The 243,067-nt window shown below is 25.8% G+C and overlaps 15 protein-coding genes, 2 long non-coding RNA genes and 2 other non-coding genes across 57 annotated transcripts; 13 read left to right on the top strand and 6 right to left on the bottom strand.

The window, feature by feature from the left end:
- Positions 1–31,633: 31,633 nt before the first annotated feature.
- On the bottom strand, positions 31,634–108,443 carry LOC122849899 (runt-related transcription factor 1-like). 6 transcript variants are annotated; one of them, XM_044148799.1, is made up of 12 exons: positions 108,297–108,443; positions 108,119–108,216; positions 107,477–107,679; positions 95,218–95,267; positions 73,101–73,190; positions 58,383–58,615; positions 41,327–41,856; positions 40,979–41,209; positions 37,778–37,903; positions 34,924–35,103; positions 32,836–33,126; positions 31,634–32,646 (listed from the first exon to the last, which is right to left on the bottom strand). In XM_044148799.1, exons 7-12 carry the CDS (start codon positions 41,625–41,627, stop codon positions 32,300–32,302), a joined length of 1,476 nt encoding a protein of 491 aa, XP_044004734.1. In that variant the 5' UTR covers positions 41,628–41,856; positions 58,383–58,615; positions 73,101–73,190; positions 95,218–95,267; positions 107,477–107,679; positions 108,119–108,216; positions 108,297–108,443; the 3' UTR covers positions 31,634–32,299. The 6 variants fall into 6 exon arrangements, with proteins under 6 accessions (XP_044004734.1, XP_044004736.1, XP_044004739.1 ...); XM_044148804.1 differs by having other exon boundaries at positions 31,951–32,646; positions 37,790–37,903; XM_044148802.1 differs by having other exon boundaries at positions 32,226–32,643.
- On the top strand, positions 40,752–40,824 carry Trnat-agu. The gene has a single exon. It is a non-coding gene; the product is annotated as a tRNA-Thr (tRNA).
- LOC122850668 (complement factor D-like) lies at positions 61,399–62,179 on the top strand. The gene is made up of 3 exons (XM_044149800.1): positions 61,399–61,615; positions 61,696–61,958; positions 62,036–62,179. Exons 1-3 carry the CDS (start codon positions 61,399–61,401, stop codon positions 62,177–62,179), a joined length of 624 nt encoding a protein of 207 aa, XP_044005735.1.
- On the top strand, positions 67,548–71,112 carry LOC122849900 (segmentation protein Runt-like). The gene is made up of 4 exons (XM_044148805.1): positions 67,548–68,358; positions 68,472–68,585; positions 69,487–69,594; positions 70,068–71,112. The coding sequence occupies exons 1-4, from the start codon at positions 68,037–68,039 to the stop codon at positions 70,517–70,519; spliced, it is 996 nt and encodes a 331-aa protein (XP_044004740.1). The 5' UTR covers positions 67,548–68,036; the 3' UTR covers positions 70,520–71,112.
- Positions 108,444–108,579: 136 nt separating the features above from the next.
- Positions 108,580–109,257, bottom strand: LOC122849898. The gene is made up of 2 exons (XR_006373604.1): positions 109,042–109,257; positions 108,580–108,677 (listed from the first exon to the last, which is right to left on the bottom strand). It is a non-coding gene; the product is annotated as an uncharacterized LOC122849898 (long non-coding RNA).
- A 1,222-nt stretch (positions 109,258–110,479) lies between these two features.
- On the top strand, positions 110,480–111,784 carry LOC122850667 (integrator complex subunit 9-like; the record flags this gene model as incomplete). The annotated part of the gene is made up of 5 exons (XM_044149799.1): positions 110,480–110,585; positions 110,651–110,725; positions 110,776–111,125; positions 111,211–111,600; positions 111,668–111,784. Coding segments are annotated over 5 exons (1,038 nt in total), but the record flags the coding sequence as incomplete, so codon positions are not given.
- Positions 111,785–111,840: 56 nt separating this feature from the next.
- Positions 111,841–122,022, bottom strand: LOC122849897. Its single transcript, XR_006373603.1, has 6 exons — positions 121,787–122,022; positions 113,840–114,073; positions 113,581–113,748; positions 113,327–113,435; positions 112,918–113,092; positions 111,841–112,791 (listed from the first exon to the last, which is right to left on the bottom strand). It is a non-coding gene; the product is annotated as an uncharacterized LOC122849897 (long non-coding RNA).
- A 4,587-nt stretch (positions 122,023–126,609) lies between these two features.
- Positions 126,610–148,523, top strand: LOC122849896 (protein lozenge-like). Its single transcript, XM_044148797.1, has 6 exons — positions 126,610–127,116; positions 127,282–127,512; positions 132,356–132,469; positions 134,854–135,231; positions 147,739–147,912; positions 148,003–148,523. Exons 1-6 carry the CDS (start codon positions 126,840–126,842, stop codon positions 148,521–148,523), a joined length of 1,695 nt encoding a protein of 564 aa, XP_044004732.1. The 5' UTR covers positions 126,610–126,839.
- On the bottom strand, positions 147,486–160,409 carry LOC122849895 (brefeldin A-inhibited guanine nucleotide-exchange protein 3). Of its 4 annotated transcripts, XM_044148794.1 has the most exons (14): positions 160,312–160,409; positions 160,148–160,244; positions 159,949–160,082; positions 159,631–159,765; positions 159,399–159,564; positions 159,183–159,312; positions 155,333–159,099; positions 155,137–155,269; positions 154,262–154,490; positions 152,241–152,467; positions 150,728–152,174; positions 149,420–150,643; positions 148,009–149,362; positions 147,486–147,939 (listed from the first exon to the last, which is right to left on the bottom strand). In XM_044148794.1, exons 2-12 carry the CDS (start codon positions 160,230–160,232, stop codon positions 150,500–150,502), a joined length of 6,597 nt encoding a protein of 2,198 aa, XP_044004729.1. In that variant the 5' UTR covers positions 160,233–160,244; positions 160,312–160,409; the 3' UTR covers positions 147,486–147,939; positions 148,009–149,362; positions 149,420–150,499. The 4 variants fall into 4 exon arrangements, with proteins under 4 accessions (XP_044004729.1, XP_044004728.1, XP_044004731.1 ...); XM_044148793.1 differs by lacking the exon at positions 160,312–160,409 and having other exon boundaries at positions 160,148–160,260; XM_044148796.1 differs by lacking the exons at positions 147,486–147,939; positions 160,312–160,409 and having other exon boundaries at positions 148,253–148,356; positions 149,087–149,785; positions 150,028–150,643; positions 160,148–160,260.
- Positions 160,410–161,048: 639 nt separating this feature from the next.
- Positions 161,049–162,978, top strand: LOC122849894. The gene is made up of 6 exons (XM_044148792.1): positions 161,049–161,248; positions 161,347–161,452; positions 161,526–161,773; positions 161,855–162,079; positions 162,472–162,682; positions 162,764–162,978. Exons 2-5 carry the CDS (start codon positions 161,355–161,357, stop codon positions 162,564–162,566), a joined length of 666 nt encoding a protein of 221 aa, XP_044004727.1. The 5' UTR covers positions 161,049–161,248; positions 161,347–161,354; the 3' UTR covers positions 162,567–162,682; positions 162,764–162,978.
- An 11,549-nt stretch (positions 162,979–174,527) lies between these two features.
- On the top strand, positions 174,528–175,880 carry LOC122849893. Its single transcript, XM_044148791.1, has 3 exons — positions 174,528–174,964; positions 175,062–175,195; positions 175,293–175,880. The coding sequence occupies exon 3, from the start codon at positions 175,307–175,309 to the stop codon at positions 175,739–175,741; it is 435 nt and encodes a 144-aa protein (XP_044004726.1). The 5' UTR covers positions 174,528–174,964; positions 175,062–175,195; positions 175,293–175,306; the 3' UTR covers positions 175,742–175,880.
- A 1,505-nt stretch (positions 175,881–177,385) lies between these two features.
- On the top strand, positions 177,386–180,355 carry LOC122849892 (probable C-mannosyltransferase DPY19L1). The gene is made up of 9 exons (XM_044148789.1): positions 177,386–177,604; positions 177,670–177,782; positions 177,860–177,997; positions 178,078–178,146; positions 178,212–178,574; positions 178,641–179,445; positions 179,514–179,676; positions 179,750–179,878; positions 179,960–180,355. The coding sequence occupies exons 1-9, from the start codon at positions 177,559–177,561 to the stop codon at positions 180,171–180,173; spliced, it is 2,040 nt and encodes a 679-aa protein (XP_044004724.1). The 5' UTR covers positions 177,386–177,558; the 3' UTR covers positions 180,174–180,355.
- Positions 180,356–181,283: 928 nt separating this feature from the next.
- LOC122849891 lies at positions 181,284–192,229 on the top strand. Its single transcript, XM_044148788.1, has 6 exons — positions 181,284–181,866; positions 186,959–187,183; positions 187,284–187,855; positions 190,384–190,564; positions 190,630–190,764; positions 190,848–192,229. Exons 2-6 carry the CDS (start codon positions 186,961–186,963, stop codon positions 191,969–191,971), a joined length of 2,235 nt encoding a protein of 744 aa, XP_044004723.1. The 5' UTR covers positions 181,284–181,866; positions 186,959–186,960; the 3' UTR covers positions 191,972–192,229.
- A 541-nt stretch (positions 192,230–192,770) lies between these two features.
- On the top strand, positions 192,771–195,245 carry LOC122849890 (ceramide-1-phosphate transfer protein). Its single transcript, XM_044148787.1, has 4 exons — positions 192,771–193,020; positions 193,270–193,475; positions 193,613–193,788; positions 193,858–195,245. Exons 1-4 carry the CDS (start codon positions 192,893–192,895, stop codon positions 193,978–193,980), a joined length of 633 nt encoding a protein of 210 aa, XP_044004722.1. The 5' UTR covers positions 192,771–192,892; the 3' UTR covers positions 193,981–195,245.
- Positions 195,246–195,813: 568 nt separating this feature from the next.
- Positions 195,814–199,949, bottom strand: LOC122849889 (solute carrier family 28 member 3). 8 transcript variants are annotated; one of them, XM_044148778.1, is made up of 14 exons: positions 199,644–199,948; positions 199,057–199,339; positions 198,924–198,977; positions 198,736–198,798; positions 198,446–198,617; positions 198,182–198,353; positions 197,959–198,124; positions 197,438–197,635; positions 197,219–197,380; positions 197,057–197,150; positions 196,789–196,948; positions 196,520–196,688; positions 196,100–196,439; positions 195,814–196,022 (listed from the first exon to the last, which is right to left on the bottom strand). In XM_044148778.1, exons 2-14 carry the CDS (start codon positions 199,087–199,089, stop codon positions 195,946–195,948), a joined length of 1,860 nt encoding a protein of 619 aa, XP_044004713.1. In that variant the 5' UTR covers positions 199,090–199,339; positions 199,644–199,948; the 3' UTR covers positions 195,814–195,945. The 8 variants fall into 8 exon arrangements, with proteins under 8 accessions (XP_044004713.1, XP_044004714.1, XP_044004716.1 ...); XM_044148779.1 differs by having other exon boundaries at positions 199,057–199,167; XM_044148781.1 differs by lacking the exon at positions 198,736–198,798.
- A 2,678-nt stretch (positions 199,950–202,627) lies between these two features.
- Positions 202,628–208,432, top strand: LOC122849888. Of its 3 annotated transcripts, none has more exons than XM_044148777.1 (7): positions 202,628–202,675; positions 202,803–204,459; positions 204,568–204,591; positions 206,538–206,662; positions 206,726–206,941; positions 207,021–207,259; positions 207,756–208,432. In XM_044148777.1, exons 2-7 carry the CDS (start codon positions 203,324–203,326, stop codon positions 207,813–207,815), a joined length of 1,800 nt encoding a protein of 599 aa, XP_044004712.1. In that variant the 5' UTR covers positions 202,628–202,675; positions 202,803–203,323; the 3' UTR covers positions 207,816–208,432. The 3 variants fall into 3 exon arrangements, with proteins under 3 accessions (XP_044004712.1, XP_044004710.1, XP_044004711.1); XM_044148775.1 differs by having other exon boundaries at positions 207,021–207,263; XM_044148776.1 differs by lacking the exon at positions 204,568–204,591 and having other exon boundaries at positions 207,021–207,263; positions 207,756–208,038.
- Positions 208,433–208,559: 127 nt separating this feature from the next.
- Positions 208,560–220,332, top strand: LOC122849887 (NAD kinase-like). 22 transcript variants are annotated; one of them, XM_044148757.1, is made up of 8 exons: positions 208,560–209,244; positions 209,908–209,946; positions 216,773–216,856; positions 218,159–218,288; positions 218,442–218,733; positions 218,981–219,333; positions 219,622–219,704; positions 220,079–220,332. In XM_044148757.1, the coding sequence occupies exons 1-8, from the start codon at positions 209,138–209,140 to the stop codon at positions 220,269–220,271; spliced, it is 1,281 nt and encodes a 426-aa protein (XP_044004692.1). In that variant the 5' UTR covers positions 208,560–209,137; the 3' UTR covers positions 220,272–220,332. The 22 variants fall into 22 exon arrangements, with proteins under 22 accessions (XP_044004692.1, XP_044004700.1, XP_044004691.1 ...); XM_044148756.1 differs by lacking the exon at positions 219,622–219,704 and adding an exon at positions 219,487–219,569 and having other exon boundaries at positions 208,561–209,244; XM_044148750.1 differs by having other exon boundaries at positions 208,563–209,244; positions 219,487–219,704.
- Trnag-ucc lies at positions 209,546–209,617 on the top strand. Its single transcript has one exon. It is a non-coding gene; the product is annotated as a tRNA-Gly (tRNA).
- Positions 220,333–222,564: 2,232 nt separating the features above from the next.
- Positions 222,565–237,085, bottom strand: LOC122849886 (uncharacterized protein DDB_G0288805-like). The gene is made up of 3 exons (XM_044148749.1): positions 236,121–237,085; positions 225,450–225,652; positions 222,565–224,123 (listed from the first exon to the last, which is right to left on the bottom strand). Exons 1-3 carry the CDS (start codon positions 236,245–236,247, stop codon positions 222,579–222,581), a joined length of 1,875 nt encoding a protein of 624 aa, XP_044004684.1. The 5' UTR covers positions 236,248–237,085; the 3' UTR covers positions 222,565–222,578.
- Between the last annotated feature and the right edge of the window lie 5,982 nt (positions 237,086–243,067).

Here is a 243,067-nt window from a genome sequence, read left to right as displayed (position 1 = left end):
ATTTGATAATTTGGTACAATTGAAATTGAAACGAGATTGAAGGTCAACGAGTAAAATGGAAATAAACAGTCATTGAATTTTCAAATACATTGTGGTAAAAATTTATGGATTTTAATATATATATTTTCTGATTTGTTTGAAAACAACCGATTGATATTTGATTGATGAAAAAAGACAAAGTGAACTTTGTCAAATTTATCCCAATACAAAAACTAAATAAAAAATTTATTATTATTTTAAAAATATATAAAGCAATTTTTAAAAAACAAAAATTATAACATTAAAACACCTGCAATCTTTTAAAGTCATAATTAAAGTGTCCTTCAATTAACCGAATAAAATTATGGTCATTGTAATTGATCATTCCGAGTGCAATATAATCCTCTCAAATAACTCTCATCCTTTTTTAACTATGAAATTGAAAAATAAATATTCTCTCAATCATTGGAGATATATATAAACCGACAAACGAATGTAACACATTTTTTTTTGTTTTTCATTCTATTTTTTGTTTATTTTTTTTTTTGCGTGGGAGCTTGGTCAGTTAGAGGTTTTTAACCATGTTTGGTATGAGGGATAAAGAGAAAACACGAAAAGTGAGGTGATGTCGTCAAATCGATCGAATATACGTATACACAAGTAGCGGTCATGGCTAGTCAATTTGTTTTTTTTTTTTTTTTTGTTTTTTGAATCCTTGTTTTTTGTTATTTATTTTTTTTATCCGCGGGTAAACGCTACTGGTTGGATTATCGCAACAAACTACCCCAATGACGATACGATTAAAATTTTACAGCAGGGATGAGAGTAGAGCAGGAGAATTGAGAGGAGTAAAGAGAGGGCGTTGGTTTGAGGTACACGATGACAAAGAGAAAGTTATAACGAAAAAATAAAACAAAAAACAAAGACAGATAGATTGTTAGAGTGAGATAAAACAATAAAATGAAATACTAGTTGACAGAGAAGAGTGTATAAAACAAACATCGAACAAAACTCTTGTGTCCTTGTATTTGCATGTTTTTGTAAATGTATATAGGTGTGTATGAAAACCTCATACTACAACGGGCATTTTGGTGATCCATATATCTCGTCCTTCTAAAATTTACCCTACGATGGGTGATTGGTACGCGACCACAACCACCCCACCAGTTTTTAATACACCCTCATCTACACACTAATTCAACTGCATATTATATGCACACACATGTATGAGATATATTTTGCACTGTTGTTGAATGAGACTGTAGCTTCAAAAAAATTCACATACACACTCACATATATACGCATACAATTATCAACAATTCACCCTCTTTTGCATCAACGTCACAACGAAAATGGATTGATTCATCGATCGTACATCCGTTTAAAGGCTCCACCAAAATATACTGATAAAGTCTCGCTTGTCTAGTTATTTTCTCTCTCATTGTTGTTTGTATATTTTCAGTTTAATGTAAACTGTTGTGGATTCGTTAAACCTCATCTCCAATGTGGTGTATTATTATTGTTATTATTATTCTATTTATTATTATGTAATTTTTTAAGAATGACACTGATCATTCGAGCGAAAAATTGTGACTTTTAAAAGCTTGAAATATTTTTAATTTTTATATTGAGTGTGATGATGATTAAATTAATTGTGGTAATAATTTTTAGTGCTGTAAGATTATCTTCCAAGGATTAAAAGAACCATAAAAAATATAATAAAGATGCAAATAACCTTAAGGACAATCAGGAAAAATTGGATTAGCAAGACTTGACTGTAAAAAAAAACAAGAGAGGTTTTTCTGGACAAGAAGAAAGAAAAGAAAAAGAAGCTGGGTTAAAATATCTGGTACGTAAATAAATTATAGTGGACGCGAGAAAAAAAGTAGAGGAAAAAAATTTAAAAAAAAATAAAATTGCAGCTCCAAAGCATCTCGACATCCTGGAACATAGTTCCGGCCAGTATACGATGTATTTTGAAAGAGAAAGAAGAGACAGCAGCGGGTTTAAAAAAGAAAAAAAAAAAAAAGGTTTAGAGACGGTAGGTATATATCTCACTATGTTTTTTTATTTTATATTTTTTTATTTTTTGCACTTTTTCAGTTGCTATATACTTTTTTCCATCTTTTATTTTTCTCACCTTTTTCCTTTCTTTCTCATTTTATTTATTTTTTTTTTGCGATAATTTTTTATTTTTCACAGCCAAGTATTCGTTGAAGCACTTTAGATAATAAGACAGGTTGCCTCGTACGAAAGGGTAAATTGGGTATTCGTACGTGGAATTATCAGACTAATTTTTTTTCATATACATTATGTCAACTCACAAATTGACTCGTACTACTTGAGTCATATTTTTTATTTTTTTCATATAACTTTACAGATATCATCCGCAAAAAAAGTATGTGATAAAATTTTATTTATTAAATTCATTTACATATTAAAAATACAAATAAAAATGAAAGAAAAAAAATTTGCGTATATCATAAGTTTGAGACAAGTTAAGGGGATGTGTCATTGTCTATTTGAAAATTAGATTAAAAGTCCCTCTGCAAGGTTAGTTAGATGAGAAAGGCGACACTTGGCTGGGACAACATAACAGTTGACCCCTTCTTTCCCCCAAAGACTGAGAAATTGACCCTTCTCAGACCAGTTGAGCATCCAATTTCTCAAACTTGGTGTGTCTGTGTGGTTCAAGCTGACCATTTTCTTCTGAAAAATGATCTTTCTATTTTTTTTTTTTCCTTCCATTTATTTATTTTTTTTTAAAAACCAATTCCATATTATAAAAATTCCTTGATCTTTCATTTTGTCAAATAGTATAACACACGTATTACAAAAGCATTAAAGAGAAAATCTTATCCCCCAACAACCAACTAATAATAACAAACGATCAGTTTGGTTATACCTTGAAGCAGCGTATGGACAATCTCGCTGGGATAAATTTCATTTTATGGAGGTGTTCGTGTTGTTGGCAGGAGGGTTTGTAATTCATATAAATGATAGCACGCATGCTGACTATATATATATTATCCACACTCATACACGAAGGGTGTACAAGTTGTAACACACACCAACACATATATCCCATCGAAATGGATCTGAAATTAGATATCCCACCCTTCGTAACTCGTCCGAATTCGACAAATTCAGTTAGCTGTATTCTCTCTATATATACAAAATGATGGTCGAATGGATAAAGAGTATTAGGGTACATATAAGAATGAGATTTTTGGGATGAGTGAAAAATGAAACTTGTAGATTTACTTGAAACTTTACTGACATTAACAAAAGACTTTGTGATTTTTAGATTTATGTAATTTATTTTTAATAACAAGCTACATGCAGTGATAAATACGAGGGATTTAATTTTTCTTTTTTTTTTTTTCAAATTAATGGCCACTCAAATAACCACTTGTATTGTATACGAATTAAATTTTTTATTATATTAAACAAGCCAATAATCAATGACGGATAAAATAAAAAAATTAATAGTCGATGCAAGTTTTAAGATATCAGAGATTGAAGAGTATATTATGAAAAGTAAAAAAGGGATATTTATGTGTACACATATATACGAGAAACTGGTTATGAATCTGGTGAGGGTTAAAATTGCCTGAGGACATCAGTCATATTATGTTTACTCTTGTTGTTTACAACTGCTTTCGAAAGCCTTGTACCGATGATAATCCTCTTGTTTAACGAAGCTCGTGTGTTGTAAGATATTTGATTGTGTCAAATTATGTTGCATATGTTCCATATTTGATACATGTTTTTGAATAAAATTTACTTGCTTAAAAAATAACAGAGTAAATATATTTTCATCAATTTTAAAAAATAGAATATTATATTTTTTTAAAATACAGCAGCAAGAATACTTGAAACAATAAGTAAATTTAAAAAAAAAAACTTTTTAAACTTTGAGTATTCTTTTATGATTTTGTCGCTTGAGTTGAATCTTAAGTCATAAATATCATCTGCTAAATAAAGCTCTGTCATTTGTGGGGTGTGAAAATGAAAAAAAAAAAGACGATAAAAATATAGAATATACTTGCATTCAACTAAAAATGAAAAATGAAATGATAAAATGAGAATATCAAGGACAATAGATGCGACGATTTAGAAATAAATTCTGGTGTTATTTACTAAATATTATTTTCACATGAAGAAAATATATATTTTTTATAGTAGAGCTGTCTGACATGGACCATATGAATTTTTAGAGATAAAAAAAAAATATAAAGCAAACATTATGCCAATATATCTTTTAGCAGCATTCAAATGTGGCTGCTCAAACCATATCTCCCGCATCTGTAGGATCTTTGAGTCTTACTCTCAATCTCATTCCCTTTTTTATTTTTTCTACATTCAATGTATACATATATATTTTACCCCCATGAAAAAAAAAAACCACCCTCTTCAAAAGACATCCACAGACTTGGCCAAACAAATGACGCTTGAAACAAACGAAAGACGCAAAACGTTCAAACATCCCGTTACTTTTTCATTCTTCTTCAATTTTTTTTTTTTTAAACTTTTTTTTTTTTGTTCTAGTTCAACTCTGTGAAGTGAAAGAAAACAGTGAGCGTGTAAGAACGCATGGAATTTCTGACGTCTCGATAGGAAAAATTTCAACGCCCTAGATTTTTGTTTATCTTTTTTTTTTTTTTTATTTTTATTTTGTCTTTGAGCTTTTCGTCTTGGTTAGCCAAAACGTTTCACTGCTTAATGGCACGAATGAAGAATGAAAAAAAAAAATATTTATTTTTTTCTTCATTTATTATATGAACCCCTTGAAGCCTGGGGGAACAATCGATGAAGTTGGCAAATTATTATATTTTATTTTTGTCGAAATGAAATATAAAATTTTCAGCAGATAAATATTTTGTTTTAATGGATGCATTTTAAATGTACAAATAAAATAGATAAAAATAAATGAAAAAAAAAAAAAATAATAATAGAAGAAATGAAAGAAATCAATTTCAGGACTTATTGATAGAACCGATGAGAAGATTTTTATATTACAATTCTTGACTTTTAAAAATAGTAGAATGAGTCAAGATTTCTTTCATCAGAAAATAATTAAGGTTTTCTATGGACGATGATGGATTTTGAAGTTGCCAAGTTCGTTCAGTCAACGTCAGAGGCCGACAATGGGCTCAATGGATAGAACGTTTCTTTATTTAAAATAGCATTGTGTTGACGTTGATTTCTTTCTTTTTTATATTTATCTACCCCTTCTCTCTTTAAGGGTAACACAAAAAAAAAGTAAATAATAATGAATATTTTGTCAATGACAAAAATAGTATTTAAAAAAAGAAAAAATAGTCTTGTCATTCTACAAGATTAAATTTTCAAATCACAATTGTGATATGATCAATCTGATTTTGTAGAATCTTCATTTTAAATAAAATTGATGATAGAAAAATTTACATTTCAATTGATCTAAACATGAGAATATTAAAAAAAAATTTATTTTTCTAATAAATTTTGTATATTTTCTCCAATCATTTTATTTATTTATTTTTTTTGTTTTAAATATTTACATTTATAAAATATCCAATTCGTTTGAATATTGTGACCCCAGTTTATAGATCTATAAAAGGGTAAAGACTGAAAAAAAAAAAAAAAGTTAGAAAGAACGGAAATCCTTGCACACCCTCTTAATCTGTCCTCGAGTCTGTTCTTTTTTTTATCTACAGACAATTTTCATGGTCGGGGTTTGAATTGTAAGCCCTCTTGTCGGCATATTGCGACGATTCGCGGCTATAAAAACCTTCCGCAATAGTACTGGAAGGACGATTGGAAAGAATAAGAGTTGGGTTAACCATCCTCCTTTTCTTTCTCCTCGTTTTTCCACCCTCTCACGTTTTTATCCTTTATTCTTTTACTGGTATGGTTCTAGTTGGTAAGCCAAGAAGTAAAAAGGGTTGCTGAGTTGAAATTTCTCTCACCCAAGAGTGACAAATGGCCTGAAAATAATACCACCCAAGTCAAACTCTCCCCATGTATAGGTATATACGTAAACTCAACACTATAACATTCTGACATCCGGAATTTTTTTTCCTATCTTTTTCTCCTTATCTTGAAAAAATACGTGATCAAAAATTAATATTTTTTTGTCATTTCATAATATTATCATGATTTTAATTTTAAATTAAAAAATTTATATTAAAAAACTTGTTACTTACAAATAATTTAATTCTATTTTTTAAATTTAATTTTGAAGCATTTAAATAATTTGAAAAAAAAAAAAATACAACTTGATTGATAATACGATGATAATAATAAATTTTTCATCCCTAGAAAACAATTTTATATTCTAAAAACTAAAGTATTCACAAAGTGCTGAAATCTAATCAGCTAAAAGACTGCTTAATTATGAAAGAATAAGAACAAATGTAGGGACAGTTCAACAATGAAAAAAATAAAAAAATAAAACGATAAATAAAGAAAGTTATATCGAAAAAAATAAAAAAGAAAAAAAAAAAAAAAAATGTGAGACAGAGTGATGGTGTATGCCTGTGTTTTCGGACTTTTCCATTAGCTGGATGAATCGTTAGTCTTTTGTTGACTTTTATTGGTGAGAGCATGGGTAGGAGTGAGATGGTACAGAGGTTACTCTAATCCTGGCACGTTCAACGCTATCGTATACAGCGAGAACGCAAAAAAAAATAAAAAGAAAATTTATATATATAATATAAAAAATAAAAAAATAACGAGAATGGGATCTGTGTCTACTGACTGATTAATAAAGTAATAGTTGTCTCGTTTACATTCCAAAGACGTACATCATCAAATTCAAAATAAATAAATTTCAAAATTAAATTATTTAATATTTTTAAATTAATAAAAATTATATAGAATAGATTTAAGTTAAATAATTAAATTGATAAATCAATCAGGACATCATTAATTAAAAATAAACTAGTAAATTAATTTTTTTTAAATATTTTAAATATAAATTTTATAATTCAGCTGACTAAAATTATTTCTTTCAATTAATTTTCTAATAAAACAAAATATAATAAATTTATTAATATTATTAATGTCATCTTTAAATTATCATTATTATTTCAAATAAATATAATCTCAATTTCTGATAAATAAAGGAATAAAATAATAAATTTTCTTTGAGGCAAAATAAATAGTCCAAAATAAAACAATATCGTAAATTACAATTACAATGTTAAGTCATTGATTCAGAAATAGTCCAAGGGTCCTAGAAACACATCAACATAAGTGAACTGAAGGCAGTTCAGTTGAATCCATTTGAAATGGTTTTCGAGGGTTAATTTTCTGGCCAGTTGGACGCTTCTGGTTGTCCAGGGTTATATAGCCTAACAATCTCGAGCTTCGTAACACACACTCTCCAATACAATTTACCTCTTTTACTTTTATCTTACCCTCAATATAATCCTTACTACCCCTTAGATACGTATAACCACCTCTTTCTCCTTCTTAACTTTTCTCTACATGTATACATGCGCCTATATCTTTTACTTTTACCCCAAACATAAATATCCGGAATTAGCCATTTGTCCTGTTTTCCCCCCATTCAGTATCAAAATGTCCTATATCCTTTTTACTATTGGCTTGACTTATTTGGTCAAGTTTTAGTTGGTTTTTTTGTGGTTATTTTATCTTCAACAGAAAAAGACAGTATATAACATCCAAGTGAGTTAGTGAGCGAGCGAGTGAGTCAGTCAGTCAGTCTGCATCAAGTATGTTTGGGAAAGCATACTCTATACTGATCACTTGACCGATCAAGGACTTCCCATTCTACTAATACAAGGGCTTCGATTTCCCAACTACTTGTAACTATGTATATATATATGCTCTATCTCAATATGGACTGTGTATACTTGATTGAGGCACACTGGGGTCAAAAGTGGATTGACGTAATTGAGGAGAAAACATTGAATATAAAGCATCATCATCATATGCCTAAGGTTATATTTATAACACAAATTACAATTTTAATCTAGCCATTATTTTTCAACAAGTCGTTAAATTATCTCAACAAGTTTTTCATTTAATCAATTTGTTATTTACATTTTAAATAATATATTCATTTATGTGATTAATAATTATAGGGGAATTAAATTGTAATGTTGACTACAGTTTTTTAAATATAATTTCAAGTATTCGGCAAATAATACTTGATCTTACAGCTGAATTTTTGATAAATAAAGAAAATGATATATATGTTTTGGTATATGAAATTGATGAAGCATAAAAATAGGTGGTTGGGCAGACTTGCTATGTGAAAAAGATCGATCGATTGAGGCAAAATAACGTAACGGGTATCTTAAGATAGTTTTTTTTTCTTTTCTTTTTTTAAAGCTCTAGAACCAGATGGATAAAACTTGATACTCTAGAATGATCAATAAAAGTATTATTTATTTTTTTAATTTAATACTTTTTTTTTTATAGTCTAGTTAACTTGCTGTCTTTGATGGTAAAATGGTCAGTTGAATAAATAGATTGGATTCTCTAGAGAGTACAAAAGATATATATTTTTGTTTTTTAATTTTTTGTCTCACTTGGTATATGGATCGTGTGGATCACAGTCGTTTTTACTCACCGGCAAAGGATTAAGAAAAGCCGAAAGCTCCTTAAACTGCGGTACTACTTAAGCTGGATACATGTCTAGCCATTTTCATTGTGAAATCTCACTTGTTTATACTGTATTGCTGCATTGTTTCAATTTTCAAACTAAAGGGTTTGTATCAACTTGACCCTTGGAAAGCTTTTTTGGATACATTTTCCTTCTGAGTGATAATTTTCTTTTTTTTTTATCAAACACAGTGTAATCTTGGCTGTTTATATTATAGAAAAAAATTTTATTGCTCATTTATTTTACTAATAATAATTATAATTTATTTTCTTTTTTTCAGCCAACAAGTATTTTCTTAAATTACATAAAAAAAAAAGGTTTGTTTATTAAAATTTTAGTAGAATGGTTAAGAATTATATGTATATATATTTTTATCTATTTATTTTTACTGCAGTAAAACAAAAAAATAAATAAAAACATTTTCTTGAAAGGCCAGTGAATTGAACTAAGACTAGAGTATATATAAAAAAAGCAAAACAAATATAAGAAAAAATAAAAAATAGTATGTACTAAAAGTCTATATGCCTGGGGATCTGTAGATCGTATTCAGGATGAGTATTAGAAGGTCGAAGAAGGACTGATCCTGTATTTGAATACGGGACTATACTTTTTCTTCAATTCTCAGGCTAAGGGATGAAGAGGACAAAGGGTGGACTACATGCATTTTAACTAACGTACAGATGCCACGAATCTCACGCTGTCCACGTTACTGGTATAACTCAAGTTTCTCAAACTATCTTTTATATATTTTTTTTTTTACTTGATTCAACCGTATAACAAGTTTTTCCATATATTTTACAGAATATTTTTTCAAACACATAGTATGTTAAAAAGCAAAGTTCAATGGAAATTCAGCAATAGAAAAAATAATAAAATAAACAAACATCCACAACTCATCAAATCAACATTAAAAAAAAAAAAAAAAAAAGTAAGTAATAGATAATTAATTAAAACAAATACTTCAAAATATCATATATGACATTAAAATATATTTTTACAATGTTGAGGTACTTATCTACTTTCAAATGTGAAAATGCAGAAAGAAGAACAAGTAGCTTATGGGGTCAAATGAGTAAAAGAAAGTTATAGGCAATGAGATACAAGTTAAAAAGAGATGAAATATAAAATGAGAAGGCGGGTACACACAACAAATAAAGGTATGTGAAGTATATACATGTATATCGTTAAGTTGTAGATAGGTAGGGTTTGCTCACACCCCCAATAGGTTTTCTCGGGTAGTGTTGTAGCCAAGTAGGTACCACGAGAAAGAGAGAGGTGAATCTGGTTGGCCACGGCGTTGGCGTTGGTGAGAGGAACGGCAACGGTGGCTGCTACAACTGCTGCTGTCTTGGACAAAATCAATACTGTGGCCACCCCTTCCATTCTTGTCATGTTCTCTTTATCTCACTTACTCGCTCACTGACTGACTCACTCCTTTACAAGCCCCTTTAAACACCCTCAGAAGCATTGCCTCCCCCCCCTAAGGTTGTGGGGGCAAGTTGGTTGAAATCCCGAGGTAGATGAAAAGGGGGGTTTTTGGCTGCAGATGCCGCGTAATTACCACCCTCAAGACACGTGTGGCACTCGCGCATCCGCTACATTCTCACTCTAACCATCCAAGATTCTGTTCAACATTTAACCCCTCATGCTTTTCATCTCTACAATTTCTTTCTCTTTCTCTTTCCTTTTTACTTGATTTTATATATAACGAGATATTTTCCTTGTTTCTATATGTGTTGCTTTGAATTGGAGAAGTCTACTTTGTACATGTAGATGTTTACTGGTGATGGTGGTGATGGTGGTGGTACCCACTAGATGGTAGTTAACGGAGGTATCTCTTTATTAAAAGTATAACTTGTGATAGTCGCACCAGCGGGTTCTTTCTGGTTATTTTCATGACGTTATTCACGCCTCAAAAATATATCAAAGTTAATTCACAGCCTTTTTTTTTTATTTCATTATTATTATTATTAATAATAATAATAAATAATAATTAAAATAATTTATAAAATAATATTGTTGATTAATAATTTGATTTATTAATGTAAATATTATATAATAAATCATTAGAGTTTTTTGAATGCCTATAAAGTTGGATAACAGATTTGAAGCTTACTTTGGAGAAATATAGAATGAGAGTAGAGAAAAGGGAGCGTTCTAATAAATTAGCATTCTCGTTCTAACAAGGTCCAGACTTCATCCCTCAGGGCCAACGTTGAGACCACCACCTACAACATACCACCCTTGCCGGACATTGCAAGCATAGCTCTTCCAGAAACCAACCAACTGCCCCAACCTTTTATCCTCATCTGACTCCTTTCATCCAGTTCTTTTCCTCTCTCTCTTTCTCTTTTCTCCTGGTAAATCTATCTCACAAAATTTTACCCCTATCCTGTTTCAACTTTCGAGCCTCAACAAAATCTCAATATTAACAACTGTTCAGCTGTGTGTTAAAGCAAAAAAATAACCTTGTTAATATTTCAAGAGAACATGAAATTGCCAAATTATTTATAAACTTTTAAGCAAATTCAATGATTTTAATTTTTTTTTATTTTCGCTCAAGATTTTATAAAGATCAATGAATTTATGCAGCTAATGAAATTGAGAAGAGTATAGTTTGAATAATATATGTATTGAAATTTGAGTGAATATTCTCTTCAAAACGTAATACCGGTCACGTACACGACTAATCATACCGCCATTTCCTTTAATATCCGTGAACAGTCAAGTCCATCGCGTCATACTAACAATATATATCAAGGTAAACTCATTCGAAGTCTTAGCGACATCCGGTGAGGTTATAACAGTCTACCTTCCCTGTGGCAACTAGGACCTCTGCATCCGGTATCTAAATGTTTCAGTGGCTTGAGTTCGAGAGGCCGGAAAACAACTCAATGAAAGATGCACGTTTAATCTTGTTAGTTTTATGTACATTATCATCAAATTTATATTCACTTTAAATTATAAATTAAAATAATAATAATTAAATACTTTTTTTCTTTACGGTAAAAAAGCTTGAGCTATGTATATATGTCTAGATAATGTATTTTGAATATTATTATTTGATAAACAATATATATGGGCTTTTCAAATAATTATCACGATCTGTTCAGTGAAGGTCCAGTTTGTATAAAAATATCGACAGTTTTTAGAGCGCCTAATGACGTGCGTGTGTTGCACTTGATTTTGCCAATGAGAGAACATATAATGAAAGGGTACAATGTGGAAAAAAAATATCAATTCTATGATCGTGACACCAGACTACATTGTCCAATATTTTTTTAAAAAGAATGTTCTTTTTTTTATCCATCTTTGACCATATAGAAATTTTTCTACTTGCTACCTGTTGTAAATACTTTTTTTTTATTTTTTTTTTTTTGATAAAACAAATGATTTAGTTTATTAAATTAATGATTTACGATAATTTTTACAATTTGGTATATTAAAAACAATGTAAATATTTTGTAATTTGTCTTTTATCTTGGGATTTACATGAAATAATTTAACCCAGTGGGAGGGAATGAGAGTGAATGGATAACAAATTCTCAGTGGCAATCACTAAGTTTGTATAGATGTATAAATAATAGTAGTGGTAGTAACACAACGGGTATCCAATCTAACGAGCAAATCTACACGCTTAAACGGCCCCATCAAACCGAAACAAATCTCTTTTGGAATTCTCACTGATCCTGTTGAAGCAAAGGGCGCTTTGGCATAGAAACCAAATAAAAAATATTTTAAAGTGTGAATGAGATGGAGGTATTACTTGTTGGGTATGAGTTTAAAAAAAAAATAAAAATAAATATAACAACAAATATAAAAACAAAAAAAGGATGAGACAATGCAGGATGAGTTGTAGAATTTTCAGTTGAATATAGAGAAAAGCCAGGAGCATTTGTTGAGAGTGAGAGAGTAAAATGGTCATACAAGTGAGGGAGACGACTTACTGCTTGTGGGTGAATATATATATAGTTACTTTACCCAAGGGAGTTGGAAAATGTGACGATGCTTCTGCTACCGAGATATTAAACTATAAATCCTTATTCTCGTACGCGTGGACCACCAGAGAAGCTATACGTACGTGGCTTGAAAATTTTTGTCTCACTGTCCTTTATATGTACATGCTTGCTAAAATGCTAACACTTGCTTTGTTCATCTTTTTATTGTTTTCTTTTCCCTTTCTGTTTTATATTTTTTTTATACTTTTTCACTATCTAGTTTATTTACGATTTTTCTCTGTTTTACTTAAGCCAGTCTCATTTTCTAACAAAAAAAAAAAAAAGAAACATTCATTTATTGTTTAATATTATGTTAAAGTTAAAAAAAAAATAATTTTAATTTAACTTTTAATTTAGTAATTTTAAGAATTTGATTTTTAAAAATTATCATGTCATTTTTTTTCTGGTCTAATATAAAATACAAGTACACTAATCTTAACTATAATTCTAATTTAATTTACTAAGCTCCACAATGAAGCCAATTAATTTTTTACTTCACTTTGAATTCATTATATAACCATAGTAATAAAAACTACAAATTTTAAATCCATAAAATAGTACTAATAATAATAAATAATAGTCAATTTTTTATGTCTGCTTTTACGTGTAATTTTCTTCTGTTTTGGCACATAAATAAAATCTCTGAGGCATAAACTAATATCTATACATACTGTCTGGGTTGAATCTTTTTCTTTTGTAAGTCAAGTTCGTCCGTTTTATTAAATGGAATGAGGAAAAGCTTCGACCAGCCATCTACATAATATACTACCGGGTGCGTCACGCCCCGGACCTTCCCAAGGTGTATCGTTACTCGGCTTGCTTTGAGCTTAAGCCAGGCCAAAAGGAACGACACAGAGTCTGAGGGTAGTTGAGAGCTCACAAAATGGAACGGGTTGGCTTGCTCTTAGCCGCGTTAATGCCTTAAGAGGGGAAGCGTTAATTAATAATTGCCGTAGGGTTCCAAGAGTCAGTCCCTACACAGAAGTTAACAAGAGGATGAGGATAAAAGACGAGGATCATATATGCATCTAACCTTACTTAGCACGAATACACTTTTTTTTTTTTCTCTATTTTTTTTTTTTACCTTACTTGTTTTTTTTTTTTTATTTCTAATTTAAATTTTTTTTTACTCTACATTATTTCTTTGTGTTCATTATTTCAATTTTTTTTATTTATTTATTTTATTTTTTTTTCTCATTATGGCCGAACCTATTCATCGGCATCAATGAACCTCCCTATTGCAATTTACTCGTATAATCGATGGCTTCCCGCCAAGAGAACAAAAAGTGACAAGGACCAAGTAAAAGGGTTAACAAAAATAAAATAAATAAAATACAGAAAAAGGGGAATTGTTAAAGCTAAAAAAAAAAAAAGAAAAAGGGTTTGTTAAAATTTTCTGAAACCCTCTTGGACCAGTGTCCTGGGGTCTCCAAGCACATGCTGGAGATTTCAATATATATATAAGTATATTTTTCTGAATTTTATCGTGAATACGTATATATATTATTATGCAAGGTTGAGTGTGGTCCAAGAGATGTAGGAAGGGAGTTAACCGGCCGGGAATATATGCCCACCAAGTTCTGGCTACGTTGAGCTGTCAGAGAGATAAATCGCCCCCAGCTTAATTAAATCTTCTTCCGTGCTAACCCGCCCGCACGCAAGCTTGACGATGAACCATTCTATCGTTGTGTTGCTACTGCTGTTGCTTTGCCTTTTCTTCTTTCAGTCTGCCTTTGCTTGGTTTCTGCTACAACACTACACTATAAAGCTTTGTTTTCTTTTTTTTTTTTTTTCTTTTTCCTCGATATTATTTATTTAGTTAATTATTGAAATACTATTATTTTAGATGGATAAATAATTTTTAAGCTGGACTGGAGATAAAAAATAATTTGTCTATTTTCAGTGCAATGATATATATTTTATGTATATTATTATATAGATATTAATATATATAGATGTATAAATATTTGAAGCGTGCTTGCAATTTCAATTGCAAGCTAGATATTTGATGCTTTATATATATATGAAAAGGGGATAGAGTAATTCACGTAACAGACATCTCAATAACGTTCTTGAAATACAAGTTGAAAGACATGTACCATGTTGGATACAATATTCAAACTTGTTATATATATTTCGGCAATTGTGAGTTACGATATTCGTAAATGCTGACAACACAACAATCGATATTGTATTGTTAAAGGTGGTATACAAGGCCTAGAATATTATCTATAGACTATCTACAAAATGTCAATGTGACATCTATAAATATATAGATTGACAAAGACAAGATATCTTTTTGCAATAATCCACTATCTCAGTTGGTGTAGAAGAGAGAGGAGCTTTAGTAACATAAAGAGAAAATTGAGGTACATACACTGAGAGATGGGTGTGCGGAGGAAGAAGATGATGATGAGAAAGAAGAAGACGAAGAAGAAGAGGAAGGATTGTGGGTGGGTGTACGTCGATAGAGCGGCGCGCCACGGAGGCCAAGATACGACACCACTACCACCGCTGGTAGAGCCATAAAGGGGTGGTCTAGAGGTTGCAGTCATTTTATCTCTCTTTTTCTTCTTCTTCTTTTTCTTTCGCACATCTATTGCTCTTCTATTTTACAGCTATCCTGTTGTAAGAGTATATAGAAGATCACACACTATTTCGCCAAAGTTGTATCCAACAAAGACAAGAATATATGCTGGATAAGCAGCAGCAATGGTTTCATAGTAAATGTATAGAAACTCGTCGTCGTCGTCGTCGTCTTCTATACTATTCACGTATAAAAGACACACACATATACAGTGACATGCTTTCAGCTTGATGCGATGTTAGCCTCACAGCTTTGTAGCTATATTCTCACACTCTTGTGTCTGACTATGTTTGCACTGTCTCTACTTTTTTATCTTTTAAATTTTTTTTTATTTTCTCTATTTTTTTTTTTCCTTGTAGAAATAGCAGATGTTACAGCCAGTCACGTACTATTTTTTTTCAACACATAGTTACACTTGAGAATCTATTTTTATTTTTTTTTTATATCACAAAATAATTCAACTTGTGTGTGAAAAAAAAATAATAATTATTTTAATATTCCAATTAACAATATAAAATTAAAAAATAAAAAATAATAATAATACAACAACCGTATTGTTATTATTTTAAAAAATAATTTTCAATTTGCAACAGGTAGAATTTTTTTTTATCACAAAACAAAAAAAAAAAAATGCCATTTAAATATTTTCAACTTGTGGAATGATGATTAAATTTTTTTATATACCATTGAATCAAGTGATAATGAATATTTATATTTTTTAAAGTGCATGTTATATATATATATATATTTATAAATTTGTGATGTGTACATATAGTGCGTATGTTTTTCTACATAATTCAACTCGACATGCCGATATACATAACCACTGGTTAAACGGGTTGGATGGTGGGTGTTTTAGCGGGTACACAATTACGTACGTATGCATTGCGCGTATATCGCACAATTCTCTACTGTCCTCAGTAGTTCCCCTCACTGTTGGTGTTATTCCCTCATTGACATCGCGTCACTCGTGGCCCGTATGAGTGAGACACTCAACTGTATATGATGGTGGTGGCGACGAGAGATGAGGGAGGAGGGAAACGATGGTTTGACTGAGCCATTGGGTGAGTATCGGTATTTGGTTAATTATGAAGCCTCTTCCTTTCCCCTTTCATCCCCTTATAGTATCCTCCTTCCTCATCTATAAACGTGCTTGTCGTCTCTTCATTCTATCCTCACCCCTTGTGTATCCACAGCCACCCCAACCCCACCCACCTTTCCATCGTTTCATGAATTCTTGACGCGGAGGGTGTCACACCATCTCCGTGCCATGCGAGCTTGTCATTTCACCAAGTGCAATCCTATATGTATTACCCTCATATTGATATACCACCTGAATCATACCCAATCATTCCCTTCGTCTCTCTCTCTCTCTCGAATACGCACCCACACATATTATCAATAACACTCAATAATTCATAACAATGATTAAATATTATTTTCAATTTTCATTATATTAATATTTCAGTTATTAAATTCTCTCCAATCATATTACAAGTCATTTTTATTTTTATTTTTTTAATTTTATTTTTACTATTATATTTTTAGGATATTTATCTTTTATTATTTTAGACTTTAATTATATTTTTTTTTTTTCATTTGGTTTTATTAAATTTTCTTGGAGTATATTAAATGATGGAAAAAAAAAATAATTTAGTATGGTTAAAGTAGCTATACATTCTTTCTAAAAGTTGTTTGAGAAAAATAAGGAAAAAAAAATTGATAAATGTGGATGAATAGAAGGAGATTGTATTTAATTAAACCCTCCGGGGATGCTTGATCGGGTATCAATATCTTGGGGTTCGTGAGTAAATGTTTCATGCTAAAAACAAATAAAAAAAAATAAAAATATGTCGGGCTATTTGAGTTGCTCATTTTTGTATAAATGTTTTGTTAAAATATATTTTATTTGTCTGACCAATGGGCTATAATGACTACTTGTTATGTCTTTTTATTTAATTTAATGAAAATTAATTATAATTTGAGACAAATTAAACTTTTGCAATTATTAAAAATTTATTATTACGAGTATTTTCAAGAATAAGGGAAAATTTTGTAAGTTTGTGTAGTTGGTAGGATTTCTTGGCTGCTATACACGATACTCTGTTTGCCATTATTAAGGGCACTTCGTGGGGATCTTTCGTTACCAAGTGGGCTGATGTGTAATTTCTAAACTTGAGTATGTAGAGGTTTAAAATATATGTATATACTTAACCAACAATTTCATATTAACACTTTAAATATATATAACATTGAAATGAGAAACTCTATTCTCTATTTTAACTCGTTCTCTCGTTTGTCCAATAATTGAAATTTAAGACAACATTTTCTGATTCACTTAAGCTCAACTAACAATTTATTATTTTCTTCACTTATTAATACACATATTTAAATAGTAAAATTAAATTAGAATACAAAAAAAAGCTTTATATTTATTGTAAAAAATTATTTTTGATTATTTATATAATTTTGAATCATCTTGAGGCTAGTGTCTAATATCTCACCAATGATTTAATGTAATAAAAAAAATACTAATTTATATAAGACTCAATTCAATACCCTGGGAAATATACAGAGCCTCATCAGCAGTCCCAATGACAACTCAACCAACATGGCACTATCAAGGGTGCCACAAATCTTAGACCCACAAACCTCAGACAGAATCTTGATATATATATTGAAAACATACCCTCACCAAAAGCATCGTTGATAATACCAGAAATTCAACATATATTTTCCCTTCAATTTTCTAACAACACTCACACACCTTCACATAAACAAGAACATTCATCAACAAAAAGATTCACAACATACACACATAGGGTTGAGTGAAAATTTAGTAAATTTGTGGATGTAGTTGGAGTACGTGCGTGCATAGTTACATTTGTTACACACTGAAGTAGATGAAGGTCCACATAATTCATTCTCTTGAATTTATATTTATATATATATATGACTAACCCACACATGAGAACGTAGGTGTTATACTCTTGGGTGATGTACGACAATTGTGGGGACATGCTGGAAAAGTCAGACAAAAGTACAAACCATACCAAAGTGACGTAAAATATATAACGAATTTTAGCTTTGTTATCTAGTTGAAATAAAAAAAAAAAAAATAGTTGGATCAGCTCTTAATAAGCCAAAGTGCGAAAATATATTTTTAAAGAATTTTTCGTATTTTGTTTCAATTCACCAATGGAATTGTATTTTGACAATGTGAATTATGGCTTTTTTTTTTTTACAGAGGTTCAAGAGTGACCGTCTCTCGCTCGCTTATACTTGTTATTGGAAAAAAAAAATAAAATATTTTTGCATTGTGAATCTCGTGAATCAATTCACTTCTTCTTTTTTTTTTTTATGGTATTTTTTTTTTTACAAATTTTCTTTCTCCTTTCAGTTTTGTAACTGACCCGTTATTTTATTTTTCATTTTACTCGATTTCAGTGCGAGATTTCTCGATTGTATTTAAAAAAGAAAATATATATGATAAATGCATTGTTAAAAAAAATATGACTGAGAAAAATGCCAAAGGGTTTGCTTGGTATTTGTATGAGAAAATCGAAAAACTAATATCCGTTCAAGCTACGGAAGGGACGTTTATTTTGTATTGTTTAAAATAGTCTTTTGGATTTACTGAAAGCACCGTTGTCTTGGTGTGATTGAGTGTTTCCATTATTCGTAAAATATATATACATTTAAAATTTTTTATTTCATTTTACCTTGATGACTTTTTAGTATTTTTTTATTTTTATTATTTCATTTGTTTTTCAAATAATAATAATAACGAAAGTGAAAAAGGATTTATCGTATATAAATCTACTTTTTGTCTTTAACCAATTTTTAAATAAAGTTGTTTGTTGAGGGTAAAATTCACTTATTAATGCGTACTCAGGCATCTGGATTATTTTACAGTAATATAGATGAGTTTAAATCCATCTTTAAAGAGGACTTAGCCACAGTTTGGTACTGTGTTAATACCATCAAGTTATATATAGCTTTGTTGAAAACTCGACAAGCATCACGTTCCCATAAACTTTTTTCTTCATCATATATTAATTATTATTTTATATATTTAATTATTTATCTCTTCTACTAAATATACAATTTCCATTTGAAATTAAACAGAAGATACTTTATACAATTGGAAAGATTTGAATCAAAAAATCATCATAATCAATTGATGAAATAAAAAAAAAAGAAAAGATCTGCATTTAAAGATGCAGTTAAAAAAAAAATTGTACAAGTCAAAAAGTTTGAATTGTAAGCTGAATAAAAATGAGGAGGAAAAAAAAAACAAGAATAAAATACTTGGATAGATTATACTTATAATCACCGATAACAACCCAATGGCTTATAAAAACTTTTTCTTCTCAACAAGCTGAAAAAACTCTTTCGCTTTTTAGCCATTTATATTTTCATCGTTTTCTTCATCACCATCTTGGCTCTGTGTTCATTTTTTTTTCTTACTTTTTTTATAGTGTTAAAAATAAAAAAAAAAAGGCCACTTTCCCCACAACCGAAGAGTTGGTTTACCACCCCCAAGGGTGGTTAGTGGGGTCTAGTTAAGGGGCGTCTTAATTACCCACGGTAATGAACACCTTGTCGTAAAAACTTGCGCCAGTTTAATTATTTCTACTCGCCCTCACTTCAACCTCATTCCACATTTTAACTTAAAGATCTTTCTGTCTTTATTTTCTTGCTTGGTTAAGCCTCTATTCACCCCTGGTTTTAAAGTGATTTAAGGATTGGCTGATTCCACTCGTCACCCTCTATATAATTTCTTTACAAAAAAACAATAATTTTGTTTGGTAGGTTTTTAATTTTTTTATTTTTTTTTCACGGATGTTTGTTTAATACAAAATTTTTTTATTTTTTTTTATTTTTCAACATAATTCTTGGTTATGTCTGACTATTTTTATATTTTTTCCCTTTTTAAATATCGAAACTTTTTATTTGACAAGGAAGAAAGAAAAAAAAAAATTAAAATACTTTACTTATTATTTTTTTTCCGATTTGTTTTTTATATAATTTTTATTTTTTTTTATTTTTCACTCAAGTCAATTGACGTACATCACTTTTGTTTTTTATGATTATTATTTTTGTTTATATATATTTTTTTTATCTACATCTTGACTGTATAACTTTTATTTCGAGGGTGCAAATGGTACAACACACGCCCTACAACGTTTTTTAATATTTAAACGCGCATCTGAAATATGCCGATTCTTACACATAAATATTGGGAAGAATAGAAAGAAAATAACAAGAGAGAGAAGCTTCAAGTGAACCAAATCAACCCTACCTATTCATGATTTTTCTTTTTCTTTTTTATTTAAAGATTTTTTTAGTACTCGTCGGCCCTATTCTTCGTGTCTGTACAAAGCGTCTCAATGATTTATTTGTCGCATTGCTATCAACTACTTTTCTACTCTCTCTCTTTGTCTACTCTTTATTTCAGTATTGTCTTTTCTATCTTAAAATAGTTAGGACAATTTTAAATGGTATACCATGTTGGAAAATTTGCATTTTTCAAGTATACTCTTAACCCAAAGTGAATACGAATAAGTGTACTTTGCTCTAAACACTAAAAGTGATTGCATCTCTTTAATGCATACATATTTAAATATATTTTTGAGATAAAAACACATTGTTTCCACAAGAACGTTAATAATCTTGGAGAAAATACTTAATTTAAATTGCGTAAACAGAATTAGATTTATTTTAATTTTTTTTAAGTTAAACTGGCATAAGAAACATGGTTGAGAAAACAAAATTCTGAGCTTTTTTTTCTATTAGAAAACTGTCTAATTTTTTTCTCACTCTGAGATGTAAAAAATATTGTTGAAATCTCTGTAAATTAAAAGAGGTATTTGATTTCATTAATGGTTCACCTTCAGTCCTTCTTGTTTTCCTGATATTTTAAAAATAAATTTATTTTCTTGAAAAAAAAATAGAAAAAATAAAAAATAAATATTTCTTTTCGAACTGCAGGATCATAGAACAAGCAAAGAGATATTTAAACTATCACAGTAACATTTTTAAATTCATTCATTTCTATTAGAAAACATTCGGAATAATTTCAAAATTCAATTGAAATTTAATTTGTAAATTCACAAGAAGCAAGTATATAGTAAATTGATAGACAAAATAAGTTTAAAGGTTTTCCGTAAAAGAAGTTAAAAAATATGCCACAAGCTGGCACAGAAAACGATGTGCTTGGAATTCTTTGCTGAAAGTCATTGCACCCTTAATTAAAAATCCAACAACCTTCTGGTCTATCTTTTTTATTCTCTTTTACATTCTTTTTTTTTTTTTAATTTTTTTTTTAACTGTAAAAGGCTCATACCCTCTAGACAAACATCAGTTTTCATAGTATAAGAGGAGGTGGAGACGATGTATATATTCTAAACCCATGGCTAAAAAAAATTTTAAGGGTGGCAGTTGTGCTGGTCGTACGTCGACACAAACCACATTCTTTCGTTTAATTCCCGCGAATTTATATGAGCACAGTGTGGCGGCTGTTCAGCCACATTTACCCTTCGTAAAATTTCGTACCCCCTCATACCCATTCCGCCTTTTGTCTTCTTGATGTCCTCTCATTCCTCGACAATCTTTTGCAAACGCGGAAAAAACAACTTTGAAAAAGTATTGCCTCGGATAATTGGATTCGACGAACGACAACTTTAACAATTTCCTGTAAACATGCACGCGTTTGAATTGTTTCTTTATTTTTTTATTTTTTTAACGATATATACAACATGGTTCTAATGTCATTCCTATGCTATAAAATGTCCTAATAAAAGCAATCTTGTCAAACACTAAATTTACGACAACACAAGAATTTACTTTTTACTCATTTTTTAATTTTCTTTATTTTTCTTTTTATATTTAATTTCATTGAATATATATTTCTAGGCTTTTGACGTAATAAAAAAAAAATCAAAAAATAATAAAAATAGAAAAGGCTTGAAAAGCAACATTTCTAAATATTCTCAGATGTTCACTTTCAATCTTTTTCTCTGGTTGAATATTTGAGGAAGCAAAAGAGATCAAAGTAGTCTTTTTCGTCTGGTCAATTTCATCAACATTTGAATACACGAGGCCAATTTCAAGCAGCAATTTTCTCTCTTTCTCTCAAGTCTGTTTTTATTATATACAGACGAATACAGCTATGTCTGTAAGCAAATATATATATATTAACATAAATTTTTCAGATTTTTTTTTATTCATTTGTATTTTCTCTTTTGGTTACTGTTGAAAACCATGGCTAGCAGAATGTTCACCCTTAATGCTTACTCTTTAGCCAAAAGCAAAACCAAATAAAAAATTTAAAAAATAAATATTTCAAATATATTTGATTATAGATTAATTAATAAAAATAAAAAAGTCTACTGAAACAATAAATTCAGAACACGAATTTCATTCAATAGAATTTTTTTCTCTGGAAAAAAAATATTACAAGATCAACGCAATTCATATTTAAGATAATAGATTTAAAAGGGGAGTGCATGACTTGAGAATTGGTTAGTGCGTGATCAAAGCATAATTTTAATTAGTCAGATTATACGAAAAGATAAAAATTATTAAAATTATTGCCTTAATGAAAGGGAGCCATAGTAGTATAGTAGGTTAGTCGAGGGGTTGAACGCGTAATTAAACGACCTCGGTATATAGTCTTTCTTCTCTCGTTTCTTTTTAGGGGAAGTATAAATAAGTAGACGTGAATTCAAATTTCTGGTATTACACATATATATCATGTTAAAAAATGAGAGCTCATCGATATTAATTACAGCAGCCATATAATTAATTTTAAATTAATCTTACTTCGAACAAGTAAATGAAAAAAAAAAATTAATAACATTTTCTTTATAAAAGTTTGCGTTTTTTACTTATAATAATCATATCTATTTGAAAGATGATTTATTAAATTTGAAATTTTAAAGACACAATAGCGACCCTGTACCTCCGGCGCGTGATTGTCTATATTCTTGTGTATCTTCATTGTAAGCATTTTGTTCATCATAATCGACATTTTTTATCAATCACTTTTTTTATTTTTCTGATACGAAGAGAATTTTTTTTTTTTTTAAAGTATCAGGTAAATATAAAATCGAGAAAATAAATTTTCAAAAAAATCGAATACTTCTTTACTTATTCTATGTTCCTGATACAAATCAAATTTTTTTTTTTTTAAAGTATTAGGGAATTATAAAATTCAAGAGGTAAATTTCAAAAACATCGAATACCTCTTTACTCATTCTATGTTCCTGATACAAATCGAATTTTTTTTTTAAAAAGTATTAGGGAATTATAAAATCCAAGATGTAAATTTCAAAAACATCGAATACCTCTTTACTCATTCTATGTTCCTGATACAAATCAAATTTTTTTTTTTTTTTCAAAGTATTAAGAAATTATAAAAACGAAGAGGTAAATTTCAAAAATACCGAATACCTCTTTAGTCATTTTATGTTCCTGATACAAATTTAATTTTTTTTTTCAAAGTATTAGGGAACTATAAAATCAAGGAGGTAATTTCAAAAACATCGAATACTTCTTTACTCATTCTATGCCTCTGATAGAAAACTTTTTTTTCTAAAAAAAATAATAGATGGCTCTTTGTAGTGTGACTTAATAAATAGCTCTTTTCCTGTTCTATACTCCTGATAAAAAAATATTTTTCTATCTATTAAATTTAAATGTTTTTACCCTATAGTTCTGAAAAAAAATAATAGATGGCGCTTCGTAGTATGTCTCAAAAAATACCTCTTTTCTTGTTCTACAACCCTGATAAAAAAGTATTTTTTTATCTGTTAATTTTCAATGTTTTTCTCCTATAGTTCTAAAAAAAAATAATAGATGGCGCTTTGTCGTGTGACTCAAAAAATACCTCTTTTCCTGTTCTATACTCCTGATAAAAAAGTATTTTTCTATCTATTAATTTCAAATGTTTTACTCCTATAGTTCAAAAAAAAATAATAGATGGCGCTTCGTAGTGTGACTCAAAAAACACCTCTTTTCCTGTTCTATACTCCTGATAAAAAAGTATTTTTCTATCTGTTAATTTTCAATGTTTTTCTCCTATAGTTCTAAAAAAAAATAATAGATGGCGCTTTGTCGTGTGACTCAAAAAATACCTCTTTTCCTGTTCTATACTCCTGATAAAAAAGTATTTTTCTATTTATTAAATTTAAATGTTTTTCCCCTATAATTCTAAAAAAAAATAATAGATGGCGCTTTGTCGTGTGACTCAAAAAATACCTCTTTTCCTGTTCTATACTCCTGATAAAAAAGTATTTTTCTATCTATTAAATTTAAATGTTTTTACCCTATAGTTCTAAAAAAAATAATAGATGGCGCTTCGTAGTGTGTCTCAAAAAACACCTCTTTTCCTGTTCTATACTCCTGATAAAAAAGTATTTTTCTATCTGTTAATTTTCAATGTTTTTCTCCTATAGTTCTAAAAATAAATAATAGATGGCGCTTCGTAGTATGTCTCAAAAAATACCTCTTTTCTTGTTCTACAACCCTGATAAAAAAGTATTTTTCTATCTATTAAATTTAAATGTTTTTACCCTATAGTTCTAAAAAAAAATAATAGATGGCGCTTCGTAGATTAATACAAAAAATACCTCTTTTCCTGTTCTATACTCCTGATACAAATCGAATTTTTTTTTTTTAAATTATTAGGAAATTATAAAATCGAGGAGGTAAATTTCAAAAAATATCGAATACCTCCTCCCTCATTCTATGTTCCTGATACAAATCAAATTTTTTTTTTCAAAGTATTAGGGAATTATAAAATCCAGGAGGTAAATTTCAAAAACATCGAATACCTCTTTACTCATTCTATGTTCCTGATACAAATCAAATTTTTTTTTTTCAAAGTATTAAGAAATTATAAAATCGAAGAGGTAAATTTCAAAAATACCTCTTTAGTCATTCTATGTTCCTGATACAAATTTAATTTTTTTTTTTTTCAAAGTATTAGGGAAATATAAAATCGAGGAGGTGAATTTCAAAAAATACCGAATACCTCTTTAGTCATTCTATGTTCCTGATACAAATCAATTTTTTTTTTTTCAAAGTATTAGGGAATTATAAAATCGAGGAGGTAAATTTAAAAAACACCGAATACCTCTTCAGTCATTCTATGTTCCTGATACAAATTGAATTTTTTTTTTTTTGAAGTATTAGGCAAATATAAAATCAAAGAGGTAAATTTTTAAAAATACCAAATACCTCTTTAGGCATTCTATGTTCCTGATAGGAATCGGTGAAATTTTTCTCTAAAAATATCAGGCTAACAGAATATCGAAGAAGTAATTTTTAAAGATTTTACTTTTTATTTATCAGGAATATAGAATGCTAAAGGAGGTATTATTGAATTTTTTAAATTCTAACTTATCATTAAAATAAGTTTACTATTTAAATAAAAGAGCGACTCTTAATTGTATATATTTTTATGTATCATTATTATAAACATTTTATACACATCATTACAGCTTTATTTAATAATTTTTTCTTTTTCTATTTTTATAACTAAAATAAATCAATTGTCAAAAATAAACAAATGTAGTAACCACACAACAAAATGTATACATATATGGCAACGTGTCAATGTGAGGCAGAAAACAATAAAAGGATAATTATAATGAAATGCTCGAAAATTTTGATAAATCAGATTATTAGTAAAACGCGGTTTTGTGTCCTTTTTATAATAGGATAATTTTTTTCATCTACACTAAGTGTAGTGTGTAAAGAAAATTAAAATTATCCATGTTAGCTTGAGTTGATCTTGGAAATCCTTGAAGGATGAATATTGAGAGTTTGAGACCAATTGGTTGCACGCACTTTGTGACCTACCAATTGTAATATAAAGCATGAGTTAGTATCAACAAACCACAAAGGTGTCTACTCCTACCACACCCCCAAAAACCAACCCTCTGTAACCCCTCATGGCCAATGATTGAGCCTAGCTTTAACTCTCCCCCAAAACCGCAAAACCAACCGCAAGACGATGCGCAGAATGATGCCTCGCCCATCACGCAACACGCAATACAGGACTACGGTTAACCGCAAAAACAAAATGGTGACGAAATATCATACATTTATTTTTATCTAATTCATTTTTAAAAAATTTTAAGATACATGGATATTTTTTTTTATGTTTTAATATGTCAAATCCTTACCCAAATCGATTTTATTAAAAAACTATATAATTAAAAAAAAAAAAATCATTTATTTTCAATCAACATTTATAAATAAGTTTCAAATTTATTTTTTTTCGTAATAAATATTTCTATTTCACCGAGAAATGAGAAAAAGATAAAAAATAATATTAAATATATTCGAAAAGACTTTGTGTGTGTTTCAAAGAATTCCTTGATGAGAAAAAGTCAAGACTAGTAGTGAGAGGAAAATATAAAAAAAAAATAAAATAAAAGCTGATGATGTCAATGAGATGAGAATTGTTGAAGAGAAAAAATAAAAAAAAGTCTTGGCGTAGAAAAAGAGTTTGTGAGAGACGAAAAGGTGAAAGAGCAGGTAAGACGAGAATGGTAGAAAGTGTCAGAAGTGATAAAGGTAAAGAGAGGAAAAAAAAAAATATATAGAGTAAAATAAATAAATAAAAATAAAAAAAGAATGAAAAAAAATGAGACGAGGTAACCTGGAGTCTGAGGTGGCCCAGCGTGGCCGTTGTGGCACGGCTTGGAACCCGCGCTCTATACATGTACGATGATAGTGTGTAGTAGGGATGGTTTTTGAAAGAGACCCAGTGGTTGTAGATGAGGATAGAGAATGAAATTACTACCACGCTGTACTGAGGTGTGTTGGTGGATAAGGTAAAGAGCATTCTAGGATATAGAATGAGGGAGTAAAAAGGATTGCATAGAACCAACGAGGGAAAATGTTACACTTCTCTATCCAATTTTCTTTCTTCCTTATATATTTTATGTATATATATATGCTTGTCTTTGTCTTACACTTTTGCTATGTATATTTCTGTTTTCTATACATGTACTGACTAGGCAAAGAGAGAAACTCTTGCAGTTGCCTAGCTACCGTTGAGAACCCGGCCAAGATACTTTGAGATCTCCTCACGGTCTCTTGCTTTTTAGGTTTGGTTCACCTAGTCCATACTCTCTGATCTCTGGTTTTTTATTTTTTTTTTAAATTTTATTTTTATCTATTTTTATCTGATTTAGAAGTCACTGATGAAACGAGCTGAAAAAATATAAAAATAAAACAACTTAACATTGGAATACGAGGTTAATGAGATTTCGGTAATTCTTTTTTTCTTCGTGAATTTACTTTTTTTATTTTTTTAAATTATTTTTGCTCATTTTTATTCTAATTTATTTATTTCTTTTTTTTTGTATTTATTTTAATGATTTTTTGTTGTTGTTTTATTGTATGCTTTTTTTTTTCGCTTCGGAGGTAGGTTTGTGGATTTTACAGAACCAGGGAGGACTTCTTATTTGCATGGGTAATGGACATCAAAAATTTAGGTCCACTTTCTTCACTAAGGTTTTATGATTTTTTTTTTTTTAATACTGTCTTTAGTCCCTTTGGAGATATTAATATTTAATGCAAAAGAAAAAAGCATTTTTAGATAATGGACCTTATAATTATTTTTGTGAAAACAGAAATAAATATATTATAAATAAAAAAATTTTTTTTTTTTTTTTCAATCAATCTTTCAAGCCAAGAAAAAAAAAAAATTTTTTTAAATAACGTGGTAGTATTGAATAAAGAAAATTAAATTGAGAAAAAAAAAATTCAGAGCTTTTTTTTAAATATTTTTTAGTTTTAGATAAACGTAATACTCGAGATTTTTTTTTTTTTTTCATAAGACAATTTTTTTCTTCACGAGATACTAGTGTCGCCCTCGGTTGGAAAATTCTGAAAAGTTCTTTAAGAAAATGCCCAACCCCTTAACTTTTCTCGATCTTCCTCAAGAACTCTTTAAGAATTTTCATCCCCCGAGGTAACATATCACAAGGGACATTTCCAACGTCGGTAAAAAGCTCACCTCGAAAAAAAAATATAAAAAATCAATACTATTTTTCTTTAAAAAAAAAAACTACAAATTCCATAATGATAAACAAATATAAAAAATTAATATAATATCAAATCCTCTATAAATAAATAATTTAAAAAAAAAAAATATATATTTTTTTTCTATAATAATCTCAAAAAAACTTCTGCCGGTAAGTGAGAAAGGAATTAAGAAAGAAATCTTAAAGAATCGTGGCGCTAGTGTAACATGAAAAAAGAAAATGAAAAAATAAAAATAAAAATAAGAAAACTCACGTCTTATAGAAATCTTTGATACCGTGGATCGTCATTTGAAATTTTTTAAATATTTCTCATGAACAAAAAAATATATCGACAATAATTAAAATGAATTTTTTTCATAAAAAATATTAACAAACACTGTATTACATGATGAATTTTAAATGATCCACAAATTAAACTATATCAATATGATAAACACTTGTATTATAAAACAAAACATATATATCATCTTTAATTTTTTTTCCACATAATGAGAAAATGGATAAGGGAATGACAGAACAAAGGAGTGACTCCCTTACGCTCGGTTAATTTAATCTAAGCAAACATCATACAGATGAAACAGTATACATTCGCGTGCAAGTACATATAGATGAGGATGAGTGAAAAGGAGGTCTATAGAAGGAGTTTAAATAGGGGTGGGTGATAGCTGTGATGAGGAATGGGGTTGTTGAGTAAAAGGGGGGAGAGGGTATGAAGTAAAGATGAAGCTAAGGAAGGAGTTTAAGAAGTGAATACTAGATATGCAACTGGGATAGAGTTAAACAGAGACAAGTGAGCTACACCTATCATTTTCATTTGAATATATATATACAAACCCCTTGAATTTTGCCAAACTATCCCTTCTCAAGATACTTGAAAAATACTGAAGAAGGCCATGGACGCTTGAGGGCATATGTATATATAGTAAACAACTCGTAACAGAAATTCAAGAAGGTCGTAGATCTAGATACATACATAAGTGTATACATGAAGTACATTCAAGCAAGTATACGATGAAAACGATGTTTAGCATGTAGATGAAGATCTTGGTAATCAAGGGCTGACTCATCCACCCAGTTATCCAACAACCCAAGGGACTCACTATGTTCAAGTTTCTCTTACTTATATTCAACACCATCCATACCAATTTCTTCACACGATTTCATCTGTCTGTGCCTTCTTGGAATTCCAAAATCTACAATTTCTTGCTTAATTAAAATTTGTATATATACAAGATTAATTTTTTTAGTCATAAATAATTCTTAGCCAGCAATGAAAATTTTTTTTTGACAATAGTTTGAGTCTGTTTCTAATTACTATGTAAATTTTAAAAATACTGTTGTATTTTCTTATGAGAATTTTTATAAAATCAAAATATTTATATTTTTTTAAATTTTGATTATATAATATATGTTAATGTATATATTTCACGAAAATATCCCTTCAACTTGATTTTATACTACCCTATAATCGTTTCTGGCAAAAAGTAATTTACCCCTTCTAAAATTCATCGGACAAAGGGTGATTTTGTATGGTAGCTTGACCGGTTTTCGATAGCATAAACGTATAGAAAAGTGGAATGAAGCTTGGTTTAGTTGGTTTAGTTGGTGTACAGACAGTGACCGGTGCTCGTTATGAGCTACTATACATTTACACAAACACACACACACACCTACACACTAATATTTTTTCTCTCTTTCATCCCTTTTCACTTTGTTCATGAGGCTTTTCTCATCTGTCTCTTGCATCCCTCATTTTATACTGCACATACATAGATGACAGTGTACATGTTGACTAGAATAAATGTACAGACATGTGCGAAACGAGTATATTGCGTTGGAAAACCACCTCGTGTGTTCACCATGATGTGAGTCTAAAAAATAAAAAATAAAAAATAAAAAAACCAAAGACAACATGTATGCATGTGTGTGGCTTAAAACAACTTTACTTTTTTTTTTTTTTTTGGCTTTTTTTATCTCGTATGTAGAGCTCTAGGACATTTTAACTTTTTATTTTTATTATTATGATTATTTTCCACCACGTCCGGTGGTGTTATCGCTTTCAGGTTTCACCTCATGTAGGTTTACCTCAAAAATTTTTATTTATTTTTTTTTTATTATCAATACAAAAGCATTAATCTATTCTGCTATTTTTAATAATATACTTTTTTTTCCAAATTATTATTTTTAGTTTTTTTAAAATGATAAAGATAATATTATAGAGTAACAAGAAATTGTTATGGCTAGCTGAGCAAGTAAATGAGCCGTGTTGATCATTTGGTTGAGTTCATGATACCTAAAAGCCATATATATTTGACATTTACTAGTCACTATTCGCCATTTACTCCAATGCAATTCTCCATACTCGATTATCTGAATTCTACTGCAATGTTCTCTTTAACAAAATTATACATATATGTTAATGTTCAAGTTATAACACACACATATATTTATATAAACTAACACACTCATGTGGTTCAACTAAATCCTCAACTTGTCTGACTATTCGTATACTAACATCACTTGTACTTTATATTCTCATAATATATTTATTATTAATTTTCTTCTTGATTCTCCTCTAATATACTATTTTATATTTCTTTTATTTTTGTTGAAATATTTCTTACTAACAAACCACTTTAATACGTTGCAATTTAATTAAAAAACTTTGAATAAGATAAAAATAATAATATACATATATATATTTTGATTTATTGCTGGTGCTTAAATTTAGAAATAAAATTGTACAGGGCACAATTGTTTAATTAAATCTTTCAACGAAATTTGCATATACCTCTGTTTGAATCCTTTCATGAACCCCTTTAACTCAGTGTGTTGTTATTTTGTCTTCTCACTTATATTGTTGTTGAAAAGCTTTGGGTTTTGAAAATCCTTTTGTCGTGATTTACACTGTTATTTTGTGTGTTATACTGGAAGAAGAAAATTGTTTAAACACGTCCACACAGTTTGAGGATTTAACAGAGTTAAGGAATATATATGGAATAATGGTAATGTTTTGGCAATCTAGAATGACACTGGCTAAACTTGATTAATACATGTTAATCTTTAAAACAGACAAAAAAAACATCAAGTTAATATTTTTTTATTTTTTTTATTTTTTTGTATTTTTTAAATACAATTTTTTTTTTTTTTCAGCTCGGTCAAAAACTACGACAACAAGTCAGTAGATATGTTAGATTAGAAATTATCATTGAAATTGGTAATATTTCCTGAAGATTTGTATTTTTTTTTAAATTTAATTTTTCGGTAATTTTGAAGCAGACTTAATTAAATTTAAATAAAAAAAATATATACCTCAATAAATAATAATAAAAATAAAAAAATTAAATAATATACTTAATTTTTTAAAATAAATATTGCACATTGTTGAAAATTTTTTATAACATAAATATACTATGAAACGTCAAAAAAATAAAAATGACATTTAAAAATAAAAAAAAAATTTTTTTTATGTTTGTTGTCCAGGGTTATGGACTCAGCAATTGCAATCTATATATACAATATTATTTACATACTTCAGTCTCACGTTGACATGCTTTCATTGTTTAATTTTTTTTCAATTTTTTTTTTAATTTTTTTTTTTGGCATATAATGACACAGCATGCAATACTCATTTCTATTATTATTTTTTTTTTTTTTAAATATATTTATTTTGTTTATTAATTTACCTTTTTTCTTTTAATGTTTTTTTTTTTTTTTTTGACACTTTAAAAAGAAAATAAAATGAATCCAATTTATAACAGTAAAATTGCATTTTGACTATTTATCAAATAGTCTCACATCATGTCTACAAAATCAATATATTTAAATCAATATATAATTCCCAAGATTATTTGACTTTTTTCATAATATTTGTTTTTTTTTTTTTTTTCTATTTTGAATTTCATTGTCATTAATATTTCATAAATTATTATTTATTCACCAAGCACCAATTTCACCTTATTTAAACAACAACAATCATTGTCCATTTAATTATTATTATTAATATCAATATTATTAATTTATTAAATTAATTAATTAGATTGTTTGTTTTTTAATAAGGTCGCCAAACATTATTATCAGGTCTTACCTCTTCTTGTCTCACATTTACATTGCAACTTTCAGTGACAGCTGTTTGTTCTGGACTCTCAGAATTTTGAAATTGATTACCATATATTTGTGAATATAATATACTCGGTAATACACCAGGTGTTGGAAAATAATTACCATAATTTTGTCCAAAGCCTTCTTCATGAACAGGACTATCTGTTGCATTTGAATCAGTTGATAATGATCGTGGTGATACATAATCCTGATACCTTTGACTTGTTGTACCGGACATAAGAGTACTAAGTGGATCAAGTGAATCTGATTGTCCAGGTGTTGTTGTATCTGGTACTACTGTAATTAAATTTCATTTTATAAAATTTAATTCTTATTTTTATTTATCTTAATTATCGTCATTTGATAATTAGACTGTAGTCGTCAAATGAATAATAGAAAAATTATTTTACGAATAATTTTTCAAGTCAAATTTTGAATAATTATTTTTTAAGAAAATAATAATTTACATGCTTTTAATGTACTTACATGATGAAACAGCTGCAAATGCATCTTGTTGATTGGTACGATTTGAATTACCAGTTGTTACTGTTGATCCAGCAGTTGAATCAGGTGCTGTTGGTGTATTCATTGTCGTTGTACCAGTAAAAGACGTCAATGATGAGGCAGGAGGTGGTGGTGGTGGTGGAGGTGGTGGAGGAGGTGGAAATGGTGATTGTGCTGCACATGATGATAATGGTCCTGGTAAATAACCAGCATAACCAGCTGTACTACCATAGCCCCAAGAATTACCAGCTGTCAATCCAAATTGAGACATATCTGATGTTCGAAAAAAAAAAAAAAAAAAAAAAAATCATAAACAAACATATGTCATACGCACATAAAATTGTACAAATAAATCAAAAAAATTTTATTTGACATCTCTTTGTCATTGTGATGATCAATCAGTCAAATTTTAAATCTTTTTTTGTCTTTCATATATTGACAGTATATTTTTTAGTGGATTTTCAATATTTTGAAATGGAATTTTTACAATGAAACATATATAAATTGATGGTATGAGGTTAACATTGACTGTGGACAGTCAAAAAATAAAAAATAAAAAAGCAGATAGATAGATATAGTTAAAAAAAAAAAAAGAGTGAAAAGGGTGATCATGATGGTTAGGATGTAGATGAGGGTGTACAACTACTACAACTATACCAGTTAGTACTGTATATGGTGTTCATGTGGAGTGAGGAGAGACTCTGGTAAAGTTACGAGATCAAAGGGTTGGTCATCTCTGTGTGTAGCATACTACGGCCAACTCAAATAACCGAGAGTCCACTGGCCCGTCGTGGCTGGACTAACCCTAAATACTAAAACCCAAGCTACTGCTGCAATGCTTTTATTTCTATCTCATTTTGGCATTTGAATTTTCATGTTAATCTCTTGTTTCTCTCTCTCTTGTCTCTCCCTAGTTACTACCCTCCTAACTTTCTCTTCCATGGTCCATCAAACGTTCTAGTTTCAGATACTAACGAATTCTTTGCAATCCCGGAGAAGCTTTTTTTTTTTTCATTTTCATTTTTTATATAATTTTTTTTTTTTTTTGCATTCATTTACCCTCGGCAAGTTTCTCAATATAGCTCAATGCTGTCAGTTTGTGGGACTTGCAAAATAAATTCAAATCGATTAGTGGATAATTTTTTTAACAATATGAACATTCAGACATAACTGAACGTCAATTTAATGAGCGAATAAAAAAAAAAACCATTATGTTATATCGCTTAAACAATATAAACGTTAACATCGATAAAACAAGAATATTTAAATAAAAAAAAAGAAAAAAAAATTAAAATAAGTAAAATATTCGTATATGGCTGAATTTTTTATTGTTAAATATACCTCTTTTCTATCGGAGAATTTTTCTGAACGTGCGTTTTATTAATTTGAAGCCATCTCAGAAAATTCATTAAATATTTTTAGGCAAACGAGCATATGTTTACACAAACTCGACAGTGGAATTTTTTTTCATTTTTTTTTATTTTTTTTGCCATTCCTTGTTTAAATTTTATCCTCAATTTTTTATTTAAACTTTTTTTATTTCTTATTTTTTTTATTATATATATATATATTTTATTTGAATTAATTAATTTATTATTATTTTGTTGGTTTTTTTTTTTTATTTTGATAGAAGCTAAAAGCCAAACTACAGTGGAAGCATATATTAACGTGAGAATTTAGTAGATGCGCGTGAGTTACACAGAGAGTGAGAGTCAGATATATGTACAGAAGGGTTGAAGAGATGCAAAACCCGCGGGGGCCGTCTGGCACAAGCCCTTTAATATAATATTTAATCTAGCTTTGAACAGGCTTGTGGTTACAAGCAGGGCGGAAAGCCTCTGGGCGAGAGTTGTGTGGCAAAATATATACGAATATTTAGATATTGTAAGTAGAAAAAAGAAATAGAAAAAACTAGAAAAAAAAAAAAATAATAAATATATAAATAAATATAAAAGGAAAAGATAAAGAGTATATAGATGAAAGAAGAGTTAAATAGAAAAATAAAAAAAAAATTCTAGGTCAATATATTGAAATTAATATTGTTAATAAATTAAATTAATTTTGACTTACTTTGACAATTTCCAGGCATTGCATGACGAAATGAAGATAATGGATCTCTTGGTTGAAGTGGATTTGGTAGTGGCTGAAGTGGATTTGGTAATGGTTGTAATGAATCAACGAGTGGTGATGCAAAAAATGGTGTCCCTCGTTGTGAGGCAAAGGCGAATGCATGAAATTGTTGTTGATGCCCTAAAAAAAAAACAAAAAACAATATACAAAATTATTTAATAAATTTGTTTGTAAAATTAATAATACACTGTTAATTAATTTTACTTATATTATAAATCATCTGAAAAATATTATTTTATAAATTTATCAAAAATCTACTAAGCAATTATTGAAAAGACAAAATTTTTTACGATAAAAAACAATTAAACTGGACAATCATTGACAGATAATTCCCAAAGGAGAGTATGGAAAGCCAACAAGTTGAGTTAAATATATATGTATTTTATTTTCTGTTTCGATTTTTTTATTTTTCTTTTTTATAATGTCGGCAACCCAATTAAAGATGTCCCAGCAGGCGACCAGTCAGACAAACGGTGAGTTGTATTTTATTTTTTTTATTTTTTATTCTCTGCACTTTATCGATATTTCAACTGACAATTCTCATCAAAACCGGTGCGAAAGACAAGGACAATATATAATATATACAAAGTCAAAATTCAGTGTGTCTCTGTATATATCTACTATACGCATTCAATATTATATATATCTATATACGTGATAGTATTGCCAATGATAAACTCTAAAGCGTATAGTTACAATGAAGGCACTGGAGACCATTTTAAACTAACCCATAGTCCATAAGGTGGTTTAACTGGTGTGAGTATCAGTATCCTGGCTTTCCAACATTCTCGATAATCCAATCGAAGCTCTCATTCTAACTTGACAAGCACAAAATACCTCTATATACATATATTTACTTTCCTCAGTATACATATATATTTTCCTCGATTGGTGAATGACAACGATGAAATACCTGCAGTACTCTGTTACTCATTGCCAAGCCACCAATAAACCAGGTAAATTATTTATCAAAATTACATTTTCATTGAAATGTTACGAGCAATTAATTTTACAATGTAACTATATTTTTTAATTGTAAAAAAGTAATAATAACTAGCAATAGATTGTTGACAAAAAATTATCTTGAAAGAAAGGATTTTCTAATTTCATATATTGATTTTATTGAAAGCTCTTAAGGAATCGTGTGAGATGCCAAGGGAATCCAGCCATCTGTTGTCAACGATATTTTTCTCATGTCTTGTCTTATTCCTATATATATTGAATTTAATACCACGAGATAAAAAACTTTTTATACTTCATTATGTTCAACATATAGAAAATTGTCAATTGTCTTCAATAGAGATTGACGACAATGGGATTGAAACACAAAAAATAAAAAATTATCCTGACGAATGTTTAGGATAATGAATTGCTTTCTAGAGATGTATTTTGAAAATAGCTCATTGTTTAGGTGAATTAGTTTGAGTATATAAAACCCTTTTCAATCAATTTTCCTGTGTTGGACAAGATTCATATATGGAATTGTTACCTACAGGGTGGTTACTTGAAGAAAACCAAAAGGATGCCAATGGCTAACACACCAAGAGAATGAGAGACGGGTATTTTCTATATATGTAGGGAGTTGAATGTGTAATGAATTGCTTGTTTAATTAATTACAACGGTTTTGCAGGAAAAGGGGCCAAAGTATCTAACAGTTCAAGCCAAGACTCATTTATTCTCTTGTCAAACTGCGTCCACATAAGCAACGACCAAGTCGTCCACAATGCTTTTACCAATAGGTTACTTTAATTTGAATATAACTCTTTGTTTTTTCAATAGATTGTTAAAATTTTAAATAGAAAAAACTTTTATTAATTAACGAAAAATATATTTTAAATATATTTAACAAATTACATTGAAAAAACAAAACGATATTAAAATTAAATCCTTTCATCTTAAAATTTAATGGTTCTTATCCAAATGTCTGAAATTCATCAAAGGATTTATTTTTGGTAATTTAAAGTTTTATCATGCACTTGAACTTATAAAATTTTCGTAAAATACCATAAAAAATAAACAGTAAAAAAATCAAAAGGAGATAAATTTAAATAGAAAAAAAAATAAATACTTATTCAATGATGAAAAATCAAAATCATGTAATAATATTGTAAAAAAAAAATGTGGGTGGTCGCCAGATGTGAGCGGCGGATGTTGTTTCGTTATAATTTAGAGTTCTGTTTTTACTATTTAATAGTGTTTTATTTTTAGAAAAATCATGCCTAGTGAAGTAACAAAAATAGCAAAAAGAAAAAACAATGAAAAACGATTGTAAAAATAAATTAAATTGAGTATGTTTTAAATAATGCGAAATTAATTTTACGTATTGAATTAATTAAACTGTTGGTTAATAAAAAATTCTATACTCACAATATTCTGTGAATATTTGTGTGTCTTTACTACAAAGTCAAAAATAAACACCAAGCTAATAACGAGCATTATATATGTACTTTGAAAGGGCTACATGTAAAGTATAATATTGAAGAAAAGGGTTTAGGTGAGAATGTTTGATACTATGCCAAGTTTGTTGTTGGTTGTTAACAATATGTGTTGGTAACTTATGCTTCAACATACAGCCCTTCATCAACAACTCTTAATTTTTATTCTCAATTAACTAAATTCTATATGATTTCAAATAAATAATTTTAATTTTCGTTGCTAAAACTTGAATGATTTTAAAACCACATTTGAAATATACTTGATTATTATCATAATCATTTAATAAAAATGTGATATTTAAATTGAATCAAGTATTTAATATTATTATTTTAATAAAATATGAATGATAATGCTTACAGTGATACTCACTGGTCTTGGATCTCGGTTCCCTTGGTCCATCAACAGTCACTTTTATTGCTTTTGTGTAAGTTGCAACTTGTGGTGGTGATGTTGATACTGTTATTGTCAGTGTAAAACTTTTGCCTGTTGAAAGAAAATAATTATTAGATTAATAATTTTTTAAATATGTTATTGTTGAAATATTTTTTAAAATTTTTATTTTGCATGTATATTGAAAATAAAAATTATCTATATATTTTATAACTAACAAAAAAAATTTTCAACTAAACCATTCTATCCATTAAGGTTTTTTTTAGTCAGTAAATATTCATTGTACAGGCGATTGTCGACAAAAGTTTACAAACCAGGTTATCTACTGGAACTCTGAGCTAACCAAATTAAGCTACAGTAATGTATCAGTGGATGGCTAACACACTCACATTTTACTATAACAAGTATATATACCGACACATTCAATTTATATATAGTCAATAAAATATATATTTTTCAAAATATACATTTTCATTGTTCAAAATAAATTAAATATATTTATTTAATTTAATTTCAATAAACAAAATTCAAAAAATAAATAAATATAAAATTTTAAAAAAGCCAGGGTTTTTGTAAGATCATTTTGATGATTTTGTATTATATTTTTAATACAAAATAATTGACTAAAATTTTTATTATAGAGTTGTATAGAAAAAAAAAGTAGTGTTACAAGAGAAAAAAAAAATAAAAACGCGGATATGAGAAAGTGAGAGTAAAATGAGGGTGAATAATAGTCGATCGTGTACGGGAAACGTTTAAAAAACATTGTGTTGGTTGTTGAGCATACATATTATGCTTAAAAAGACTAGACTTTAAATGGTTTTGGTGACTGGCACCGAGGGTGATACCTCCACCTTGGCTTTGCATTAATGTAAGCATCAATATAAGGTTAACATGTTATTTTTTTATTTTTATTCTTTTTACTTTTCAACATGAAATAGAAAAAAAAATTAACAAGTTAGATTTATTATTATTATATAGCGTGACTGGTCTCTTCTTGTAACCCCAGGGGATAGGTTATCACAGGAAAACGAGACGTTCGCGTGGTGAACCACTCTGTGGCCACGCTCGACACTCACTAAATTATATATATACATGTATATACTATAAATTTCATATCTATCTGTATTATCATAATGTCTGACTACTGATTACCTTACCTACTAAAACATATCACGATAATAGTAATCCAAAATTTTCATATAACGCAGAAACCAGAAGTGAGGTGTTTGAGGATAACTATATGAAGTTTGTTGAAGGGATTTAAAGGTTGAAAGGGAATTCATCTGCTGCTAGACTTTGTCATGATTCAACAGAAATTAAAGCCCTTCCATTTTGATCACAATGCATGGCTTATCGTCTATACTCCAAACTTACTCACTTTGTAAAATTAATACCTCTTTATTTATATATATAAAAAAAATTATATATAAATTTATTAACAGACGTTATTTAAAATTTAAATATTAATTAATATATTTTATTAGAATATTATTTAAAAGATTTGATAAATCACTAATTAAATCATGAATTTATTTATTTATTTTTGACAATAAGAATTGTCGTTTTATTTTTGTTATTTTGTGTTGAGATTATTTATTTTTTTTTTAAATCGAATTTCAAATTGCAAGAGGATCTAAAAAGGATCAAATTGTTAGTTAAATAGTTTTTTTTTTTTTTTTTTTTCAGAAAAAAGATACAAGAGAAATTTCAGTGGGTTTTGACAATGAAAGGTATATGAGAGTAAAATCCAGTTTCACGTCAGTCATTTGTCTGGGATTAGCTCTCAATTGTTTTTAGGAACGGGTCATAGAATTAACATAAGCTTGGATGAAGGATGTCGTTAGAAAAGACATCTTTCTAGACTTCAAGATACTTGAATATTCTTGGTGAATCCCTAAATCTTGCATCTCTTCATCATACTGATCACAAGCTATATATTTTCAACAATAAATATTTTCTATTCCCTCAAAAAAAAAAATATATAGGTATATTAAAGATATTTATATAAGAAAGAGAATGTTATTTTGATGTTGAATGCATAACTGTACTAATAACGTTAATTAAAATCCCGTTTTGAAACCCTCAATTAATATGGTCGGTATATAGTTTGGGTTGCTACTGTTAGCTGCTTTAGTACCATAGCAACCCTCTCTATATATATTGCTTGAAAAGCATCGAATGATAAATGGGGTTCAACAATATATACATATAAATAAAATAGAATAGGTTTGTGAGAAGTTGACAGTGGTAAAGAGGACAAATAAAAGCCATTACCCATTCCATTTTTAAATATGTATATACTTATACACTTTTATATATATAATAAAATACATTTTCATCAAGTATTTTGTTAAAAAAGCCACATAAAACATTTTGATTTTGTAATTTAAACCAATATTATATTCATTTTTATATGTTGGTTTCGATAATAAAATATTTAATGTAAATTTAAGGAAAAATAAGGGTCGAATTTTAAGACGTTCATGACCTACCCTTACTATATAAGAAATTCTTACTTTGAAAATGTTTTACACCCCATTTTATATAGTCTCTTATTTCCTTTTCATACTATAAACCCATGTATACTCTTTCTTGGTGAGTTTAAATGACTTTTGTCAACGAAGGGTTGTAGAAAACTTTCTTACTATATTTTGTGAATGAAAATATTTTTGTATAACATATTTTAAATTTAAATAAATTCATTCATAAAAAATTTTAAATATCATTCAAAATTTATAAATGAAATAATTTTTTATGATAAAATTTTTTGGTTAAAAAAAATTATAATAAAAATAAATATTATTATTGGAAAAAAAATTTAAAAGAAAAAATTATTTGTTTTTATTAAAAATAATTTAATTGTTAGATTAAAAAAAATTATCATTTAGTTGAGGAAAAATTTTGTTTATGAGTGTAATATTGTGGTCAATTCTCAACTGGCACCGTGGCTTAGTTGGCAAAGCGCCTGTCTAGTAAACAGGAGATCGGGAGTTCGATTCTCCCCGGGGCCTCATTCGGTGAATGGAGAATTTATTTTTTGTTTTTTTTTTTCGTTTTTTTTTTACCGACGGAATATGATAATTATTTTAAGCTTAAATCTTTGTTATTTATTTTAAATAAAACATTGGGGTATTTTTAAAAAATAAATACAAAAATAGAGCTTACCTCTACCACTTCTACCGACGAATCGTAAATCATTAAATTTAGCAACTTGATTTTTCATTAATGCTGTGGAATTTCTTAATTCAGCACAACAATTTTCATCATTACCAGCTCTGACAGTAACAAGTGTACCATCACCAACATCACCAAGTGCCACAACTTTGAATGCCGTTGGTAATGTTTTATTTGATCTCCAATGTGCTGGTAATATTGTGCAAACAAGATGAGGTGATCCTGAATTTTAAATCATTCACATTTTCATTTATAAATTAAAAAAAATATATATAAAAACAAAATTCGATAATGAAAGCTTGACAATAAATATCAAATTTTCTTCAAGCAATTATTTACCTGTTTTGACAAGTTCTCCAGGATGATGTTCACCATGAAAATCACCAAGTGTTCTTTCCGTAAGTATATCAGTTGTCATTTTAGTGTATGCATCAGTTAATGGTGATACCCCGGATTCTGGTGATGCCGCCGTTCCGGGTGCTGATGCTCCAGTTAATTGCATTCTGTTATTATTTGTACTAGTACTATCAATTGTTTCACTTGAGTCAGCATCAACAACAGATCTCACTGTATTATTATTTACTGTAACTGTGGCACCAGCACCAACACCAGGACCGTTACAACGGCCGAATATATCCATAGGCAATCAAGACATTTGTTATCATCACAACAGTGACTCAGACAGTCTACAATGTAACATCATTAAAACGTTGTTAATCACTTTGTCAATCCGACGGATATTTATATATCTTTCTATATTGTTGATTATATATTTAATAATTCAACTAATTTTTTTACTTTTTATTTTCATTTTTTAATGTCTCTATTGATAATTTATTTTATTTTCTCATTATCAATCACATCTCAAACTGAAATTAAAAATAAAAAATATATTTAATTATAATTTAATCGAGAAAATTAAAAATTTATTATTATTAAAATAGTAATCAAAATTTAAATTAGATATAATTTTTTTTCTTCAATTATTAAAAGCTCATTTTATGATATTATTATTTTATTTTTCATGTGTGACGTCACAGTTCATTCAGTATTTTTTTTCGAATGTCATTCGGCGTGACACGCGGTTCTACGGATGTTTAAAACGTAGGGGAAACACGAAAGAATGGACATAAAGAGAAAAAAATAAAATAAAAAAAAATGTGAGTGAGGGATGGAATCGAGGGGAAAAATACGTGGATCAACGAGAGATTGTTAATAGTGGGGATGGGATTGAAAAAAAATAGGGGCAAAAAAAAAAAGGCGCGATGGCACGATTCAAATTCCCCTACGTATATACACACAGTGACTGTATACGCACGAATACCGCGTGTCAATCTGACACGTGGTTATACTTTTGTATTTTTGTTTTCTTCTAAATAATTACTATTATATTTCTATTTTATGTTTGAAAAAAATTGCAAATACATAAAGTGATAAAAAATGATGAGAAATTTAATTTTAAAATTTAATTATTCGAGGGTAATAATAGTTAACTAAAAAATACTATTAATTATTGAGGTAATGAAATTTTTTTTTGAATTTAAAACAAATTCTATTGTATTATTTTTAAATAAATAATTTCTTGCGACGCGACGGCTAAGAATACACCGCTTCTCTTTGCATTAAAATCTCTTTTAAAATATATTTTTCTATACATGAAAAAAAACTTTTTTATTTTCCCATTGAAATTTAAATAAATATATATTTTTTTTTCTTTCAACTAACCAATTATTGGCTTCCATTGTTAATATAAATATTCCATTAAATTAAAAATCACAATTCACAAAATTATTATTTTAATACATTTCAATAAAACTCAGTATTAAAATTCATATCAAATTAATTCTTTATAACTTTAATCAATATCAGAAATTATTGATTAAACTTTCATTCACACTGCACTTCTATTATAATTTCATATAAAAAAACAAAAAAACTATATGAAACACAATGCACAATAATCACTTGTTTAATCACCGAAAAAAAAAACAAAAACAAAATCACTAAAAGCTCTATTTTAAAGCTCTCGACAACATTAATAACAAAAAATAAATAAACAATAAATTCACTAAAATTATTACTATAATTTTTACTTTTAAACAATCAAATTAAAATGATAATTAAATGCTTCGAAAAAAAAAAAAAACGAAATGATTAATGAACTTTCGATATTTTGTTGATTAAATAAATAAATAATTATTAAATATTTAAATACAAATATATATTCTAGAAACAGTTGTGTATCTGAGAATGTTCGATGGGCCACTAACTATAATTTTGGGGCGGTACGTATGAGGCAACAGCCGTTGACGCACTGGTCCATGCCAACACACGCAGCATCCCCCTCTTTTAACTCTCATCCTTCTGTCCTCTTTCACAACTATACCTCCATCTCCTCTCCACCTCTTTTTATTCTTCTTCTATATCCACCCTTTTTACCCCCTTTACTATTTTGACCCCCTTTTTCCCCCTTTTGCTCTATACCCCACCACAGAACCGCACACTGCTTCCACCACTATACCACCCTTTCGTATTACCCAATTCTATAATATTTCTATCTTTTACTATCCTCACTTGAACAACACTGTTATATCTTTCTCATTTTAATTGTACTACATACATATATGCATCACATTTTCATTTTATATCAAATGCTTGTATTTTATCCTTATTTAACACTCATCAACTTTGTCATTTTGTCTTTTTATTTAACTCGTTTAAAATATAGTATATAGTATATGTATACCTACTAGTTTGGTCAGTTTAATTTTAAAACTTAATTTTATTTATTCATCAATAATTAAAAATAATTTTATTACGCAATGATAATGTATATTATTATTTTGTTTTTTTTTTCGAATGAAAAATAAAAAAATGTAAAAACAATTTGTGTGTAATTTTGATAAAGATAGATATGGTAGTTTCAGTTGAGTAGTTTGGCAGGGAAATCCGGCGTGACAAACAACGAAATGTACGAAATCGTCCCGCTTGTGTGTTACTTCTATCGTTGTATTGACAAACGACCTAACGCGCCCTCATACCATGACCTCCTCCTCCTCCTCCTCCACCTACTCTCACTCATTCTCTCTACAATTTATCCACCAACTAACATACACATATTTAGTTATATATATAACTATATGTTTATATATGTGTTAACGTTGTTCTCACATTCGACGAGATTCCGAATTATCTCTGTTGGAAGCTTGTCAATGCAAATGCTGTACGTACATTCAATTACAGCTCGTCACGCTTCGATCAACGTATCCCTTCACGTTTCTCATCAAATCAAGACAACGATGATGATTTGATTTCAATTTTATATATACACAAATATTAAAAATTTTTAAAACAAAAAAAAAATACACTTGTTTATCAATTATCATATCAATATAGCCACTGACAAAAATCATAAATCACTTGTCAGACATTTTAATTATTTTCTTTTTTTTTTTAAATATATTTATAAATAATTTTTTAACAATTAATTAAAATTTACTAAATAATTTTTTGGATATATTTATAAAAGAAAAATAATAAAAATTAAATTGATAAAAAATATTCAGAGTAATTGGTAACGTTTAATTATGTTCCACGACAAACACTGGGTGGTTTTATAAAAATATATTTTAAAATAAAATTAAAAAAAAAAAGCAGTGAATATATAAATATACACATTGTAAGGTTAAAAGTATACTAACAACAACCAGTCAAACGTATTCATACAAGTGTATATACAAAAGTATATACACTTGCAAATAAAAAGAAAAAGCATTATTATTATTTTTTTTTCTTGCTTGAATATACTTTAACGTTTGATCATTACCACTATACAGTCATCTCATTTTATCAGTATAATATTTGATATATATTTTACCTTGTCTTTTTGCCTATAGATGTTCTTAGTTTAAACGAAGCATATTGCCACAACCCTTCCACGATTTCATTTACCCCTAACTTGCGGGTTAAGACCGCCCTTCTATCTACCTTTACTTTGGTTACGTACTAACTCACATTTTCCCCACTCTATATTATATTCTACCACCAATCCAAGGCATACCGTGATAACAGCAGTTGTTGGTGTAGTTGAAGAAACCCCGAGAGGAGTCAAAACATGTGTAACATGCAGCCTTGATTACATGCGGCCATGTAAAAATTATTATTATTATTATTAATACTGAAATATTATTTTTTTTATTTTATTTTTCATTTTTTTTTTCAAATTTTATTTATATAATTTTTCATTCTATTTAAAATCTACTTGCGAATAGCAGCGCCACATCGACGAGCTTGCAAACCATACGAGGCATATATGCGACCACTACTTTTATATCTTGTTTTTTCTATTTTATTTTTTCCCCCACAATTTCATCCCCTTTTAGGATATCAGCAAAAAACTTTTCTGTATTTTTCACATTTATATTTTTTATCGACAAAAACCAACTGTCGGTAAAACGGTGAATTTTTATATTTTTCAAATAATTTTTTTAAAAAATTCCCTAGATTGATTTTATCAATTGAGCTTTTTTTATCTGTATGTATACATTTTTATCTACATATATATTTACATATGCATGTGGTAAATTAAACAAAAATTTATATATATATCTATATATTTAGCGTTAAAAAAAAAAATATTTGAAATATATTTTTAATAAATTTTTATTACTGCGTATGAAATAATTTGTTATGTGGTTGAATGAGTAAAATTTAAATTACTAAATATATATGTTGTTATAATAGGTCACTCGAATAAACTGCGAGGCTGAGTGAAAATTAAATTTATTTCAATCAGTCATCAATATTGGAGTTTATTAATTAACAGTCAATATACAATTTGTATTTTACGTTATTGTTTTTTCATTTTTTTTCTTTTTTGATATATTATTTTTCAATAATTGAAAGAGTATTTTATTTGATAAAATATATATATTTGATTTGAGTATTTAGTGATGATGTTGATAATTAATTAATGAGATATTTTAATTGATTGAAAAACCTAGATATGATGATGTATGGAAAATAGTAATCGTGGCCGTTCTACAACTGGTTTTCTTGGTATTTGGTTGAAACGAGGCTAACCACAGAATCGGATGCAAGATGGCAAAAGTAATTTAAGGGTAAGAGTGAGATAGTTTTCTACAAGGGGCGGATCTTTGTGGCTTGGGACAGCCCACTTGCGCATCCTTGTATTTTCTCCTTCAATCTTTATCCCTACTACACTACTAATATTAAGATTCTTAACATTTCAATTTTATCAAAAATATATTATTACGAAGAAAAGAAATTTTTTTATATAATTTCTTTTATTATTTTAAAAAATTTCATTTTAATCAATCAAAGAGAAAAGTTGAAACTTTGAAAGAAAAAAAAACAAAATAGTAACAAGTATAGTGAATGAATATTTATATAGTATGATGAAAATAAAATTAGAATAATTAATTTAGAAGAAAGGTAAAATTAAATATGTTCAACTAATGAAGGGAAAGATTAGAATTAACATTTTGTAAATAGTTGGTATATTTTGAGTATGAGGGACAAGGAAACAGGAAAGCTTTTGCGGTTTTTAGAAATGGAAGAAGTAAATAGAAAATTCTAGACATCTAGACAATTCAAAGTAAGGGAGGATTTCGATTCTCGTTAAAATTTAACAATGATAAACAAAATCATAATTGAAGACTGCATTAGAAATGTAAAATATATTTTAATTAATGGTTTTTTTTTTTTTTCGAATACTTATTGAGTTATAAGTATACAAGAAACTATTTTAATAATCAAAAGTTCATTTTCGACTATAACTTTATATCCTTAATTGAATTTTAATGTATTATTTAAAAATTCATAAGAATCTTGTTCGATGAAATTTCAAGACTTCGTATAAGACACTTGGATGATTAGTTGTGACTTTTTTTAAGAGGTGGCAGCACCAGCTACATTCAAGGATTTTAATTTTTTGCTTTTTAAAAAAACCTGCGATTTTTTTCATCTAAAAATACAAAACTCAATTTTGATCGGAAAAAAAATAAATAAAATAATTACTAAAACTTGAAAATATAAATTTTTAAATGACGAGTCATTAATATTGATAAATTTAAAAAAAAAAAAATAAAAAAATAAAATGAATTTTTGAGAAAGAAAACTATAGACTGTTTTATATTTTGAAATTTAAAAATTGAAAATCCTTAATATAATAACTTGTGAAATATAAAAAAATAAATTTTAATTATTATTTATTTACATCATTTAATTATTAAATAAATAAATGAAAAAATAAAATATATAAATATCTATTTATATTTTATTTAAATTCAAAAATTCATATATCATTTATTAAAAATACCTTATTGACATGTGATTAAAAAACCAGGTGTTAAAGTATATTGGATTACTGAAAAAAGAAACTACCGATGTTCAATAAAACGATGAGGTAAAAATAGGGTGATATATTGTTGTGCACCATGGTATATATGTACATAAATGCGTCACACAGTATTTTGTTCGCAAACGATGGAAGCGTCGCTATAGCGACCAGTACTTGTTTATTATTGCGTCCAGTTAGAAAGAGATAGAAAAAAAGCAAGAGATAAAAAAATACAACAAATAGATTGGCAAAAAGGATCAAGAGAGACATGAGCTATAAAACAAGATAAAAATATAAAAATGAGTTGAGGTGCTATACATAGCTTCTCGATCGAGTTAGACATTGAGAAAATTTTTTTTGGTTACAGTCAAAGTATAGAGGGAAGTTTTAGTCAAAAAAAAAAATTAATTCACTTATTGTAAATACGTCATACGAATCACTCGTTAACTGGACTTTGATGTTAACAAATTTCCATTAAATTACAATTCGACAAAACAAAAAATGTATATAATTAAAGCACAAAAAAAAAAAAAATATATTCAACTGGAATTTTGGGTTTCGAAAAATTGCAATTAATTAGAAATAATTTGGACAGTGTTTCGATAAACATCTGGCAGATATATAACGTTGCTGTAAAGTCACAAGGCCATGAGTGCCAAAAGATAAATTTTTGCAATTAAAAGAACGTATCTCCCAGACAATATGCATACATACAAAACACATGTTGAAGTTTAAGCTTCAATAGTACTCAAAACTCATACAATGAACCCAAAACTTTAATAAATTACATTGAGATCCTTTGTCATATAAACTCAGTCATTTATAAATAACTTTGACAAAAAAAAAAAAATAAATAAAATAATATTGGCATTGTTATTATAATAATGCATGGCAAGATAATATATTTTTGGCATTAAAGTGGATTTTTTTTCTTGTATATTTGTTTGGTCTCCAAATAACACCGAGTAATACCATATAAAAAATTCTGATGATCGGAAATGATAAGGATCAGATAGATGACGAAATGAGGGGATAAGGGATTGAGTACTATCGTGTGCACTACTCGAGAATAAACCAGGGGGTTGTAGACGAGATGGGTCAGCACAGGAAGCTCCGGAAACTTCCTATCAGCGCCTCGGAATCTCTATAGTCAGCACAGATTTCGCGTTTCTCTCTCTATCTATTCCACCTTCTTCAGTGAACACACTAAAGTAAAATGTGTGGCTGAAACAATTTCTCTCAATTTTTTCGTTTTTTTTTCTTCTATTATATATAGATCCTATACTCTCAAAACTTTTCTTATTATTTTTTTTCTTTCTTTTATTAAACTACATCTTGAAAAAAAAAAAAAAAGAATGGGAAAAAAAATCCACAAGACCGCACATCGTCAATTGCAGAAATAAAAAAAAAAAGAAATACAGACAGATCAATTTCAATATTTCGATTATTTTTCTGTTGTCAAGATGAGCAATGTATATTATTTTTCTTTGAGGAAATAAATGTCCGGGTGTGGTGCAATGAACGTTGAAAATGAAAAAAAAAGTTTCCGTTTGTATTGTGTGTATAATATAATTACCAGGATTTTGTGACAAAGAGATTAAACCTCCAAGATATATACACAGAGAAATAAAATTCAATAAAAATTATTATGTTTTTTCAGTTATTGTATTGAAAAAAAAATTACTAAAAAAAAAAGTTCAATAATAATTAACGTAAAATTTCAATATAAAAATTATATTCAAAAAATAAAAATGCTATTAATAATTAAATTTCATATTGAAAATAGCTCAGTGATGCCATGAATATTTATATATATCCTCTAGAAATTCAGTTATATTATTTTTTTGAATAAAAATGATTAAAGATAATTTCATACAAAGACAAGCAATAAATCCCTTTTGTAAAACCAATAAAATTACAGCCCGCAACAATATATCGTTAGATCACTTTGGTAATTAAATATCTTTGGTAAAATGACCTAATTGGCACTTTAATTTTCATTTTATTTTTAAATTAAATTTACTCTCAATATAAAATGAAAAAAAAAAAAAAATAGTTATTGATTTTTTAAAAATTCATTAACTTTGTCAATCACTAAAATTATTAAAAATAAAATTAACACATTAAGCAATTCAATAAAATAAAATAAAACTTGTGTGTGTAATATCCGTTCACCTGGTGAACAGGTAAATTAAAATTCACACGTCTCTTTTTAAATGTATATCTATAATTTTTTTTTTTTAACCCCTCAAAATCACCATGCGCATCAAAAAATATAAAAATAAAAATTAAACATTTTCAAAAATGCCAGAGTTAATTTGTACTCACCGGTGTGCACGATCAGCTAATGACCGGTTAACCGGTTCGCCGCATTTTGAATCGTTAAAAAAGGCGTATTTAGTTTGTCTCATTCTCCCTCTACACATGTTTTTTTTTTTTATTTTTATTTTATTTTTTATATATGTTTCCCCAACCAGTTCTCTTATCCATGAAATAAAACACCACGTAATGTTTAGTCTGGTCAGGAAGCACATTTTTTTAAACGTCACTGCATTTCGATTCTCATTCCCCTCATGTATATATATACACACCATTTTATGCCACGTGATAGTCATTTTGGGGTAACAGCCTATCATTAGTAAATCAGACAATTAGTAAAACACAATATTTTTTTTTTTTCTTTTTAAATAAAACCTATGTCAAGTAATTTACATTTATCGATCAACTTACTATAATTATCTGTGTCAAAATAAAAATGATAAACTATAATTAATCATAAATTGCAATTAAAATTATTCTACACGGAGAGAAATCCGCAGCAAATAATGCTGTAGAGTATCAAACAAATTTTACTGTAGTCTACTGGAAATTGAGAAGTTGCGTGGGGAGGCCACCAGGATCGACTAGAATTTCCTACTACACTACAGTAATTTTAATCAAAACAAAACAAAAACGTCACAAAAATTAAATAAAACCTTATTATTTAAACATCAGAATAAAATGTAATGTGTTTATTAATTTTAAAAATAAACCATTTTATAATTTTCATGTGTTTCACCGTATTTTAATTTAAATTATGAATAAAATAAAAACAATAAACTTTTAGAAGAGGTTAGGACACACTTGATTTCAATAAATATTCGTGTCATCTGGCGGAAAACCTGCTGTACACTACAGTAATTTCTGGCATAAACTATACCATTAACTCAAGACTTCCAAAAATTCCGGTAGACTACAGTAAAAAATTTAGATGAAATATAATAATAATCATTATAAAAAGTGGGAATTAGTCGCTTTAATGACGTCAGCTATGATTTTTACGATACCACTACAGTAATATTTGGTGCGGATTTCTCTCCGTGTACTATAAATTTATATATAAATTCCTATTTACGATAATTAATGATAATTATTATAATTATTATTTTATGTTTACACATAATTTTTGATATATGAATAAAATCAAATTTATATTTAATGTTAACAAATTTTTGAAAGAGGATAGTCGCGGGTTTGTCGTGGTTGGATCAGAGGCTATATTCAATTCCCAACGGGTATTAACTAAAAACCGTATAGCCACCAAAGTTGGCCACTATGGCTTTTTGAGTCTGCACAGTATTTTCAAAATATATAGTTATAAATACAGGCCACACCAATACACAAACGAATATTCAATGTTGATTCGAGAGGCAAATGCAGCAAACTAGCTCGAAGAGTATATATATATACACTGCACAGAGTTATAAAGACACAAGTGCAATTTAAATATAGAAAAATAAAAATTCATTTTTTTTTTCAATTTATAAAGATACCCTCTTGACTTGACACTCTTGAATGATAAAATCAAAAAAAAAATAAATACCCAATTTTTTTAACGAGAAATAAAGAGAAATTTTTTGATATTGTTAATTTGATGTGTTGAAGAGAGTTACATACACAATGAGTGAGTATAGATGGAAAGAGGTATATATAAGCTAACATAGGCTGGAGAGTACACACATGAGTTTTGTATAAACGTCGTGCGTGACAGGTTCGCGTACAGAATTTCGTTTCAATGTATACATTAAATTGCAATGTAAGCGCACGAAAGCTTGCTTGCTGAGAGAAAGAACACTATATAGAAGCAAATGAGTGAGTGCGTAAAAGAGAGAGAGAAGTGAAAGGGTGTACAAGCTTTAACTGTGTACATATGAAAAGCTCCAGGGTTGCATGTGTACATATGTATATATATATATGTATTAGAATGAAAAGTTGGAAAATATCCTGGCTTGTCCATCATCCCCTTGGATTGACGTTACCTCGGTGGTAACCGAGCGTCCAAGCTCACTTCATTTTGTCAGACTATATATGTGGCATTGTGTATAGATATATATATATTTGACTTGATGATGCAACGATTGAGCCACTGGAAGGCTTGTTAAACACACAACACAATCTACTCAACATGCGAAAGCAATTTATATTTTCCTATATTTTTTTTTTTTTCTAAATAAAAATATAGTAATTTAAAAAATAATAATTTCTTTTTTAATTTAATAATTTTAGTATACAGTACAAAATATAACAGATGTAATTATAATAGAAAACTTTATATGGACTGACCAAAATCAGTCAACAAATAATTATAGTTTGTATAAAATAATTATAATACTGACGTTTGTGTAACGAGAATTTCAAAATACAATCAATAATAAATTATATAAAATGAAAAATTTGTAAATGAGTAATATGTAGTTACATTTGTAGATGAAATGTATATTGTGGAAGTAAAATTGTGAGTGAATGGCTGAATGCATGCATATATATATATAAAAAGAGAAATAATAATGCAAGAGAGCAAGTTATTTGGTGGTATAACGGGGTGTTGGGGGTTGGTTCACCATACAGTGTACCACTGGCGTGCAGTATGTGATGTAGAATAAAGTACAGAGAGATAAAAAGAGAGAGAGAAGGTCAGGTGGGTAGATGGGTGGTCAATGGTGAGGGTATTTGTTGGGCGCGAGTGGCTAGCCAGCCGGATTACCACCGAGCAGCAAAATGGAGTGAGTTTTGAAAAAAAAAAAAAACAAAAATATAAATAAATAAAAAAAAAAAAAGGAAATAAAAAAAGTGTATGTATATTTGTAAATGTGTATATAGAGGGAATGAGTTGGTGGGCAAGCCTGGATGTTCAGGGCATCAGGATGAAGTGAAGGGAAGAAAAAAGGAAAAAAGGTGGATTGTGGGTGGCACAGGTTCGTACAACAACGACACACATATACACTGGTTTTGTATATATATATATGCGTATACCAATAACACTTGGTTGGTAAAAATTTAATGTTGATATTGTTGTGAGTATGTGAAACAGTACAAACGAATTTGTTTGAATGTATAGAGAAGAAAGAGATGGAATATTATTCCCGGAGGTCTCTAACCACTGTTGGAAAATTTACACGCATCATTGAGGGGTTGAATGTATATATGCTGAGTGGGTAAGAGTTAAAACGGCATTGCTAATGGTCATGCATAGCTATTTTGTGGATTTTTCATAATAAAAAAAATTTTAAAATAATTATTTTTTAAAAAAACAAACAAAAATATATATGATATTTGTATATATCATCACACTGAAGCTAAAGAAGCGTTAGTTTCATTTTTAAAATTTATTTTTGCTCACAAACATGTGTTATTTTATTTTGTCGAATAATTAAAGATTAAAAAAAAAAAAAAATGTAAGTCTACAGAGAGATTGTTCTAGTTTACCTATTATTTATTAAATTTTTTTTGTAATTTTGTTTTTTTTTTTTTTATAAAATTCAAATGAATGCTATGAATTTTATTTGAAAATTAATTTCAATTAGTACCTATATATTAATAATAAAATATAAAAAAAATTAAAATAATTTACCATGAAAAAATCAAGTGATTGGCTTTTTAGATAAAATGTATATATACATAAAAATCAAGAATATATAAAACAATAGTATCAAGTAAAATATATATAGTTATTTGCATAAATATATGAGAGAATATTTTGTTGGATAACAAGGGTGTGGAATTCATCCATAGATCGTGAGGCCAACAAACCGACCGAATCTCAACAGGACGGATGGGCAGACCACGTTTTCACCATTTCCAACCTCTTTCCATCAGTCGACCAGTACATACATATATATATATATATATATATATTGCAATACAAGCTTGCTTTTTGATTGCATTTCTCTTTTGCACTTATTCAACATTGAACTGTGTATTTCGCACGCTGATCCAAACCAAAAACCCAGTACCAACCCCAGTCCTCAATTGCACAATACACACAATATCACCCTATCAGCCCATTGAACACCCACCAAAATTATCTGTCTCTTTCTATACGAGGGCTATTTTTCTTTTTTTTGTGCACAATGTGTTTTTATCTTTGTCATTTTGATTTTGTGTCTCACTCAATTGTCCAATGTATTTGTGTGCAGTACCTTTAACATTTGTTAGCATTGTGTGTATGGTTGGTGCATCAGCAAGTGCGCACATACGAAAGAACCAAAGAGGACCAACAGTATGTATATTGTGCCTCTGTAAAATTTCAACCCCCTATTTTCCCTTTTATACCCTTTTACATACATATATACATATATAGTGGGGTGATTCGAGGCTCGTTTTTGCCACGTCCACTGCCAGATCAATGGGTCTGCTAACACGAGTATATAAATATGCATATATATAGATATATGTGTGTTTGTTGTACTCACTAATACTGTCACTCATCTAGCCCTCTCTTTTTTTTCTCACTCTTTCTCTGCTGTGTATATGTATATCGTACTTGCACTCGTTTTCCCCAAACTCTTGTATACCCTTTTTTTTTATTTGCTGTTTTTCCTTCCTGCTTTTTTACCTCTCTTGTGCGCGCGATCGCAAAAGCTAACCACCTCATACCACCCCCATCCACCTACCATCATCATCCATATATTCACTCGGTTACACACAACACTCCATACTACTCTATGTGAGCAACTGGATTGTGTTAAGTTCCGTGCAATTTATCGGTTGCATTTTTATAACGACTTCTGTTCCTCTCATTTTTTATTATCCTTTTTTCTCACTTTTTATATTTTTTATCTCTGTTTCTTTTTTTTTTTTTTTTTAGTCCTCATTGGTTACTTTTGTCACACTTTTCGTGTATGTGTTTTGTTTTGTGGATAATACTTGTTTTTTGTTTTTTTATTTTCTCTATATAAATTGGATTATTGTTATTGTGAGCTTTTTTTTTTTTTGACACAATTTTTATATAAACGAGCACATTGGCGCGCTACGCGCGCCTGTATCTATACCTTCTATAAGGTTCATTGTTCATTGATTTTATAAACACAAGTATTATCATAAAAAAAAAAGAATGAATAAATTGACGAAAAATTTTTTTAATTTATTTATTTACACATAAATCACACATAATTCACACGTAATTTTTAGTCTAATAACATCAAGATTGAATGTTTACTGAAAAAGTTGTGCTACCTTAATATGTCAATTTTAAAAAAAAATATAAAAAATATTTAAAAAAATTTTGTTTTTGAATTATTTCTTCACACATAAAAAACACATAATTCGCAAAAAATTTTAAGCCCAATTGCATCGAGATCCGATGATTATTGAGAAAGTTGTGCTAGCTTAATATTTGAATTTTTTAAAAAAATGTAAAAAATAAAAAAAAAATTTTCTTTCAAATTTATTTCTTCACACATGAAAAACACATAATTCGCACAAAATTTTAAGCTCAATTGCATCAAGATCCGATGATTATTGAAAAAGTTGTGCTAGCTTAATATTTGAATTTTTTAAAAAAATGTAAAAAAAAAATAAAAAATATTAAAAAAAATTTTCTTTCAAATTTATTTCTTCACACATAAAAAACACATAATTCGCACAAAATTTTAAGCCCAATTGCATCGAGATCCGATGATTATTAAAAAAGTTGTGCTAGCTTAATATTTGAATTTTTTAAAAAAATGTAAAAAATAAAAAAAAAAATTTCTTTCAAATTTATTTCTTCACACATAAAAAACACATAATTCGCAAAAAATTTTAAGCCCAATTGCATCGAGATCCGATGATTATTAAAAAAGTTGTGCTAGCTTAATATGTCAATTTTTAAAAAAAATATAAAAAATATTTAAAAAAATTTTCTTTTAAATTTATTCCTTCGCACATAAAAAACACATAATTCGCACAAAATTTAAAGCCCAATTGCATTGAGATACGATGATTATTGAAAAAGTTGTGCTAGCTTAATATTTGAATTTTTTAAAAAAATGTAAAAAAAAAATAAAAAATATTAAAAAAAATTTTCTTTCAAATTTATTTCTTCACACATAAAAAACACATAATTCGCACAAAATTTCAAGCCCAATTGCATCGAGATCCGATGATTATTGAGAAAGTTGTGCTAGCTTAATATTTGAATTTTTTAAAAAAATGTAAAAAATAAAAAAAAAAATTTCTTTCAAATTTATTTCTTCACACATAAAAAACACATAATTCGCACAAAATTTTAAGCTTAATTGCATCAAGATCCGATGATTATTGAGAAAGTTGTGCTAGCTTAATATTTGAATTTTTTAAAAAAATGTAAAAAATAAAAAAAAAATTTTCTTTCAAATTTATTTCTTCACACATAAAAAACACATAATTCGCACAAAATTTTAAGCTCAATTGCATCGAGAATAATAGAAAAAGGCAAACAGAAAGAAATTTGTATGAGAGTAAGTGAGAAAAAAACAATGACCAATCAAATGTCCGGAAGACCGATGATGTTTGTCCTTTTTATATTAGGAAAATTACATATTTTTTATTTGTAAAAACTAGTATGATTTTACATTGTAATTATATATATTTGTTATTTTAATTAAATACCATAAGTCTTATATTATTAATATTCAAATATTGTATGAAGCATCAATGTGATAAAATTTAAAATTAAATTGTATTTTCAATTCAGCAACTCGTAAAACAATACATGGCTGATTACTCGATAATTTTCTGGTATAGAAAAGAGTAAATACACCATAAAACAAAAACGTAAATATAGAGAATTTTCAAATTGGAAAAAATGTTATTGAAAGTACTTCATATGGAAATATATAGCAAAAAAAAAATTGTAAAACAAATAATAATATCCGTAGTTTCAATACACATACGTGTGTATAGATATATTTGCAACAAAATTACTAATTTACGAGTCGATATATCACAATATTATTATTAGTGACCTCTTTAGTTGTATGCCCTATTGTTTGTCCCTCTCGAGAATATTGCTCAATTCACGCTAATCACAGTGAAACCAATATCCTTATCACTCTGCATCGAATCATATATCCCTTCATTCAAAACTAAGCTATTTATCGTCACTAACCATTCATTCAGTATTTATTTATGCCTCGGTTTTTCATTTTTAAATTATAATAATGTATATTTATATTTCTATATATATGCACGAGTGATTCTTTGTTAAATTGAAATACAATATATACATTGTAAAATCTTAGAAACCAATGAGGCAAGAATTTAAGAAAAAAAAAAATAAAATGATAAATGAGAAGATGATACTGAAGATGAAAATAATAAACAAAAAAAATTTGACAGTGGTTTAAAAATATCTTATGCAATGAAAGAATGAAAAAGAAAAATTATTGTGATTGTGTGGGAGAATTTCGAGGGGGTGAGATAGGTCACGTGTACAACACCATGTTAAAACTTCAAAGTCGGCTGGTCTTCTTTAACATTATTCTCGTTGTTCCCCTTCTCTAGCAATTTGTAGCTCAGTCTCGCGGAACCAAAAAAAAAAAAAAATAGGAAAAAAAACGCTCAAAATCCCCCAAAAACATCTGTCAGGTATATCACTCCCTCTGTTGTATTTGTGTTTATAAAAAACGACAAGGAGGCTTGTAGATATATGTATACATATGTACAAACACACCAGTGTCCGCGTTAAATCAGGTGAATGACACTCACAAAGAACCCGCCTCTAGTTATTTGTTCGTAGCTTTTTTCTGTCATGCAATATCAATCTTCTCATTCAACAATAAGAGTAAAAAAAAAACTATATATATTAACAAACAAAAAAGCAAAAAATAGAAAATAAAATCATAAAAAAAAATAAATAAATAAATATTATAATGAAAAATCGTGGAAAAGAAATTGAAATGCAAAGATTTGATTCTAGTAAAATAATTGTAGAAAAAAAAAAAATTATCAAATGTATTGTAATGAAAAAAAATATAAATAAAAATTGTACAAAAATTTTTTTCCACAAGCTAAAGTATCTTTTTTTTTCAAAGCTTAATGCAATACTAAAATAGAGCTTTTTATCTTTGAAATTTGATGTTCTAATACAAAAAAAACCCGAGTTAATAATCATTGATATTTATATAAAATAATTAATTTTAATTTATAAATTTCAATCAAATGTAGAAAATCTACATGTTGATTAAATTAATATGTCAAAGACCAATCACCCCCTGACAAAAGCTAAACTTGTATGTACATATAGTGTAAATCTTGTAATGTCAAATTGTACAGATATCTGTCTGTACTCATTCCCTATGTGCTAATTTCAAATCAAAGCTAACATGGATTCACTGGTTGTTCTATTTAACAACAGATGGCACAAGTAGTGTAGCTTCTAGGTCAAACATACAAATTAAAGTACCTGATGATTGTTTTGTATTAACACTAAGCATGTATATGTTACGCATTTTCATTCTTCAAGGTTAAACATTAGCTTCCAATCTCCATCTCATTCATTCATCCCAATCAAATATCAATCTCAATAAAATATTTTTTCAATATTAAAAAATCAAATAAAAACATGTAAACATTGACTCACTTGAATTTATACTCACATGTCTTTATATAACGAAAAAAAAAAAAAAAAAGGGGATAGGCGTAAAAAATTGGATAAAAGGGATAAACAAAAATTGAAAGTAAGATATTAAATGTTAGCTAACAGGTTTAACTGATGTTTCGAGGGTTAACCCCAAAGTGTCTAACTGAGCTTACCTTTTTTCGTTATAAATATGTCCTCAAACATTTGCCTTGAAAACCATTCACCAGCAATTTTACACTCGGCTTTGGGCTGTTTGACGATTGGATAAAAGAACCCTCTGATCTCCAAAGGACCACGTTGCACAGATTAGCTGACAGTACAAACACACACTCTCATAAAGTTATGAAAGACAACTCGATCTTTTATATAACTCGATAAATCCGATTTTGAGACACATTGGTTGATGCTGAAAAAAAAAAAAAAAATGGAAAAAAAAAATTAGTAAAAATATCTGACATAAACAAAATTTTTTTTTATTTTTTTTTTTCATCATGAATGTTTATTTATTTGTGTTATTTGAAACCATACTTGAATTGGGTATATTATTGGAATTTTGTTGATGAAACTCGCATCTGCCTGTCATTTTTATTTTCATTTCGTATTATATCAAATCAAATAGACAAAAAAAAAAGGGAACGTAAGAAAAAAAATCTTATGCGATTAACACGTCATGGGGACAAAGAAATTTGGCTCTTGACATATGTGTGTGTGTGTATATGCAGTGTTTGCAATAATAGAAATATTATTTTTTTTTATTTCGTCTCTAATACCTTTTGCCCCCAAGTGGATCAGATACATTGGCCTTATTTTTGGTCATGTTTGTATACACCCATTTGGATTCTCTGAAAGAAGATCTATATCCGATGGGTAATGTGTTTTGATATCATCGATACAGAGGTTTTAAATATACCAAATACCCGAGTAGAAACTTGTTCAGGATAGCCTGAACACTGATCCAGGCCTGATCAGGATATCGTAAGGCTATCCCTATTCAAGTAACTCTATCACATCCTGATCAAGCCTGGATCAGGCACCTACATCTTTTCCTTAATAGTAGCCTGATCAGTCGGATGACTTGATCAAAAGATAAAAGTATTAAATTTATTTAATTTTTAAATAATTTCTTCTTGATCAGTATAAAATAAATACTACAAATAAAGATAGAATGAAAATGATCAAGATAACATCATATTGTATTTTATCATAATTGTATCATTCTGATCAAATCTTGATCAAGAAAAATTATGATATTTTTTTTCAAATAATTTTCAATCATTGATGAACAATGAAGATAATGTAAACTAACTGGATCCAAATGGATAAAGAAAAAGTATCAAATTTGCTTCTTTGAATTTTACAAATTGCCTGATCAGATAGCATCAGGCTATCTGTATTTATCCTTAATAGAGTCCTGATCCATTCTGATCAAATCTTGATCAGAAAAAATTATTGCATTTATTTTTTCAAATAATTTTTCTTGATCAGTCAATCCAGAATGGATCAAACACTCTAATAGGGATAAGTAAACTAACTGATCCAAATGGATGAAGAACAGTATCAAATTTGCGTCTTTATTTTTTACATATGATCAGATAGCATCAGTATCTGTATTTTATCCTTAATAGTAATCCAATCCATTCTGGATCAATCTTGATCAAGAAAAATTATTGCATTTATTTTTCAAATAATTTTTCTTGATCCAGTCTTGTTCCAGAATGGATCAGGCTATCAATAAGGATAAAATACAGTGAAATAAGATATAAATGATAGAACTATGAGGACCAAAAGTCAGTACGGCTTATCGAATGCTCAATGGCCGAGTTCAAAGTACTTGCGTTTGTAATCCCGTGGCGAAGGGTTCGAACCCCGGTCGTAGCAATAATTAGTTAGGTAAATTATCAATTAGGTCAGTTTGTAATAATAAAGTTTATCTGTATTCTGTTAAGCGTTAGATTTCAAATTAAAAAAATAAATTTGAAATTACTAATTTTTTTTTTTTTTTTTTTAATAAATCATTTATTCTGATCCAGTTTTTATCCCGAACCTGGGTCCATTATGGATCCTGTATCTTTACCAAAGCCTGATCAGGTATCATGATTATTCTGGATCAAATTACGAAAAAGCGTTACATCTGATCAGGTTCGAATCCAGTATCTGGACCATTTGGATCATAATATCTTTACTACAGCTGATCAGGTATTATCCATTCTGATCAAACCTTACGAAAAAGCGTTACATCCTGATCAGGTTCGGATCCAGTATCTGGATCCAGATTGGATTTGAAATCAGGCAAGCCTGATCAGGGCTTGATCCGAACCTGACCTGAATTTCTACTCGGGTATTTGCCTTATGTAAGTTTATGATTATCCTCTTATAGAAAAATTTCATTTTTTTTTTTTTACCCTCAAGGCATCAGGTTGTATACACAGGATATTCTTTGTCGGAAGAAAAGTAATAAAATAAAAATAATACTAAATGCGTTGTAAAATAATAAATATTGATGTGTTTTAAATATTTTATAAATAAAAAAATAATTATACCAAGAGATACTGGTTAAATAAAATATTCAATTGATAACAATAATTTTTAAAAACATTTTTTTAAAATTAAATATTTATTGACGTTGATGTAAAAAATATTTTTTAATTTTTTATCATAGATATACGTTTTGATAGTCAAACAAAAAATAATAGATAACCACTAAATCAACGTAATTAAAAAAATTTTTAACGACTTTATAACGAGTGATTTCAAGTTGGATAATAAATTGTAAATTATGACACATGTCACAAGTATGATAAAACAAAAATTTACCTGACAAATATAGATAATTATTTCTATAAAATTTTATATAAAGCGTGAATAGATTTTGTCGAGTTCATTAACATCAACTCGACTGTCAGTAATTATTTTAAAAATATTAAATTAATATAATTATGAATTCATATAATCGATATTTAAAAAATTATATTTATTTAATTTTCATAATATATTCGAGTATTTTTATAATTGGTAAGTTTTAAAATTATATTTAGGTATATATTTTTTTATTATCAAAAAATAATATATTATTTTTATTTTTAAATTTAAGATGTTAATGGAAATACACCTAAAAAAATATTTCGAGGAAAAATAGTTGAAATTTTTAATTATCCATATATAGTATCAGTACAATATGCAGATTTTCATATGTGTGGTGGTACTATTATTTCTTCAACTCATATTTTAACTACAGCAAGTTGTTTATTAGCTGAAAAAAATGTTGTACATGCAAATTTAGAAATACTGACTGGAACAAATGATCTACAAAGACGCGATACAATTAGTACATGGAAAATTTATAAAGTAGCATTTGTTATAATTCATAATGAATATGATCCACGTAATTATTGGGTCAATGACATAGGTAAACTAAAAATAAATGAAGTTGATTAATAGTTAGTTAATTATCTATGATACATTTTGATTCTATTTTTTTTTTTAAAGCAATTCTTAAATTGGAATCACGATTGTTACTTGATCATGATCGTGTGGCAGCTACTGTATCACCAGAAAGTCGGTCATGTAAATTATTTATCGTAGGTTGGGGAATAAATCCAGTAACTGGTATAATGTCAAGACATCTTCAGCGACTTGATGTCGAATCTATACGCAATAATATGTGTCAATATAAATTTGATTCTCAACAAGTTCTTTACAGAAATCAATTTTGTTTTATACCAAAAAAAAAAGAAGCTCGCGTAACAAACGTAAGTAGACACAAAAATATATTATTATTATAAAATTAAAATATATATTTATATGATTTTTTAATAATTAAATATAGGGTGGTGCTGGTAGTCCTGTTATGTATTATCGACAAATTGTTGGAATTATTTCTTTAATTTCTGTAAACCCAAAACATCCTGTTATTTATACTCGTACTCGTCAGTATAATTATTGGATAGAAGAAATGATAAATAAAATGTAATGTCTTTATTATTATTAACTATAAATATACTTTTCAATTCCAAAAAATTATATTGTTTTTTAAAAATTAAAAAAAAAAAAATAATTTAGCTTTTTTTTTTTCTAATATTTTCAAAATGATTTATAATATAAAATTTATTGTAAAAAAAATGTTTGAAATTTTTAAATAATCTGTAATTATAATTATCTAAAAGTTGAAACTATTTTAAAATAAAAAAAAAAAATTTATTGAAATAATTGAAATGATATTTTTGAATTATTTTAGAATTTAATGCAAGAAAAATATCAGGTTAAAAATAATTGTAGAATTTTTGATTGTAAATTGAAGAGAATAATCGATCAGTCAGTGAAACAGAGAACTTTGAATTATTAATACTAAAGTCTTTGGTAGTTTGAAAGTACATGGTTTTTGAAGATGAGAAGAGAATACGAGAAATATCATTAAATATCCAGTAGTCTTTGAAGGGTAGTTTCAAAACCCAGAAGGTTAAAATGGAATTAACACCCCTGAATCTCAACCCTCCTTTTCTGTATATATATATTTGACCAAAAAAGGGGAAATAACATATACCATCTGAGATCTTTTGAAATATTTGATTATGACACTTCAAAATCAGTTTCATTTTAATTTATTTTATAATTCATTTAAAAATAATATTAATACAAAATAGAAATCAATATTTTTTAGAATAAAGTAAAATTTTCTATACTGGAAATCAGATGACCTTAGTTGCGTATGAAAGTAAAAATAAATATCTTAATTCATGATATAGAATGTTAGTTTGAAAAGGGATTTACACGATTTCATTAATATATATAGTATATGAAAGGGTCTTTGGGATAGCATTAATGAAGCAATACAATAGTAGAGTTCACAAAATTCAACACTATCCAATTTTAGTTTGATGAGCCGTGTTACCAATGACATTGTCTTATACTATTATTTCAAACTAAATTTTCATCAACTTGGACCATCGATGTGAATCGTAAAATCAAGATTATCATGATATTGAATTTATTTTAAATTGGAACTCTATCGAAGTTTAACTATATATATTAAATTCAACCCTTATATATATTTCAAGTATAATATTACTTTTTTTTCTATTTTCTTTTATAAAATATTAAGTAAATTATTTCAAAAATAAAACCAACTAAATTTATTATAATTTTTAATCAAATAAATTTAAGAAAAAATTCTTTGAATAGTTTTATTTGACTAAATTATGTTTTCTTTTTTAGAAAAATATTTTTCAAACTACATAATATAACGACAACAAAAAAAATAAAAGATACATGTGTTTATAATATTTTTAAGAAAAAAAAAAAAAAATGTGCTTTGTAAAATATATTATATACCAATATTATTGTATATATTATATATATTTTATATTGAACCCCTTCAACTCGACACATTGCCCCCTCTTCACCCCTTCTTAATTCAAGTCAAGATTACAAATTGATTTCGTAGCAGTCTGTATATGAATCAGGCGTCACGTGTTCAGGACACACCCCTTGGACACGTATATAACAAGAGGTGTATAAGAGGGTGAGGGTGAACACGATATTATTAGAGGGGGTGGGAAGAAAAATCTGTATATATACAAAATGTATCGTTTTCAACATTATACCCTTTGCTAGCTACTATTTTTTGAATTCACATTCTTTCATCTATATATATGGCTTATATTATCAAATACATTGCAAATGGCATTTTTGACAAAAAAAAAATATTTATAAATAACTTTTGAACAGCCTGTCAAAACTGAACGCTTCAACTTTTTATTTATTTTTTTTTTTCCTTCATCATTATTGAGTGATTTCTTTGTTCTTATTAATTTATTTTTGTGGTAAAAATTTGATTGACTAAAATAAACAAAAAATCTGTCATCGAAGATTAAATACTAATTTTTCTTTTTTTTTTTTTAATGAAAATTTGAATTTTTTAATTAAAAAAAAAAAAAATAAAGATTTGTATAGGCTCAAAATTTATCCTGGCTAGAAATGTGTATATTTTTTTTTTCTATCATGATCAATGCCGCGGGCGGTTATATATATACACAATGCGAGCAAAAGACCCTTTTTTTTTTTTTAAGAATAATACATGCGTACGTAAGTTACCACCAACATTTTCGTCATTACTTGATCATCATCAGCATGATGTCAAAACCCTGTGACCCCCCTATGTGCCAAATTTAATCCCCCTCACCCCTCCCACGCCCCCCTGTCTTATTTACAACTATCGTTGTTGCTGTCTGCACTACGTGACAAATCTTAATTGGACAATTTTCAACTGAGTGAAACAAATGATGTGACGTATATCCCCAAAAATTTTCTACGCTATACTATTATAATCACACTATATTTATTCTGATTATTTTATTTTTTTTTTTTTATATAAAAGCTTCAAAATTTACAATATATAATTTACACAAAATTTTAAATTAAATTTCAACAAATGTATGTTTTCTTTGTTTATATTTAAATGTTGAAAAATAAAAACAATAATATAAATTGAATAAACATTTATTAATACAAATAAATAAATAAAAAAAAAACGTTTTAAAAAATTCCTACACCTTTATATATGTCTTTCTCAATTTTTTTTTTTTTTTTTTTTTAATTTTGGCATATATGCCGGGCGCGTTTGTGAAGACCGAGACGTTAAAATAAAAAACAAAGTTGATGAAACAAAAAAAAAAAAAAAACAAAGAGAAGAAAATAAAAGAAAATGTACAGAGAAAAATAGAAAGAAAAAAAAAAAAAGAATGAATGTTGTATGAGTTGAGTGAGAGAAGAATAAAGTACAGAGAGAAAGTGATCGGTGCCAAACGAGAACGGAAACAAAAAGAAACGCGGGGTGATATTGCAGTATGGCGTCGCTTCCGGTTCACTCACCACACACAATGCTCAACTCTTGTGTTAACTCATCTCTGTATATATATTTTTACGTTATTCTTGATTCACATTTTTATATATATATATCAAACTATAACCCTCACGGCTATATATCCTCTTTTTTCCGCCACTCGACAAACGTGTCCGTTTCTGAACCAACCAACATGCTACGTGTATCCTGAGGGCTTTTATATGCCATTTTTCCTTTCCTCTTTTTTTAAAAAAAAAAAATATACTACTACTACCACCACCACCATCATTATCATTATTATATATATTTTTTTTCATCTATTTAATTCTTAGCTTCCCCTGTTGCATCCACATGTGTCGATTTTTTTTTTCTCGTTATTATTATTTTTTTTTTTTTTGTTAAAATCTTTGTTTCGGTATGTTTGTGTGTTATTTTTTTATTTTTATGAAGACATAGGGGCATGATATTATGATACCCTCTGTACTCTTAAAGACACCTTGTCACTGACAGTGTCTAACGTGGGTGACAGACTGTGAAGATGACACATTACCATTCGTGTTCAGCCACTCTAACATTGTCCAGAGGTTGTTTTTATTTTTTTTTTTTTTCATCTTTGTTTTCATGGGCACTACTCGAATATTAAAAAATATTTTACTGAATATATATATTCTCTTTTTTTTTCATAATTTTTATGAACATATATGCTTCTTTTAGCAATCAGTCATGTGGAATTTGAATTCAGTTTTTTTTTTTTTCATTTTTAATATACGCGTGATATATACACTTTTTTTAAAATTAGTAGTAGACATCCAACTGCGTCTGTATTTTCATTAACTTTTTTTTCATGTCGAAGTCTATTGTAAATATTTTTGCTTTTTGTTTATTAGAATATTTTTTTTTTAAATATATTGACAATATAGTCGAGAAAGTAATTAAAAATGTATTTTCGATAATTTAAATTATTGTCTGTTTACAAGTTTGTTTTGTAGATCAAATTTTTTGGGTTAAAATGGGTCAAGAATTTAGTCGCGTGCCTCGAAGACTCCCCAGTGTTTTTAAGGGAAAAAGATAAATGTATAGCTAAGAAAAAAAAGCAACGAAAAAAAATAAAAAAAGCACAGAGTTAATATTACGATAATCGTCGATATGGGGGAGCTCACAGTGGATAATAAAGCTCACAGTTAATAGATGTTATTCAAGGACACATTGAAACATTGACAATGCGTGAAAGTTAGAAAAAAAAAAAATAAATTCCAACGGTGTTTGAATTGCTACTTACACTGAGCTAAAATTTTTCGCTCCTCAAAATGCTTTGACTAAACAAGATGAACTACCTACCTGATAAATCCTATTAAATGAGTTTCTAAATTTTTTTTTTTTCTTTCTCTTTTATTTGTTGCACTGCGGGTTTTCCAATGGGTCAATGAGTCACATCTTGGAAAGTTTGCACAAGGGGATGTCTTGGTGACTGAGGGGGGGCCCACGTATGCGTTGGACAATTTTTTTTTTTTTTTTTTATTTATTTTTTAACAAGAATAAATATCCTTTGGAATATCTTATATATGACCTTCTTATTTGTGGGCGGGTGCAATTGCCAGTTCGAGAAAATGACAATAAAATATTTGGGTGGAGTTTTTTTTGCGTATAATAGAATTATATCAAATATATTTATAATAGGAGTATTTATTTTTCATCAATCTTTTATTCATATCAATTATTATAACTTCCGTTGTATTTAAACATTTTTTTTTTCCCACATATTAATGTACAATTTTCCTTCCGGAGAATTGGATAAAATTTATAATATATAAAAGCAATTTAAATTTCAATAGAATAAAAAAAATAATGTTAATATTTCAAATATTGAAAGAAAAAAATAATACAAATTATATTGAGAATAAATAAATTTTCTATGTAATCAAATTAACCTGCAGCAAATGACGTATATAATCAAGAAACACGTGGGCACATAAACATCTGTAAATAGATGTGTAACGAGGTGTCATCATCAACGACATAAACACGATCAAAATTAGCAAGCCTTTAGTGTATCTCTCTATGATGAAGGAAGGATAGAGTGAAAACGATAATACGAAATATCTAGAACGAGGAAAAGAGCAAGTCATGTATGTGTACATACATAGAAAGATGCAAGTCAGAGTGAGCTGAACCATTTAAAAAGTGAAACAGCAAGTTTTTTTTCTTTATATGTATATTGTATATGTGTATATAACGAACAAGGATCAGCAAGGTTAAGGGAGAATAAAAATAAAACGACAGTACGAAAAGTAGAGTGTATATCGTGTCGTAGGTTTAGACCCTAAGGGGGCTTTCGTAGCTTGCAACCCTTAAGCTTGGTTAAGGGGCGAAGGCGGCGAGCCACTGAGGCCACAAACACAACCACTATCCTCATTGGTCGACGTTGCCACTGGGTGGGGCTCTATAAAAAATTTGGTGGGGATAAAAATCCCCTCTAAATAGCTGTGGCAACATTCGTGAAAAACTAGAATCCGCTCAGCCGGCATCGTGTGCGCGTCAAGCTTTATTTTTCAAAAAATAAAAAAAAAAATAGAAAATATTTTTATTTTTTTAATTTTGTTCATTTATACTTTATTCTTTTGCTGAATTTCAACTCGACAGTACGTCAAGTATTAATAATTGAAATTTAAAAGTTTGAATTTAAAAAAAAAAAAAATACAAATAAAAAACAAGTGTTTAATTCTTTTTTTTTTTTTTGTTAATTATAAAAATTAAATTTGCGAAAAAAGAAAAATTAAAAAGGAATTTGTGAAGTGTTTACCTATCATTGTGAACTTTTTTTTTTTTTATTATTTTGATTATAATTTAATCGAAAAAATTGTTTGTTTATTTATCTTGTGATCAGAAGAAGATCCAAGGATTAAAAAAAAATATATATATATATTTAAAAGTGAAGTACGATATTGAGGATTTAATTTGAAGATTAATATTGATCATCTTCTGCGCAAATATGCATTTACCAGACGGACCAACCAGCATGGAGAATTTTAGCGCGATACATGAATTTCTTCGTGCTCATCATGGTGATCTTGTACAAACTGGTAGTCCAGCAATACTTTGTAGTCCATTACCAACTCATTGGAGATCAAATAAATCATTACCAGTTGCATTTAAAGTTGTTGCACTTGATGAAGTTAGTGATGGTACTATTGTAACAATACGCGCTGGTAATGATGAAAATTGTTGTGGTGAATTAAGAAATTGTACAGCAATTATGAAAAATCAAGTTGCTAAATTTAATGATCTTAGATTTGTTGGAAGAAGTGGAAGAGGTAATTATCATAATCATTTTTTCATTCCCATCTATCATCTATTATCCAATAAACAAAATCAAATTCAAAAAAAGCAAGTATTTTAATTTTTTTTCTCTTCTTTTTTCTTTTAGGTAAATCATTTTCCCTGACAATTCAAATAAGCTCAATGCCCTATCAAGTTGCAACATATACAAAAGCAATAAAAGTTACCGTCGATGGACCAAGAGAACCACGTTCAAAGTCAAGTAAGTATTTCAAAATAAACCTTATCAAATAAAAGCAAAAAAACACGCAAAAAATTCCATGATAAATTTTCAAGAAAAAAACATTTAAAGAAATAAAATAATAAAAAATGTTAAACTCGTGTCAAGTAGAGGTTTTTCCACAAATGTAGATGAGATGGTAGTGGTCTCGTGCCCTTCGTGTGGCATTTAATAATCCGGCGTATATCTGGTGGACCTCAAACCGCGAGTGGTCACACACAGGGTGTCCATCGTTGACTCCAACTCATATAAACTTCCCGGTGTTAAACCACCCACACACATACCACAAAATTTATATATACATATAACTATCACTGCATTCTACACATTCAAAACAATTTAATATCACATAAACACATGATTATAATTATTATATATCTTTGGCAATGTTTCAAGTCGGCATTTAATCTTTCGTATATTTCAATCGTATATCCAGATTTTATTTTTCATCACAAGATTATAAAAAAAAAAAAAAAATGAAAATAAATAAATGTATATATAAAAAAAAGAAAAAATTACCTTGCAAAGAGAGACCGAACAGTTTGTTTATTACGCGGCATATGGCGGTAGCATATGTGCGCCACAAAACACACATCTATATTATCCAAACCGAACATTATTGCGCGCCAGAACACATAAGTCGCCTTTTTAAGATCGTTAAAATCTCAATTTTTTAATGTTCCATTTTATAATATTTTTTTATTTTTTTATTTCTCAATGTACATCTACATTCAACAGTATAATGCAGCTGTGATCGTTAAAGATTTGCCCAAATTATCCGATTAATGCTCGATAAAACTAATTTTGTATTTTTATATTGTATAAATAAAAATATACTGTAAAAATTTTTTTAATTTATAAATTTATTATTATTTATTTTTAGATTATCAATATGGACCTGGTTTTTCTGGATTTGGTTTATTGAATCCATGGTTTGATGCAGCATACCTGAATCACGCATGGCACTTGCATCATCCAGCATTAATGAAAGGTAATCATCATTATAAATATTTTTTTCTTTTATATATTTTCTTTTTCAATTCATTGTGCTGCTGTTGCTGTTGGTTAGACTATTCATTGGTCCAGCCAGCAAATCACAAAATAAAAAGAAAAAAAAAAAAAAAAAAATTAGAGAAGGGGCAGGCAACTCAGTATCGATTCGTTAGGTTGCTAGTGATGATTCATACTGGACCGAAGGGTGAGCACATACAGCTCGCCTCTTCCTTCCTATTTTTTTTTTTTTTTATATATTTTTATTTCGTGTTGCCTGCTCCCTTTCCCATCAAACCCTCTTTTCCCCTTGAACAACAACAATACACATTACACACAAACGATCTGTATATAGATTTAAATAATGTTGCTGTATGAGTCTGTGTACACTTTGCAATGATATACATTCAAAATATATACGCTTACTTGTATATGAAATTTAATTTATATTTTTTTTTTTGTTTGTTAAAATAGGTGCTGTACCAATGCCACCAGCTGATTTGTTCACACAAAATTTTTCTCAAACAGTACTACCATCAACATATCCATTTCATGAACATGTAAAATATCCAAGTGAATATTCTGGTATGCCAACAAATAAAACACCAGCATTACCAAATAGTCCATCACGTACACCACCAAGAACACCAAGTGATAGTAGTAGTGAATCAGCTGCTGAAGAAATACGTAGTGCCTTTGTGCCAATTAAATTAAATACATTATCACAAACACCAATTTCAACACCATCATCATCATCACCACCAAGTAGACAACAATTAACAACACCAAAAAAACCAATTGAAGGTAATAAATGTGAATTAAAAGCACCAACAACATATATATCATCATCAAATAAAAGAAGTCCATCACCAACAAAACTATCAACAACATCTAATCACAAGCCACCTGTTTGGAGACCATATTGAAATATAATAATATATTATATGATAGATATATATTTGAGTGATCAAAAAGAGCTTTTTTTTGAAATTTAAAAAAAAAAAATATATTTAAACAACGTTCCGATTATATAATTATAATTATCTATGGAAGGCTAGTGATATCCCTAAGACGAGACGACGCGTTGACGTGAATTTTTTTTTCATTTTTCATGTTATCATTTTTATTTAAACAAAAAATAATTTGTTTCTTTCACTTTTTTAATTTGAAAAAAAAAAAAAAAAGATTGTGAATATGTTACAGTTAGAATCAGTCGATATAATAATATGCCTCGAGAAGAAAAAGATTGGTGGAGTGAATAAAAAGATAACGTGTTTAATGATTGGAGAAATACAGACTGTATGGCGATTTTTGTAAATATAAATATACATGTCATAACTGTGTATAATGTGCACAAGTTTATAGACGAAAAAAAAAAAAAAAAAAAAAGAAATTGTAAAAAAGAAAAACTATTTATAAATAATATTACAAGTCAGAGATTTAATTTAATGTAAAGAGAAATAAATATAAATGAAATTTAAGTAAATAAATATAAATTCTACTTGAAATTAAAAAAAAATTTTTTATCAAATTATTTAAATCCCTTAATTTTAAATAATAATAATAATATTAATAAAAAAAAAAAATAATAATTCATTTGATAGAAAAACGTGTGGATTTTAAATTCACAATCATTTGGTATACAGTTGCAACAACATGTACACACATACATTTACAAAAAGAAAAAAAAAAAAAATATAGAAGGGTGTTTTCAAATTGGTTGGAATAAATTTCCACTAAGTCGCTGGACCCCGCAATGGAGCTCGTGCCATACTGAATAAAAACGAAAAAACCATTTTTATTATTTCATTTCTTTCTCAACTAAAATAAGCTACATGTACCTATGCAAATCACAGATTGTGTATGTAGTAAAAAAAAAAAAAAGAAAGAAAATAATAATAACAGCCCCACATATATTCAGTATGTTTAATTTTTTTTTATATATATATTTATTTTATTATTTTATTCGCTTCTTTATTCACGGTGGCACGATTTAAATCTGAATGGCAGCATGCCACACAATCTCTCTTCGAGGCCCACCGACATCACTCTATGGGTTCCCATATTATTACTATATTTTTTTTTTTTTTTTTGCTGAGGGGAATATTGCAAAAGGGAATGCTTAATATCAAGGGGGGAAAAGTTCGTGAGATCTGTATTAGTACCTATAGATTGTGAATATCACAGGGATCCTCAAACTCTTCCATCATCATCACCATCATCATCCCCTAGAGCACTTGAAAATCAAAATACATCGATCTAAAATGCTTTTTTCTTTTCAATTTTCTTTTTAAAATTTCAGATGATTTTTAGCAATAAAAAATATTCGATTCATTTTTTTTTTTTCGTAATTTTTATTGATACTGTTGAATTTTTTTTTTTTTTACGGAGCTAAAGTATAAGGGACTGGTGAGAAATTAAATCAAAAAAATAAAAAAGAGAGATGAGAACCACATTGACACCCCGTATAACAGTCGTAGCGTTGACGAGTAGACAACAGAATCAAGTAACCGTGAAGGGTCGCCGCACAACGATGAACAAACCGATCTCTCTCCCTGATGTTTTGCTGCCACATTCGTACACTATTTTTTTTTCTCTCTCATTTTTCTTTTATTTATTTTTACTCTTTCCACCCTTTTTATAACCCTCCCCCCCTTTTGTTTTACTATCGTATCTATCCAAATAATATATATATATTCGCTTTGCTAGTCTTGGTTGGTTTGCTTGTTCGACCCAACAGGCGCTAACTAATGTTTGCCTAAAGAATTTCTACTATACGTATAATCAAGTTGAACCAGTGTTAAACAGCAAAATAAAAATAAAAATTTTCATGTTATATATCAAAAAAAAAAATTATAAAATTAGCTGAATACGTATATGCAACCAACGAACTGGTCATTGTGTCCAAATTAAAACTCGAGTTTTTTTTTTTTTATTCATTCTGCGATTCAATAAATATTTCTATAGATTTAAATAATTTTTTTTCCCTATACAATAATCAATTTTAAAATTATTTTCAGTGTAATAATAAAGACTATTTTATAATGAATTTGATGATATAAATTCAAGATTAATCATAGACTCGTTATATCGAGAAAAAAAAAATTAAATGCATTGATCAGACAATTGTTGGAGTATGTACATACAAACTGGTGTATTGGTAAGCCAACAAACTTGCATTTGCTTCATTGTACAATCTCACTCACTCTATAACAATAGTGTATATATTTATACAGATATATATATGTCCGAGGGATCAGAGAGAGGACACAAGCGTGCGCTCAACTCAATGCTTTCAACTCGTGAGTTTGAGGGTCCTAGAGTTAGGCAATCAGCGTTGATGAGGGGTCGCTTGGACGAAGGGAAGCCTCGGACAATTAGTAACCATCCTCTATTCTATATATACCTCATCTCTATATATCTACATTGTCTACTTTCTCTTTACTCTCTTTAATCTACATTGCTGCAGCTAAAATTTATATATATAAATTCAAAAATTCAACTCACCGAATATTCCACTGTCGCACCAAACAACACATACTCCTCACCGCATCACAGTTGTACAATGCATATACTGGACTCAGTACATATAAAAACCTGCAAAAATAAAAAACAAAAAACATTAGTATATATGTCTGTTGAAAAAATAAATAAAAAAAATAACTGCACATTCTGATTACGAGCTTCTATCGATAGATCGAAACAAACTGTGTTAACAAAAAGCTAAAAATAAAATAAAAAACATTTATATGTACTTGGTTTTACGTTTTTCATTTATTTATATATTTTTTTTTTATTTTATTTATAATCGAGTTTCTCTTTGTTCATTTGTTCTAGTGGAATTAATATAAATAAATGAATAAAAAGAAAAAAATTATTTATTAAAAAATAAAAATTACTTGAATGTATTATTTATAAAAAAAAAAAAATTATATATATCATAGTTAATTCAAAGTGATGTCAATATGAAAGATGAAAAACAAGTAGTAAATAAATTTGAATTACTTTGTAATGGTAAAAAAATATAATGGTAATATTATTGATGTGAATTAAATATTTGTGATAAATCTCTTGTTTTGAAATTGAAGATGGAAAAAAAAAAAAATGATATATAAATGCATGTATTCAAGGTCAAAGAGGCAGCTACTCAGGATGTACACAAAAGGGAACTCAAGTATAATAAGGAGAAAGAGAAAAACCCCTTAATTTTTTTTATTTTTAACGGGGGTTGAGATACAAAAAAAAAAAAAAAAAAAAAAATGATAATAATAAATAAAACCTCGGAAATAATAAGCTGTTTCCAGGGTCGATAAAATAAAAAAGTTGGAGCTTTTATCATCCTTGGCACACGACTTAAATTTCTATCTCGTCAGGGTAAACCACCATTTTTTTATTCACTTTTAATTTTTTTTTTTTTCTTTCTCATTCAAAAGACAATGTAAATAAATTTTTTTGTCTTTGCATCAAAAAGTTAAAAGCCTATATACAAAACTGAATATTTGAAAAAAAAAAAAAAAGATAATTTTCAAGAAAAAAAATTTAAAAATATAAATACACAGTGGTTTTTTTGAAAATTATATTGAGTATCGCTTTATTTATTTTTCAGCTTGAGAATATATATAATATACTGGAGGGTTTGAATATATTTTCAATTTATTTTATTTAAAACATAAAAAGAATGAAAAAAATATTTGTTGAATGATGATTTAACACGCGACTGTTTATTTTTTAAACTAAAAAAAAAAATTTATAACTGTTTTGCAATACTACTTATCAACTTAACATTTGGAATATTTGAAAAAATAAATTAAAATATGAAAAATGTTTTAAAACTTCAACCTCATTATTTGTTATATCGATCGAGTGGTTAATATAGATAAAAAAAAAAAGAAGAAAAAAACAGTAGCAAAATTCTGGTCATTTCAAAAATCAAATGATATTAATATTTAAAATAAATTTAAATAATTCTAGACAGCTGAAATGATCAATAAAATAACTGATAAAAATGATTATTTATAATGATTAAAAATATTCAAAAGTTCGACCTGATTATCTCTTATTGATCGGTTTGTTAAATTATATTGCAAACGATGTGGTCGCAACCCTTGTACACTCCGTCTCTTTTTCTCTCGTTCTCGTTGCAAAAAGTAGGTGCACATACACAGAATGTATGCACATTTAAAAATATATATGTATATTTGCATTGTTCATAGGCCGGATACGTGCGTGCGTTACGTTTTAAACAACAGACATCCCTATTGTAGAAAAAAAAAAAAAATAAACCGAGAGAATACGAGAAAAAAAATGAAATAGATAAAAGAGTTGAAAAACCGGTCGATAAGGCAACGTATATTTTATATGTATGGACACTGGTTAAAATAGTCATTTTTTTTTTTTAAATACAACTGATTATTTTATCTATTTATTTAGTTATTATATTACTTTTACTTTTTTGATTTTACGACCGATGGAAATTTTTTTAGGACGAGTGGAAATGTAAATGCCTGATGAATTTTAAAAAAATTGAAAATACAGTTTTTGGTATCTAGAAAAAAATAATGCTTGGCTTGTGATGGGAATTTTTTTGAGTATAGCTGGAGTCAGTTTCTATTGACTCTAAAAATTACTGATGCATTTTCTCAGGAAAATTTCTTTAAAATTCATTTATTTCATTGACAACAGAAAAAAAAATAATAACAAATTTTATGAGAGCGAGTGGGAAAGACGACAGCCAATTAAATTTCCAAAAGACCAATGACAGTTGTCGTTTTTATAATAAAGAAGAAAATAGAAAATAAAAATAATAATATTATTTTTTGTTACTCAATATTTTTTAATATTGGCATTTTTTTTTTTTTTTTTTATTCAATTTTATTTACTCATGTGCCTAAATACATTTTATTTAGTTTTATATACACCACCAAGGTAACGAGATTTTAACTTGAAAAAGCTTTTGTATAAAAAAAAACTAGTAACCCAGAGTTGCCGCACTTTTTAGTAAATATATTGCATTTAACATGTATACATGAAATATACGCGTGTGGTGGTTTGTATTTTGGATAGACTATAGGTTCAACGAAATATAAAAAAAAAAAAAGAACAAAACACAATTTGCAAAATGTACAACATGAAAACCATTTTTCTTCGGTCACTAAAGAATATTTTATCTTTTTTATTTATTTTACCGTTAGATTTTCCATTTATCATTTTCACTTTTCTTTTTTCTATTATTCTTTATTTTACTTTTTTTTTTTTTTTTTTTTTGTATTGAAAATTATTATTTAACTGAAGGTGACCCTTGGGAATTATGGTCATTTAGATATTTGTCTACAGAGGAGAGAGTTTTTTTTTTTTTTTTTGGTAAAACTTGTCCGCACAAATTCAAGGACAGTAAAAGCCAATAAACCACAAAATTTTACAAGGTGCATTTATGAAACCACATTGCTATGGTCATTGTTTGACTGGCTCTTGGGTATTTTTTTTTTTTTTTGAAGAATAGGTAAAATAAAAGGTGATAGACAGGAGAGAGAAGAAGAGGAGAAAAAAAATTGTAAAATGAAAGAAATAGATATAGAAAATTTCACTTGGGTTTTTGAAAAACACGATTTTGCCATTTTGTAACAATTTCGGCAGCTCTGAAGTCATTTATAAAAGGTCCCATCTTTTATGACAGCAATTTCATTTTTTTTTTTTTTTTTCTTTTTTTTTTTTATTTGTTTTGTCTGAAAGTATAGGTGTTTTACAAGGGTGGGTTTTAGAAAATTTTAACTAGTGGTCCATGACCATTGTACAACCGTGAAAGTTTTTTGGAAAAATAAGAAAGATTTTTTGGTTTTGAGGAGTGACAGACAGGTAATGAGACAAACAAAAAAAAAAAAAGAGAAAATCCTCTTGAGATAAAATGAAATTTGAAAAAAAAAAAAAAAGACATAAAAATTTTCTTTTGTTAATAAAGATTTCACTTTAGATATTCAAAATTCATTTTCATTTAAAAATTTTGATTACAAAGTATTGATTTAATAATAAAAAATAAATGACAAAAAGAAAGAAAATAAAACATAAAATAGCCATAAGCAATTTATCCAATTATAACAGTTGAAAAAAAAAAAACAAAAACGATGACTCTTTAGTGAGTCTCTTGGACTTGATGTTACCGATTGGTAAAACGGAACTTCATCAAGCCAGTCAGGAAGTGGACACGTTGGTACAATTTCCTTATACGAATAGTTAGTCGACACCCCAAAGAGGGTTCAATACAAGAATGTGTCCCTCTTTCAAATTCTACGATTGACCAATTTGTCCAATCGATTTTCGTTATATAACTAAATGAAACTACGTAATTTTCATCCTCTTCAATAAACCCTTCTATAAATTTCCATATTCTCTTGAATTGTAAATTGAGAAAAAAACATTGACTCTATCAACTGTACAAATTCCAACAGTCCACTACCAAACAACAAATTTCCCTTTTTTTTTTAACAAAAAAATATATTTTTTATTCAATTATATATTTAATATAAATATTTCAAATATTTATTTCTCATCAATTAGTCACAACTTGACTACAAAAAATATATATTTCATCAATTTATATTATCATTAATTTTAATTTTATTTTGATTTGACTGATATAAATTAATCAACATTGATAACTATATTTTATATATAAATTATTGAAAAGTAAAAAAAAAAAAATATTAATTTTCAGTTGGTTGATTATACTAATAATTAAATTTAAAATAATTAAACGTGAAAAAGCATAGGGACACCTGTTTCCAATTATCCACTGATACTTGGCTTTATTTTTTATTTTATTGTAAAAAAAATAAATAAATAAACAAGAATAAATAATTTTATATCTTTAAAAATTTTTTGCATTTAGTAGAATGATAGTTAAAAAAATTCTTGATTTTATTGATTAATAATATTTCTAAATTAGAGCTATCAGAAGGGTTGAGTGTACCTACTGATGTCACAATTTAAAAGTTCAATTATATATATTTATATATATTTTAATATTTTTTTCAACGAAGCACTTCAGTGTACTTAGTCTACTCAACATTGACAATGTCCCTTACACTCTTTGTGAAAAAACTTTCATCATCAACAACAGTATGTGTCTGACAATACATGTATATATAAATTTCAGATACATTTATGTGCGAATGGTGTATTGAAGAATATCAAGGGGGGTTAAAATAAGGGGGGTTGGGGGGCCCACTAGTTACGAGAACTATGCTCACTCCCTCTATTTTTTTTTTATTTTTTCCCTTTTAGATATTGCTCTTTGGAATAGCTGCAAAAATTATGGACAATCAATATATAGGCCTAGAAAATATATGTACATATAGTGAGTTAGTGAGATTCTCGTATGTAGCTCTTTTACTGGGGTGCGTCTCATCCATTTAGGTCCATCACACATGACTGGATGGGGTGAGACTCATCCTGCAGAGGTTCTCACGTAGATTGCGACACCCTCTGACTCCTCTAGTACTTTTTTTTTTTTTTTTTCTTTTTTCTTTTTATTAATAATTTTTTTATCTACATTTTCACTCATCTGGCAAATATATATATATATTTTTTTTTCATGAGAGTGCCTCTTCATATGGCAAAGTTAAATTCGAAGTTTTGTTTTTTTTTTTTTTTCTTTTGAATAATCAATTTAAGATTTTTTTTTTTTTAATTTTTAGATTTTTAAATGGACACTTGAAATCATGATCATTTTGGCGTAAAATAATCTAAATTTTAACTGCAAAATTTTTTGTAATATATTATAAAAATCTTTATATAAAAAAAAATTAAATAAAGTTGTTTTTAACTTTTGAAAAGCTCCAAAAAAAAAAAAAAAAAAAATACAAACATGTCAAAGTGGAATAAAAAAAATAAATAAAATAAAACGAAGAAGAATTTTTTTTTGATATTATATGCTGCTGTTATATATATATATATTTTTGTCTGTGTTAAATATGATACTATTTTCATACTGAAATCTTTTTATTTATTTCTATACTGATGTTATTATTATTATCATTATTATTTGTTTTCATTCGTGTGTAAAAGAAATGATATATGTGTGTATGTGTATGCGTATATATTCAACCCTCGTACTGCAGCCGTATTACAATTCGGGGTTTTATCGGGGGTAAACCACCCTGGTATTGAGTCTTGGCGAACCCCGCAAGAGCCAGAAGAGCGCGGAAGCCCGCAGGGGTACGCCACTACAACCCCCGTAGCAACCCCTCAAAATCAACCAAACTTTCCCTTCATTTTCTCTCTCTCTCAATTTTTCTATACCTCTCTTTCTCGCTCTGCTCAATTCACTATATCTATATATATTAAACTACCACACACTTTTCGTTTTGTCACCCTCAGTACACTGATGTGTTGCTTACCAATGCTAAAACTTTAACTCATATATATATATGTTGTACACGTCTTTCTTGATATTCAAACAAAACCACTCAACGTCGTTGACATTAATGCCACACTGACAACCGAAAAAAAAAAAAAATAGAATAAAATTCTTTATTCTAATTTTATTTGTTTTCTTTTTTGGGGATATATTAAATAAAAGAAAAAAAAAAAAAAAAATAGCCATTGGTTATTGGAAAAGATCTATATATTTTATTTTTTTTTAACATCATTCAGATCATTTTTTTTTTTTGATAGTAAAAATAAATCAATGATGTTGGAATTTTTTTATTTTTCCCCTTTTTTGTATCGTAAGTTTTTCTTTTCATCATCGTCATGGGGTTTTTTTTTTTTTAAATGAAAATTCGTTGAATCTCGTTCATTCATCGTCAGAAAATATTATCATGTTTTTTTTTTTTTATTGTTTATGAGAAAATAGAGTCAAGGGGTGAAACGACTGTGTATTTTACCGGATGAGAGACATTTCGGGGATCAAGAGATATACCTAAATATTTACCTGTATATAAATCGGATTATTTTTATCTTCAAGTGGCGCTTGTCATCGGTATAGAGTAAACGATCAAACAAAAAAAAAAAAAAAATTACAAAAATAAACACGTAAAATGCAGGTAGTGCAATGGTTCAACTAACATTCTATAAAGGTTATTAAAAAATAAATAAATGAATAAAACATTTATTGGAATAAAAAATAAAAATAAAAAAATAATGCAAAAATGTGATTTTGATATTTTCCAAGTAATTTAAAGTAAAGGACTCACTCTGGACAATATAATCGACTAGCCAAAAGGTAAAAAAAATATAAAATATCAATAAAAAAAAAAAAAAAGAATGAAAAAACACATGGTTTACTGACCATTCACAGTACAAACAAAAAAACCAAACTATTTTATTTAAAAAAAAAAAAAAATTCCACTAATAAAAATTTTTTTGTTAGCCAATACGCAAGAGTCTATAAAACTACTTTTCTATGAAATAGCATATATAATATCGGTCACTTACAAAGAGGGTTGTAAGTTTGAGAAACTGAAAAAAAAAAAAAAAAAAGTATTTACAGTGGTCACTTTTGTAATATATTTCTATTGTTAAAAAATAATAAAATTTGACCACTATATAAAACGATTTTTCGATTTCATTTGAAACAGTTTTTTTTTTTTGGTTTTTTAAAATTTGAATGATGAAAAAATTGAATGAAAAAATATAAACATCAAAGTGTGTCATTTAAAATGGAAAAAAAATGTTAAAAAAGTATTAAAGGGACAAGGGCAATTGCTGACAATAAGGATAATTTTAATTTTTTTGTTATTTTTAATAAAAAATTTTTTCTACATTTGAGGGCACCACATGGGCAAAAAAAAGTATTAGATATAATAGTGTTAGGCGTATACTACACCCCAAGTTTGGTGCACCCTTAAACCTTCAATACAAACCCTGGTGTATATTCCATTGGCAATCATATACCCTCTCTTTCATTACAATATTCACAACCCCAAAAATTTAACCCCCTTTTTATTTTTTTATTTTTTTTGATGCTTTTATATTTGGGAAACGCCCTCGAAACTATACATCAACAATAGCGAAAACTCGTGCCCTAATATATATCTGGATATATATTTGAAATTTGTATACACAGACATACCAACATGGCATGTATTTAAGTATTTTTATTAGGTTGATTTGGATTACAGCGTGTGCTCAAATATATATCCCCTTTTTTTTTATTCCTATATTTTCATACTTATGTTACTTATTTTTTCACCCTAAAATATTTCAAACTTTATAAATTTTTTTCTCGACAATTATTATGTTTATAAAATAATTATTTTGTTAATATAAAATTTGATTTTTTTTAAGCTGTCATTTTATATTGTTGATAGTCATTAAAATATAATTTTTTGTTGACAAATTAATTGAGATAATTTTAAGTAAAAAAGTCAATTCATCTTATTAAATTTAATAAATATATTTATAGACTTGTTGATTATTTTTGTGGTTTGTTTGTTTGTTTGTTATTTATTTTATTTTATTTGTTAGGTTCTTTGAATCAAGTACGCGTGCAGAGAGGATATAAAAAAAATAAAATAAAATCATCATGATGATCGTCGTCAAAGAGATTTGTATGTGATACAATAACATCACACGTAATATATTGTTTGTAAAAAAAAGGAAAAGAAATAAATTGAAATAGTCTTTGTCGGTATAAAAATGTCTTTCTTTACACTTGTATCTATTCTATTGTCAAAAAATCAGCATGTCTAAATGACTTCCGCACGAGAATACTGGAAGCCTGCCAAAATAAAAAAAATATAATCATTGGTCTCATTCGTATATTTAGTTTTACTAAGAATAATTAAATAGTCCCTGAAGTTTTTAGATTTTTAAATCTTGGAAAGTCCAATATATCTTTTTAACAATGTGAAATAAAATAGAATAAAAAAAAAAAAAAGGAATTGTATAAACTATCTCATCACGCTTGACCATGTCAGCAAACGTTTCAGCCACCTTGACCTCAAAAACTCGTCCATGTGAAGAAGAAAATAGGGGAAAAAAAAAAAAAAGGGAATATAGGTTCTTCTTCTGCTTAAGGTATATTGCATCGAAAAACTTTTCAACAATAAAAAAAAAGAGTCTTGGTTAGGGGTATAAGGAAGGGGGCGTTAGCGTGAAAAAATAATACCAAGGCTAGTAAAAATGGAACTAATACGAGGAGAGACATTGATGACCTCACAATCTTTATATCGAATGAAGCTACTTATATACGCACAAAACAACGCGTGTCTAACATTTTTGTATAAAAATTTTATACAAACCATTGGTGGCAAATATATATGAAAAGACAAAATGCCACCGATGGCGCTTCTGGGTTTGACGTTAAATTGGTGACAAAAAATCAAGGACACTATTTTTGTTTGTCCAATACGTAATCAGGTATTTTTCTTTTGTCCTTTTTATACTTTTTTGTCATGTATTGTTCATTTTATTTTCCCCGTTCGAACATCTTAACGATTTTTTCCTACTGTGGAAAAAAAAATAAGGGAAAAAAAAAAAAGCTCGAAGGTTGAGTCATGGTTGTGAGCTATGACAGTGTTTTTGTGTTTGCAATATGTGTCTTATGGTAGCTGACTGTTTTTGGGTCAGTAGGCTAAATAAGTTACTCATAGGAGGCATTAGAAAGTACAAATACATTATTTTTTCGAGGAAACCCTTAATTTTTTGAAGGATTGACAAGAAAATTTTTTTTTTTTGCTCCTGAGAATTTTATATACCTATATGCTTTTGAAATAATGTTGATGCAATTATATGTTTTCTTCGTGGAAGGATTTTGAGCTTTAAAAATAAGAAATTAAATCAATTAAATTTTACTGATATTAAGAAAGATTAAAAATCGAAAATCAAATCGTTTGACATTTTCGAAAAATGGTGAAAATGGTTTTTCCTTTATTAGCATGTAATTTACTCCTCAAAAGAATCTCATAAGCCAAAAAAAAAAAAACTTTCATTTCTTTGTTTGACGTGATATATTATTCTGTGTCACCTTGAGGTTTCAGATAGGCAAAAATCTTGGTTTTACAAAACCTATTATACACCCTTCATTTACCGTAACTTTTGTTTATTCATCACTTTAATTTTCACAACCAAAACCAATATTTTGGGAGGTCTTGATGTTTAGAAAGTACATAAAGAAGCAATTCTTTCAACCACGTCAAAAGAAAAAGAGAAAAAAGAAAATCATTTTTCATTTTCTATATCGCTTTTAAAATAATTGTCAAAGTGTCTCTAACATTCAATCAACATTTTTAAAATTTTAAAGAATAGATACTTTAAAAACGAAAGAAAAGAAAACAATTTTTATAAACTACCTGTGTCAAGTTAAAAAGTAAGCGTAATTTTTTTTGTCACATATAATTTTAACTCAACCATGGTTAAATTATTTCTATATACCTGAAAGATAATTTTTTTTTTTTTTTTTTTGCCATTAACTCTATGCACAACCCTCAATGTATGTTTTAATGGTCAAGAATTTTTTTCCTTAACCTTATCCATCAGTTGGGGATCCTACTACATTGCTATTATTCTTTTTTAGCTTCTCTTTTTTATTTTTCTTTTAAATTTTTTCTTATACTTTCTTGGCAATTATGTTGCCACTGAATATTGGCTACTCTCAATGTGAAACACAGCAAGCATACACTGCAACACACACAACGAAAGTGAAATTCTTTTTTTTCTCTTGTTTGGAAACAGTCGACTTTTATGACTGGGTCAGTTTAATTCTTTTTTTTTTTTTTTTTTTTCTCAACCCAACGTGATTTATTATACCCCAACAAATACTTTGACACTTTTCTTGTCTTTCACAATATTGACCTAATTTTTCGTACCAAGCAGAACAAAATAACAATAAAAATTAATGTGAAAAGAAGCAATAAAATAAAAAAAAAAAAAAACCTTTTCCTTAAACTTATTGTATTGTTATTTATTTTATTTTTTTTCAAGTGAGATAATTATTTTCCATGGAATTTATTTTTATCATTAAAAATAAAGTAGAAAAATAATTAATCTTTTTTGTTTTTTATATCATGTTAATATTTTGACTGGATAATTTAATAGATTATCGTGTGTGAGTTTTATTTATTTTTTTATTTTATTTTTTATATCTTATCACGATAATGTGTGAACAGGTTTTTCATTTCCAAAAAGTATAAAAAAACTAGACCCAGTTAAGATTTAACCTAGAGTTGACAAAATTCAACACAGTTTGATTTTTTTTTTTTCCTTTTTTTATCCAACCTTTTTAAGGATATTATAAACATGGCACGTGGACATTTTAAGAATGTGGTAGAAAAAACGACGAAACAGAACACAGGGGGTTGGATTTTTCTTTACAATTTGAAGGTCAATTTATTTTCTTCCCACACTGGGTGTATTGTTTGGTCAACATTTTTTTTTTTAACATTTGCTCTGAATTTTCTTTATTCAATTTCACTAGAAATTTTTGCTTGGCATCATACAATTTTGACATGTATAAAAAAAAAAAAAAAAGGTTGCTCGATATTTGAAAACAAAAATTTATAAAATGAAAGCGTTAAAATGTTCAAGTTCGTTGCACAAATTTTTGTAAGGTTAAATTTTGTGTTGAATCATTAGGTGAAAATGTTTATCAGCAGGAGATTTTGAAAAAAAAAAGATGAGTTGGAATTTTCGAAAATTAGACCAGTTTAGTTGTAAATCAAAGTCAAATAGGCAGTAAGTCTTTCTAAGGGAAAAAAAAATATCTATGTCTCTATATATTCTTTTTTTTTTTTTTTGCACAATGTTTTGTGGCATCGAAAATTTAGTAATCCACATGTTACAAGGTCTTACATAAAAATTTTCACTATTTGAAAAGAAAACATTGTTCATTTTTAAACTCCCCTTGCCCCTTGAAAAACCACTTTCACTTTAACTATTAACAGCACGCAATTTATTTTTTTTTTTTCTATTGCTTTTTCTTTTATTCTTAGCTCCTGGATTTGCTCCCTGTCTTGAAGATAATAAAAAAAAAAAAGAAAAAAAATGTCATATTCATTTGACCAAAAAATGTTTTCTATTCAAAAAAAATTTTACGTTCAATCTTAGTGTTAAATTATTTTTCACCAAAATGTAAAAGAGGAAAAAATAAAAAAATTAAATAAAAATATTCAAAAGAAAATTAGCTGTTTGAAGAAAATTTTTATAACATTTTTTATAAAGCAGTAATTGAGACATCTATATCTGTCGAGAATAAAAAAAAAAAAAAAGTTGAAGACATATTGAAGAAGTGGAAAATGGAAATGAAAAAAAATCTCAAATTCTTCAAGAGTCACAAGAGTCTAGAATATCTATTCTCAAATAGATATAATGCAATAATATCCACAGTCTTCTATTTTTTTTTTTTCTATTCTCAAAGGATATATGTATTCATTTCTAAACTGGACATTCATTTTAATATTTTTATGTTTTCCTTCATCGCCTTCTTCCGGGACATTCAACAGACAACATAAAAAAAAAAAGCGCAAAGTTTAAAAACCTAAAAGAATCCCACGAGGACACGTGTTTATTCTGTATCTTTTTTAGCTACTGTTTAAATCAATATAAATACTTTGAAACATTGTTGACAGATATTTGATATTTCTATACGATCAGTTACATAATTTTAAAGAAAAAAAAAAAAAAGAAAATGTTTAAAATTACGTTTTAAAATTGTCAGGAAAATTATAAACCTGGAAAATAAGAAAAAATTAAAACTAATTTTACTATTGTTGAAATACTAGAAAAATAATTTTTCTATTTATGTAAATATATAGAAAAAATTATTTCAAAATAAATAAATAAAAAATGAACAAGTAAAATTAAATGAATAATAAAAACTACTTGTTACATTGGGCATAGTTAGATTTAAAATAAAAATAAAAAAAAATTCCGCGGGTTCCCATAGCATGAATGAAAGCCATGATCACAGCCCCTCACTCATGAATGGTTTTCACAGATAAAGTCATTTCGGTTTTTTTATATATATTTTATTTCTTTTTCTATAATTTTCACGATATTTATTTTTTTCCTGTTCTTGAATGATATAGTCAAAGCAACACTGTTTCTTTCCACTGACTCGTGGACATAAATCAGAAAATAGTGTGAACGAGTCTTTGACATTTTGCTGTTATGTGAAAACAGTATCAAACAGTGGCTAAAAACGATTCAAGAGACGGAATAGGGAGGACCCCGCCTCCCCACATACGGCTTTCTGGACAATGTCACTACGGTTTTATTTTATTTTTATATATATTTGACTTTCTTTATTTACGTTTTTTTCCCATCATCGATGTTTATAGAATAAAAAATATATATAAAAAAAAATGAAAAATAAAAAAACCACCCCCTTGATTCGTGCCCTACACTATATCTATATAATGTATTATTATGCTATAATAGTATACCGTGAAATGTATAAAGAGGCGAAGAAAATGTAAGAGGCCCAACAGTGATGCTTCGAATAAGACGTTAAAAAAAAAAAGAATAGTGTTGAAGAATAAAATAGAATCAATGGAATTCATATATCTATATTTCTTTGAGCTTTTTTTTTTTTTCTTCATTGAGTCATTGGGTCAGTGCTCAGTCAAATAGAAGCCAATTGATATAAATATGAAGATGTAATTTTTTCCAAGTAAAAAAATAAGATTTTTCTTTGTTTCGTCGCGACTCAACAAAATATTTAAATGACGTTTCAATTTGACTGATTGGAGTAATTATTACCCAAAATGTTGGGAAAAAATAATTTTGTCTAAGGGTTGAAATTAAATTGCATAGTCACTGGTTTATTGTACAATTTTTTTTTTTGGTTGTGACTCAACAAAATCTAAACAAATAAAGCACGAGAAATATTATAATAAAATTTGTCAATGATTTGATGATAAAATAACCTCTTTTTCCGGAAGGATAAAAATATTAAATTTTGCGCATATTTAAGGATCAGCATTTACACCGACTGACTTCCTACTCTGAATGCATGTTTTTGTATTTGTACAATAAATGTTTACTCATCTGACAGGATATATATGAATACAATAAAAATTCTACGGGGATTCAAAATGAGACGAGTCTCTGTGTAACACCTCCATGATCTATCTAGGATTTTATGGTGATCGATTTATATATAAGAATAATATGTATATACAATAAAAGTATATAAAGAAGTGATACTATTTTTTTTTTTTTTATTATAAAATATTTCATATGAGGATGAATTTTTTTTTTTTTTTCAAAAAAAACTCAGCTTTTTTTGATTTACTAAAAATGTTATTTGATTTATTTCAATTTGTGATATATTGGATACTTTAACTCATCTATACATGATGAATTCTTTATGAAGTTATATAAGAATTAAAATAATTTATGAACTTTATTTTTATTAAATATGTATTATTCTTTTTTAAAATATTTTTTATATATTTTATTTTTAAATAATAATATATGTTAAAATTAAATTTAAAATTTATAAAAATTAACTCATTTCAAAGAAATTTATTTTTTTTTCGTATAATATCTTGAGATAAAAAAAAAAAAAAAAAAAACTCTAAATGCATGTATCAATTTTTATCAATAAAAAAGAAATTTGTATAAAAGAAAATAATACAGTTTAGCGTCAATCATTGAATAATATATTTTATGCAACCAAAAATCTCTGATAAATACCAGATTTTCATGACATCGATCCTTCTGTGAATTGAATTGAGACTTTTATATTTTTTGACACCTGTGGTTTGAAAGCATTGACCTTTTCGGAAAACCTGACAACTCAGTTAGCCTTCTTAAATTCATAGATATATATATATATTTTTCATTCTGTTATTGTCACATCTGGGAAAGGAAGCTCCATTTTATATAAAAATAGGGGATAAATATATGAAAGGGCGCGTTAATAAAAAAAAAAAAAAGTCAAGTTAAAAAAAGAAGAGAAAAATATAAGAAAATATTATATGATAGAAACATATCTACATATATATTTCATTCGCGCTTGTAAGTTGTTAAGATCTCCCGTGGTCAAAATCTATTTTCGTCACCTGACAACGCGTTCCAAAATACAAATAATACCATGGACCGCTTGTTGAGCGTACTTGTATCCAAAACATTCACCATCAAAGACATACACACAAGTCAATAGATTTATTTTATTAGTTACAGAGAAATTTAAGTTATTTCGCACGACAAAAAAATAATAAAATAAAAAAATTCATCATAAAGGAAAGAATGAAAAAAGAAAAAAAAAAAAAACCATATACAAATTATTTTGTGTTGTATTCATTCACAAACGATAAAAATAAAAATTTATAAAATTGATGTGTACATATTGAATGAATTGGTCAAAACCATGCCTTATTTTTTATAACAAAAAAATCAATAAACTTTAAGACGAGAAAAAAAAATTATTTTTCTTTTTTCATTGAATCTCTTGAAGTGTTAAATTTTATATACCCATCTGGTTAAAATATTTTCTTCATTATTGTCAAAAATAATATACTAAAATATTATTTTTAAGATTGAAAAGCAGAAAAAAAAAAAAATAAATAAACTTGTAGAAAAATAATTGTCTCTGAGTAAAGTATAATCTATTTTAGATTTTAGATATTTTTGGGAAGCATCCAGAATTTAGTTGATCTACTAACGACTCACTTGGGAATACTATTATTATTATCATCATCATCACCTACCTACTGCATTGGTTAAAAAAAAGTGTATATATATATATGTATCAGAAAATACCATAGAAAAAAAAAAAAAAAAAACATTTAGCTTAAATCTTTTTATAAATTTGTGAAAAAAAAATGAAAAAATCACAGTTGGTGCCGCATCACATATTATTATTCAACAAACTAAAGCAAATAACCTCCTGATGTTGCACTTTTCCGGCCACTAAAGACTTGAGAATAAAGCCGAATAGCAGCTGAATAAAAATAAAAAATAAAATAAAATATCTATATGTGTACCAAACGAATGGCTTTTTTGGTCCAGAAACCCTGGATTTGCACCGCAAAACCGTTCGTTTAGTCAACCCAAGGATAGCATCTCAATAGCTACAAATTCGACGAACAAAGGCAAGCACGTTATCTTCACCGCTGGTGATCCCCTTTTTTTTTTTTTTTTATTCTTTTTTTTTTATTTATTTTCTTTCTGATACACGCCGCATTTGTTAAAAACGTTAAAGGCAGATCAGAGCCTTGTCAAATTCAAACCAAAAAAAAAAAAGGAAAACGAATAAATAAAAAAAAACTAGAAGAGAATAAAAAAATAATCACTAAAGAAGAGCATAAGAGAGCCACATATGTCTGTGGCAATACAAAACAACAGACAAGACCGAATTTACAGATTCTATTATAATTTTTTTCCTTCCGTTCTTGGACCACTGAAGCATGTTAGCTAAAACTCAAGAAATAGATGAAGAAATAGAAAAAACTATATATATAAATTCGTATATACTTTATATACATATAAGGATCAAGAAGAATGTGAAGCATGACGTGAACGTGTTGGTCTATTACGGGTGCCAGACCCCCTGCAATCATGGCCTCGGACATCACAGAAAATCCGTATGTTATATCGTCTTTTTAAATAGCCGACCCCCGTCTATCTGGCGACACTTCTTCCTCTATTTTTTTTATTTTAAAGTTCTTTATTTTTTTTTTTTTTATCCATAGAAACACATTGACAAGAAAAAAAAAACCTCATCATTACTACAAATGATGCACAAAAGTGTAGCAGCATGAATAATTTGAAATTTGTAAAATATACTGCATGGAAAAAAAAATAAAAGGTAAAGGATTGCCTGTGACTCATGAGTCAGAGGTGATTTTTCTACGAAAAAATAACGAAAAAAAAAAAAAAAGTCACAATGACTATAGTTTGACATGATGTTTTAGTTTGAGGGAGGAAATTCTTTCAAAAAAAATTTGACTGCTTGATGAAAATAAAACGCCTATTTCTCTAGTATTATATATTCATTCAAATATAACTTGATGGATTTGATGAATTTTTGAAAAAAAAAAAATGACATGATTATTTGTATTCAATCATAATTTTATTTTTATTTTCATCAATCATTTATTTAATCTGTCTTTCTATCAATAATAGGCAATGACAGTAATTGTCAATCCAATAAAAATAATTTGTTAAATATAAAATAAAATTTAAAGAAATATAAAGCAAGAAAAAAGCTACTGATAAATCGTGAAATTTGCCATAAGTAAAAAATTCAACGCTCCTTGAGTATAAATCACTGGTCTAAAGAGTCATAATAAGGTACGTGATGGCACTTTGGACCCCCTGTTAATCAAGGTGCAATACAACACACATATATTCAATATAAAATAAAGCATTTTCACCCTACCCCCCGTTGTAACACTTCCCTTTTTTTTTATATATATGCTTTGCAATTTTGGGTATTTATCCACAGCGATAGCAACAATAAGGTGACCCATGAAACAGACATTCTAGATCAGCATGAGATGAAAACCAGGAATAGAAAAAAAAAAAAAATAGACAACTAAAAAAAACTCGAGTAAAAAAAAGAAAAAAATACAAGAAAAAACTCGTAATCTGTTCATTTTGCGCACACATAGGGAATTGATACATAAAAGATAAATTCGTTCCAGCATTAATGCATTGATAGTTTTTTAGAATTCTCTTCATGATATCATCCAAAATCTAAAAATATATTTTAAATTATTTTTAACACTTAAAAACTTCAAATATAATTTTAATAAAAAAGTTTAATTTATGTTTTATAATATTTAAAACAAAAAAAAAGGTTTATAAAAATTGAAAAGTTTTTCTTCATTTAATATATATACGATAGAAGAAATAAATATATAAAAAATCACATCACCCTAAAACTAGATGATGATCTAGAAGGATTCTAAAGGCAAATGTGCACGAAAAAAGTAAAAAAAAAAAAAAAGAGGTAGATGGGTATGTATAGAGAAAAATAAATAAAAAAAAAAATAAAAAAAGTAAATGATAATAATAATAAAATAAAAGACCAAAATGTGTATGTGATCGAAAAAATCCACCCTTGGGGATCGGTTAGAGGATTCTTTGGATGTTATCCGAAAGAACTTTAGGATGCCGCGTATAACCACGGATTGGACTGGTTCTTTATGGGCAATCTATGGTGATGGAGATGATAGGCAACGAGATATACGTAAACTTGATTTTGCCAAGATTCTCAATATACCCACGTGCGCGAGTGCGAGATATATACACTTTTTTTCCACCACCTATATATACAAAATAGCTTACTGCTCTATCGAACAGAAGAAAAAAAAAATGGATAATAGGTATACGTGAGGGTGTATGTATTAAGGGTGGTTTGAAGGTGGAATGTGATAGAAGACAAGAAAACGAGGGTTGTGAATATATATATATATATTGAAAAGTGCGGCAAGAGTTTGGTCGGAAAGGGTGCCTTTACCCAAAGTGAACTGTTTCGATTCCCCAATAGTTTAACTTACGACTGGATTTACTGGTATAGATAGGAAAGCAAAGAGGTTATACCCTTCTTCAACTATAACCCACATCTCACACAATCCTACCTCACGATCAACTCGCGTATTGGCTGATAGACTCGCGACACATCTTCGATCTTAAACTGATATATCCTTTAAGCCAATACGGATATCTTAAAGATTGTATTTTCTTTTTTTTTCTTTTTTTTGTTTATTATTTAAAATAAAGATATCATTGATTGATAAATATTCAATTATCATGTTAAAGAGAAAACGAAAAATTTTAATCAAAAATATAAATTTTTTGCTGTATGATTTTTCACCACCATCAAGGAGAGATGAAAAATTTCTAAAATATCAAAAATTTTATTCCGGGGAGCCAAAAATAATTTTCAAAAAGAGAAGATAAAAGAAAAAAAAACATTTCAGTAGATAATGTGTTATTTTAGTCAGACAAAATTTATTTTTCCAAATATTGAATGCTTGCGTATTTTTGAATTTTATTTTCATGTTTTCAAATATTAAAAGAAAAAAAAAAAAAAAAGAAAACATCAATGATTAATTATATAATGATAAATAACTGAAAATTTGTATATGTCAAAATTTTTTATGATCATTTTGGAGGAAAAAAAATATAAAAAAATCCCATTAACATGTTAACAACATCTACATCCTCAAAGACCTGTGTCTGGATATTGTTTCCTGTTTCAGATTATATCCTGAATGCATGTATAGATATTTTATTACTATATTTGTGTGTCTCCGGATAGACCTCTAGTAGGTAAAAGTAGTCTCATCTTGCAGCATAGCGGCGCCGCATCAGATAGCATTTGTTTTAAATATATATGGATCGAAGGGTATATGGATTAGGGTAGGGGGAGGAGTATGGTTAAACAGTATGTGTGTGGGTGTGTATGTGTGTGAGGGTAAATTTCATAGAGACACGAGGTAAAAATGAAAAAAAAAAAAAAAGAGAATGAGTAAAGTGTACAGAGTAAAGAGGATCCAGAAGGATACAATAGTCGCCCCCTCTTTTTTATATATATTCAATGTAAAATAAAAAAAAAAATATATATCCTCACACCTCGCTGCAACTTCTGCGACCCGTTATCCTACACAACTCGTTTCCTACATACATGCTTATAACCCCAGAAGCCAATATCCTTCAGTACCTCATAAACCATTCACACCATCACACCAACTTTTGATTTTTTTTTTTTTTTATTTAAACCTTTATTTTTTCCTGATCTAGACTGTACTTTTTTCGCTTAATAATATTCACCAGAAATGAATATAGATACAGCTATATATGCAAATCTTTATCGACATGGAAATACAAGTATTATATACCAGAGCTTTTTTTTTTTGCTGCGGCTAAATACTGGCTTGCCAATAATAATCTAACTGACTGCCTGTACGACACGTTTGTAAAATTTTTTTATTAAAAAAATTAATTGACAAAAATAAACAGAAAAAAATAATATATAAAATTTAAATTTTCAATATCAAAATAATACTGATAGATACACGGATATTATGAGTAATAAATAATTTAATTTTTTGAAAATTTTGCATTACCCTTTCCAGAAGAAAAAAAAAAAAAATAATGTAATTTTGTTTGTTTTACTTTTTTAATTCCAATAAATTATTGTGATGAATTTTTAGATCCTTGAGACAGTTTGAAAAGTCAAAAGTGGTTCTTGGGCTACTTATTGATGACAATAGAAAGGACAATGAAAACGATTTTCAAGGGAAGATCCGGGCCTCCTCCCGTGAATATCCCAGGGGGCTTCCGGCTATAAATGCATTATTGACAGCATGCTGGTTGGTGCTCTAGTACACTCTAGTATCTGAATAACACTATGGTTCGCTTGTTAGTTACTACCTGGTTTTAAAAATTTTATTTTTTTATATTTTTTTTTCACCATTTCTCTTCTTCGCACTGATAGAATGACAAGCTGCTCTCAAAGATTTTTAGAATACCTTCACTACATGCTACTCTTTGCTTTTGACACAGAAAAAATAAAAAAAAAACACTAAAAATTCTTGCATATCAAGGACACTACACTGCATGTGCAACACAGTCGGATTCAATTTATTGACACAATCATTTATCATTATTTAAAATATAATATATAATTCACGAGAAATAAAAATACATGAATCATTCTGATTAAAAATTAAAAAAAAAAAAACAATATTAAATAATCTTGTTAAATTTATATTGAACTCAAAAATGTCTATCAAAGTTTTAAAAAATTTTTATGAAAAAATAAATTAAAAAAAAGCAAACAGCAAAAGGTCAATGGGGCAAATTGGTTTGGTCGATGACACCGCAGAGCACGAGGAAAAATGCCCATCATCGGTTTTTCATTTTTTTTTTTTTTTTTTTAACCCTAGTATTTAATTTTTTTTATTTTTATCAATGTATTTATTATTCGGGGAGGATGTATAATAGTAGAGTGTATTTATGGACTTTATGATGGTGGATGGTTTTCACTGTAAAATTTCTGGGGCCAACAGCCGGCTGTAGTGGTTGCAAACGAACGAACCAACTCGCTACCAAACGTTTTTTTTTTATGTCTCTCTCACTCTTGCTCTCTCGGTATCGAAATAATACACATACATGCAAAAATTTAGCTGCATTCAACCTGATTCAACCCATCATACAACGAGTGCAATAACACGATAGACAAAATCAAAAATAAAATAAAAAAAAAGAAATCAAAGAGTACATGAGTACACGAGTATATGAACGCGACAGTATCCACAGAGTTATCGTATTAAATCTCAAACAACATATATATATCTATATTGAGTAACATATTTTCTATTGACTAAATCAGCTTTCATCACTTTTTATCATACACCTATCCATTCTATAAAGTTAATGGAACACATTTCCAAAAATTGAAAATAAAAAATTAAATAGAAAATTTATTGTATGAATTATTGAAAATGAAATATATATATATATAATATATAATCATTAACATTTAATTTTGTTTTTTCTATTTTTTTTTCTAGAAAAAAAATAGAAAATTTTTAGTTAATTTATAAAAAGTCTTTGATAATTTTTCTGTGAAAACCACTATAGAAAGCATCAGTTGTTTATTTTTCTTATAAAAATTTGTATAGATTTAATGATGGTTACACGACCTTGGTAAAGAATTATGTTAGATCTTCTAATTTGTAAATGAAAAAAAAAAAAAAAAAAAGGGTTCTAAGTAAAGTTTATAGTTACCGCGCACGGTAGTCTAGTTTTGGGTATTTTTCATGGTTGAAAAAAACATGTTTTAAGGTGAAAACATATATACATTAAAATAAAACAAATACATTTGTATTGTAAATGTATTTTTTTCTTAAAAATATGGGTTATGTTTAATAGTGTAAAAGGGTTAAATACTTGGAAGCATTGTATTACGAATGGAGCTATTGTTATTTGATTATATATTTTGTTTGTGTATAATGGCATGCAGAGAATTGCTTCTGACATGCTTGTAAAGCACAATGTAATAATGGTTAAATATTCAATAGATCTATATTGGTTAAGAAAAAAAATTTGTTTAGGGTTAATAGAAGCTGTTTTAGTATTTTCAATATATTGTCTCATATTGAGTATTGACAATGGGAGATTTCAAGGTTTAAATTTGGTCAAAAGCATAACCCTTTTGCCTTTTGTGAAAAAAAAAAAAAAAATCAAGAATTTGGCAAAAGAAAAAATAAAGAAAAGAAACAATTTACAAATGAACTGATTTTTTCCGGTTGCAAATAATCTTTGGATAATCTTTTGTAATAGTTATTATGGGGTTATGTTATATGGCTTTACCTGACTTACTGAAAATTATCTTTATTTTCTTTTATGTTTTTGGCGGAAGATACACGTAACAATAACGAGACTAGTTATGGTCTTGCTCCCTACTGACATTAAAAGAGAGCGAGTTTAAAATTTATAATACTCATGCAGAGTTTAAACCAATGGGTTATTAATCATTCATGTAAAGTCGTCAGGTTGTAACTTGTAAGTGCTAGAACGATTTGTTTTTTTTTTTTTTTCTTAATATCAACAGGGTGTGTGTGTCTTTAATATATAGTAACTTTTACAAGAAAAAAAAAAACTTTAAATAATACAAAAGAGTTTAGAAAAAATAATTTAAATGATAAAAAACAAATTCTAAACTCACCATTGCTGCAGTTGATGATTGTCAGCTTGTTCCATTGAACTCCATATCATCTGCAACAATAAATAAAAGCAAAAATTAATATAATTAAAATATAATAATATATATATGCTTTAAAAAAAGCCTCAAAGTTACAGTTAAAAATTTTATAAATAAATAAATATCTATATTGCTAAAATTATAATCTTTCTTCTCATCTTTTTTTTTTGTCGTTTTCAGCTGCTTTGTGTTATTTGATAGGATAGATCTCTTTTTTTTTAAAAAAAAAAAAACATGAAAATCTCTCTCATCTTATAAAACACAAAATTTTTTATGTTTACTTGTCAGAATTAAAAAAAAAATCAACATAATTTATTACAATTTCCTGCCTAATTTTTAGAAACTTTTTCTATTTTATTTTTGCAATGGTCAATGTCGTAACCCGTTTTTTATATTTCTTTTATTTATTTTTTTTTTCTATTATCTCATTGACTTGTAAAAAAAAAAAAAAAAAACAGGTAAAATTAATAAAAAAGAAAGAAAAAGTGTTGACACATTGCCCCTGAGGAGATTATACCCAGAAGAAAGAACGTGTTTAAAAAAAAAAAACGGCTTTTATATTCAACTAAGTCCGTTTTTTTAACCCTGAGTTTGTAGGTGATACTTTTTTTTACCTAGTTTTCTTGTGCCGTTTTTTTTTTTCGTCTTCTATTTATTTATTTTTTTTCTATATATTGTATTTAGTAACATTGTGTGAAAACCCTTTTTTGTTTAGCTCACAGAGAAAGTGGTCAAGGGTTAAGAGAAAAACCTTGAAATAATAAACCAAAAGATTTTTTTACTCGTGTATTTTTTAATATGATTGAATAGTTTTTTTTTTTTTTCTTTATCATCTTGTTTTAAAAGCATTACAAAAAAAAAAAAAAAAAAAAAAACCAATGGGTTAACTGTGTATATATCTTGCACTTTTCCATGTTTTCTAAACTACCTACCCCTCAACCCTATTCATTTTTCTTCACCTTTTACTTCAAAGCCTTTTATCTTTTTTTTTTTTTTATTTTATTTCTTATATTTTTATGACCCGCATATACCTTTTTTTTATTTTTTTTTATTTGCACCCACACCGTGGCCAGGAGAAATGAAAGGGCTTAACATTTTAACTTCGATTTTTAGTCATTTAAGGGTGAAGGTTTTTTATTTTTTATGTTCTTTCCAATATAGGGGAGAAGAAAAAAAAAAGAAAAAAAAAAGGTCCATCGGGGAATTAACTTTACTGTCCAGTAAAAGGCTTAGTGGTATATGAAGTCGAACTAACAACAAAAATTTTATTTTTTCTCACTCGCACTTATTCAACATTTAACCCTACTAGAAATTTTTTAAAATAGTCTTACATGGATAACACATCAGGGGCCTTTTCATCCTTTTTTAAGAAAATTTTTTTTTACCCTTTCTTTTTAAAATTTTTTACCTTGACTCATCTTTTTTTTAAAAGTTATGTCTAGTTTTATTGCTCAACTATTATCTATTATATTATTTTTTTTTTTTTCTTTATTACACTTTCACTTTAAATAAAGAAAAAAAAAAACATTAACATTTTTGTGCATAAAAAGAAAAAAAAAACCTTGACCTTTGTTGTGCTTTAACAATTTCAATGTAACTCTTTTGAAAATTCATTTTCCGTTAAGGACATTTTATAATTCATAATGCATTTGACCCTTTCTTTTTTTTAATTCTCTGAATTCATTTATCTATTTTGATTATTTTCACGTGTTTTTTTGACCACCATGCTTGGTGACTCAACTCTTTTCTAATTTTCGAGGTCAAAATATTTAGCTATTTGTATGCAAAATTAAAAAAGAAAAAAAAAAAAAAACAACGCATTATTTTTCATTCCATGGCGAAATTTTCTTTCTTTTTTTTTTTTTTATCTGTCTTTGGATGCAAAAAAAATAAACACATTTTGACAATTTATGAGGCGTTTACTTGTCACAAAATTTTCAACAAGAGAAAATAAAAAAATAAACCACCCTCATGACAGGAAAAAAAAAAAAGAAAAAATTTCACTGAAGACAATTTAAATTGTCATAGGTACTTGTTGGTCCCCAACAGTGTGACCTGAATTTTTATGATATTTTTTCATTTATGAGTTCTTTTTTTTAAAAAAAAAGTATCCTTGAAAAAAAATAGAACAATCTGATGGTCAAGGTATAACAAAACATGACAATTGGATGAGGGTGGAGGAATAGCTCTAAATTGTTTTCTTTTGGTAAAAAAGCGTAGAAACGGGATCCCAAAAGTGGGTTTCCTGTTGCGTGAAAATTTACAACAAATAATTGTCATTGTATGTATTACTTAACAGCGGTTAAAACATTTTAACTAACGGTTTTATGAATACATTTATTGAGATTTTTTTTTTGTCAATCTATTGTACTAAAAAAATAAAATGTTTTTTTATTATAACAATAGAAAAAAAAAATAAAAAAACGTCCCAAAGACATAAAAAAATTTCTCCAACTTGCCCTCCCACGTTTGACCTTTTTTTAAGTCGCACTAATTTCCAACCAAAACAGGTCGATTTTTTTACAACATTTTACTATCTAGTCTAGTTTTTTACTGACCATGCAAAATGGACAAATAAAAATTAAGAAACTTTCTTTTATGTGTAAAAAAAAAAAAAAAACCGAGAGACCTCGAACGTGATTTAAGATGGTTTTTTTTATTTTTTTGTCAAGCAACACACTAAGTGTAACATAGTTTTTTACACTTAAAAAAAAAAAAAATTCCAAAGTCAATAAAAGAAACAATAGGAACAAGACAATTTATTTTTTTTTTCCTAGCAAATTTTTAAGTAGACGTTACGCAAAATTGTGTAACGTAATTTTGGTTATTTGCTTTCTTTATACTCTGGTTTTTTTTTCTTCTTATTTTTTTTTTTTTTTGTCAAAGGTGAACTACATTGGCTAAAGAGCAGACTAGTTTTGGGTGCATGTGTGCGTGTGTGTATGCATCAAAGAATGAAGAATGGCTTTCTTCTGATTTTTTTTTTTTTTTCACAAATGAAAGATTAAAAAGTTTATATATAGTTGGGCACCATTGTGGCAGGATTGGGGCGACCCCCTGTTGATTTTTTTAACCATATAAAATAGGGATGAATAAACGTAACCTAGAAGTGACTAATAAGTCACCAAGATATATATAAATTATGACAATGTAAATATATTATTATCTGTCAACTAAATCATTCTTATAATTCAAGACTAAACATTCAGTAAAAATTCCAAAATAAAAAAAATTCATTTTCAATTATTAAAAAAAAAAAAAAAAGAAATATATATTTTCTTTTTATATATAAAAAATAATATATATAAAGTTAGTTTTATTATAGTGCTTGTCTCTGTAAATGATATGCTTGCACGATATTTATATATAATATATATCTAACATATTAAAAAATTCACCGATGGAAGACTACACCAAGCTTTTTAGTTATCATCAAGTTTCCGAGCCACATATTCCACATTGAATATACTCAAACACCGTCAAACACGCTGAGAATAATGAAAAAAAATATATTCATCTTTTTTTCTCTTTATTTTGAATAGAAAAAAAAAATAAATAAATAAAAAATCCAGACACACACACACACACGTACTTAAGTTGATTGTACACATATATATATATATAATATCAATGTAAAAAGGAAGTACAAAGTTTAAATATCTGCGCGTGAAAGGGCAAGCTGCTCACCTACAAAGAACATAGGTATATATATATATATGAAAAAAAATTTTATTTTATTTTTTTAACACACACACTGACCCATACAGCTGCATATATCGTGTGAGTGACTTAATTCGATGTGAATATATGCAAATCCCCACCTATCTCGTTGAATTTACCCTCACACCTATTTGATCTCTCACCTCCTTCTCCTCTTTGACCCTCACAGAGCTTTTCGAACTTGGTCGCGACCACCACGCGCCATCGCCACCGCCCAACTCTCTCCCTTTTTCCCTCCCCCAACTCTTTTGCATCATGTGTCTACTGCATTTTAGTCGCTTTACTAATTTCAATATCCTTTTTTCGTTTTTTTACTATTTATTTTTTTTACTTTGTCTTTGTATTTGATAAACTATTTTTTTTTTTTTTTTTCGCCTTAAATTTTTACGTTTTACTATCTAAATTTTTGTCATAAAATTTTTACTGTCATTGTTTAATGATATACGTATCATTATTTTTGACAAGTAAATAATAAATCATAAATTTTTTAATATTGAAAAAGCTACATATATAATTTTGTAATTTAACAGTTGAATAAAAAATTTAATGGAAAAACAAGGTCAAAGGGCTTCTATATATTTTTTGTTTAAATGAATACCAAAAGCATGCTAATTTAACCCTTCGTTCTATTCAGTGGAGCTTTGAAATATTTTCCAAAACCCCGGACATAACCCTGATGTGTGGCAGCAATGGGGAATGACGAAGTGGCGAGTTTTGAACAGTTCAACGCAGTAGTTGTACAAGAGAAGCTAATTTTGATTCACAGCCTGCCGGACGACCCCAGTTCTCATACTCTCATTTACTTTTGCTAGACTATAACCCATCCTCACAAGCTTTTGCCACACATATATATATGCCAAACCTCATAGTGGTGGTGCCGCGAATCCGCACCACTCGCCACTAACGCACCCGAGCTAACGCCCCACATACATTTAAAACCAAAAATACATATACACGCACCGAAAAATACATTGTGATTAATATTTTAAAAATAAATTTAAATATTTCCTCACATTCAAATTAATAAAAAATATAAATCTTTGAGCAACTGCGTCAACGAAAAGAAAAAAAAATAAATATTTCAAATTTTTTTTCAACTCTTCTACATGTATATTATTAATATTTAATATATAGAATTGAAAAATTTGATCAAAGTGAGTCGAGAGAGTTTTGGGTTTATATTTGAGGATTTGAGTGTGTGAAATTGAGTGGTTTGAGAACCACATTGAGGGTTGAAGGGGTGCGGTACCTTGGTGGCCACGAGTGTGGTACTGGCGCGTTTCATAATGAGGACTGGCCTTTATGGCCCGTAAAGATACGTGCCGTCCAGTTTATATCCTCGTTTATAAATATATATACTCTCTGTACATATATATATGTATCTAAAAGCTTATATAAGCTTTGTGATTTTCCGAGGACCAACCAGCGTAATATAACTGCCCTTATAATACTCACGTAAGGGTAGTTTCAAGCTTCCCTTTCTCCTAATTTAAACCATTGACGAGAATCTCCATTTCGACGACCCTTCTTTAACCTTCCATATATGGCGCTCTTTTACTTGTCAGTATGACTCCCTCGAGAGATATTTTATAATGCGACCTCGTGATTCTACATTTTTTTTTCTTTTTTCTTCCCTTTATATATTTTCATCAGTTTTATTTTTTTATAAAATCAATAAACGTCTTCATTATATATGAATATGAGTATTTTTTTTTTCATGTTTACATATTTGTATCATTTTGAAAAATTAAATATATAGCGTTTGAACCAAAAGGCCAGAAGAGTCGTTAATTCAATTCCTCTGGAAGAATTTTTTAAAAATCATCATAAAAACAATCCGCAATTTTTTTAAATGATTTTTATATAATTAGCAACGTAGTAAAATTACTCAAATGATTTTATCAAATTTAATTGAACTATTAATTTAAAATAGATATAAAAAAAAATTGCATTATTATTTTCAATGAGATGAATAGATAAAATATTTGACCGAATCATTCACCAAATAATTCACCCCTCAAACTTAAGTCATGACAACCAACATATGTAAAGAATGATGATCAATAATGAATGACATTGTCCAAAATATTGAAAAAAGAAAAAAAGTAAAAGTTGAATTGTAATCGATTAAATACCGCATTAGTTCAAAGTCACTCCAGGAGACATTTTTCCTCTTTCTATGCATGCATGCGTAAATATGTATATACATATAGAGGTAAACTAAAAAGGGGAGATAGATAAAAAGATATTGAGATTTTTTGATATAACATATATATATGTATTATAAGGCCCACAAGGGTATCCCGCCAGTAATGAAGATGTCTCGTCACGGGTGTCCCATATGCCGCGAAAGAGGTCCCATTCGTCCCGTGGCAAACCGCCGGGGGTCCATACGTAAACGATGTCATGGATCAAATCTATTGTGTTTATCCCGAGCGGAACTTATCCCCCATGGAATCATATGTGACGCGCTTTACCTATACCATGTGGCAATGAAGACTCCAATTTTTTGCTTTTAACTTTTTTTCTTTCTCCCTTTTATTATAATATTATATTCAATTCATTCTAGTGAGCTGATTTTTTTTTTTTCTTGTCAATTCAAATAGAACCGACGGGCATATAATTGGTTCAAATCTGCGCAGTGGCGGGAATACACAAAGAAAACCATATCCCTATATTTAGTGTTTAACAACGTCAAAAGAACTCTTCCAAAATATTGCCTTGTTTTTTTTTTTTTTTTAATACGTTATACACACAATGCAATATTTTCTTTTATATATATAATTAATTAATATATTTTTTGTCATTTTATAAATTTAATTAATTTTCATTCAACTGTGAATTTATAAAATTATAATATCAATTTTCTAAGACGTACGTTTTTTATTATAATACTCTTTTTATTATAATATAAAAAAAAAAAACTATTGAATGTACTCTGTTGTGTCATAAAAATGTACTGTATATATATAATAAACTGCAGTTAAATTTTAGAAGAATGAAAAAAAATATATCACCTGGGTAATAATATCATTGTTGATATTTTTTTTTTTTTTTTTTCAAGGGGATGAAGACTTGAACAGAAAAAAAAAGAGAGAGAGAGAGTTGAGAGAAAAAAAAAAAAGATGATAAAGAAAACGATGAACAAGTAGAGCAATAGAAAGGGGAGAAAGAGGGTACACCCTTGAGTACCAAAATATTGTGTCCCAAGGGTGGCAGAACGCACAGTGGCCAATCCGGCTAACCTCATTTTTCATCGTCTTCCCTTCTTTTACGACTTGAACCTCTTATAGAGAATTAAGGGGGTCTCATTCCCCCTTTTTATATTTTATTTTATTTTTTATTTCCCTTTATAAATATATGTATCTTATGTTCCACACACTGGGGTAAATCTGAATGAGCCATCTCGCTTTTCATGTCATATATACACATAGTAACGCATCTTCGGTAGCAGACTTGTGAGCACACACAAGAGGGGAACATATTAAAAAAAAAAAAAAAAAAAAATGAAATAAAATTAAGATGAATAAAAAAAAAAGGTATTCGCGCGCGTAGAAGCGTGACATTATATTTATGTTGTCACCCTGACGCGTCAACGAGACTGCCACTGAGTATAAATGTTAAAGTGAAGAAAATAATAATAATAGATTTTAATATAATGGAATGTATATAAGAAGGCACGGTCGGGGGCTCGAGGTCTTCTTGTCTGCAAACATTGCTCGTTGTTGCGACCCCCGGATCGCTTTACATTTCTATAATTCAATATCTAACTTTTTTTTTTTTTTTTTTACATTCAATTTTGTTATTCAATTTTTTTGATTCTTGTGATTTTTGTCGTGATTTTATTCATTTTCTTTGCTTTTTTTTTTTTTTTTTTTTCAATCACAATGACGATGTAGATGTTGCTATTGCTTGAGATTTTAATTTATTACCGAAATGATTTGGAACGTGGCTTATATTATTGCATGTATGTACTTTGTTGGACATTCATATAACCATGACAAATGAAATTGAGCGTTTAAAATTTTCCAAGTATGATGACCACCTGATTTCATGAGAATTTTTTTTATTCTTTATTATAAAAAAAGGAAAATAACAATTAAGTATTTTCTTTTGCTTATTTAATTTTATATTTTTCAGGATCAATTGAAAAAATTCGACCATAATTTCGACGATTGATCCCACTTGAAAAAAAAATATTTCTAATCAAAAACTTTATAAAGTTTTGCTTCTAGTATTTAGACAACACCTAAATATTAAAATCCCAAAAGTTTTAAAAGTTAATTTCAACTATTTTTATTTTTTCTTTCGATTTGATAATTTTTCCTAAAATTAGACTTGTAATTATCAATTTATTTGTAAATATAATTTGTCGTCTTTTAAAAATATTTAAGGTAAAATGGATAAAATAATCTAGCACCGGATGAAATATGCTTGCAGGGGGTATTTCCGGCAATAAAAAAAAAAGTGTTTTCGCTCGTGCCCTCTTATACATAAATATATTGACGCAACTGTTGGTCCCCACAGTGGCCACGACAGTTGGTCTCTAAATTTCCTTCGACTTGTGTCTTTTTTAACCATATATAAATGCGTATTATGTTATTTTATCCTCAATGAATACCGACAGATATTAGAAAAATATACATTTATGTCTTAAAATTTAATGAAAGGATGTGCATCAAACACAGCCGATGACTTTTTATTTTTTATTTTTTTTCTTACAACAAACAACGATTGTTTATCATTTAAAATATTAACTCATGCATCTGGTAGATAAAAAATAAATAAATTTAAGAAAAAACGTATCTCAAAAAATAAATAAATATAAAAAAAAAGAAAAATCGTTAATATGATTAAATAATTATATATTTTGTTTTATATAATAAAATTAACAATTTATATTTTTTTTTTCTATTTATTTGTAACTTTTGTATATTTTTTTTTTTTCAACTTTTACGACTTATATTACAATTATAAAAATACTATAACGTAAACAAATTTAAATTTAGTATGAGACAAAAAAAAAAGTATATATTCAAATACTTGGATGACGTTAGAGTGAAAAAAAAAAAATATATAAAAACGGAAAGGGACAATTTATAGCTTTTGTAAATTTATTTCGTATAGAAGAAAGATGTATCACTCCTTTGATCTATTATTGAAGAAGACAAAGACTAAGTAAAAGAGGGGAACCTTCATCAGTTTTTTTTTTTATTTTTTAAGAGGGAGTTGCACTCACGTACGTGTTGTGCTAGATTTTTAAGCCTCATTTTCATCGTTGAACGACATGAACAGCTGTCGCACGCACAGTACAAAAGCACACATATCAAAACCAATACAAATACTGGCACATTATTATTTTTTTTCCTCCTCTTTGCCACCACCACCCTCCTGTATCTAAAAATTTTTAATGTATAGACTAACGTTAACATAACAACTACAAGAGCTTGATGGATTACCCACACACTCGTTAGTTTTTCAAAGTCCAAACACACGCGTTTAAATTCATAAGCAAGTAAATAAATTTATTCTAAACTTTACTTAAATATTTCGTGATACATTAAATCAATATATACCTCAAGTAACCCGTCACGTGTATACACACACACAAGCCAATTGAAGCAAAAAAAAAAATAAAAAAATAAACGTAAAAAAAAAAAGGGACGACTTCTGTTGCAGCATTTGAATTTTTTTTTTTTTGTCACTGATTGGAAAGTGATAAAATTTAAGTGTAAATGATCCCCCCAAAAAAACTTGTAGAAAAAAAAAGGAATAAACTATTTGGCGGGTAAAATGAAAGGAAGATCTTTTTAGTTACTTTTTTAGGGGTGAAATAAGAAAGGAGAGAAAAAAAAAAATTCACTTATCTTTTACCGAAGAAGATCTTTTTAAACAGGAGTCATGAGTGTGTAAAATAGGGATGAAAAAAAAAATAAAAAAAGCTTCATTCAATGTTTATATGTGCGTACATAAAAAAGGTGTAAGAGTTTCCTTTTTTTTTTTTTTTTTCTTTACTTTAGAAATACGTGTGAAAAGATTGGTAACAAGATTTTTCTTTTTTTTTTTTTTTTTCAACTAAAATGTATGATGATCTATTTGCGATAAATCAGTTGAAGTCTTTGCTTACGCCGATGAGCGGCCTATACACCAAAATGATTTATTTGATTTTTTTTAAAAAACGATATTTTTTTATTTTTTCTCGTTTTTTAATGTTTTTTATTTTTTTTCGACCAAGTAATGGGCCTGTATTTTGTCGGCAAAAATAAAAAATATAATGAAAAAAAAAAACAAGAAAATGTACATGTTTTTTTTTTTTGACTAGTCCGGAAAAGGTCAAGAAAAAAATAGATATACTCGTAAGGTTTCCCTGTGGAGTTCAAGTCTTCGGAATGCAAAAAAAAAAAATAAATACAGAGAGAGAGAGAAAGACTTTTACGAGGCCAATAAAGTTTGCAACTTCTTTAGCCCACCGCGGGACATTAAAAAAAAAAAAAAAAAAAGAAAAAGGTAAAAAGTCTAGAAGAGTATATCTAAATGAACGAGAAAAAAAAAATTCACCTGGGGCTACTGGTCGTTTAAAAAACAGAAATAAAAAAAATAAAAAAATTCTTTTCAAATATAATATCAGGGTAGCTGAACACTACCGTCTTGTCACTCTTCTATTTTTTTTTATTTTAACCCTTTTTTTTTTAAACGAACTCAAGACTATGATAAAAAAATTATTTACTGACAAACCTCGGGCAATAAAACATAAATACAAAATGACCCCCCATACAGGATATTTTTCCAGCAAAAAATTTTCAAAAAAAACTCTTAAAAAATACATTTTAACCTTTTTTTTTTTTTAGCAAAAAAAAAAAAAACCAATTGCTAAAAATTTAAATTCTAAAAATCGTATCTTATATAAAAAAAAAAAAAGGAAATATTTTGGGGTCATTTGTTACATGTCTCTTAGAAAGAAGAAAAAAAAAAAAATCCTAGGACAATTTATTTTAATTTTCTACGAATTTTACAAGGACATCTTACGAAGAAAAAAGTGACTCACAATTTCATTCACTAGAAAACCCTTATGCATTGTATTCTATGAAATTATTTCAACTATTTTTACTTGATTATCTATTTTTAAAATTTGATGAATTCTATCATTAATATATAGAAAAAAATATAATTATCATCTTACTAATAATTATATAGCAATTTTAATTTGTTTTCAGCATACACATATACACTTAAATATTTATAATAAAAAAAATGTATGTGTACATATCGTATAAGCTATTTTATTAATCCTCGAGGTAAAATCAGAGCACACATCCTGTCGACACAAAATGTACCACCCCGGAACATCGAGAGTAATATCACGGGGGTCGGTTGCAACTACAATACCAAGGTTTTTTTGTCATTATATTTTTAGGGATCGCATTACCATCGAGATATTACATGGCTCGCTTTCATTTTTAGTTTTCAAGATTTTTATCTATTGCGCGTTGTACTTGGGATGAGCTACACTAGTTCCCATAGATCCCCTTGTATATATATATATTTTTTTTTTCTATTTTATTTTTATTGTGTCTCATTCTGCTTATATTTTTTAGTATTTTTGCCAGATGTATATCGATTTTGGTATTGTACAAAGTTCAGGGTTTATCGATGACATTAGGGTAGATTATTTAAAAATTGAAGATAATTTTTTAAACGTTTTAAACATAAAATACCACCGCAAAGATATTTAATTTTAAAATCTTAAAAATAGTATTTGTAAATAAATAAAAAAATTTAAATCATTGTGTTGTAATAAGAATATTATTTATGAGGATTTTATATTATATTATTAAAATAAATTAAATATAAATAATATTATAATTTTATAAAGAGTAAAATTGCAAAAATGTTGCAATGAAAATCACAGAGTAAAACTCGTTCGATTTTAATTAAATAAACCAATGACATAAAAATTCGAGGAATAAAAAATAAAATAAAATGAGAATAAAAGTAATAAAAGTTTAAAGTTTTTTCCTCCATTATGATAAATTTAAAATGGTTTTTTTTTTTTTTTTTGTGTGAGGCTATTTCAGTTGAAAATAAATATGTTATTAAATAAATATAAAAAATTATATGTCATATAAAATACATGACTGCGGTGTTAAAATAAAAAAAAAAATGATTGATGAGCATGATTTGATAGAAATAAAAAAGTTATGATGAAAAATTTAATAGATTAAATGTAAATAAATAAACAAAGCAATAACAAGATCACAAGGCCGGTCAATTGAATTGTCCTTTTATATTTTTTAAGTTGGAAAATTTGGAAAACTATGTGCTGTCATCGTTAGAATTTTACTGAAACTTGGTTGAGCTGAACGTCGATAAAGCAGACTAACTGGGTATTTTGTTGGGCTCAAACTACTTATTCAATGACTCGCAGCCGATATAATGTGTAGATTTTAAAAGCGACACGAAAAAATTGTTTATCGAAAATATTATTCAAATAAATAAATCTTACCTTTTGCAGCATTGAAGAGAAAACCTCAGCACTCTCAGTCAATTTTTTTCAGGAAGCTCCAGGTAATTACATTCATATGTAATTCAACACATGAAGTAAACAGGCACCAACACAGTACACGCACTAGCACAGTAAACAAACTTCAACACCCTTTAATTGACACTGTCATAATAATACTTAGAAACACACATGCTTCATACAATCTGTGAAAGAGATAATAAAACAAAAACATTATTATCAATAAATAAATCAATAAATAAAAGATTTAAATAGATTTACAAACTACATAAATTGTTTTTCAAATCACACTGAGTTGGAGCCTACTGCATTATCATCAACTGATGACAACACAACTGCTCTTCACTTTCAGAGTTTTATAGTATATTGATTCTATTTGTTTTCTTTTTCATAGATAAATCAGTGATAATTTAAAAAACAAATGTAACGAGTTGTTTAATAATTTTCTTATTAAACAACTCAAGTTTATCATTTGCAATTCGATCCAATATTGTTAGTAAATATTGTTCGATTAAAAAAAGTAATATTAAAAATACTAAATGAAATTGATTATAATTTTTCTTCTTAAATTGATGGATTTAAAAAATATAGATTATAGATTTTTAATTAAAAGAATATCATTACATGATGAAACAGGGCTTTGGTCATTCTTGTTTGGTTTCACCAACATCTTGCATAATTGAAATAACATTAGCTCACATCTTCTTTACGTCTATAATAGGCTGTTAATAAAAAGTATATTATTATTAAAATTTAAAAATAATTTTATTAAATTAAATTAATTTTAATTTTGTAAACTAACAGGTCCAGCTGGAGCAAATGCAAGTTGTTGTTTTTGTCAAGCTCTAAACTTTCAAATTGTTTTTTGAATTTTTAATTCCATTACAGCAAAATTGAGCCATGACAATTTAACAATTGTTTTTTAAATAACCAAAAGACAATTTTTCAATCTAAAATTAAAATATATTAATTAAAGGTTAGCAAAACACAGTATGCAATGTCAAGACAAAGAAATAAATAAATAATTAATACCTAAATTTATGATGATTCATCAGCACTACCAATATCTGCAGCTCAATTTTATCAGCAAGTTGATTTAATTGTAAATGTCAACATATTTACTTTTATGGTTATTAGTGTCAACTACTTGGCAAGTATATGCCCAGCCAATAATTGTTGATATCTGTAAAATAAAAAATTAAAATATCACGTTTTTTTTCCAAAATTATATTGTCATTTTTTTTCTTTTCCATATAATATGATTAAACAATATAAATAAACTATAATATTGCTAATTATTGTTGTTCTGTATTTTTTTTTTTGAATAAAATACTGTAAACATATTAATTTAAATTTATTTTTTTAATTTGTTTACTCAATAATTGTCAGTCAACCTAACCTCAAAAGTCTATTTTTCTTTGTCATTTATATTGTGACATTAAATACTTAATTGACTTTTTTCTTACTTTTATTCGATGTATTGTTAATAAACAACAATTTTACAATAATAAAAAATTAATATTTATAAATAATTCCATCATTTTTACCTGGTGAATTGACAGCTTTTGGTTGGAGTTGAGCTGTCACCAATATCCAGATATTATTGTAAAACCAAACAATTCCAACCGACATATTTATACTCAATTTGTTCGCGACAATTTTCTCAATACAAAAAACCCAAACTGTTAATTAACAAAGTCTTTATTTAATTAATAAACACGAAATATAACGGAGCTTAATTTTCTAATAACATTTCAACAAAATAAAATGGCGTCGACTAAAGCAGAGCCATCAGCGGCAAAAATATTAACTATGAAATTTTTTTCTGTCGGTAAAGAAATAATTTTTTTTATTGACAATTTTTTTTAAATAATTTGAAAAAAATAAATATAAATAAATAATTTATTTATAATAAAATACTATTATTGTTTTTACAACTCAAAGTAATTTTAAGTTGAGTAAAAATTAAAAAAAAGTTTTTTTTAAAAAACTTAAAAAATTTAAAATGATTAATTATTAAAAAATTAATTAATTAATTAATTTAAAAATCTAAATATTTTATTAATATTAAAAATGATAAATTTACAATTAATTAAGATTTGAATATTTTTACTTTTATTTATTTTGCCAAACCAAGTGATAATAATTTATTCAAAAAAAAATATCAAGTAAATTTAGTTAATAAATTCAGTAGCAGACAGTTCATTTAAATTATTAACAAAGAACTAGATTGAAATCCTTTTGATGTGTTCACAAAGCTGGACATTGTCAGACCAAAACTTACGTGGCCACATACAAACTCACAGTAGTCTTCAACTATATAGATCCCTTTGCCAGAAATGCATATTCCCCCAAAACATCTTTATACCAATTCACCAACCCACAAAATATATATTAAACTAACATTTAAATTCAAACTATTCCACATGTAAACAAATATTAATTCAACAACAAGTTATTTCAAAAGTTTCATAACAAAATCATCTTTAATATTTCAATTTAATTTCATTAAACACCAAATGCAATATTATTTATATAAACATAATTGTAAATCTGATTAAAATTTAATAAAGGATTTCAGAGAATGATAAAGAAAAGCCCTAGAAAGCTCATTAACGTGAAATAATATTCATCAAGTTTTAGGTATAAACAAGAGGGTCATACAAAAATAGCCAAAGTGATAAAAAATATTTCATATATTCAAAAAAGAAAAAAAAATAATCAAAGTAAATTTCCAATTGACTTGAGAAAAATAAAATAAAATAATTAATTGCCATTTAATTTTTATTAACTATTATATTTTTATTTTATTTTATTTATAACTTTTATATCTACTTATTAGCTGAATTTTTTTTTTCTTTTGTAAATAGATATATAAAAATAAAAAAAAAAAAAGTTTCTGTATTTTCAAACTTTGATATATATTTTTATTCATATTTTTAAAAACTTCCTTTCTTTATTATCGCGTGTATATTTTTCAACCCCCTGGATCATTATCATGATATTGCTGATGTTTCAATATTAACTGGTTTAACACAAACACCAACAGCAAATCCTGATACAATGCTTGGTGAATTGTGTATGAATGTTGGTAAGTTTATTAACATTTAAATTAATTTATAAAAAATTAATAATTTATTTTTATTTTTAATATAGCGATGACATTGAGAAGTGGTGGATGTGTTTTAATACCTTGTTATCCATCTGGTGTTGTTCATGATTTATTTGAATGTTCAAATCAACAAATAAACAAAATAAAGTTTATTTACCAGAAGAACCAGCTTGGGCTGATGGTTTTAGTAATGATTATCGTCAACCATGTGTTGTTTTTTGTGGTCATCCAAGTTTACGTTTTGGTGATGCTGTACATTTTGTACAATTATGGGGTAATAATCCACAACATCCAATTATATTTACAGAACCAGATTTTCCATATTTAGATGCACTTGCACCATTTCAACCACTTGCTATGAAAGCTGTTCATTGTCCAATTGATACATCATTAAATTTTATACAAGCTAATAAATTAATAAGAGATTTAAAACCAGATAATCTTGTTGTACCAGAATGTTATACACAGCCACCTTATACAGCACCACATAGAGTTGATCTTGTTATTGATCCTGTTGGGGTAATTAATTTTTAAACAATATAATATATTCTTTATGTGCATAGACATACTTATTAATTTATTTGTTTAAATAAAATATTTTTAGGAAAAACCATTGATAACATTTAAACGTGGTGAAGTTATAAAATTACCATTAAAAAGAAAAAAAGGACGTGTTTTTATTGAACCAGAACTAGCTGGTAATATTATTCCAAGTGAAATTAGACCTGGTTTAAGTCTTGCATCTGTAACTGGTGAACTTGAAGTTAAAGACAATGTTTATACAATTAAATGTCTAGATGATAGACTTGGATTAAAAAGAAAAGCACTTGATTCAATGATATTAGATAATAATGATCTTGCTAATGGAAAAAAACATGAATATGGTCATATTGATCCACAAGAGCTTGTTATTAAATTAAGTCAAGAAGGAATACCTGGTGCAAAAGTACAACACACTCCAACATCAACAAATATTATTTTTTTAAGAATCATAGTAATACAATTATCATATTACATAACAATTTAAATATTATTAATTATTTTTTTTAAATTTAATTTAGGATGATGATACAATTATTCAACTTGGTGATAATTCAACTCATATTATTTGCAATCGTGATCAACATGTTCGTCGAAGATTGAGATCAATTATAATGCAGTGCCTTAAACGTTTTTAAAAAATAAATAAATAATAGTATTTAATTTATAAATAAATATAATTTTAAATAAATAATTTCTTGGTTTTTTTTTATACAACAATTTTATTTATTCTTACATTGATAACATATTTTTATACTTTTTTTACACTCCAATATTTCGCTTTTTTTTTTTATTTTTTTCGTCTCCAAGTATGTATTTATATATGACTTAAAATACTAATCAACAATTGATTAATTTTACATTAATAATTCCAATAAATACATATATTATTATTATTATTATTTTCATTATAAATACTAAGTGATTGATGATGAAATTTCAATTGAAATAAATTTATCACAATAAATAGAAAAAAAAAAATAACTTGATAGTTATTTCAAAAAATAAAAATAATCAAAAAAAAAAAAAAAATTAAGTATAATAATAATATAAAAAAAAAATGTTTATAAAAAGAAAATTAAATAGATTAGGAGAAATTTCTGTGACTAGGTCAAATTACAAAAGAAAAAAAAAAAAAAAGACGTAGTTTAAAGAAATAATGATACTTTCATATTTAATTGCTATTTAAGTGTTTGTGTGTGTGTATTGATTGATGAGTGTGTCATAAGGTACGTCGTCGTTTTTAGTTTGTGTTAACTAGTGTTTTAAAAATGAATCAAACTATTTATAAACTATTTGACAATTTAACAATCATCAAGTACCCGTGCACTTGAACCAGTAACAAAATGAAAAAAAGAAAAAACCAAACATCGAGACCATCTACATGATATTATGCTTCAACAATGATGAATCCTATGATAATGAAAAAACATTATGAATTACAACTTCAATTAGATTTACAAATCATTGAGTGTAAATGAATTTCAACACTTAAAGAGCACGATATGGTGCTTGTGTTACTTATTTTTGTGCTCTTTTAAATGTATCACTTATTCTTGTTATTTGTGAACATTTACTTGTTTTTGTTGAACTTTATCAATGTAGCAATGTTTATTCACATTTTCTTATCCTTTTTTTTTTCTTCCTACAACATATTGTAAAATTAAGTTATTATTGTATTATCTAATTTTAAAATAATATAATATTTAAAATATAATAAAATTAAATATTATAATAGTATAATATTTAAAATATAATATTTAAAAATTACCAGTAGAAAATTTGGTCTATGGCTGAATCGTGATCTTTACCAAGGACGAACATGCAGTACAGTTCACCACAGCCAAATTTAATCTGAACTCATAATTTGTTATGGAATAACAAATACATGTGTCAGGAGAGATTAAACTTTTGATTACTATTTTCAGATGATTGACACAAAAAATCTAAAACATAAAAAATAAAATTATTTAAATTAAACTGATAATAAATTGTTTTTTTTTTTTAAAGAAAACAACAATTATATAAAGATTATAATTAAAAAGAAAAAAAAAAATTATATAAGAAAAAAATTGTTGTTAATATGTAAATCGTAAATTATTAATTATTCTGATTATTGATTGAGTCAAATGACTTAGTAAATTCGTAAAAAATGTGAAATTTTATGAAACACTATTTACCGAGATAATGAAAATCAATTAAATTTATGTTTAGAAATATTAATTGTTGCATTTGTTATTTTTTTTCGCAAGAATTTCCATTGTTTCCCACCCTGATGTATCAGTAGGTCTGTAATTTGAAAACAACAATTAAATTAAAAAATAGCACAGTACAATAAATAAAATAAATCAGTTAATTTGTAAATTTGTTTTTTAACGTCATGTATTGATAAGTAATTTTTTTTAATTAAAAATAAATTAAACAATACACAAACCTAAGTGAAAAGTATCTGCATTTTTTATTTCTCCATAAATACTATCAGTTGCTTCGTGAAACCATGTAAGAATATAATTTGTTGATGAATTTCTTCTTTTTAATGGTAGATCCCATGTTAACAAATATCCTTTTCCAATTACTTAAACTCTAATATTTTCTGGTGTTTCTAATCCACATAAATAAAGAAATATAAATACATGAATAAATACATCATTTAATTGACAAAAAATAAATATAAAAATTATATTATTATTTACCTTGTAATTCAGAAGCTTTCCTTCAACTTTGTTTCCTTCCTTGGATTTGGTCTCTTCAATTTTTGATTGAGTCAAAACACGTAATGATTTACGAAACCATTTTATCATCATTCATCTTAACTTGAAATCATAAATTCATATTCTCTGCCTGTCACAAGATTTGGAATTGTTGCATCTGTTATTTATTCCGCAAGAATTTCTATTGTTTTCCATCATGATGTATCATCAGTAGTTCTGTAATTTGAAAACAAAAACTAAATTAAAAAATAGCACAGTATACAATGAATAAAATAAATCAGTTGATTTGTAAATTTGTTTTTTAACGTTATGTATATTGATAAGTAACACCGAGCATATTAATATATTCAAAAAAAATAATAAAATAATTAAATAATTAAATAATAAAAATAACAAATTGAATATTATGTATTGACTAACAGGTATGTGGTAAGTGGTGATTTTTATTCTCATGAAATTGTTGTGTATATAATTATTATTTTAATAAAGTTTACTACAAGTTTAGATAACCTCATGTCTCAGCTCAAAATATAGTTAATAATAATAAAAAAAAAACTTGAAAAAGTATATTACATAATTTTATTTTTGGTTTTTATCTTGAAGTAATTTCAGGCACTGTGCCAAGACAATTTTGTAAATATATATATTTTCATTTTATATTTTAACCCTTTATTATTTATCTTCTATACAAGCTAATATTTTTTATTTTTATTTTATTACATAAATATATATATTTTTATCATATCATGTTGACACAGAGGGAATAGAATAAGAGAATAAAAAGGGCAAGTTGTAGAGAAAAAGAACCGATTGTTTTTATCGGTTGTATATAGGACTGTAGAAGCAAGCCAAAAAGGGAAAGAGAATGATAAACAGAATATGAAAGGGGATAAAAAAATAAAAAAAGAAATAAAAATAAAAAAAATAGAAATTCGTAGATTTGTCGACGAGGCTACATTACCAATAGAAAAAAAAAATATCCAATAAAATATCTTATTTTCAATAGATAAGGGTAAGTTTTTATATAAATTTATATAAAACAGTTGTGAATTTCAGTTTGAAGAACTCAATCATACTTTATAATTTAAAATAAAAAAAAAAATAAAAAAATCAAATCAAATAAAAAAAATATCATTCGATATAGATAATGGGCTTTTTATCGAAAATATTTTTACATATATCTTGAATGTATTTTTATTTTTGATTTATAAAAAGTAATACTGTATTTTATGTGAAGTTATATATTTTTTGCAAAGGTGTCGAAGGGTTGAATTGAGTATTTTTGGCTTCGAAAAAAATGATGAAGATGGCATTAATATTATATTTTTATATTTTGGCTTCTCGCCTCAAAAGATTTAAAAAACAATTTTTTTTTCATAATTTAAAAATCGATTTCTCGCTTTATCAAGATGATATTATTTAAATTATAATATATATAAATTTATGTGAAATTTATTTGATTTAAAATAATACTATATTGAAATATTAACTTTAATGGTTAAATTGGAAAAAATATCTGGACAAATTACTTGTACAATTTATGGTTTTTGGTGGTTTTATTGCGCTATCATTCACTATTCTTGGATGTAATGTACCACGAGATTACCGATTTGTCAATTAAGCTGTTTGATTAATTTATTTATTACCACCTTCCATGAGTCTTCTTGCCAAGAAACTGTGCTTTATTTTATTTATTTTTTTTTACTTTGTTTTTTACATTCTTTTAGCCTTTTTTTTACTTGCTACTTTTTATGTGTGCACTTTTTTTGTTTTTGTTTTTTTTTTTTTTTCATCTAGAGAGACTCACAAAGTGGCTGATGGTTATAAGCTAATTGTGATTTAGATTGAGTCATAAAAAATAAGTCAAACATCAACAACACTAAAAATATAAATTACTTTTTAATTCGTTTTTTATAATTTCAGGGAAAAATTTAAAATCGATTTAACTTCAATTCTATTGTTGAATTTTTAACTTGAAACTAGAACCGTTATTAAAAATTGAGCACTAATTTGGCTTTTATTATTTTACTATATTTTTATAAAATGTAAAACATTTATAACAAAAATTCAAAATTTTTAGTTTTTCTTTTTTGTTATGTGAACGCTATTAATATATACTCGAACAATGTTGTGGCTTTATAAACGGTCGATCAAGTGACTTGATGATAGAGAAATGACAGTAAAATGAGCTTTCAATTTTCTCTCCCTCTCCCTCTATCGCTCTCTTGTTCTCTGTAAGCGTAAAAGCAATTTTCATCCAGCGAGTTTCAATAAAACTCAACCAAATTCAACAATGCAACCTTTACCAACTTTTATTGAAATATATTTAAAAGTTTTTTCACGGGCTCTATTCTCATCATAATACGAAAACTGTCACATGCTTACAACAGAAGCTCAAATACCAAAACTAATGACAATAAATTTGATGAAAAAAATTTAAAAATTAATAATTATTTCTTATTTATAAAATAGTCATTCATTTTTAATTTTACATTATATACTTTAAGCATTTTTTTCTTTGAAAAAAATATGAGCAACGAAGCAGCAAATATTTTATCGACGGGCTGGCTTTCTCGTCACGAACTTACAGAGTATCCGGCCTCTGATTTTTCAAAGGAAAAAATATCTCAAAGATATATAAAAATATATAAAAAATAATATATATGCTTTACAACATTCACAAAAGAATTTTTTGCCTTTTATGGTTGTACGCTAATATATACAATATACATAGAAAATTTTCTTTTGCAGTTACTTGAGGTCTTACTGTATAATACTAGAATACAAAAAACTAACTATTTTTTTTTTTTATTTTTTGTCTCAAAAAAGAGAAAATGTAGTGCAGTTGTAAGAATCTATTAGTTTTATACTATGCTGTTTGCTGTAGCTTGTTTTTTTTTTTTTTTATTTTCAACTGATAAAAAATTCTTTTTGAGAATTTTAATATTGACCAATGTTTTTATGAAGTTTATTTTATAAAATTAAAATAACTAGAATGAAAGTTAAAAATCATAAAAACTTATATCTAGTTCACTCATTAAACATTGCCTTAAAAATGAAGCTAAAATTTTTTTATCTCAACTGTATATATTATACAAATTATTTGTTATTTTAATTAAAAATAAAAAACAAAAAATTGTCTATAGATATTATTTTTTTGCTTGCAGAATATAATTTTTATTTTCAAATCCAATGACTAAAAAAAACTCGAAAATAACTAAAAAAAAAAACTCGAAAATAACTAAAAAAAAAACTCAAAAAAAAACTCGGAAAAAACTAAGGAAAAACTAAAATAAAACTCGAAAATAACTAAAAAAAAACTCGAAAAAAAACTAAGGAAAAACTAAAATAACTAAAAAAAAACTCGAAAAAAACTAAGGAAAAACTCGAAAAAAAACTAAAAAAAACTCGAAAAAAACTAAAAAAAACTCGAAAAAAACTCCAAAAAAATTAAGGAAAAACTCGAAAAACAACTAAAAAACTCGAAAAAAACTAAAAAAAAACTCGAAAAAAAACTCGGAAAAAACTAAGGAAAAACTCGGAAAAAACTAAGGAAAAACTAAAAAAAAACTTGAAAAAAACTCGAAAAAAAACTAAAAAAAACTCGAAAAAAACTAAAAAAAAACTCGAAAAAAACAAAAAAAAACTCGAAAAAAACTAAAAAATAACTCGAAAATAACTGAAAAAAAACTCGAAAAAAAACTCGAAAATAACTAAAAAAAAAACTAAAAAAAAAACTCGAAAAAAACTAAAAAAAACTCGAAAATAACTAAAAAAAAAAACTCAAAAAAAACTCGAAAATAACTAGAAAAAAAACTCGAAAAAAACTAAGGAAAAACACTCGAAAAAAACTAAAAAAAACTCGAAAAAAACTAAAAAAAACTCGAAAATAACTTAAAAAAAACTCGAAAAAAACTCCAAAAAAATTAAGGAAAAACTCGAAAAAAAACTAAAAAAAACTCGAAAAAAAACTCGAAAAAAACTAAAAATAACTCGAAAATAACTTAAAAAAAACTCGAAAAAAACTCCAAAAAAATTAAGGAAAAACTCGAAAAAAAACTAAAAATAACTAAAAAGAAAACTCGAAAAATACTAAAAATAACTCGAAAATAACTTAAAAAAAACTCGAAAAAAACTCCAAAAAAATTAAGGAAAAACTCGAAAAAAAACTAAAAAAAACTCGAAAAAAAACTCGAAAAAAACTAAGGAAAAGCTCGAAAAAAAACTAAAAAAACTCGAAAAAAACTAAAAAATAACTCGAAAATAACTGAAAAAAAACTCGAAAAAAAACTCGAAAAAAACTAAAAAAAACTCGAAAAAAACTCGAAAATAACTAGAAAAAAAACTCGAAAAAAACTCAAAAAAAAACTCAAAAAAAAACTCGGAAAAAACTAAGGAAAAACTAAAATAAAACTCGAAAATAACTAAAAAAAAACTCGAAAAAAAACTAAGGAAAAACTAAAATAACTAAAAAAAAACTCGAAAAAAACTAAGGAAAAACTCGAAAAAAAACTAAAAAAAACTCGAAAAAAACTAAAAAATAACTCGAAAATAACTGAAAAAAAACTCGAAAAAAAACTCGAAAAAAACTAAAAAAAACTCGAAAAAAACTCCAAAAAAATTAAGGAAAAACTCGAAAAACAACTAAAAAACTCGAAAAAAAAACTAAAAACTCGAAAAAAAAACTCGAAAAACTAAAAAAACTCGAAAATAACTAAAAAACTAAAAATAACTAAAAAATAAAAAAACTCGGAAAAACTAAGGAAAAAACTAAAAACTAAAAAAAATAACTAAAAAACTCAAGAAAAACTGAAAACTAAAAAAAAACTCGAAAAACCGGAAAAACTCGAAAAACTAAAAAACTCGAAAACTAAAAGGAAAAACTAAAATTAAAAAAACTCAAAAAAAAACTCAAAAAAAAACTCGGAAAAAACTAAGGAAAAACTAAAAAAAAACTCGAAAAAAACAAAAAAAAAACACGAAAAAAAACAAAGGAAAAACTCGAAAAAAAACTAAAAAAACTCGAAAAAAACTAAAAAATAACTCGAAAGTAACTGAAAAAAAACTCGAAAAAAAACTCGAAAAAAACTAAAAAAAACTCGAAAATAACTAGAAAAAAAACTCGAAAAAAACTAGAAAAAAAACTCGAAAAAAACTCGGAAAAAAACTCGAAAAAAAAAAAAATTTTTCGAAAATTTACTCGAAAAAAAACTCGAAAAAAAGTAAGGAAAAACTCGAAAAAAAACTAAAAAAACTCGAAAAAAACTAAAAAATAACTCGAAAATAACTGAAAAAAAACTCGAAAAAAAACTCGAAAAAAACTAAAAAAAAAACTAAAAAAAAAACTCGAAAAAAACTAAAAAATAACTCGAAAAAAACTAAAAAAAAAAACTCAAAAAAAAACTCGGAAAAAACTAAGGAAAAACTAAAAAAAAACAAGAAAAAAACACAAAAAAAAAAAAAAAAAAACAACAAAAAAACAAAAAAAAACTCGAAAAAAACTAAAAAAAAACTCGAAAAAAACTAAAAAAAACTCGAAAAAAACTAAAAAAAACTCGAAAAAAACTAAAAATAACTCGAAAATAACTAAAAAAAAACTCGAAAAAAACTAAGGAAAAACTCGAAAAAAACTAAAAAATAACTCGAAAATAACTGAAAAAAAACTCGAAAAAAAACTCGAAAAAAACTAAAAAAAACTCGAAAAAAACTCGAAAATAACTAGAAAAAAAACTCGAAAAAAACTCAAAAAAAAACTCAAAAAAAAACTCGGAAAAAACTAAGGAAAAACTAAAATAAAACTCGAAAATAACTAAAAAAAAACTCGAAAAAAAACTAAGGAAAAACTAAAATAACTAAAAAAAAACTCGAAAAAAACTAAGGAAAAACTCGAAAAAAAACTAAAAAAAACTCGAAAAAAACTAAAAATAACTCGAAAATAACTAAAAAAAAACTCGAAAAAAAACTCGAAAAAAACTAAAAAAAACTCGAAAAAAACTAAAAAAAACTCGAAAAAAACTAAAAAAAACTCGAAAATAACTAAAAAGAAAACTCGAAAAATACTAAAAATAACTCGAAAATAACTTAAAAAAAACTCGAAAAAAACTCCAAAAAAATTAAGGAAAAACTCGAAAAAAAACTAAAAAAAACTCGAAAAAAAACTCGAAAAAAACTAAGGAAAAGCTCGAAAAAAAACTAAAAAAACTCGAAAAAAACTAAAAAATAACTCGAAAATAACTGAAAAAAAACTCGAAAAAAAACTCGAAAAAAACTAAAAAAAACTCGAAAAAAACTCGAAAATAACTAGAAAAAAAACTCGAAAAAAACTCAAAAAAAAACTCAAAAAAAAACTCGGAAAAAACTAAGGAAAAAGTAAAATAAAACTCGAAAAAACTAAAATAACTAAAAAAAAACTCGAAAAAACTCGAAAAAAACTAAAAAATAACTCGAAAATAACTCGGAAAAAACTAAGGAAAAACTAAAAAAAAACTCGAAAAAAACTAAAAAATAACTCGAAAATAACTGAAAAAAAACTCGAAAAAAAACTCGAAAAAAACTAAAAAAAACTCGAAAAAAACTCCAAAAAAATTAAGGAAAAACTCGAAAAAAAACTAAAAAACTCGAAAAAAACTAAAAAAAAACTCGAAAAAAAACTCGAAAAAAACTAAAAAAAACTCGAAAATAACTAAAAAAAAAAACTCGAAAATAACTAAAAAAAAAACTCAAAAAAAAACTCGGAAAAAACTAAGGAAAAACTAAAATAAAACTCGAAAATAACTAAAAAAAAACTCGAAAAAAAACTAAGGAAAAACTAAAATAACTAAAAAAAAACTCGAAAAAAACTAAGGAAAAACTCGAAAAAAAACTAAAAAAAACTCGAAAAAAACTAAGGAAAAACTAAAATAAAACTCGAAAATAACTAAAAAAAAACTCGAAAAAAAACTAAGGAAAAACTAAAATAACTAAAAAAAAACTCGAAAAAAACTAAGGAAAAACTCGAAAAAAAACTAAAAAAACTCGAAAAAAACTAAAAAATAACTCGAAAATAACTGAAAAAAAACTCGAAAAAAAACTCGAAAAAAACTAAAAAAAACTCGAAAAAAACTCCAAAAAAATTAAGGAAAAACTCGAAAAAAAACTAAAAAACTCGAAAAAAACTAAAAAAAAACTCGAAAAAAACTAAAAAAAACTCGAAAATAACTAAAAAAAAAAACTCGAAAAAAACTCGAAAATAACTAGAAAAAAAACTCGAAAAAAACTAAGGAAAAACACTCGAAAAAAACTAAAAAAAACTCGAAAAAAACTATAAAAAACTCGAAAAAACTAAAAAATAACTCGAAAATAACTAAAAAAAAAACTCGAAAAAAAATCCAAAAAAATTAAGGAAAAACTCGAAAAAAAACTAAAAAAAACTCGAAAAAAAACTCGAAAAAAACTAAGGAAAAGCTCGAAAAAAAACTAAAAAAACTCGAAAAAAACTAAAAAATAACTCGAAAGTAACTGAAAAAAAACTCGAAAAAAAACTCGAAAAAAACTAAAAAAAACTCGAAAAAAAACTCGAAAATAACTAAAAAAAACTCGAAAAAAACTATAAAAAACTCGAAAAAACTAAAAAATAACTCGAAAATAACTAAAAAAAAAACTCGAAAAAAAATAACTTCCAAGGTTATATTGTCATTTTTTTTTTTTTTCCGTATAATATGATTAAACAATATAAATAAACTATAATGTTGCTAATTATTGTTGTTCTGTATTTTTTTGTTGAATAAAATACTGTAAACATATTAATTTAAATTTATTTTTTTAATTTGTTCGCTCAATAATATTGTCAGTCAACCTAACCTCAAAAGTCTATTTTTCTTGTATTGTTAATAAACAACAATTTTACAATAATAAAAAATTAATATTTATAAATAATTCCATCATTTTTACCTGGTGAATTGACAGCTTTTGGTTGGAGTTGAGCTGTCACCAATATCCAGATATTATTGTAAAACCAAACTAGTTCCAACCGACATACTTATACTCAATTTGTTCGCGACAATTTGCTCAATACGAAAAACACAAATTGTTAATTAACAAAGTCTTTATTTAATTAATAAACACGAAATATAACGGAGCTCAATTTTCTAATAACATTTCAACAATATGTAAAATGGCGTCGACTAAAGCAGAGCCATCAGCGGCAAAAATATTAACTATGAAATTTTTCTCTGTCGGTAAAGAAATAATTTTTTTTATTGACAATTTTTTTTAAATAATTTGAAAAAAATAAATATAAATAAATAATTTATTTATAATAAAATACTATTATTGTTTTTACAACTCAAAGAAATTTTAAGTTGAGTAAAAATTAAAAAAAAGTTTTTTGTTAAAAACTTAAAAAATTTAAAATGATTATCATTAAAAAATTAATTAATTAATTAATTTAAAAATATAAATATTATTAATATTAAAAATGATAAATTTACAATTAATTAAGATTTGAATATTTTTACTTTTATTTATTTTGCCAAACCAAGTGATAATAATTTATTCAAAAAAAAATATCAAGTAAATTTAGTTAATAAATTCAGTAGCAGACAGTTCATTTAAATTATTAACAAAGAACTAGATTGAAATCCTTTTGATGTGTTCACAAAGCTGGACATTGTCAGACCAAAGCTTACGTGGCCACATACAAACTCAGAGCAGTCTTCAACTGTATAGATCCCTTTGCCAGAAATGCATATTCCCCCAAAACATCTTTATACCAATTCACCAACCCACAAAATATATATTAAACTAACATTTAAATTTCAAACTATTCCACATGTAAACAAATATTAATTCAACAACAAGTTATTTCAAAAGTTTCATAACAAAATCATCTTTAATATTTCAATTTAATTTCATTAAACACCAAATGCAATATTATTTATATAAACATAATTGTAAATCTGATTAAAATTTAATAAAGGATTTCAGAGAATGATAAAGAAAAGCCCTAGAAAGCTTATTAACGTGAAATAATATTCATCAAGTTTTAGGTATAAACAAGAGGGTCATACAAAAATAGCCAAAGTGATAAAAAATATTTCATATATTCAAAAAAAAAAAATAATAATCAAAGTAAATTTCTAATTGACTTGAGAAAAATAAAATAAAATAATTAATAGCCATTTAATTTTTATTAACTATTATATTTTTATGTTATTTTATTTATAACTTTTATATCTACTTATTAGCTGAATTTTTTTTTTCTTTTGTAAATAGATATATAAAAATAAAAAAAAAAAAAAGTTTCTGTATTTTCAAACTTTGATATATATTTTTATTCATATTTTTAAAAACTTCCTTTCTTTATTATCGCGTGTATATTTTTCAACCCCCTGGAGGATTATTAACTGCACGCGGAAAACAGGGTGAGGATGGATTAACGAGACAGGCACATATATAATACCGAATCAACGGAAATGCTACTCATTCGGTTTCAACCTTGTGGATTATTTGTCTCGTTTTATTTCATGTTATATAAAAACCACTAACGTGTATTTTCGGCGGTTATTAATACCATTATTTCGATATGTTTTTATATTATTTATATAAATTTATTTTTTTTTTTTTTCATATAATATTTGTTTTTTCTTGGATGTTAATGTTTAACTTCCTTTGGTCGTTTGACTCTGAGGTTTAGCTATTTTTTATTTTTTTTTTTTTCGTGCAAAATGATAATTAACTTGGTATATTTAAATAAACAATAAATAAAATAATTAATATAATTAAAATAAATATTTTATTTATATTATTAAATAAAAGATAATTTTTTAAATGAAAAAAATATAATGTTAAAATTATTCTAAATTTATATAATTAATTATAAAATCATCAATAAATTGATTTAGCGTATTATTTCAAGTTTGTATTTATTTATTTTTTCTGGCTTTGTCATTTTGATAGCATGTGTGTTTACTGTTTATATAGGAAATATATATTTGAAGAGGAAAATAGGTGGCTTTTGAAGAAGGGTTTTAAGCTGCAATGAAGTAGAAAGGTCATCTAATCGTCGACCCTCTATAGTCTTGATTTAGGACAGGATTTTAATTACAAGGGTCAAGACCAAAGTGGCTGAACATACTTGTCCTTCTGAATCTTGTATTTCAGTTACAATATCCTCATTTGTCTGACACTTTGGATAGTCTCAAGCTTCTAATACACGATACATATTATATCTAAAACTTTTTAAATAATAAAAAATTTATATAATTATTTTTTTTTAATTATTTTTAAATAATCATTAAAAAAAATTACAAAAATATACATAATGAGATGGGAGATTTACAAACTCTATCTAATTTTACTTAATCTGCAAATTGTCAAAATTAATTGAACTTTCTTTTCTTTTTTTACCATTTTTACAAGTTGAAAAAATATATAAAAAATGAAAATGATTAAAATGATTGCGGTAATGAGCAATAGCCCAGAGAGATTTATAATGTGCGGGCGCGCGAGACGGTAAAGTTACATTTGTAAACACAGAAAAGGTTAATGATGCTCTTCCCGGTTCATATCAAGGTACGAGTGTGTAAAACCACATCTGCATTCTCGATTGCACTTTGGCAGACCACAATAGAGCGTGGTCATGAACTGTATAGTCCAACGAAAAGTAAAAAAAAAAAAATAAAAAAAGAATTTTTAAAATACTAATATCAACAATTATATTTAATTAAAAAAATAAGTTGACATTGTTACAGGCAAAAAATATATTAAGCATCTCTCAGTACCAGATAAATTCTTGCAAGGACCTTTGTAACGAAGGGAAGTTTAATGAAGGGGTTAAAAAAAGGGTTTGATTTTTATTGATGATAAAGACGATATATATAGCTAAAATTTAAAGGTGATTTAAGATTTAGTTGAACAATAATATTGTCACGTTAATGAAAAAATATTAAACAATTTTTTTTAAATAATTTTAAGGGTGGGACTTTAACAAGCCCCACCCTCTTTTGAATTGTTCCCGCCTCCGAGAAGTGATCGACACTTGTTACACGCCTTGTTGGTGGGAGATATACTGAAAATATTTTCAGTGGTTTAGGTAAACGATGCTCAAGCTACTTCGATGTCATCAACACCAAATTTAAATTAATCAATGGTAATTATTTTTTTATTTTTTTTTTTTTTTTGATAAAATTTTTTCTCCTCTATATTTTCTTTCTCTATATTGTAAAAAAATATATTGGTAATATTTATATCAAGATTAAAAATGTCACATGAAATGAAATTGTTAAATTTTATTTTTTCACATGAAAAATTTGAATTTTTTTATCGTTTGAGGTATATAGAAGTTGATGATATAGTAAACAAATCAAAAATTCATGATTATGATATCGAATTTACTCACCAAAATGACTGTGTTATGTATTTTGAGTTACCGTGGGAAAGTAATGATAACAAGTGAATAATTTGGCACACTAAAAGTTGCCAAAATGTCACCACTTCCTGAACCACCTTATATCATTATTTTATTTTTAATCATCATTATATTATTTTATTTATAATTATTGTCATTTGGTAAATCAAAAATTTGTCCTAGTTTACTATTGATCAAATCAAAATAACCGCATATTTTTATAAAAAAATATAAACTCAATTTTCAACACACTCAAAAAAAAAATAATAAAAACTGCAGTATATATGAAAATAAAATAATAAATAAATTATCAAAATTAAAAATTATTATTGTTTAAAATATAAATTTCATTTCATCGTTGTATATAGTATCAATTAATTTATTTTTATTTATTTTTCAAATGACATGAAGACTTGAAGAGTCCACTCAATTAATGATCATAGAGAAAATAGATGTATTGTGAAAAAAAAGGGGAAAAACAATTCAATGATTGATAACAGCAGGGGCAAGAGGGAGTAAAAGAAAAAGAGAAGGAGTAAATAGACTATTGGTAGCGCAGTGAGTTTTTAAAAAATGATCCGAGATTCCGTCAGTGGTATTATTGGTGGTGGTGTTATCAAAAGTAGTGGGGTATGAAGAACAGTAAAAGTAGCTCAACAAAATCAGGAATGAAAAGAGAAACACAGATGAAAAAAAAAAAGAGTTGATGAGGATGAGAAGAATGAAGAAAAAGAAGGGGAAATTGACTGGCAATATAGCTAGCTTGCTGCTGGTTGATGAAGAACAAAAACAATGGGACAATATCCAAACTGAGGGCGAGACGTAATATTTTCAATGGGAGGTATATGTATATGGCAACAACACTGTTACGATTGTGAGGGGTTTTAGGGCTGTTCTGTTCGTGCGATCTCGTGGAACACGCGGCTCTCTCAGTCAAACACCACAGCATTACGACGTGGAACGTCAAACGTGAATGTACTAAACAACACTCTCTATAATATTCATTTACAAAAACTATAGAAATTTTTATTTTGATTATTTTTTTTTTTTGTTAATAATATACTGTCTTGTATTATTTGTGGACAAGTGAGATGTGATTTTATTTTTTGTGTTTTTATAAAATATTAATTAATTAATTTTTTTTTTATTTTTATTTTATTATAAATTAAATTTTGAAAAAAAAAAAAAAAAAAATGTGTCAATGAAATGATAAAAGCAACTTTTAAATAGTGATATTGAGAAAAAAATATGTAAATTATTATTGTGAACTGTGATTATTGTGAAAAATTTAAATTTCTAAAATAAAAAAAAAATAAAAAAAGTTATAATATGCTATTGTTAATATTAATGATAATAATTAATTTATTTGTTTTGATTTTTAAATATATATACTCAGTCGATAAGATAGTTTCGCGGTGTGTTTTAAAAATAAAAATTTTAAGGATCAAAATTGATGGGCAGTTGATAATATTATAAAAATTTAATTATTTAAATTTAAATAAACAAGTAGTTAGTTAGAAAATATTAATTGTTGAATTAATAATTAAAATCGTGAGTTACTCGAAGGAAACTTCGGGGCGTCGAAACGCCGATGGGATGCATCTACCGGTGGATTCGGTTGGTTGTGGGGAGAATTATGATTCAGTTGGTTCCCATGAGGGTGCCGGTCTTATAGGTTCATCTTTGGGAACACTACGTAGTGTTGATACAAGATATACTGGTGAAGAAGAAGACGACGACGAGAGTGGTGGTGCCAGTATCGGAGGTACAGGAGGCGAAATGAGTGAGGGTGCTGCCGTCGGTGAGCTTTGGTGGACCGAAAGACTTGTTGGTGAAGCTCAAGCTGAACATCCTGGTGAACTTGTCAGAACTGGTAAATATTTTTTTCTTAGAGCTACAATTATTCCATCAAATTAAAATGATTATTTTTTTTTTTTTCTAATTTTTCCCCACTAATATATTGTTAATTCTAGGTAGCCTAATATCGTTTATTTTATTATTTTTTTTATTTGCTCAAGTTAATTTTTAATTTTTTCAGGTTCCCCATATTTTTTATGCAGCCAATTACCAACACATTGGCGATCAAATAAAACACTTCCTGTTGCATTTAAAGTTGTTGCTTTGGGTGATGTTGGTGATGGTACATTGGTAACTGTACGTGCTGGTAATGATGAAAATTGTTGTGCTGAATTAAGAAATTCAACAGCTCTAATGAAAAATCAAGTTGCAAAATTTAATGATTTGAGATTCGTTGGTAGAAGTGGTAGAGGTAAGTTAAAAATTTTACTTTATTTTATTTTATTTTTTTTTTTGTATAAATTTAAAAATAATTAATAAAAATATGAAATTGAAAATAAAACCACAATCAATGTCATCAGCATGATTGTCAATGATCATATAGTCAGTTTGACAAATGCTAAATTAACCAAGTCTCTCGAAAATCAATCTTTTGCGGTGTATGTATATCAATATATGTTTTCGAATATATATATACATATAATAATGAAACATCTGTTTCTGGCGACAGAGATTAGCAAAGCCGCGCACAGTAAAATCCATTTTATCCATTGACCCTCCTAAAATCACGGTTATTGTAATCATCATCATCATCATCATCATCATCGGGTGCACGCTCTCAACCTCCGGTAAACTCATCCCATCATTGAATTGGAATACCACCCTTTGCTTCACTTAAATTTTCTATATTTACTTTCCTTTTTTTCCCCTCATCATCCCTTTTCATCATGAGTGACTGTATCTCTCATTTCACTCATTCTCATTGTGCGCAATATTCCCAGGTCCCGTCGCCCCCAGAGTCATTACTCGATGTCCGCCACGAACCCCGGATGGCCACGTGAAACAACTAGCCGTTAATCAGAAATCATCGTAACGCTATATATATATACCATAGCTAAATCAGAAATCTCGGAAAATCATGTTTATACAAAATATTACATTTCGCACAACATCATAACTAAAATATATATACATATGCATTTGTATATATAGATATATTGTTAGTCTATTGATTAGGCTGATGGAGAGAAAAAATACCACATCAAATTATTATGCTAGGTAATTAATGCAATCTTTAATTAGCCAATTGATACATCAACCTCGCAATATTGGTATATTTCAAAAAAAAAAATTGTCAAATGATTAATAACATAATAAATGATTCAAGAAATTTTTTGATGTTCATAAAAATGACATCCGACAAAATTTGCTGTCATCAAAAAACCCAAGGGTCATTTAATTCAGTGAATAATCGAAGCGACAGTTATTTATCAAACTGTAAAATACATGAGCTATTACGGTTTTTGATAGGATGTTCTATAACGTTACAGAATCAGAATGAGATAGATTGTGATACACACACAATTGTTCTATATATTAACAAGGGAATGAGACAGTTGTTTTCCAGCCCTATTTGAAACGATGCGTTATAGATTGACCAGTGGGTATGTTCAAAACGAGCGTTAGTGCATGTGAAATTGCATCATCTATCTTTCAAGTACATTTCATCATTTTCCCTCATTGCATCAAACTTGAGCATCAACTGTCAACATGACTTTTTATAAGCTAATTTAATAAAAAAAAAAAAATCATTTATAATTTACAGTAGGAGAAATTTATTTTATATTAATTAATTAATTAATTTAAATTAATTTAAAAAATTACTCAACCTATTTACGTGTAAAGAATTTAAAAATAAAATATCAATTTTTATTTTTTTAGTATCCAATTTACTTCAAGTGTTTATTTTACCCCACGTATCCCCAATTTTTTTTTTATATTGTTTTTTTATCTATGAAATATTATTTCTTTGTTTTTTTTTTTTTTTGTTTTCTATAATCTGTAATCCTCAATTTTGGTGATTGATCGAATTGCCTGTAGGTAAATGACGTAATACGACCACTAGCATTTGCCAAATATAATCGTTGCTTCAAATATATATTTTCCCCATCGCGGTGTCTGTTTCGACAGTTTATTAATTTGATGGATATACTTCTCTGTGTGATGCACTGTCCCACACCAATGACTCATGTATGCACTTTATATTTTGTTATAGACAATACACATATATATGCAAATAAATTGAGTATACAAATCCATTGATCCCATCAAAGCCAAACGCAAATCATTGCTTGACCATTAACAATCAATTTATTTTATATACACAATCTCAAAATCAATTTTATACATCAATCTTTTTAAATTTACCAAAATAAAATAAAATTATATATTTATATATGAAAAAAAAAAAATAAATAAATGATTAAACACTATGTTCAATTCCCCTTATTACATCAGGAAATTTCACCTTGATAACACTACCTAAATCATATTGCTGTTATTAATAATACACAATATTATGGAAATTACGATTTCAAGTAATTATTTGACAATTTCAAATGCACATCCTGACAAACAAGTGGCTTGCATTTGCTTCATCAAGTATCCCCCTTTTCATCTCTTAATTATAAATAATTTCTATATTCAAATTATCTTTCTCTCTCTTTCAATTTATCAATCTACTTTGTTCAACAAGTATAAAAATAATTCAAAAAGAAAAAGAATTTAATTTTAATTAAAATATCAAATAATGCTGTAGTTTCAAAAATATTATACGTTGATATAGCTTCAAGTCATTTCTAATTATTCACAACACTATATACACTGATCATCTAGACTAAAGTTTTGAGGTATTGTGTTACGTTAACACCATACACTTATATGTCTAGTTGATCTTTTGTGGATGATATCCTCATACAAATATTCTGAAAGCATGATAGTGATAGAACATACCATAGAAATTATACAGTAGTTGAAAATGTATATATAATATAGGTGGCATATACGCGTGGCACAATTTTGTCTGTTGTCTGCTGCTGTCTACCACCCGTCGGTTCATTCTATATACATTTGTCTAGTACTAATACCACTACCAACATCATCATCATCATCTATCCTATTCTCACTTGAATTCTATTACTATGACTATCGCATCATCACGTTATATATTCTCATCAACACACATTACATGCATACATATATCATATTCATGGATGATAGTATGCACGAGCCAACGTTTGGTTCCCTGTCTCTGCAGATGACCGTTCCCATCATCGAGTATTAACCGCAGTTCCCGGGCACGAGGATATAGGCTCGTACGATGAGGCATTATTAGCCTCCAAATGCGATAGAGCCAATACAACTAGATCGTTCTATCTCGACACATCACCTACTAAAGCACTGTAGCTCATGTACTGTCATGATTTTTTTTTTTTCATAAATATTTAAATTTTTATTTTTTACAATGAATTGCTGAGCTATATATATTATGCTTTATCAATTTTTCATATTTTTTCAACACATATACAAAGTAAAAAAAAGATAAAAATTAATTTAAAAAAATAAAAATAAACATACCTTTTGTTTCATGACAGCTTGATGTTTGATATTTGATTCCATCACGAACATGGTCCAATTAGTCATATCGTTAACCTGTCTTAGTATTCTCTTTAGCACCTAATCGTATAACACAATTAGCCGCATGAGTTTTGATATTTGAATCATGTAAGATTATTATCTGAAACAAAAAAAATAAATAAATGGTTAATAATGTCTTTAAAATATATTTTAAATCTTATAAAGGAAAAAATTGATTTAAAAAAATTAAATTAATTAATAATAACAATTTAATATGAAAAAAATTGTTGTTATTTTTTGATTTGCTTATATAAATTTGTGGAATATACAGAGAAAACAAGGTGAAACATGATATCCGACATGCAGTCATTTTCAGTTGTGTGATACCCGTGGGGTATATTTGATGCCAGTTATCATGTTGACAGATACACAGCAGGGCGACAATTTACCCAATGTATCTACACAACTAAATTTACATACACGTACATATATTTACGCACTTGCAAAATATACAATTAAAAAATCATTATGAAAATATATATACAAGCATCTACACAGCATATTATTAATTTTATTAAAATATGTAAAAAATTCATAGAATTATTTTTTTTTTATTAAATGTATTATGATAAAATTAAAAAAAAAAATGAAATAATAAAACTATGAAGAGCTAGTAGTGTTAGAAGTTTGAATATATTATTATGTCGTTAAACAACCAATAATGATCACAAAGAAGCAAGTCAAAAAAATATATATACAAGTCGCTTGGTTGGGTGCGGCAAATATTACCAAATGCATATTAGCGATGGAGGCGACGGACTATCTTTAAAATATGTAGTCAATCTTACCGACGGACATTTATGAAGAGAGAATTAATATACCGGACCTTCAACCTCAAGACCTTCCACGGTGATATATGCCACCAAAACCTCGCCCCTCTTTCACACTATATATTTTAAATTTTATTTATTATTTTTTGTTTTTTGTTTTTTTTTTTAATACTCTACCATTTTTTATTTATTTATGTTTATTTTGTATTTTAAGCCGACACATCTAATCGGAAATTCATCTATTGTTCATAGCTGATACTCAAAAAAACTATTAATATTTTATAGGGGATATATTTTTTTATTATTTTTGATGACTACTGTGCGTGTAAAATTTGTGTCTGTTCTTACTCTCCATTAATGTCACTTTAGCTGATCATATAACTTGAAATAAAATGATATTTTATAGCATTAAAAAAAAATCTATAAATGAAAAATTAAAAGTATAAAAATAAAAAGGCAACAGCATTTTAAAAAACGTTAAAATATATAAAAATCTTTCACTCATGATTGATGAGCCATTAGGCCGAAGCAATTACTTCAAGTTGCGGTGAGCCAACGAGTGGAATGGCATATTGGCGACATGTGAATTGTTTTCCATGACCATATCTTGGGTATATATGTTAAACGAATTCTCAAAAAGATTTAGTGAAAGGAAAATAAAATTAATTCAAAAATATAATAATGTTTTAAAAAAAACAACAATAACACTCAGCTTATATATTTTTATAAATAATTTAACTTTTTATCATTAAAAAAACTATTTATAAATTTCAAATTTGTATATAATTTTTTTTTTCTACAATAGTAAAAGTATATTAATAATTTAAAAATAAATATTATTGTTTGCAGGAAAAAGCTTTAGCATCACAATAACTGTTTCAACATCACCACCTCAAATAGCGACCTACACAAGAGCCATCAAAGTTACAGTTGATGGTCCAAGAGAGCCACGATCAAAAACACGTAAGTCAATATAAATATATAATTATTAATTAAATAAATATTATATATAATTTAACAATATATTTAATGCAAAAAAAAATAAATAATAATAATTTGTGAGAATCCAGAAGTTTGAATATACCTGAACCAATATAATTCAGACAGAGTCACTATGTGGTAATGGTCGAGTCATTACCAAGCAGATGGTGCACGATGATGCAGTGGCCGACGTAGGGCACGTGTGCGTGTTTCATTTTAGCTCGTGTTTTACGCGTGTATCCTCAACACATTTTCTCTAAACCACTCCTCCTCCTCCTCCTCCTTCTCTATATATATATACACTACCAATGCCACTGGTCTCTTCCTGAATCAAGCTATATCAAAAAGTCGATTCAACACTGTATCCTTTTATATATGAGTAGTGGAAAATTAGTATATATATATTATATTTCAATACATGTTGTTAATATACACTCATACATGAGGTGCTCATGACTTTGTTCATGACCATTTGTGAATATTTTACATGTACCCTTTTGTAATACAAATGACTGAATAATAGTCAACCTCAAAATTCCCCAAGTGATTTTACATTATGTATTATCATTTTGAATTTCAATATTTTTTATATTTTATAAATTTTTAAATCATTGAAATATTTTATTATTATTATTGGAAAAAAATTATTAGTAGAAAAAATTTAATAATATTTTCAACATGTCAAAAATGAGGTTTAGAAAAAATTTGAAAAAAAAAAAAAAAAATGATGATGATTTGTTGGAACACGTGATCCGGTATATGTAGAGAAAAAAAAAAAAATTTACGGTAGTAGGCGAGAACATATTGCATATGTATATGATGTAACAAAAGACAGAGATGTTGGCGTGCTTCAGAAATTTCGCGAGGTGATACGCGTGTCGTTATTCGACAGCACGAAATCCAAAAGAGACAATATATATGTAGTTTTGTATGTATATTTTTTTTATTTATTATTTTTTGAAAAAAATAGCTTTTTTTATTCGGAAATTGGACATAGAAGCAAACAACACTCACGAGCCTCAGGACAACGATGGTCAATTCATTGTTTAACAACAATGAAATTTTAAATCCACCCTACACACACCTGCCACCACTCATTACATATATTAAACATAATCCTTTCGTGACTTTTGAATCGTGTGTCTCTTGTTCCTTTTTTTTTTTTTTTTCTATTTTTGTTCCGCTTTATTTTATTATTTTTTCCTTTATTGTCATAATTTTGATATTTTAGAGAAAAAAAAAAAACATTTTTTTCCTCATCGATTTGCCAGTTGGTTGAAGCACGATTTTCGATAGAAATTGAAGTGGAATTTTCACTCATGGCTTCTTTATTATTTTATTATATGTATTATTATGTTTTAAAGCTTCAAAAAAAATTTAAAAAAACTTCATCATGAATTAACAATCGAGTCCAGATGCACGATTGTTAAAAAGAGAAATTATATTATTCATATTATAAATACATAAATAAATTTAATTTTGTTAATAAAGTCAAAATAAAGAAGAAAAAAATACTGACAAGATGGTCCCGGGCTAAATTACTACACGAGATTTATTTATTAAAGAGAAAACTCGTTTATTATATTATTGCCGCCATGTACAGGGCGGAACAATGTGAATTGATAAGATAAGCTCAGTCAACATTTTAATTATCAACATTTTATTATTATTATAGAAAATTATTAGATAAATCTATTAGAATTTTTTTCAAAAACTTTTCAACACGCATGTAATTGTATTGTAAATCTTTAAACTTTGTTTCTTTTAAAAAGCTAAAACTAGAAACTAAAAATTAAAAATATAACTATTATACAAATTAATTTGACAAGATTATAAAAAAAAAGTTATTAAATTTTTAATAATAAATATTAAACTAACTGGACAGTTGTCATGAAGTTTTACCACAATATACATAAAACTATATTTTACAAATTCAATTTAAAATTTTCATTAACAATTAAATTTTACTCGGTCTTTTATTTTTTATATATTTTTAACTATACCAAAGTATCATTGTGTGATAAATAAATTGCAATTTCTTTGTTGATTAATAATCTATCAAAGATATTAATATCAAAATTTAATAAAAATAAATAAAAAAAAAAACACTGAGGAACATTGTATTGAAATTCCGTCAATTTAGCCAGGACCCTTGTGGTATTACAGGTATTCAATTGAACATCTCCGTTCATATACACGTGCCACGTATGAATTTCTTAATTATCCCTATCAAATTAATTGGACAAACATGACTAATGACATAGTCATTCATCAATGATGATACAACTCAATTAACAAGAAATAAATATATATAGGTATATATAAACATGGATAAATATATCAACAGTGATTATTGGATTTTCTAGGACAACAACATCAACAATTTCGTGCACTTGGTCTTGGACAAAGACCATTTTTGGATACACCATCATCATTTACATCTCATCTACGTGAATTGGAATCATACAGAAGAAACAAGCATCATCATCATCATCATCTTCATCAAACCAGCCATTTACATAATCAACAAAATAATGGAAATAATAATAACAACAATAATAATTTAACCAACAATAACAACAACAACAACAACAATAGCAATAATAACAATAATAATACAACATCTAATAATTGTACGAGTAATCAAAATAATGTTGATCAAAGTTCATCACCAAATTCAACAACTCATCTTGGAACAACAACGACAAATCATCAGGATTGTTTCAAACATAGTCCACACAACGGTGAGCAAATATCCACATCATTTTTTTTTTTTTTTTTCAAATATTTTTTTTCAACAAGCAAAATTGTTTTTAAAAAAAAATCAAAACGAAAAAAATGGTCAATTTAGTTTGTATATATGTGTATATATATACTAAAGTGCGAATCATCAAAAGAGCTTATCTCATTCTCATTTTGTGTCTTATGGTCCTGCTTATTTTTATTCTCTCTTTGATGCTTTAAAAAATATACTAAAGTTAAAAAGAATAAGATATATATTCGCAGTTTCTGGCGAGGTAATAGTTTCATACCTCGTTCCGGCTCTGCACCCTCTAATTCACCATAATAACGACATTCAACCTGGCTATTCTATCTTTTTCTTTTTATATATTTTATTCTCTTTTACTATATCAAGCTCTTGATGCATCAACAATTGCAATCACAAACCAGCAGCAGAAGCAAGTCTTTTATATATATTAAAATAAAAATAAAAACTAATATATTTTTTAAAAAAAGTAAAAATTCTATTCACATTTTACTTGAATATAATTATTTATATTTTATTTTTAAAAATTATTACACGGTGTTGTTAAAAAATTTTCAATAATTTTATATTATAAAGAAATTATAAGGTGTTTTTTTTTTTTAGTGTCCACAATTGTTTTTTTTTTTTTCGCTTCTTTTAAATTTAAAAATTATTATTTTTATTTTTTGGCTTACTTTATTTATTTATTTATTTTTTTGTTAACGCTGAGTCTTGCATCAGTGGTCACGAGCTGATCAAAGTTAAGTAGACGCACCCGTGCTTCGATACTGTACAAGACTCTCTTTGAAGCTACAAGCTGCGGTTTAAACTCTCTATGTACCCTCCCAGTCTCTTTTCAAGTTTCACACACACACACACAGCTTCTTCTGAATTTTCTCAAGGGGACTGTGTATACTCTGGACGTTGTTGAAGATAAAAAAAAAATTTCAAAAAAGAGGAGAAAGAGATGAATTTAGTTTTAGCCGTTCCTCATTGTTTATTAATTTATTATTATATGTATATACATATATCGATACACACATCAACCTTTTGTCGGACCACGTAGAGATCGGCCACTGTTGCAGTAATTACCTCGTTTACTCCGTGGGGCTTTAGTCGTTGTTCTTTTTTCGCGCGGCATTAAAGCAAAGAGACCAAAAAATAATATACAAAAAAAATAATAAAAATTTAAAAATTGAAACATAATGGGAAAAGACTATATGTGCACCTCCTCATTGTGACGTACATACTTTTTTTTTATTTTTATTCTTTCGGCAACAAGTGGTTACTGCCAATGTAATTTGTCTTTTTTTCATTAAACTCACTTAATATTTTTTTATCTTGTAAAATTGCCAATAAATATATTACTAAATTATTATTTATTTATTTTGTTGAAAAATCAAAAAAATAAATATATAAAAATAATAAACATTATACCAATATATATTACTAATATAATATTTATTTAGAATAAATTTAGTAAATTCATTATCAAATTTATTTGATATAAAAATAATAATTTATATTCTTAAAAATAATAAACATTTCAAATTACATAATATTTATATTGATTCACAGAATCATATATTTGATATATAAAAATAATTCTTTATCAAAAATGTAGAATAATTTTTTTTATTTTTTCAAATCATTCAGTATACAACGTATAATTATATTATATTGATATAATTCAGCTTGAATCATTCAGTCTATACAGATAATATCTTGATATTCGTTCAGTGAATCATCTTGAATTATCTTCGTAAATCATTCAAGGCAAAATGTAGAAAATTTTTTTTTATTTTTATTTAAATCATATCGAATAGGTCACGTACGTATTTTACTATACGTGCACGCCTGCGTAATACCAGGGAACACGATCGATTGCTTCTCCATCGATCATTCGCATGTTGTTTTTGTGCATCAAAATCTATTTTTTTTTTTTTTTTAATATTTTTTTATTGTTTATATTTTTTCCATCACACTTTTTATATATATATATATTGGTAGTTCAATCAATACAATATATATTCTACATCAATTTTTATTGTTTAAAAAAATTTTCAATTATATTATAATAATTTTTTTTTTTTTTTTATAATATACCAACAAAAATTTATCTTGATGTCAAATTATTTCGCAAAAATAATATTTCTGCATTGTTGTAACTTTAGTTATGATTACTGCGACGCACAGTTGAAATTAAAGAAGTTGAGGGAAAAAAAAAAAAAAAACCAGGTAAATGGAAAAAAGAAAAAAAAAAAAAAAAATTGAACAAAGAATACGAAAAGATGAACAAATGATTCGCTGTCTTTTATAATATAACCGTGTCCATTTCTCGTTTTCTCCACCCAAGAATGAAAAATCCGTGAGGAAGAAAAATATATATATATATATATACCTCATCTTGAGTCGTGATCGGGGTAATGAGACCCAGGAGTCTTTTTATTCAACTGGATAATCTTTTTTTTTTATCCCCTCTTCACCTCAATGAGAACGTGAAAGACTTATATATACAAACGTTGTATAAAACAAGAAATAATATTAAAAAATAATAATAATACAAAAAAAATAGTAAATGGAAAATAATAATAATAATAATTATATTAAAAAAATAATAATATACTGACAAAAGGTATATGATCAGTATTTTATATATATAGTGAAATAAAAATTGGTGATGGTGGTGGTATATCTGATTATGGGGTGTCAAACAATCATGCTGATTGTATATTCGGTGATGTTATATATATTACTATATATACTACCTTCTGTCTGAACTCTTTACCTCTTAAAATTGTCTTTATTTTGATCCTTTTTTTTATCTATTAGCACAAGATTATAGCTGACTAATTATTTTTCTAACAATGATTCAAAAAAAAAGAGGCAAAAACTGGGTTAAAAATAAGTTTGAAAATTATTCATGTATGGCAATTATCTTGTTAATAATAATTTAAGAAATTAATTAATTAGTTAAATTACTGCAAAAGAATAGTAAGGTTTAGTTATTACAACACCAAGAGTTAATTGAGATGAGAAAATAAAATAAAAAGAGAGATGCTATTGGATAATTCAGTGGATCCATATAGAAACTGAAAACGGTAGTGGTTGGTTGGTTGGTTGGCTGGCTTGTCGAGGGTGGTACTACCTATCTATTTTACTTTTTCATACAATTTCATAAATAATAACAATAATCATTTCAACATCTTGCGTAGGTATATACTTTGAATCACTTTAGTTGACTTGTGTTCAAGTGAGATAGTCGCATACTCAAGACTCATTACCTATTTACCAAGATGCAAAAATCCACTTATTTCTAGGTGGCTGGTAAATCTTAATACACAACAACAACAACACAACTTTACAATTTTCCCACGTGACCAAATACTTAACAGAATAACAAATTTAACAAAAAAAAAAAAAATGAAAAATAATAATGATAAATCAAGAAAAAGTTGGAATGCAAAAATTTGTTTTTTTATTTTTTTTTTTTTGTTTCTTTCGTTTTCTCATCTTACGAAGGTCAACTAATTTTTTTTTTTTTTTTAAATTCATTTTAATGGACAAGTACAGTGATTTGATTGTTTTTTTTTCGAGTACTTTGACATTTTTTATTCTTTCATCAAATTATTTTTTTATTTTAAATTTATTTTATATTGAAATATAACAATGCGTAGAGTGGCGTAAATTTGCGGTGACTGAAAGAAAGACTTGATGATTTTTTTTTTCTGTTAAATGTTTTATAAAACAGTTGGAATTTTATTTAAAAAAAAAAATAATATTCTTGATTGGTTTTGAATTTTATAAATGAAAATTTGTTTAAATATTTTTTTAGATATTATTTAGGGGTAAAAAATGGATTGATCAGCTCGAGTTGAGATGAAATTAATATCCAAGTATAGATATGTAAGTTATGAAACCTTTAGCATTTACGAAAATTTGTGATAAACTTTATAAAGAGAGTTGGAAAATAAGTACTGGTATTTAGGGTGTGTCTTGAATTTGAGTGTGCGTGACATTTTCCTAATTGCCCTCCAGTCAAGTCACTAAGAAAACAACCCTTATCCAATACACGCATGACTCTTTTGGCTTGAAAGTTAACACCTAAAATATTTTATAATCAAGACTCAAGATATTTTATCCTGTGTATATAGTTAACATCCATTTAATTAAAGCGATATTCTTCATAAATCTTTTCATGTTTTATTGGTTCTTGATGACAGTAATTTTAGATAATTTTTTTTTCAAACTTATTATATATACAAATGAAAAAATAAAATTATCAAGATGTCTACGACGTTTCCTTTTTGGATTAAATTTCAGTCAAGTAAAATGTACGCTGTAGCTGATTAACATAGCTATTATTTTTAGATTGGATTAATAAAAATAAATCAAAGCCAAATATTTAAAAATACCTTATCAACCGAGTATCAATTTATTCTTAAGGAAACCTCTGTGGCTGAACAACTGCTTAGCAAAAACCGCGATAAACCAACTTAATAAATTTTCCTTAAACAAATTAATGTATATAAAAATTTTAAATAACTCAATATATTTCATTTGAAAAAAAAAAACTTTTCAAGTATCAATCATCAGAAAATTCTAGACTGAAGATATATTTTGGCTAGACATTATTTGAAATGACAGATAAAAATATCAGGCGTCAAGAAATATCACTGATTTTTTTTTTGAAATTTCTGTCTTACAGTTTATATTTTTATTATTTCAGTGTAAAAATGAGACTGCATTTACTGATAAACTTGGCGTCGTTAAAATCATAGATTTTTTTTTTAGAATAGATAAAAAAAAGGAATATTTTCAGTTGATTTGAATATTTAGTGTATTTTAAATTATTTGAAATATTATTTTTATTTTTTTTTTTGTTTTTAAATGTTGTAACTTGCTTATAATGTTGTTTAAAAAATATAAAAATTCCCACGGATTTACCCAGGTGTTCCAGACCATTGATTAAGAACCTTCAATCATTTTTCCACACTTTTTTTCTTTATTTATTTTTTTTTTTTTTCATTATTGAAATTCAGATTATTTCTTTAAGACCTAGTTTCGTCACTTGGGATGTCTTCATTCATGCTTTCCAATTATTGAAAAGTGTCCATGTCATTCTGATATTATTTCGATCCAGAACGAACAATAAAAAAAGGTCATCTAGGTCATTCGACAGCAATGAGTCTTGATAAATATATATATATTCTATCAAAGACTTGTAAAAAAAAAAATTGTAATATTGTTTACATTTTTAAATGATATTTTTTTCAAATAAAATTGAAATTTCAGTAAAATACCGACACATATTTCTAGATTATTTACCGTTAAATACTTGAACGGTAAATGCAGTAGTTTATTAAATTTTTTTTCTCATTTTTATCAAAGTAAAATGAATAACAAAAAAAAAAAATAAAGAAAAAAAAAATTAACAAACGTAAAGTCAATGTTCCGTTGTTAATCGTGACTCGGCTAATCATTTTATGAAAATTGGTCAACTCTATTTTTGGTAATTGAAATTTTTTAACTATAAATTTTAATAAAAAAAAAAAAATTATATAATAAAATTAAATGACTAATTTATAAGTTAAATGTTTTTATGTATTATTTGGTTTTTTTGTTGAATCATAATTGAGTAAAAAATTTCCAAGAAATCATCAAAACATCAAACAACTACATAACTTTACTCGCAAAACATTTTTTAAAAAATAAAAATTAATACTACGAATGCTTGTAGTCACCGGAAATTCTCGAGATCCATTGACACAAAATTTTTACGTGAATCATGACAATAATGGGAATAAAAATTTTACCAGAAAAGATTTTTTATATAAATTTAAATTTTTATCTTAAATAATATAACGACTAAATATCATGAGCATAACTTCAACGCGAATGAAAAATAAAATAAAATGAAAAAAACCTGATGGAAGTTTGGTTTGGGGGATGAAGTTAAACGGGGCTTCATGTCTTTCACTGATTTTTAAATTTAATAATAAATAAATTTATAATTTTTAAGAGAATATTAAAAAAAAAAAAAAACATGAAAATAAAAAAAAATTATATATATTCTTGTGTACTAATAAGTGCAGGTACATTGGCATGATCATGTTGAAGTTAAAGGTATTTTAAAATATGAACGAATTAAAGGATAAACGGATATAAGGATGTAAAGAAGAGAAGGGTTGAAGTAGTTACATGAACCATGTCCTGTCGAGCATGGATTTAACTCTTTCATATCTTTATTTTGTTCTTACTTTTTTATTTCTTATTATATACGTTTTTTATTTTTTTTTAAATAATTTTCGGAATCACTTTGAACGCCTACTATAAGCACCTCAATGAAGGTCATCAAGAATTTTTTTAAATCAATTTTCCTCATTCGATAATATAAATAAAATAAATATTTTTTTATTGATAAAAAATATATTTATAAAACAGAATGATAATTTTAATTATTTTATTTTTTAATTTAAAAAAAAAAAAAGTGAAAGTTTCTGGTTCAAATAACAGGTGTCTCGACGACGCAGGGTATAGCTCGATTCGACAAAGATCGTCGATCAATTAACTTGCCAATAAAAAAAAAGCGTCACAAAAAATTCGTAGATTAAAAAAAAAAAAAAAACTCTGAATGACGATAATAATTTTATTCACGCTTTTTGTGAATATATAAATGTTTTTTACAAATTGATCAATTTACCGTTTTGTATTACTCTAGTTACATTAACAATTTAAACTATTATTTTATATATATTTTTTTTTAAAGAATTAATTATATTTTAAGTCAAAAAAAAATAAAAAATAAAAATAAAAATGATATTTGACTGCACATTGGCCGTCGTTTCCCATCGCAATTCACAAAATAGACAGTTGTTAGCAGCTAATCACACTGGCTAATAAGAGACTTGGTTCAAACATTACCGGTTTTTGTCTTATAATATTCTAACCTTTTTATACTTCCAGAAATAAAAAAAAAAACTATATTTTGAAAAAAAAAAAAAAACCTACTCGGAAATGACAAAACTATTGTCTTCTCTTTTATTTAACTATACAACTGTTCTCTTCCGTTTTATTTGTATATATATATATCAACCCATCTCTTTTAAAAAAATATATATATAAAAAGAGTAACTAAAAAATTTTACCTCACAAAATTCCATAGTTTCGCGATTCTGTAGGCCAAAATGGTCTCTCAGAAACACAACAAACTCTGTATTTGTCAATGACCAACCGTATTATCAAAGGACCTCGCATCCGCTCATTTTTTTATTCTAAAAAAACTAAAAATTATTTTATGTCTTTCCCAGAAGATCTATCAAAATATACCAATATATATATACTTTTACCATCTTCCCCATGTACCTTTTCTTTTTTTTTATTAATATAAATTCGAGTGCGAAAAAATTGAGGCAGTATTATAAAACAGGTATATTTATAAAATATACTTATAGATGTATATATTTCAATTGATGTAAGGATGAAAGGGAAATGTATCAATGAAAAAATAAAAATATGGTGTCGAAGGGATCGTAAGTCATGTTCGTGGTAGCCACCAATTACCTATATATATACGAGCAGAAAAAAAAAGAGTGTAACGTGAATACCGGCAAAAAAGCATTGAAGAAGATAGAAACGATTGGAAAGATAAGAAAAAAAAAAAAAAGGATCAAGAAATATATATATATAAAAACAGGGTTTCCGGACACGCTACTTGGGGCCCATCCATTCATACAGCCATGACTTTTTATATTCATTCAACCCTCGAAAATTACGGGTGAGAAAAAATGAAAAAATAAATTTTAAGAATGAAAAACAGAGTATATTTTAAGATAGTTTGTTGAGACGAAACAAAAAAAAAATACAAACAAGTCCAGCTATATTTTTTTTAAAAATCATGTTTACTATCATCTTGGATATATAAAATCTTAACAGCATCCTTTTTATTGTATATAAACCGTGTGACTTGAATTTTTTTTTTACATGCGTGATCAAATTTTGTACTATTGTTTACCCCCCGCATATTGAAGTCAAGACTTCCTTCCTTTACAATACGACTTTTTTTTTTTTATTTATGAATAAATGAAGTCCGGTATTATATCTTTATATGAAAAAAAAAAAAAAATTGAAAACAACAAAATGATGAAGAAGAATATGTAAAAAAAAAAAAACAAAATGTGAGAGGAGAATTAAGAAAAAGTCTATATCCAAATACTCCAAAACTTTTCAGTCGAAACGAAACAGGATGTATCGAATTTGAACTGTCTTGAGAATGTTAAAAATATTATTAAAATAAAGAAAAAAAAATTAAATCAAAATACAGTATCAATTGTATTTGATTTTTATTATTTTTTGTTTTTTTTTAAATACAAATGCCAGATGTTGAAATTATATTTTAAGTAAACGTGATGAATGCAACAATTTAAAAAAAAAATTATTTTTCAAATATTCAAGTATACTTATTTAAAATTTAAAATTTCAATTATCGATTTATTAACTTTGGAATAGCTTATCAAAAATGACAGTATAAATAAATAAATTTCAACCAGAAAAAAAAAGGCCACGACAATTTTTAAAATACAAAAATTAAATTGACAATCAAGACGAGTGACATTGTCAAAAATATTAACGTAAAATAATAATAATAATTAATAAGTAGAACATGAAATATAAAAAAATGAAAAAAATATGAAATATATAAAGTGGGGCTTCGGTTCTCACCGAGATAGATGCTCGCTCGATCGTGTAACGTAAGTTGATATTCCGTCGTATCGATATTATACTCGATATAAATATAAAAAAAATAAAATAATAAATATATTGTAAATAAACCAGTAAGTCGTTTCACATATTAAACTGGCATACACCCTTGAAATATGTGTCTCTCACAAGACTTATCCATTAACGACAAATACTGGTTGGTGAAGTCTTACGCACAATGTCCTCAGGAAATCTTGTGCTGCATTTACAACTCCCTCGTATCATTTACAATCAACGGTTTTATTTTTTAGTCTATTTTTTTTATTTTTTTTTTTTTTTATAAACACTAAAATATATATTTTACATACTACATATATAAAAATAAAATAAATAAAACATTAAACAACGAGAAAAAAAAATTAATATTTTTTTTTAAAAGTATCACCGGGATTATATTACTTTCTTCTTTGGGAACGACACAAAAAATATATTACATATAAAATAAATATTATATTATAAAATAATTAATTAATAATAATTAAAAATAATTAATTATTTGTCCTCCTTTTTTATTATTATAATTGTTTATAAATAACAATATAAATACTGGTCTTTTGGGAGAATGTGAGCTATATATTTAGAAGATTGTTGTCAATAATATATGAGTGAAAAAAAAAAAAAAAATAAACAAAATAAAGTTGTAAAAATTCAAAACAAAAACATCAAAGTATAGAGACAAGTGGTTTATTTGATTCAAAGAATTTGACCCAGTAACCGGCATCATTATAGCAATTTTGTTACGAATATCCCATGAGGAAAAAAAAATAGGAGTAAATTTTGGATGACCTTGTTGTGTTCAACACAATATCAACAACATCGCACCAATTCAAAGAAATATTATGTAAAAAAAAATTACATCAAGGGAAAATAATTCAATAAATATAATTTAAAAAAAAAAAACTACTCCAAATTATCAGCAAGACATGACGACAACAACGACACGTCAAAAAAATAAGTCAGAAGCATGAATAACCGGTTCAAAAAATTTAGATATATATTTACTGTTTTTGTTTTTGTTTTTTTTTTTTTTTTCACTCCGAAATAATGAACATATTTATTACATACATATGTGTGAGTGTGTGTGTCACCAGGACGCGCACACACACAAGCGCGTGAACACACCGACACGAAAACTCGACAATTTTTTATTACAAAAAAACAATAATTTTTCAATAAAATAATTAATGAAATTGGCTTATAATTATTAAAATAAATTAATTAAAATAGAATTAAGATAGAAATACATACAAATATTTGGTGATTCGGAGCAAAAAGGGCATTGGAATTTTCGGAGCAAAATTGATGCTGTCCTTTTTTCATGTTCACAAAAATTTGTAAAATAACTAATTAATTCACTTTAATTATCACTTTTTTTGTATACACATTATTGTCTTGCTTGAGGCTATCAAATTATGATAATTTAATTATTAATTTACTCACTTTTTTATTTAAAATTGTTATAAAAAGATGATGAAAATTTAAGACGCGCACCACCCCCCATCTAATGAATTTGCAAACTGATGAAAAACAAAAAACGATCGGTACCCTTTTTTTTTTTTTTTTTAAATGGCGGACAGTTAAGCAATAAAAAAAAAACAACGCGCGAAATTTTTTTTTAAATTTGAATATTGTTTAAATAAAAAAAAATTAAAATTTAAAATAAAAATAATTAAAATTTAATGACGAAAAAGTAATTTATAATGTTTAAATATAATAAAATTAAAAATTTATATTATTAAGTCAATTTTAAGTAAATAAACATTTAAAAATAAATAAAATTTAAATAATTTAAATTTTATTTTTGAATTTATTTAAAGCAAATTAAAATTTTCACATGAAAAATAATTAAAAAAATAAAGAATAAATTTTAATTTTATTATAAAAAATATTTTTGTTAAATATTATAAATTAATTTTAAACATTATATAATATTAATAATTAATTTATAAAATAAAAATAAATTTAGTGACAAATTAACGAGCATTTTGTAAGACAAAGTTAATAATAAAAAAAACCAAGAAATGATGATGGTCAATGGATGGTTCGTTAAGTAGATGGGTAGAGAATGAGGACTATGCACCAAAACCACCTGACTGTGGTTTCACACCCACAGAGTGGTAGTAAACAGACCTTTGGTTGAAGTTCCTTTGGTCAGGACTCGTGCCCCAGTAGTAGTATAGTAGTAGGGTACCCTGACTTGGTGATGCCGTCTTTGGTGAACATAAAACAGCTACCGCGGTATATATAAATATATTTTTTTCGTGTCTCACTCTTATTGATGGAAGCAACACCAATATTCGTGGTCTACCAAATTAATCATCAATTTCTTCAACTAAAAATAAAAAACAATAAATTAATAAAATAATTTTTTCAAAAATTAAAATACCATTTGAATCCATCAGCTCATTAAATTATCATCACAAATATATCGAGACCCCCCAACAAGAAAAAATTTAAAAACTTGAATTTGAAAAATAAATTAAGTCAAATTAAATTTACATGAAAATAGAAATTTTATTTAAAATTATTATTATTATTTTTTTACAAATATATCAAGTAAATTTTTGTTTGGTTTTATTGGATCCTTTTCTTTTATGATGAGAAACACACAAAAATGATTTTATTCTTCCGCTCTTTTCTTGTATTCTTATACACAGTATATATAGAAAAAGAGAATTAAAAAAATTCGAAAAATAAAAAAAAAATTAATGAAAAAGAAGAAGAAGAAGATGAAGAAGAGACTGGAGCCGTTATCCAACAGATGGTTCGTTCAACCGTCCTCTAGGCTGGGCCTTTGTTTTGCGATTATTGTTCCAGTAATAGCGGCAAATACACAGACCCCACTTTTGGTAATCATGATGCCCCTCTATCTTGTATTTTTTTCTACCTTCTATATCTACACAAATGCACAACTGAATTCCCGTAGGCGGTATTTCTTTTGAGACGTAATATTTTTCTTTTTTATATTTTTTCTGCTGATGGACACGTCCTTGACCTTCCAGCACTTGGAATTGACCAATGAAGCATCAAATTTTCATCTCTTTTCTTGTAAAACTCTCGATAATTATTTAACGTTATAATTGTCCTTGATTTTTTGATGTTTAAATCATTCATTGATGCTGAAGAATCATTAAAAAGTAAAAGTATAAAATATTCTAATCAAATATTTTGATGACTCAATAATCAGTCATCATAAATTTTTGATATTTAAATTTATTTTTTTTCTGGTATACTATCGAGTCATTCTTCTAATAAAAATTATTCAATCAGTTCCATCATAGATGATGATTCATTCACCTGCTCAATTTATATACCAGACTTTTTTTTTTTTTTAAATAAAAATTGATAAATTATTCTCTCACACTGTCCATGCATGAATATCAAAAAGGTTTGATGACCAAAACCATAAACATTTCATGAACTTGAAATTTTTCTTTTTTTTTTTTCATTTATTTTTATCTTTTGTCGGGTATACTCATTTTTATTCTGCATTGATTTGGCTTCACTTCACTTTTTTTTTTTTTATTCATTATAATTTTTTTTGTTTTTTATTTTTCAACCAAGTCACGAAATAAAAATTCTCACGCATGAACATATTCATTGAAGAGTATATATTACCAGGTCATTATAAATACACTGGTTATATGAAAATAAATTTTTAAATATATATATGACTCAAATTAATTGTTCATGTATTATGGTTATATTGAAAAAAAAAAAAAAAATGTTTAATTATTTATTTCAGATAATGCAGCAAGTACAGCTGAATGGTCGTATCCATCAGCAGTACCATCTTATCCAGCTCCATCAGGTAGTGATGGTGGTTCATATTCACCATTACCAGGTGGTGCATTTGCAACATATCCTGGTGAATCGTTATCTCATCATCCAACAACAGAACCAGTTCCTCTTTCAGCTGGTAATACTCAATATTCAATATTTTAATCTGAAAAAAATATAAAAGAAATCTAATTAATGATAATATATAAATTAATAAAATAATTTTTAGTTTTACCAACTGATCCAAATCAAGATGCATATACACCAAATTGTGTGACAATGTATTCAAATCATGGAACATCAGGAACAACATTACCATTGCTACCAATTAAATCATCAGACAATGATTTATTTCCTGGAAGTGGTCCTGGTGGTGGCGGTGGTGGTATTAATAATAATGGTGGTAATGGTAGTCCAAGTGGTGGTTATCATTATGGAACGTGGACATCTGGACCAACAACAACAACACCAGTACCAGTACCATCACATAATTTTAATCCAAATTATCAAGGTTATTATAATAATCCAAGTCAAAATTATATAAGTCCACCACCAGTTGTATTTTATCCACAATTATATAATACTGTTAATCAAAATCAAATACATTTACATGTACATGGTGATTTAAGTGATGAACAAGTTACAATTGCTGGTGGTAATTTAACAATAAATAATAATAGAGTAGAAATTGGTGTTGGGGTACTTGGTGAAGAAAATGAACAGAGAAATGATGTTTGGCGACCTTATTAATAATTGTTTTTTTTTTTTTTTTTTTTTTTTTTATCATTTAAATATATAATCATAAAAAAAATGTATAATATCAATTGAAAAATTAAGAAATACTAATTGAACACTTAATAATTATTATAATTAATAAAAAGTGATAGATAGTGTCAATTTTTAATATTCAAATTATGTAAATATATGAAAAATATTTTCAATAAAATTATCCTAATGAAAAAATTATTATTATTATTATTGTATAATTATAAATTTTGTTTTTTAGTTTAAATTAAGTTTTGTGTAAAAAAAAGAAAATTAATGAGATAATAAAAAAATTTAAAAAACAAATAAATAAATAAATAAATAAATCTACTGGTAAATTTTTTGTTTTTTAATTTTAATAATAATGTGATAAATTAAAAATTTGAAAAAAAAAAAAAGATAAATAAATAAATAGAAGGAGGAGTTGAATTTATATGTATATAGTAAAAATGCAGTGTGAAGTGGATGAGAGGTTTGTACAATTCGTTGAGTTTTTACGATCACAAAAACCCATGAACACACTTCTCGAGTATATAGTGAGAGAGTACCATTTAATATTTAAACGTTTGCTGCGTGTGTTGAAACGATGGATAGTTGCGGTTTTGGTTGAGTACTATGGTCTCTCCTCTTGGTCGTTTTCGTACCATTCCTTTATTAGCAAACCACCCTATTCACCTCCCTTTTATCTGTCACTGTTTTACTACTTTCCCCTCACATCTTCTATATATGCTCAATATATAACATATACAAAACAGTCGCTCTTTTACTTCGAGAGTCCAAATGAAAAGATTAAACATGCTACTCACTGATGGACCATGTTCTATCTAAAAGAAAAAAAATTGTTTTATTTTATTTTAATTTTATTTCTTTTCTATATGTACCTATACAGAAATTTCTCATTAATTTTTTCTGCATCAAACTTAAATACTTAAAAATAGATAAGTATTTTTTTTTTTTTTTTATGGTTTACAATTCGATTCAGCTAATTCAAAGTGATCAGCAACATCAACAATGACAGGATATTAACCCGGAAAGATGCAAAATATTTATCTATTATTTTTTCTTTCTTTTTATTTAAAATATTTTTCTTGACTTCTTTTCTACTTTTAGACATTTATAGTCTCAACTCTGGTGCTACAAGAAGAACGTTGTACGTCGCTCATAAGCTCTTGGACTTTATGAGGCAAGAATGACTATGCCAAGAGTAGAAATGACCGCAGACATGAAACATTGTCTCTTGTTTCTTCCTGTAAATGTAAAAATAAAAAAATAAAAAATATATTTATAACTTTAAAAAAAAAATAAAATAACAAATCTAAAAAAATATATATCCAAAATATAATGGTTTTTTTAAAAAAGAAACCTCAAGATATTAAAATTAAAAATAATATAAGTTAAAATAACAATAAACATTTTATAGTGTATTGTCGATATTTTGTGTATATATTTTTTTTTTTTCTTTTTTGTTTCAAACAACAACAGTTAATACATTTTACACAACGTTCAATGGGACATATATCATTTTTTTGTTTCAATATTACAGATTTTTGAATTTTTTTTTTATATTTGTTTCACATCAACAACAATTTCGAAAAAATATATATAGGCATGTATGATACATATTTTACCTACGTAAAATCATCAATTATTATTTTTCTTTTAAAACACATTTTATATATATATAATTTTTTTTTTTTTCATGATACTTGTATACTCGTATTTTAATTTTTATTTAGAGATTTAATTATAGAATCATCAAAGAATACTGTCACGTTATTATTGTTATCAAATACTCCAAAATTTAATTATTATTAATTTTTTTTTAAATTCAGTCAATCTGCAGTTAAAACCTCTCTCAGGAACCAGCAATATTTATTTTTTCTTATTCCTAATTTTTAAAAATTTATATATAGAATTTAAAGTATTAGAATTTTTTTTTTTTTTTCTAAAGTATCAAATGTTTAATTATTTGTCAAACCATATAGAACAACAATACGATGAAAAATTTTTGATAATTTTTGTTTTAAATTTGTATCAACGACAAATTTTGTTAATGCACGAATGCCACTAACGAGAATTGGAAGAATTGGCGCTAATTTTTCATCCTGTAAAAAAGAATAATAATAAATATATATTATAATTGTTATTAATAAAAACAAAAACAATAATTAATTGAAAAATGAGATTACCGGAAGTACAAGTGTCCAGTCTAATACTGCATTGAGTATTTCTGCCCATGCTTTTCTTTGAGCATCACTGTCTCTGCTTATAGTTTTATTATCTTTTTGTATTTCAATTCCTTGTCTTCTAACTGGATCATCAATTTCACCATCAAAATTTTGTGTAAATGGATTTATTCTAAAGCCTTTTTTACTTCTTTCATAGTCTTTTAATAATTCATCATTATCATCATCATCATCATCAACGTCAATTGTTGGAATAATTGATTGACAAATTAAATTTTTTTCATCAACATTTTGACAAACAGTAAGTAATCTTTTTCTTTTTAATTTTTCACTTAAATTATTATTATTTAATGTAATTTTTGAAGGTAATACTAAATCAGAATTTTTATAAAACTCTACAAGTGACTTTGAACGTTTAATATTTGAATATTCAAAATTATTATTTAAAAAAAATTTAAATGAATTTTTTCGTGTTAATAAATTTTGTTCACTTTTTCTATATTTATTTTTAAGTAATTTTTTTATTGTTATTTTAGAATTATGTGATTCAACCTGAGTGTGAGTATTATTTGTGCATGTTATATTTTTTTTAAATAATTTATAATTATTTTTTAATATTTCTGAATCATCTGATTCAAAATCAGATAAATTAATTTCTTTATCTGTTAAATTATCTGTTGATTTATAAATTATTCTTTTTTCACGTGATATTGGTCTTGAATCATCTGTTTCAGATTCAGATTCTGGACCCGATTCCATAAAATAATCTGATGCTAAATCAAATAATTTTAATGATCTATATTCTTCCTCAATTTTTGTTGTAACATTATTATCAATTAAATGTTTTTTATTTATTATTTTATTACAGCTAATTGTTTTATCAACATTGATTGAATTAAATAATGAATCATTTATTAATTCTTTACTTGTTATTTCTGGAAAATCATCTGGTTGTGCAACAAGTAAAAATATTTTTCTCTCAGCAAAACTATCGGCAATTGAATGTTTACCATTTTTATTTATAACAACATCAATATAATTATCACAAATTATATCAAATGTTATTTTTAATTGTTTAATATATTTAATTAATTTATCATAATTTTTTTGTTTATTATAAATATAATTTTTTTTAATTATTAATTTAACAAATTCCATATTGACATTTGTTATATTTATTTCATTTAAACAAATATCTAGTAGTGTTAAAATTTTTATTGTCCATGCAGCACAAGTTTGACGATAAAGATTTGCTGGTTGATCTAAATTAGCAACTTTTTGAATGAGAAATTTTAGACCTGGTCTATTATCAAATTTCCATGCTGATGCATATGAATAATCAAGTGCTGATAAAAAAATATCAATGTGATTAATATTGAGACGTGTCATGTTGTTTTTCGATGAGTTACTTGATGTTGGTGATGTTGGATTTGGTATCACATGTGCAAGACTAAATAAAATAATTATATGTTATCATTAAATGATTATTGTCGTTGATTATTCTATTTATATGTACCTTGATATTGAACCACCAGAACCTTGCAGTAAAACACTGGCAATACAATGGAGTAACATTTGATGAGCCAATAAACCAACAACAAGTGCTCGAAGTTGAACACGTACAATATAAAGATCTGGATTTAGTGTTGATGCAACTGATGGTGGATAAAGAAGAAAGACATATGATCTTTCATCAGAAATTTTAAGTTGTTCATCAGAACGTTGCTCTGCCAGGTGAAATACCTGATAAATTTAAATATAATTTTTCGGTTTTGTTATTTTATCTTTTATAAAATAAATAAATTTAGCTGAACTTTTTTATGGATGCAGAATTAAAAAAAAATTAATAAATGAAAAAAATAAAATAAAATCAACATACATATCAAGTGTAGAATTATTTTTAAACAAATGAACACATTTTTTTTTTTTTTTCTTTGATGAAAATGCTAACAAACACTCGTACAAGTATTTTTTTTTTCTTTCAGTAACACAAACAAATATTTTGTGATGTTATTGTGGTTTATGTGAGGTTTTTATTTATTTCAAGAAAAAAAAAAAAAAAAACTTATCACTCGGTTTTCAGGATAAAATGTGTCTCGTGTGGTGTGCATACTACAAAAGCTAATTTTCTTATTTAAAAAAAAATCATTTATAATAAAAATAATATTAACAAAAAAAAAAAAAATTCACTCATTGTTTTTAGTTTCACTGTGATCTAGCCATGGGCTCAAGCCATGGATTTTAATGGTGATTATTTTATGTTTAAATAAAAATATTAATCAAAACTAGATGATAATGTCTTTCGAAAAAATTAAATATTAATTATAATAATAATTTCTAAAAATTAAAGAAAGACGTTATCGTGTGTATTTTGTGAAACTCAAAAAACAAAAAATTAAAAAAGTGTTTTGGTGCCTACTAACAGCAGATGCATCGAGGAAAATTTATTGAGCATTCCAGAATTCAGATAAACAGTCGAAAAAAAAATTATTTAAATCTGATTTCTGATGGAAATTATACACTGAATTTTAAAAATTCCACTCACTAACTATATCAGGATAAAACATTGAAAGAAAATTATCAAAAGGGAATATAAAAATATAAAAATAATCTACTTTTTGTGTACACCCTTTTGTTAATAGCCTTGCAATAATTTAAAAACAATCATTTGGATTATTTAATTAAAAAAAAGAGGGACAATTATTAATATCATAAATTCATAACAAAAAACAAATGTTGTTGATGCGTTGTGTGATAGTGTTGCTCAAATTGCTAACAAACTTGACAAACAATTAAAAAAAAATATATATAAATAAATAATAATAATATCTTTATCAATTAATATATGTTTTTCATTATTTTAATTTTTTTTGCAAATTAAAATCCATGACGTGAGTTACCGTGAACGGCTAGAGCCAATGGGGGCCCGTGTTGGACGTAGTGTTTGTGTATACGGGGGGTGTGGTGTGCTGCCTACAACCGACAGGGTAGGAAGATGTTGTGTGCTGATCAATCAATGTCATCTCAATGCTCATCGTATCCTCGATTATCGATGATTGTAGACTTGTTGCATTCTGTCGCTTGACTGCAGTCATAATCTCACGTAGCTGGCGGCTCACCTGAGATCAAGTCAGGTACACAGGACGGAAAAAAACAAAAACAAGAAGAAGAAGAAAAAGAAAAAGAAGAAAATAAACAAAATATTGGAAATTAAAAAATAGCAAAAGAGCGCAAAAATAAAAACACGCTCTAAATAACTATATCGAGCAAAACACACGCACTCTCTGATAAAAAAATAATTAAAAATTCAATGATGAAGATGATTAAAATTATATTTTTTTTATTTTCGAAAAATTAAATATTTTAATATTCATTCCAAGTAGATTTTCTATAATTAAAAAAATTATTTAAAAATAAAAACTATATAATATAAAAAAAAGCAAATGAATAAAATGATTTTTATATACTTTTTTTTGTTTTTTAATTAAAAATAAATAAATAGATGATAAATAATTAATATAATATTAAAAAACTTACCTGTGCTGATAATTGTCGCAACCTGTCTGATTCTTCAGTTGTAGTATCACGTCTAGCAGCAACTTTGACCTGTGCAATATCACCATAAAATGATTCAGATCTTGGTGAAAATGCCATTGTTAATTGATGAAGTTCTTGAAGTGAATTGGAGCAAGCACGATAACAAGCAATACCACAAACTTCCCACTGTTCAGCGGTAAGAACAGGACCACTGCTGACAAGTACATGTCTGAAATGATAATAATAATTACAATTATAATATTTAATTAATATTATTATAATTATTTTATTTGAACAATCATTATGGAATTTTAACTTTAAAAAATCTATAATTATATTATTAAAAAAAATAAATAAATAATTATAAAATTAAATATAGATGTTATTGACAATTTATTGCGGATATTAATTTATATCTAAAATCTTGAATTACAAGAAAGTTGTCGTGTTTATTATAAGGTCAATCATATGGAGTGTTAGATTACTTACATTTTACATACATATTATAACACGAGATATGCATCATTGGTAGTAAAAAATTCTAAATAAATATATAAATAAAAAAAATAAATATACAACGACAACGACAAGTCAACAACGATGACGGTGATGATAGGAGTATGTATGTATATATATTATAATAGGATGTTTGACGAGTTCCAGTGGGTGTCAAGTATCATACCAAATGAATATCATAAAACCGGGAATTTTCAAGCTACCTTATATCCTATCCGACAGCCTGTCAAGCTTCATTATTATCTTACACCAATATCAATATTTGATTCAACATTATTTTACTCTACTAACCACCAACTCAAATTCCATTATTTATTTATTTATTCTAAACTAATATATTTATTAAATTTTTAAATTACCTGATACATGCACATCCCAATCGAGCAATACTTTCAGTCTGTTGAACAACACACTCTGCCATTACCAATAATAATTGTTTCAACATAAGTGTTGATGATGGTAATAAATCATTATCTATTTTAACATCTGGACCTGTTGATTTATAAATTAATTATTAATAATTTTTTTTTTTTGTTTAACTTGATAATTTTTTACCTTGAAGATGAGTTAAATAATCAACAACTAAATCAGTTGTAAGACCACAGCATTGTTTAAAATTTGGTGCAAAATTATCCCAACCACGAATGATTTTTGATGTCATTCTAAGCCAATTTTGTACCATTGGTAAAAGTAAATGATTAACACAATAAAGACCAAATGCTGGTCCAGGTACATTTAAAATATCACGAAGTAAATGAAATAATGTTTCTAATGTATGTGGCTGATAACGTCGTGGACAAATCATTGTTGCATTTGCTAAACCTTCAATAAGTAAATACCATACTCTTAATATACCACTTGGTTTTTCCATACTTTGTAATGTCATTGTTTGTGATTTATCAATTTTAGTTAATACATCATATGATATTTCTGGTACAATTTCTTGCATTGTATCATTATTATTATTAAATTTCGATAATTCCATATTTGGTATTATTGGATCAACATACTGTGGTATTGTTGATACTTGAATTTTAGTTGCTGAATGAAATATTGGACATGCTGGCATACGATACATTGATGAAAGTATATCACTACAATTTAATAAATATTTTAAACTTTCAATACATAAACGCATTTTTCTTATTTCAATATTTGTTATTTGATCAATATCATTATTTAAATCTGCATCACCAGCACCTCTTACATGTTTTAAAAGACATAATATACAATCTAATGCTGCATTTGCAAATACAAGTGTATTATCTGTTGATAAAAATACACGAAATACTTCTAATAATGGTGCTGATTCAATTGATTCAGAATTACCAACAGATGCAACACGTAATGCACCAAATAATGGTCGCCATCCTGATCTTATTTCTGTACGATTTGTCTCAACAAATTCACATATACAACTAACAATTTGATCTTGTACATCACTATCACAAAGTTCTAAACAAAGAAGATTTTCAAATGGTTTAAATAATGCTTCATTAAAATGAAAATGTGCCAATTCAATTTGTTCATTTAATAATGCTGTCATTGAATCATGAATACATTGAATTGCTTTTTTAGATATTTCACGATCTTTATGACATGCTGCCTCCATAAAATGTGGTCCAAGAATACTCCAAATTCTCATTATGTGAATTAATGGACGACCACTTTTAACACATTTTAACATAACTTCACCTAGCCTTGATAATAATAATACATTTAATTCATCATCACGTGGTTTACTTTTACGCCACCAAAATTTTTTTTCATAATTATTATTATAATTTGTATTTAATGTTGATGATGTTGTTTTAAATAATTGATCTTTACTTGCATGACAAAGTGATGTTAAAAATGAACAAAGTGCTTTTAAATTTAATTTTAATGCACAATCTTCAAATAATTTATCAACTTGTTGTGATAATACACATATTATTTTAGCAGCATATTCAGCTGGTAATATACCATTAAATTGTATATCAGCATTTGATTCTTGTATTATTTCTGGTATTGTTTCAATTGTTAAACTTTGACTGTATGGTGTTGATAAAAATGAATAAACATCAACACAATTATTATCATCTTCATCATCATCATCATCAACAACAACATCCTCATCACCACCACCACCACCATTTAAATCACCATTATTAATATGATTATTTATATCTTTTTTTTTTTTTTTATATTTTTTTTTTTCTTTTTTAGCTAATTTTGGTAAATTAATTTGTGTTTGATTTCTACCAAAAAAATCATGTTCTAATTTACTGATATATAAACAACATGTAAATACATGAGGCCAACAATCATCACCATGACTTGCTAGTTCTAATGCACGTCCAAGTAATACTTCCATACTTAATGCATGTGATGTATGTATATTTTTTGATTTATTTTTTTGTAATTTTAATCTTAAAACATCTTTTGTACGTCGTAATTTTGATATTGATGATTCAGTACATGATGCATTTGCTAATAATTCAAATATTAAACCACAACGTTTTTGTAAACCTAATATATTTGTTAGAATTGCTGCTTTGTGAAGACCCTCAAGTGCAAGTACAACAATATCTTTAATATCACGTTTTGTATTATCACGATTTAATATACTTTTATTTGTTTCTTCATTTATTGGATTTAAACCAGCTTTTAATACAGTCATCATACTTGTCCAACAACATGTTAACACACGTCTTGATAATTTTGCACCAGCTTCAGCTTCAGGTGTCATTGTTGTAATATCATTTCTCGTTAATTGTGCTTTTTCTAATCTTCTATAATCAGATAACAATTGTCCACCACTTTGACTACGACAAATACCATCAACATCAATTAATATATTAACCAATGCACAATTATCTGTTGACAATGGATTATAGCCACATTTTTCTAATAAATTTGATGCTAATATTTGTTGATAAAGTTCTGATAACCATGTTGCTGATAAATAAACAAGTACACCAGAACCATGTACTTCTTCAACAAATTGTTCTTCACTTATTGGTGGTACTGGATGTCCATCAATATTATAATAATTCATTTTAATTAATTTTAAATTTAATAATAATGCAGCATATGTTGCTAGATAAATACCATCAGCATTCATTATTGTTATTAAGGCACATCTTCTATCAAGGCTTATATCATTATTTTTATCATAATTTTTTTGTTGATTTGCAAATACACCTTGACAATAATCTGATGCAAAATTTTGTAATGCTTCATCAACTTCAATACTACTACGTAATAATAATACATTTGGTATAAGATCAGTACGTAATATTTTTATAAATTTTCTTGCATTATGACGTTCAACATCAACATTACATTCTTCAGCAATTTGTCGTCCAACATGTAAACATTTTGGTAATTTTTCAAGACGTAATCTTTCTTTTTCATTTTCTAATTCATAATCATTATCATCATTAATACTATTATTATCATCATTAATATCATCAGATTCATTTTGTGGTCCTTCAGTATCACTTGAATCACCATCACCATTTTCTGATGGACCATGACCAGATGAATCTGATTCATTGTCATTTGTTTTTTTCATAAGCTCTAATTGTTCACGATAATTTTTTGGTAAACGTGCCATACTTTGATAAGTCAATGGTCCACGATAATCACATGATTCAAGATCACCATATAATTTATTAATCATACATGTATAACTATGATTTATTGATTTACCTTCACATAATTCTTGTAATGATGATAGCATTGAAACAATACATGATACACTTGCACATAACACTGGTTGTCCAGAATTTGTTGATTCTTCAATTGAATCCATTGCTAAACGCATCAATGCCATGTCACTTTGTGGTTGACTTGTTTTTTCTTCTTCAACAAGAAGTGGTCCAGCAAAATCTACAATTCTACTTGGACTACGAAGAAGTTCACGTAGTGCTTTTAATGATTCAAGTCTTTGTTGAGGTGGTGGATATAATAACATTCTATGAAATACAGATTCAAGTACTGGTCTAAGTGGACCAACACATCCAACAAGACGTACAAGTTCGGTTCCAATATTATAAACTGTTTTTGCTTGATGACTATCAAAACTTAATGATGCTGTCAAGTATCCTGATCCTCTACCAATTTCACTATCTTTACCCTCTCGTGATGTAAATGTTTTATCAACTCTTGGTGTACCAAGAAATGATATTAATGCTGGACAAAATTTTTGCCATAAAAATGTTGTAAAATGAGCATTTGTATGAATTTTTTGGGGTAAAGATGATATAAGTGTGTGTAAACATTCCAATAAAAATACAACTGTGTTTCCACCCTTTGAACTATTGGAATATTTTTTTCTAAATATAAAAAAAACAAACAAATAATTAAATTTAATTTTAAAAATAATAATATAATATAATCTATATAAAAAACACTTTACCTTTGTGCCTCATCAAGTCTACTACATATATATTGAAGAATTGGAAGTGCTTCATTAAAACAAGAAACACCTCTTTCACGATGATTTTTATTTCTCTTAGCATATTCATCCATCTCTTGACATTCTTCATCTAATTAAAAATACCAATTAAATATATACAAATAACAAATGCGTGTGTGTGTATGATAAATACATAATACCAGATTATTGATTTACCAAGAAAAAGACAGAATGAACGGAGAGTTTGGCTTGTGGCAGCTTGTGCAGCAGTTCTAACAGCTTGATTACCATTTTCAAATGCGTCACAACAAGTTGTTAAAATAGCTATTATTAAACGACCATTCATTGTCCAATAAACAGAACAAGCAACTTGAAGTAAAACCTACAATTAAAATGATAAAAATATTATAGAAAAAAATATGTATTTTTAATTATTATTTCTATTTACTTTGAGCATGTCTGTTTGTGTATCATCTGACTGCGAAAGTATTGACCCCATAGCGTGTAACATTTGTGCCGGTAACCAGAGTGAGTCATCCTCTGGTTCATATGGTGACTGAAATCTATCGTCTCTTAATATTTTCTAGAAAAATAAAAAACATTATATAAAAATTTTTATCTCTGTATGATATAATTATTATCAAATTTATTATCAAACCGGATATAAAAGAAAAAAAAATGTTATGATTAAAAATAAATTACTGCATTGCAGATTATTTTAATGTTATATTTTTCTATTTAAATTAAAAAATATTTATATGCTTACGTGTAAACCAGCTATTCCATAGGATACAAATTTACTTTTTTTTGTTTCCAATGACAGCTGGATTGTATGAAGACACTTTGTACGCAATTCATGTGGGGGATCACGTAGCAATCCCTGTTGTTTTTCCATGAAATCTAATGAAATAATTAAGAAATAATTAGAAATATTTTTTGATGAGGCTGATGATGAATCTACTTACCATATGCATCTTGTGCTGATTTACGTAAATTTGATAATTTTGCATTTTGTGATTCTTTAATAATTTGCAGCAGGAGATCCTCCATGTCACAAACCAACTATGAAATTAATCGATAAAACATCAAGGCCTCTTGTTTTTTTTTTTTTTTGTTATTTTATACGCACCACTATGACGACGACGATTATTCAGGAGTTTGCGCAAAGTATTTTATTTACTTTTTTAAAATATACTTTGCTGATTGTCAAAAGTTTAATTAAAATTTCTTATTTATGTGAGAGTTTTTTATTTATAAAATAAAGCTTGATAATGATGATTTTTAAAAAGTAATTTAATGGCTTGTTTGTTTGTTTGTTATTGTTATGAATTCAATGTTTCCTCGTAAACTCTCCCACACACTAATTTCTCATAAAAAACTTTTCGTTAAAATTGCATTTGCAAGAGAGAAAAAATAAAACTGTTAAAATAAAATTAGCATAGTAGTTTGAATTAAAAAATTGGTAAATTAGATTTAATTTATTAATTTATATTTTATAAATATTTGTTTATACATTTTATAATTGTTTTGATGTTTTGTTTTTTTTTTTTTCTAATCAAAATTGAATAAGTTAGACCATCTAGGAAAAAAAAGATCAACTAAAATGTCGATCGGCGGTGTTCATGTTTCTCTTAATTTATAGCTATTGGGGGTGTCAACTGGTAAAGAATCAGGCTCTGGACACTCCTATGGCATCCCCACTTTCTATCTTTTTGGATATCAGTCCACGAGATAAATGTAGAAAACTATGATAATTTTATCGACTTAAAAAATCCAGATATGTTAGCATCCAATCTTATCGGTTCGATCTATTAAAAAAATGGCTGCGTGACAAAATGGTGGCAACTTGTTGTTTATTGCATTTTATTGCGCTTTTTTTCAGACTCTCGGTTGTAAAATATAACAAAGAACTTGAAAAAAAATTATAATTGGCAATTTAATTGCATTAATATCACGAAAAATTTAAGTGGTTTAGTGATGATAGTATAAATTACTTGATTTAATAAAGATAGTGATTAACCATCATTATTTGTGCTAATTATAATCAGCTTCCAGACGATTTTAAGGTTAGTAATTGTTGATGGATTTGAAACAAAAATACTATAAAATATTTTGTTTAATTTTTTTTATTGTTATAAATAAATAAAAATGTGTTTTGTTTTAGGCTTGACAATGGGGAAACGTTGTGGAGTTTTAAATTGTAGACACAGTAATAGTTCATTAAATTCAAAGAGATGCACTGTATTTAAAATGCCATCGTTCTTTGAACAGTAACTATCTCATTTATTATTATTTATTGTAAAACAATTTGAATTATTACATCTATTGATACTTTTTTTTCAGTTTTCAAAAAGTTCTACAGTTGACTGGCAATGAGAGGTTAATTTCTATGACACATTCAACAATAGTCAGAACAATTGGCATATGTATATGCCATTATAATGTTAAAAAACAAATAATTGGCAAAGGAAAAAATCGTAGGCCTTCAAAAGGTGAATTACCATGCCTTCATCTTCCTGGAAAACAATTAACTGAACAGATGATACAAGAATTTAAAAAAGTAAAAGATTCTAGAAAGCTGGGTTTGGAAAGTAAATTAATTTTATTAATATTCCTTCAGTGTCGGTGCTGTGATGATTTAGCTATTTATTTGCATTTTTTTGTCTTTTAAGGTTTAGACAAAGATGATTCTAATAATTTAGATCCAAATCCAATAAATGATGGTGATGAACCTGGTATTAGAATGGATGCTTCTCCAGATGCAACATTACTTGATAGATCGTCTATGTCAATTGATGTTAATCCAGACGATACTCTTGATTCACCGTTAATATCAATGGAAAATAATTCTGGAAATGACATAGAAAATGCAAATTGTTTGTCCCCATCAGAAAAAGGTAACTTTTTTAAATATATATTTCTATTTTCAATTTTTTCTTTTTGTTTGCAATCAATTTTATCTTTTCAAGACAGCTTTTATCATTTTTATTTTTTAAGATATATTTTCATTTGTTAATAATTATAAGTGATAATTGATAAAATTATTATCAAAAAGATTTTTTTAACATTTTAAAATATTGAAAAATATTTATATTGGCATTCTCTTGAAGAGTCTATCTATGTTGTTTATTTAAAAAATGCTGTCTTATTTTTATTTTTGGGTAATATATATTTCTTATATTTTACATTCGACAACGTTAAAACATATTTATAATTAACAATGTTGATTAGCCTAAAAATCAGGCAAATTATGTTTTTCGTGAATTTAATAATAGTTTATTATTCACAGAAATTGCTGTGCTAATTCTGCAAATGGGAAAATGGGGTGGAGATTTTTGGGGATTTACGAAAGGGCTATGTTGGGGCTGGTTGTACAGATTTTAAAAAGCAACATTATGGATTTGTAAAATATCTAATAATATTTTAATATTCACAACAATTGCTGTGCTAATTCTGCAAATGAGAAAGTAGGTTGGAGATTTTTGGGAGTTGGCAAAAGGGTATGTTGGGGCTGGTTGAACAGATTTTAAAAGTAACATTGTGGGTTTGTAAAATATCTAATAATATTTTATTATTCACAGAAATTGCTGTGCTAATTCGGCAAATGGGAAAGGAGGGTGGTTATTTTTGGGAGTTGGTGAAAGAGCTGTGTTGGGGCTGATTAAACAGATTTTAAAAGGTAACTTCATGGGTTTGTAATACACCAGTCGAAAATTATCAATTTTTAAAATGCTTATTTTCTTTTTCATGAGTGAATAGGTTGGAAAAAGGTAGGCACATAAAATTTATTTTTTAAGCATAAACTTAAATATATTTACATATATTTCATCATATTATTTTTTCCACTCGACAATTGATTGAATTAATTGAAAACTAGAAGAAAACAATTATTTTAAAAAATTAAACTGCTCGTGATAAATTAATTTTCATTCATAAATATAATTTTTTAATTTAATAAAAATGTCCGAGGATAAGCAGTAGCTATGAAAAAGATGTAGCTAAGGAATTAAGGTTGCCAATAAAATTATTTTTTGAGCAGCATTGATTTTTTTAAACATCATTCTTTGGAAACATTGATTCCATAGCAACATTCTTGCCTCAGCTACTGCTTTTCCTTGGACATTTTTATTTTTAAAAAATAAACTCACATGTATTTTAATTATCAAAAAAATAAAAATGTCCAAGGAAAAGCAGTAGCTAAGAAAAAGATGTAGCTGAGGAATTAAGGTTGCCAAAAAAAATTATTTTTGGAGCAGCATTATTTTTTTAAACATCATTATTTGGCAACCTTAATTCCTTAGCTCCATCTTTTCCTTAGCTACTGCTTTTCCTTGGACATTTTTATTTTTAAAAAATAAATTTACATGTATTTTATCTATAAAATAAATAATAATGGCCAAGGAAAAGCAGTAGCTAAGGAAAAGCAGTAGCTAAGGAAAAGATGTAGCTAAGGAAAAGATGTAGCTAAGGAATTAATGTGACTAAGGAATTATTTCCTTGAACTATAATTTTTTGGCAACATTAATTCCTTAGTCACATTTTTTCCTTAGCTACTGCTTTTCCTTGGACATTTTTATTTTTAAAAAATCAATTTACATTTATTTTATTTATAATATAAATAAAAAATGTCCAAGGAAAAGATGTAGCTAAGGAAAAGCAGTAGCTAAGGAAAAGATGTAGCTAAGGAAAAGATGTAGCTAAGGAATTAATGTGACTAAGGAATTATTTCCTTGAACTATAATTTTTTGGCAACATTAATTCCTTAGCTACATCTTTTCCTTAGCTACTGCTTTTCCTTAGCTACTGCTTTTCCTTGGACATTTTTATTTTTAAAAAATCAATTTACATTTATTTTATTTATAATATAAATAAAAAATGTCCAAGGAAAAGCAGTAGCTAAGGAAAAGCAGTAGCTAAGGAAAAGATGTAGCTAAGGAAAAGATGTAGCTAAGGAATTAATGTGGCTCGGGAATAATTCCCTTGAAATATAATTCTTTGGCAACATTAATTCCTATTATTTTTTTTCCTATATATTTTTAGCTACTGCTCTTTCCTTGACATTTTTATTTTTAAAAATTCAATTTACATTTATTTTATTTATAATATAAATAAAAAATGTCCAGGAAAAGCAGTAGCTAAGAAAAAGCAGTAGCTATGAAAAGCAGTAGCGAAAAGCAGTAGCTAAGGAAAGCAGTAGCTAAGGAAAGATGTAGCTAGGAATTAATGTGGCTAAGGAATAATTCCCTTGAAATATAATTTTTTTGGCAACATTAATTCCTTAGGTCACATTTTTTCCTTAGTTAGCTTTTAAGTACTGCTTTTCCTGGACATTTTATTTTAAAATTCAATTTACATTTATTTTATTTATAATATAAATAAAAAATGTCAAGGAAAAGCAGTAATAAATTTTAATAACAAGGAAAAACTAAGGAAAAGCGACTAAGGAAAAGCAGTAGCTAAGGAAAAGATGTAGCTAAGGAGTGTGAGAAACAAAGGAATTATTCCTTGAAATATAATTTTTGGCAACATTAATTCCTTAGTCACATTTTCATAGCACATTTTTCATAGCTACTGCTTTTCCTTGGACATTTTATTTTTAAAAATCAATTTACATTTATTTTATTTATAATATAAATAAAATGTCCAAGGAAAAGCAGTAGCTAAGGAAAAAAAAGCTAATTAAGAAGGAAAAGCAGTAGCTAAGGAAAGAAGATGAAACTAAGGAATTAGTGGACTGAAATTATTTCCTTGAACTATAATTTTTTGGCAACATTAATTCCTTAGTCACATTAATTCCTTAGCTACATTTTTTCCTTAGCTACTGCTTTTCCTTGGACATTTTTATTTTTAAAAATTCAATTTACATTTATTTTATTTATAATATAAATAAAAAATGTCCAAGGAAAAGCAGTAGCTAAGGAAAAGCAGTAGCTAAGGAAAAGCAGTAGCTAAGGAAAAGCAGTAGCTAAGGAAAAGATGTAGCTAAGGAATTATTGTGACTAAGGAATTATTTCCTTGAAACACAATTTTTTGGCAACATTAATTCCTTAGTCACATTAATTCCTTAGCTACATCTTTTCCTTAGCTACTGCTTTTCCTTGGACATTTTTATTTTTAAAAAATCAATTTACATTTATTTTAATTATTAAAAAAATAATAATGGCCAAGGAAAAGCAGTAGCTAAGGAAAAGCAGTAGCTAAGGAAAAGATGTAGCTAAGGAATTAATGTGACTAAGGAATTATTTCCTTGAACTATAATTTTTTGGCAACATTAATTCCTTAGTCACATTAATTCCTTAGTCACATTAATTCCTTAGCTACATTTTTTCCTTAGCTACTGCTTTTCCTTGGACATTTTTATTTTTAAAAATTCAATTTACATTTATTTTATTTATAATATAAATAAAAAATGTCCAAGGAAAAGCAGTAGCTAAGGAAAAGCAGTAGCTAAGGAAAAGCAGTAGCTAAGGAAAAGATGTAGCTAAGGAAAAGATGTAGCTAAGGAATTAATGTGACTAAGGAATTATTTCCTTGAACTATAATTTTTTGGCAACATTAATTCCTTAGTCACATTAATTCCTTAGCTACATTTTTTCCTTAGCTACTGCTTTTCCTTGGACATTTTTATTTTTAAAAAATCAATTTACATTTATTTTATTTATAATATAAATAAAAAATGTCCAAGGAAAAGCAGTAGCTAAGGAAAAGCAGTAGCTAAGGAAAAGCAGTAGCTAAGGAAAAGCAGTAGCTAAGGAAAAGATGTAGCTAAGGAATTAATGTGGCTCGGGAATAATTCCCTTGAAATATAATTCTTTGGCAACATTAATTCCTTAGTCACATTTTTTCCTTAGCTACATTTTTTCCTTAGCTACTGCTTTTCCTTGGACATTTTTATTTTTAAAAAATCAATTTACATTTATTTTATTTATAATATAAATAAAAAATGTCCAAGGAAAAGCAGTAGCTAAGGAAAAGCAGTAGCTAAGGAAAAGCAGTAGCTAAGGAAAAGATGAAGCTAAGGAATTAATGTGACTAAGGAATTATTTCCTTGAACTATAATTTTTTGGCAACATTAATTCCTTAGTCACATTAATTCCTTAGCTACATCTTTTCCTTAGCTACTGCTTTTTCTTGGACATTTGTATTTTTGAAAAATAAATTTACATGTATTTTATTTATAAAATAAATAAAAAATGTCCAAGGAAAAGCAGTAGCTAAGGAAAAGCAGTAGCTAAGGAAAAGATGTAGCTAAGGAATTATTGTGACTAAGGAATTATTTCCTTGAAACACAATTTTTTGGCAACATTAATTCCTTAGTCACATTAATTCCTTAGCTACATCTTTTCCTTAGCTACTGCTTTTCCTTGGACATTTGTATTTTTAAAAATTCAATTTACATTTATTTTATTTATAATATAAATAAAAAATGTCCAAGGAAAAGCAGTAGCTAAGGAAAAGCAGTAGCTAAGGAAAAGCAGTAGCTAAGGAAAAGATGTAGCTAAGGAAAAGATGAAGCTAAGGAATTAATGTGACTAAGAAATTATTTCCTTGAACTATAATTTTTTGGCAACATTAATTCCTTAGTCACATTAATTCCTTAGCTACATCTTTCACTAATACTGCTCATAGTTTTTATTTTCTTTATAAAGAAAATACATGTAAATTTATTTTTTTAAAATACAAATGTCCAAGAAAAAGCAGTAGCTAAGGAAAAGATGTTGCCAAAAAAATATGTTTCAAGGAAATAATTCCCGAGTCACATCAATTCCTTAGCTACATCTTTTCCTTAGCTACATCTTTTCCTCAGCTACTGCTTTTCCTTGGACATTTTCTATTTATTTTATAAATAAAATCACATGTTTGTTACTAATTAAAATTATTTGCATCGTGTCAATTATGACTGTCGTGTAAATAAATTTGTTTTTATGTTTTTCTTTTAGATAAAACTACGGGGTATTTTGTAATTATACCTTTGTTGACGTTATATGTTATTTATAAGTACGGGGTGCCCCGTAAAAATAAATTCTCCTTTTTTAAAAGCCTTCAAAATTTGTTTGTTGTCATAAAAAAATAAAAGAAGCCGTAAAAATACGGGGTCCCCTGTAAATATAAATCGGTAACTTAAAAATTCGTCAATGTTTTGCTAACTTTTTTAGAGTTTTTTTTCCGTATTTATAAATTTCTTGGTAAACGTTTTATATCTACGGTGTCATACCGGAATATACGATGATACATTCACAAATAATTGTAACTGCATATACCAAGGAGAAAATTTAAGAGCACCCCAGCGAATCGAATGTGTGACAGGGTATATATACCAACCATATTGCACATTCCTATATCTTTCCACAAACTTGTAAATATCAAGGGTTTCTTTTTTTAATATATATTTTTATTATCTATATCCTATATTTTGGCTTTTTTTTTTTTCTTTGTTTCATTTAATTCTTCGGATATATGTATAAGAGTTTGTAGGGTGCGCGTTATAACCGCTACATTTATCGCACTATTTTATTTGACTAATCCCTTGTAAATATATGCCATTTGTCAAACAGACATCACGGCATATAACTCACATTTTTTGTATATAAGGAAAGTGTATTATTATTTTATTTTTCATTTATCCTAAAAATACATAAATTTCTGAAATTTATAAAGTCTTTTATTTTTTTTTATACCAAAATTAAATAGTATTTTTAATTAATTTATTTATTTGAAAAATTTATTTTTACAATAATGATAATATTAAAAATAATAGTTTTTATATTTATTTTTATTTTATGATGCATTTTATTTTGTATCAGGAAGTGCAGAACAGTATTTAAGTTAGGGTTGTGTGTTGTAGTTGTAATAAAATAAAATAAAATAATAATAATACACTCTGTATTATTTAGTCTCTATATAGTCTGTTTGTTATATTTAAAAAAAAAAATAAAAACCACATGACTCGAGATGAGATAATAAATTTCTGTTTATATTTTAAGCTAGTAGCTTTTTGTTACTATTTTTTTTTAAACTTTTAATTATTAATACTGAGTTTGACCGAGCAACATTGCATGTATAACATTATGTATAATATCGAGATATACCTCTACATATTAAAATTAGATTTCTTCATTAATTAATATTTTTTAAATTAAATTGTCTTGCGTTAGTCGGGCATATCGAGCCTTTGATTATATCGCATTATTTTTTTTTTAAATTTATATATACGTCAAATAAAAATTAATCAAATTATTTTAAACTCTCAATAAATATGAGAATTTAAAATTACAATAAACGTATTTTGAAATAAAAAAAAAAGTTATGCTTGTAATACAAATAAAATCTAGACAATTTTCAAAACACTTTCTATCACAGATAATTAACGTTTATGCGATTTATTTATCTGGCTTGATAATTAATAGTCAAGTGCGATTAATATGGCCCTGATGTAATTGGCAAAAATCCGTGAGGTGACAAAAAATATATATATTGTAAAACAGTTTAACATTGCAACAACAATTATCGCACTTGAATTATTTCAAATCATCAACATTACATTTTTATTTTCTTTCATATTTTAAATTTTGCAGTAAACAGATAATGATTGATTGAAAAACACATCAAGTAACAAATTAATTACGCACCGATATTTAAAAAGCCAATTTTCATATCAAATAAATTTACTTTTTAAAATCCCCAAAAAATGAACAATCCAAAAAAATATTTATTAATAATAATAATTGCTTTGTTTCGATAAAATATATTTGATAAAAAATGAAAAAAACATTTGATAAATAATTTATATTAATAAATTAATTATTACGAAAAAAAAAATTGAGTTAAATTAAAAATAAAAAAAAAACTAAGCGCAATTATGATAATTATATAATTAGTGTTTTGAAAGAGTGTCGTGTAGAATTAGTCATTGACCATTGCATTTATGTACAAAAAAAAAAAAAAAATCTAGTTAAAATATATTTAAAAACTAAGTTACCTATACATTTTTTTAGTCTTAGTTGTTATTATTATTATCATCATTTCTTTTTGCAATTTTGCAAATCTAAAAAATTTTATTGCCATTTTATATATATTCTCAATAAATATTATTTATCCTCCCTTCAAAAAAAAAAAAAAGGTACACGTTGATTAGGCTTGGAGTTCGTTTGTTTTTTTTTTTTCATCTTTTTTCATACAGTATATATAAAATTTTTATAATAACAGTGAAATCATTATCTATGATTTTCAGTCTATTTAAAATACGCAAAATTATATCAGTGTATAAAACAAGTCTAATAATTAATCATCTTAAATGCAACGTTATAAAAATTGCTTATACAATTACGTATGTTAAGACTAATCGATTTTAATCATATAAATATTATTAAACAAATATGTATGTAGCCCTGTAATTGGAGTTTACTCTGTTGAGCTCTTTACTTCAAATAAATAAATATACTAAATACTATTTGTAAAAAAAAAAATTTAATCATTAACTATCTTTTTTTTTTTTTCTTTAATTTGGATGGAATGTTTGTTCACCTAAGCCGAAAATAATTATTATTCTTTCAACAAACCCAATTGCAATTACTTTTTTCCACCGGCAAGAACACATTATTATTTTATTTTATTTTATAATACTGAGTCTGGTAAAAATTTTTAAATAAATAAAACTTGTTGAATAGAAGTAAAAAAATTATTATAACATTCAAGAATAAAGTAACATACACTATGTTATAATTAACATGTCTGTACGTTACTTTCTTTTTTATTATATTTTTTGTTTTTTAACGCATATTTTTCGAATATTGAATATTTGTAATTTATCATTTCTTTCATAATATCATATCATATATAATTTAATAATAATAAATAATACAATATAAAATAACAAAGGGAAATTAGTTTGTACAGAAATACACAAAGTTTTGCTTGGCCTGAAATTAACAAAATAAATTACCAACAAAAAATATAAAAATAAATAAATTGCACCACAATAATTAGTGTTTAATTGTCACTAATTAATAAAAATGAAACGAGACGAAAACAATAAAGAACATATATGTACTCTTTATTTGTTTGTTATATTTAGATATATATGTGTAGATTAGACTACTAAAATTATGTAATAGTGACGTGAACACTATGAAAGTAATAATATAGTCATGACTAAATAATTAACCAAGACTATATGTCTATGATTATAGTTTTTAAATTTTTTTTTACATATTTAATTGTAAAAATGTCAGATGACTGAAAAATGAAATTGAACTGCATTTAATGTTTTTTTTTGACAATGAATTTTCAGATGAACATATTAAATTTTTTCCGTAGCTCTTGTTTAGTATGTCGATTATTTTTTTTTAGAGATTACCAGATGCGGTCGGATCATGCTTATGAATAAGTATAATATAAATTTCGATACACGTCTGAATAAACGAACTTTTTTAATGGAAAAAGCCATAGTTGACATAAATAATAAGCTGCAAATAGAGAAAAATAAAACGAAGGAGATTAAAAATTTGTACAATAATCTGAAGCAGTCTGTAGCCCGTGGTGACATCGAAACTTCATCACCACTGTTAGACCAATGGCTCAAAGCTGATAGACGCCATGATGGAACAAATCCACATGGACGTCGTTGGAGCATTGAAGAGAAATTAAACTCATTAAGCCTGTATCGTCGTGGGCCAAAGTTATATCGAAATTTAATGAAAAAAATTCCAAATTCTTTACCAAGCATTCGTACAGTTGGAAGGATCTCTGCAGCAATAAGTCTTGGTGTAGGTCTTAACAAGAGTCTATTAGAAGCTATTGCTATTCGAGTAAAACAAATGGAACGGTTAGATTTGAATTGTATTTTAGCTTACGATGAGATGTCGGTTAAACCACGGTACTTTTATAATTGCCATTCAGATAGTGTCGTTGGCCACCAAGATTATGGCAATGATCTACCTGAGAAAAATACAAGTAATGAGGCAAAAAAGGGTCTTTTATTTATGCTTCAAGGCCTAAATAAACCTTGGAAATTACCAATAGCTTATTATTTTAATGATGGCAGGATGGTTGGGGAAGAATTACAAAAGTTAATTTTAAAAATAATTGAAGCGGTGCACAAGACCGGCCTAAAAGTACGTGCAACAAATTCAGATCAAGGTGGTCCAAATAGAACAGCTGTTAATTCAATGAAAGCGTGTGATGTTAATGGAATAAAACATCAATATTTCGAAGTCATGAATAATGGCGTGATACAAAAAATTTATGTTTTATTTGATGTTCCACACATGCTGAAAAATTTCAGAAATAATTGGCTGGGCTCTTTGGATGATCGATTGAAAAATCGACATTTCGATGAATATTACAATGACTATACTGGTAATATAGTCATACTCGATGACATTATTGGCAAGTGGGAGTACTTGGTCAAATTATTTGGTCTTCGGTACAACAGTGGAGATCCAACGATGACAAAAACAATGATGTTCCCAAGGTCAAGGGACAAAATGAGGGTTTATTTAGCAACCAAATTACTTAGTGAAACTACTGCTAATCATTTGAGAGATCCAGAGTTTCATGAAGAATTAAGGAAAATGGAAAACTTTAAAGAAGAAGACATTCAAGGGGCTATAGACACAGCGACAGTTGTTGAATTTTTTGACCGTCTAGCTGATTATACAAATGGCCCATCAACGAAAGAGCTCCAAAATCCAAAAAAACCATCGAAAATATTAGTGAGCAAAACTTCTCCCCATCTTGAAGTATGGGAAGAATTTTTAAACAAATTGGAATCATTAAAATTTGTACGCCAAGACATGTCTGTTTGCAACGTTCACTCAATAGAGGGTTTTAAATCGACTCTGAAAGGACTTATTGGGCTATGGCGTGATTTAAAAGATGATGAAAAGTTTGAAAATCTTAATTTGCGTCGTGTTAATCAAGATTGTGTGGAGAATTTTTTTGGTAGACTTCGAAGTATTTCTGGTGACAATGATCATCCAACTGTTTCAGCCTTTTCATCTGGATTTTGTTCTTTATTTGTGACAGATTTTTCTGCAGGTCCAATTGAAGGTACGAATTGTGAAGAAGATAATGTTCCGCTACTTGTTAACCAAGCTGATTTATTATTAACTTGGGATGAGATGAATAAAAATAATAAATCAGTTGGAAATTCTGCCAATGATATTGGTGGACTAAAATTAACAGATGATATTGATGATTATTTAGAAGAAAGGCTTCAATTATCAGGCTACGAGAGTGATGAAGGTGATATTGTTGATCACATCACAAAATCACCTCATTTGTCTCTTCAAATAATTTCAACTGCAATTTTAAAACAATTAAATTTTTTTAAATGTTCGGACTGTAAATCTTGTTTTACGACAGCAGTGAGTCCAAACAGTAATTATTGTGAGACGTCGGTTGATTTAAAACATACAATTGAACGGGTCATCAACATCTTCAATAAAAACATTGAAAAAATATTTCATACTGGTTCTCTTTCTTCAAAATTGTCAAAACAGTTTCAATTGTATGTAAATATGAGCTGGCTTCGGTGTCCAAACTATGAGCACGTTATTGACATCCGGAGCCAACTATTTCAACAACTTGCAGTTATATTAATAAAAAGATACTGTATATTAAAAAATAATAAGCAAGTCGAACAAGAAAATACAAATAAAAATGCACGAAAAATAGGCCAGCAGAAAATATGTATGAAATCTGGTGGAGATAATTCAAATTCATATTTAAAAAAGATAAATACAGAAAAATCAGCTAGCAGTGTTGATCTTAATCAATTACAGTTTCAACCGACACAAATTACAATACTTGAACAACCTCTATCGAATTTAACCAATTTACAAAAAAGAAAAACAATGTCATCAAACCATTCACTTACAGTAGTACCAGAAAAACGTCTAAAATTAATTCCCTCACTATCATTTAATCGAGTTAAATTAATGCCACAAAGTCACCAACAAGCCACCACGAAAAATTCACAAAATATCACACCAAGTCAGATAATTTTAAAGCCAATGAATCAACAAATACTTCCACCGAATCAAGCACCAGGTAAAATAATTTTGAAGCCACAAAGTCAACAAAAAATAATACAAAAGATTGCACCAAGTCAAATTATTTTAAAGCCAATGAATCAACAAATACTTCCACCGAATCAAGCACCAGGTAAAATAATTATTAAGCCACAAAGTCAACAAAAAATAATACAAAAGATTGCACCAAGTCAAATTATTTTAAAGCCAATGAATCGACAAATACTTCCACCGAATCAAGCACCAGGTAAAATAATTTTAAAGCCACAAAGTCAACAAAAAATAATACAAAAGATTGCACCAAGTCAAATTATTTTAAAGCCAATGAATCGACAAATACTTCCACCGAATCAAGCACCAGGTAAAATAATTTTAAAGCCACAAAGTCAACAAAAAATAATACAAAAGATTGCACCAAGTCAAATTATTTTAAAGCCAATGAATCAACAAATACTTCCACCGAATCAAGCACCAGGTAAAATAATTTTAAAGCCACAAAGTCATCAAAAAATAATACAAAAGATTGCACCTGGTAAAATTATTTTAAAGCCAATGAATCAACAAATACTTCCACCGAATCAAGCACCAGATAAAATAGTTTTGAAGCCACAAAGTCATCAAAAAATAATACAAAAGATTGCACCAAGTCAAATGATTGTACAGTCATTTGAACAAGAAAAATAATATCACAAAAATAATGATAAATATTAAGTATTTTTATGATTCATTATTAATATACAAAAAGTAAAAAAGAAGGAATTAATTTTTTTCTTTTCGATGTCATCGAAACAATAATAATATCAACGATTTATTTATTGGCAGCTAATTTGAGTACAATTTTATATAAAATACATTTAAAGATAAAAATATTAAAAATTATATATGTTACATAGATATTTAAAAGTAAGATGCCAAAACTTGTTCTACGTAGGGCTAATATTATTATTTATTATAATAAGATAAAAAGTCAAGAAGGAAAAATTAATATGTTGTTTAATGTAAGAAAAAAAAATAGCAATATCAATTATTTATTGGCAGCTAATTTAAATACAGTTTTATATAAAATACATTTAAAGATAAAAATATAAAAAATATATATGTCACATAAAAATTTAAAAGTAAGATGCCATAGCTTGTTCTACGTAGAACTAATATTATAAATTATTATAATAAGATAAAAAGTCAGGGAGGAAAAATTAATATGTTGTTTAATTTAAAAAAAAAAATAGCAATATTAATTATTTATTGGCAGCTTATTCGAGTACAGTTTTATATAAAATACATTTAAAGATGAAAATATAAAAAATATATATGTTACATAGAAATTTAAAAGTGAGATGCCATAGCTTGTTCTACGTAGAATTAATATTATAAACCATTATAATAAAATAAAAAGTCAAGAAGGAAAAATTAATATGTTGTTTAATGTAGAAAAAAACAATAGCAATATAAATTACTTATTGGCAGCTAATTTGAGTACAGTTTTATATAAAATACATTTTAAAATAAAAATATATAAAATATATATATTAAATAAATGTGTAAAAGTAAGATGCCAAAACCTGTTATATGTAGAATTAATTTTATAAGTTATTAAAATAAGATGAAAAGTCAAGAAGGAGAAATTGATATGTTTTTTAATGTAGAAAAAACAGTAGCAATATTAATCATTTAACTTGTATGTCTTTATGCAATTGTTCGTAAAATTGATATTGTTGCAAATATCTTATGAAATTAGAGATGAAACAGGTAACCATGATTTTGATTATTCATTTGTTAATTTTTTTAAATATACATCAACTAATAATAATTATGTTTTGTTTTATTTTGTTTTAAATTAAAATAGGAACAATAACAGCAGTGCGTTGGCTTGAAACTGAAGACCGAGATGATAATATTCAAGTTAATAAATATGCCAAAACAATTGTAAAATTGATATTGTTGCAACAAAAATATCTCATGATATTGGAGATGAAACAGGTAACCATGATTTTGATTATTCATTTGTCAATTTTTTTAAATATACATCAACTAATAATAATTATGTTTTGTTTTATTTTGTTTTAAATTAAAATAGGAACAATAGCAGCAATGCGTTGGTTGAAAACTGAAGATCGAGATGATAATATTCAAATTAATAAATATGCTAGAATAATTGGAACTGTACGTAAACAAGTTGAACTTGGTCGTTATTTCTTTATATTAAATATGGAACCAGTAAAAAAACTTTTTCTTGTTTATTCACACTTAATAGAAATAACAGATATGGCTCTTTATGAAGAACAAGGTGCAGAAAATGGTATAGATAATGGAAATTGTCATGATGATAACGATGTTAGTGATGGTGTTATTCAAAGACATGGTAAAGATCCTTCAATTGTTTCACAGATTATTCGTAATTGTTCTGATGAAGAAAATGGTTTTGAAAGAAAAGATGTTGCATCAAAATTACCAAGTCATATTACTACTGCACAAAGTGATGAAATACTTCCACTAATATTAATTATTTATTGTCGGCTAATTTGAGTACAGTTTTATATAAAATACATATAAAGATAAAAATATAAAAAATATATATGTCACGTAGAAATTTAAAAGTAAGATGTCAAAACTTGTTCTACGTAGAACTTATATTATAAATTGTTAAAATAAGGTAAAAAATCAAGAAGGAAAAATTAATATGTTGTTTAATTTAAAAAAAAAAATAGCAATATTAATTATTTATTGGCAGCTAATTTGAATACAGTTTTATATAAAATACTTTTTAAGATAAAAACATAAAAAATATATATGTTACATAGATATTTAAAAGTAAGATGCCAAAACTTGTTCTACGTAGGGCTAATATTATTATTTATTATAATAAGATAAAAAGTCAAGAAGGAAAAATTAATATGTTGTTTAATGTAAGAAAAAAAAATAGCAATATTAATTATTTATGGGCAGCTAATTTGAGTACAGTTTTACATAAAATACATTTAAAGATAAAAATATAAAAAATATATATGTCACGTAGAAATTTAAAAGTAAGATGCCATAGCTTGTTCTACGTAGAACTAATATTATAAATTATTATAATAAGATAAAAAGTCAGGGAGGAAAAATTAATATGTTGTTTAATTTAAAAAAAAAAATAGCAATATCAATTATTTATTGGCAGCTAATTTAAATACAGTTTTATATAAAATACATTTAAAGATGAAAATATAAAAAATATATAAGTCACATAAAAATTCAAAAGTGAGATGCCATAGCTTGTTCTACGTAGAATTAATATTATAAACCATTATAATAAGGTAAAAAGTCAGGGAGGAAAAATTAATATGTTGTTTAATTTAAAAAAAAAATAGCAATATCAATTATTTATTGGCAGCTAATTTAAATACAGTTTTATATAAAATACATTTAAAGATAAAAATATAAAAAATATATATGTCACATAAAAATTTAAAAGTAAGATGCCATAGCTTGTTCTACGTAGAACTTATATTATAAATTATTATAATAAGATAAAAAGTCAGGGAGGAAAAATTAATATGTTGTTTAATTTAAAAAAAAAAATAGCAATATTAATTATTTGTTGGCAGCTAATAATAATAATAATAATATTATAAAAAATTTGAGTTACAAAATAAATATTCTTATAGCCAGTATCAAATTTTTTAAGTTAAGCTGATTTTTGTCGTCTAGTTAAATTCAATGATTATTTAATATGTAAAAAATTTGAATGAAAAGTGATCGTACAAATTAATTGCCAATTATTTTTAAGAACATTCTCAAGTTAATAAAAATATTATAAGAAATGGTTATTGAATAAAAATTGTTATATGATCTCAAATTTTTATTTATTTTTGAATAAACCATTATTATTTCAATTATCATAATTTTATTTTGAATTGAATATTTAAATAATTTTGTTTTATCAGATAATTATAATAATGAGTTATAGCAGTTAACATTTCAAATTTTCGCGCTTAATCTTATGATAAAAAAAATTTCTGTCCTATAATTTACCTCAAGGTCGGTATTGAAAGAATCTAATTTTTTATAGTGTTTTATTGTGCTTGTGTGCGTATGTGCGTATGTATGCGTTTGTCTGTGTCTGGATTGATATTCACCCCTTCTCCCATTTTAGGCCAAAAAAAAAAGCATTGAGTGTCTAGAGCCTGAGTTGAACAGTAAAAAAAAAAAAAAAACAACACTGATTTTATAAATGTCAAACAATAATGTATACTGACATGTGCCAAACACTTTTCAATGATTATTTAATAAATAATTAGCAAAATTAAATTATCAATTGAAAAAGTTATCAAAATTACCAAAAAAAAAAAAAAGAATATAAAATGGATTATGATGGAGTTGCCTACAAACTTTTGGTTTGGTTAATGGGTAAGAATGTTAATAATAAATAATAAATATTAATACAAAATAAATAATAATATTAATTTAAATAGCATTTAATTTTGGTGTTATTCATCACTGGCATGTTTCAACACTTTTTGAAAACGAAAGACATTTTTCTCATTTATCAGAAATTGAAAGAGAAATGTCATTCAGAACTGAAATGGTAATAATCAAATATAATAATAATTAAACAAAATATTCGATTGTTAATAATTTTGAATATATATTTATTTATTCAAGGGAATGTATTATTATTATTATAAAATAATTGTTGAAGCACCAAGTTGGATGGAGGGTCTAGATAAAATAAGAAATGACAGTTTGTCACAATATCCAAATGTAATTAATGCCGATAAAACATACAATTTATTTCCTGAGGTTTGTTTTATTATTTTCTAAATGATGGCAATTATTTAAACTTGTTAATAATGATTAAATAAACTATATCTATTTCATAGATATTTGCAGGAATGCTTTATCACAATGCTAAATCAATGGGTCTTCTTGGAGTACCAGAATGTTGGCAGGTAAAATGCTATATAAAAAATAATACTGATAAATATAATTGATGTATTATATAAATTAATAACAGGTAGAAAGAGGTGAAGGATTGTCACCAATAACAAGCTGCCAAGGTTTATCAGTACCATCATATTTTTATCTTGAAGTTGTATGGACATTTTCCATGTTAACTGGAATAACATTATTTCTATATGCAACATATTTAAGTGGTACTATTTACGGTGGTATTATTGCTGCATTATCATTTTTATTTAATCACACTGAGTGCACAAGAGTACAATGGACACCACCATTACGTGAGAGTTTTGCTTATCCAGTTATATTATTTCAAATGTACAAAGTTACAATGTTGCTTGATCAGCACAAACGTAATCATAAAAACAGCAACAATAATCATTTTAATTGGAAGAATTTATTTGACTGTCATTACTTGGTAATATATTAAATATAAAATTAAAATTTACAGTTGAATAATTAATTAATTAAATTATTTTTACAGGATATTATTTTAGCAACTGAAATATGTTTATATTCATGGCAATTTTCACAATTTGTCATGGCAACACAAGTCATTGCATTGATAATATTACAATGGACAAAAATAATACCACGTGAATTAACATTACAATTATTATTTGTTCATTTAATTGCAATAACAATAAGTATACTACAAGGTCTCGTACGTATATCATCATTGTATTGTTGTCTTGTTATTAATTTAATATATTGGAATGTCATTAATTCATGGATGGAAAATATATTTGGACGTAAATTAGCATTATTAAGTGATATTTGTTTGACAATTGGTTCAACATATTTATTTAAATCAGGAATTAAATTATCACATGATTATAATCATGTATTTGATATATTAAAATCAAAATTTACAAATTTTAAAAATTTTCATACAATGTTATATACATGCTCACCAGAATTTGATTTTATACAATTAGAAACAATTTATACAATATCAAAAACATTATTATTACCAATAGCAATTATTGCTGGTATGTCAGTGATGTATTATTGGTATGGACGTTGGAAAAATATGAAATATCCATTGTGTATTGAAGCTGGTGTTGCTTATAATGGCCTACAAACATGTGCATTTATTATAATGGCAACACTTGTTATGAGACTTAAATTATTTATGACACCACATTTATGTATTATTGCTGGTATGGCTGTTGGACAAAGATATTTATTAAAATTTGGTATTAGAAATACTGTTTTATTTATATTATTAACTTGTGCAATATCATTTCATGGAGTACAAAAATTAAATGAAGAACGACAATTTCATGGTTAATATTTATTACTATTTCATTCGCTTTTTGTTATAGAAAATATTTTAATCTATTTATTTTAACAGGTGAATATTCAAATATTGAACAAGAACAATTATTTGAATGGATTAAATCAAATACACCAACAAATGCTGTGTTTGCTGGTAAAATGTCAGTTATGGCTAATTTATTATTATCAACTGGTCGACCAATTGTCAACAATCCATATTACGAGAGCAAAGAAATGAGGTAAATATAATAAATAAATTATTGTATATTTTTAATTGACAATTATGTTAATTATTTTAAAAATTATATCCAGGGACAGAACACTTAGAGTTTACGAAATGTTTAGTAGAAAAGATCCAGCAAGTTTTTATGAAACTCTTAGAAAAATGCAAGTTGATTATTTAGTTATTGAGGAAGGACTTTGTTATGGTCTTGGAAATTCGTAAGTATTTATTAAAATAAATTATTTGTATTGTTAAATTAGTTTTATTAATAAATTATTATTATTTTAAAATATTAACAGAAAACCAGGATGTAAAATGATTGATTTATGGGATTTAAATGATGGTGGTAGAACAAAAAAACTTGGTAAACGTCCATTATGTCCAGTATTATACAGTGGAAATTGTCATCCATTTAGAAGAGTTTTTGCAAATAATCATTATTCAGTATTGAGACTTGATTATTCAACTTATGTTGAATTAAAACCAAATATTCCAATTCTAATGCAGTCTTGATTATTAAATTTAAAAAGAAATTTAACTTTTACTTTTATTATTTTTTAAACTTTAGTTTGTTTTTATGAATGTTATTTTATTATTATTTTTTTTGTTATTAAGAAGGTATGTGCGTGTGCTTGAGATTTAAAGAATCGACACGATGGAATGAAGAGTGAAAGCGTAACAAAAATATATATGTGCACTGTACTTGTTACCAGTGTGTCCAAATACCTCTTTGGGTTTTAATGATATTGGATGGTACACGGAAGCTGATAAAAATGAAAAAGAAAAAATAAAATAAAAACTTCCTGGTTGGAGAAAATAAATAAATCACAGTGAGTGTTTAAAATATAAATAAATTTATTTAATTATAATTATTTATCAAGTCAAATTATGTCATTTTAGTTTTTTAAATTTAAATAATTTAAAAAAAAAAAAAAATGATATATTTTATCAGTACAAATAAATTCATTGTATATAAAAAAAAAAAAAAAAACAAAAAAAACAAGCATTGGATTTTTGCAATGATTGGAACAACTGTGATTAATCAATTATTCTTTTGCAAATAATTTTTTTTTTTTTTTTTTTTTTGTCTTCTTTATGTATATTTAAATGCAAAAATAATTTTTTCAAATAATAAATTGATGAAATATTTGAAAAGTTGACTTCCTTGTACTGAATATTTTCATGGGAAATTTAAGTAATACGATAGTCGTTCGAGTTAGCTGATAGTTCGAAAGGTGATAGTTGGAATATAAACTTAGTTATAAATGTATAAATAAAGAGAGGGAATTGTTTTAAATTTATAAAGAAAAAATATCAAACCTTAAGGCATTTTAAGAGATTTGAACGAATGTACATACACCCGGTTGTCTGCACCTTCACTTTACCAGCAATACCTTCAGCTCAAAAAATTCTGTGTGTATTTATTTTTTTTTTTATTGCTTATGTTGTTTTTTTTTTTTATATATTTACAATCTTGGCTGGTTGTTTTTTTTTTTTTTTTTATAAATTTCTATGGTGGGGAATGTTACACGCACACTGAAATAAAATTATTGTTGGCACGAGTTGTTTGTGTATACTACTACTATGTACTAGTTGACCCAAATGAATCCTTCCAGCTAGTCTCTCCAGTTGTTGTTCAGACCTCATAGCGGTTACCACGTTGATCATGATGATGCTCATTCAACTCTCACAATAAACATTCTTCTCAAATATATTCATTTAAACACCGTTAATCAAAACAACATTATTATTGATAATTTTTTATTTAAAAAAAAAAAACATTTCAGGTAAAAGATTTTACATTACACTGCAGTATTTAAATTTATTTTAAATATTCAAAACTTGTGAAGTAATAAAATTTAAGTGTTTCTTTTTTTTAAATAGTTATATTGTGGAAAAAAAAAAATATGTATGGTTGTGTTTTAATTTAAAAAATAAAAACGTGCAAAAAAAAAAAGTGGCTGCAGGATGTGAAGATTGTGAAGCGACAAAGCGCAGAGAAAAAATTTTTCAAGTAAAGTAAAACACACGCAAAGTCGTTTAAATTGTGATAAAAAATATAAAGAGAAGAAAAATAAAAATAAAAACACCAAGGAAGATTTAATGGGAGCACGTGTGATTTTATATTTATTTTTAAAAACATAGTAATGCAATGTCACTGTGTTTTATGGTGTTAATAATAGTCAAAGGATACTAACAACATCCAGTGAGTACTTGAACATTTATTATTCTATTAATAATTAATTATTATTTTTTAAATAAAAACAAGAGATATGTTTACTTAATAATTTTTCTACAAGACCCATTTATTTATTTTAATTTTTTAAAATACCCTTTTGATTACTACTTAGCAAATCAATCGAGCATGACAATTTATTATTCGATGAATATCGTTGACATGATTTCTCCTTCTGTAATCTATAGAAATCATATTTAATTACGTGAATATGAAATTAGAAAGTGCAGTAATAAAGCAATTTTTTTTTAATTTTTATTATTATGTTTAATGTCATATTAAAATTAGATGAGAAATTAATATTATTATTGTAGATCAAATATATAATCAAGGTCGAGATTCATTTGAAAATCTTGATTTTTATTTAACTAAAAAAATTATTAACAATAAATAAATAGTATTATAAAAAATTTACAATACATAATTATTGATGACAAATATCTTTTAAACAGTCAAGATTATTTATTGCCTTTTTATTTGTGCCCATGTTGGTGAGCTAGCTTTAAGAGCGTTTAATTAATTTTTTTCGTTCGAGACATTAATTATTGTGTTTTAATTTTTTTAACACTGGAAAAATATACTTGAGATATGTCTGTATGAAAATTTAAAAAATGTATTCATTAGGAATGTGAATCCGCTATAACTGAACATTTCAAATTAATGGATATAGAAAAAAAAAAAATGTGTGGAAGTGTTGTTACGGAGTTTTCACATGACCGACTTAAAAATGACCAAAACTACTAGTTAGCTTTTTGTGCTTTTTTTTTCTCTGTCATCAAAATAATGTTTATGATATTTTGCATGATTTGCGCATTAAATAAAATTTCTATCTTCCCTTTTCCCCTTGTCGCCTATTTTTTTTTTTTTTTTTTTTTTCGTCGACATACAGTGCCCACTTTGGTTAAGCGTGTTAATTGGTTAAAGGTCATAATCATAAATGTAATTCACATGGCAAAATGCTTATTGTAACTCCCACACAGATGTGATACAAAAATATTTTTAATAAATGAATTAAAATTAAAATTACATTCAATAAAAATATATATATTTTTTGTTTGAATATTTAAACAAAAAATAAGATTTTAATTTTAATTTTCTTACACAACTCTAATGAAGAAGAAAGAGTTGAATTTTATTTTATTTTTTTACTTTTTATAGTATATAGTTTAGAGCTATTAAATAATTGAGCAAGAATAAATGAAGACAATCATTGAAATTATGTATTATTTTTTCCTGACTTTCAAAAATAACACTCAACTTGTCTATTAATTTTTTTTTTTTTTTTTTTCTGTATTAAAGTAGATGTATTTATTTTAAACATTATGTAATTTAATTTTAGAAATAATATTAGTTTATTTTTAAATAATTATGACAAATGAAAGTGAATGAACAGTTGTCTATCATCATCATCAACAAAATGTTTTTTAAAAAAATAGACAAGCCAAACTACATTAATATTTTTCTATTTTTTTAAATATATAAAAACCAAAGATACAGTATTTTCAAGTGGAATATATTTTCCACTAAAATTAGCTAACACAAATAAAAAAATAGCCATAGAACAATTTTATTTTTCCTTATTTAAACTAAAGAATTTTTACGATATATTTTGAAATTTTTGTTTGAAATTTAAACGATCAAAATAGCCAGTGGGTTTAAATTTCAAGAGATTTTTTTTTTTTTTTATGGTGTGTTAACCCGTAATCCAATGAAAATAACTAGACAATATTTTTTATTTATTTTTTATTTATTTTTTATTTAATATTGTGTGTTAGAATCGACAAGAAAATTATCGAACGATGCGTTCCCACGAACTCGCGGGCTACCATATTCGCCCTTTGGTCTTTTATTTATTATTTTTTTATTTTATCTTGCATTCTCATTTATCTAACACACAAAGATGCTGCACAAGATGCAAACTATACAAAATAATAAATAAAAAAATTTATTGAGACACAACTACTACAACCCACACGAGACCTCAATTTCTTCAATCACAAAACTCTGTAATATTTGAAAAGTCATGCTGACATTAACATCATAAAATACACAATGGTATTTTATTGTGTAATTTTTTAAATAATGCTCACGTTTATATATAAATGTTAATAGTTTATTTAGGTTGACAAAAATATATACACAAATAATAAATCAAAAATATTAACGAATAAAAAAATTAAAATTACAAAATAATTATATTTTGTAATTACATATAGCTTTGGGGCTTTAAAATAAAAAATATTTTTTTATTAAATATATTAATTTTGTTTTTTAAACATGTATAATAAAAAAATTTTTAAAATAAAAATTAAATTTAAGACTTGAAGATAATAAATCACATGGTGAATATAAAAAAAATATAATTATTCTATTTTTACAATTGACTTGACAGGTTTGTATACTATAAGTCTATGACAATTGAAAAAAATGAAATATTTATTATTATTATTTAAATATTTATAGAAAAAAAAAAAATGCATGTTTTAAAATATATATGAAGTAGCGGTATGCAAGAGTTGGCCTACAAGCTAGAAGAAGCAGGCGTGTCGCTCGATTAGGCTGGAATGCCAAGAGGGAGATGTAGAACCGATCAAGGTCATAAAAAAAAAAAATAACAGCATTAAAATAATAATAATGATGATAATGATGTTAAACAAAACAAGGAGATGTATGCAAGCGAGAAAAAAGGAAGCTGATATGTGTGTTGCGATATACTGAAGACACTGGAGCATGATAATTTAAGCTTTGATCAGTCGACCAAAAATATTTATCTTCTGACAGTATATGTAAGATGAAAAAAAAAACTACAATATTATTATTCTAGATTTTCTTCTGGTAGTATTTCTAGAAAATAAATAATAAAAATAGAAAAAATAAAATTCAATCGAAATTAATTTTTCCAGTTGGTTTAGATATTTATTGTTTCGAATTTTTAGTAGATAAAATTAATCCAAGACTTTATTAATTTTTATTTAATTAATTAATCAATAAAAATGATTTACGATTGGATAAATTCAATAACGGAAGACCAGTTGTTGTCCAGCCACAATTTTCAAGTGACCCACTTTGACCCAGGTCATTACAGAGTCACCAAGCATCGAAATAAACTTTCTAGGACGAGAATTGACCTATGTACTATCCTAAAATATAAAAAAATTAAATTTTACAAAATTTTATTCACGGCCATACACTATAAATTAAATAAACAAAATAGTGGTTGTTTAAAAATGAGAAAAATAAAAAAATATGCAAATATTTTTTAATGTGCCAAAAGAAAGTTTAAATAAATAAATTTTTATGATACAATTATACTATGCTAATATCAAGGAAAGTGATGATATTCAATGAAGAAAATTTTTTACGATTATGGTACCTATATAATTTATTTATTTATATTTTTCTGGCCAATTGACCACAATGAAGTTTTCTAATATCTTTCGTGCGTTAAAGCAAGGTCATTGTGATAAATATTGTCATAATTATATTGTGGTTAATGTGCTGAGAAAATACTTGATGCATTTTTCAGAAACTTGCACAACAACACCAAGACAATGAATAAAAAAAAAAATATATATTGTCACATAAAATAACAGTACGAAGATAGATAAAAAAAAAAAAACAAAACATAATAGAAAAAAATATTGTGGTCATTGATCTCACACAAATATAATGAGTTTATCCTACTTCAACTCTGTTATATATTTACCAGAGAAAAAACAAGCGAGCTTTTATAAAAATTGCGATAATAAAATAAGATAAAAGTTTAAATTTTTTAACATAAAATAATAATAAAAAAAAAAACACTAAGGGCTGAAGTTATCTTTGATGGTCAGAATGCATAATCATGTTATAAGAAAGTTTTTGGCTGTATCACCACCACCACCACCATGAGAAAGAATATTTTATGAAAAATATTATATGATTTTTTTAACAGATAAAAAAATCATAAATAAAAAACTCACTATATTGTTTTGGCTCTCTTTAAAACTTTGTAAAAAAAAATATAAAAACAGAGTGCATATATTCAACAAAGTAGACACAATTTTTTACAACTTTCACAATGAAATTATTGATAAATTCTTTTGGGAAGTTGTATTTCATGTTCGATGGAATTTATGGATTTGCAATTTTCAATTTTATTCATATATTTATTCGGAGATATAAATAATGCATATATGGAAAGTTGAATTTATCATTGACACTGATAATTTAGCCAAGTTTTCAATTAGCAAAATTAACAATAAATATATATATTTTTTCCTACAAACAATATGAGATTAATATTTGTTTTATTAGATGAATAATAAATTCATAAACAGACTTATACTGTTTTTAATTATAAATTAAATTTTATATCCAAAGGTGTCATGTCTAGAAAGTTGTAATTCAAGTATCATGATAATACAAAGGAATGACAAAAGTTAGACGCATTAAAATATCAAGTAACATAACTGAAAAAAAATTTTAAAACTAAATATATATTTTCTCTTTTTTTTTTTTGTTGTTGTGTCTTGAGTTTAAAATTATTTATTTTTTCTTCGTGACAATTTTCGATTGCTATTTTTGTTGAAATACAAAAAAACATAAAAATAATAAACAAAAAATATAGATTGTATAAAATTTAATTAAACCATTATATATTTTTAATGAAAAAAATAAACTTATACCTCGAGGTGGTCCCTTAAAATGCATGTGGTAAATTATTGATACTCACAAATATTTTAAAACGGTATAAAAAAAAAAGTAAAATAAAATTTCTTTAAAAACAAAATAATCAAAGATAAAAAATAAAAATACAAGTTTAAAACGGGTTTTTTTTTTTTTATTATCACCCGCACAAACACGTGCATATTAAATTTATTTAAAAAATATTAAGTCTTTATTTTGTTTTATATTTATTTGTATATATATTATAAATAAAATTCCAATGCAAGTCATGCCAAGGGCATTCTCAGGGTGAAGGGAAAAAATCATAAAAGCATAAAATAAAGTGTGAGAAAGAGAGGTACATATATAATTTATAAATTCTTTAATTTAAATTTGTTATTTTTATTAATTACAGAAATGCGAAGTGAGGTAGGAGAATGGCTAGCAACATGTGTTGGTTCACCAATTTGCATTTTATTGTTATCCTGGTCACTTCTTATATATCAAAATCAGCCATCGTCCTTGAAAAGAAGGATCGATGTACTCACTGTTGCAATTATAACTGAGAGTCTTGCTCATCAACTTGGTTTATTACTTTATGCCATACTTACACTCATTAGACCAGCCAACCATTTTGGTGGTAAGTTATCTTATTTATAACACGAAGGAAACATATTTTTCCTGATCACAATCATTAAAAGTATATAATAAAATTATAATAACACTTGTTTAATTTATAGAAATATGCTCAACACTTGTTTGGCTGTTAAATTCATCAAGTATACTTCAAGAATTGACACTAACATCAATTGCTGTATTTACAGCAATACGAAAAGATGATTATCACATAACAAAAAGTCATTTAAAATATCACATGGTATCATTGACAGTTATAAGTGCATGTATTGGTCTAACTGGTATATTAAATTTTCAATCAGAAACATGTGTTTTTTTGGCTGAAGATGTATCAGCAAAATACGGAATGTTTATAAATTGTTTAAGAATATTTTTATTATTAACAACAATATGTGGTCTTTGTTGTGCAATATTTAAAGATGCATGTAGATCACCAAAATCTGAATTATTACAATCAGTATCTGATTTATCAGAAGCAAGCTCAAAAAATTCATCTGGTGCATTTGATTGTCATACACAACAATGGGATCCATCAAGTGGTTCATATACAAGTGGATCAACAAATTCACGTGCTTGTTTGAGAAAAAAAAAACGTCAAGTTGATGAAAGTGGTAGTAAATCAACTGTTTTTAGCATTTTATTTGTATGCTATATTTTTGATCATCTACCTGTATTGGTAAATATTTATTCATCAATAATTTATCTTTTTATTTTTATTTTTAATATTCAACTATTCAACTATTCAAGTCAATGAATATTAAACCCGTATACTCAAGTGAAAATTGAGACCCACTTAATTCTTTTTTTTATCGTTTTTTACGACCTCGATAAAGTATGCTTTTTTTTACAAATAAAAAACAAAATATAATGATAGTATGTCTAATGAAAAATAGAACAAATTACATGTATATAAATTCACAATAAATTACTCTATGTATATATAGGTAGACATAGGTGTGTCGATAAATATAAATAATATAAATTTTACTTTAAAATAATACCTGCAAGATCAGGTCAACAATATTTTTCACTAAAAAATTAATTTAAAATAGCAACGCGAATTGAATAAATAATATTATCTTGATTTCTAAATTAATTTTACAAACACGATGAAAATATAATAATATCCATTTACTTTTATTTATTTTTTTTTTTCATACAAGGTAGTCAATTATTTTTTAAAATAAAATTCAAGATTTTTATCAAAAAAAAAATATATATTTATTTTTCGTTTGTTTATTATTAATTTGTTGAGTTATAAATAAATTGTGTAACATTTATCAAGGAGGAAGTAGAGGCCAATAGCCTGTTAAATATTTTCTAGTTAAAATTAATAATTGACATCAAAAATAAGCTAATAATTTAGATTTAAAAACGTAAAAAATTTACTTTTAATTATTAATTTAGTTGCGTTGTCTTTGTGATTTGTGAGGTTGCTTAATTCACTTTTTTCTTAATAATTTTTTTATGGATGTACTAATAAGTATTAACGTACACAGTGTAATGAATATAAATTATCGTCAACGTGTTCAAATATGTTACCATAATAATAGTCGACAGCTAACTTTCCCTACTGTTTCTTCATGCGCAAATATAAATTAAATATAATTTTTTTTATTTAATATATACAATTACACATTTGGCTAGTTGTCATTGATAATTAAAATTAAATAAATATATTTATAGCATATTAATAAATTAATAACAATAATCATTATTAATTAAAAAAACCTTGAGAAACAAAATTTAAAAAATTAATTGATGAAGTATTTTTTTTTGACTATTATAATAATATTTTTAATTTTCATGATAATTATTTTATTTTATAAATATCATTGCTTAATATTCAAACTGAGATAATTATATTTTTATATTATTGAATGCGGAAGTCGCACCCATAGATTCAACCAAGCTAGTATCCGGCATGCGTTCAGTCGTTCGAAAATCCTCGATTTTTGTTATCAACAAACATTGACAGTTTTTTTTTTTCCATAATTATATATTCTTCCATTATTTTTAGATGAAAAAAATACAATTTTTTTCAATTATTAAAATATATTTGTGTTATTTAAATTATCTATAAAAAATTAATGAAGATTTTCTATTTTTAAATTTTAAAATTGTTTTTCTCTTTTTCTTTTTGTAAATTTCAATTATTAAAAATTAAAAAAACACAATGAATCATAATTAAGGAATTCAATCAAGTAGATAATAATTTTTTAAATTTATTTGAAATATTATTTTCATTCTCATAGATCAAAGTAGTCAATATATATTTCAATTCATATTGTGAATGTTATGTGAACATTATTTTAATCTATATATCTGTAAATCACACATACAGCTCAAGGATTCAATAAATAACATGTAAATATATATATTTCATATATAAATATATAATTCTATTGAATGTATTTTTTTTTTTTCATTTGAAAAATGATCTGGGAATTGAGTTGAAACAATTATAACTGTAATTACTCACGCTCACAATTTTTTTTTTAATTATTATTTTATACCATGAGACCGGTCACTATGAATGCATTGGTAAAGAAAATTAATCATTACATATACGTAGACATAAAAAATATATATGAGAATATCATAGGCGAATTTCTGAAAGCGCGACGACTTTTCCGTTTTCACCAACATATAAAATCGAAAGTTTTTACAACATAAGACATGATTTTTTTTATTTATTTTTTAAATATTAATAAACAAGTATTTCTTGAGAATTAATTCAACAATTTTTAATTATTTTAAATTTTAATCAAAGAACAAAAAAAAATTCTTGACATGATAATTATTTTACATTTTTAAATTTTTTTTTATATAAATAATATTAAAATATTAATTATCATGTTAATTTATTTTATTGAGTATGTGAATAATGAAAAATTATAAAGAAAAAAAAATTAATATCTTGGGAATTGAATGACATGTGGGTGATGTTAAATTACATATTTTCTCCTTGACAATAAATAATACGTCACATTAAATTTTATAAATTTTACAAGGGAAAGTTTCATATGAGCATTGTCATAATTATAAATTTATTGTAAAATTATATTCTCATACATTTTTTTTAAATTCATATTTATATACTTGCATGTTACTGATTATGACCTCAAAAAATTTTCTAATATTTATAAGTTTTGTTTTTAAATTTCTTAATTAATTATTAATTTTTGTTTAATCATTCAACAGGTTGTATCAATAAGACCAGATTTATTGAAAGGACTTTGTACTGTTCAAAATGTTGCTATTTGGCTGCCACTAATTAAAGACACACTTTTACCAGTTTTTTTATCAATTTTTGATAAAATGTTTTGTCGTTATGTTGCCAAAGTCTACACAAAACAAGACAATTCTCGTAAAATGGCTCATTGTAAGTTAATTTATTTAACATTATTTACTAAACAAGTATTTAATTATTTATTTATTTTTCATCAGGTGGAGTTGATGGTAAATTTCGTCATTTTGAACAAGACACCGAGTACAAACTTCAATTAAATTTAAACCATGGATTAAAATTTCCACTGACAAATGGAAGTCTTTATGGAAGACTTCACAATCATCAAAACCGCAGTATGTTATTTTATTGCATCACTAAATATTCATATTGCTCAACTAAATATATTAATTATATTTTTATTTTTTTAAATTAATAGCAAGAACTGGAACAATAACAATGGGAATACAGCATTATCCAAGATCACATTCAATAAATGATGATAATAATTATGGCTCTTTGCCAGCAGAGTTGACATCATTTACAAGTTCAACATTTGAGCCACGTCAACAGCGTGAAAATTTTAAAATTAATATCACTGAACATCAATCATCATCATCAACTGAACGTCAACAACAACAACAACAACAACGTCAAAATAATAATAGTTTTGATTTTTTAAATAGACGTAAAATTGGTAGTACTGATGTGTTTGGACAAAATATGGAAAATCTTGTTCAACTTGATGTGCCAAAACGTAAATTTGCTAAAAGTTTAGATGAAATTAGAGAAGAAGATCCACGTAGACAATTAAAATGTTTTAAAAAATTAGATAATAATAATAATAATAATAATGATAAATTAAAAGATAAAAAAAGAAAAGATGAACAAGAATTTACACATAATTTAGTACGTAGAAATCAAAGTTTTGATTATGCAAATTATATAAGAAATAAGCATCATGATTCACGTACATATGATATTAAAGAATTTTTAAATAATAATAATAATAATATTAATATTAAAAAAAGTATATTTGAACATGAAATAAATTGTTATGATACATCTGATGATGAAAGCTATGATTCAAATAGTGGTGATTTTGATGATGGTAATAGTTCATGTAAAAGTCGTAGTTGTTGTTCAGTAACAACAGTTGCAAATGATGATTTTGAATTTTATCAACGTAAAGATAATAAAGTTGAATTATTACCATCTAATAAATTAATTGATAATAATAATAATACAAATATGCGTACATTTAAACCAAAAATTATTGTTAAAAATTGGACAAATGATGATAATTTAAAAATTAAATTTAATCATGATGATAAACCAATGATACAATCTTATCATTTAAAAAAAATAACACCTGGTTATTCAATGAATGATTTGGATAAATTTTATAATGATATTAAACAACCAAATTTATCAATGACTAATTTAAAAAATGCATTGAAATATACAAATATTAGTTATCTTGATAATGGGGAAATTTGTAGACACAGTATTGGTGGTTCAGTACCAGATTTAAAAAAAATATTTGTAACTGAATTTATTTAATTTTATAATATCTAATAAATTAATTAATACAAATATATTATGTTAATAAATAATAACATTAGTATTTTTTATTTTATTTATAAGTAAATAATTAAATGGAATTTTTCTTTTTTTTTTATTCTAATTCATGTAATATATGTGTTAAATTAATTATTAACAAAGTCGAATAAACAAGTGTATATAATATCATTGTAAATTATTATTGTAATATTATTTGTGTATGAATTAATTGATTAAAAATTATTTGTATAAAAAAAAGTTTAATTAATTTTAAATAATAATTTAGCCTCAAACAATTATTGGAGCTATTTTTTCAGAAAGAAATTAATAAATACACTGTTAATTTATTGTCTATAATGTCTTAAAAATTTACACAACAATAGATTAAATAATTCTAAACAATTTAGAACAAAAAAAAACATTGACAGATAAATTTTTTTCCAGAAAAATAAATTTATCTAGCTGAACGTTATCTATGTCATTTTTCCCATTTCGATTTTGATTTTTTTATATAACTTCTAAATGCCATGAAGAATTTACTTGAAAATTTACTTGAATGATTAGAAAACAATTTTAATTAATATAATTTAAAAAAAATTCCTGGAAGACTTTTTTTTTTTTCTAGAGAAATAAATTAATTGAGAAGCAAGAACAAAGTATTATTTAAACAATAGTAGCCACCAATAACATAGATATAAGCTTATACCCACTCTAGCCACCAACAACACTACTATAATAATAATAGTAATAATAGTAATAATAATTAATAACAATAATATATTTATGAAGTAAAGTGTGCGCAAACTCAGTATAAATTGACTCGTTGCTTTAGAAACACAGCTGTAACATTTCAGAGTAAAAATAAAATAATATACTTTGATGCAGTTTGTTGTGTTTTGTTGTTGAATAGTGCATTTAAAAATGGCGGAGGGTTTAGATTTGACATATTTTGATTTACGAATTGTTCATGATCATTTTGATCGTGCACTGATTGAAGAAGATGATGTCAACGTTGCAGCATATCTCGAGGCTTACAATGAATTATACAAGTTAGTTAATTATATATTATTTAAACAATTTTTTGTTTTATAAAATTTACACCACAATATTGTCATTGTTATTATTTTTATTGTCATTCCTTTGTTATTTTATTGTTCATTGTTTTATCATGTAAATGACTATCATGTTTTATTTAATTAATAATTATTTTTCAAGCTCAAAGTAATTTAGATTTTTTTCTTTCTGTTCATTTAGGTTATATTATGTTTATTTAATTAAAAAAATTTTTTTTCATTTAGGTTTTTTCAATTAATGGGTAGTGTGTTTACCTTTGTGTCATCTGATTTAAAACTTAAAATAGACATTCTAAGTGGATTATTAGAAAAAGAAGAAAAATATCAAACAGTTAAATCACTGATTGAGTTTGAAAGAGAAAATAATTTGTTGGAAAAATCAGAACACACAACTGGTGCTAGAACACTCTTACGTCTTCATCGTGGTCTTGGTAATTAATTTTTTTATCTATAGGTACCAATGTCTTATGTAATTTTAAAAATAAATTAATACCTTTTATCAGTTTAAAAAGAACAGATGGAATTTAATCTTTATATATTAAATAAAAATTAATGTTTGTTTTAATAGATTTCATCAGAGAATTTTTAAGACAACTTGGTGAACTTTCTGCCACTGATAAAACATCAAGCTGTTGTCAAAATGCCTACAGCAAAACTTTGGCTAAACATCATTCCTGGGTTATTCGTAAAGCAGCTGTTGTTGCAATGTACACAATGCCAACAAGAGAAGTATTATTTAAAAAGGTCATTTTATCATGGTTAATTAATTAGCATATTGCTGAATTGTTTAAACAATATTAATACAATTTACAGGTGTCTGGAGAACATGTACAACGTAATGTAGATATGTTACCAAAAATGTTGGAGGTGACTGCCGACGTATTTAATCGTATGCGTACTATTTACGAACTCCATCGACTTCATGAATTACCATAATGAAATTAATTATTTTTTAATATTAATGGCAGACTTATATGATTTGTTTTTCTGTTTTATTTTTTTTAATATTTTATTTTGCTCAATATTAATTTTTATTTGTTTAAAAAATATACATATATATTTACACTCCAAAATAAGTATTTTAATGACACAACAGGGTTTAAAAATTCAACTCGAATTCAGTTATTTTACTTTTATAAAAATGATAGATAAAAAAGTAAAATGTATTTAGCCATTTTTATTAACTTTTATTGTACAATTATCATCGTTTTATTTTTGTTTTTAATATGTTATTAAAATTTGTTTTCAAATTTTCTTTATTAGTTTTTTGTGTATACAAGCTTCAGAAAAAAAAAATACACTGCAGGAAATAATATATAAGGATATTTTTGTATTATTAATTCAACTTGTCAAATAGTTAATAATAAAACAAAAAAAAACATCAGCTAATATAATAGAAGATAATAGAAAAATTATAACGTTTTTAAAACAACACAAAATATTGATTAAAGTTAATTTAAAAATTCATAAATTGTCAAGCTGGTTTTCGTTGTTTTGTTAGTTTAAAAAAATCACCTGTCAAGATAAAGTCATCAAGGTCATAATGGTGAATAATTTCTTGAAAATAAAAGTATTTTTAAGTCGAATTAATCATTGTAGAAATGATACAAGTATGAGGTGACACATGAACAATTATTAAATGACTATTTCAAATTATGACGACAGTACTTGACTATTTATTTTTTTTAAATTACTTTAATCATACATCTTGGATACATTTAATAGTAAATTAATTAGTCATTGTAATGTTTATATTATTTTTTGTATTTAATATATATTATTAATAAATACTACAATTAATTTATTTTTTGTTTATAAAAAGCTTCTTGCTTATTCTTAAGTTTGTGTGATTTGATGGATCAATGTCAATTTAAGGAATTGCATAGCACTTTGAAACACAAGGCCATTTGTGATCACATATTTCTGGATTACTTTGGCATTCTGTTGGCTCATCTCCCAAAGTTGCATTTGGTTTATTTGAGGTATAACACCAGTCATATGCCACAATACGAAATCCACTACAATGTTTCCAGCATAAACTTTTTCCATCAATTCTATTGATAATTCCACCACCACAGTAATATTTTCCAGCTAATAATTGGTTCACGTTTAAAATTAAAATAGTTACTAAAAAAAATAATTGTATTTTCATTGTGAATATATTTTTTATCTTTTTGTCTTTTTGTTTATTATATACAATTTTTTAATCTGAAAAAAATAATTATCGTGTTGATATAATATTAATAAAAATAATAAGAAAATAAAAATTACCTTACACTGATTGATACGAAGAAACAATCAAGAAAAAAATTATTAATTCACTGGTTGAAAAAAAATTGAGTGATAATTATCCTGTAATTTTTGACATTATATATAAGGTAAAAATATCCTGATTTTTTAAATATTATGAATCAATACAGGTGTGCATTATAAAATATTTAAATTTGAATTTCTTGTTTTATTATTCAAGTTGACTCCAGTATGTTCAATGTCAATGATAAAAAAAATTATTGATTTAACAGAAATTTATATTTAAAAAATTAAATAAATAAAGATTATATAATTTTTTAAATTATTTTACATTTAAAATGTTAGTGGTGACATTAATTTTTCACACCTCCTGTTTCACCTGCTCTCCTGATATTTCAAAAATAAATTTTATTTCTTTAAAAACAATAAGAAAAAAAATAGTGGCGATATTAATTTTTTAACAGGATTATTGAACAGGCAAAGAGGTATTTTGTTAAGAGGTATCCAAATAAATAAATAAATAAATAAATAAAAATTTTAATTATGATGAATCGAATGAAAAATACATAAAAATATATATAACCACGCTCTTGTTAATGAAATATTCAATTAAAATATTATTTTTTAAAAATTTATTCAAATTTATTAATATTATTTTATTGCTGATACATTGAACATTATGTTATTCATTGAGCCATGGGTAAAATAATCTTCATCCATCAGCATTCCTGAAAAATATATTTGAATATAAACACAAAATAATCTCAGCTGATATCCAATCAAGAAGAAAAACAAATATTATTACCTGCAATTGCAGCAGTCATAAAACAAACCGCAGAGCCAGAAATAAAAGCACGTACAACAACACTTGCAATTGTTTGTCTACTTTCTGGTGCCATTGAAATAAGTGCTCCCATCATAATACCAACAGATCCAGGATTAGCAAAACCACATATAGCAAATGTTGCGATTCCCTCAACTCGTGGTGTTAATTTACCTAGTTTTTTCAATTCACCAAGTCTTTGATAGGCAACAAACTCATTGACAACTGTTTTAAGACCAATTAAAGTAGCAACATCTTCACACTGATCCCATGGTACTCCAATTATCCAGCTCAAAGGTAAAAAAACTTTTGACAAAATCAACTGTGAATTTTTTAAATAACCAATTAGAAATAATACTAATGAAATTATATATTTTTTTCAAATTTAAATAATAAATTTACTTCTAGTGTTAGATCTGTAAAGCCAACGAGTCCACCAAGCCAACCAAGAATTCCATTTAGAAATGATATTAAAGAAACAAATGCAATGATGTTTGCAATTATACCAAGAACAAGAGGTATTCCTGCTAAAGCACCTTTTGTAGCTGCATCCATGACAGATGCATCTTCTCTTTGTCATTAAAAAAACAAAAAGAAATTATTGTTAAATTTATAATACAACACAATGTTTATATAAAATAAAACTATTGAAAATTAATAATTCAGCTTACGATTTTTGAAGAGGAATATTTTTAAATGTTGTCTTGCTTCTTTCTGTTTCTGGATAAAATAATTTTGAAAAACAAAGTGCAGCTGGAGCTGACATAACTGATGCTGTTATCAAGTGACTTGGTTGAGCACCAAAATTAATATATGCTGCTAGTACAGTACCTTAAAAAATAATATTACAATATTAATAAAAAAATGACAAGTTGATTGAAGATCATGCTGGCAATAGAAAAACTAAAATATTTATTATGATGGGAAAAATTAATTTACCAGAAACTGTTGCAAAACCAGAACTCATTATTGCATGAAGTTCTGATGCTGTTAATTTTGATATATATGGTTTAATAAGTAGTGGTGATTCAGTCTGAAAATATAAAAATAATAAATACAAAATTTATGTAAAATATTTATTGTAAAATAAAGTTTTGTTACCATTCCAAGAAATGTATTTGCAGCTGAATTAATTGATTCACAAACAGTTGTTCCCATTACAGAGGACAAAGCCCATCCAAGTTTTAAAATGACCCATTGCATTGCACCCCAATAATACAATACTTGAATCATAAAACTAAAAAAAAATACAACTGGAAGAACCTGAAAGTTAAAATAAATTAATTTTTGTAAATAAATTTAAAAAATTAATCAACTTACAGAAAATGCAAATACACTTTTAATTATAACAAGCTCTTCTGAAAAAACAAACAGTGAGCCATCTTTTGCATAGTTTAAAAAAATTGTAACTTTATCAGCAACACATTCAAATATTGATCTACCAACAGTCCACCTTATTGTTAATAAACCAAATCCAATTTGAAGTATCAAACCCCAAATAACTGGCCTCCAATTTACCTGGAATATATTTAATTATTTAATTTTTTTTAATCAATATAATTAAGGTCAACAATTGATAAGAAAATTATATTTCAATTAATGAATATTAAAGATAATATCTACATAGATAAATCATACGAAATAATTATTTTATTTTTATTAAAAGTTTATGTTTAAAGAAAGATAAAAGACAAAAATTTAAATACTTTTTTCTTTTTCATTACTAATTAAATACTCAATTTTATTATTTAATTTACTTTCTGATTTTTTTTTAAATATTATCTTTATAAAAATTACAATTGAAATTTATTATTGTTTTTTAAACTGTATTTTTAAAATACCTTAGTAGGATGTTTTGAAAAAACAAAGCCAAAAATTAAAATTGATAAAAAACCAAGACCACTTCTAAGCCTTTCTCTGGATCCAATTGTATCATAGTATAAATATACAACTAATCCTGTTAACAATGACACATAAAATACTGTTTTTACCACAACAGATATATACCTAAAAAAAGTAAAATTTTAAAACTGATTTTGCATTAATTGATAAATATTAAAATACCTTTTTTGTTGTAGTGATTCTATGGAATTTAACAGTGGCTCAAATATTCTTATAATAATTGAGGCAAAATATTTTTTAAATATTTTATAATAAACAATACCAATGTAAACAATTGCCACAAGTACCACAAGCATTCCATATCCATCACACCAGTCTAAATTTCCATTGTTATCTGGACAATAAGTATTAAATTAATATTCAAATAATTTTTTCATTTATTTAGTTGATTGATATGATTATTTAATAATAATAAAGATACTTAACTATTGTTTATCCAGTGTATTGTTGCAAATGTAAAATATATTAAAACAATTAAATGCAAAAAAAAGGCTATTAAATTATTTGTTATTTTTCGATTTCTAGAAAACCATGATTTGTCTGATTTCGAATCGTCATTTAATTGGTAAGTTGATTCAGTTGAATGATCATCATTTTTCTGAAATAGTAAAAAATAAATAAATTATTTTATTTTTGATTGGACAATTGGATATATGCCGACAAATAAAAAGACAGAATTTAAATAAATAATAGAACTTTGATTTTTATTAATTTACCATTGTGTCTGAATTTTCGGAATTGGCTTCATTCATTTGAGGCATTTCTATGCTATCACTAACCTTGATATAAAAAAATTAAACTATATTTAAATTCACAATTAATTAAATAAACTGGCAAGTAATTTATTTATGTAAAAATATATCACAAATTAATCCAACTGTATTTTTTTTTGTATATTACTTACAGGACTGAGATCCAAAGAAATTCGAAGACTATGCTTGCTTAGTTTTCGTTCTACCTATTTATTTGAAAAAAAAAAATTAACATAATTACTTTTATTATTGAAAAAGTAATAATTAAAAATATCAACAACTCACAGCACTAAAAACTGGACTTGCAAGAGCAGCCATTGTTGATTAAATATTTATTAAGAATTTAATATTATCAAAGTTACTTCTTGATGACTTTCGAAAGACTAAATTCGCAAACTTACTTCCACGTTTGTCAATGATAAAATATATTACTTGATTATTATTTTAAAAACATACACGAGACAAAAATATTAAAGATTATACTAATTTTTTTTTTATTTATGTTTGCCGCAATCTCAATGTGTGATTATTATCAATGACCATTGACATTGTATTACTTCATTTTAGACTAGCATAAAAATATATAAATAAATTTTTGAAAACTTATATTTTCCTTTTATAAATTTAATAAAATATCAATTGATATTAAAAAACAAAAAAAAGTATAAATAATTACAATAAAACAAGTGTTTTCAATTTTTCAAATTTAATTTTCTGGCTTTTTTTTTTTTTTTCTATAAATTGTTTATTGTTATTATTAATCTTGTCTTTGGATTTTTATTATTATTTTTTTTATACTTTTAAGTTGAATAAACTTTTTTTTTTATTTATATTTAATCTGATAAAATTAATAACTTATCAATATTGATTACCTCAAGATTGTAATATAAACTTGCCGAATGAATAACTTTTTTGCAGTCAACTACAATGAATTTTCAAATTTTAGAAATTTAATTTAATCCAAAATGAGCAGCTCGTTGTTGATGCAAAGTGCATGAATAACTGTCTGATATTTTACATGACATCCCCACTAATCAGGTAAATTCGAAATTGTGACGTGCACTTTGAGTATGCCATTAATCTTAAACAAAAAAAAAATAAAGTATAATACACTTGCAAACATTTGTCCATAATCGATACTCCAAGTGCTTCAAAATCAGCAGACTTAAGATAAAGAAAAAAAAAATTTTAAATAAAAATTTAAAACAGAACAATGATGAGTGTTAATATATACACTCAAGTTGAATTTATTGAATGATAAATGATAAGACTCTCGTTTAATCTGTTTGTTGATAATAATAAAAGAAAAAAAAACACAATAAGGACAAAACGAGACTTTTTATGATTAATTAACAATAAATATTATTGTCTAATTCATAAATTTAATTTAAAATATAATTTATTAATAAAAAAAAAAGAAAACAAAGTAAAACGTAGTTTTTTTATATTTTTAAATATTAAATAACGGGATTTCAATTGCAAACGGAAATGAGAGTAAAATTCTGCTGATCTTTAAGTATACTTAGGTAAATACTTGATTCGTTTTTAATTTCTATGAATAGCGTATTTTATTTCTTACATGTTAAAAAAAAAAAATAATAATAATTTCAAAAAATTTCATGATGCAGCTTTATTTAAAAAAAAATTTTTTTTTTATTTATTATGCAATATTTCAACATTGTAATATTTTTTTTTTTTATTTCCTGATGATAATCTTGAAAAATTGATTTGTTTTTTTATTCTATTGGTCATTCTTTGACCTGTTCAATGAAATTCAAATACCAAATTTTTGTTGTTTTTTTTTGTGACAAAAACTATCGAACATAATTTTGTTTTGATAACATCTTTTGGATGTACAATTTTTACGCAATACGAATGATGAGAATACTCAAATAACAATAGAAATATCATTAGAATTTTAGATATATATTTTTATTATGTATAAAAAATTCGATCATCCATGGAAAAAATAAAAAAATAAATTTATAAACAAACTGAAATAACGGAAAATTAAATAGAAACTATTGATTTCAGGGTTATTTATTTTTTACATATACAAAATATATTATTTTATTGATTTCCCTTTTAATATTAAAAACATGATATTTTTATTTAATCTGTTTTTTTTATTTTTTAATAAAAGTTAAATATTTCTAGAAGATTTAAACATGTGTAGGCGAAAATCTAATTTTACATCACTTTCGATTTGGCAGCTCCCTACAAAGATTAATATCAAAAATAAAATAAAACATCAATTTACTCAAAATATATAAAATTAATTCAACATTTAAATAATCAAAAATTCCAGCATTACTTTTATTTTCTACCTGATAAATTTTTTTTCCCATCATCACTTTGATTTATTCAATCTCAAGATTATTGACACGTGGCAATTTTATCTTATTCACCTTTTTTTAAAAAATAAATTTATACGTAAATAAATGAAAAATATTTCCATGATAAAATTAAAATTATAAAAAACTAAGTCAAGTATATAAAATTGTAAACAATGTCCTGAAATTATTGACCCAATCCTTGAACTTTTTATTGTCTGTCTGGAAATTGTCTGCACTTTTATTTTTATTTTCGATTGACATAAAAATAATAATAACAATATGTAAATAAAAAATAAGGTAACATGCTTAAAATATCCTGAAGATAAATTACCCACTCAAATTATCCTGTTATCTTTATTTTTATATTCTAATTTTTTTTTTATTATATTTTTCTATTCAGTTGTTATTCAACAATGATAGTTTAATTTATTTTTCATTTTTATAAAAATTATTAATCATCATTTCCTGTGTTAATATTATTGCATAAATAAAAAAAAAAAACATAGTAAATAAATACGTTAGTTTTGCATTTGTGTGTGCATTTGCCACGTAATTATTTTGGTACGTCTAGACGCCAGATTGTCTGAACTGTCCGGGAGTTTCTTTTATTTATTTTTTTATTATTTATATTACTTTTATTCTTTTATACCGTACTTTATAAAAATCATCATTTTATTTAACTGCAATAAGCATGTATATATTTTTTTTCTCTCTTAAAATGTCTAATAAATTGTCCTTATCAGACATGACATCATCATCATACAATATAATTTTTATAAATTTAATTTTTACCAACACGTGTCTTGACTGCATTCAAATAAATATACATTTTTTTTTCTTTCGTCAATTGAAATACATTTCAAACAATATGTAATGTTTCAATAGTGAATTTTATATTTTAAATTATTTAAATAATTTATAAATAAATGGAAAAAAATTGATTTAAAATTTTAAATAAATATAAAAAAAATTAACACACGGAAGAGACAATAATAAAAAATACCCACGTGTGTCTGTATTATTTTACTTGATTCAATAAATTCACTTGGTACCACAATTGTCATTCAGCAGTTTTATTTTTTTTTTTATTTTTATTCAAATAATATATGCTATTATTCAAAAAGATTATAATCTTATTTCGTTGTTTTTTTTTCAATATTATATAGAAGCCAATAAATAATAATAATAATTAAATTATAAAAAGAGGAGGGATGGATATTGGAGTACCTATATAACAACCAAGCCAGATTCAATACTCAAACAATATAAAGTTGTAACTGGGTGACAAGTCATCAATATTTTTCTCTGCAGATAAAAATATAACACTTGCAGAAAATAGAAAAATAGAATTTAAATTAACAAAAAAAAAACTATTTGAAATTATTTTTGTAATAATAGTTTATTGCAAATATTTGCAGAAAAAAAAATCAAGAAAAATAACAAGATTAATTGAACGAAAATAAATAGAATTAGTTGGAGGAAAAAAAAAGGATCAATTGAAGGAAAAAAAAGAATCAATTGAAGGAAAAAAAAGGATCAATTGTTTGGCTATTGATTAATTAAAATTTGTAAGTAATTAAATAGATGAAAAAAAAATAAATAAATAAAAAAACTTGTTTAATTAAATTTATAATTTTATTTTTGCAAAAATTTAATTCATTATTTTTTGCTTTATATATATGCAAATATACATAGATGTTGAGATATATGCATGCTTCATTAGACATTGTGGGTTACACTCTCATATTATCTGTATCTCACGGAATCACCGAGTAGACGGAATTATATGCTTTCGTGCTGAGGCGCACCGGCTAACTCAGTTGAGTCTTACATCTCGCACCGTCAACATACAAACGTAAAATCATCATATAAAAATTATAAAATATCAAATTAATTTGCCAAATAGATAATCTAAAAATAAAAATAAAAAAAAATCATTTAAAAATTAAATTTAAAATATTTTTTTAATAAAGAAAATTTGTGTTTTTTAATATTTTCATTTCAATGAAAAATTAATAAATAAATACTGTAAAATTTTCTTTTATTAATTGCTTTATCTTTATGGTAATATTTGCTGATAAAAAAAAAAAATTATATTAATTTGTATTAATGATTAATAAGTGCGTGATTGAAAGAAATTTTAATTGAAAAAAATAAAAAGGGTGAAAAAAAAAAAGAAAAGAAATAAATAAAAAAAAAGTGTGACATTGAATCGAATGAAAATGAACTCCAGACATATAATTGTATCATTGTTGATGTTTTGCTTTATGACACAAATTTGTTGTCAACAACAAGATAAACAAATAACTGATAACAATGATACAGCATCAATTGAAAATGACAATACAACTGATATGCTAAGAACTGTATTGATTAAAATTATTTGTGGTCCATTAACATCATTTGATCGTCAATTATTACACGGTGAATATTTTAATTATACTGATGAACAAATATATGATTTTCGTAAAACAGGATGTCCTAAAAAATTGAGAAAAAAAAAAAAATCTAAATCTAAAAAATTGAGAAATAAAAATTATCATAAAACAGCTGAAGATTATGAAATTTTACAAAATGAATCAAAAGAAAACACTGATGATGATGATGATGATAATGATAAGTCAACAAATTCACAGTCAAAAGCAATTCATATATTTAAAATATTTTTAAATGATTCATCAAATAATGATAGTTTAATTGATGAATTAAAAATTGATAATTCAACAGTTGGTTTATTAAATAATACTGATTCAATTAAATCTGTCAATGAAAAATTAAATTCAACAGATAAACAATTAAATTTTGAAGAAGAAAAACAATCATCAAGTACAGTAGCTGTTAATGAAAATATTGAAACAAGTATTGCGAGTAATTTTGATGATGATTCATCATCACCAACAGCTTCGATATTAAATGAAACATTGATTCAACAAAAATTAAACAATTCAAATGAGCTTGTTGATGTGACTGAATTGCCAGTTGATAGAGCAACATTGATTGTCAATTATATTATTAATACAAGTGAAAAATTATCTAAAAATAATTTACCAGTTTATGATGAAACAACAAGCTCCGTAATAAGTACAACTGTGTCAAAAATTGATAATAAAATTAAAAATAAAACTGGTATTTATGCAGGATTAGAATGGGTTGGAGATGATGTTTACAGAGTTATACCAGAAGCATTAAATTATGAAGTTAACAATGAGGATGATGCTGATGTTGGTGGTATTAATTCATCAGCAAGTAAAATAACTGATGACTATACTGATGGATATCAGTCAAAAGAAATTGGAACTTCTGGTTATGGTTTATCAAGAGATCAAGAAGCAACTATGGCCATTCGAAGATTGTAAGTTTTATTTTAATTTATTTATTTATAAATGAAATAAAATCAAGTCTTATTTTTTTTTATTCACAATCTTCTTTTATTCTTTACTTTTATTCAATTTTTTTTTAGAACAAATCATGCAAGCATCGACAGGTAAGATTTACTGAAAAAACGAATAAAATTTTGTGTGTGTTTTTATAGTTTTTCTATATATTTTTGTGCTTTTTTAAATTTTTTTTTTTTTTTTATAACTTTGCATCATGTTGAAATTTAAATAAGCATTTTTTTATGCCAGTTGTTATTTTTGCTTCTGAGAAATCGCTGCCAAAAATATAATTTTAACTTATATACAAAAATTTTAAATTCTTAATTTTAAAAAAATAAATATTTTTTATTCAAGCATATATCAACATGTTGATGATTTAATAATCATAATTCAATTTAGACTAAAATTTTATATATATATATAAACAATGGCATTATTATTATTATTATTTTATTTTTCATCATCGTGATACACTAAAACGTAAAACGTTGAACTCAAATCGTAAAAATATCCCAGATATTTACAACGTAGTTTAAAGCAAAAAAAAAAAAACCGACAAACATAAATTTTTTTTTGAATAAAAACTTCAATATAAATTAACTGTTTTGTTTTTCAATAATTGTTGCAAGTATTTGTTTTTAATTTTTCAAGCTTAAATATAAGCTGTTGGTTGTTTTTTAATTTTTAAAAATATTTTTTCATGACGCCAGTTGTTGTTGTTTTTATTATATTTTTTTTTTCAGTATATTATTTTATCAAGTCTAGACACGCAAATGCATTCATGCGTAGTTAGTTTAGCTAGCTTTTACCTCAATCATCAACACTACCTTTCAGCAATTTTCTTTTGATACTACCAACCAGTGAAAACATAAAAGTTAAAAAATAAAACATGCTGCTGGTGCATCAGTATAATAAGCAGGTGTTTATACAGTCAAATTGCAGTTACACTACTTATCTTATTTATTCTTATTATGCAATAATGTAATGCACTTAAATATCATGTATGACCTTGTATAAATAATTTCATTGCACTTGCCATTATTCATAATCAGTATTAACTAAAAATAAATATTCCAGACTAAAAAAAAATTTTTATTTAATTTTTTATTACAAGTGCAAAAATAATAATAATTATTTGAGATAATAGGTTGAGAGGCTAGATGATGATGATGATGATGAGGTGAAGTAGTTGGCAAAAAAAAAAATAATAAAAATAGTAAAACATCTCTTACAACTTGTGCCCATTTTTTTTTTTTTATTTAAATTTTATTTTTCTTATTATTTTTCATGAAATAAATTTTTAATATTTTTTGTTAAATTAATTTAAAATACAATTTTTATTATAAAATTGAAGCGAGTATTCAACAAAATTAATATAAATTGTTCTAGGTAGTAATATTTAGGTCACTCACTACTTGCTAAAGTAATTGTTTTTGTTATTTTTTTATTCTATTTTGTATTTGTCTTTTTATTTGTAAAAAAAAAAATTTATTTTTTCATTTAGTTGTCACTGTGAGTTTGACACAATGAATGGGTTCACCCAATTGTTTTTTTTTTTTATTTTTTTCTTTCCAGACATCGACCAGACAAGTCACGTGATATATAAGCAATAAATTTTTTTATTTTTTTAAATATTAAATTTAGCATTAAACTGGTTGTTTGAAAAATAAAATAATCAAAGAAAAATATAAATAAATAATTTTCAGGTGTTGATGAATGAAGATTGAAAAATACCAGACACAAATATCAAGGAAATCCGGTTGATTTTTTTTTATTTCCTTGCTCTCTTTTTTATTATGACATGTCTAGTCTGTGTCTAGATGATTATTATGAATATCTATAATCATGCCATGTGGAGTGTCTGATGGGTCAACGACCATTCATTCACACAATGAAATAATATTACTCAATTATTAATCGGGCTATAAAAAACATTTTGTTGTTGTGTATATATTTTTTCAAAATAATATTGCTTGTGTGTTAAATTTTTTTCAAGCTTTAACATACATAATAAATATATATATATATTAATTTTATTTTTCTTAATTTTTAGTGAACAAATGAAAACACTTGATCGTATTAAACAACGATTGCTCACATTATCAGGACGTGATAATTCAAATGGTCCAAAAAATTCACAAATTTTACGACAACCACTTCCAATGCTTTTTCCAATATGTAAGTTAATATTTTACATTAATTATTTATCATTTTTTCTAATATTTATTAATTTTTTTCAAGGTCAAGTACCAGATGGTGCAGATCGTGAAACTTGGTTTAATTCAAATTACATGAATATACTATTTCAAATGACATTAAAATCAAGAAATCCAATTGCTGAAACATTATTGAGAATTTATGTTTTACCACAGCCAAATTTAACTCAAAATAATTTACAAAAAAATAATATAACAATATCTGTGTATTCTTATACAAAGCCACTAACTAAAAATCAAGGTAAATTCATTTTTTAAATAAAACAATTGTTTTATTTTTATTTATGTTAATGATGATTATTGTTATTTTATTTTTATAGCGGAAAAGGTGTTGCTTGATTCAGTACAAACATCTTTATCATCACAAGGAAGTCATCTAGTTTTAAACATAACAAAAACAGATACACAAAATAATATTGAATCAAGATTTCCAATGACTATATTGCAATATGGTCTTGTTATTGAAGTTAAAAATCAACATGGAATATTATTAAAACCAAGATCATTTATTGAAAATGATTCATGCAATTCAACTATTATTTATAATCCAGATGAGAAGGCATGTGAGTGTGTGCGCTAACAGTACTAACTGGATGCTTTTATTATTTTTTAATTTATCACCATTTTTTTTTTATCAATTTTAAGGTAAAAAGTTGAGATTTATGACTGTAAAATTTACTTATAGATTCAAAATTAGTTTGGGAAAATATGGTACATATTAAATAATGAAAAATTTATTTTTTATTACTATCGATAACTTTGGGTTTTAAAAAATTTTATCTTTTAAAATTTAAAATTTAATTTTGTCATAAATCTTTGCATTACCTTTTTTTTATTTTTAATAATATCCGTTTAATATAACATTATTAAACATGCTGTTTTAAATAGCGCTTAAATTTTTGTCAAAAAAAAAAACATTTATCTATAGCTTTTTTTTTTTTTTTTGTTGAAATTATTTAACAAAAAGCACGTGTATAAAATAAAATTAGTAATTTTTTTTTTTTTTAAATAATTGCAGTGTACTATTTTTAATGTATATTTTTTTTTTTTTGCAGATCAACGTATCCCGGTTCTCTTCGTATTACAAAGAACCTGTTCTCGTTATACGCGTATGAAAAAAGGACAAGAAATAAGTTACGTTAAGTGTGGTAATGGTAGAAAAAAAAATAGGCATTAGAAAATAAATATAATTATAATTAAATATAGTGGCAAGATTTTTTGTGCCAACAGGCCGTTGACTTAATCACTCATATACAAAATGGTGCTGGTTTTTAAAAATTAACTTAGTTGATAATTTATATATAAATAATAATTTTTTAAATAATTATCTGACATACCCAATTTACAAAAAAAAAAAACCTGAAATTATTATTTTATCATTATTTAAAATTTAATTAACATTAATATTAATTGTATATAAAATTAATTTAGTTTTATTTACTATTTCATCTTTTTTTAAAAACCTAAATTGTTTTTTATAAATTTTTTTTTTCTTCTTGTGTTAGTATATATTTTAATTATAATTTTTTGATGTTTTTTTAGTGACTGATTAATTACCCAAAAGAAAAAAAAAAAAAATACCAATCATTATTATTTAAATAATAACTGACAAATTATTGACTGAAAAAAATAAAAAATAAAAAAACAGGATCTGTATATACTTGTAATTTATAATTTCAAATTTGTGTTTAAAATATGTATTAACAAAGCAAATTAAAAAAAACTATAAAATTAATTTTTACGACTTGTCTATTTCAATAATAATCGATATTTTCCCACCAAAAAACATCAAGGCGCATGCGATTCAATAAATATCGATGTGTGTTTCGAGTTCGATAAATGTGACCTCGTTTTAATCGAGAGATAAGTTGTGTGTCGTTGAGGAGGAAAAAAAAAATATCTCTCACACAAATCAGCTGATTTACCATAACCGGATATTAGTCATGTGTTACTCAGTAAAAAATTTACTTAATTTTATCCATTTTATATAGTTTTTAGACCAAACAAGGTCTAAATATTGTCATTTATTAAAAAAACAATATTATTATTTCGTTCGAACAACGACAGTGTGTTGTGTTGAGTGTCGTGAATCATAAATAATAACCTCAATTGTTTATATTTTTTTTATTGTTCGATATTCAAAACGATGCTGTGATTTGAGTTGATTATTTAATTGCTCATTAAATTGATAATTAACAACTTGATTATTATTAATTTTCATGATACAATTAACAAAAATACCTGTGAATTGTTTTAATTTATTTGTTTGTTTGAAAATTGTGGGGATAAATTAAAAGTTTTGCGAAATGTATCAAAGCATATGTTAAAAAAAAATAAGGTTAAAGTGAATTTTTATTAATTATTTAAATTGAATATTAATAATTAAAGTGTGGTAGTTTTTGATTTAATATTATTTATAAAATAACACACTGTCATTATGGATGAAAAAAATCTTAATCTTGCCAGAGCAATGGTCGACCTTGGAATAAATGATTCAAAAAAATCTGTTGTCACTAAAATGCAAGATAAACAACAGTTATTCAGGTATGTTTGTTTACATTTTATTCTTTATTTATTTACATTTATTTTATTCATTTTTTTTGCATAATGTGTTTGAGTTATTCAACAGTAATAGAAAAATAAAAAAAATACTCCAAAAATGTTGTTATTCAATTTCAAACAGAATCATATAAATTCATGTGAAATTTTGTTTTTTTTTTTTACAATAGAAATCTCATTTGAATAAATTTAAAGCAAGGGTTAAGGTTAATGCCAAATTTAATGGTAAAAATTGACAAAAAGAATCAACATATATACGTCAAGTTTATTTTCGCATTCGACAAGTGCGATGGTGGTGTAATGGTTAGCATAGTTGCCTTCCAAGCAGTTGATCCGAGTTCGATTCTCGGCCATCGCACATTTTTTTTTTTTTAATTTTTAAAAAATTTTTATATAATATTTACTCCAAATTATTTTTAAACAAAAAAATCATATAGATATTTCTCTGGGCCTTTTTGTGAGTCGTCTAATTTTGTTTTTAAATAAAAAAAAAATTCTTAAAATTACTCTAGTAAATTCTGTAGCCAAAAACATTGAAAAATTGCCAATTTTTAATTAAGATAATACTAAAAATAAAATGATAAAATTATTAAAATAAAAATTTTTAATAAATAAATAATAATAACATATTTATTTTATCTTTCAAAGCCGATCGGAGTTAACTGTTGAACAGACTGAGCCTCGCAGGTAAAAATAATTATCTGTTTTGTTTATTTACAAAACTTTTTAATATAGATGGCGCACCATGCATGCTTTTAGTGTTGTTTGTTGTTTATTTTATTATTATTGTTGTTTAATTTATAAAATTATTGGTAATGTATGTATTGTCTTTGTCAAAGCTTACCTGATAAAAAAGTTTCAAATTTCACGTATAAAAAATATTTTATTTCTTAGAAATAAAAAAACACTATACACTATAGTAATTACTTATATCTAATTTGTTTTTTTTGTATAAATTATTTTTAAAATAGAGCAACACCAGTTTTTAGTAATTAAAAAAAAATTATATAAATTTTTTTTATTATAAAACTCATTTATCGTAGGTCATAACAGCTCATGAAAAATTGATTTCTATTTTTTTATAATTTAAATTAGTTACCCTCTCTTTAGAAATTAAGTATATTATTTCTATCTTTGTTTGGGTGGTGGACACGCCTGTCGGCATACTTTTTCATATGTATATATATTAAAACTTACACTGAGCCAATGTCAGTTGTTGGAGTGTACAAGTAATATCATGAACATTCAAGAATTAAATATTCACGTAATACGTATTGCAAGATAATTGTCTCATCATAAAATTTCGTGGTCAAATTAAATACCAAAGTCATATTGTTGTCCTAAATTAATTGTTTATAAGTGTCATCGCAATTTTTATATTAATTATGTCATTGTCACCATCATCTGGTAGTAGTGGCTTCCATTCTATGGAGGATCTTTCCACATGGTGAGCACCATAATAAATAATAATTACACATCAATTAAATCATTATTATTTTTATTAATTATTTAATTTTTCATTTAAACATTTATCAATTTTTTATTTTCAATTTATCTTTTTTTAACACGAATTTTTTTTATCACATTTAAAATATGAGATTACACAAATCTTATATTTTTATAATTGCGATAATAGTCATGAATTTTTTAACAGTCACAAGTTATAACTTATAAATGAGAATTTATTTAATTTATAAATTATATTTTTTTAAATAAAATACCCCATGTTTATTTGATTAATAATTTTAATTTTTAAACTAAATTTTAAAAGTATTTTTTTTTTGCAATTTATATAAACTATTGCAAGCTGGTTGTTGTTGCAAGTACAAGTAAGGTTATCAACGGGTCTTTGGTTTATCATAAATGTTTGTTTTTTAATCTTGCCATTAAACAATACATTGAATAAATATAATAAACCAAGTAAAAATATATATCAGTCTTATTTGTGATGCACTCTGTGAGAGGATTGCTTTACAAAACGGCTCTACGGCCTAGATGTTTATTTAACAATTCATCAAGCAGGTAATAATTGATAAATTTAATTTAAAAAAAAAAAAAAAACAAAAATAGGCTTTACAGTACTGTATCAACTACTTGTCAAATCCATAAATTTTTTTCATTCAATCATGTGTGTGTGTGTTGGAATTTAATGATATATAAAATTGTCAATAAATCATGTTTTATTTATTTGATTTTTATATAAATCATGCGCGTAACCATCAGAAATAGCCAGTGGGTATAATTTAATTTTTGTCCTTTTCATCGTTTCTCAAACACGTGATTGTGTACACATATCCGCGAGAAAGTGTCTCGTGAGACAGACATCAATAATCATCAATATAAAGAGTTTCCCTTTTCCGTAGAAAGCGCCAAATAACATATCTATTTGCGCTTCCCCAATTTTTTTTTAATACAAAAATTAAACAATGTACTAGAAAATAACAAAAAAAAAAAAAAAAGACCCTCTTCTTTTTTATCAGAGTGCTTCTATTGTTAAAAAGCTCATAAAGTATGAGCTTTTTTTTTTTATTAGAAAAAAAAAAATAGGTCAAACAAAACTATGTAAAAAAAAAATATAAAAAAAAATTTTTAAATAAATTATTTGATGACATTAAATTAATTAAAAAAAAAACCATAAAATTATTAACTTTTAAATAATAATTAAAGCTTGTTTTAATTAATTTTTTTTTGTATATTAAAAGTGAATTTTTAATGAAAAATAAAATGGAAATTTTGCAATTTATCCAAGATCAATAAATTCCTGTAATTTTAATACAGTTATCATGCAAGTTACAAGTGTCTGACAACTGGTTGGTTTTTTTTTTTTTTTTTTTTTTTTACTTATGTAATACAAGTCAAACGACACTGATTTAATAATAATATATTTTTAAAAATTCTATCCATTTAAAAATTCCATAAAAAATATATTATTGATATAATAATTTGTCAATACGATTGAAATAAAATATAAAGATTGAAGAATTAAAAATCATATGTAATTTTGAATAAAATATATATCTTATCAATATATTATTCAAGGTTGATATAACATTGACGCTTTAGTTGACAACTCAAATGAAAGTTGTGTGTACACCTCTAAAGCTGACCAACCCATCTACGTATGCACATTTATTATCAATGCCATATGAATAATAAATCATCATCAATAATTTTAATAATTACAAAATATACTAATTACTATAAATTTTATATTTTAAAATTTTCATCATTTTTATTTAAATCTATTTGTCTAATAGTTTGTTTACTATTATTTTTTTTATCGATTTCAAAATTGTTTTTATTGATTAAAACTTGTGTGACCTACATTAATGGTGTTTGTCCTCATTAAATTTTTAATATCCATTTAAAATGTTTCAATATTATTAAAAAGCATAAACAAAATATTGTTGATATTATTTTTATTTTTGATTATTATTATTTATATGTGGATTATTTTTTAAACAAATTATTATTCATTTGAAATGAAGCACTTTAGGTGGGGAACAAGTACAGTCGATCGTTGCCCCCATACAGTCACGCTATCGAGTTTGAAATATTTTTCTTCGTTAGTCTCAGTAAAGTCGTCGTCGTGACTGTATTTTGCAAACTCTTAAAATTGATTTTATTTAAATCTCTAAATTGCATAAATTATATTTCAAATAAATTGCTAAAAATTGATGGAAAATAAATTTAATATTTTGTTGATTCATTGATTATCAAATTGACAATATAAAACTTGAATAATGTAAAGAAAAAAATAATAGAAATAAACTAAAATATGTGGATAAAAAAAAAAAGAAAGTATTGAGTAATTAATTATACGTATAAAAGTGAGCAATATATAGAAATAATTTAGAAGTAGCGCACGCGGAAATAATATTCGTTTTAACAGCTGATTTTATATTAACGCACGTTCACTGCAGTATAAACAAAGAATGACCTCTCTCAATAAATTGATCTTTACAATGACCTTGTAAAATCATAACTCATTATCAAAAAAGCTAAAAAAATTAATAAAATATTAAATTTAGAAAGTGATTATATACTTGTGAAAGAATTTTGTAGATTTTTATTTAAAATAAAAGAAAAAAAAAAAAACCAGTTATAAATTTAAGAAAAAAAAAAATATTTAAGTGATTTTATGGATAAATGATAATGGTGAAAAACGCAAAACCAAGAAGAAAAAGTTTTGGTGAATTATTGAATTTAAAGGGTGTGTTTGTTATAAGTGATAAGGAGATTGAAGAAGCAAGAAGAAGGAAGCGATCTGGCACTTGGCCGTGAGTTTCCTTCTTTTTTAAAAAATTTATATTTCATAAAAATATATATAAAATAATAAATTTATTAATTGTATCTTAAAGCATAAATATATATCAATATTTAAAAAAATATAAATATTATTATTGAATATATTTGCAGGAAAAAAAAAATAAATAACAAATTTACAACACAAAAATTTACATATGTATTTTTAGTCTAACCGCAAATTACTTGTATGAATTTTTTTTTTATTTTTGTTGTTTTTAATAGACTAAAAAATATGATAATTAAGGTTGCACTTGTGTTTTATGCGAAATAAATGAAAAAATAAGTGAGAAAAATAGATCAAGTCAAGGTTTTATGAATTGGAATGTATTTCATAAGATTTTTAGTCTCCTTTCTCTTCTCGCTCTACTTTTCGTTGTATTTTTTATTGAAAACTCACAATGTTTATGGTTATTTGAAAAACCATATATAATTTTATTATTATTTTTTTAATGAATATTTAATTTATCACCAATTGACGATGTAGTTTATATTTTTTTTCGAAATAAAATCATTCAAAATGACTTATACTTTTTTTATATATCATCACAAGATTTATCAGATGTATATAATTTTTTTCACGTTTTAACTGTCATAACTGTTGTAATATAATTGATAAGATATTTATATATTTGTTTTTAAATATATCAATATATTTTTTTATAATTTAAATGCGTCATGATTTTATTATCATCGTTATCCACTTTCAAGTTTTTATTTGTTAACAACATTAATTAATTTTTTTTATTATTGACATTCAGAATATTTCACCTTGAAAATATATTCACCTTCACGCCATGGATCGTTTTTATATGTTAAAATAATTTAAAGAAATATAAAAATATTAATAAACCTTCAAAAATAAATGATCCAAGATTTTTTAAAAATTATTTTAATTATTGCTGAAGAGAAAAAAAAAATTATGTAATTTTATAAAAATTTACTAATTAATTTAGAAGTTATTTAAATAATTTATCAACAATTATTATTAATATATTTTTAAATAATATAATATCTATATTATCGACAAACTCCCATTTCTTTTATAGTTTTTTTTATTTTTATTTTTAATATACTACTTCAGACAAGTAAAAAAAATTCCCCACTTGATTTTTTTCTTACTCCAAGACTGTTGAATCTCTCGTCATTCCGCGTGTAGCTTTGATTGTGATCACAACAGTGTTTAATTTTTTTTTCTTAACAACCATTAATTAAGTGAATTAAACTAACGTGATTAAATAATTTTTTTTTTTTTGTGATTTATTAACGTTAATAAGTGACTATTTTATAGACAAAAAAAAAAAGAATAATAAAAATGATTTATTCCTTATTATTGTTTTTTTTTTTTTAATGCTAATTTAATTTGTTTTTCTGCTGCTTGATTATTTGAAAAAATTTTATAATCATACTACAGAATTAATTTACATTAACATAAGACCAGTTTTTTATTTTGTTCATTGCTTGCTGCTTTTTATTTTTCATTTCATTGTGGTTTTTTTTTTTTTTTTCCACTGACCACTTAGTAGTTTTGATAAGAATTGATGATGTGACTATGACAAAGGTATTATGTCATCAATATATTTTTTAAATACTAAAAAAAAAAAAAAACAATACAGTGAAAATAAAAACTAACAAAAAAAATTTTTGATAAATAATTAATAAGCCAAAAGTTTTTTACCTCAAAAAATAAAAATTCAAAAAATTCAATAATTTATTAATTAATTATTACATAAAAAAAAAATATACTATATTAAATTATTGAAATTATTTAAAAATAAAATATTAATTTTTCTACTCCATTTTTTTTTAAATACCAAAAATATATAAATTAAATAAAAAAGTAGATCAAATATTTTAATTCCATTTTTATTGTAAATATGTATGTTGGTCCCTTTCACTTTTTTTTTAATTTTATCTTGACCTGACGCCACATACAAAATATATTCTCTCTTTTTTTTTTCGATTTTTTTTTTCTCTTAGTAAAATTATCCAACAAGGTTTGGGCACATTGAGAATTTAATTACACATGTACAAATAAAACTGTTCTACATAAGTTGAATTTAACTCACACAAGCTTGATTCAATTTATTTTTTGAACCAGAGGGCATTATCAATTAACATCACAAATATTTTTAAGACAACAAGTTACGAAATAATAATCTCTTTTATATATATTTTTTTTTTTTCTGATTTTCCAATTTGCAAACTGAAGGTAAACTGCAGTTATCCATTTCTTTATCCTTCAATAAATCGCTGTATCCTCCTCTACAGGTATTTTCTTTAAAATTTCTTTTTTTTTTTTATCTTCTTTTTATTTTTTTTTTTTTTTTGTATGCCAGACATTTAAGCGGTTCCATGCTGATTCAGGAATTTGTTAACGTCATGTTCCTTTGCACATTCCTATGTCTGTTCCTTGGAGTACAGTCTGCATTCTATGCTATTTAGAATTTTTTTTTTTTTATTTTTCTTTTACTATTCTATGCCTGTTTTTTTTTAATTTATTTTTTATTCTATTTGTTAAATATATTTCTTTTGTTCTGCATCGTTGGTGACTAATCTAATCATTTTTTTTTTTTTTCTTTTAGTATTTAAAAAATATATTTACTAATCAATTTCCTTCAGTCATTTTGTGCAAAAAAAATTGGTCACGTGTTTATGTAAATTAAAAAAAAATAAAAAATATACACATATCAATTTATTAATTTAATTTATAATTATTTCAGTCGATTTGATAATTTTTTAATAAAATAAAACAGTGTTATTTATGATAATTTATGTATTGACGTAAATTCATAATAAAAAAAAATTTAATTATGGATCAAATTTCAATGCTTAAAAATTCATTTGATGTTGGATATATTGATGGTAATTTTGAGTTTGATCCAAGTAAAAATGGTAATTCAGATTCAATGGAAAATGGACATAAAAATCGGGTTTTAAGGTATTTCAAAAATGTATAAATAAAAACAGTATATATTTTACAATATACAAATTAATTTTTTATATAGTGTTTTTTCTTTAGTTTTAATTTTTATTTATAAAATTTGCATTGTTATCGTTCAACTGACGCAATTATTGTGTGTAAAAAGTCGACAAAATATGTCAGATATAACGAGGCAATATTAAATTGACTGCTTTGTAAAAACACGTGCAGCTTTATCAATATTCATTTGATATAAAAATTTCATAAATTATTTATTTGTTTCAGGAGAACAAGAAGTCTCAATGCACCAAGTCCGATTCAACAATTTGGGCCATGCGGTCGTATCATGAAAAATTCTGCCATGGTCATGTGAGTTAATAATTTTATTTAAATAAATTATCAATAAACTGTCAAAAGAATTAAAAATAAAAAGCCCACGTCTAATAATAGCTGATGAAAATAGAAAAAATATATATTTATAAAATTTAAAAAACATTTTACATTATCAAAATGTTTATTTTGTAAAAAATTAACTTATAACTTGTGATGATAAAATTAAAATCAAGAAAATGATTAATAAATTGACTGTAAAATATTATTTTTAATAAAAACAATAAATTAATTCATGTCAGTGAACTCAAATATTGAACTTTAATGTTTTTTTTTTTTTTTAAATGTGGTAACAAAACGGAAACGATGACGAAAACCTAAAGATATTATTTTATAATAAATAAAAAAATATTATGATAAACAATGTAAAAAAAATAAAATTTAAAAAAAAATAGTATTTGCATCGCCACTGTGACGAAGCGATAATTAGAATGTTAAATTAATTTTATTTAAGACGCGCGCGCAAATAAGAAAACTGTGTGTTGAATAATAACGCATGCGCATTTTATATATTTTATTTCATTCGCTTTGAAAAAAAATAAAGAAAAAAAAAAAAAAAATTATAAACGCGCTAACAGTCAGTGGCAGTATGCGTGCGACCCTCGACCTGAGACGTTTGCAATCATGCTCATTTTTTATCAAAATATATTTAAAATAACAATACACTAATTAATACCGGCTAACATAATATTTATCTTTTTTATTTATTTATTTATTTATTTTTTTTTATTTAAAAGTAATTATTAATTTTTTACGATAACAATTTTACAATTGTTCTGTTTTTTTTTTTTTATAACTTATTTTGTTGATTATTTTTTAATTTTTATTATATATAAAATGGTTGGCTTTGCCAGGTGAGTTTTAATAGCAATTATTAATTTATCATAGCTATTATTTAACAATTAAAAAAAAAAATAAATTGGAGTTTGTTTTGAAAAAAAAAAGAGCGGGAGTATTTTTTTAGTTACAATTTATGTAATGTTTAAATTTTAAAATACTTCGAGTGAAAAAGGTAAAATCCTAGGCTGTTAAATGACTTCCTAGTGTTGATCGAGTTGACGTTTTTTTTAAATTATTTTCATGACAGAACGACCTGCCTGACCCAAAATGATTTTGCACGTTTTAAATTGTGTATTAGTCATTGCATGATCGACAAGTCTATTAATGAAAAAATACAAAAATATTTAATTTATTCAATTGACTAAAAATCAAAGAAAATTAATTGTAATTTTATAACAAAATAAATTGTAAATTAATTTTTTTTTTGTTATTAAATTTTAGGACCATTCAAGATCCAGCATCTCAAAGATTAACATGGTACAAACCACCATCAACAGTTTTAGTTATAAAAAAAGTACGTGATTCTTCAGTACTCCCACCATTTGTTGAACTTGTAACATGGCTTGTCAAGGTGAGTTACAATCAAAATAAAAAAAAAAAAAAAAAATTAAAAGACTGAATAAAAAAATAACTAAACAACAAAAAACATGAATATCACTAGTTACGTAATTTTGAATTATTTAATTTTAAAATTATAAATAATAATAATTGTACTTTGATCCAGGAAAAAAGTATGCAGGTACATGTTGAAGCATCAGTTATGGAAGATCAATCATTAAAAAATACAAGATTTGCTGATGTACGTGATCAAGTACAAACATTTAAAGATGAAACTGAATTACAAGATAAAATTGATTTTATTATTTGTCTTGGTGGTGATGGTACATTATTATATGCAAGTTTATTATTTCAACAATCAGTACCACCAGTTATGGCATTTCATCTTGGATCATTAGGTTTTTTAACACCATTTGAATTTGATAATTTTCAAGAACAAGTTACAAATGTCCTTGAAGGTAATAACTATTAATTTTTCAAAAAAAAAAAAAAAACCATTAATAATAAATAAATAATAATGACCTTGTTGATGATATCTTCATATTGTCCTCGTAAAATATCCTTCAATTTAATTGACAATTGATTGACATAAACCCAAGTTAAAATAGCAAAAAAAAAAAAAAAATGTTCATTTCAATTTAAATTATAATTTAATTATATGTAATGAGCTAATGAGTAATGCTTATTTTAATTTTCATTTAACAGGACATGCAGCACTTACACTTAGAAGTAGACTGAGATGTATTATTATGAGAAAAGGTGATGATGGACAACCAACAAAATCACCAACAAATTTATTGGTATTAAATGAAGTTGTTATTGATCGTGGACCATCACCATATCTATCAAATATTGATTTATTTATTGATGGTAAACATGTTACAAGTGTACAAGGTGATGGTTTAATTGTAAGTACACCAACTGGTTCAACAGCTTATGCTGTTGCTGCTGGTGCAAGTATGATACATCCATCAGTACCAGCAATTATGATAACACCAATATGTCCACATTCATTGTCATTTAGACCAATTGTCGTACCAGCTGGTGTTGAATTAAAAGTAAGTCTAACAAATTATTATAATACTCAATCGAAAAAAAAAAAAACCACAACAACACTTGAGTCATGTCATTAATTATTGTATATCTGACAATTTATTATTTAATTTTTAATAAACTTTTTATTAACAAAAATAAATTTTGCATAAAATTAGATTTCCGTATCACCAGACAGTAGAAATACATCTTGGGTATCATTCGATGGTCGTAATCGTCAAGAATTATTTCATGGTGACAGGTATGAATATTATTTATATTTTATAATTTATTATGAATTTTTTTTTTTACAGATAATGGCTAATAGCAAGGCACGCAGCACAGCCTACGTTTCCTTCGATGGTCGTAACCAACAAGAACTTCGGGTTGGGGACAGGTTGGTCCGAATATAAATACAAAAAAAAATTTAAAAATTACAAGCAACGATTAAAGCTCATTCTTGCTATATATAATGAGAAAATTTATTACTTTATTTTCTACATCTGGGATTATTTTCTGGTTGCTTTGGTTAAATTCATATATTATAATTTTATATTATTCCTAATATCATGTTAAATTGAATGAAACGTGGGTTCAGCTGCTGTGCAAAAAAAAAAAAAATATATCAATTGGTATATTTTTAGGTTTCTAATTATTTTTTTGCATCATATTTCCAATATTTTATTTAAAAAAAAAAATTCATAGCTTTTATTTTAATTAGTTATTGTTGTTAGATAAATTTCTAATTAGGCTGGTTTTATTTTATTACAGTTTGAGAGTAACAACGTCAATTTATCCAGTACCTAGCATTTGTGCAGCAGACCAAATAACCGATTGGTTTGATTCACTTGCTGAGTGTCTACATTGGAATGTACGAAAACGACAAAAACACCTGGATGAATTGAGTGATTTAACTCACTCATCTAGCAATGACACTCTAGATTCTCTTGATCGTGACAGTTAGAGTTAAAGCTCAATATTAATTAATACAAAAAAATAAATTAACAAAAACATTAATTTTAAAATCCTAAAAGTTTATATTTTTCGTTGTTTAATATATTTTTTTTTTATATGCAACGTAAAATAATTTAAAAAAACAGTTGTCATTTTATTCTGCATTGAAAATTAAAATTATTCAAATGACCAAGTTGAATTAGTATTGAAAAAATTTTTACGACAATATTTTTTATCGAGAATAATTATTAGTCATAAAAAGAAAAAAAAAAAAAATTAATTTATTACTTTTTTTTTGTTGTTAATTTTTTATGCAGAAATTCTCAAGTCGTTATGTTATTGTATTCAAATTGTTAATTAAATTAATTATAATTATTTCATATATAAATTGTATCGAAAATTAACTTTCGCCATTTAAATAATGAGAAATTCGAAAAAAAAAAAATAACAAATTGTAAAAAGAAAATAATTTATGTATAATATATAAACACACTATTAATAGTATGTGAGTGAAAATTTATAGTGATCATTATGATCATGGAAAGTGGTAAAATAATTATCATTCATTATAAAATTTTAACGTCATTTTTTTTTTTTTTTTGATCATGTTAATGTTAATGTGATCATTTGGATTAATACATGTTTTTAATAAAATTATTTTTCTACCAATTTGTCGATTACTGTCTTTGTTTTTTCAAAATAAAATTATTATTTAATATATATTTAATGAATAATTGAATGTAAATAATATTTGGTAATATTGAAAATGTTTTTTTTTTTATTGTCGATAGAGTGGGTAACTATTTCTAAACATCAAAATATTTATATTTTAAAAAATGAAAACATCAAGCTAGATGATTAAACAAATATTATTATTTTTAAATTAAACAAAGGAAAATTAAAACAATCATAAAGATAAGATTTAAAAAAAAATAAATAAACTTGTTAATAAATATTTTTTTAATGAACTTTGAGTGAATGACAGTCATTCTTTTGTTTTGTTTATTATCAAGAGACATTGTTACAAATATTATTTTTTCATATATACAAATATTTTATTTTGCAATTTAAGCAAATTTTCATCAAGCAGATAATTATCAACAGAAGTAAAAAAGCAAGCCATCAAATTTTGTTATTCAAGTAGTATTCAATTGGATATTATCTCTTTTTTTCTTTTTAGACTAGAATTCTTTGGCAAATTGCCAAGATAATAATAAAAAAAAATACAAAATTATTCACTCGTCGATTCTATCACCATAACGGTCTAAAAACTAAAAGAGTAAATTTAATTTTTATAATTTAATCTGTAATATTTTTAAATAAACAAAAACAAATGCAAAAAAATTTATTAATTTATCATTAAATCGTCAATAGTTTCATTTATTTAATTACATAACAATTATTTTTAATTTATTGATTATAGTTTTGTTTTTTTTTTTTATCTTGTTTTAACTGTACAAAAAATCACACTGTTTTTATTTTAAATATAAACAATTGAGTAATAATAATATTTACGAGTAATTACACATTGTCACACAAATAACTATACAATAAATTAATTTTCATGCATCTCTTGATTTATTCTGTACAGTTTATAGTTTTTTTTTTTTTGTTCGTTCTAATGAAATTACAAGAAAATTTATTTTATAAATTTTTATTATTTCTTTATCACTTTTCTCAATTTATTTATCGTTGTTAATTTATTTTTTAAATAAATACTCGACAATGAGAATAAACAAAAAACTTATTCCCAAGCAAAAAGAGAAATTCATAAATGTTTTTTTTTTTATTTTGAAGAATTCAAACACGTTTATCAAGATTAATAACGGTTCTCCAAAAATCAAGAATTTCAATTCAAATAATAACTCAACAGATTATTGAATGAACAACATGATAAATACAAAAAAAAAAATATATATATATTCAACAAATAACACAGGTTATTTTAGAAATTTTTCAACAAATATTAGACAAGAATTTGAAGATAGAAAAAAAAAAGAAATAATAAATAAATAACCACATGGACAAATACTGTCATGGCCAACTCTTAAATCTTACTTCTCCAAAATCAGTCGAGATAACAATTAAATATCAAAACATGAAACTAAATATATTATTAATTTTTTTTTTTATATATTATAAATTCTTTGTTTTTCGGTGTTTTAATTAAAGCATATCTATTTTTTTAATTTTTTTATTTCCACCTTGTAAAGAGTTTCTGAAAATTCTACCAAATAAATTTACAAAAAAAGAAAATAAAATATATATTTATTTGATGAACACAAATATGGTAGTTGACTATGTCTTTGGTCATGAATTATTTATAATTTTTTTTTCTCCTAGAAGCTCTTACACATGGTGGATCAATTTTTGATAATTGTTGTTGTTTTTGTTCTTTGGCCTTTAATGAAATTTCATGTTCATTGTCATGTTCACCACCCTCAAATAATCTACACATTTCACGTACTGGTAATGGTTTATTACCTCTATTAAGATCATGAAGTGATCTTGCTCTTTGTTTACCTTTTGGTGGTGTTTTATTAATTGATCTACCAAGATCTTCAGTACTTCTTGCAAGTCTACCACCCATTCTTGATAATGATTCAAATAATGTTAATTTTTCACGTACTGGTACATAATGATCAACTCTTTGACATCTTTCTAATAATTTTGCAACATCTTCTTCACATGATACTGTTGAATTATTCATTGATACTGTTGAATCATTTATTGAATTTTTACTTGATAAATATATTGATTTTTCTTTTTTTTCAAAACTATCATTAACACTATTATTTAATATTATTAAATTTTTACTATTTAATTCATTTTTTAATTGTGTTTCTTTATAATCTTGAAGTGTTTTTATTTCAGTACGTAAATTTCTTCTTTCTCTAGCACGACTTCTTCTTTCACCAGAATCAGTTCTAACAATTGTTATATTTTTATTTTTATTATTATTATTATTATTTATATTTTGTTTATTATTATGATTATTTTTATAATCTTTTTGTTGTAATAATGTTGATGTATCAATTGGTTTTATTGGTGGTAATTTAATATTAATTGAATCAACAGTATCATAATTTTTTTTATAATCATTATTATCATAATAATGTTTTTTAATTAATTTTAATTGTTCATATTTTGTTATATTATTATTATTAATTTCTTCAACTTTAGCTTTTCTTTTTTTAGCATCTTCTTCAAGTACACGTTTTGTTCTTGCTTCATTTTCACGTCTTCTTGCTTCTTTATAACGTTGTATTCTTTGTTCACTTGTTGGTGCAACATCTGATGATAATATTATTGTTGTTGTTGATGATGATATTGTATTACCATTCCATGTTAAACTATCATCACTACCCTCACTACTTTCACTACATCCCCATGTACGTGTTATCGTTTGATGTTTTGGTAATACTGGTATTATTGTACGATAATCATTAACAATATCTTCATCACTTGAATTACTACTTGACCAACAACGTAATTCACTTCTTGCACGTCTATGATGATCATCAATTATTGGTAAATTTATATTTTTATTATTAATATTTATGTTGTTTTTATTATTGTTGTTGTTGATGATGCTATTATTGTTGTTATTGTTATTATTAATAATATTAATATTATTATTATTTTTTTGTATATGTGAATCACTCAGCCAACAACGTAATTCACTACGTGAACGTCTACGTTGATGATCTGTTGGACTGTCTGGTAATGGTAATGGACCACGTGGACAAATTGTTAATATTTCAAGAAAATTTAAACATCTTTGTGCTCGAAATGGTGTTTGACGTACTAATTCAGCAGCAATTGCACGTACCCATGACCAATAAATTGCCTCTGAATCAACCTGAAATAATTAAAGGTAAATTAATAATTTTATTTTATTATTTTTTTTTTTTTTTTGGTTTATTTATTTGTCAGGGTAATTTATTTTCTATTGTTTTTTTTTTTCATGACTATTTGATTGTAAAAAATAACAAAAAATAAAGCAAAAATTGTCACAGCACCGTGACAGACGATTTCACTGTGGCTTAAATTCGAAAGTTTTCCCCAAGTATATCATGACGAAGAAGGAGTGATCATTGACGATGGAATTTAATTCGTTAACCAACGAACGAACCGCGACCAACGATTATTACTATTTTCAGCGGAAGTGAAACCAGTATATCTCTATCACCTCCTACTATTTTTCATTTTTTTATTTTTGAATTTCAATACTTGTTTGTCTATCTATGGCAACAATTTTTCTTGGGTGACAATTCAATGTATCTATTCCAGCCAACTATTACGACCTTTGTCTAGATTTTTTTCTTTTTTTTTTGCAGCCATTTGAAAGGCAAAAAAAATATAAATATAATTTGACCTCTCTAGGACAACTCTCACCAAGTTAAACAGTCGATTGCAAAGTTATAACATTATAATCAAATATAAAATAATAAAGAAAAAATGAAGACACATAATATTTAGCAAATTGACAAATTATAATTTATTTTTTTGTCATATTTATTTTACGTGGGAATAAAAGAAAAAAAAAAACCATGAAAATAATGTTGAAAAAGATTAAATATGTGTCATTAAAAAACAATGTTTTTTATTGTTATAATAACAAGATAAAAACAACTGCAATTTTCATGATGAAAAAATTAAATAAAATAGATTTAAATAAATATATTGTATAACATGTAGAAACTGTAGAATATAGAGAAAGGATTTTTTTTAATTTTTTCAAGTTAACACCATGCAATGATTATTTTAATTAAGTCTAGTACAATCATGATGATGATTATTTATATGTTAGTTTGCATACATCATCAAGTGAAATGATCGTGAAGTGAATGATCTCGTGAAAGTGTTTTTGCAGTAAATAAAAAAAATAATAATATTAAGTATTAAAATATAATATAAAGAACAACAAGAGATCGCGAGAAAGATAAAATAGTAATTAACATAAATTTACATTATGCAGTAAAATAATCTTCAACACTTTCAGACTCATTTTTATATATATAAACATATATACTAAATAAAAAATAATTTAAATTAATTAGATAACCAAGTGTCAAGCTTAAAAAGATGCTAAAAAATATAAATTTTCTGGTTGGAATATCCGGGGAAAAATATTCTAGCAGGAAATATATTTAATAAGAAAAAAAAATGATTAATAAACTCCTACCCAAAATGATGCCAATTGATCATCCTTTGAATTACTTAGTGTAAAACCAAGTGCAAGTGCATGGGGTTGACAAAGTCCTGATGATGCTTGTCGTAAGTTCAGTGCCCTCAATGCAAGTTTCATTGGTGTTCCTTCAACCCACAACCAGCCCATTCTGATCGATACCATTCTCCTTTCACCCAGTTCTTCAACAAACATTTCTCCTGAAAATAAAAATGACAATTAAAATATCAACAATGAATTATAAAACAATCATTAACGCATTCAGCATTTTATTACAATAAATAAAAATAAAAAAAAAAACTATTAATTCAAAGGAAAATAAATTTCCTGATTGAGTTGTAATTCAACACTTTGATGATTGTCTTAATTTGTTATAATAAAAATCATAATAAATAAACATAATTGAACAATCAAGTTGATGTTGTTTCTATGTAAATAAAAAATAATATTATTTTAACAAAAAATAATAATCAAGAATCAGCAGGGTCAATGAATTGAGTGACATCATCTAGTGGATTAATAAAGTAGAAAATAAAAATTATTATTTTTTTTTTTTTTCTCTTTTTTATCATTTTATTTATCGTACAAAGAGTGGGGACAAAGTGTGGGATTCTTGATAGAGGATTCAATGTACAGTTTCTCATTGTCTTTGATTTTTTTATTTTTAATCAAACTTGTATATATAGTTTTGTTGTTGATGAGAAACTTTGTAAATTAATTTCAAACATTTTGTAAGACACAGAGAAAATATCTCGTCGTTGTCATCATCGTCAATATGTATTTAATTTTTTAATTTAATATATTGACTGTTGTGTTGAAATATATTATGTTTTTTTCTGCTTTTAGTATTTATCATATTGACAACGATTAAATGATTATTTTATTATAAAATTAAATAGCGTACATAGCACTTTTAAAATTAAATAAAATTTACTCGTATTTATTTTTAATGTTATCTTGTAAATATTATCCACTGATTATTTATCACATCAGTAAATTCAAACTTTATTATTTTACAATTATTATCTCATGTCTATTTATGCGCAGTATTAATTTTTTTTTTTTTAAACTTTATAATATAATGTTATTTTTAATATTCAATTTTTGTCAATCGACAAAGTATTTTATATTAAATTTATATTTAAACGTCATGATAATTATTTTAGTCAGCTAAATAATTTGTGATAATATTATTCATCAACTTCCGGTTGATTTAAAATTTTATACGTGACAAATATAATTTTTTTTTTTTTTTTTTTTTCCATAGATAAATCATAATTTTTTTATCAACAATTTTATTATTATTATTTTTAATCATATTTTTTTTTTTTTAAATGTTTTTATTATCGGAATTTAATTTACGAGCTGGTTTGTCAGCATGATAAAAAATAAAACTATATATATAACAAGAAAATAAAATTAAACAAAGAATTTAAAAAACGGTAACGCTATTGGCACTCAATACGGGGGAATTTACGGGGACATTTATACAAGTTACGAGAAAATTTACGGTGAACAGAGCCACCGTTGTATGTGTAGGACATTGTGTGTGAAACCCGTAAATTTCCCCGTATGAGCGCCAATAACGATTTCGTTTAAAAAAATATATTTGTTCAAACGTATATATTTGCAAAATTTGACAGGGATAAGTTGACTAGAAAAATGATGAGTAAACTTTGTGAATATAATTTTACCCGGTTATTCATGTCAATAAAAAAAAAAAAAATCCAGTTTTTATTTAACAGTAAAATTATAAGTCATAATGTGTACGCTCGTCTGCCTCCTGTCACTCCTCGATTCGTCATTTTTTCAAACGGACCTCATCACATGTCCTTGCGTGCAAACATCATTTTTTTTTTTTCTTTAAATATTAAGGGTCTTTTGCTCTACCACAACAACCCTCTGCCTACATCTAGTAATAGATATTTTTTTTTCTTACATTTATTTAAAACAGCATATGAATTATTCATTTTCACCCTGCGTGGAATTTTTTTTTTTCATTTAATATATGTTATTCTATTTATTTTTTCTTTCAACCGATTGACCTCAATTTTTCACACTCATCCTTTTTTTTTATTTGAAAAATATTTTTACATATTTTATGCATACAAAGTTAATTTTTATAAATATACATTTTTTTTTCTTTCTAATTTTATGACTTGGTTGATTTTTTTATTATTATTATTTATTATTTTTAACGTGTCAAAGTCAAAATAATCGGGCGTGTCAAAGTTATAACCAGTTGAATGCGCATAAAATTTAATTGAAATTTGTTATAATATTTAATTTACAATAATATTGTGGTAATTTTTTTTTTTTCAATAATTATCGATAAAAATTAAATAAACCTGTCCATTATATGTTGTTTGATATAATATTGATTTTTTTTTTTAATGTCATGAATTGTATACCCGGAAGGAAGTGACTCGTGTCCGCGCAAGTAAAGTGAAAGTGACAGAAATTCACATAGACAAAGAGCAAATAAATAAATAACGCAAATAAAGATAAAAAAAAAAATAAAATTATATTTATACTGGGAGATGAGAAAAAAGAGACATTAAATGTAGCTTGTATATAAATTGTTTTATTTTTTTTTTTGTTGAATGTATGAAAAACTCGTGCGACAAAAATTGAATGAGACGCGGTGGACCAGTGTCAGTTGTCACGAAACCGGAAGTTTAGGGTCAGGAAGGGAAACTAAAATAGTTGCTGCATTATGAACAAAGAGATAAAAAAATTAAAAAAATAACTGTCCGGAAATAATCTCAGTTGTCAATGTCAAAACGTCAGCTTTCAAAAAAAAAAAATCATGAAAAAAAAACCGACAATTAAAATTAACTGTAAAAATAACAATTAATAATTAAAAAATTTTATTAAAATATATATTTCAAGCTTGAAAATAATTGTTTAATTAGAAAAATAAAAATATAAAAAATTTCAACTTAATAAATCGATAAATTATAAATTTTAATTAATGAAAATTAAATTTTTAAATATTGCAAAATTGATAGTTATATTACAAATTAAATAACAATAATTATAATTGAATAAATTTATTGTTATATCGTCATTTTACTTATTCAATTTAGTATTAATTAAACATAAAATTTGTAACATGTAATATTAAATATAATAAATATAAACTGGTTTTAATAACTCGGTTACGAGTTCACAACTGAATTACCATGTTATTATTAATATCAGATTATTATAAATTTTTTTTTTTATTTGTTGATGTACAACAATTTGTTTTATAACTTGATATGATAATTATATATATTAAATAAACATATATGGCATTGTTTATGACTTTAAAATAAAAAAAAATAAAAAATAAATTACGTTATGAGGAACACAGTGAATGAAGAAGAATAAAATTACTAAAAAAAAAAAATAAATCAAATAACAAGTGTGTGTTCTTCACTTAGCTAATTAAAGGCGAGGCACCGTTAGAATGCATTCACGTAATAATACATACAACTGTACCTGCACATTTATATAAACACAAGTAGTGCAACATTTTTTTTTTTTTGTTATTACCAAAGTGCAACATGGTTCGTTGCATTTTTACCTGACTTGTATGAAAATTTTCTACGAAATTATTTATTTTCATTTCTCCTTGTTACAAAAAAAAATAAATAAATTGATAAAAGAAAAAATTATATGATTTGTGTGTCGCAATATATATTTTCATTTGAAAAGTAAATTTTTTTTTTCTATATTTGTTTATAAATCTGAAATTTAATGGATTGGAATGTAATATTCTTTGATAGTCGTTTTTTAGATAAAAAAATTTAACGCTTTTTTAACGAACTCTTTTGAGGGTTTTTTTTTTTTATATCGAATTAAAATCGTTCATCTATAACATCATAAAAATATTGATATATATATTTCAATTAAAAAAATTTATTATTTGTTATTTTTTATTTGAAAATAAAATAAACATAAGCCTAATTTTATTTGTACAGATGCAACTGTGCAAAATGAATATATGAAGAAAAAAAAAAAAAAATTCAAAAGAAGATATATCAAAACGGTTATGTATTATTGTTGTTGAGTATTTATAAAAGACGCAGCATCATTTATCAATGTTTTGGAAAAAATTTTATGGGCGGATCAGAGAGATAGACGTATTATTTTTTACAAAGAATAAATCTACTACTGGGTAACACTAAAATACATTTATAAATATTTTTTCTTTCATCAAAAAAATTGTCCTACATTCCAGTGAAAATTATCTAAAGTCGGGAATCTATATAGCATTAGGGAAACTTGAAGATTGAAAAGTAAATATATGGTTAGTATTTTTTTTTTTAAGGATCAAAAGAGAGTCATTTAAAATCCATTAGGATTTTAAATAAAATTATTATTATCTTTCTGAACAGCTGGAGATACGCTGGCAAAAAAAAATTGATGGAATAATTTTGTTGAATGAAAAATTTCAGTAGCAGACAAAGAGAATAAAAATAAATTGTAAATTAAATATATAAAGCAAAATTTTATTGTCGACAAATAATAAAAATAAACGTTAATCATAGAAAATTATAGGCAAAAAAAAAAATATAAATAATAGTGAAAGTTAAGTGTAATTGTAAAAAAAAAAAAAAAAAAAAATACAAAGCAAAAAAAAAAAGTGACAAAATAAAAGAAATAAAAATTTTAATTTAAATTCGTTGATGCGAAACATAACACGCAGTCTAACAAATAAATAATATTTCAGTTATATCTCAGCAGGTAATTTTCATTTTTTTATTCTTTAAAATTATAATCATTTACTCGACATAATTACACTTTGAAAAAATGAAATAGCAAAATGCAAGGACATTTTCAAACAATGTATTTCAACACGTGCGTTTTTTTTTTTTTCTCATTTCTAACTGGCAAATTTGATGTCAAATATAAATACAATAAAAAAATATATATCTACTTATAGTGCCTTCTAAATACCAATCACTCCCCTCTAGTCTAAATTTCAATGGCTTTGTCACTATAGGGTCGAATTAAAGTCATAGAATTTCTTTAACGTCCAACCTGTATTTTTACTTTTTGCTCTTTAATACTTTTCATTCCTTTACAATTTTTTTTTAACCAACTAATGTAATCATTTTATATAAAAAAATTAATTTCATTTCATTTATAGATTGTATAATTTAATTTAAAAAATTACGTAAATATATTTCGTATATTTTTTGTTGAAAAAAATAAATTTTTTCTATTTTAAATTTTTTTTATAAATGTCGAAGAGTGAATAATTAAAATTTATCAACATATTAATGAGGATAAATTTAAAATAAAGACACTCTTTTTTTTTTTAAATAAATATGAGATGAATAAAAAGGTTGAATTTATTTTATCGAAAATGGTTAGTCGAGCAAGTAACAAGTCATGTCGTTGGTGGGTTGATCAGCTTCGATGCTTCGTCTAAACGTCACTTAAAAAACTTTCTAATTAAAACCTCTTCACTGTTGTGCTATGTATATTCTATATGCATTTATGTTTTACCTGTCCATGTCTATACATCTTAAAACAAGCTATTATTAGCAACAAAATAATAATGTCAATTCAATAATCAAAAATTTAACAACCATTTTAAGAAAGTTTTGTAAAATTTCACTTGTTGTAACTGTTGTTTTGTAACATACTTAAATTTTTTTTAAATATATATTTTTCATCAAGAGAGGATAAATAAAAAACAAGTATCAACTTAATGATGATGAGTTGGAAATTTAATAACATAATTATTATAAATTAATAATTAAGTTATAAATTAAGTTGATATTTAAAAAAAAATATTAACTATTCATTTAATTATAATTATCGGGAGTTTAAAAATAAAATAAATTTAATTAATATTATATAAAAGACATAAATTTGTTTTTTTTTTTAAATTGAATATTTTTTAGCCATGACACAAGAAGAAGAAGAAGAAGAAGAGCAACAACAAATGAACAAAAAAAATGTGACGAAAGAGTGCTGATTAAACATTTCATTGAATTTATATTTTATAATATATGATGACCGTATTATATTTTGCAGGTGGTAAGACATTGTGTGTTATGCAACCCCCTCATTATTCCAATGAGACCGGAACCATAAATTTTATAATCCACAAGAGTAGCCAGTAGCCAGTCTCCAGCTGAGAGACCATATAAGAAAAAAGGGTTGAATAAGAATTTTTAAAAATAAAAAAATCATACATAAAACGAGCCAAGTTCTTGACAATAATAATAAACAAATATATTTTTTTTATTCACGTTTTTAACACCCTACATTGTTGCACACTTACAAACTTCTTCAAGTGTTACTTCAAAAAGAAGAAGGAAAAAAAAAAAAAAAAACATTATTTCCACCTCGAGCGACACTCACAATGCTACTCGTCTTCTTATGCTTAAACACTTAACAACAATGAAAAATAACTGAGTAGTTTTAATGAAAAAGAAAAAAAAAAATAATAAAATGTAACATCATTGTATATTGAAAAGTAAAAAAAAAAAATATAAAAACCAGTTTGCAAGTTTGTGAAAAGATAAATTATAATTTCTCAACTTTCTATGAATTAAAAATAGATAAGAAACAAAAAATATTATAATTAAATTCAATTAAAAATGTGGAATAAATGAGAGTATATAAATATAAAATTATTTGAAAGATCTAGTTTTATAAAAACCAGCTTATTTTATTTTTATTTATTTTATTATTTCTATAATCTATTATTCGAATGGCCAAGAAAAGAAGATTTAAAAAAAAAAAAAAAACGCCTAAATATCCACCCCTTGGCCACAAGATTTGGGGCGAGTGTGGCTAAATAAACAAACGAATGGAAATCAAATTGCACGAGTTATATAAATGTAATAGAATATCAAAAAGAAAAAAAAAAAATTTATAAAATACATAATTAAATAAATACCAGAAAATATAAACAGGGTCAAGGAACCGGTTTTCAATAATTTCATAAATATTCTTGTGTATAATTTAACCCAAAAAACAAGGTGTCAACTCAACCACAAAAATAATCATAAACTAACAGCTTAATGATTATTTTTTTTATTTTTAATTTAATATTATTTACTGTTTTTTATTAATAAGGGATTTTTTGTTTTTTTTTTTGTCTTATCGTTAAGGAGAAATTTAAAAGACGTTGACTCATTTTTATCCTTAGTTAATTTACTGATACTTTAAAAGAGTTTATCAACTTTTAAAACAAATGGCTTTTAAACTAGCTGGACAATCGTCATAAAATTTGACCACAACATGTAAAACTATTTAACGAATCTTATCTATATATTTTTATCAAATTCTGATGACAATTTAGTTTGATTTAAACTTCCTCAATTGATTGTACATTTTAGTTTTTTTGATGAGAATTTTTAAGAAAGAAAAAAAAAAAAAGGGGGCCGTTTGATTTCTAGCATTGGTTTGAAAATAAAATATTATTTTGATACTATATATTAATATTGTTATATATTTTGTATTTTTTAAGTGTAAGTTTGGTCCTTCAGACAACTCAATCATTTACCATCGTGATATACCTATGCCCCGCTGTGAGTCAGATCAAGATAACATTCTCGCACGATTTTTCTACCATTATGCAACAGCTGGCCATCAAGGATTTATCTACCATTAGATGACACATTTAAACGTTGAAGAATCCCCTTTAATATTTTATATTTTTATAGTATTTTTTATATATTTTTTACCCTCTCAGTTAAAAAACCGTACGATGAAAAGCTATTTTAAGGGATCCAAAAATATAGCTTCATTTTTTTTTTTTCACATGCTTCCATTTCAAGGGGAGATTTGCATTCTTAAATAAATATATATTTTTTTTATAGCTTTTTTCCTTCTTTCTTTATTAATATTTTTTATTCATATACCGTGAAATTTCTCTTTCAATTATAAACCCCATTGATTTTATGGAAATAATAAAATAATCAATCATTCGTCTTTATGAAATTATTTTTTCATGTTTAATTATTTATTTCAAAATTGAAAGTATCAATCTTGTGTGGGATTTATTTTGATGATTCATAATGACAGACAATAATTTACAAAAAAAAAAAACCTACAAGATTACATGTTAAATGACAAATTTTGATGATTTTTAAAAATATATTTAAAAAAATTTTAAACTTGTTTTTTAATGTATTATTCACCGCAATGAAACCAGTTAATTTTCTAAACACCTTGTCATTTGGCATTATGCAAATAAATTATATTTTAAAATAATAATATAAACAGTAAAATATTTTAAATTACATCCAATTTGGCTGAGAATACATCGTCATTTGACAAAAGTGTTAATTTAAAAAAAAAAATAAAATAAATGATGGAAACGAGTAGATATATTCATGAATTTGTTTGCACCAGGACCAGTTGGTCACCATGTTTATTTTTGAAGCATTATCATTACAACTGAGATTCTGGTTTTGGAAAAGAAATCGAAATTCTTACAAACAATTTTGGCAGTTTATATATACACCAGCAAAGGTGAAAGCATATATACATTCCCCTCAATACAAAATAAAAAATATAAATACTTGTAATTTTCATTTTACAATTTTATATTTTCATCAAAATAGATATTCTGCAATTCATGATGGACATTCAATTAAACTGACACCAGGATATAATCATCATCGTGCTATAATTACACAGATCTTTAATGATTATTACTATGTTATTATTATTATTTTTTTATATATATAAAATAGGCCCAACCCTGTCATTAAAGACGACTCACTCTCTATCGACTATTACTTCGTTTCGCTTCGATTACTTTTTACAAATTTAATGTTCAAATAACTATTCAAGTGTAATTCACTTGAGGGATTTCGAAAGCTTAAAAACATATTGAAAATAAGAGTCGTAATATTATTTTGTAAGTTAAAAATTAATTGATAGAAAAAAATTGAATGAAAAATAAATATTCCAATTACATCTAATCTGTTTATAAAATTTTAGGCAGTCTATGAATTTTTTGATTGGCTTGAAAAGCTAAAAAGAAGAAAGATAATGGCTCTTTTTTATTGATCAAAAATATATTTTTGAACAAGCAGGACAATCATGTAATTTTGTCGCAATACTAATCTATTTACACACTCAGTCCCTTAATACTAATTTGTGGTAAAATTAATAAATTAATTTGTCCTTCAACCAAGCATATCCACTGTCATTTAGTTATACCATCAACGTTGCTACTGCTCGATTGACAGTGACAAAACATGTGTTTCACATCGCTGACTATTACCTCGAATAAACCTTAGATATAAATAATTTTTTTTTTTTATTTTTTAAAATACTTCAAATCATCTAGGTCAATTGAAGTTGAATAAAAAATAAAAAATGTATTTAAAAATTATTCTGAATTTTTAATAAATACTAAAGGTCAGCAAATAAATTGTATTGGCAAAAAAAAAAAAAAAAAAAAGAAACATTAAAAATAAATAAATAAATATCAATTTATTTAAATTGAATTCACTCATTAAATGAGATCTTATTAAATATAATAAATATAAATACAAGGACGTAAAAAAACATGCATATTTTTTTTTTTTTTAAATTTTTATTAGTGGACGTAACACACAAGCATGATGTTCTACTTAAACTTTGGACATAGCGGAATGCTTCTGATGGTTAACCCAGTTTCACAAAAATAACATAAAAAAAAAATCCATATAAAAAACTATAAAAAAAAATATTATAGATAAATAATAGTAAAAAAAAATTATTGTCAAAGTTTAGTTTGTAAATTTATAGAATAAAAAATAAAATTTCCATCAGTGGCTGATCGTTAAAATTCTTTTATTTCTAATACAAGAAGTTATTTTTTTTTTTCTCACAGCTAGTTGCTGGAGGCTGGAAAAATAAGAGAAACCGATTTTGTGTGTTAATGTGTGTATCGAAATGATAGAAGAGTCGAAACTGATGGGGGAAATATACACTGGGTCAAAGCAAAACGGAGCAACGCCCTGACCTCTCTTTCTCATTTTTATTTTTTTATATTGCTTACTCTCTTTTTTTTTATTATTATTATTTTTATATCACTAAGCAAAATATATATAAAAAGATATATCTAGTGTACATGAAACATCACATTGATGCTTTAATAACTCATTCGCCATTTTTAAGTAGACTTCAAGTTTTAAAACTCGAACAATAACAATGAAAATACATTTATAAATAAATAATTCAACCAACAAGATAAGAATGAAATGAAAAAAAAAAAAAAAAAATACAAATTGAGGGGATAAATAAAGAGAATGTATGTGATAATGTATGAATGCATCTTGCGGAAAAATCCCCTGAGTCAAGAGTTGCATGTCTGGATAATTTTTTCAAAGGGGCCATCGAAAATAAAAGAAGAAAAAAAAAAAGGCTGGATAAATTTGTTGATACACCCCAGTGAATTGAAAAACGACTGTTAAAATAGTCTCTATAGTAGACAAAACACGAAATAAAACGAAAAGAAAAGTTTAAATATTTAAAAAAAAAAAAAATTTTAATTTGGGTTGATTTGTTTTTTTTTTTTTTACAACAATCTTGGCATGAAATTTAAACAGAATAACTTGTTGCTATGTTATGACACTCAATTAAGGTGTTTATAATAAATGTAAATAAAAAAATATTAAATAATTATAATAATATTATGAATAATAAATAAAAACATACCTCGAATTTTGGTGTCTTGCTGATCAAAAGATGGTACACGTGGGTGATTTTGCTGTCCTGGTTTTTTCAGCAAAACACCCACGACTTGTGGTGCCATCATCATCCTGACTCGGTGAATAAACAACATAAACACCCACAAAAATTATAAGTGAAATAAATGACAATCTCACTTTTACTCAACAACATAATCCATTTTGTTTTTGTTTTTTTTTTCTTCTTTCTTCTTTTTTAAATCATCACTCTTTTATTTTCTCAATTGTAATCCGATAAATAAATAAAAAAAAAAAAAACAACCAAAACAAATTGTGCACTATTATTGAAGTGATAAAATCACGTTATCGATTATTTCATGATAAATAATAACGTCAACTTTTACTTGACAATATTGACCTTGATTAACCATCAACAACTTGAATTGAATTTTCATTGAAAATTAAATCGTGTCTCATGTCGTTTTATAATTGTCAACAAAATTATTTCACAATAAAAATTACACGATATTATTCTACAATTCCAACAATATAATAAATTGATAATGGAATTTATTATATTATTAAACGTCAATTTTTAAAATTAACTCACACACAAAAAAAAAAAATAAAAAAAAAAAGAGTAAACGGAAATATGTACTGAGTATACAAATTTTTTAACAGTTGTAAAACTGCTTCAGCTTCACATTTCTCATCAGTTTTATTTTTTAAATAAAAAAAAACTCAATGGTTTTTTTGTATTCAATGATGATGACAATAATCCAACGGAAGTAACTCGATACCCCTTAATACACACAATGTTTACTCAAGTGATCCTAGACAATTCACATGCACACATCACAACAAATAATATTAACAACAAACCATAAATATTTTTCATCAATATACTACACTTGAATACTATTTTAATAATTTTCCAGTAATAGTTTAACAATTCACCACGCAAATTTTAAAAAAAAAAAAAAAAAAAAAAACCACTATGAGTCACGTTAATTTAATTGAAATAAATGAAGATAAATTATTTTTTTCAATGATGATTAATTTTCGTTTAACTGGAAAAGTGAGAGGATTGAGAGAAAAAAAAAAATAAATTAAAAAAAATAGTATATTTTTGAGGAGTGCAGTGTGTTTATTGTAAACCCGGCGTACGACTGACCGACAAGCGGAAGAGTGTCGACTCGGTAGTCGAGACTTATCCCCTTCTCTTATTTTATTCTCTTCCCGCCATTACACCCTTCTCTTGTCTCTATATACTCTTTTTATTTAAACCGACAAGTTATTCGTACTCTTTTTAACTGATGTATTTGTTGTCTCACTTTTATTTAACCAGACGTGTATTTGTTGTTTCAATAATACTCATGCACTGTCAGCTTGATATTGCACACATTACACACACACACAAATATAATCATTTTGGTACTATGGTATTTTTTTTTTTTTTTTTTCAATTTTCAATACTCAAGTTGGCTATGTATATTTTACTTTTGCCATTTTAGCTTCTGGTTTATTTACATGTACGTTTTTAATGCAATGCAGTAGACGGATTTGGATTTTCTTTGAGCTATCAAATTTTATGTGTTATATTTCTAAAAATATATCCGCAAGTTTTATTTTTTATTAATTTAAATTAATATTTTTTTTATAAATTTATAATAATTATTTTTATTTATTTATATTTATTTATCGTTTTTATATTAATTTATTTAAGCAACAAAATAAATAATGAATCAATTTTTTTTTTAATTTTGTTTAATTATTATTAATTAATTAAATAAGTTGAGTGAATAATTTAATTGATAAATTTTTGATTGATTATTGTGGTTGAAATATCATGATGATTTTAATGCTTGTTATAAAGATATAGTCTTTAGCATGTAGGTGAATTGATGAGATAAAAAAAAAATCAACATTTATTCAATTGCAGTTATTGTTTGAAAATTGTTAGTACATTGTGTATTGTACAGCAATATAGCCACTTTATCGTTATTCACAACACCATCATGTTTATGTGCTAGAATTTTATGTTTTATTATTATTATATTAATATTATTATTTCTATTTATAAAATGTGTGTGATGTTTTTTTTTTTTGTGTGAATGGTTTTCTCATTTTTGTCTTCAAGTAATTACACTTGTATTTTTATATTATTTTTCAAACTGAAGATCTTGTCAAAGACGTTAATTATCTTTTAATTCATTAATTGTTTATAATTACAAAACCTTGAGTATAAATATTTTTATGTTTTTTAAATTAATAAAAAATATTTAAGTCGAGTAAAAAACGTTTATTTTTTATTAATCAAATTAATTTATTTAATTAATTTTTTTTGTTATATAAAAAATAGATTTTTTACTATAGTTTAAATTATTAAATTTAAAAATCAAAGGGCAAAATGGATTTGAAAAAAATTGAGTAAAGATTTAAAAAATGTGTTGTGACACTTCATGCTTGCTAATCTAATTTGGAAATTTTTTTTTTTTTTTTTTCGTAGACGCATGTCTTTTGATGAATAATACAAATGGAAATTCCATTTTCGCACCCTATACCGCAACTCATTTCTGACAAGAGGACCTTTCACATTTTTTTATTTTTTTTTTCTAGTATTTTTCAATAGTCTTCCTGGGTATAGAGAAATGCAACACAAATCTTGCTCAATGCACAGCAAGGGGGGTTACAAAAATAAAGGTGATACCCGATTCTCCAACTGTTTGATTTTTTTTTTTTTTTTCTTTTTGACCCTGTCTTGTACATGTGTTAATGTGCATTATAGTATTTCTTTACCCCATCAGAAAATAAAACTTGTGGCTATACAGTTTTACTCACTGGAAAATTATTTCTTGAGAAAAATAAAAACAGATGGTTCAAGTAACACACATACATCATTGACAAATGGAAAAAATAAAAATAAAAAAGAAAAACAAATCAGAGAAACTGAGAGTATAAATATATATAAAAATTCTTTTAAATTTAATTCCTTTCTCTTGAGAAATAAAATTAAAGCAAGAAAAAAAAAAAGTAATTAATGTAAAAAATTATTTGGATGGACATCGAAAGTTTACTCATTTCTAGTAATTTGTCATACACAGTTTTCACAACTACTTTTTATTTCTAGAAAAAAAAAAAACTTGTACAGTGGAATAACCAGATTTTTGTGTTCATTTTATTTTTTAGTTTTAAGACATCACGTATTTGGGGTAGAAGAAAGGAGCTTGTGAAAATATCTATATCCGGCTTAAGGGGTCGAGAACTCGAGAGTGAAGAGTTGTGTATATCTCACATATTCACGTATTAAATTTATATATATATTTTTAAGTATATGTTTCTATATTTACAATGCATAAATATATGTGTTATTATATGCTGAATTTATAATTCATGTGGCAATTTAAGTGTCGAGGTGAGAAAATATTATACACACTTGTAAAATCGACAATATAATAAATGTAAAATAATTTGATAGATAACACACTGATAAAATCAATTTAAAAACATTTAAAATCACGTATTAATTACATATAATTAAATTTCAAATAACAACTTTAAATAAAATCAAGTCAATTAAAATTATAAATTTCTTTTTTAAATTTTTTACAACTATATATATATTTCTCTTAAAAATTTCATTTTTAATTAATTTATATTCATCAAAATAAATCATTATTATTAAAAAAAAAAAAATTATTTAATGGTTTAATAAATTAATATAATTAATTATTTATTAATTTATATTATTATAATAATTTTATTATTAATAGTTTTTAAAAAATGAGTAAAGCAATTTTTTTTAATAAATAATTTCATAATGATTTTAAATCTCGTCATTGAAATAATATTTTAATTTTTTTTTTACAACTCAATGCTATTTGTTTTAATAATAATCATTGTTTTAAATAATTTTTTTTTCTACTGAAATGATTTTTATAAAAAATGGACACAAATTATCGTCAATTTGAACGCGAGACAAGTTTAAGTCACGGGGGCGAACAAATTAGGAACGAGTTTAAATGAGACAATATATATATTTGCTAAGTACACAGAGTGATGATGAGACAAGGAATTTTTTTATTCGTCATTGGTCTGACCATTATTATTTTTTTTTGCTGTTTATATTATACTATATGATAAGTCTTAATTTACATGTTCATTTAAACAGTGTCATGCTATTCACTGAAGTGAAAATGAAAAAAAAAAAAACCAAAATTATCTGCATCAAGGCGTATTTACAATATAAAAATATACACCCATCATCATTAGTGACTAATTTTTACTTAAATTTTTATCATTTGCTATTTTTTTTTTTTTTAAACATATGGTATTTTGCTGGATTCCACTTTGAGTCACATTCGTTTTAATTTTTTTTTTATTACTTTTCTAATTTTTTAAGATATACTCATTTTATTATTTTTTGCTTTATTCAATTTTTCGTTTTATATTTTTTCGTTAAATTTCAAAAGTCAAGTAGTTTTGTCTACCCTCAAACACAAGGTGAGATTTTGACTTTTTAAAATGAGTGTAATCAAATGAAAAAAAAAGAAAAAAAAAATATGTAGAGTGTTTGAAATAAAATGCAGCATGATTGATGTTTTAAAAATTATTTTTTTATTTAGCATAGACAAGGAGAAAAAAAAAAAAAAGAAATAAAATTAGGGGAATATATAGAGAATGTGCGATAAAATAAAAATGCATCTTACGGAAAAACCCCCTGAATCAAGAGCCTCAATAATGTCGAACCCAAGAACATCAAGAATAAAAAAAAAAATAAATTCAATTCAAATTTTTCCAAGGGGAAGTAATTTTTTATTAACAATAGAAATCGAGTTCACATGGATTGGGTGACTTATTGCTGACTAAAATTAGGTCTTGTATGACACTCTATTAATTCCATTTATAAGCCTCCAAAAAAAAAAAAAAAAGATATTCAAAAAGAATAAAAAAAAAACCATTTTGATAAATGAATAAAAATGATAGATTTATTCTAAATAAACAAACTCACTTTGTATATCTATAAATTGAGTTTAAAAAAAATATATTTGCTTGACTATATTAACAGTGGCTAAGCCTAGTAATAACTATAATAATATAAAAAAAAAAAAAAAAAAAACCATATTCAAATATAAAATAGAATGAACATAACACATAGCAAATCCAATGCAAAAAAAAAAAAAGGTGCGCGTGTTGGAAGATGACAAACAAGGGCTTGGCAAATATTTATTTATCCTTTTATTTATTTATTAATATTTTTTAACATTATTATTATGTTATTTGTTGTTAAAAAAAAAAAAATGAACAACAACAATGACTCAAATATAAACTTGATAAAAGAAAATAAAAAAATTGACATTAGGAATCACTTGTAAGAAAATGACCTTTAAATTATTTTGATGAATCGGAAAGTATCATATGCATTGGTGTTGAGAAATTGTGGGTCAAGTACTACTTGAAGAAGGCGACATTTACCGCATGTAACCTCGGAATATTCGTAAGTCATTCAATAAAAAAAAAAACCACGTGAATAAAATTAAAAATATTAAAAATTGTGGCTATTTTGAAAATTTAATTTTATGCATTTTTTTAATGATTCTATTTTTTTTTTTTGTTGCTATTGCTATAAGTTGAAATGAATTGTCGTTTTTTTTTTTTGTATTACCATAAAATGTGTGTATTTTTATTTATGATTTTTTTCCAATGATTTTGAGGTATTTACCACACGGTAGTCCAGAAAAGAGGTAAGAATATCCCGTTACAGGCGGTTAGCCCAGATACCCAGGATTACGAGCGTGAATTTTTAATCGTAAAGCACCTTCTCTGGTAAGTATGCATTGTATATTTATTATTTAGTTTATTTATCAACATTTTGAATTACTAGTCTTCATAGCATCCTTGACGAATGACCAACTTCCTTATTAAATTTTTTATTTACATTTTATGATTGCCATTGTTTTTTTATTTTTTCATTAATTTTTTATTGAAATAATTTTTTTTTTCTATTAATAAATTAGTCAGACTATTTATGAATAAATAAATAAATATTATTCAATTGATTTATTATCATTTTGAATATATAAATCAAGAAAAAAAAAAAATAATTCAATTTTATAAATATTATTTTTTACTTTTTTCTGTTTTATTATTTATAGATTGGTTTGTGAGGAAAAAATTTGTGAATATTTTTACGATTTTTTTTCTTCTTTTTTGTGTAAATATTATTGCTTAGATATGAATTAATAATTAATTATCATTAACAGGTGTTAAAATATGGGTTAGTATGTTTTATAAAAAACAAAAAAAATAATATGTTTATAAGGATATAAAAATTTAAATAACAAAGAATAATTAATTTTTTTTTTTAGTTTAGATTTTTTTTGTTTTTGTTTATGGTATGTAGACAGACATTGAATAAAAATGGTAATATTTTGTGGTGAAGGAAATAAATAATTCTTGAGTGCACAGTCTAAGTTTTAAAAATTAATAAAAAAAAAAGTTTTTGCGGTTTTTTTCATTGGATAAAAACGAGTTAAAAGATATAGAAAAAAATTTGAAAAAAAATAAATGTTTAAAAATAACTGAACCAATGGAAAATATAGAAAAAAAAAAAATTCGTAAACAGGATATTTCTATATATATTTTTTCTACTTTTAATTTTTCTTGTTTTTGTTTTTTTTGCAAATAAAAAATTTCAGGGCATATAATGAAACATAAAATGAGTCAAAAAGAATTTTTCGGTATTCGTTATTTTAACATGTAAAAAAAATTAACATCTTTCTTGAAAAAAAAAAAAATATATATTTAGTTTAGCAAATATTTATAAAAAAAAAAAGAATGCAAATTTAACGATGAGAATTTTTTTTTTTTAAACCATAAAATTTTTAAATAGAATAAAAATTGTAAATAAAAATTATATATTTTTTTTTTTTTACTACATGTGACTCAACAACGTGTCTGTTAAATAAAAAAACC

Source organism: Aphidius gifuensis, linkage group LG2 (assembly GCF_014905175.1).
Source record: "Aphidius gifuensis isolate YNYX2018 linkage group LG2, ASM1490517v1, whole genome shotgun sequence".
NCBI classification, from domain to species: Eukaryota; Metazoa; Arthropoda; class Insecta; order Hymenoptera; family Braconidae; genus Aphidius; species Aphidius gifuensis.
This window is presented reverse-complemented; position numbering and strand designations above follow the sequence as displayed.

Coding starts and splice junctions, on each gene's coding strand:
- LOC122849899 (XM_044148799.1), bottom strand. CDS start 41,627: ATGGATATATTCGGCCGTTGTAACGGTCCTGGTGTTGGTGCTGGTGCC. Junction 35,104..37,777: donor CAAGACCAGTGAGTATCACT/GTAAGCATTATC, acceptor TTTTTTTTTTAG/GGCATCAACAACAATTTCAT. Junction 33,127..34,923: donor AATGCCTGGAAATTGTCAAA/GTAAGTCAAAAT, acceptor TTCGAACATCAG/ATATGTCTCAATTTGGATTG.
- LOC122850668 (XM_044149800.1), top strand. CDS start 61,399: ATGTGTGGTGGTACTATTATTTCTTCAACTCATATTTTAACTACAGCA. Junction 61,616..61,695: donor TTATTGGGTCAATGACATAG/GTAAACTAAAAA, acceptor TTTTTTTTAAAG/CAATTCTTAAATTGGAATCA. Junction 61,959..62,035: donor AAGAAGCTCGCGTAACAAAC/GTAAGTAGACAC, acceptor AATTAAATATAG/GGTGGTGCTGGTAGTCCTGT.
- LOC122849900 (XM_044148805.1), top strand. CDS start 68,037: ATGCATTTACCAGACGGACCAACCAGCATGGAGAATTTTAGCGCGATA. Junction 68,586..69,486: donor AGAACCACGTTCAAAGTCAA/GTAAGTATTTCA, acceptor ATTTATTTTTAG/ATTATCAATATGGACCTGGT. Junction 69,595..70,067: donor TCATCCAGCATTAATGAAAG/GTAATCATCATT, acceptor TTGTTAAAATAG/GTGCTGTACCAATGCCACCA.
- LOC122849896 (XM_044148797.1), top strand. CDS start 126,840: ATGCATCTACCGGTGGATTCGGTTGGTTGTGGGGAGAATTATGATTCA. Junction 127,513..132,355: donor CGTTGGTAGAAGTGGTAGAG/GTAAGTTAAAAA, acceptor TATTGTTTGCAG/GAAAAAGCTTTAGCATCACA. Junction 132,470..134,853: donor AGAGCCACGATCAAAAACAC/GTAAGTCAATAT, acceptor TGGATTTTCTAG/GACAACAACATCAACAATTT.
- LOC122849895 (XM_044148794.1), bottom strand. CDS start 160,232: ATGGAGGATCTCCTGCTGCAAATTATTAAAGAATCACAAAATGCAAAA. Junction 159,313..159,398: donor TTCATTCTGTCTTTTTCTTG/GTAAATCAATAA, acceptor ATTTTTAATTAG/ATGAAGAATGTCAAGAGATG. Junction 159,100..159,182: donor AGACTTGATGAGGCACAAAG/GTAAAGTGTTTT, acceptor TTTTATATTTAG/AAAAAAATATTCCAATAGTT.
- LOC122849894 (XM_044148792.1), top strand. CDS start 161,355: ATGGGGAAACGTTGTGGAGTTTTAAATTGTAGACACAGTAATAGTTCA. Junction 161,453..161,525: donor ATGCCATCGTTCTTTGAACA/GTAACTATCTCA, acceptor CTTTTTTTTCAG/TTTTCAAAAAGTTCTACAGT. Junction 162,080..162,471: donor TTTGTCCCCATCAGAAAAAG/GTAACTTTTTTA, acceptor TATTATTCACAG/AAATTGCTGTGCTAATTCTG.
- LOC122849893 (XM_044148791.1), top strand. CDS start 175,307: ATGCGTTGGTTGAAAACTGAAGATCGAGATGATAATATTCAAATTAAT.
- LOC122849892 (XM_044148789.1), top strand. CDS start 177,559: ATGGATTATGATGGAGTTGCCTACAAACTTTTGGTTTGGTTAATGG. Junction 179,446..179,513: donor TGAAGAACGACAATTTCATG/GTTAATATTTAT, acceptor TTATTTTAACAG/GTGAATATTCAAATATTGAA. Junction 179,677..179,749: donor TACGAGAGCAAAGAAATGAG/GTAAATATAATA, acceptor AATTATATCCAG/GGACAGAACACTTAGAGTTT.
- LOC122849891 (XM_044148788.1), top strand. CDS start 186,961: ATGCGAAGTGAGGTAGGAGAATGGCTAGCAACATGTGTTGGTTCACCA. Junction 187,184..187,283: donor ACCAGCCAACCATTTTGGTG/GTAAGTTATCTT, acceptor TTTAATTTATAG/AAATATGCTCAACACTTGTT. Junction 187,856..190,383: donor TTGATCATCTACCTGTATTG/GTAAATATTTAT, acceptor ATCATTCAACAG/GTTGTATCAATAAGACCAGA.
- LOC122849890 (XM_044148787.1), top strand. CDS start 192,893: ATGGCGGAGGGTTTAGATTTGACATATTTTGATTTACGAATTGTTCAT. Junction 193,021..193,269: donor GCTTACAATGAATTATACAA/GTTAGTTAATTA, acceptor TTTTTCATTTAG/GTTTTTTCAATTAATGGGTA. Junction 193,476..193,612: donor ACGTCTTCATCGTGGTCTTG/GTAATTAATTTT, acceptor TTGTTTTAATAG/ATTTCATCAGAGAATTTTTA.
- LOC122849889 (XM_044148778.1), bottom strand. CDS start 199,089: ATGGCTGCTCTTGCAAGTCCAGTTTTTAGTGCT. Junction 196,949..197,056: donor TGGTTTTGCAACAGTTTCTG/GTAAATTAATTT, acceptor TTATTTTTTAAG/GTACTGTACTAGCAGCATAT. Junction 196,023..196,099: donor TATGACTGCTGCAATTGCAG/GTAATAATATTT, acceptor TATATTTTTCAG/GAATGCTGATGGATGAAGAT.
- LOC122849888 (XM_044148775.1), top strand. CDS start 203,324: ATGAAAATGAACTCCAGACATATAATTGTATCATTGTTGATGTTTTGC. Junction 206,942..207,020: donor GCCACTAACTAAAAATCAAG/GTAAATTCATTT, acceptor TTATTTTTATAG/CGGAAAAGGTGTTGCTTGAT. Junction 207,264..207,755: donor TAATCCAGATGAGAAGGCAT/GTGAGTGTGTGC, acceptor TTTTTTTTGCAG/ATCAACGTATCCCGGTTCTC.
- LOC122849887 (XM_044148750.1), top strand. CDS start 209,138: ATGGATGAAAAAAATCTTAATCTTGCCAGAGCAATGGTCGACCTTGGA. Junction 209,245..209,907: donor GATAAACAACAGTTATTCAG/GTATGTTTGTTT, acceptor TATCTTTCAAAG/CCGATCGGAGTTAACTGTTG. Junction 218,289..218,441: donor TTGTAACATGGCTTGTCAAG/GTGAGTTACAAT, acceptor ACTTTGATCCAG/GAAAAAAGTATGCAGGTACA.
- LOC122849886 (XM_044148749.1), bottom strand. CDS start 236,247: ATGTTGTTTATTCACCGAGTCAGGATGATGATGGCACCACAAGTCGTG. Junction 225,653..236,120: donor GCAAGACACCAAAATTCGAG/GTATGTTTTTAT, acceptor TTTTATTTTCAG/GAGAAATGTTTGTTGAAGAA. Junction 224,124..225,449: donor ATCAATTGGCATCATTTTGG/GTAGGAGTTTAT, acceptor TAATTATTTCAG/GTTGATTCAGAGGCAATTTA.